Below are 288,358 nucleotides of genomic sequence, written 5' to 3'. Positions count from 1 at the left end.
TTATTTTGTTAGCTTTGATTTGAACTTTGTTTTCACAGGGGAAAAGTGGATGTTATTAAAAGTTGTCCAGGGGCGGCTAGGTGGCATAGTGGATAAAGCACCGGCCCTGGAGTCAGGAGTACCTGGGTTCAAATCTGGTCTCAGACACTTAATAATTACCTAGCTGTGTGGCCTTGGGCAAGCCACTTAACCCTGTTTGCCTTACAAAAAACCTAAAAAAACAAAAACAAAAAAATAAACAAAAGTTGTCCTAGGCATCAGACAATCATCTGGTCTATTGCTTTCTTGTGCCTCTCCAGCTCTCCTATTCCCAGGGTCTCACAACTCAGAGATTAGAAAACTGTTTTAAGGTACTCACTGGAGGTGTAACCTATTTTTGTGGATAGAATATTGGGCCTAGAAGCAGGAAGATGAGTTCAAATCCAAATTCTCTCACCTCAGTCACTATGTGATCCTTTGTGACTTAATCACCAGCTGCCTCAGTTTCCTCAACTGTAAAATGGGAATTATAATGGCATCAATTTTCCAGGGTTGTGAAAATCAAATTAGGTATCTGTAAAAAAAACAGTACTTTTTTTAGCCTAAAGTAGGAACTATATAAATGTTTTTTTCCTTTCCCTTCACAGCTGTTGGGCATGCCTTATAACAAGGTTTGGGAAATTAATCACTACTGTTATTGCAAAGTCTAGAACTAAATTGAAGATTTAAAAACTAGAACTCAAAGTATCTTTCACAAATCTCCTAGATATGGCCTAAATCCACAAAATTTGTGAATTTCATCTAAATTGGTAGTCCCGATCTTCTATTCTCCTGAATTGAGAGGAGTTGAATTCAGAGAGCTCAAACCATCTGCTCTCTTCCATGTCAACTATCAGGTAATCGGCAGTGTGGCAGGAGCTTCTGGAGAGACAAAAGGCAGGTTAGGGAGCTTACCTGCAAGAACTCCCTCTACAAATTCAAGTTGGTAATTCTTCTTACGATCTTAAAGTGATTTGAAGGTAACAAGGAGATATATGACTTTCTTAGACTCCCATAGCCAGTATATGTCAGTGGAGGATTTGAACCCAACTTTTCCTGATTCTAATCAGAGTTCTCTAGCCACTATATCACATTGCCTTTCATACTTTTAAAGTATTAGCATAATTTTGTTTGTTTTGTCCTTTGCATGTGCTATATTAAGTAGAGAGCAGACTGTGCTCATTATCATCAATCAGAATTTATTAAGAGAGCACTAAATTGGGGGCTGTGCAAAGCAAATAAATCAGACATGTTTCTCACTATCTCTAGATGTTTATTTCTAAGAGATATGACACTGATATAAACATGCATGAGTTTGGATTCATGTTATCATTGAAGTGAAGCAAGGAGGGAGCAGAGTCAGCATGCCACCTCTGAAAAATAATGTCATCTGGCGTAAGGAAGATGCTGAGACAAATCTCCAAATCACCAATGCTTACTGCTCTCCTTCGTGTATATCTGACAGACTCCGTATTGACTTTTCAGGGTTTGAACTGCTACTTCTCACCCTCATGTCAGCCTTGCAATGTTGTCCTTCATAGTTTTGATTTGGCAAATTACTATTGCACCTGTGTTTCCTTAGACAGGTTTGGTTGGGTCTTCCCAGCTAAGTCATTTCAGGGAATTAGAACATAATGTTAAAAATGTTTGTATTCTTATAAGGATCAGTTGTATTAAATGACTGTTTTATTTTTAATGTTATTTTTTAATCTCTTTTCAATTACATGCAAAGATAGTTTTAACATTCATCTTTTTGTAAACTTTTGAGTTCCACATTTTTCAACCATCCTTTCTTTCCTACCTCTTCTCCAAGGTAGCTAGTAATCTGATATAGGTTGTCCATATACAGTACTGTTTAATATATTTCCATTAAATGATTATTTTCAATGAATATATTTTCATTGTATTATCATTCAAGATTAACATATATTTTTTTCTCTTTACTTTATTCTCATGAGGGTCTATATTCTTCATGGGGAGGGGGTATTATGTTTACTCTTAAACAAGAATATTTTATTAATTATAAAAACACATTTGTACAAAAATAAAAATAAATACATTTTATAATTTTTTTAAAAAAGAAAATACTATTCATATCCAGAGAGGGAACTGTGGAGTTTAAATGCAGACCAAAGCTTACTATCTTTAATTTTTAGAAGGTGTTTTATATATTGTATTTTTTTCCCTCTAATGTTTTTTTTTAAATTTGGATTTGATTCTTCTTTTACAACCTATAGAGTCTATATTAGATTGTTTCCTATCAGGAGGAGAGGGTAGGGAAGGGAGCGAGGCAGAAAATGTAAAACTCAAAACCTTACAAAAAAAAGATTGGTGAAAACTACTATTGTGTGTTATTGGAAGATAAATATATAAAACATTTTAAAATTTAAAAAAATTAACATTTATTAAAATTAAATTTGTAAACAGGAAAAAACTCATCTCCGTTGATTTTACATTTTTCAATTCCTCTTCAATATATCTGCAGTTTCTCATTCAGCTACAAACTGTTGTCTCTGAAACAGTTGTTTCAGTCTTGTCCAACTCTTCATGATCCCATTTTGGGTTTTCTTGGCAAAGATACTGTATTGTTTTGCTATTTCCTTATTCAGATCTTTTTACAGATAAGAAAACTGAGGTAAAAAGCATTAAGTGATGACAACCACAGGGTCACACAACTAGTAAGTGTCTGAGTTCAAATTTGAACTCAGGAAGAGTCTTCCTAACTCAAGGACTGCTATACACACTGCGCCAATTACTTGCTTTAAATATTTCCTATTTCTCTTATATAAAACTCATTTTGTATATATTTGTTTGCATGTTGTCTCTCATTATGCTGTAAATTCCTTAGGACAAGGATTGTTTTTTGCCTCTTTTTGCTGCATCAGCACTTAGAATAATACATGGCAAATAAATCATAAATGTTTATTGAATTAAATGGTTACTCCTCCTATCTTTCTCACTCCCACGGGCTCTGGCTAGACTTAGTGACTGTCTGGTTTATCCTGTTTGAGCTCTATTTGTACTAATCCTCTTTTCCCATGTATGTTTTTTCAGATCTTTCACTGAAAGACCTTTATCATTAGAGTTTATCAATCCCCTCAGCAACCTGGAGTCAGCATATAAAAGCACATAAGAGACAATGTGATACAATGGAAAGGGTGTTGATTTGAAGTTCATAGGCTCTGGCTTCAAATTTTAACACTGGGAGTGGCTAGGTGGCACAATGGATAGAGCATTGGCCCTGGAGTCAGGAATACTTGAGTTCAAATCCAGCCTCAGACACTTAATAATTACCTAGTTGTGTGGCCTTGGGTTAGTCACTTAACCCCATTTACCTTGCAAAAAACCCCAAAAAACAAACTTCAAATTTTAACTCTGCCTCTAAATTCTTGTGATCTTGGGCAAGTCATTTAAAGTATACTCTCCAGATATTAGTTTTCTCAGGTATAAAATGAAGAAGTTGCACTGAATGGTCACTGGAATCCCAATTCTAAATGTCTGATAGTTAGATCATCAATAAGGAAATATTTACATAAAATATGAAATCGAATAGTCTCTAAAATCTAAAATGTTATGCAATTTTCTGGTTTATGAAAGAATTTGGAACAGAAAGATCAACTAGAAGTAATGTTGACTTCATCTTACTAAATCATAAGCACCATGATGGCAGGGTCTGTTTCCTATACAAACTTTGCATCTCTAATACCTAGTAAGTGCTTTACATATAAGTGGAAAGCTTGAATAGGTTTTGCTGGCCACATAAATAAAATATAGGCAGGAGTGTAACTAAATGGGTAGAAAATAATAACTGTCGCCAAATCCATTCATCTGTAAGGGAGACCAGAAAGGCATTTTTTTGGAGACATCATCCACAGTGAAAGCTGATAATGTGCCATCTAACCTTCAAAGACAAGTAGGGAGGCATAAAGGCTACTTATTTTAAGCCAAAGTAGGTTTGTAACTAAATAATCCAAGGCCTAGTGACCAGGAGGAAATTCCAAACCAGCACTATCTGGAAATGCTCTAGTTAGCAGGAAGAGACTCTGCACTGCACCTGGAACAAGGGATGCTGTCTTCTGAGGAAAAAAAGCATGGTCTAAGCCAGGGATGGGGAACCTTTTTTTTCTGTCAAGGGCCATTTGGATATTTATAATATCATTTGCAGGCTATATTTGGTCAAACATTTAATTAATCATCCATAAAAAGTTACTAGATGTATTGAATTTTGAGTCTCACCTTTGGTTGCTTTGACAACTCCAGACCAATAATGGCCTGTAGGCTGGAGGTTCCCCACTCCTGGTAAACAATACTCTGAAATAAATGGATAGCTCCTTGGAAAAAAGAAAAAATAAATCAATATGATTCTTGCTCCCCACCTATCTCTTCACTAAGAAGGACTTTTGCTAATCTCTGGCTGATTGTGTTAAGGATTGTTGACTTTTTGGGGGGGAGGTAAAGAAAGCTTTAGGGCTTTGAACTAAAAGATCATTGAAGACCTTACTTTTATTTTGAGGAAATAATAGCCCTTCAGCTAAAGACTCCAATGGAAGCCAGAAGCTGATAGCTGAAATCCACAACAACCTGCTCCATGGAACTATTCCTAGTAGCAGCTGCCATGAGACTGGAGAGAACTGATAGATATACCAGAGTCTCTGTTGGAGAGAATATCAGGAAAACAGAACTGGAGGGAGCAGTTCTTTGACTCTACCAGAAAACACCAGCAGCCCTGTAGAAATGGCAGTGGGAGTTGAAGACTGGTGTATTTCTTGCTAATATTTGTTCTCTGAATTTGTTCCCTCCACATAGGAACCTTGACTATGGCCATGCCTTTTCTATGCTTGTACTCCTATTTCTGTTTGTGCTCAATCTTCCCATTGAAAGAATATTCATAAAAGGGTGTGACCCAAGATTATGAGGGAAATGCTTTATTACTACTTTTCTTATGATGTTATTTTACTAATTTCTTTGAACTAATAAACCTAAACATCAATGGAGATTTATGAACTAAGCTATTGAGTAGAAATGAAAACACAGGATGCTTTGAAACTTGTAATCATGTCTTTGGGATCTACTCTATGAGTTGAGGAATGCCTTCAAGTTGTTATACTGATTGTGCGGAATCATGTAGGTAAAAGAAAAAGTGGATTTGGAGTCAATTCAACTAGAATCAGATTCTAGCTCTAGTGACTTTGAGCCTAGCTTAACCTTTCTTTGTCTCTGAAGGGGCAACTCCACTCCTCTCACAGGAAGAACACCGTTGTCTTTTAGAGGCATCAATGTGCTGCTTTCAATGAACCTGTTCCATGTTAGATATGGTATTTCAGACATGGTTTTTGAGTGTGGTAAGCTCTGGTTGACATCACTCTGCTAATCTCAGATGTTATCATAGGTGTATAGTCTTTTTTTTTAAAGAAGGATTTTGTTTATTTTGAGTTTTACAATTTTTCCTCCATTCTTGCTCCCCCCCCCCACAAAAGGCGTTCTGTTAATGTTTACATTGGTTCCATGTTATACATTGATCTCAGTTGAATGTGATGACAGAAAAATCATATCCTTAAGGAAGAAAAATAAATTATGAGATAGTAAAATTACATAATAATATAATGCTTTTTTTTCTAATTTGACGGTAATAGTCTTTGGTCTTTGCTCAAAGTCCATACTTCTTTCTCTGAATACAGATTGCTCAAAATTGTCCCTGGTTGTTGCACTGAAGGGATGAGGAAGCCCATCAGGGTTGATCATCACCCCCATGTTGCTGCTGGGGTATACAATGTTTTCTGGTTCTGCTTATCTTGCTCATTATCAGTACATGCAAATCTTTCCAGGCTTCCCTGAATTCCCATCCCTCCTGGTTTCTAATAGAACAATAGTGTTCCATGACATACATATACCACAGTTTGTTAAGCCATTCCCCAATTGAAGGACATTCACATAATTTCCAATTTTTTTTCCAACACCAACAGAGCTACTATAAATATTTTTGTACAAGTGATGTTTTTACCCTTTTTTTAAATCATCTCTTCAGGGTATAGACCCAGTAGTGACATTGCTGTATAGTCTTTTTTTAAGTGTAGCTTCCTGCTATCTGTTCAGGAGATTAATCTTTTCATGGTCACTGACCTTGCTCAAGTATTTATAGAAAATAGTGAATAAAATTTTTCCTTGATCAGGGCAGGCTAATCTGTAGTCATAGCCAGAATACATAGCTAAGAAATTTCAAGGAGATTGACTCCAGGCTAAAATTAGGATAGAGAATGGTTCATATTAATATAGACAACAGACAAGGGAGCTCCTTATATAGTATAGGTGAATGGTCTAGAGGGATTTCAGAAAAATAAAAACAACTTGGGAAGAATTAAATGAACTTATGTAGTATGAAGTGAGCAGAACCAAGAGAACATTGTATATATATATATATATATATATATATATATATATATATATATATATATATATATAGTAAAGGCAGCATCATGAGGTGATTAATTATGAATGACTTGGCTCTTCTCAGTAATACAATGATCCAAGACAATTCCAAAGGATTCATGATGGAAAATGCTATCCACATCCAGAGAAAGTCTGAATGTAGATTGAAGTATATTATTTTTTTCATGATTTTCTTCTTTTGGTCTCTTTTTTCACAATATGATTAATATAGACTGCATATATTTAATGTATATAAAATTGCTTACTGTAAGGGGAGAGGAAAGTGAGAGAGAAAATTTGGAACTCAAAATTTTAAAAAACTTTAATGTTAAAAATATTCTTTATATGCAACTAAAAAATGCTACTTGAAAATTAATTAATTTAAAAAAAGTAGACCAAAATACTAAAAAGTTAGGTATCTTGCCTAGGGTCACAAAGCAAGTATGTGTTAGAGATAAAGCACAAGTCTTTCCGACTGAGAACAGTTCTCTGGCTGCAAGGCCACAATGATATAGTCTAAACAAGTTGCTCACATTAGGTTAGACTTTTCCAAGGAGGTAAGGTCATGAATTTTTCTATCTATCTATCTATCTATCTATCTATCTATCTATCTATCTATCTATCTATCTATCATCTATTATCTATCTATCTACCTATCTATCCATATATATGCATATGCATATATATACACACATATATTCCTTCCTTTATTATGCTTATTTCTGAGAAATAAAACCTATTTTTTGACCATTTAAAATTTGAAATAAAAAGAAAAATTGAAATTGGGGAAGGTGGCTGAATTTTGTAAAGGTAGGGAGGTAAGAGACAGAATGTTGTGTTGTGTATATAAGGAATTGTTCGTCACTGGTTCCAATGGAACATACACTAGGTAAAAAGTAATAATGTAAAATAAATCTAGAAATGTAGGTAGAGGGCTTCAAATGACAATTAGGAAATTTTATTTTATCCTAGAAGCAATGAATTCTATTTTTAAAATTTTTGAATCAATGACTTTATAAGATCTATGTTTTAAGAATATGAATTTGCAACTCTGTAAGGGATAAAAATTAGAGAAGGACAAAACTGGGCACAGGGGGACCAAATAGTAGAATATTGTAAAACTTTAGATCAGTGATTCTCAACATTTTTGTTCCTGAAACCCCTTTTAACAACAACAAAAATGTGTTCTGAACCCTCAAGGTATCTTAATATATATATGAAATGCACTTATTATTTGTTGAATGTGAGTGGGATAATTTCTGGTGAAGTCCTCTCAGGATTAAAGAAGTGTTTAGGTCAAGAAAAACGTTACATTCCAAGGGACCCAGGACATCCTGCTTTTGCAATAAGACTGTTTTGCTAACTGAGGCATTCTGACCATGAAAATCCTACTTTTTCTAGTTATGAAGGTCATTAGAACCTCTAGGTCACCCCACCATCTGGTGAGATACACAATGTTGAAAATATTATATTCCTTTCTTTGCATCTTGCTGGGGTAGATTTCTGTGAATAGACTCTTTGAAATCCAGACAAAGGGCTAAAGGGGAAGGGAGTTAGGGTAGGGAAAATTGCAGTTAGAATCTATATAAAACAAATTCAGTGTGACTCTCTGAGACACTGTCTTGGTGTGCTTGGGAGTTCACCCTTTCCTCAAGAATAGTAAATAAAAACTTTCTTTGACTCAGGCCCATCCTCTGAGAATTTCTTTTAAGGATATGATTTTTTCTCAACATATTTTTTTTAATTTAATGCAATGGGGTTAAAATGACTTGCTCAAGGTCACACTGCTAGGCAATTAAGTGTCTGAGATCAATTTGAACTTAGGTACTCCTGACTCTAGGGCCTGTGCTCTATTCATTGTGCCACCTAGCAGCCCCGAGAATTTCTTTTAGGATAAAATTTTCTTATCATTTTTTTCTCATCATTGTTTTCCATTAATAATCACAATTGACATTTATATTTTACAACTCACAAGGATCTTATCATATATTATCAATTATAGCATAAGAAACTTTATAATCTAATATTTAAAATTTATTTCTCAAGATCTTTTCCTTCAATGGGCCGGTTATATTCTGGACTTGTACCATTCTGCAACTTCACTATTCTTTGGTTCTTCATCCTGAAGTCTCACTCCAGTTCTGGAATTTATACATTGGAAGTACACTCTGACCCTTCATTCAGCCTTTCCCCTTGTTTAGATGACTCCTCTTAGACCTCCATTTAAGGAAGGTACCCAAGCTAATTAAAGTCTAAATTCTCAGGATATACTCAGGACTTCCTCCACTATGCCTCTACTGGTGGGATTCCTCTGTCTCCTTTTGTCCTCTCTGCCCCTGACCCCACAAACACACACACACACACACACACACACACACACACACACACACACACACACACACATTAATCTCCTAGCTTGAAGTTTTACTTCAGGGAAATCTCCAAAATAAAGCTCAGGTATAACTCATATTTAGGTTTCCTGAAATGTATGTAACAGGACCCTCAATCACCACATAAATACTTGATGTAGAATATGGATATTTGGTATTTGGTAGACTTTTTTTAGGTTTTTGCAAGGCAAATGGGGTTAAGTGGCTTGCCCAAGGCTACACAGCTGGGTAATTATTAAGTGTCTGAGAGTGGATTTGAACCCAGGTACTCCTGACTCCAGGGCCGGTGTTTTATTCACTGCGCCACCTAGCCACCCCTATATTTGGTATTTGATAGACTTTTAAAAAAATCCTCATAGAATATGCATAAAAGACCAAAAACTTACAAATACCTGGGAGGAATACAGAAATCCAACTTTCTTAGTCTTCTTTCATCAGGAAAAGATACCTTGTGGTTTGCCAAATGAGTACCACTCATTTATTGACTCATATCTGCTCCATCTAAGCAACTCAGAGTTACCATAGGGAATGGTTAGAATGTTCCAGATTGCCTGCCCTACCTTCCTCCAAGAAGTGCTTCCAATTTTCTAACTCAACAGTATATAAAGACCCTTTTCCCCCTTTCCTTAGACTCTTACTGTTGAGATCTTTTGTAGGGCAAGATTTTTTTTCCCCTGCAAGGCAATAGGGTTAAGTGACTTGCTCAAGGTCACACAGCTAGTGTTTCTGAGTCTGAGTCTGTGTCTAGAGGCCAAATTTGAACTTAGATCCTCCTGACTCCAGGCCATTGCGCCATCTACTGTGCCACCTAGCTTCCCCAGGGCAAGAGTTCTTAACCTGGGGTTGCAAATTTGTCTTTAAAAACAAAATGAATGTACAACCTCTATCAGATTATTTCCTGTCATGGAAAGGGGGAAAAGAAGGGTGGGAGGCAGAAAAATATGGAACTCAAAAATTTAGAAAAAGATAAATTTTGAAAACTAATTTTGCATGTAATTGGAAAAAACAAAAATTAAAAACAAAATGACTACTGTGTTTTAATATAACTGGTTTCCTTTATTATACTGTGCATTCTATTTTATATTTTTAAAAACTTTTTTTTCTGAGAATGGATCCATAGGCTTCAACAGATAGCCTCTTCTGCTATAGTAGATGATACATGAAAAGATCCTTGCAAACTTTAAAATTACCTCAATATCAGTTATGACTATTAATAGAAAACAAATGATATTAAGACATGGTCAGAAAGATTTCATTTCATTCAACAGACAATTCAAAAGTCACAAACCCTACTGGTGGAAGACAATGTCTAATTTTACTAATTTGGGAACTCCTGAATTTAGGATTATCCATTAGGCAACTCCTAAACTTGGAAAGTCCATTTTTCAGTTTTTCTAAGCTTTGAACCAAACCCAGAAAAGGGGAAAAAGAGAGACAGATGGCAGCCAAGAACCTCAGGTAACTAGGGGAAACAGATTTGCCACAGGTTTCTCCTATAAGTCACCATTTCTAGGAAGACATTCACTTCTTTCCTTGCTAGTCTTCAAATTCAACTGAGAGCAAGTAATAAAAAGAACTAAAATATTTCACAGCAAGGGTTTGCCTTTCCACCAAGACTAATCTGAGCCCTATGACTCTCAACTGTCAGTCATCAAGGGAGCAGCCTCAGTAACTGGAAACTATTCTGAGGGGATCCTCATATCCTCTTGGCCAGGTTCCAGGCAACATGCTGTTGTTGGTGTTCTTCTTGAACACCTTCATTAATTCTTGACCATGACATCAGGGAGGTGATGCTATGACATGCATGTGAATCAGATTTAAGTGAGGGGATACTGTGCTAAGTCACCAGCCTCACTTTCTCCTCCAGAACCATCTGGGTCCAGTGGCCGGATATGAATTAGGTCCACTGGAGATAGTCCTGGATTCGAGGCAGTCAGGGTTAAGTGATTTGCCAAGGTCACACAGCTACTAAGTATCATGTGTTTGAGGTCATATTTAAATTTAAGTCCTCAAGACTCCAAGGCAGGTTCTCTATGCACTGCCCCACCTAGCTGCAACATGATTAGCTCCCTAGATGGCATCATTTTGACACCTTCTCTATATTCTCATCAAGCTGATTGAGGGACTATCAAATTTACCAGGACTCCCCTGAGAAATTGCCCTTACAGCATAATAATGATGTTGCTTTTCTGACAGGGTAATTATGGGGAAAGGGCTTTTAGATCTTAAAGTGTTTCACAAAAATGAGTTGTTATTATTATTATTATTATTATTATTATTATTATTATTGTTATCTCTGGGTGCTTGAGATCCTCTAGCTAATTCTTACATGAAACATATATAATAAAAAAAAGCTAGAGCATTATATCTATTTTGTGGGTCCCTCCCCCCAACAGTTATGGTTTAGTCCAGAAGCATGGGGTGGGGGAAGGGCAGAGCTAGGGAACAGAGAAGTGGGATTTCAGGGGACTTCTGGGCACCTGTCAATATTGTACTTGTTTCCAAGTTGTCCTCTGCTTTCATTACCATGAATTCAATTGCAAAATTAAAGAGGAGGAGGAAAAAGCACAGACTTATATTTTAACTCTGTACTCCAATGCACCACTGACCCAACCCTGCTCAGGAGCCTGCACAGTTGCATATTTTGGCTATTTTCCCCTGAGTATCCTGAGTAAGTATTGCGCCTGAGCTACTATGCAGAAAATTTAGGGAGAGAATAGATATGTGCATGTAATTTAAACAAGTTTGAATAAAATCTCCAGGCTCACCAAGTCATATGTCAGTTGGCAACATAAAAAGTCAAGGGAAAATGTTCCTGATATTTGCTTTCAACTGGACAGAGATCCTGGAATCTGAGGATTAGGAAAATTTACTTTATTAAGCATATTTTTTTCCCTAAAATAGAATGGCTATCATTGTACTTTTTAATGCTCAGTTATTTGATTGTAGTTGGTTCAAAAGCCTGGCAAAGGACTCTTTAAAAAGTAGGATTTCATCAGGAATGATCCTTTTTATGACTCTAATAAAGTATTGTTAATAATAATATAATGTACCAGGAACCATGTTAAACACTTTTCTATTGAGATCTAATTTGATTCTCTTAACAACCCTGGGAAGCTAGTATCACCCTCATTTTATAGATAGGAAATTGAGGCAAACAGGAATTAAGTAGCTTGTCCAAGGGTTGTCCAACTAGAAGTATCTGAGGCCAGATTTGAACTTAAAGTCTTGATTTCTGGGCAAGCACATTATCTACTGTACTCTCTATTGATGGCAACCTGTAGTTTACAAAGGCATACAAGACCAGAGAGAGACATAGAACTTGGGGCAGGTGGACAGCTGTATACTATTTTAACCACTGATTTATAAGTCCATATCCCTAATCAAGGCAATTGATTATCTGTTCATTTCTATTTTGGAAATCTGGAGGAAAAAACCTAGATATATTAGGGACAAAGACATTAGCTTCAAGAGTTGCCTCCCAAACTGTGGGATCTTGTCCTTGTTTAACCATGGAACAACCTATGTACCCTTAATAACAGTTAAACTTCTAAGAGAATTGATCTTGGAGTCAGGAAGCTGGGAGTTTGAATCTAGCCTCAGACACTTGGGACTCACTAGCTGTTGGATACTTGGGCAAGTCACTTAACCTTGATTGCCTCACATTCAATTGCCTGATTCATATCTGGTCACTGGACCCAGATGACGCTGGAGGGGAAAGTGAGGCTAGTGATTTAGCACAGTCCCCCCACCCACCTCCACCCCCAAATTCAATTTATGTGCCTGTCATGGCATCACTTCCCTGATGTCCTGGTGGTGTCATGGTCTTCTTCGAGAATGAAGCACAAACATCATCAAACTTCCAGAGGGCACTTGAGTGCTTGGTGACTGAAGAAAGAAGGGGAAATGTAGTAGTATGGACTTTTTAAAATAGAGGTGAGGGTGGATATTGGAGAAAAAACAGGACTGTCCTGCCATCCAAGGGAACTGCTTAAGGTAAAAACCAAAATGATTTGCCTAGTTAGTCTTGTGGAAGTTGTCTTCATTGCTCCCCAGTCTATAGGCTCCCATTCAGGAGATTTTCTAGCTCTGGAGCTAGAGGTCCTGGATTCATAATCCTCAAATTTGACCTCAGAACTGGTTGAATGACTTAACCTTTGTCTGTCTCAGTCTCATTACCTGTAAAATGAGAGTAATTATAGCACCAACCTTCCAGAGTGGTTATGAGGATAAACTAAGAAATGCTAGCTATAATGATTTTCACTGTTTGACCTTGGGCAAACTTGTGAAAATACTCTAGACCTCCATAACTCATCTCTAAAATGGATGGGTTGTACTTTGATACCTTTTAAACTCTAAATCTATGTTTCTCTGATGATCTTCTGCCCCTCAAAGCACTCAGGTTCTCACAGTGTCCTGCTGAAAAGCTATATAGGATCATAGTGTTAGAACTGGAAGGGACCATAGAGATTGTCTAGTCCAATGTCTTCTTTTTATAACGAAATTGAAACTCAGAGAGATTTTTACTGACTTACTCAGGGTAACAGCAAGTGGCTGAGGATGTATTTGAATCCAGATCTTCAAGATTCCTAATCCAGTCCTCTGTTATCATGAACAACAATGCTTTCTTTCTTTCTTTCTTTCTTTCTTTCTTTCTTTCTTTCTTTCTTTCTTTCTTTCTTTTTTTTTTTTTGAGGTGGAAGTGACGGACTGAGCATCTTCCTTTACTCTGGACCTTCTGCTTAGGTCTTCCCATTCTTTTTTTTTTATTAAAGATATTATTTGAGTTTTACAATTCCCCCCCCCAATCTTACTTCCCTCCCCCCACCCCCCATGGAAAGCAATCTGTCAGTCTTTACTTTGTTTCCATGTCGTACATTGATCCAAATTGAGTGTGATGAGAGAGAAATCATATCCTTAAGGAAGAGACAAAAAGTCTAAAGAGATAACAAGATCAGACAATAAGATATCTGTTTTTTTCTAAATTAAAGGGAATAGTCCTTGAACTTACAACAATGCTTTCCTGCAAATACTTCCATCTTTCCCTTTATTACCAAACACAGAAGCAAATGATTTGATTACTTAAGTAAAGACTCTTAGGACTCCAGTGTTGAATACGATGTGTGGTCAACTCAAAGCTCATTGTGAAGGGAAAGGGAGGTCCCTCTCAGCTGTATAGTTATGATGACCCTAAGATATGACAACTGGGTCCAACAGCCCCCATGGAGAAGAGCATTAGGTAGCTGGCTGTTTCTGGTACAGTGATCAGCAGTGAAATGATTAACGGTGTTGGCATTTAAGTGATCATAATTAGGTTTCAAAGTTAACAGCCCATTGAGATAAATAGTGGAAGTTCACACCTCTCTGGGTGCTATTGTTTATCAGACTGTCAAATTGCAGATTCAGCAAGAAGACAGTTAATGGGGCTATGGGCACTGATTGCCCAAAACCAAGTTATAGCCACTCCCATGGGCTTGGGGGTAAGGTTTTGGGTAAAATACTCCTTAAGAGCCACAGCTAGGTGGAGTAACTGATCCAAAAAGAATAAAGAAGACAGACCTGAGCAAAGTTCCTTATTACTCAGCTTAGTTCCTGCTCTCAATTTGGCTTTAGAAAAAAACTAAGCCCCTTGAGTTGGTTTCCCCCTTTCTCCCCAACTCCTAATCCCCCCTTTCATAGCTTGATTGAATTTTTCTCAGACGCTGAAGCCCCAGAGAATGACTTAGCTCCATTTGTGTCCTCTGACCCTGCCTATAGGGATGGCAACTTAAAGTAACCTATTCTCTTACCCAAAGCAAATAATATAAGGAAAGAGATACCTTACCAACATAACTGGCAGGTGACACTATGAGATAAGGTTTGGAGATTTAGAATATTAGTTATCCCTTAACCAAGGAGTGACTACTCTTTCTGTCCACCCTTTCCTCCTCCCATTATATGATCCCAGGAGCTATGAACTTCTTGTCCTACATCCAATCCCTTCAAGGCTAGAATATTTGTTTATGTTTTTTCCTGAAAGTTGTCTTCCTTATAAATTGCATAGATCTCTGGTTATAATAATGAACTTTTTTTAGCCTAAAATAATGTGATCTTAATTCACTGTGTTTTCTTTCTTTCTCAGATATTTTAGGATGCAATTTCTTAAGACAGAGAGACAGTTCAAGAGAGATGAGTTAGAAGTAAGGATGGAGTTTTGAACAGCTGATAGGTGATCTCCCTTAAGCCAGATATGTGTAGAAGTTGTCTTCCACATACATGTCCCTTGGTTTTCAGTGCTTGTAACCTGAGATACTGCTAAGAGAAGACTGTCCCAGGGGAAAATGTTCTCCCTGCTTGGTTGAGCTGAAATGTTATTTCATTCTCAGAGTTAATTTTCTTCTTTTTTAAAATAAATTTTATTATATTTTATTATATTTTGCTCTTTATATCAATTAAATTTCTTCTTTTAATCTTCCTTTTTATTGTACCAGAGATCTATCCTATGTAAAAGATAACTTTTTAAAAGAGAGAGAAAAAAAGGAAAATGAGGAAAAAAATAATAAATACATTTACAAAATGAAAATATCTGCAATGCTGCACACTTGTAGACCTCCCACTTCTGCAAGAATTTCTTTACTAGAACCATGATTTTTTTTTTTGTAATTTTGTAACATTCATTTTCAATTCTTGTTGGGTTTTTTCTTTTATATTACACAGTCATTGGATATTGCTTTTTTGAATTGGATTATGTGTATCGGTTCATATATGTCCATATTTAGTGGTAATATTCATATTTTTGTCTCTTACAGGACAGTAATATTACATTATATTCATGTACCACAATTTGTTTAGCCATTTCTCAATTGATACATCTGCTTTGTTTTCATTTGTTTGCCAACACAAAAATTACTTCCTTAAATATCTTGGTATGCATAAGATATATTCCTAAAGGTGTAATATCAGTGTCAAAGAATATAGTCTCTTTAATTGTGTCACTCCAAATTACTCTTCAGAATGGTTGTTAGAATTCATAGCTTCACCAACAATGCATTAGTGTGCCCATTTATTATCTTTGTCACTTTTCTGAGCATGAGAAGAAAACTTCATAGTTGTTTTGAAGGAGAACTGGTGGTTCTGGAAACCTCATTGGGAACAATACATATACATATAAATGTACATATATATATATGTGTGTGTGTGTTTATGTAAATTCTGAGATATTAAAACTGCTTAGGATTTATTATAGAAGACTGAAGAAAAGTTTACAGATTAAAAACTTTTCTCCTCCCAGAGGAGCAACAGGCACTTAGAAGACAAAGAGACTAGGAGAGGTTGCTTGGGAGACAGAGATAGATAGGGATAAGGAAAGAGAGAAAGAAAAAAACATTCAGGCAGAGCTGACTGGGCCAGAGAGACCAGCCCTAGCAGGGATCCAACCCAGGTTTTATAGCCTTGCCCATTATCTGGGCACTGAGGACAAAAGCAAAAATCCTTCCCCCTTCTGTGACTGAAATCTGGGAGAAGATTGGAAGCTGGAGGTTGGGAATAAGGAGACAGGGTACAAATTTAACATTTAACAATGGAGTCAATTTATATCTCAGGGGCAGACAACATTTTTTACCTTAACAAAACCCAACAGCACAAAAGACTACAACATCCGTTTCCAACCACAAATCTTCCACATTTACAGTTCTCTACATCATAATCCCCTTCTAAATTCAGAAAGAAATAAAAGGAGGAGATAGGATAATGAGTTGGATGGTTAGTGAATAGGATAAAAAGGGTATATTGATGGGCATGTAAATCAATGTGGAGGGGGTATAGATGGATATGTAAGGGAAGGATTCTCTGAAGGGCAGTTGATTATTGGATCAGAAAGCAATGTAGGGAGTACAAGTAGAGTAGAGAGAAGTAGAATATATATATATATATATATATATATATATATGTGGAGGTGTGTATATATACATATATACATAAATATATAAATGTCTCTCTATATATGGGTGTATAGGGTGTGCATATATATAAATGTATATATATATATGTCTATGTATGTGAGTATGCATATAAATGTGTGTATATATCTCTGTGTAGATATATAACTATGTATCTGGAGGAAAGGTGGGAGAAAAAATAAACAGTGCACAAGGAAGCAAAAAAAATGATGGACAATACACAATGTGTAATATTTATCATATAGACTTTCTTGAAATTTATTGTTTTATATTATGAATTCCTTCTTATGTTTTGCTGGGTACATGACCATGTTTTATTTTATTGTAAAATAAAAAAATAAGTAATAAAGAAATAAATTAATTCATTTAAAAAAGTAAGTTAAATACTATTCTTCCTTGTAGAGCAACTTAGAAAGTATGTTATATGCTACACCCAAAAGAATCATACTTCTTGATCACAACATTTGAAGTGTGTTAGATAAGATTTTAAACCAATGCCCTCCCTGGAGAGAGAGGTAAGTGAAGGAGGGAGTGTCCAGGCATAATTGTCTTTCTACTTTCAATAATGGTAGAAATCTGTTTTCCTTGGAGTTGAAGCAAGAAGAACCAAAATCAGATGTGTCTATCCATGCCACCCGGTGGCCAGCCCCCTATTAATTCTATCAAATGGCTTGTTCCTCATAATCTGTCTTCATTAGAGTTAATATCATGCCAGATAAGAGTAAAATGGAGGTGGTATTCTTAAAAAAAAGATTTCCAGTTTCCTTTGAGAGCTGCAGAGTTGAGAAAGACAATATCCTTCTTCACCTGTGCAATGGAAGGAATAAATTGATTTCCAAATACCTGAACATCTTGACTCTCCTTAGTAGCATATCAGTGTTTCCCATATAGTCAATATTCTCTCCCCAGGTCGGCAACTAGGCACCATATATAGTTTTAAGTTAGACATATCCATGTCTATATTATAGAGGCTTAAGAGAATAAGTCTAGAGTGTGGTTACATTTATATGAAATGAAATCAGTAAATGAAACCCCTTAAAGAATTAGAGAAAAATACATGTCAAATATACACTTGCTTAAAGCTTTCCTGTCCTTGGGTTAATTCTCAGAAATGGTCATTTGTCAGTACTTGCAATGTTCGATTCATCTAAATCAGAGTTCTGTTTTCTGAAGAAACCAGGACATCTGAACTGGTAGGCAAAGCTTGTTTCCTTACTTTAGAACTGACCTGCAGGGATTTTATTTTCCTCTACTTTGACATGCTGCTGCTGCTGCTGCTGCTGCTGCTGCTGCTGCTGCTGCTGCTGCTGCTGCTGCTGCTGCTACACACTGCTCCCCTCATGGATGCTGCCTCTTCTCTCTCCTCACTTGCCCCCTTTCAGTTTCCTTTTGTGTGTTTCTTCTCTCATTAGGCTATAAGTTCCTAGAGGGCAGGAACTGTTTTTCTTTTTTCTTTTTTCTTATTTGTATCCCTAGCATTTAGCAAGTGTGTGATGCATAGTAGGAAATAAATGTTTAATGAATAGGACTGAACTTTTGCCCATTGTCAGGGAAATCAATTGGCAACCTGATAGTCATTTGGCATGAACCTAAAGCTTTAATTATTAATTAACTTCTTTTGTTGTTAAAGTTTCAAGTTGGGGCAGCCCTTTAAAAAAACCATGCCTTAATGAAAGTGCCCTTTGATGTTTTATTAAAGACTAAGCAGGGTCTTCTTTCCCTCCCTCTGTTTCACACTTTCAAAAATTTTATTTATTTTATTTTTAATTTGTGAAATAAAACAAACATTTACATAACACAATAGAAAAAAGATGATCGCACTAGAAATCTATTATATATAACTTGCTATTCCTTTTAAATATGTAATAAAAGTATCATGTCAATTTAAAAAAATTTCTTCCCCCACTCACCCTAGAGATAGTAACCATCAGATAAAAATATGTATGTCTGTGTATCTATCTACTTAATTATACATGCACACATATATATGTATAATCATTCTAAACATCTTTTTGTAGTTAATTTGGGTATTTATAATAGTCAAAATGAGTTAATCAATGTTGTTCTTAAAATAATATTACTGTTACTGAATACAGTGGTCTCTTGGTTCTGTTCATTTCACTATTATTTCATGCAAATCTCTCTGTTTTTCTAAGATCATTGTGCTCATCATTTCTTATAGCACAGTAGCATTCCATCACAGTCATTTACTACAGCTTGTTTAGCCATTCACCACTTGAGAGACATCTCTGCAATTTCCAGGGTTTTTTTTTGCCACCACAAAGAGAGATGCTATAAATATTTTAAAATGAACTCTAATGTACCCTGTAGCTATGCATGGAAGAAAAGAGGGCCCAATTACCCATACAAACATATGAAACTATGAATAAAACAAGGACTGAAATGGCTCAGTTGTTTTTTTTAACCATCTTGAGCATTCATTCCATAAACTCATGTGGCAAGTAGCATGAGGGGGCCACTTGAAATTCTTTAAGAATGGTAATACGTCAAGATAAGAAATGGAAGAAATAGGAAGACAGTAGAGGTCTTAGAGAAGGCAAATGATAACCAAACCATAGTGTAAGACTAATTTCATCTCAGCATGTTGATCAAGATGGGAAAATATTGACTGGGAAAGAAGTTGAAAGAAGTATGTTGTAATGGAATGGTGTTGGAGTCAGGCAACCTTGTTTCAAATTCCTCCTCTAGTACTTAAACCTTTTGCAACCTTGGTGGGGGTGGGAATCACTTAATTTCCATGAATTATAAAGTGATAAGAGCACTGCATTAGTGGACTGGACTTGGGTCATCTTCTTGGTTCCATTGGATCTTGGGCAAGTCACTCCAAGGGCTAGATTGAACAATTCTAAGGCAGTTACTTCAGTTCTAACTTGCTATAGTTTGAAGAATAGAGAGAGAGACCATTCCCACAGTTTACTCTATAAAATGAAGTACATTTAATTCAATAAGCATGTATTGAGTACCTTCTGGGTGCCAGGCATTGTATTGGTGCCATGGTTACATAGATAGAAATGAAATATTCCTTGCCCTCAAGGAACTTATACTCTACTTGAGGATAGCAAGTACAAAGATAAATTTAGCTAGAATATAAGTTCCTTGAGTAAGGGATTTCACTTGCTTTTGTATTTCCAGCATTTAGTCAAGATACTATAGGCATTTAACAGATACTTATTGATTAACTTAAAGGATATTCAGAATTAATGTCATTTTCATGGGAAGAGGATATTAATACTAGGAAAGGTTCCTGTATATTGTGTCACTTGAGCTATGCTTTGAAGAAAGCTAGGAATTCTAGGAGATGGTGGTGATGTGGAAAAACACATCAGGCATGAAAGATAGCATGTACAAAGAAGAGAAAGTGGGAGAAGGAATGTCATTCTAGATGAACATAGAATGTATGAAGGGTAATAATGTGCAATCAGTCAAGAAGGATGGGTTGGAACAAGAGTTTGAAGGACTTTACATGCTATATTATGGGGTTTGTATTTTACAGTGAAAGGAAGAGAGTCACTGAAGATTCTCCAACAGCAAAATGACATTAGCAGATCTCAGTCCTGCATTTTAGGAGTAAGTACTTGAAATTGTATGGAGTGGAGAAGCGGAGGGGATTTTAGGCACACGATTAATTAGGAGGCAATAGTCCAGATGAGAAGTGATAAAGGACTGAATTAGGATGGTTGCTACTGAGAGAGATGGATTGAGAGGAGAATGATGTTATAGAATCTATGACCCTGGATGACTAAAAAAATGATGAGGCCCTAAAAAGAAATAGGAAAGTTAGAGAAGTGGTTTCCACTTGCAGGAGCTCTAGACCCACTTGTAGGAAACCTTATTTTCATAAAAAAGAAAGAATATGAGCTAAGTTTTGGACCTGGAAGGATCTTAGAGACAAATCTACTCCAAACTCCTCATTTTAGAGATGAGCAATTGAAACTCAAATTTTTGAAGTTTGGGTTTTTTAAAAATATTACTCTTATTGCTACCATCAATTATTTGCCTCAGACTCAAGCACATAAAGAGGGAGGATATTGGAGGAAATATTTTCACATGAATCCAGAGAGCATGAGGACACATGATCAGTGTACTAAGGTAAGAGACTGGAAATGACAATTTACTATTTATTGAACCAATAATACTTTTTGTAGGGCAAAGCAATGAATGCTAGAGGGGGTACTTTAAAATATGTTGTACTTTAGATTAGTGTTGTAAAATCAAAATAGCTAATTTGATCAATTGCTATGGGAGAACATCAAGTTGACTGGAACATAATATGTACAAGGGGGAGTTTGGTAAGACTTATCTGGTTAAAATTTGGAGATTCGTTTTTGTTTGAGGATGAGGAGGATTGTTGTTTTTTCTTTTGTTCATTGTTTGTCCTTTGATTTTTAAAGAGGACCAATGACATCATAGGACCATGTCTTGCTCTGTGTGTGAACTGGATTTATATGAAGCAGAAGTCATCAGTTTCACTTTTTCTTCCAGTCATCAAATTTCATTGAAAAACAAAAATCAGAATGATTGGTAATTGTCAAAGAATGCAGTAAATGACCTTGGTGTCTTCAGTTTCTAACAAAGTTTTAGTTGCTCCACTGAACCTTCTTCAACTGCCTTGATAGGCTATAGATACAAATTAGAAATAGGAGGCCTTGGTAGTATATTCTGAGAGTCTTCTCCTAGGACATGAATATTCCTTTTTTTGAATTTTCTTTTTTGGTTTTTTCAAGGCAGTGAGGTTAAATGACTTGCCCAAGGTCACACAACTAGGTAATTACTAAGTGTCTGAGGCTGGATTTGAACTCAGGTCCTCCTGACTCCAGGACTGCTCCATCTAGCTACCCCTATGACTATTCCTTTTTGAAAGAATCCAGAAAATACTTAGTGAAAGTTCTGACATCACCCATTGAGCCAAAGATTCTAATCATCTCCATGAATTCATGTGGCAAGTAATATGAGGGGGTGATTTGGCATACACTTCTACCTTCTTTAGGGATAGCAATGCATCAAAGTATGAAATGGAAGAAAAAGGAAGACAGCAGAGGTATTAGAGAAGGCAAATGATGTTCAAACCATAGAGAAAGAATAATTTAACTTTAGCAGTTGATCAAGATGGGAAATAATTGCAAAAGAAGCTGAAATGAAAGAGATGAGTGAGCAAAAAGTATCTCTAGGCAGTATCTTCCAGGTCCTTAAATGACACAATGCTTCTACATAGGAGACTTTCCAGAAATGCTTGTAAAGTAAATGCCTAGATTGGGTACAGGGGGGCAAATCATTGAGCATATTTCTTCTTTTCTCAAATTGCAATAAAATATTTACTTCCCTCAGCTTGTTCCTAGGAAAAATGAACAATAAAATGATCAGAAATCTCTTTACTTGGCTGCATTAGATTTCCTAGCTTGTGTTGTTTAATTTTAGCTATTCCTAAAGGATATGCACATTCTGTCAAAATTAGTGTATGGAGAGCAGAAAAAAATTAATTTTCACAGGATGCTGATTTATTTATTTACAATTAAGTAGGCATATACAATTGAACACCTGGGGGGCAAAGATTGTGCAAATTTGATTTGCAAAATATTGATTAGTTTTTCAAAAAGACATTTGGTAACTATAGACAGCACAACAACAAAAACCAAATATAAACAAATATGTTAACAACCCAAAAACCAAAACTGAAACAAAAGTTTGTGCTTTACTTGAAAGAAAAGTTCTTAGAAGAAACAGTAGGAGTTTTCACCATCATCATTAGTGAAGGGGGAGGAAGAAGAGGAGGAAAGATTTGTTCTTATATGTAGACTAGTATTGAATAATATGATGGTTTTGGAGTCAAAGCACCTGTTTGAATTCTATCTTTTTTAACTTACTATCTGTGTAAGCATGGACAAGTGACTTTAACTCTAAATTCCTCATCTGAAATGAAGGATTAGGACTAGAGAGCTTTTATTAGACTCCTTACACTCCAAATCTCTGATTTTATTATCTATTATATAGACTGCTCTCCTTGGGGGACAAGAAGACCTTTGACAGTTATTAAATGTGTGACCATGGACATACCATTCAATCTCTTTGCATCCTAGTTTCCTTATTTGTAAAATTATCGTTATAGTACCTATTTCACTTTGTAACTTTGAGGTTCAGATATTTGTTATTTTTATTGGAAAGAAGAGGGAACCTGAATATTTAAGGTAATTGGGTATTTGCCATATAAGGCCCAGGGACCATAATTGAGGCTTGGTCCCCTCTTCCTCTCACAGTCCTTACAAACTAGAACAGGAGTATGCTACAGTTGAGTTTCACCTCTCATAAAACAAATGACCAAGGAATCCCAGGTCTATTCTTTGTGGCCTTTAGAAAGTCACAAGAGTCGAGGGAGGGAGGGAGAGACAGAGAGAAAAAGTAGTAAGAGAGACAGACAGACAAAGGTAGAGGGTGGGAAAGAGACAGGAAGGTAGGGAGATAGACAACCAGTTAAAGGAAGATAGAGAGACACAAGGACATATATATAGAGGGAGACAAAGAAGGTGAAAGTGAAGAAGAAAGAAGGAGAAGAAGAAGGAAGTAAAAAAGAAGAAAGAAAGAGAAGGAGGAGAGGGGAAAAGGAGGAGGAGGAGGAGGAGGAGAAGAAGAAGGAGAACAACAACAACAAAAAGAACAAGAAGAACAAGAAGAAGAAAAAGGAAGAAGGAGGAGGAGAAGAAGATGAAAGAAGGGGAAAGAGAAGGAGAATGAGGAGGAGGAGAAGAAAATGATGAAAGAAGGAGAAAGAGGAGAAAGAGAAGGAGAAGGATGAGGATGAGGATGAGGTAGTGGAAGAGGAAGTAGAATAGGAACTAGAGGAGGAGAAAGAAATGAAGAGGGAGTAAGAGGGGGGAAAGAGAATGAGGAGGAGGAAGAGGAAAAAAGGGAGGAGAGATGAGAAGAGGGTGGAGAGGGATAATAGAATACAACTACAAATTATTTCAAGTGCTACTTGGCAGTGACAGTAGTCTTGCTGCCTATTTCTCTGCTACACACCCCCAGTTGTCTCTGCTTTTGTTTTGATGAACTCTGTATTGAAAGAAACTATATGGTCAATAGAAAAAAAGGGTCCAATCATCCTTAGAAAGTGGTAACTGCTTTTCTTACTATAATGTTTTATAATGTTTTGACAACTTCCACAAAATTCCAGTTCCAACACCTCTTCTTGGTGTAGCAAAGACTGAATCCTCTAAGGCTAAACAAATGTTGTAAATGGTAACAAGTTCCATCTAACTGAAAAAAACTTCTAGTGAGGTGTCCACTGACATTGTGTATCTGCTGTCAAAGTATCAACCTAGCTTAGGGTGGAGAGGTCCATTACCCAAAGCTTATGCATCAGATAATAAATTTTTCTTAGCCATTACAACAAAAATTCATAATGACCCTAAATTTTGAGTGGTTCCTTCTACTTTTTTTGGGGGGGGGTAATGTGGTAGAGAAGGGGACAGAGGATCTAAGTAGTACATCATTGTTAAACTCTCTACAGCAAAGGTTCTTATCTGGGGGAACATAAAACTGTTTTTATAACTATTTCAGAATAATTGATTTCCTTTGTCATCATCTGTATTTTATTCATGCATTTCAAAATCCTTTTTCTGAGAATGAATCCATAGACCTCACCAGATTACCAAAGAACTTGATAACACAAAGAAAAGATTTAAGACCCTTGTTCTCCAGACATCAATGTATTAGCAATATTTGTTCAATGACTAATAAGTTTGACCTGGTGGTAAATGGCAGAGTCAGAATTTGAGTCCAAACTCTCTATCTTGAAATCTGGTATTCTTTCTTCATACCTTGATAATATTTTCAGGAGTTCATCAAGAATATTCCACTGGTCCAATTGATGAACTAACCCTTCTCTTCCTAGAATGTAGACTAGCTTGTGGGCCCTTTGTTAAGAGGATAAAACATTGCCTGATAAGATCTTGGAGACTGAAGTTGGACCAAAATGGTTTGAATGATTTTGGAACCTCCACTTGGTATTGCTACCAGTTTGGTTTTCAGTACTCAGTTGCCTTTAAGATGATTTGGTAGCTAACATTCCAGGTTCTCTTTTCCTGTCCCTCTCCATTATTAATGGCACTTTGGGGGCAAAAAGCACATAAGACTTAAATGTGCTTTCTGTACTGTTTTTTTCCCTTTTAGATCAGAGAAGAGGGTTTCTGATAGCAGATATTCCCAATCCAAAAGATGTCAAGAAGTGACTGAGGCAATGCTATAGAATCAATCCTTCAGAGGTACATGGTTAGCTGCACATACTAGAGTCTTTTTGTGGCTCATATCGGGAACTTGTGTACAATGCAACCAAAACTCAAGTTCAGTAAAGAGAGAGTAAAGATCTTGACTTCCTTGGGAGAATGATCACAGAATCCAGAATCTAGATTTCTTGTTTAGCTCTAACCTCAGTAGTTGCCTTAATGCTGATACCAAGTTTAAGATTTGTGAGATCTGAGTTAGAAGGGGTGGTGAATTCATTATTAGTGTGTCATCTCAGATAAAGAGGATTGTATGCATGGCTCTTGTAGACAGAGAAGCAGTAAGGAATAAATGAAATGGCCATGAAATCAGCAAATTGGACTTTGTTCCCCTCAATTACTGTGAGTTATTTGAATAGTGGAGGTTGGCAGAAGGGAATGTGGTGCTATCTGTCCATCAGCCCTAAAGTGTTTTTGTCTTCCTGAGGAAGTCTGAACCATAGAGTCCATGGATCTGGGACAGATTGTGTGACACTCTCTGTAACAGCTAAAGATCACCAGATTACGGAATTTCATTCCATCAACAATTCTGAAATCCATTCCTTTCCAATTTGGGCATATGGCCTGTTATGAGTGCTTTATATGTTTTCTGTATTTGTTTATGTGTTTCTATGAATGTTTTGTGTCTTCTTCATTTTCACTTAGGTAATACAAAGACTGTCTCTGCCCAGGATGCATTTATTACCTTCAGAACTTATATAAGCTCTTGTTGGTAACATTTGTGGAAACCTTGACAAGTTATGTGCAGGAAATTTTTCAGATTAAAATCTAAGTGGAGTCCTGTTAAGTCAAAAAGAGAGTAACCTTTTAGGCTACCTCTGAGATCAAGCCCAATGCATGTGAACCTAGAACTTTGGAGACTCTGGATCCCAAGCTATTGGAAAAAAGGGGAAACAAGGGGAAAAGGAATAAATATTTATTAAGCTAGGTGGTGCAGTGGGTAAAGCTCTGGGCCTGGAGTCAGGAAGACCCGAGTTCATATCTGGCCTTAAGCAATTACTTGCTGTGTGATCTTGTTACTTGACTCTGAGTGCCTCAGTTTCTTCATCTGTAAAAGGAAAAGGAAATGGCTAACTGATCCAGTATCCTTGCCAAGAAAACCCCAAATGGGATCATGAAGAACTGAATAAGACTGAAAAGACAGAACAAGAAGAATACTATGTAATAGACATTGTGCTAATGCTTTACAAATACAATCTCATTCACAAAGCATCTAGTTAAATTCATGAGTAAAGAAGGATCTTATAATAATATCTATATTAAGTGGCCCATTAGTGCCTATTTAAGGAATTTCAATGAGGAATCAATTACCTCCCAAGTCAGTCTTTACTTCTTTTGGACAGTTCAAATCATTATGAAACATTCCTTTTCCCACAAGAGGCCTAAATCATTAACCTTCCTATTAACATCCACCTATTGCTTCTGGTTTTGCTCTCTGGGACCAAACAGAACAAATTTATTTTCTCTTCCACATGATAATCCTTGATATGCTTGAAAGTAAAATTCATAATCTCTTAAGTCTTTCCTTCTCTAGACCTGAGCATTCCCCATTCTTTCAACTGTTCTCTTATGGCATGATCTCCAGTCACCTCATTATTCTGGCACATGTAGGTATTTTTCATGGCACTGTTCAAAAATGAAAGTTTGGAAAAAATGAACCATGAAAATATATTTAGAGAAGGACACAATATGAGGTCATCTAGCTCAATCTCTTTATTATTAGGTGAGGAAATTAAGGCTCAGAAAGGATAAAAGATTTGTCCAAGGTCACATAGTTAGTAAGAGATAGAATCAGGATTTGAACTAAGATCAATTCATTTAAAATTCAATATTATTCCTATTATACCATTGTATTTACCATCAAATGTGGAAGATGAAGAAATGTAGAAATTCTATGAAGAAATCTATGAGATTTTAATTTTATTCATTGTGATGATAAAATGAGTAAAGTTTAGCACAGGAGAGGATTATAAAACATGTTGGAAAATATAGAGTGAAAAATAAGAGCTATTTAAAGGCAAAGTAGATTACATTTAGACTTCATGTCTATTTATTGTAAATTCTTTCTTTCAAGTATACAGTTGGAAAGTGCTGAACAGATTGTGTACTGAATTCCATCACAAAATGAAACTGATTATAATCTAATGACAGGAAAGAAATATTACTGATTTGGGAGTCAAATTTCTATCAGGCATTTAATCTAAAGTCAGATCACAAATTTATTAGAGCAAAGTTATTTGTTAATCAAATTTTCTTAGAAAATAATAACATATATCAATATTTGTTAAATGGATAAAAGAGCAAATATTAATATAGGCTATCATTATTTTCTAAGAAAATTTGATTAACATAAACAAATAACTTCAATGAAGTTAAAAGGAACTAGAAACCTTTAAGTCAGCACAAACTTGATGTTTTTCCTAGATGGAAAGGTCTTAAAGCCCAGGAAAATACCAATTTAGAATATCAACTTATGCAATGAAAAAATTTTACTCTACCATGTCCTAAAATTATTGCCTTAAATTTGAGCTAAATTCCTTGAAAACCTTATCTATGTGTATTGACTCTGTTTTTCTTACTCACTTGTTTGATAACTTAAAGTCTGGCTTCCATCACTTTTGTTCCTGTATTCTTAAAAGTTAGAGGGGGAATATTCCCTAAATGCCCAATCATTGATTTTTTCATAACTGATATCCTTCTTGAGGTGGTGAGGTGGTACAATGTGTAAAATCTTGGATCTGGAGTTATAAAGATCAGAGTTCAAATCTACCTCAGATATTTTTAACTGTGGGACCCTGAACTTAATGGCTTTCTGTCTCAGTTTCCTCACCAGTAAAATGGGGATAATAACACTTACTGCCCAGGGTTGTTGTAACATGTACATGTATATAACTATGTAAATCTTAAAGCACTATATATTCTTATGATTTTCTAAAGTTTTATTTATTTAAGGCAATGGGATTAAGTGACTTGCCCAAAGTCACACAGCTAGGCAATTATTAAGTGTCTGAGATCAGATTTGAACTCAAGTCCTCCTGACTCCAGGGTCAGTGCTCTATATTCTTATTATTATCAGAAATTTTGAATTCAAAGAAACTTAGAGTTTATCCAGTCTAGCCCTTTAATTTTATGTTGTTATTCTTAATATTCACTAGCATTTGATATTATTGATCAAACTCTTATCTATAATATACTGTCCTACAGAATGGTTTGGGGATACCATCAGGGTTAAAAGAACTTTTATGATCATCTAGCTAGTATTTGTCAGAGTCAAGACTTGAACCCAAATCTTCCTGACTCTGAGACAAACATTTTACCCATCACTCCCTTAGGGCAGAGAATAAGAACTTAGAAATCATAGGTGTACATTTAGCATGAATATCATATATTAATGTGAAAGGTACTTTGAACAGACCAAAGACTTTAGGAACAACCATTTTGGAATGTAAAATCTCTATAAAAGATACAGGAACTCATTTCTCCTATCAAAAGGATGTAATGAAGATGAAGAATCAATTAATCAACAAGCATTTATTAAATACCTACTGTTCCAGTTACTAGAGATCCAAAGACAAAAACAATGAAATCATCCCTATACTTAAGGAACTTATCAAGTGCTACATCAGGAAAACATAAATACTTATAGAAAAAATTAAAGAGATTAAATACAAATAAATGCAAGGCAAATAGGGAGGGAGAGCACTAGGAAACATCAAGAAAGATGAGACATCAGGAATATCTTGTGCTCTCTTTCCCTAGTTATTTTCTGTTTATTTGTATTTAATCTCTTTATATATATTTTTGTAAATACTTAAATATAAACCAGAAGTCAATCTCTTTTCATATTTATATATGTACATATACATATATTTGTATATAGATATAGATATATGGAGATACATATATTTATTCAGTCATATGTATAACATATACATATGCATATATTCACACATACATACAATACAGCAAACATTTATTAAGTCTATTAAGCCAGACACTATTCTAAGTGCTGGGGATCAAATCAGAAGAAGACAATTCCTACCCTCAAGGATCTTATAATAAAATAGGGGAAGACAACACATTTAAAGAACCTGGAAAATTGTATATATATATATATATTTGGTGGGGAGTAGATGGATGTGGGTAGATAACAGGGGATATTTTGCTTTATTTATTTATTTATTTATTTTCATCCATATGAAATGTATATTTTTAAGTTTCAAAATTTCCTTCCACACTCCCTTCCCACACCCCTCTCCTCAGTGGTGAACTGTCAGGTTTGCATTATGCATACATATACTGATAAACATGTTTACAGATTAACTTTTTTCAGTATGAGGAATTAGGATTAAGGAAAAGAGATATATGAGATAATTTTTATAAAGTGTTCATCAGATTCTGAAGGATTGTTTTTGGGTTTTTTTGGTGTGTTTTGTTTTGTTTTGTTTTGCTTTGCTTTTCTTCCTCTGTATGGGGATAATGTAGTCCATAGTTGGTCTAATACAGTTGTCCTAGTTCTCTGAACTGCTGAGAGGAGCTGCTTCCATCAAGGTTGTTCATCTCACAATGTTGTTGTTGATGTATCCATTGTTCTATTGGTTCTACTCCCTTCACTCAGCATCAGATTCTGCAAGGCATTCTATGTTCTCTAGCATCTGACCATTCATGGTTTCTTATAGAACAATAGTATTCTATAATATTCATATACCACAACTTGTTTATACATTCCTCAATTGATGGGTATGACCTTAATTTCTGATTCTTTGCCACTACAAAAAGAGCTGCTATGAATATTTTGGAAAATGTAGGACTTTTCCCTTTCTCTATAATTTCTTCTGGATATAGACCTAGAATTTGAGTTGCTGGGTCAAAAGAGATGAACCGTTTTATTGCTCTTTGGGCATGGTTCCATATTGTCCCAATCCTCCCACAACCTCTCCAACTTGGATCAATTTTGCTTTTTCTCATCTTGGCCAATCTGATAGGTGTGAGGTGATACCTCATTATTGTTTTAATTTGCATTTCTCTAATCAATAATGATTTGGAGCATTTTTTCAAATGATTATATATAGTTTTAATTTCTTCCTTTGAAAACTGTCTGTTTTATCCTTTGACCATTTATCAATTGGGGAATGACTTGTGACCTTATAAATTTGATGCAATTCTCTATATATTTTAGAAATGAGACCTTTATCATAACTCCTGGATGTGAAGATTGTTTCCCAGCTTTCTGCTTTCCTTCTAATTTTGACAGCATTGATTTTATTGGTGTAAAACCTTTTTAATTTAATATAGTCAAAATCATTCATTTTGAAGTTTATAATGTACTCTATTTCTTGTTTGGTCATAAATTTATCACAAGAGGATATTTTGTTTCCTGGAGTTGAAATTACACAAAGCTTGAGATGCAAAGTGGATTGAACTGAGTAAGTCTAGTTTCTGTCCTCTATTAAAAAAAAAGCATTGGGAGGAGTTAAGCACTCCACCTTTCACTGAAGGCTAGGGGAGCCTTATGCAAATAGGTGCAGTGGATAGAGCACTGAGCTTGAAGTCAGGAGGGCTGGAGTTCAAATTCAGAATCAGACACTTGACATTTACTAGCTGCATGACCTTGGGCAAATCACTTAACCCTGATTGCCTTGCATCTAGAGTCATTTCTGGATGGTTAGATTCTGACCATTTATGGTTTCTAATAGAACAATAATATTTCATAGTTTTCATGTACCATAACTTGATTGGCCATTCATCAATTGATGGGCATCCCTTCAATTTCCATTTCTTTGCCACTACAAAAAAGAGCTGCTATGAATATTTTGGAACATGTATGACTTTTCCCTTTTTTAAAAAAAAATTCTTGTAGATATAGTCATTCGTATCTGGCCCAGATGACTCCAGAGGTGAAAGTGAGGCTGGTGACTTAGCACACTCATATCCAATTCACATGCTGGTCATGGCATCACCTCCCTGATGTCATGGTCTTCTTCAAGAATGAAGGACAAAAAAAAATAAAAACCAAAACCAAAACAAAACAATAGAGGAGGCTGAGGCAGGTGGCTATCCAAAGGGCTTGAACTAGATGCATGGTGATGAAATTAGAAGTGAAAATCTTATCCTGGAAGGGGTATCTTGAAGGAAAAGAAGGATTTTTGGAAGCTATCTTGAGGTGGGTATTAGTCTGAGGAACAGGCAGCACAAAGGAATGGACCCAAGAGATGAAGAGCTATATGGAAGAATAGACAGAAGTATGATTTGGTTGGATCTTTCAGTGTGGGGAAAAAGGAGTTAATTTAGAGAGATAGGTTGGATCAAAATTGTGAAGGACTTTTAAAAAAAGATAAACTGAATAGTTTATGAATAATTTGAAGAAGGTAGCAGAAGCCTTCAGAAAACTGGAAGCACATTCCAGTATGCTCAACTTGGCCTTTTTTGTTCTTATTCCATGTAACTGCTTTCTAGGGTTTGTCCCTTTCAGAGAGGAATCTTTGTTAAGTTTGCAAAATGTATCCTGTGAAATATGGTGTTACAGGCTCAGAAAATAGAAGTTATTTTACAGGCTATGTTTAACAGAGAGTTAGGTCTTTCTTTCCTGCACCCCATTGCTTGAAGGGCAAAAACTTCAATATGACCTCTATAATTTTCTTTCTAAATTTTAGCTACAACTCTTTCACAGCTGTGAATAAATAGTCAAAGGAAGCTATGCAATTTCACTCCTCATCCCAGTTCACCTGTGGGAAATGAGCCGCATCTGAGCTGTTGTGATTCCGCTGATGTTTGCCTTGTGACACAGAATTTTAATTTGGGCTTGTTTTCCCCAGAAGGTGGTACAAAAGGATGCCCAAAAGAAGACATTAACACAAATTATATCCTTTCCCCCCAAAATTTCTGGCAAGACCTTTCCTGGACTCTAAGAGATCCTCAAGGGCAGGAAGGAAAAGTTGTCCTTGACACCCAAAAGATCTGTTTTGAAATCTGAGAACTACTTAGAGCCACAGTTGTTGTTACAATACTGTTAATAGGAGATGGTATGCTAATTAGTCAGATTAACTAAGTGGCTGAGTCATGCAGCAACCCAACTCAAAAAGGAAGTGCCCATTTTGAGATGCTAAATGAGAACATAAAGGCAGCCAAGCATGCCATTCTTGAGAGATAGGAAGACTGGCTGTTAATGTAGCAAGTGAATTAAGTTGTGGCGTATTTTTTAATGATGGGGGGTGGGGAGGTGTGGATTATCTAGGGAATATTCTGAAGGTAATGCATTTTTCACAATCCATTCTTTCCTATCTGAATACCTCCTTCTGCTTAGAACATGGCAACATGAAGTGATGCATACTGAGCTTGGCCTTAGTGTCAGGCCTTGAGAAGACTTGGGTTCAAGTGTTATACCTTTTACATACCAGATATATGACTTAAGGCAAATAACTTCAACTTTTATAGCCAATAGGCAACTCTCTGAAACTATAAATTACATAGCAGTTGGCTGTCTTCATTAGCAAGAGGGTTTTCCTAACTGGGACTTCCCTCTATCAATGAAATCTGGTTTTGTATGTATGTACATTTTGCAATATATGAATATTTTATATATACACATGTAATTTTATATGCATATATTCTATACACACATACACACTTCTAGATATGTATAGATTTATCTATAGCTATACATGTGATTTCACTTGCCTCAGTATTGTTTTGAAGATCAATGATATTAAAATACATAAAGCATTTCATCTTTTTTTGGAGTAGTTTATATTATATTATGTATTTGAAAGCTTTATTCTGAGTTCTGAGGTTCACCAGACAGACTGCCCAAGGGATCCATCACACTGAATAAAGTTAAGAATTCCTAGTCAAGAAGGATACAATCAAGTCCAGGCTGGATGATCAACATAAAAGTAGACTCCAGCACACGCCTGTAGTGAAAGAGTATATTTTGCTAGGAGCCAAATGTGAGGTAGAATGGATTTTGGGAGACTGACAGAAATGAGTCTTGGATCTGGTTTCTGTAACATTTCTGTCATTTATACAGTAGTCTGTATATATATATATATATTAGGGCAGCTAGGAGGTACAATGAATAAAGCATTCAGGTCTATAGTCAAGAAGACCTCCATTCAAATGCGAACTCATACTTTCTAGCTGTGTGAATCTGAACAAATCATTTAATCTTGTTAGTCTCAATTTCCCCACCCTATAAAATAAGCTGGAGAAGGAAATAGCAAAACACTTCAGCATCTTTGCCAAGAAAATCCCAAATCGGGGTAGTTAGGTGGCATAATGAATAGAGCACTGGCCCTGGGGATAGGAGGACCTAAGTTCAAATTTGGTCTCAGACATTTAATAATTGCCTAGTATGTGACCTTGGGCAAACCACTTAACCTTACTGCCTTAAATAAATAAAAAAAAAAGAATATTCCAAATGGGGTGACAAAGAATTGGACTTAACAGAACATAATAATGTCTATATTACCTCATTTTAGTCTTGCAACCCCCTCATGAATAGGGGTGATTTCTTGTCAGATAAAGATATTATTGGTATTGTTAATGGGTAATTATAGGTATTGTTAATAATAGGTAATGTTAATGGAGGTTATCCCCATTTTAGAAATGATGAGGTTTTACCAATTATTTTTGGCAAGGTTTTGAGTTTTATATTTTTCTCCCTCCTTCCCTTCCCTTTCCTTACCCCTTCCCTGACAGAAAGCAATCTGATATAGACTTTATATTTATAACCATAGTAAACATAGATCCATATTGATTATGTTGTGAAAGAATCAAATCCAGATGGATGAAAGAAAACATCAGAGAGAAAAAAATGACACAATACATAGGACAACTTTTGAAAATTGAAGATAATAAATTTTGGTCTTCATTTAAACTCCACAATTTCTTCTCTGGATGTGGATGATATTTTCTAGCCTGTCTTTTAAAATGGTATTTGACTATTATACTCTGACACAAACAAGTCCATCATAGTTGATCATCACCCCATGTGGTGGTTAATGTGTATAATGTTCTGCTTATGTCACTCCACATCAATTCATGCAGCTTTTAATCTTAAACAACTATTTATATTTTAGCAATTTTTTTTCTTTGGTAACCTTCCACTCATTGGGGCTCACTATATGAGGTTGCAGACTGATTGGCTAAGTCTATTGCAATTCAGCACTCCTGAGCTCAAGTCATCAACCAGCCTCAGCCTCCCAGGTAGCAAAAGTAACTCATGACTCAAAGGGCCACTTATATGGGACTCTCTCCTCAAGGAACTCACATTGTACTGGAGTGATATAACTGTTAAATGTGTGTATATGAGGTGCTGTTATGTTTTTGCCTTTGAAGATTATATGTGCCTACATGGATCTGTCTAGATGAAGTTTACAGAGAGCCAAAAATACTTCTCTCTCTTTCTGCCCCTTAAACCTGCTCCTTCTCCAAGAGAGACTTTCAGGTTGAGACCATTAAGAAAGTCATTCTGTTTTTCTTAGAGAGAAGAGATATCATGTTAGAATTATAAATCTATCTTTTCCCTTAAATATTTTTAGTTTTGGGGGAGTAATTTTTAGTTTTAAGTTAAACTCTTGGTTGCTATTTGTTAATGGGACAGTAGTGTCCTAAGACATACACACCAGTCGACTCTCTTCCCACTAACTTTCAGTTCCACAAATAACAAAGAAATCCATTTTTCCAAACGACAGCAAAATAAGAATCAGAAAGAGGATACATAGGAGAATATATATCAAACAATGCTGACATTATTTATATTTTTTATTTATATTATTTATTGTTTTCCATATACCTGCCTCATTTAATTCTTGTGAGAACTGAGTCAGGTAGGTTCTAGTAATATTATTATCCTTTTATAGAAGTAGAAACTGTGATTCAGATACATTAGCTAAGTTGCCTGTGGCTACAACAGCAAAGAATCCAGGTCTTCCTGCTTTTAATTTCAATTCTATTTTTATTATATTATATTCAAATATAAATAGCACTGATTTAATAATCAGGAGATCTGGGTTCAAATTCTAGGTCTGTCATTTGTCATCTTTTTAAGTTGTGTTTATCTTGATTTCCTTAGTGGAAACCCAAGTCCTTGCGAGCAGTCATATTTTCCTTTTTTTCCTTCCTTCCTTCTTCTTCCCCTCTCCTCCTTCCCTCTTCCCTCTCTCTCCATCCATTTTCTATTACCAGATGCTCCTCTCAGAGTTTCCAGAAGAACCCTGCTAAAGTAAAATGTATATTGATATTTGGGAATGATAATTCTTTTAAAAATATTTTATTTATTTTTCCAACTTCATACAACTGTAGTTTTTACCAATCTTTTTTTTTTTGGCAAGGTTTTGTTTTTTACATTTTTCTACATTCCTCTCTTCCCTCCCCTCTCCCTGACAGAAAGCAATCTGTTATAAGCTCTACATTTGTAATCTTGCTAAACATAGATCGATATTGAACATGTTGTGAGAGAAGAATTAGATTCATATGGAAGAAAGAAAACATTAGTGAGAAAAAAATGACATAATACATAAGACAACTTTTAAAAATTGAAGATTTTGGTTTTTGGTCTTTGGTCTTCATTTAAACTTCTCAGTTCCTTCTTTGAATATAAATGATATTTCCCATCACAAGTCTTTTAAAATTGTCTTTGATTATTGTACTGCTGAAATGAACAAGATAGTTGATCATCATCCATGTTGTTAATGTGTATAATGTTCTGATTCTGCTTATCTCTCTCAGCACCAGTTCATGCAAATCTTTCCAGGCTTTCCTAAAATTCTGTTTCTCATGATTTCTTATAGAACAATAATGTCCCATCACATTCATGTAATACAAATTTCCAGTCATTCCCCGATTGATGGGCATCCCCTCAGTTTCCAATACTTTGCCACTACAGAGATTCTTTCAATAATTTCGTACATGTCGGGTTTTTAACCCTTTTTCCTGATCTCTTCAGGATAGAGATCCAGTAGTGGTATTGTTGGATCAAAGGGTATGTGCAGTTTTATTGCCCTTTGGGCATAGGGAATGATAATTCTTTAACCTATTGCTTCTCATCTTCTTCTAGAAGAATACTTTCCTGGAGCCACTGAAGCAAAAGTATCTGTAATTTATTTGGTTGTTGTTGTTCATCTATTGCAGTCATGATTGTATTTATGAAATATGCCCATCTGGAATATTCTAGGCAAAAATACTGGAGTAGTTTGCCATTTTTTTCAACTCATTTTACAGGTAAGGAAACTAAGACAAAAATTTAGATGACTTTCTTTGGTCAAACAGCTAATAAATGCTTGAGGTCATATTTGAACTTAGGTCTTCCTAACTCCAGGTCCAGCTCTCTATTCTCTGTGCCATCTAGTTGGCCAAAGTATTTGCTAATAGTAACAAATAACATAAGGGTGGTTTTACTTAAAAGCAGAATAGAAATTTTATTTTCAGGTAAACGTTTTTTCCTCCTGTCCATTATAACTCATCTCTAGGGTGCTAACATTTTTGTTATAACAAACTTATTATTACTCCAATGTGTCATCTGATGAACCTTAAGACTTCAATTAAGTGGTCAAACAGCTAATGAGTGTCAGGATTTGAATCTGGATTTCTCATAAGTCCAAGTCTATAACTCTTTCCACTATGTCATAATACCTCTTTAATAAAAGCATAGTAACATGTCGTATCAGTCATAAAAGTCAATAAAAGCATAGTATCATAGTATCACTTAATTGTGATATATAAATGTCTAGGTGTTTATTTTGTACTGGTCAGATAACACTTTGAGTACTGTGTTAAGTTCAGGGTACATTTTAGGAAGGACATTAATAAGCTTGAAGGTATTTTTAGTAGGCTGACCAGAAGGGGAGAGATTTAGGATCATATAAAGTGAGGCTGTGCATTCCCAGTTCTTTCAAGACCTGGGAATGTATAGCCTCCAGAAGAGGTGGACATGATAGATGTCTTCAGATATTTGAAGGCTATCATATGACAGAGAGATTAATTAGTTCTTCTTGATGTCAGATGACATAACTGGAATCAAGAAGAAAATTCAGGCTTGATGGGGAAAACATACAGTAGCAATTAGGCCAATCCAAGACTGGAATTGACTGCCTCATGGTACAGTAGGCTCCTCCATTGGAGGTGATCAAGCAGAGGCTGGATGATCACTTTTCCAGAATATTGCAGAGATTCATTTTCCTGTGTCTAGTCTATATGACCGTTGAGGTTCTTCTCAACCCTAAGATTCTATAATTCTATGATGGGAAAAATGTTATACTTTTTCCATTTGGCTCAAGAGGAATGGGTGGTCTTTGCCATGGGGCTGATTTTAGTTCAATGAAGGACTTAAAAAGTCAAATGAACTTCTTCAGGAAGTAGGGGGTTGCTGGTAATTCTATTCCTTGATAAAATCTAAGTTCCTTAAAGATTGAGAGCATTTAATCTCTTTTTTTTTTTGAGGTTTCTTCAAGGCAATGGGGTTAAGTAGCTTGCCCAAGGCCACATAGCTAGGTAATTATTAAGTGTCTGAGGTCAGATTTGAACTCAGGTACTTCTGACTCCAGGGCTGGTGCTCTATCCACTGTACCACCTAGTCACCCCGAGAGCACTTAATCTTTGTATTTGTATCCTCACCTCAAGTCCAGTGCCTAGTACTTGATAAACACTTGATAATAATAATAATAATAACCACTAGCATTTATAAGTACTAATACTGTGCTAAGTGCTTCACAAATAATATCTCATTTTATCTTCACAATAACCCTGGGAGGTAGGTGATATTATTATCTCCATTTACAGTTGAGGTGAGTAAAACAAACAGAGATTATGTGACATTCAAAATTACATAGCAAGAATTTGAGTCTGAGTTTGAGTTTAGGTGTTTCTGCTTCCAGGCCCTGTGCTTTTATCCACTGTACCACCTAACTGTCTCAGAATAAATGTTTGTTGAGTTCTTGATCGCCTAACCACTTGTTAAAGATAGAAAAGAGTCCTGCAAAAAAAAGAAGAGAAAAGAAAAGAATCCTGTTCAGGTGTGAGTTGAACTTCCAAGGATGGCTTCTTAAGTCCTTTAAATCACAGATTCTGTAAATAGCATGATTTAGTTTAAAGGATATGATTATTTGCCATGAAGTATTTTATAATTAAAGACAGTATTAGTTATGCTAACTCACCTTACAATATACTTTATAACAATTTTAATTTCCTCCATTAACTTTAAAAGGATGAGAATATTTTTCCCCAGTTCATGTGTTGATTTTAAAAAGTTCAAGTGTTTTTTTTCCTGTAAATATATTTAGATTTGTGGTAACCATGGTACTATTTTAAAATAGTTGCCATACATATATTGTGCATCAGGATTGTGGGATATAAAACCAGCATGAAGATAGGTATCTTCAGGTTTAGGTTTCCTTTGTATTTGGAACTTGATAGTGAAACCAAAGATGACTAGGTGGTATTCATCAGTAGTTCAAATCTGACTTTATAAATTCCCTGTATGACCCTGGGCAAATCACTCAACTCCACTTGTTTCTTTATCTGAAAATGAAATGCTAAACTACTCTAGTATCTCTGCCAAGAAAGCCCAAATGAGACCCCTAGAAGTCGGATATAACTGAAAACAATTGAACAGTAGCCCCAGGGAGGTTTTATCCTCAGTTTTGATTGTGATTTTGTTTTCTTATCCTTCCAACTTACTGATTTTATCCCATGATTTGGGATAGTTCTTGGAAGAAGAACTTGTTTTTAAAAAAACAAGATAGATAGGATTGCTTTAGGTTTGAGAGAGGAGTAGATATCATTACTTTAAATGTACTCTGTTGAAACAAGTTGACAGCCAGATGTGTCCTCACCCAACATTTTGGAGACATTTAGAAATTGATAGTGGAATAATAACAAGTCACTCTTCTTAACCACATGGTCAATTTAGATGAACTTCTGGTTATTTTTCACATGAATTCAATACATACTTGAAGAATGACTGAAAGATATATGAGCAGCACTGCTTATGTATTTGTTTGCTAGGATAATTTTTCCCCCTTATTCCAGCTGAACATAAGCAAGGAATAGTTTACCAGATGGGCTAGTTATATCATAGGGCAACAAGCATAGAATTTCAGCCTAAAAGCTACCTTTAGAAGACAAGTAGAAAGTTGAAAAAGGGAAGAAGATCTTGTCGAGGAGGGGAATATGTAATGAGCGATGCTTTAGTGGAAGATCTTGAGGAGCTGGACTGTTCAACTCGAAGAATGAAAAGAAGGAAAGGAATAGCTGAAGGGGAGGTGAGACATCTCAAAGCCAAACTACCTATTCCTTAACTTTTTATAGGATCATCCCTCTTTGGAGAGGTGAGGGTGCCATACAGGTGTTCAGTCATCAGAATAGCTTTGTTCAGGAGTTTGATAGTTTTCCAATTTCTCCTGCCAACTGCTTCTCACCACAGGAGGGAACATGTACTTGTTTATATTTGTAGAGAGCATTCTACACTTCAAAAGAACAAGAATGGTTAGAGAATAGAACATTTCTTCTGAATTTTTTCAGTTTGCTTCATTCCTGCATAAGGTTCAGAGGAAAAAAAGTTTTTGGTAATTGAGGAGAAAGGTGGAAAACATGGGAAAGATCATTAGACTAGAAACATAATTTGTCGTAATAATCAATTTGTTTGTGCAAATCACTTAATTTTGTTTCTTCCCTCAATAGTAAAGTGGAGATAATGATATTATACCAATTTAAAGTTTGTAAACTATATCTCAATTGTAAAATGGGAACAAATAATAGCACCTTCCTCCCTGAGTTGTTGTAAGAATCAAACAAATAATGTAATATGTTTAACATCAATACCTAGGACATAGTAGGTCTCATATTAAAGGCCACTTGTACAGTGGATAGAGTGGTGCAATGGGTAGAGAACCTAGAGTCAGGAGGCCCTGAATTCAAAACCAGTCTCAGATACTTGACACTTACTAGTTGTGTGATCTTGAGCAAATTGCTGAACCTTGATTGTCTTTCAGCTAGGACCATCTCCAGTTATCTTGATCCATATCTGGTCACTGGTTCCAGATGACTCTGGAAGAGAAAGTGAGGCACAGTGACTTAGCACAGTACCCCCCCCCCCCATTTAAATTCAACTGGCATCCTTGATGTCATGATTTTCTTTGAGAATGAAGGATAAACAATAACACCAACGAAAACAACAACAGCTAGTTGGTAGTATAGTATTTTTTTTTTGAGATTTTCCTTCAAAAGTACTTTTGAGTTTGATTATTTAATTGGAAACATACATGGAGACTAGTAGTGAGCTTAAAATGCAAAATACTAGAGTTGGAAGGGAACTAAAGAGTTGTCTAGTCCAACTCACTCATTTTAAAAATGAGAAAATAGGCTCAGTTTGTAAATTGCTTTGGTCAAGTCCCTTGAAAGCTGGGGCTCAAACCTGGGTCTTTTGATTCCAAGTCCTTTGTTTTCTCCTCTACACAATCTTTTTTTCTGTCATATTTCAAGATATGTACCTACCGAGCTCAGTCATATCATTAATATTGCAAGAACAAGGCCAACTGAGTCAACATAATGTTGCTTGGGAACCTCAGGAGGGTGGAGTGGAGAGACCAAAACCTGGGCCCAGACTCACCTTCTAGGATGTTCCTGGGTGAGTCACTTCAAGTCTTTGCAGTTTCTTCATCTGTACAAAGAGGACAATAAAACAAATTATCTTAATATACAGGGTATTGTAAAGATCAAATGAAATTCTAAATGTAAAGCATTTCACATACCTCAAAGAGATGTATCAATATCATATCATTATATGAGCCAAAACTGGTCAAATAATGACCAAGTTATTCTAGGATTGAACAGTCATTTTAAAGAAAAAGACTAATTATCTGCTTTGATCTTTTTTTTTTAAAAGCAGCAAAATTCCCTCTGCTACTCTCTCTCTTCTGGTTTGTTGCTTCTACTTACTTTGGATTCTGTTTTTCCTCTAGTGTCCCAACAAACTCCAGCCTCTAGCCTCATCTGGCCCCTATCCCTGGTGTAAATTCAATCCAATTGCTTCAAGACCCTATTTTCAGTCAGCCTCTCTTGATTTCCCTGGAGACTTCTCAGGGAATTCCCTTCATGTTTGTGACCTCAGCTGCCCTACTAAAGATCTACTCCAGTTTGCGGGGTTAGGTCAACTCCTGTCCTGCATGTAGTAGGGGATAGAATATGGTCTAGGGTCAATGGTTCCTCCTGGTTCAATGTATGAACTCTTATCAGATATTAGAATCCCACTTGGTAAATTACAGCTTCCAGGGAGTAAATCCAACATACTGGGAAGATTCACTTCCCTTCTCAGCAGTATTTCATCTACCCTAGTTTATCAGAGAAGCCTGTCTGTGATTAGTGATGATCATTTTGATGACAACCAACATTTATTGAAAGAAGAATAGAGGATGACAGAGTGTGGAAGACTCAGGTAGGGAACAGAAATAAATCCCGTCTCTACAGGTTAGGCTAATTCTAGTTGGTGAAACCATCCTGCCACCCTCTCCCTGCTTCCTTCTAAAAAGGCCAAGTGACAACTACAAATGGAGCAGCACACTTCTCAGATGAGATCTAGAGAATGGCATCCAGTTTTGATAATGACTTCCAAATCATAAACTATAGCTATAAACTAGATAGATTACATAGTTTGTTTTGAGAAAGTTGATGGAGATGACAAAGACATTAGAAATGATGCCCTTAGATCAGCTGAAGGAATTTGAAAAGTTTAATAAAGGAAGGAAGTTATCATTCTTCATTTCATAGAACCTCAAAGTTGAAAGGAAGCTCAGAGATCATTTAATTTAATATATATATACCTAAATAACAATTTTATTTGCAATTGTCACAGGATCTTAAATTTAGAACTTGAGGGGAACTTACACACTATTTAGTCCATTTAACTGAAGGAAACTGAAGGAAACTTCCCCATTCATCCCCCCATAAATGGTTATCTATATCTGCTTAAAGACACCCATTACTTTGGGTTGGAGGGTATAATATTAATGCAATATTATTATAATATTATTATGATTACCACATACTCATATTTTTGATAGAATTAAAGTAGAAATGGTCCTGGGCTAGATCTCTAATGTGTTTTTAAAAATGTCCTGAAAAATATTGTACAAGTTGCTAAAATATTTGAATTAAATATTGAAAAAATATTGTAAATTTTTTCTCAACTTCCTTCCTGACAGTATTTTACAACAACTTTAATTAACAGATGGGAAAATGGGAGTGATATTATTTTGTTCCTATAGCATTTTGATTTTCTCTACTAAATCTCTATATTTTTAATTTCATGAAGCATGGAGATTCTGAGTATTTGTTGTGTCATCCATTAAAACACTGTTTTAAATTTTTAGGAACAAATGTTATGCATGGGTAAGTATGGTCAACAGTATTGTTGGTAATGTTCCAATTCCAGTCTTCTTTATGTGTTAATTCTCAAGAGTTTTTTCAAGGGCTGCATTTTTAGTAAGATCATTTTCCATCTGTTTGTTTATGAAAGACAGGTAACTTCTGCTGTATAATTGTGATCAAGAGGTCATGTCTTCTTAGGCATTTTGTGGGTACAAAATTTTGATAATCTTGAGACACATGCTGCATGATTTCTATTTCATTTTATAATCTACCTGGATCATAAATCAGCCTATAAAGATGTTCTTTCAATTAAACTTAGATTCAGTTTTCTTTAAATACATAGCCACAGTTTTATTCTTGATAGTTTTAGACTTGGTCTCTCTAACTTAGAGCAGAATAAGGTATTTGTAAATATCATACTTGGTTTTTATATTGTTATTATTTTAAAATGTTTTTCATCTTACCATCTCTTTTTTTTTTCATCTTCTCAATTATAGAAATAGCCTTAGGTCTTTAGGAGGGCAGAGTCATTATGGCAGAATAAAGACAGGAATTCCCACAAGACCACTCCAAATACCTTTAAATAATGACTCTAACCAAATTCTTGAGTGTTAGAACCCACAAAAAAGACTGAATCAATGTTCCAGCCCAAGACAACTTGGAAGATTGGCAGGAAAGGTCTATTACACTGGGGGGTTAGAAAAGGCCCACAGCACACCAGGGTCACACTTCAGCCATCCAAGAACAGTCCACAGGGCTACCTGGGTCCATGGAAGCAGTGGCAATTTCCAGATCTCCTATTTCAGAGATTGCCAAGAACAATTGGGAAACTCTGCTGCACCAGTGAGGATGAAGTCCAGTTCAGTGCAGGCCTCAGCACAGCCCCAGTCTCAGGGACCAGGAGCAGGTCTGGGGAGCCACCCAATAGGGAGCCCAGCAACTGCTTCCAGAGCTCTCAGTACATGAATGGTAAGAAAGTCAGAGGAGAATGCAGAGATCTCTCTGCTATCCCTGAGGCAAGACTCTGTGGCTTTGCCTATACTCAGGTCCAGGTTGCAGTCAAAATACACACTCAGATAATAACAGTCAAAGCTTCTGTTTTCAAAACCTCTAAGAAAAATAGGAATTGGTCTTAGGCTATGGAAGAGCTTGAAATGATTTTGAAAATTCAAAAATGGTTTTTGAAAATCAAGTAAGGGGAGGTAGAGGAAAAATTGGGAAGAGAATTGGGAGCAATGTGAAATCCAAGTTAGCAGCTTAGTGAAGGAATTACAAAGAAAATACTGAAGAAAATAACATCTTAAAAATGAGTTTGGGTCAAATGGATAAAAGCAATCCAAAAGGTCAATGAGGAGAAGAATGACTTAAAAAGCAGAGTTGGCTAGATGGAAAAGGAGAAACAAAAGCTCTCTGAAAAAATAATTCCTTCAAAGGTAGAATGGAGTTAAGGGAAGCTGATAACTTTGTGAAAAATCAAGAAACAAAACAAAACCAAAAGAATGAAAAACTAGAAGATAATATGAAATATCTCATTGGCAAAACAACTGACCTGGAAAAGAGATCTAAGAGAGAGAACTTAAAAATTATTGGACTTCCTGAAAGTCATGACTTTTAAAAAAAAAGAGTCTAGTCTTCGTTTTTCAAGACATTCTCCAGGAAAATTACTCTGATACCTAGAAGCAGAGGGTAAAATAGAAATTGAAGGAATCCACCAATCATCTCCTGAAAGAGATCCCAAAATGAAAACTGCCAGTAATATTATAGATAAATTTCATAATTCCCAAGTCAAGGAGAAAATATTAAAAATAACCATAAAGAAATAATTAAAATATTAGGGAGCTACAGTCAGTATTACACAGGATTTAGCAACATCTACATTAAGGACTCATAGGACTTGGAATATCATATTATATTCTGGAAAACAAAAGAACTTGGATTATAACCAAGAATCTACTATCCAGCAAAACTAAACATACTCTTTCAGGAGAAAAGATGGATATCAAATGAAATAGAGGACTTTCAAACTTTCCTGGTGAAAAGAAAGTTTGGTCTTCAAAATCAGAACTCAGATGAAGCATGGAGAAGATGAATGAGCATGGCAAATTAAGAGCGACTTAATGATGGTGAACTGTTTGTATTCCTGTGTGAGAAAATGATATTTATGCCTCATGTGAACCTTCTCATTTATTAGGGCAGTTAGAAGTAGCATATGTAGACAAGGTAGAGGATGGAGTTAAATTTGAAGGTATAATATATCAAAAAGATGGAGTAAATGAACAAGAAAAGAATGTACTGGAAGAAATGGAAAAGAGAGGTAGAATGAGCTAACTTATTCACATAAAAGAGGGAAGGAAAAATTTTTACAATGGAGAAGAGAGGGAAAGTGAAAGGACTGAGTGAGCCTTTGCTCTCATCAGAAGTGGCTTAGAGAGGAAATAACACACACACATATATATATATATATATATATATATATATATATACTCAAATGGGTATAGAAATCACACTATAGAGGAAAATAGAGATAAAGGATGAGAGAAAGGGGACAGGAGAAGAGGAAGGTGTAGGAGATAGAAGAAAGGGAAAATTGTGGGAGAGGGTAGTCAGATACAATACACTTTTGAGGAGGGACAGGGTGAGAGGATAGAAAGGATAGAATAAATGTGGGTGGGGGGAATAGGGTGGAAGGAAATACAGTGGGAAAAATATTGAAGCAATTTCTTTAATGAACTTATGATAAAGAATGCTATCCATCCCAAAGAAAGAACTGATAGTGTCTGAATACAGACTGAAGCTCAACGTTTTTTCACTACTTTTCTTGAGGTTTCCTCTTTCTTTGTAAGTAGGGGAGGATTATGTTTACTTTTATAACATGACTGTTGTTGTAGTAGCAGTGTAGAGTGTGTTCAAGGAAAACTAGTGCCTTGGTGTGAGGGCTGTTGAGCCTTCTTCAGGACTTCTTTACACCTCTGATATAAACCTGAGTCACCTCTCTTTTGTGGCTATATGAAGCTGTGGCTTGCAAAGAAGATTTCACTCACTATTGGAGCATGAAATATGTGCACACTCATAGACCACACAAAATCCAAAAGATCCAAAAGAAACAGCTCTTGTTGCAAGAGAACTCAACAAGTATCATATGGAAATAGCAGCCCTGAGTGAAACAAGTTTGGGAAATGAAGACCAGCTTACTGAAGTGAGACCTGGATACATGTGTTTCTGGAGTTGCTGCAGTGAAGGAGAATACTGTGAAGCTGGGGTAGATTTTACAATCAAAACTAATCCAGGCAAAATTCTTGAAAGAAGTAAACAACAGGCTCATGACAATGAACTTGCCACTTCCAGGAAAATGCCATGCCACTATTGCCTATGCTCCTGCCATGACAAACAATAATGAAGTTAAAGTAAAATTTTATGAAGACCTGGTGACCCTTATTATCAATGTACCAAAAGAGGAGAAGCTTATAATTCTAGGTGACTTTAATGATAGATTAGGCTCAGATTATCAGACATGGCAGGGAGTACTTGGGAGGAATGGAGTTGGAAACAGCAACCTCAATGGTCACCTACTACTGAAGACTTGTGCACTTCATGACCTCATTACAAGCACTATCTTCCATTTACCTAAATGTAATAAAACTTTCTGGATACACCCTCATAATAAACATTGGCATCTATTAGACTATGTATTTGTAAGGAGAACAGACAGACATGATATGAGAGTGACAAAGGCAATGTGTGGTATAGAGTGCTAGCCTGATCACAGGCTCATCGTTGCTAAGCTAAATATTCACATTCAACTAAAAAGGTGGTCCCAAGATAAAATGAATACTAGAAGAATTAATATCAATAGATTAAAGTGTCTCTCTGAGCAGAAACAATTTGTTGCTAATTTGGAGTAGAAAAAGAGTAAGCAGCTTTCAGAGATCTGGTGTACAGCATTACATTTGTTCATCTGGGTCAGAACACTGGCAAACACCAAGATTGGTTTGATGAAAATTATGGGGGAAATACAGAAACTGCTAAATGGACAATGCAAACTCCACAGGGTTTACCAGCAGGACAATTCATCCATTTATAAGAAGGCAACATTTAATTCCATCAAAAGTAAAGTAAAAACAAAGCTGAGAGAGATGCAGGACTCTTGGGCTCAGAAAGAAGGCAGATGAAATTCAATTTTATGCAGAAAGTAACAAACCAAAATGCTTTTGTGATGCGCTGAAGGCTAATTATGGGTTAAAGACATATTGGTAGTGTGTTTATTTCAACTACCCAGTGCTGATGGATCCACATTGATTAACAATAGTGACCTGATGGAGGATCCTAGAAGGATGGGCTGAACACTTTCATAGTGTTCTTAACAGACCATCATCACTCAATGCAGAAGCCATTGATCATTTACCTCAATTTGAAGTCAGTCAATCCCTAGCTGAAGTTGCAACTGAAGAAGAAGTTTTGAATACCATTAAGCTCCTTTCAAGTGGCAAAGAATCTAGTTGGTACTGATTCTATTCCAGTTGAGATCTACAAGGTCGGGGGGGGGGGGGAGTTGGCCCATTGCTCATCCAAAAACTGACTGAAATTTTCCAGGTTACATGGCATGAAGAGTTTATCCCCCAAGAATTCAAGGATGCTTCCATTGTCCATCTCTACAAAGGAAAAGGGAATAGATTGTTCTGTGACAATCTTTTAGTCAATGCTGGTCTTAATCAATAGGCTGGTCTTTCACCTGGAAGATGATTACCTCCCTGAGAACCAGTGTGGCTTCAGTTGATGCCCAAGAATTCCAGGAAAAATACCAGGAACAGAACAGAGGTCTGTATACAACATTTGTAGATCTGACCAAGGCCTTTGATACCATCAGTTATTGAAGGCATATGGAAAATTATGTGAAAATTTGGTTGCCCAGAGAAGTTCATCAGTATTGAACATCAATTTCATGATGGCATGCATGCTTGGGTTCTGGAAAGTGAATGATGCTCTCAAGATTTCCCATTCATCAATGGAGCAAAACAAGGATGTGTCCTTGCTCCCATACTTTTTAGCATGATGTTTTCAGTCATGTTATCAAGCACCTTCACTGAGAATGAACATGAACTCAATGTCAACTACACACTGATGCCAAATTCTTCAACTTGAAAAGACTCCAAGGGAATGTTGGTGCATGATTTTCTGTTTGTGGATAATTATGCACTCAATGTAGCCTCTGAAGCTGAGGTGCAATAAAGTATGCATCAATTCTTTGCTGCTTGTGCTAATTTTGGTCAATTAATTAGTACCAAAAAAACATTGGTGCTCTATCAGTCAGAACCACAACATCCACATGTGAAACCATTGATTACATCAAATGGGGAAGTTTTGAGTACTGTGGACAAATTCACTTACCTTGACAGTGTCTTTTCCAAGGAGGTACACATTGACAATGAGGTTCCAGAGCTAGCTCAGTATTTGGGAGGCTCTGAAAGAAAGTGTGGGAGAAAAGCTATATTAGACTGTCTACCACACTAAAGCTCTTCAGAGCTGTTGTGCTGACCTCATTGCTATATGTCTTTGAAACCTGGACAGTCTACTAGCATCGTGTCAGGACACTGAATTGCTTCCTTTAAATTGTCTTAAATTGTGATTCTAAAGATCACCTGTCTGGAGAAGATACAAGACACTTGAGATCCTTTCTTGAGTGATACTACCCAGCATTCCAATATTACTATAGAGAGTGCAACTATGATGAGTTGCACATTTGTTAGAATGTCAAATGTATGCTTGCCAAAAAACCCCAAACAAACCTATTTTATGGAGAATTCATACAGAGTAAGCACTCACAAGGGGGTCAGAAGAAATGACACTCCAAAGTTCTCATTGAAGAACTTTTCAATTATTGTACAGCATGGGAGACACTAGCACAGGATCACCCAGCATTGTGTGCCCTCATCAGTGAGGGTGCTGTGCTCTATGAGGGAGGCAGAATTGAAGCAGGTCAAAGGAAATGTGACATATGTAAGTTTAGAGTACCCACCCAGGTGTTCACATGATCTATTTGTGCCCAACCTGTAGTAGAGCATTCCAAACTCACATTGGTCTGATCAGTCATAGTAGAATACATTGTAAATTGCCTCAAACATAGTTATGCCATTTTGGTATTCGATAATGAAGGACAAGAACTAATTGTAGTAATGTGTTTCATGGCTATACATATTTAACCTATACCAAGTAACTTGATTTCTAAATGATGGGAGGTGGGGTGGGAAGAAGGAAGAGAATTTGAAACTCAAGGTTTTGGAAGTAAATATTGAAACTTGCTTTTTGCATGTAACTAGGGTAAAAAAGATTTAAAATAAAATAAAATAAAATATAAAAATAAGAAATAGTCTTAGAATAAATCAATGTTGTGCAATTACTCTGTTATTTTCAATTTATGAACTCTTGTACAGTGAACAAAAAATTATTTTTTAAATTGAACAAAAATATATAGATTTTGTGGCTTCACAGAAAGCCAGTAGTAGATAGAATAAAGAATATGATATGTAACTCATCTTATTCTAGCCTGATTTTGATTGTTCTACTATTAAAATTATACTTTTCTATATTATTCTAAATCTATTTATTCCACAACTTAAATTACTCTTCAAATACTTAAAGATAGCCATCATATTGTTTCCAGGTAATTTCTTCCTGGGCTAAACATTCTCAAATTCTTGCATCTCCCTCAGTCAGTCAATAAAGCACCTTCTATGTGCCAACCACTGGAGATTTAAAAGAAGGCAAAAGCCAGTACCTGTCTCACAGACTAATGAGAAACAACATAAAAACAACTATATACTAATAAGCTATATAGGATAATTGTTGATAAATCATTAGGAGAGAACTAGAATTAAGGTACAATGAGAAAGATCTCTTGTAGAAGATGGGATTTTAGTTGGAAATTGAAGGAAGTCAGAGAAACCTGGAAGCAGAGGTGGGTATTGGGAAGTTCTATTCAATGAAAATGTTATTTCCCCATAGTCCTGATTCATATCTGACCACTGGACCCAGATGACTCATTGGAGAAAATGAGGCTGATTACTTAGTACAGCAGTCCTTCACTCAAATCTAATTCACTTATTTATCATGGCAGAACCTCTCTGATGCCATGATCTTCTTTGTGAATGAAACAACAATGGTGGCCATCTCTGGGATGGTAGGGGAGAGGAGAAAAACATTAAAAAATGTATGTGACAGTTTTGTTGTGTATTTGAAAAGAATAGCAATGAGTGAGGAGTTGGCAATGAGGCTAATGTTATTGGATTGCAGTTGAGGAAAGGGAAGGAAGGTGGTATGAGGTATAAAAGAGTGGAAAATAGGGTAGGGACCTGGATAGAATACTACTATACTATAGGAAATGATAAACTCAATGATTTTAGAAAAATATAGAAAAATTTGCATAAAATAATGAAAAGTGAAATGATCAGAACCAAGAAACCATTATATACAGTAATAGGAATTTTGTTTTAAGAATATCTTTGAGGGGAAGCTAGGTGGCACAGTGGATAGAGCAATGGCCCTGGAGCCAGGAGGACCTAAGTTCAAATCCAGCCTCAGATACTTAATAATTACATAGCTGTGTGACCTTGGGCAAGTCACTTAATCCTAATGCCTTGCAAATCCCCCCCCCAAAGAATGACTTTGAGCAAAAAAGTAAATATTTTCTGTTATAAATTATTATAAATATTCAAATCAACTATAAAGGATTTAGATAAAGATGTGTTATGCATTGAAAATAGGAATAAATAGAAGTGTGTTTAACAAATTCATATCTATTTATCCATATCATTTGTGTCTAATGGTGGTGCAGTGGACAGAGCATCAGCCTTGAAGTCAAGAGGTCATGAGTTCAAATCTGATATCAGACACTTAGCATTTACTGACTGTGTGACCTTTGGCAAGTCAATTAACCCTGAACCCTATATCCAGGGCCAAATTTGGAGGAGAAGGTGAAGCTAGTGACTTAGCACCCCTTCACTCAAATCCAATTCACTTTCTTATCACAGCAGCACTCACTGATGTCATAATCTTCTTCATGAGTGAAGGACAAACAGAAACAACAATCGTACCTATCTCTAGGATGGGAGGGGAGAATAGAAAAAGTAAAAAATATACAAGATAATTTTGGAATTATTGAATTACAAAGGAATAGCAAATATAGTATAGTAAATATGCATTTTCATTTTTATTGCACTATGCTTGTTTTATTCCATAAGTAAAATACTGAAATATAAATAAGATAAATAAAAATAAAATTAAAAAGTCAAATAGGATTTTAAGTCGATTCTCATGGTGACAGGAAGCTACTGGAGTTTTTTGAACATGGGATTGGGGGGTGAGGTTGAGGGGATGCTGGTTGGGATGTGACATTGTCAGATCTGCACTTTTAAGATCATTTTAGCAGCTGAAAGAAGGATGAATGGGAGAAGACTAATCAGAATACTTTTACATTAGTCTAAGAATGAGTTGATGAGAGAATGCCTCAGGCAATGGCAGTGAAGAAAAGGGGAGTAATATGAGAAATATTACAAAGATAAAATTGTCAGGACTTGGCAACAGATTGGATATAGTTGAATGGAGGGACTAAGGAATCGAGAATGATAGTATGTGAGTCTGGTTCACTCAGAGGAAGGTGGTAGTCTTGAGACAAAGTTAGAAAGTGGGGAGGTTTTGGGAAGAAAGAGAATGAATTCAGTATTGGATATATTGGGTTTAAGATGGTTATAGTCTTTCCAGTTTTAGATGGTCAATAGGCAAGTCACTAAATGAAGGAGTCTGACTAGATTATCTTTGAGATATCTTTGAATTCTCACTCTGTGATCACAGGATTATATGATTTTATGTTCTGATGTTTCTTTGACTTCCCTTGTGCAGATATAATGATTTTCTCAATAAAAGTCAAAACAGTATGAGTTTCTTTGGCTACCAAATGTTATGATTGACATACCTTTTTAATGGGTCCTGTTATTTACCTAAGCCTCTCTCATTCTGTATTTCAATTTCATCTTGTTCAATCAGGCTTATTTTTTAGCCTCTTTAAATCATTTTGAATCCTGACTCTATAAGTCAGGGAGAGCCCTTTGGCACTCAAAGACATCACTTCAAATTTCTTTAATGACTATCTTTGATCCTTTAAACTGGATGCTCATTTAGATAGTCCTGAATCCATCTAAGTACACTGTCAAATAGCTTACATTTCTTACAAGTATAACATTAAAGGGTTTATTAAATATTTTGCTAAAAAATAAATATTTGATGTGTACAGCATTCCCCTAACCTACCTATTAGTCTAGTAACAATCTCATAAAAAGAAATGAGGTTAATCTAATATTACCTGCTCCCAATTGAGCCATACAAATTCTAAATATTTATATACTATTTATAAATATACATAACCAGTCTTTTAAGATACTTTTTAGAAGTTTTCTAGGACTCAAAATTAAGCTTACTGATTTGCTGTTTAAATAAGTTAAAGAAAAGATGGTTTGAGGAACCATCTCCTACTTAAACTAGAACCATATTTCCCCCATCTAATTATTTATCAACTTCATCCTTTTCTTCCTTTTCAGAACCATTAGTGAGGGTTTGTTTATTCAGAATTTCATTCTTGAGAGTTTCCCATTCATACAGAATTTTAGGTCATGGGATCCTACCTATTCTATCCCTTTATCCTTTGAAATGTACTTCCCCCCCAGTCCAATCTTGCAAGAATTAGACTATGCCTAGATTTTCTTTCCTTCTCTATCATGAACTCTAATATGTGTGTGCATATATATATATATATATTTATATACATACACATATCGAAAAAGTGTAAGACTTCTAAACTATATACACATGCAAATATTCTACTTACATGGTACCTCTTACATTTATTTCCCTCCAATAGAATACAAGAATCTTCCAATGTTTCCATCATTTCTATTTAAACATCCAGTTCCTTCTTTTTGATTATAATCAGATCTATAATACAAGCTTATCTTTTCATATATATGTATATATTTGTGTATGTATATGCATAAGATTCAAGGTAATTTCTTTCAAAGAGGTACTAAGGTACTAGCAATTGGAGAGATCAGAAAAGGTTTTATGTCTGAGCTTTGAAGGATTCTGAGAAGTGGGAATTAGGAAGAATAAATTACTGGCAGGGGACAAACTATGCAAAAATGTGGAGATGTGGGATAAAATGTTAACTGTAAGAGATAGTTAAGTAGGCTAATTTGTCCAGACAATACTACAATAAATCAACAAGCATTTATTAAGTTACCACATATAACAGCTAGGTGGCACATCAATATCACCTGCTCTTCTCTCTCTTGTTCCTTACTTTAATGTCCTCCATCAGGCTTCCTTCCACAATTTCCTTATAGGTGAATATATTATCAATAATCAGAAGTATCTGAGCACTCTTTTCCCCCCATTCTGTTCTTTTTTTAAAAAAAAATCAATATAGCCTTCTATACCTCTATTCTAGCTATTTGTTCCATCATAGAAAGTCTTATTGATGAATACACAGTCAAATTTCCCTGAAGATCTCTGCTTCACTTTTTTTAATTGCTTAGACTTTATGCATTCAATTTCAGTATTTGAGACTATGCTTTTTTTGCCCATCTTCTTTTGTATTGTCTCCTATGAATTACTAGTTCTCTTGACTGATATCATTTTTCTTATAATGTACCTGCTACTCTGTAATATGTGGCATGTTACCCATAGGTGGAACATTTTCTCCTTCCCTCCATTTTCAGGTTAAAGACATATTGATCAGCATTACTAATCTCTTCTCTCTCTCTCTCTCTCTCTCTCTCTCTCTCTCTCTCTCTCTCTATCTCTCCACAAATATATTTAAATAGCTTTCATTAGGTGCATTCCACCTCTGGTCTTCTAATATGTTTGGGTTCAGGTATTCAGTTCCCAAATTTGCTTTTCTCTTTTGATTCTTCTATTTTTCAATCAGTAGTATCAATTAAAATACATTAGTCTCAACATCTTCCTTTTATTGTTTTGGACTTCTTAATTCCCTTTGGTAATTTTGATTGAAGAATGATGGTGGTCTAATTTTGGGAAGGCAACATGCTTGTTGTTGTTTTACCCAGTCAGAACCAAAAAAATAGCTTCCTTTATGCAAATCCCTGCAAAATTTCTTTGTTCTCCATTCTTCCTGGAAATAAGATCCTTATTTCTTGGTTCTTGCTAGATCTTGTGGCTAACTCATTGTAGCTACTTGCCTAGGCAGATCATCTTTTTGCTTTGTCTGTGACTTGACACATAGTGGACTCTTGAATTTACTTTTATTCCAATAACTTTCTAGTTTTTTTTATTTTATAGGCATTGGGACAGGGGTCTTTTTCATGCTATCTTAGTAGTCTGTTATTAAATTGTCTTTGAAATGAAAATAGCATATTCCTGCCAAAGTCCTAATGAAAGTACAAGTTGCCTTTGCTGATGCCTATGAGATGTGCTTTAGAATCAGCTTCCAGACTCCTTTTACCTCACCCTTTCATTTCTCTTCTTTCTCTGCACATCTTAAAATACCCACTTACCTTTTGACACTTCTGGCTCACTGTTTTCTGTCTTGTGGACGAAAGATTAGACATTCTGCTTGGATCCAGAGGACTTTAATAAACCAATGGATAGAAGTTATAGGCAGAAAGATTTGGATTCATCTTAAGGAAAAACTTGCTAATAATTAGAACTATGTAGAGATATAGACAGTCTATAGACAACTGTCTATAGATGGTTGGACACAGTAGTCTGGAGCTTAGAGAAGTTAGGATTGGATAAATAGATTTAGAAGTTAGTTGCATAGAGATGAGAGCTGAAGCCCTGAACATGCATGAGATTCCCCCAAAATAGTATAGAGTTAGTGAAGAGAACAAATCCCTAGGGGAACATCTACCTGAAGGATGGGGAAGAGGAGTCAGCAAAGGGGACAAAAAAAAGGATTGCTTAGAGACAGGAGAGTGTGTCATTTCTGAAGCCAGGGGAGGATGGAGAATTCAGCAAAGAATGATCTACAGTGCCATGTAACAGGGAATTCATGGAGGATGAAAACAGAAAAAGAAAGACCATTGAATTTGCTAATTAGGAGGTCAGAGGGGACCTTTGGGAGAATGCTTTCATTATAACAGTGAAGTGGGAAATCAACTATCAAAGGGTTGAGAAAAGTGGGTCATAAGGAAGTAGAGCCATTAGGCTTAAATAATTTCATCAATAAGTTTTCAACTTTTTCAAGGAGGAACTCAAAGGTAGGATGATAAGAGAACTCCCCTCCCCTCCCTTCCCCTCCCTTCAAGAGGTAGAATGGAGAAACCAGGGGCACTAAAGACAAATTTCATTTACTTCACAATTTTACTGAGAATTGTGCTCTATGATGAGAGCAGTATTACATGTTCACTGAGGAATACTGGTGGTGCCTTACCAGAAGCTTTCCAAAGACAGACTGGAGGAAGGAAACATATCTTTCCCATCATGGCCTTAGGCACTTATCCCTGTACATTGAGTTAATTGAAAAGGACCACAATTGGACAGGAAGTTTAGCTAGAGAATGTATTTATTTGGAATACTTCAAGACACATATCTTGGCCCTCTTGGTGCTAGGCTTAGAGTTTTCCCTACATTCAACATGAGAGTAGTGAGAAGATCATTCAGAGGAGCATCCTATGAAAATAAAATATTGGTTTTTCTCCAGGTTCAGAGCACATAAAACTAATTGAAATGGAGAATGTAGAAGGAGATGAGCTCCCTGCCTCCCAAGGAGCTTACAGTCTTTTTGAAAAGATGAGCCTAATTTGAAAGGAACAGGTAGGAAACAATAAGAACAGCATGAGAAGCATTGGATAGAGAGCTAGTCTTTGGTTTCAAGGTCTCCCCTTGATACATAACAACAGCAAGAACCTAGAAAACATCACTTAATCTCTCAGTTCTCAAGGTAACTTTAACAATTACCTAAATCTCAATGGAAGTTTCCTCTCTGGGATATCCCTTCACAAATAAAATAATAGGCCTGGACAAGACAATGTATAATTGAATGCTAAATTGGGAGACACAACATAGAAATATCATAGGAATTAAGAGAAAAGGAGACCAATTCAACTCTTCATTCAATAATTATTGACTGCCTGTTATAGATAAATCACTATTAGTTATTATGGTTATTTAAAAAAAGAGAAGACAGAGATCAGAGAGCTTAAAATCTGAGAGTGATTTAATTCCTCTGAGGTAAATATGAAATTCTAGAGGTGGGAAGCCAGAAATAAAGAGAGGTTAATTAACTTGTCCCAAGTCATCCAGCAGGAACAGAGCCAAGAGTAAAATGGGGGTAAATCCTTGATTCTCTGTTCACTGTCCTTTCCACTAGTTTAGAATCTGTCTGCAAAATTCTTATATTGTCTTCAATTGTCTTAAATGGGAACTCTGGGCATTCGAAGAAATGTGCAGGGCCAGAGGCAAAGATGAGAAGGAATAACAATGGCAATCATTTCAATTAAAATAAAAATAATTTCATCTGGGACCACTGAACCCATTAGTGTACTAATAAAAAATAAATGATGAAATGATGGAAGGAGAGAGAGCAAGAAAGAGAGAAAATATGTGTGTGTGTGTGTGTGTGTGAGAGAGAGAGAGAGAGAGAGAGAGAGAGAGAGAGAGAGATTGAGAGAGAAATAAACACATAACACATTCTGAGAGAGAAGGGAATGGAGAATGGGGAAAGAGAAGATCTATGGCCAAATTTAGGCATTCAGAGTAATCTCTTTAATTAGTTCAAAAGAATTGCACACAAGGAAAAAAAGCCTCCTTCCTTTTTCCTAAGACCAGTGTATTATCTCCTGTGGGGCCTGATATCTTACTCAGCCTTGGACCCGTCTGATTTTTGGGAGAGTGTACATTATTTACATGAAAACAAATATCAGCATTAGGAAACATTTTTCCCCTGCGTGCAATTCCTACTAAAGAATTTACATTCTTCTAATTTGCTGCTTTACTGCACCACTTAGTGCACCCCTGAGATGCTCAAAATGTCCTCGAAGTCAGGAAGGTGCAGAGGAAATTTTCCTTTTTTTGCAGCAGATCCTCCCTCTTCTTCTCCAAGCTACTGAGGCTCTTTTCCCCCCACACTTTCAAAGTCCCTTTTCAGAATGTGGGTTTTGCTCTGCAGGCGTCAGTTGCTGCCACATCACAACCCACAAGGCTTTGCAACAAGGAGATGATGGTACTGAACCAAGAATTCTGAGCTTTTTCCACTTTCACCAAAAATGGCCTTTTCAAAGATGAATGAATCTTTGTTCCCCATACTTTGTTTACATAGCACGTTGGAGGTTTTTTCCCTTAGAGTGGGGATGTGGGCATCACACAAACGTGAATGCCATATGTTGTAAATGTTCCCTGCTGAGGGAAGGGATGATTCACACCAGGATTGGCACTAATGTAAGCCCCATGCAATAGTGACACCCACCCCTTGAGAAGGAGACACAATCTGAAGTAGAAAAGAACTTTAAGTGAGCAAATATCACATTTTGTTATTTTCCCAGTAATCTGTGGTTTCAAAAGGCATAAGAGGATCAGTGTGGTTGAAAGATGATTGGACTTGGGAGTGAGAAGACTTGGCTTTGCTTTGAATGACCTTGGTCATATCTTTCCCTTCTAAGCTTCAGTTTCCATGTTTGTGGAATGGGCATAATATTAAGTTGTCCTCACTATTAGAAGTAACTGAGTTGTTGTCTGTGATATTATTTTGTAAATTGAATGTTTTAACCATCTTGGCTTTCTCTACTAGATATCTTCTCTGAGAATGGGTAACAGGTAATATTTTTGGTCAGTACAATTCAGATGGACAGTATGAAATTAAATCTGAAGCACTGCCTCGTTCTCCTTTATTCTACTAATTCTGACAAATGCAATGTAGGCTCTGGAACAATACAAGTCATAAATCCTGGACTAACATGGATCCTTCACCTCATTCATTTCAATAAATTAAGGGGGGGGAAGCCCCAGGCCCCTGGATTCTGACACCACTGCACTACTTTTACCCTCATCACTTATTCTCACATACATTGCTCCCTACCATGCTAAGACTTGTCTGATCAATGATACACCATTTCCAGCATTTCCATTATCTGATTCCCTGAAGTAGTTGAGAGGTTCTGGTACAGTCATTCTGTAACTTCATTCAGCTATTGTAGGAGTTCTGGTGTGCTGGGAATGTCCCAGAAGAATCTATCTCCATTTCATGAAGAGTTCACTGTCTTGGACCTTTTCTGTCTCTCAGTTTTCTATTTTCTTACAGTATTATAGAAAAGTGAGGAAAATGACCCTATTCCATTCCCACCCCCTCCACCCCTGCCCTATCCCCACCCACATTTGAAATAATTGTTTCCTTCAAGAATCTCTCTTATTATTTTGTTTGTATGTAATTCTGCTTTATTCTACGTTTATTTGGTATGAGGACACCTGACTTTAAATCTTAGCATTGCTATTCACTGTGTGTGTGTGTGTGTGTGTGTGTGTGTGTGTGTGTGTGTGTGTGACTTTGAGTGAGTCAGTTTCTCAGTCTGGGGTTTAGTTTCCTCATTTTTTAAATAAGTGGGTTTAATTACATAATTTTTGAGGTCCTAAATCTTATGGTTCTTCTACTGAGTCTTTCTTTCCAGACTACAAATTTGCTCAGGGCTGAATTATCCAAAAGCAAAAACAATAAACATCCCCTTCCCTTGGACTCTACCTCATCCACTTAGTCCTTACTCCCTTGCAAACAGCTTTTGTCTTCCATCATTCTACTGAAGCAACTATCCCCAAGTTCATGGTCGATATCCTTACATTTTTATCTCTTCATCCACACAACAACCAATTGACTCAATAGGTAGACTACTCAGATACTTAGGAACCCTGTGATCCTGGACAAGTCAACTAATTTTGTATAAAGAGGAGAATAATAGTATCTATTTCCCAAGGTGGTTGTACAGATCAAATGAATTAACATTTATAAAACACAGCACAGCGCTTGATACATAGTAAATTTTTAATAAATGCTTTTTTCCTTCCCTCTTGAGCTTTACTTCCTAGTTCAGTTGTTTCAGTTTTGTCTGATTCTTCATGACCCCATTTGGGGTTTTCTTGGCAAAGATACTAGGGTGGTTTGCCTTTTTCTTCACCAACTCAATTTACGGATCCAGAAAAGTGAGATAAACAAAGTTAAGACTTACCCAAGGTCTCACAGATATTAAGTGTCTGAAGCCAGATTTGAACCCAGGAAGAGAAATTTTTCTGATTCCTAGACCCACTGTGCCACCTAGCTAATCCTGGCCCTATGGCTCTTAGGATCAAATATAACTAACAATCAAGGCTTTTCACATTCTGGCTCCTTCCTACCTCTCCAGTCTTCCTATATGTTGCTACCTACATTTTATGGTCCAGAGATACTTGATGTTCCTCCATTTCTCAACATTCTATCTTTGTTCTGGCTAACCTGATTTCTATGATGTTCTCTCTCCTCATTTCTATCTCTAAGGATATCTTACTTCCTTTTTGACTCAGTTCAAGTTCTATCTTTTGCAGAATGTTTTTCATCCTTCTTCATTCCCAATTTCCCCCAGGGCTTTCTTCAAATTGTATTCATTTTGCATATATATTCTGTATATTATTGCATATATATTCTGTATATTATTTATGTGTATCGCACACATATGTAGTTTGTATATATTTATAGAGAGAGATACATGCATTTCTCTCCCCAATAGAAAGTGAGCTCCCTGAGGATAAGGAGTATTTTCCTTTTGTCCAGGTAGCTCCAATGCCTAACAGAGTGGCTGGCACATACTGAATGCTTTGTGAATGCTTGTTGATTGATAGATTTCATATTATTGTCTTTCACATAATTGATTTTCAAGTTAAACTGGATTACCCTATGCCACCCTCACCCCATACTTATTCTGCCCCATTCTGTGTGCAGTTACCATATAATTTTCTCCATATCTGAAGCACACCCTCTGCCCTGCCTTCACCTTCCCTGAAATTCCTTCCTTACTTCCAGAGCCAGCTTAGATTGATTGCCTCTTCTGGGAGGGTTTCCTCTATACCACCCTATGCTGAATTGCTCACTTTCACCAATTTTTCCCAGCATATTGCTTAGACTTCTCATTTGAATTTTTCTCCCTCTTTCTTAGAGTTTAATAATTGTTATACTTTTCACTCTCCCTTGTTAGATCATAAGCACTTTGTGAACAGGTCTTGTATTGTTATTATTGTTATTCCTCACTCTGATTTGTTGTGATCCCATTTGGGATTTTTTTGGCCAAAATGCTAGAGCGGTTTGTCATTTCCTTCTCCACCTCATTTACAGATGAGAAAGCCAAGGCAAACAAAGTTAAGTGTCTAACCTACAACTAGTAGGCTTCTGAGTACAAATGTGAACTCAGGTCTTTCTGACTCTAGGGGGTCAGAGTTCTAACCACTCTACCACTTGACTATGTTGTAACTTTTTATTGCTAGTGTCTAAAACAGAAACTCACATGTTCCATAAACCTTGGTGAATTGAATCAATGACTTGTGCTGCTTTTTTCTGATTGAGGGAACTGAGAAATGTTATCTTTTTATGGTTTTTAAAATTCTGACCAGAAAGGGAAGAATCAAACTTGAAGCTTTATATCACCTCTTTCTTTTGTCTTATCTATCTATCTATCTATCTATCTATCTATCTATCTATCTATCTATCATTATATCTATCTATCTATTTGTCTGTCTGTCTGTCTGTCTGTCTGTTTGTTTGTTTTCCAATTGCATGCCAGGATTTCAACATTCATTCTTTTGTAAACTTTTGAGTTCCAAAATTCTCCACACCCTCCCCTTCCACCCCCACCTCATGGCAGCAAAAAATTTGATTTAGGTTGCACATGTAAAATTGGTTGACTTTCTTTTGTGTGTGATAAGGACCTCTTTGGCTTTCTGTTGAGGTCTATGGAACTCCTCAGAATGTTTTAAAATGCATAAAATTAAAGATAATGGATGACAAAGGAAATAAAATGTTTTTCCTCCCTAATTGAAGTTCACAGATGCCCTGAAATCTATTTAGGTTACAAATCCCTGACCTAAACCAAAACAGGGACTGGTTCAGAGAAATCAATCCTAACAATCTTCAAATACCTGAATAACCTTGAATAGGGATAGAACTTAACTGGGCCTTAAATTCTCCATCTGTGAAGTAAGAGGTTTATAGTAGGTGGTTTCTGCAGTCTCCTCCAACTCTTAGTCTATGATTCTACCATCCTAAGCGTATATCTTTTTCCATCTTCAAGAATCTCAAAGTCCTTTGCATATATCCTATCCAATGCATTCACATCTCTTAGGGGAGGGGAGGAATTGGACAAATAGAAGCCCTTTCACATATGAGAAAAATCAAAGTATAGAGGTTAAATGATCTGCCTAAGGTCGTAGACAGAGTCAGTGAAGAGAGCAAGGACTAGGGCTTAACATTTCTTGGCTCCCAATTCCAAGTTTTATCTGCTAGGCCCTGCTGCCTAAAGACCTGGCAGTTCAGCTCTTTTATTTGGGACACTATTTCAGCATTGCTCCTGATGTATGGCCCAAATCTTGCTTCACTGGGTCTTGCTCAAAACTCATTTCTTTGGCGAAACATTCTCTAATCTTATATGACCACAGGCTCTCCTTAGAATGAAACAGCTGGACATGCTCTTTGAAAAATGACATCATAATCTTAAAAAGAAATGAAGAAAATTGAAACCAATTTTAGCTACTTACTATTTTTATTTGGTCTCTGGTGCTATTTAGATTGAGAGGGCACTGGAAAGGGACTAAATCTTTTCTGCGCTTTATACCATACTTAATAAGCTCCCTGAATCTAATAAATGTTTCCCAGGACAATGAAAAATGCCAGAGCAAGGAGCCCACTGGAGAGGCTGTAAAATTATTCATGGCTGACACCAATGAGAGCATTGGGGAGTTCTTACCCTACAGGGAAGAGATATTGTGGCTCAGAGGAGCCAGGAGTTGTTTCTTGGGAAAATCAGTGATATAGTATATTCCAATAAAGTGTATATGCAATTTAATTGTTGGCAAGACATTAAGTAGAAACCTTTGTGTGGTGAGAACTCCAGTTGGTGCTAGTGATAAGACTTACAATGATAGTAATTGATATCTAGGAAGGGGAGGGAATTGCAATTTAAAATGTCAGAATTCTGTTTAATTTATCTATAGATTAGTAGATGTTTTGGGGAAACTGAAAATGTCACTGAGGTATGAAGAGTTTAGAGAGATTATTAAGGCAAGTTTAATCAATTACTCATATAATCATATCAATATTATAAGATATATTTGAGGTAAACATTCACTAACAATAATAATATCCCATTTTACAGAATGTCAAGATTTGCAAAGTGCTTTGCAAACATCATCTTTTTTTGATTTTCCTAACAAATCTATAAGGTCATCTGCCTCCATCTTTTTCTCCCCTCTCATGACTTCCTTTTTTTCTTCAAGCTTCAACTCAAGCATCACCTTCTACATGAAGACTCTTTGCTTTCTCCAGTTGGTATTACCTTCCACAATAACCTTGCATTAATTTTATATACATTTTGATTGCGTCTCTATGTATACTTGTCATCTCTCCCAATAGAGTATAAGCTCCTTGAGGGCAGGGACTTCTTCACTTTTGTCTTTGTATCCCTACGGAGCATTTAACTTAGCTCAGGGCACAGTGCTCAATTGTGAGTTGATTTATTGATTAATCTCTTTTCACAGATGAGAAAACTGAGTCTTAGAGTGGTTAAATGATTTGTCCAGGACATACAGATATTAAGTTCTGGCAGCAGGATTTAAGTTCAGCTTTTGAAGTCACTGAATCTAATGTATCACCTATAATATCACTGCTTTTCAAAATCTGAATTCTCATTGTTTGAAAAATAGATAGACTGAAAAGTAAGTGTACAAACAAAGCATGTAAGTGATAGTTAACATTTTCTTTAAAGGGCAGGTTATAAAGTTTTAGCTGTATAATATCCACTACAAATGTCTACCAGTTGCTAAACTGAATGTGCATTTTATTGAAGCAACAAATACATCATTATTTTAAGAATTCTAAAAGTATTTTTGGAAAAAAGGTGGATGGAACGGGATATTTGAGGCATTAAAAAATCAAGTAGCTAAGAGATGAAACAAAAATCACAGGATTATTGAATTTGAGCTGGGATTTTGTTCATGCTGATCCCTTTTCTGAGCCTCCTAACAGATTAACCCCCTTCTCTCCTGGTTTCTGGGAAGACAATGTAGCACTCTATCATCACAGGATCCTAGAATGATTAGCTCCAGTCTATTAGTAGTTCTCCTTTCCTACTGATTTAGTAACATGAAAACTTTGGGTGTCTCTTCAGCCCCAGTCCTAGTCCTGGCCTCTCTATCTTTAAGAGGCAGTGAGGCAGGACAGTAGATATAGCACCAGACCTGGAGTTGGGAAGACCTGAGCTCAAGTTTGGCTTTAGATGCTTTCCTTCCTAACTCCATGACTCTGGGCAAATGACTTGACTCTATTTACTTAGTCTCCCTTAATTATAAAATGGCAATAATAATTTACCTGTTTAGGTTGTTGTAAGGATAAAATGAGATAATCATTGTAAAGCTTTTGGTATATAGCAGGCACTAAAATACCTGGCTTCTTTTTTCTTTCCTAAAACCCTTCCTTCTTTGGTCTCTAGATTCTAGACTCATCTTCTGACTCTTTGCATTATGTCTTCTAGAATACTCCCATCAACAACAAACTGCCCTACATTGAATTTTTTCTCTCACATTCTTTTGATCTTTTTGTGCTTTCCCTGGAAGGTGCTCTATTCTTAGACTTCCTCTTTAGGACTAGGTTCACTCTTGTCACCCAATACACTAATCTAGAAGGAAGAGTAGATAATAGTCCCTGTTTCCCATGCCTCTGTTGTATCTCTCAGCAGCTTCTCCTCCTTAGAAGTATACTCTCTCCATACTATTCAGATCAATGTTGCACTCATTTCCCAGCTTCTTGGTCATTCTCCACTCTTTTTCAAGGAGTTCAGTCCCTGACTTTCAGTGTTTCTCTCCATGCTAGCACTTTTCCTTTATATTTTATGCTTCAGTAAATGCTGACCTATGTTCTGACCTTCCATTCCACTAATCTCCTCCATTCCCATAACCTGTGTCTTCACTATATCTTAGCCATCTACATAGGTCAGATTTATATCTTCTATCTTACCATAATCTACAAATGATATATTCATGATCTTGAACCTGAAATTTCTCTTTTTTGATTATAACTACCTATCCTTCCATCTTTCCCTCAGCAACTTTAATAGGAATATAGGATCATAGAGTTATAATTTGAACTTAGTAAGGGACATTTTAATTCAAATTTCTTTTTTTAGGTGAGGAAAAAGAAACTCAGAAAGTTTGAAATGTGCCTAAGTTCACAGGATGATATTTATGTAGTGCATTAAGGTTTGCAAAGTTCTTAATATATATGATATTATCTGAGATGCCTAATAGACAAGTACTCTAAGCATTATGGCCCTGTTTTATAGATTAAAAAGAGGATGAATAGCATTGTAAAAAAAGAGAGTGCCAACCAGGAACCAAGGAAGACTTGAGTTCAAGTTTCAACTCTGACACATATTGATTGGGCAAGTCACTTGACATCTCAAAAGTTCTTATTGTTTGTTGTTTCATTCTCAAAGAAGACCATGATGTCAGGGAGGTGATCCCATGACACTCTCTTGAATTGGATTTGAGTGAGGGTCTTGCTGTACTTAGTCACCTGACTCACTTTCTCCTTCAGACACACCTGAGTCCAGTATTCTAGGATAACTAGAGATGGCCAAGGATGTGAGGCAATCAGGTTAAGTGATTTGTCCAAGGTCACACAGCTGTTCTAGGCAAACCACAATGTTCTGGGCAACTATCCAAGAGGTTATTCTGGACTCCAAGCTTGCACCCTTTCCATTACTTCATAAAGGTTCCAAAATCCTTCATCCTCAATTCTCCTAGTCTTTCATTCTGGCTTTGGATTCACTTTTCTCTATTTCTAGTCTTGATCCTATCAATGACTAGTTTAACTCTTCAGTGTCTTCTTCCCTTGAATTCCTGATTTTCTTTCTTACTAATTCTCATATCTTAACAGTTCCCAGTCCTGAGTTACCACCATCATTCATTCCTATTCAATTACTGCTCATAAGCTCAACCTGGTCCTCATTGTTATATGACAAGCCTTTCATAGGAATATAGAATAATTGGATTTCATATTAGAATAAAATAACATTTGATCTGGAAGGAGCTTTAGAGGTTATTGAATCCAAACCCCTCATTTTACAGATGAGGAAATTTAGGGCCATAGAAATTAAAAGACTTCTTCATTGGTTAACTATCTACTAATTGTTTGGACAGGATTCAAACCCAGGTCTTCCAGAATGCTACCCACTAAACCAACTTACCTCTCCACATTCAGGGATGTGCTGGAGCTATCTTAAACGAGCTCAAGAGAGTCAATTGCGAATTTTAAGTGAGAACATTTACATTTTGAAAATCAGCAAATGAAACAAATCAAGACTTTATTCATTGTTTTGTTGATTATGTAGATTTAAAAAGTGAAGGAGAAAATGTTTGTGTTGATTGAATTTTAATGTATAAAAGTGCTATGAGTATCTGTTCCTCTCAGAGAACTGTATGATGAACATTTATCAGCACAACTCTGATCACATACCACATAGTAGATGTTCCTAACTTTTCTTCTCAAGTCCTTTATAACATATTTTATCACCCTTCTCTTAGCAGAAGGCTTTGTTTCTTTACTGAGAAAAATCTTCCTTTATCTTATTTTTATTCTCTACTTTAAAAACTATCAGTTATTTCCCTGCCCTCCTTCTCAAAAAACTCTCCTACTTTGTTTAAGTCTCTGAAGAAAGGTGGTCCTTTTTTTGTCCAGGCCCTTCCCTTTGTGCTGAATTTCCTTCAAATGAAAAATTTCTATGGGAGTTTGCCACTTGGATCATTCCAATTCTGTCTTTCAATTTTAATTTTTCCCCAATTTAATGAGTCCTTCTTTATATTAACAGATATATTTGTGCTACCAAGTAAAATAAAATTCTCTACTTCTTCCCACCTTTTCCATAAGCATCTTTGTTTTGTCTTCCTTCCTTTTTACAGTTAAATTTCAAGAAATAATTATCTACATTTGAATGCTCCAATTTCTCATTGACTCATTTCTTAATCCTTTAAATTGTCTAAGGAATTCATTATTTGACTCAAAAGGACTGAACAAATTTAACTAAAAAAATCTTTTCTAGGGTTTCCAATGATCTCTTCACTGCTAAATCTTTTTATTTTATTTTATTTATTTTGAGTTTTACAATTTTTCCCCCAATCTCACTTCCCTCCCCTCACAATCTGATGGCCATTTCTCAGACTTCTTCCTATTTGATTTCTCTGCAGTTTTTGATGTTATAAACTAGCATCTCTTTCTTGATAGACTTTCTTACTATTACTTTCTTGACAGAGTTCTTTGATCATTCTTCTCATACCTGTCTGACCTCTCCTCAGCATCCTTTGTTGGATCCCCTTCCATTCCTCCCGCCCCCAATTCTCAAATTGTTGATTTTTTTCTTTAGTTTTATACTGGGTCCTTTTTTTTCTCTACAGTCTTTGATGATCTCAGCTGCATCCCACTTCTCCAAAATCCTTTCCCCCATTCAACTATCATCTTTATACAGATGACTCTATCTTTCTAGTTCTTATCCCTTTATGAACTCTAGTTTTGCATCACCAATTGCCTGTTGAGTATCTTCACCTTCTTGTCAACCTCATGTCTATCTTTTCCCCAATTCTGTTCTTTCCCTTTAAATTTATATATGATTGTTAAAAGTAGCAGCATCATTTTAGTCACCAAGTTCACATTCTTAGACTCTTCTCTCTCCTAATCAGTCTTGATCAGTGATCATTCACAATACCTCTTATACCTATACCCTTCTCTCTGCTCACATGTCCACTATTGGTTATCTGGAATGTACCCTCTACCAGTTCTATACATCTTCCACCTTCTAGTCTCTCCCCTCTCTGATCCATGTCCACATAACTGTCAAAAGATGCAAATGTGATTACATAATCCTAAACTCAAAAATCCTTCAATGATTTTCCTTGTCTCTAGGGTAAAATGTAAACTCCTCAAACTATTATTTAAAGTTCTCACTCTATTTCATTCTTCCCCTAACCCCATATCCCCAGGATGGTTTGAATCTTCCTTTCTAGGCTTATGTTCTTCAGCCATTCAGTCATGTTGATTCTTTGTGACTCCATGGATCATAATACCAGTGCTGTTCATAGAGTATTCTTTTTTTTTTTTTAATTTAAGGCAATGCCCAAGGTCACACAGTGAGGCAATTAGTATATGTCTGAGGCTAGATTTGAACTCAGGTCCTCCTGACTCCAGGACCAGTGCTCTATCTACTGCACCACCTAGCTGTCCCTCATGGAATATTCTTGACAAAGATACTTTAGTGATTTGCATTTTCTTTTCCAGAGATTAAGTGACTTGCCCAGGGTCACACAGTTAGTAAATGTCTGAGGTTGCATTTGAAATTAGGTCTTCCATATTCACTGAATCACCTACATAAAGGAATTGACTTGTAAGTTCTTCTTCAGAGGCCTTATAGTCTAACTTTACTTTTGTAGGTGAAAAAGCTGAAATTCAGAAAGTACAAAAGTTTAGGGATAATATACTTATTAACTACCTCAGATAAGTTCATTTATTAAGTATTTTGTAAACCTTAATACATATATACACACATACATACAAACACACACACACACACACACACATACACACACACACACACATATATATATCTGTTTTCCTCAGTTTCCTCTGTAAAAATGAGTTGGAGCAGGAAATAGAAAACCATTCCATTATCTTTGCCAAGAGTGCTTCAAATGGAGTCACAAAAAAGATGGACATGACTACAATGACTAAAATAGACTCCATTTGAGTGATTATAGATCACTGTAAAGTTGATCATATGAGTAAAATATTTTCATTTTTGAAGTCTTTATAGATTTTGATTTTCAATAGGGAAATCCTCTTTTATTTACGCTCTAGGAGATCTCCTACAATATAGTGGCAAACACATTTGGGAGACATATGTCTCTCTATTCTTCGTCTTATGTAATACTTATAACCAAGAGTATGATCAAAGTTCTTTTCTCTTGGTTCAAACTTCAAGGAATATGGTGGGGTTTTAACAGGTATATGTCCCTTTATTAGAAAAGAGCTTATAAGAAGGAATTTTGACTCTGTCAATTGAAAACAATTTTTGAACAGATTAAAATAAAGTGAGATCTTGAATTCTCGTAACCTTTCAATCAGTTGTGTGATTATGAAATTGTGGTCTGCTACACATTATAATTTGTGAATGCCTGTTTAATGCCCCCCAATATTCCCTCAATACTTAGATAGATTATTTTCATAATGATTTTGTAGAGACAGTAAAGTGAATATATGCATTTATATTTCTTGGTATTTCTAGACCCCCTATTTTGATAATAAAGAAGTCCATGGTTTATTCCAAGGATTAGCTATCCTTTTCTCTTTCAGATAACTTAAGAAAGGCCTCAAAATTTTGTCTCCCTACAAAATGAACATGTGGTATATTCCCACTTCCCTTCCCAGTTTTGTTTTCCTTAGCCCCACTTCTACTTTTCCATATATTGCACAGTGTATTTAATATTAAAGTAATATTAAAGTGATCACAATTGTGATGGATCCATAACTGATAAAATATATTTGTTATAAAATTCTTGACTAACTTTTCTATTTTTTCTGTTGATTATCTTCATTTCATTTTATTCTTTTAAAAAAAGATTTAATGAAATTTAAAGAGCAAGTCAACCCTCTTAAAGAGATTGCTTGTCCATCACTCAAAATTCTATTGTCTTGAGGGAAATGTGCATGGATACACACAGTTCATATGGAAAGCATCTATAGCACAACTTTCCTTTACTTCCCTACTTCTGCACTTTGGATGGCATGATAGTATTCCTCTCCCCGGGGGTACTTGCAGGAAAGGATAGAGCAACAGTTAAAAAGTGTTTTTAATCTTGCCTGCTACAAGCACAATTACCTCTCCAATCTTTTTCTGCTAATTCTCAATGTCCTTGGATATTTCACATTACAGTTCCCTATGACCGTTCCATATTTTCATTGCACTTAAATGATCTCAAGATAATATAAATTAGCTGTGTCTTTTATTAAGATTGTGTGACCTTGTTTTCCATTCAACTGCTTTTCACTATTTAATGAAGCAATATTGTTCATAATCTTCCTTTATTTTTCTTGGTATTTTATAGATAAGTTTATATTTTGAAACAATGTTTTTGATTGCCATGTATCTCTTCTAGGCAAGGGATCAAAGTGCTGTTCTGGTGAAGGAAATATCTGTCTTTTCATTGTTATTCTTCTCTCTTCTTTTTTATTTTCATTGTGATTTTTGATTTATATGTTACATTTCCTTCAAAAATGATAATATTATATATATATATATACTTGGCATTTATATTTGTATACATATATTTAAGATGTTATACATATATATATCTGTTCTTTTATCCACTTTCAGACATAATTTATTTAAACAGGTCAATTTGACGTTGCCTCAACCATATTTTATTGCTTCTTATTTTTATTCTTTCTAGCTCATGTGGTTTTGATTTGGATCTTTGCTCTAGCAATTTGATAATCAAATTATCTATAAATTGATGATTCAGAAGCAATTCTCACATTGGTAACTGGGTATTTCTTGTAGTTAAAAAGTAATTTTTTGTGCAAAGATGAACATGCTATTATTTTCTGTTTATTTGCAAGGCAGTGGGTTTAAGTGGCTTGCCCAAGGCCATACAGCTAGATAATTATCAAGTGTCTGAGGCCAAATTTGAACTCAGGTACACCTGACTACAGGGCTGGTGCTTTATCCACTGTGCCACCTAGCCACTCCATACTATTTTCAATATCTCTAAACAACCTTTGAATAGAGCTTACAATTGAATGGTAAGAGGAAAGGCTGCATTGACTTTGGGAAATCTTTCAATGCCTTGTAAACCTCTCTATGAAGCAAAGACCCATCTTTTAAAATCTATGTTTTTCTGGAAATGCTATATAACTATAGATTATGGAATACCTTAGTATCTGAAGAATTAAAATATGGAACACTCAAAGGTAATGGATAATTATATATCCATTGAATTCACTGTCCTTTGAAGAATGCAGTATATTGCCAATGATGACTGATATGGGAGAAATTGTGTAAAGGATATCATCAGAAAAAATATCATAATATTTTTAATTCCATTTAAAAGATGTAGAAGCTCCAGTTTAGAGAGCATTACTGATTTGACCACAATCAAGTGTCAGAGGGAGGATTTTATTAGGAACCAACTCTCTCTAACAATAACCCAAAATGACAGATTCATTCAAAGTTGTTTTTAAAACAATGAAGTTATTGTTACTGTATACAACATTCTCTTGTTTCTGTTTACATCAATCTTCATTTTTCTCATGTAAGTTTATGTCATTTTTTAAAAAAAGAAAACAAGCTCATTCTCTCTTACAGCATAGTATTTATTCAATCACTCTCCAACTGATGGACATTCCCACAATATCTAGTTCTTTGCCCCACAAAAAGAGTTGCTATACATATTTTAGAACATATTCTTTTCCTTTTTCCCCTTAATCATCTTGGAAAAGAGACCTAATAGTGATTCAGTACTTTTTCCAATTACATCATTCTTTCTATTTTTTTAAAGGTATATTCCTATATTATTGTTTGAGGACCCAGAAAAATGGGGTGAGAGTACTCAGAAGACTATTCTCTTTGCTTAGGTAAGCAGCATAGAACACTTTAATCAGTCAATTCAATCCATAACTTTAAAGTACCTATATTGTGCAAGCAACTGTTTGACTGGAAGATATAAAAACAATGCACAAACCAGTTTCTCCTAAAAAGGAACCTACATTCAATTACTATGTAGAAATAAGCCATGTGCACAGACAAGTAAACAGTAGATAATTTAAGGAGGGAAGAAGGTGGGTAGTAGAGAATTAGGAAAGATACCTATTAGGAGGAGGCATCATAGATGAACCTTGATGCAAGTTAATGAGTTTACTCATTAGTTCCTAATTCCTGAGAGGGACAACAAAAGAGATGCCAAATGAAAGGAAAAAAGGGGCATCTATTTAGAGATGCAGAGATTACCTAAACCAAATTCCCCTTTTATTGATCATCTTCTATGTGTTTGGCACTCTATTATTGGATAGAAATGAAACAAAGTTGTTTTTATGCCAAAGTTGAATTTGTTATATTCATTTTATAGATAAAGAAGCTGAGGTCCAGAGAGTTTATAAATGATTCATGATCACTTATTTGGTGGGGGAGGGAGATTGGTTTAAATTCATGTTTCTAAGTTTTAAGTACAATGTTCTTTTCAATACTTTGTGCTACTTCTGATTTATGTGGTAGGCCCATGTTTCCTTCTCCTACCACAGTCTCTTTCCTTTTCATTCCTTCCCTTGCACATTACTACCCAAGAGGGCCACTTATTCTCTAGCTGGGTAAACCTAATCCTGAACAACTAGGTGGCACAGTGGCTAGAGCACTGGTCTTATAGTCAGGAAGATGGGAATTTGTATCCATCCCCAGACACTTGATACTTACTAGCTATGTGACCTTGGGCAAATCACTTAACCCTGACTGCCTCCCATCCAGGGGAATCTCCAGTTGTCCTGCTTTATATCTGGCCCCTGGACCCAAATGGATCTGGAAGAGAAAATGAATCTTGTGACTTAGTACATCCTCCTTCACTCAAAGCCAATTCATGTACTTGTCAAGACATCACCACCCTGATGTTATGATCTTCTTTGAAAATGAAGGGTAAGGGACTGCTAGCCAAGATGGCAGAGGGAAGCCAGGCCCTGTGCCTTAGCACAGATCTCCTGATCTTCCCTCATATATATAATATGAAAACAAACCTCTTAACCAAAATCCAATGGACAAAACCCAGGAAAAGAAGCTGGGAAAACATCTACTTCAGGGTCTTTCTTCCTGGATCATGAGTGAACTGGGCATAGAGAGCAGTGACCCTGCCAGGAGGGGGTGAGAGCTGGACTACCTTGAAATCAATTGCAGAAGCGATGACTGTAGGAGCTGCAGTCCAAAAGCCAACTGGGGCACAGAAGATTTGGCTGTGGGACTGACAATCTGGGGTACTCTGGCAGGCTGGAGAGTGAGTTCCAGTGCGGAGAGCTGCAGACATTGATCCCTGAGCTCCTCTGGTCTGGAGAAACTCAGAGTCCATATTTTCACTTCAGCAGAACCCTCTTCACAGAACAAACACAGTAACAGCCCCCTCCCCTCCCCAGGCATGGGTAGCAGAGCTCCCTCAGTTAAATAGGAAGAGTGATTACCTCACCCCAGGGAAGAACTTACATTGTGCAAGGATAACGGTATCCAGCAGCTTCACCCAAACCCTCCAGGCCAAGGGAGAGGGCCTCAACTCGAGGTCACAGACACTCCAGAGAAAGCAACCAGCACCCCACCCCACTGGCTGGCCTACTTGGAGTTACTAAATTCAGCCTCTAGGGATCTCAACACCAAATCTATGTGAACCAGCCCCTTTTCCAACACAAGATCTAAGAAAAATGAAGAAAGGCCAGTGAAAAGGGGGTCCATAGAAAATTATTTGGAAGGTAAAGACCCTAACTAAGAGAGACCTAGAAGCTCTGAGGAGAATATGATTTGGTCTCCAGCCCAGAAAGACTTCCTTGAAGAAATCAGTAAGGAGTTTAGAAATCAATTGGAAAATTTGGGAGAGAAGATCAACACCTTGCAACAAGAAAACAAATCCTTGGAAAATACAACTGGAAAAAATGCAAAATGAAAATAATTCTCTCAAAACTTCAATTGGTCAAATGAAAAACGCTTTCAAAAATAGAATTGACTGGGGTGACTAGGTGGTACAGTGGATAGAGCACCAGCCTTGGAGTCAGGAGTACCTGAATTCAAATCCGGCCTCAGACACTTAATAATTACCTAGCTGTGTGGCCTTGGGCAAGTCACTTAACCCCATTGCCTTGCAAAAACTAAAAAACAAAACAAAACAGAATTGACCAATTGGAAAAGGAGTTGCAACAGATAAATGGAGAAAATTCTTCTCTAAAAAAGAATGGAATCTGTGAAAACAAGAATCTGTTAAATAAAACCAAAAAGTCAAAAAATAGAAGAAAATGTAAAATACCTCATTGGCAAAACCACGCAAAACCACTGACCTTGAGAATAGAACTAGAAAAGACAACTTAAGAATCACTGGACTCCCTGAAAATATCAAGAGAAAAAAAAAAGCCTGGACTTAATATTACAGGATTTAGTGATGGAAAATTGCCCTGACATCATTTAACCAGAAGGCGAAATAGATATTGAAAGAATACATCAATCTCCTCTGGAAAGTGATCCCCAAATGAAAACACCAAGGAATATTGTGACCAAATTCCAGAACTATCAGATAAAAGAGAAAATCCTGCAAGCAAAGAGGAAGAAACAATTTAGATACCAAGGAACCACAGTAAGGATTGCACAGGACCTGGCTACATCAATGTTAAGGGATCTAAGGACCTGGAATGTGATATTCTGAAGAGCAAGGGAGCTTGGAATGCAGCCAAGAATTCACTATCCCACAAAACTGAGCCTTCTCTTCCAAGGCAAAAGATGGACATTTAATGAAATAGGAGACTTTCAACTCTTCCTGATGAAAAGACCAGAGTTTAATAGAAAATTTGGACTTCAAACAGGAGACCCAAGAGACACATGAAAAGGAAAATGAAGGGCAAGGGGCAGCTAGGTGGTGTAGTGAATAGAGCACTGGCCTTGGAGTCAGGAGGACCTGAATTCAAATTCAGCATCAAACACTTAGTAATTGCCTAGCTGTGTGACCTTGGGCAAGTCACTTAACCCATTGTCTTAAATAAATAAAAATTTTAAAAAAGAAAATGAAGAATAAACATTAAACCTAATCTGTGCTATTTAATTTTATTCTCACATATTAACCTTAATAAGAGAATAATTATGAGAGAAATAGTTATTATCCTCCTTTTACAAATGAGGGAACTGAGGCTCAGAGTGGCTTAAAGTGATTTTAGAATCCCATTTTGATTTCTAATCTGTTGGGTTTTTTAATATGTTTTTATCCACTAACTTGGAACTGAATCAAAAACACTTTGAAGAAAGATTGGGCCAACATTCGATCTTATGTTCCACAACTTGATGGAACAATGAGTTGGTGGGAACATTATATCTACGGAATATAGAGTTAGAAGTTCAGAAATATTGGAAAAATATGTTGGAAAATAAATTGTAATTATCTTTGAGCTATTCCCCCCCCCCCCTTATGTATATGATCACTAAGTATCCCATGGAATGATGTTTCAGGTTGAAACAATTCTACCAACTCCTTTGTTTGCTTCTCCAAGTAGAACTTGTGAGCTGAACTTCCATTTAGTTCAGCTTTCTTTATGTCTGTTTGTTTTTTAATAATAGTAGGTATACAAATATTGCTATGAATCAGTTCCTCCAGGAATACATGAACTTATTGGTCATTACACAAGGATTTAACCCTTGGAATCCCATCTGAAAAGCATCCACAGCACAGATATTAGAAGGCCTTCCTTACCCCCCTTCTTCTGTACCTTGGATGATAAGAGGGCATTACTTTCTCTCCAGGGCAGGGACCAGAATGGAAAGAGCAATACTTACAAAGTTTACAATTAAATTGTGGTTACAAAAATAGTATGATTTTGAGTTCCCTGTGCTTTTTCATCACTTTGTCACTTTTGCTGTAGAAGTTGAATGGAAGGGAAAGGTTTACATTTCTATTTGTCATCTTCAAATCTCCTTTTGGGAACTCCTTTACCAAGTTACACATGACTCTTATCCCATAGTTCCAAGTCTAAGTACTAGTTTCTCACCTAAATTTACTTTTGTTATTATTATCAATAATAACTATTATTTATAGAACACTTTAAAAGTTGCAATGTACATTATAGATATTATTTCATTTAATTTTTCACAATGACCTGGAGAGGTAGATACCATTATTATCTCCATTTTACAGTTGAAGAAAAAGTAAACGACCAAGGTCACACAACTAGCAAGTATCTGAGACTGAATTTGGACTCAGAATTTCCTGTCTCCAACAGATCCTTTCCAATTTCAAAAATGTTCTTTCCCTTTTCCCACATATCTAGATGTTCAGTGTATACTCAGTTCACTGCTAAATGTAGGGAGATCACACAGAAATCTCAAAGACCATCAATTGCAATGTTCTTATTTATAGTAGAAGGAATGAGATAGAAGAAAGTTTAGTGACTTGTCCAAGGTTACACAGTAAGAATCAGAGCAAGGATTTGAACCCAACTTCTCTCTGTCTCTGATTCTCTCTTTCTGCCTGTCTTTGCCTCTCCAGGTCATTTTTAATGGAACTTTAATCTTTAATCATCTGATTAAAACAATGTGTCAAAGCAGTTTGTTCCTCCTAGAAGTAGGCTATGTGGAAAGAGGAACTTTAACCCAAGTAATTCAATTAGTAGGAAGCATGGAAATTAGATTTGTGGGCTAGGATTAGGGTGGCAGATACAGGTAACCCTCACCTAAAATGCCAGGCAATAAGATGGTCTCATTCACTAATGTAGGGATAAACCAAAGATTCAGTTGAAATGAACCTTAAAGGTTAGTTAGTTTGTCTCCATTTTACTGATAATTAAATGGAAGATTAGAAAGTATTTGCCTAAGATCACAAGGTAGTAACAAAACTTTGACTCAAACTCAGCTCCTAGGACTCTAAAGTCCTCTCTTCTTCAATCTCTCTCTCTCTCTCTCTCTCTCTCTCTCTCTCTCTCTCTCTCTCTCTCTCTTTCTTCCTTCATTCTTTTCCCTCCTTCCTTTCCTCCCTCTCTCCTCTCTCCTTCCTTTTTCTCCTCTCTTCCCTCCCCTATCCCTTTCTCCCCTCTCCCTTCTCCCCCTTTCTCCTTCCCTCTATTTTCCCCTTTTCTGTCTCCCTTTCCTCTTTTGGCTCTCCCTTCTCTTCCCTCACCCGTTGTTTAAACAGGCAGCTTCACCTTTGCTTCTGCCCATCATTCACTGTTTCTTTAGCTGTACAAGTGGGACTCAAAAACTAAGGTCAACAGGTGTGACATCTCCATCATGAATGGTCCGGCCCTCTAGTACTTTAATAAGATTGCTGGAATGTAGAAGAAAATATGGGGAAGACCATGCAGCTGAAGGCTCTCTCAGGACACATCTTGTAACCTAGGGCCCCACTATTTGTGGGAAGCCAAGGGTGCTTGATGCCTGTACTACCTCAGCAGGTGCTGCTTTAATGGGAGTTCCACCAATAACCAGTCTCTTGGACCCAGGGGGTCCCATTTCCATGCACAGTGAAATGACCCACTTGTGTACACTCAGTACAAGTCAGCAGCCTGTGCATGAGCAGAGGAGCAGGGAAGACTCAACTGAGATACTTCATGCCAGTGCCCACCCCTTCTAAAATCCACCTGGCATCCTGGTCTTAGCCAGTCATTCCATCTTACTGGTTTTCTATAGATTTTAAAATATCCTTTCTACCACAATGTGACTTGTTCAGGTTTTGACTTCCACTGTATCTCTAATTCATTCCAATCCAACATTTATATAATGCCTAATAGATGTGAAGCACTGAGGGAAATGGCATGATAAATAATAACACACAGCCTAAATAGTTTTTCAAAGTTTTTGTTGTATTTTACACACATAATCTCATTTGAAACTCATAGTGACCAGAGAAGGTAGGTGTCATTTTTATGCCCATTTTCTAGGTGAGGAAACAGATTCTAGAGAACTGGGACTGGAGCCAAGAAGACTCACCTCAGACACTTAGTAGCTGAGTGACCCTGGGCAAGTCACTTAACCCTGTTTACCTAAGTTTTCTCAACTATAATATGAGGTAGAGAAGGAAAAGACAAAATGCACATATACTTGCCAAGAAAATGCCAAAAGGGTCACCAAGAGTCAGATATGACTGAATAATAACAAAACTGAGATTCAAGAGTGTATCTAATGGCTTAGTAATGATTTGAAATTATGTTTTCCTGCCAGTAAGTAAATCCAGGGCTTTCTCCCATATGATGTGTGTTCTCTAAGAAAACACTTTATTTTTGTAGAGCTTACACTCTAGTAAAGCATCTAACAAGTATACAAATGAAAACTAAACTGAAAAATAGATCTTTTTAAGTCTGCAAGAAATTTAAGAAAAATAGTTTGTTGTTCAGTGTGATCAAAAAAACCAACTTGAGCTAATTTTGCTAGAGAAAGAATTGGCTTGATACCAAAGGCATTTCCATACTGGCCACAGGGAGAATTAATTAGATTTATGTCATTTCCTAAAAAACAACAAAAAAACACACATAATTATATAAATTTACATTTATACATATATACATCCATCCATATGGACAGAAAAAAGAGAGGTAGATGACAAGGGCAAATTTTCCACACTGATTTACTATTTTTTTTAGTTTTTTTGCAAGGCAAATGGGATTAAGTGGCTTGCCGAAGGCCAGACAGCTAGGTAATTATTAAGTGTCTGAGACCGGATTTGAACCCAGGTACTCCTGACTCCAGGGCCGGTGCTTTATCCACTGTGCCACCTAGCCGCCCCTACTATTGGTTTTAATGGAGTGAATTCACCCTACTTTTGAAGTCCAGTGAAAGTGCACTGAATGAGGAATTGATTGAACATGCCTCTTGTTTTTAAGAAAATAAAGCTCAACTAAATTAGATTAAAGTAAATTGATCAAAATTAAAGAACTATATTATAATTTCTGTCAATAGTTTATTTGCCCTTATTTTTTTCTCTTAAATATTTTAACCAAAGATTAGAAGAATTTTTAAAGCAAACAAATAAATAATAAAGGCCTCTTAGCTGACTTTGGTGCTGGTGAGATACTGGTAGTTCCATCAGCCTCACCTAGGCTTCTTTAAACTAGCTTCCAAATCTGTAAGGAGGAGACTGGTGGTGCCTTATAGAAAGTGTCCCGGATTTGGGAGCAGAGGATTTGGGTTTGGGTTTGGGTTTGATTACCACTATGCTTCTTATGACCTTAGGCACTTATTAACCAAATGACCCTAACACTCATTTAACCACTGTTTGCCTCAGTTTCCTCAACTGTGAAATAGGGATAATTACAGCATCTACATCACAGACAAGTAAGGTGCGTATGAGATAACATTTGTAAAAAACTTAGCACAGTGTATAGTAGATAATAGATTTTATGTAAAAGATTATTCCTTCTCTTCCCAACTATCTATATGACTTTGAGGAGGTATTTTCCCCTATATATATAACTTGCTGTCCAAATTTTTAAATTTGGGTTGGAGTAAGTAACATCAGATTCGGAAGTCTTTAATATTGTTAACATTGTTTAACATTGTTCCAAACTCTGTACTTTTTGAGCCTATAAAAGTGCCAGGAATTATTTCAGGATAAAGTGCAGGTCATTCTAGCCTAAACAAAGCAATGACTGCTTTTCTGAGGATAGAAAGGAGCTTTCCTTGTTCATTATATTGGAGAGGTAGAGGAATATTAGCTAAATACAGCACATCTGAAACTCACCCAACCAAAAAAAATTAGTGTGCATATATATGTGTGTTGGGGAGGGGACAGGACATTGTCACATATTTATGTAATACTTTTGAGTTGACTGGGAAGCAGCCAGGGCAAAAGTATTTCCACCCCATCCTTTAATTCATTGGCAAATAAAAATAACAAAACTAAGACTGTGAATTGGGAAGAGGGATCAAATCCATTCTTTTGACAATCTGGGGAAAATTTTGAGAACGAGATGTTAGTCATAAATTTAATACATTTTCTGTATTTTGTTTATTTAAAATATATTTTCCAAAATGAGTGTAATGGGGAGGGATGAGATCTTTAAGGGAAGTTAAATAGACATTAATAGGGACTTTTTTTTTAACCCCAAATGATATCTATGAAAATGAATAGTGAATCAGTGGCAAATATAGACAGTTAAAAGAGTAAACTTAATTTATTCAATTTTTTTTTTTAGGTTTTTGCAAGGCATACAGGGTTAAATGGATTACCCAAGGCCACACAGCTAGGTAATTAAGTGTCTGAGAACTGAGACCGGATTTGAACCCAGGTACTCCTGACTCCAGGGCCGGTGCTTTATCCACTACACCACCTAGCCGCCCCTAATTTCTTTAGTCTTGCTAGTTTTTATTTGATTGTCTATATTAAGGGCATAGTGGTTTCTAGGTTTAGATTATGGACTAAAAGACTTCAGTCTAGCCTGTTTAAGGATAGACTTTCTATTCATCATAACAATATGAGAACAGTCAACCAGTAGATGACTCCGAAGAGCTAAAGCCTATTGATAGGAGAGAAAAGCTTAGTGAATAATTTTTGACATATTAAGGACCGTAATAAAACAAGTGGACTGTTGGTTGCCTATACTTTGCTCTTAATTAGCCCATCTACTTTCTTGATTTTATGAGTGTGTGTATGTGTGTGTGTGTGTTATCCTTTACGTATTTTTTTTCCTAGCTAATCATTTGTTAACAATGTGTCACAGTCTTCTCATGCCTATCATATACTTTTCCATTGCCATTTTGAGTGATCCTCAACTTTTGTCCTGCAGAGATTCTAATACTCCATTACTCAGTCTTAGAATATCATTGTAAGAATGCTGGTATTAAAAAGATGGGTTATGAACCTTTGTTTCAGGAAGAAACTTAGAGTCATTAAAGTAACTCTGCAGTTCACCAAAGGTCCTCTAGTCCATTCTCTATAAATTCATTCATTTGTAATATCTGTTCAGATTTTTTTGTTCAAAAATGCATATATTAACACATATATGCACACATATGTATATATACATTGTTGGAAGAATGTTAAAGGTTATGCATTCATCTGTAGTTCATTGTGTGAACAAGAAACATTCTTTATTCTTTTTTATTTTCTATTTTTATTTTTATTTTATTTTTCTACAAATGATGTTTTTTATACATTACTAAAATATTCTTGTTTAAGAGTAAACATAATATCCCCTCCACCCAAAATATAGACCCTCATGAGCAACAAAGTAAAAGAAAGAGGAAAAAAATGAAAATTAAAATAAAAAATAGTAATAATAGGGGCAGCTAGGTAGCACAGTGGATGGAGCACCAAACCTGGAGTCGGGAGCACCCAAGCTCAAATCCACAATCACCCAGCTGTATGACCTTGGCAAGCCATTCCAACCCCACTGCCCTACAATAACAACCCCCCCCCAATAAAATAAAGCTATACTACTACTACTACTACTACTACTACTACTACTACTACTACTACTAATAATAATAATAATAATAATAATAATAATAATGTAATAACAGTCAGGTCGTGCACTGGACAAAGCACTGGCCCTGGAGTCAGGATCACCTGGGTCCAAATCCAGCCTCAGACACCCAACAATCATCCAGTTGTGCAACCCTGGGCAAACCACCCAACCCCATCTGCCCTACAACCCCCAATAATAATAATAATAATAATAATAATAATAATAATATAATAATAATAAATGTGCTTCAATCTGTGTTCCACTAGCTCTGTTGAGGAAGGATCACATTCTTTAGGATAAGTCCATCACAAAAGCTACTTCCATATTTTCCCACTGTTGCCATTGCTGATCACAACTCCCTCCATTCATACTTCCCCACTACCATATACTATATTTTTTCTCTCCTTTCACTCTGTCCCTCTTCTTAAATGTGCTGTAGAGCAGCTGAGTGGTGCAGCAGACTGATCATTGACATTGGGGCCAAGAGGCCCTGAGCTCACGTACCAGCAACCACCTCACTCTGTGGTCCCGGACAGGCTATCCAATCCCAGCCCCTTGCAAGAAGTAAAAAAGAAAATGTGTTATATCTGACCACTCTCCCCCATGGTCCACCCTCTCCTCTGTCACTCACATTCCCTCCTCTTCCCCCTGTCCCCCTTCTCTCCTTACTCTAGATGTCTATACCCCATTGAGTATATATGCTGTTACCTCTCCAAGCCACCTCTGATGAAAGTGAAAGTTCCCTCATTCCCCCTCACCTTCCCCTTTTCCATATCATTGCAATAGCTTATTGGAATAAAAATCTTATTATATGAAATTTCTTAGCTTATTCCACCTCTTCTTTCTCTTATTCCCATTACATTTCCCTTTTAGCCATTGACTCCATGTTTACAATATATTATATCTTCAAATTCAGCTCTCTTCTGTGCTTCATCTATAAAAGTTCCTTCTACCTGCTCTATTAAATGAGAAGTTCCTTATGAGTATTATCGGTATCATTTTTCTATGCAGGAATACATGTAGTTCATCATCATTAAGTCCTCATATTTTACCCTTCTCCTCCACTCTCTATGTTTCACCTGAGTCCTGTATTTGAAGATCTAATTTTCTGTTTAGCTCTGGCCATTTTAACAGGAACATTTGAAATTCCCCTGGTTCACTGAAAATCCATCTTTTTCCCTGGAAGAGGATGTTCAGTTTTGCTGGGTATTTGATTCTTGGTTGCATTTTGAGCTCTTTAGTCTTCTGGAATATTATATTATAAGCCCTATGAGCCTTTAATGTAGTTGCTGTTAAGTCCTGTGTAATCCTGACTGCAGCTCCACAATGTTTGAATTGTGCCCTTCTGGATGCTTGTAATATTTTCTCTTTGACTTGGGAGTTCTGGAACTTGGCTATAATATTCCTGGGGGTTGGTTTTTTCTTTTTTGGATTTTTTTCCAGGGGAGATCAATGTATTCTCTCAATTTCTATTATGTCCTCTGCTTCTAGGACATCTGGGCAATTTTCCTGTAGGAATTCTTTAAAAATGATGTTAAGGATCTTTTCCTGATCATTACTTTCAGGTATCACAATAATTTTAAAATTATCTTTCCTGAATCTGTTTTCCTGATCAGTTTTTTCAATGAGATGTTTCACATTTTCTTCTAATTTTTCATTCTTTTGATTTTAAAGTATTGTCTCCTGTCTTCTTGTCAGCTTCCTTAAGCTCCATTCTAGATCTGAAGGATTTGTTTTCCTCAGAGAGCTTTCTTATCTCTTTTTCCATCTGGCCTTCATAAGTTCTTCTTTTTAAAGCATTCTTCTCCTCCTCAATAACTTTTTGAACTGTTTTATCCATTTGACCTATGCTGGCATTTAACATGCTATTTTCTTCAGCATTTTTTGGATCTCCTTGACTAAGCTGCTGACTTCTTTTTCATGTTTTTTTCTGTGTCTCTCATTTCTTTTTTCCAATTTTTCTTCTATCTCCCTCCCCTGATTTTCAAAATCTTTTTTGAGCTCTGACATAGCCTGAATTCAACTTCCATTTTTCTTGGAGTCTTTAGATGCAGGATCTTGTACTTCCTCATCTTCAGACTAAGTATTTTGATCCTTTTTGGGATCATAGACCATGTATTTCTCAATGGTATTCCTCTTTTTCTCTGTTTACTCATTTCCCCAGCCTATGCCTAGTTTGGGGGTGCTTCCTGAGTTTTGAGTATTATTGGGACCCCCCCCCCCAAGGTCTCAGTGTGTATGAAGTTCTGTCTTCCCTCCTGGTCTGTGAATGACCACAAGCGCACCCCTCTGCCACAGGCCTGAGGTGGGGGGTTCTTGCTGTTCTATGGGGGGCCTAGACTGTGATCAGGATCTGAATGTGGTCAGAGCCCCAGAGTCCTGTTCCAGGTACAGAGGACAGAACTTGGAAATTTCTCTCCTCTTCCCTACCTGGGCTGAGTACTCAAGGCTCCTTTGCCTGGGGCCACCTACTTACCAGCTCAACCTGCTTCTGGTTCCTGGATCTGGGCTGCTGTAGCCACCACTGCTTTCTGAATGCCCTGAGGGCTGGGCTTCATGAGCTCAATCTGGCAGATGTGTGTGTATTCCCTCCCCCCCCCCCCAAATCTTCCAAGTTGTGCCCAGTGCTCCCCAGGGAGCAGGTCAGGAAACTGCCCCTGCTGCCCTGACCTGCGGCTCCCAGACATTCTGGGGCTGCCTCTGGGAAGCTGAAGTTCCTTCACTCTGGCGGGCCACCCCTCTAACCCCATGAAGCAAAGCCTTTCTGCTATTTTCCAGGTTACCTTGGGCTGGTGAACTGCCTCACTGGATCCCTCTGTGGGTTCTTTCTCTTGAAAATTTAGTTAGAGTCCTTATTTTATAAGTTTGGAAATATGAGAGAGAGAGAGAGAGAGAGAGAGAGAGAGAGAGAGAGAGAGAGAGAGAGAACTTAAGAGAGGATCTTCTCCTGTCACCATCTTAGCACCACCCTCCAAAACATTCTTTATTCACCTTATTTTTCCTATGTGGATAGGTAAGCCAAATGCTTTTGAATGATTATGAATCTCATTCAGAAGGTTCTGCAATGTTCCAGTGCTTGCTTCAGTTGGCAAAATGTCATCAGTTAATGGGAGCATCTGGAAGCTCTCACATCCTTGATTTAGACTTTGTGCCAAAACTCCTCCATGACAGAGGCATACACTTTGGCAAGCATAGACCACCCTAATTTATGTCTCAAATGATAATAATGATCAAAAGATTGTTGAACATGATTATCTCTTATATTTTTCAAATTACCTTTTATAATTTTGACCTCTTTCTTGGGTGACATTTTGTAGGATTTCATAGCATTTTATTCTACCTAATCAAATGTTTTTTTCTAGTCACTGAAATATATATATATATATATATATATGTATACATACATATATATATATATATATACAATGAAATCTTGAATACATAGCTCCTTTTATTCAATAGTGTAGTGGTAAAGATGTGATCTATCATGGCTTATCACTTCTGAAAACAGCTTGTTCCATTCAGATAATTTCATTTGGGACAGCTATGATGCATTGATAGATTATCATTAAAATATATGTATAAGGAAGAAAGTATAAGGCCAATAGTTATGGAAATTATTTTACATTCTCCACTCTCCAATTCCTATTATAATTTAAAAAAAATAATCTCTACTTCAAATCCTTGAGAAGCCATCCATCAATGCCCTAAAAATTGTTTGTCAATGATTTTGGAATTAGGTATTTTCTAAAATAGATCAGGTGGCTTAATCCCACATCTAGTCTTGTTTTTATTCTGTCTTCTAAATTTGTATTAAATTTGATCTTTAACAAGTTGGTTGGCTCTTTGCATATCAGGAATCTCTCCATGTTTGGGATGGATGATAATCCTATCTCTTAAAATGCTATCAAATTCATTTTTTGTAATATTATTTAGTGCTTTTAATTTCTTGAATAGTCTGATTCCTTTCTTGAAGTAAGTGTCCATGATGTATAAATGCTATTGAATCTCAGACCTTTCTTATTCTTTACTCCCACATCACATTTCCCAACAGCTTCATCATCCTCTAATCCCCAATCATTTCATTAAAATCACTGAGGATTAAAGTTGATTTTCTTCTGTGATTTCCTTTTGTGAGATTTTTTGATTGGTGAAAAATACAACTTTCTCACATTTTTATTTTCATTTTGATCAAATTATATGTTGATTTAATTTAATTTGAATGTTCTTATTGGATTCTTTAGAGAATGTTTCTTAATCAAATGGTGGCACATAAACTATAATTATTTTCAAGATGATATTTTTACTAATAATAATAGCTAGCATTTATATAGTACTTTTAAGTTGCAAAGCACTTTAACAATATTATCTCATTTTATTCCCATGACAACCTTGGGAGTAGATGCTACTATTACTCCCAATTTGCAGATGATAAAACTGAGGCAAATAGAAGTTAAATGCTCAGGACCAAAAAGTTAGTAATTGTCTGATCTTCTGATTAACCTCACAATTTGAACTTAGTCTTCTAAGGATTAAATGAGATAATATTTATAAAGAGCTTAGCACTTAATAAATGCTTGTCCACTACCCCTTCTTCCTCTTCCCCTCTGACTCCAATTCCAATGCTCTAACAATACACTACCTACCTACCTGCTTTGACAGGGCCTCTTATAAATAGTGGAATATAAGATGACCCAAAGACTTATGAAATGAAATTTCTTGTTGCTGTTTGACTCATGATCAAACCAATTCTGCCAAGTTCTTTATTGATCTCTTCCAAGGAGAACTTGTAAGTCATATTTCCATTAAGCTGAAATTTCTCTTTTTTTTCAGATTTTGTTTACAGCATAAATATCAAGATTGATATGGTTCAGTTATTCTAGGAGTATGGCTGCTCCTTGGTCATTAGACAAATGTTAAGAGTATTGAGAAGTTAGTTAATGTTTATAGATAGTTTTGAAAACTGTGATTTTATGCACCTTCTATCTCCTTTTCCATCCCTTTAGAGACATGATAACAGAATCTGAAGAAGGCTGTATAATGACCAATGACTATTTCATGATTATCTTTGTTTCATGGGCTATCATGAGCAACTGATGGGTTTGAGCCTGTCAGTTACCCTCAATCTGTTTTGACCCATCTGTCAAGATGTTTTTTCTGGAGCATAACTACAGCTCCTTGGAATCACTAATGAGATTTGTGTGACTTTGGTGGATACCAAAGGTGGATGAACAGCCCTTGAAAAGGGTTCAGCAATTTCTTACACCAGAGGTGCTAGTCCTCTCTCAAATCTATTGGTGATTTGGGGGATGTCTAGCCCAAGCATGTAAAGACTTCCTCTGGCAAAATGGGTAGATGAGAATAATTTGTTATGCTGGTCATAAAGGTAGCTGAAGCAGATACTAAGGATTGCTTAGAGTTTGTTCAGATATCAAAGATGCCAAGGTCATTCACTGTATTTTAGGTTATTACAATTCCTCCAGATTTCTGCCTAGTCAGTGGACTTGTATGACTGGAAGAGAGAGTAAGACTAAAGATTTTGTGCAACTCTGCTTCACTTTAAGCATTTCACATGTAAGTCAAGACATCAACCTCAGGATGTCACTGGTCCTATTTAGAAAACAAAAGACAAACAACAACAGCAATGAACAAAGAATTCATTATTAGTCAACCTGCTGGTGGTAAATATTTGCTTATCTCTCTCTAGGCTGGTCCTCAAAAAGTTTGGACCTTCCTTGAAGTCATTCCTGTTTGTTAGAGCCTACTAGAGGTTTTGTTCTAGTGTTTGGGTACTGAGGGTCATCACCATGTCATGTTAAAAATAAGACTTTGAAAAGGAATTATCATTACAATTTGCTTCTTAATTATCTCTACCTCCACAAGATTAAAAACTCTTTGAAAGTAATAACTATGTCATTTTCTTATCCCAAGGGACCAAAACAATCCCTTACATATAGCATATGCTTAATAAGTGTTCATTAAATAGAACTGAATTAATTGTCCTACTTCTCCAACTCATTTTTTTTTTTAGTTTTTTGCAAGGCTGAAGGTCACACATTTAGGTAATTATTAAGTGTCTGAGATCAGATTTGAACTCAGGTCCTCCTGGCTCCAGGGCCAGTGCTCTATCCACTGCACCACCTAGATGCCCCTCCAACTCATCTTTTATGGGTAGATAGCTCCAACTAGCTAGGAAACCATCTGGCTGTTTTGAAAAGAAAACTGGACTCAGCATCATGTAAGAAATGATTTTTTTGCTCTTGTATTTTTTAACTAATCACTGTATTAGAACCAAGAATTTTCACTTCTACTCTATCATCCAGAAATCAATTAGTGTGGGAAATATCTCTCAGACATGTTTTCAGGTCAAGATCTGATAATCAAACAGTAAAAGAAATTCTAAGTTGGGCTAATGGGTGCATTCCTGCTTATTTTGCTCAGACAGATCTGGGAAGTGTTCATTCTCCCTTTTGTCAGACAGTTGATCTTTGACCAAGATTTGGGTGAAGCTAAGTCATTTATCCCAAGACCCTCATTGTAATATAGCCTCTCATTGCAGTATTCATGCTCTGATTATTGTTAACCAGTCAAGGAAGATTGCCATTCTGAGGAACACCTGCTCTTCCAAGATTGTGAGTCCCCAGTCATGATGGGTCTTTAGTCTAAGAGAGATGGTCAAACAATTATCTTTTTTATTAAAAATATTCTGGCCTTATTCACAAAATGATTAAATTATCCAGAAATTATGTTTCTTGAACTTGCTTAAGCACTGAAATAAGGAGGCTCCCATTTGGTCCCTGTCTGTATGACTTGTCAAACTTCTTTGGTCTCAGTTTCATCATCTATACAGGAAGGGAGTGGGTAAGAGAAAAAAGCCCTGGGTATTTTGATATCTATGATTCTGTGATGCCAGGGTTTCTATTAAGTTTTTCACCATTAAAATAATACCCCATTGGATCTCGTCTCTTACATGGAGATGGGTCGCTGAGTGTTAGTTAAGGAAATCATCTTACATGACAGTTTTAGCTTGTTTTTTTGTGGGCTGCTTTATTAAGTACCATAGAATACATTTGTTGAGCAGGGTTGTTGCAGATTAATCCTTGAGAAATAATTTGAAAATGTTTTTATTTTTCATTTCTATGGAAACCATCTATTTGGATTTTCATATTTCAAGATCACAGAGATTTGTCCCAGTCCAATTGCAATCTTAGTTACAGCTCTGCTGGCTCACATATTAAGGAGCAGAGTTTTGCTCTAATGCCCCTTCTGAAATCTATAATTGGTGTGGAACACTGACACAAGCAGAATATGTGTTCTGAGGTCCTGCAAGCTCAGCTTTGGCAGATTAGTGGAATCTCGCATGCGGGTCCAAGCACTTTGAAATTCATTAATACTAGAAGATCCTTCTATTATCTACCTGCTCTTATCGGCTCCTCATGTCTTCTCTTACACTTTCCCTGGATCAGACCTATAGCCAAGAGTCCTGTTGGCATCTCATTCAATTTTTTGGGTCTTTCTTATTTTTAATAGCAACAGTAACAATTACACCAGTTATTATTCACACTTTATGGATAATAAAGGCTTTCCTGTCAACAATGACACAAGATAGGGTATTAGTATTATTATTTCTTTCATTTTACAGATGAGGAAACTGATTAACGTGACTAGCCAAGACCCTAGATGTGGGATTACAACTTAAATTTAAATCATCTTATTCTAAGTTCAATGATGCTTTTAGTATACCACATTGCCTTCTTAATGAAATAATTATATTTTTCTCTAAGAATTTCTATTTTACTAATGTGGTTAGACACCTCTTTATTCTTTCCTCTCCATATGCAAAAGTAACCCTGGATTTTTTTACCTTAAAAGTGTTCCTTTCCTTTAGTCCTAACTATCCTCTTTTATTTCATTTCTAGAATTTACTGTCCTACTGTATAATTTTTGAATTCCTATAGTAGTATGGTGGAGAAAAGTGGGAAGGCATGAATTGGAAACACTCAGAAAGCCCCCAAAATCCATTTTAGGAAATAATTGTTATAGGAAGAGATTATATAACTCTTAAGGACTTGAGTCCTTGAACTGATTTTATGCTAACTAACTGTGTGACTAGAAAGCTGAGTTATTTTCTTTGGGTCTGTTTCCTTATCTCTAAAATGAAGGGCTGGGAGTGAGTGAGTTTTTTAGGTTTTTTTTTTTGCAAGGCAAATGGGGTTAAGTGGCTTGCCCAAGGCCACACAGCTAGGCAATTATTAATTGTCTGAGACCGGATTTGAACCCAGGTACTCCTGACTCCAGAGCCAGTGCTTTATCCACTATGCCACCTAGCTGGCCCAGTGAGTGAGTTTTAAGTTCTGCTCTAGCTCTAATTTTTTCATGATTCTATCTGAATATCAGGTCATAAATAATAACAAATAATAATAATTAGTATTTGTTATAGAGCTTCAACATTTATCAATCACTTTATAAGCATTAGCATATTTTATCTTTACAATAACCTTTGGACATAGGTGCTGTTGTAATCCTTTTATAGATAAAGAATCTGAGATATACAGAGGCTAGATGACTTAATCCAGAGTCACAGAACTATGAGACAGAAGCTAGATTCGAATTCAGATCTCCTGACTCCAGGTCCTGCACTCAAGCTACTATACCACTTATAAGATATTTTTTTATACTTGAAAGTTATGTAACATTAAGCATCAATTCATAGCTGGCACAAAAGCATTCCTCCAACCTCCGATTCTACACAATCATTCCAAAATTTGCAAAAGTTAGTCAATCACCCAGCACAAGCCAGCAAGCTATAAATCACCAAACCCTATACTGGAAAGAGGACAACCTTGCTTGGTCTATTTAAAGCAATGGTGCTGCAGATTCTTGCATGAGTAGTTGAGAGAAGATATTTGAAGTCCACCCATAGGAGCTAGAGATCTTCCATATGAAGGGGGGAAAAAAAGCTTCCATTCAGTTTGAAGGGAGTTATACATTCTCTTATCTCCTTTCAGAGACATGTAATTATGAATGTGGTCCAAGACGTTTACTTTGGCAGACATTTTGGCAGATTTTTATCCAAATAATTCATACTTATACTTATTTGTCTTAAGCACATAGAACTGCACTATAATTAATCACCTTGGGGAAATTTTGGCTCAAAGAGAGATATCCAAATTGTCATTCATCAAAAATGGAACTAAATTCAATCAGATCTTATATACAAGGGAAGTTTAGAAGACGTTTAGTCTGCCTCCTTCATTTTACAGAAGAACCTGAGACCTAAAGTGATTAAGTGACTTGTTTGAGTAGACACTGAGAGAGCTGGTTTTCAAATTGAAATCCAAGTTTCATTCTCCAAGTTCATTGCCCTTTCCACTGTGGAGTACTGTCTCCTGATGATTATGTTGGATGTTTATAATACCTGAGAGGTGACATGGCAAAGTGAATGGAGGACATAGGTTCAAATTCCATCTCTGAATTTATTTACTGTTTGACTATAGGAAAAATCATCTAACTTCTCTAGGGCTTAGGTAATTTTCTGAAACTTATATTTTGACTTATGGAAGAGTTGTGATCTGTGTTGGTGGGGAAAACTTTCTCATTAAAGACAAATTTCCAGATCCTCAAAATATTGATTTGTCATGTGGCCATTTACAATTCAGTCAGGTAGAGAGTTCTCTGTCTCTGTCTTTTTCTCTCTGTCTCTCTTTCTCCTTGTAACTATTCTTGTCTTTGTCTCTCTGTTTCTGTTTCTCTGTTTTTGTCTGTTTCTCTCTATGTCTGTTCATCTGTCTCTGTTTCTGTCTCTGTTTCTCTCACATACACACACACACACATGCAGAAAGAAGAAAGATGGAATTAAAGTTTTACAAAAAAGGGGAAGATGCAAACATGTACAATTCCCCCCCCCAACCCCCCCCCCCACATATACAAATGAGAAAAGAAAGGAAAACAACACCTTGTAAGAAAAATAACTCTGGAAATTGAGGAAAAAATTAAAAAAATCTTTCCTGGGATCTTGTATAGTTCTTGGTTGACTTTGGGTCATTGGATTGATTCTTAAAGATCCTCATTTTTTTCTTGGTGTCATCTTTAACTTGCTTTAATAACCTCTGGCAAATCACTGGAGGCTATAAAATTAGCATTTCCATTATATGGTAAAATAATTATATTAGTTCGTATTTAAATAGGATTTAAAGGTTTGCAGTATGCTTTCCTCACAATCCTCTGAGATATTTATTGTGACATTATCCTCATTTTACAGATGCAGATACTAGGTATAACTGATTCACTCATAATCACATAACTAGTAGGTGTTCAAATTAGTCTTGGATTTAAGGTCTTTTCTCCCAATGATCCTTTTCAGTTTTAACAGTGCATGATTTATCTTCATTATCTATGATCCTGTGTATGTCTGAACTTTTGACATTATAGAGTAAGAAAAACATACATACACAGAATATGAATTATCACACATAGAATTTTAGAAGTCAATCTAAACATTGTTGCTATATGCATTTTTCCTCCAATACTTACACTTCCCTGGGACAAGTTCTAATTAATTCACATTTGGACTATTGTAATGATCTGTTTGTTGGGCTTCCTGCCTCAATTTTCTCCTCACTTTGGTCCATTCTCTGCTTAGCTGCCAAATTTATTTACTTAAAGTACAAGTCAGTGATTTCTTATCACCTCCATGATCAAATAGAAAATCTTCTGTCTGACTTTTAAAGCTCTTCATAACATATTTCCTACATTTCCAGTCTTTTTTATACCTCACTTACCTCCACACACTACCCAATCTAGTAACAATGGCCTCTTTTGTTCCTTCCATAACTCACTGGTGGTCCCTCTTATCTAAAATTCTCACTCATCTAAACCTTCTGAGTTATCTGGCTCCTTTTAATCCCAACTAAAATCTCACCTTCTAAAAGAAGACTTTCCCAATCTCCCTTGATGCTAGAATCTTCCCTCTTTGAATTTTCTCTACTTATCCTGTATATACTCATGTCTGCACATAGTTGTTTGTAAATGATATTCCCCATCATACTATGAGCTCCTTGAGAACAGGAATTAAGGTGGTATAAGAGAAAATGTACCTTCTGTTTTTTGGAGGGATTTTTTATATTTCTGTTCTTGTTTTATTTTCTAAATAAATATTCCTGTGATGTTAAATTAGCTAAAATTATACTGTGGTACTAATCACGAGGTCAGTCAATGATATTAGGGAAAGTTATTTTTGGATATGTTGATTTTGAGGTACTGTTGAGATTCCACTTTTAAATTTCTAGAGGCATTTTGAAATTAATGCTGCTAACTCAAGAGAAAGAATGTGTTGTCTTAGAATTAAATGATTTTAATTCTAGTTTTTATTCTAACATTTACTATCTTCATAACCAAGGGAAAAATCCACTGAATCTATCTATCATCTATCTATCTATCTATCTATCTATCTATCTATCTATCTATCTATCTATCTATGACATAGAGTTTATGTTTATATGGGAACTCAGACATGGACACCAATAACTACAATGTGGTAAGCACCATAAAAAGGGTATAAAGAAAATACAGTAGAAGTTCAGCGAAAGGAGAGGTCACTTCCACTTGGGGGGATAGCTCAGGTTTTGAAGGGCTTTAAAAATCAGAGGATTTTTTATTTGATCCTAGAGGCAAGAAAGGGAAAGTGTTAACATATTTAGCACCTACTTTTCTCAAGGTATTTCAAAAATATAACATGTAGTTACTGCTTACAATCTGATTACAAACTAGTTAGGTAGAGAAGTATGTGAAGCAATAGTGAATTGTATAAGGAAATATATGATAAGTACATCATGAATTATAAAAATAGTATATTCTGTCAGAGTTCAAAAGAGGAGAAGCATACTTTGGGGTGGTCTAGACTAAAAGTCTGAGATTTTTCTTATAAATGACCATTAGAGTTATGTCTTGGGTGGAGGGGAGTTCTTGGTCTTTGAATTAATTTACTATAGTCAATCTTGCCAGGGGAACATTGAATATATTCTATTCCAGCTGGTTTCAATAGTCTCTATAATTGCTTCTACTCTATAAGAAAAATTTGCCAATCTGGTACTAGACTTCTTGCCAAACTCCATAGATTCTAAGTAGCCTGAAGGATGGATGTTTTGGTGGTCTGACCCAACTCACAACCAAAGTATAATTTGTTGTTAATTCAGAGGGGCTTGGATATATTTTTAAGTACTTCCCAAAAGAGATTGGTACATGAGGACCAGGAATTGAGCTGACCCAAATTTCTGGAGATATAGAAACCTTTAATGTCCAAAGGCTCATGATTAAAAAAAAATCCAAAACATTATTGAGAGGGGAAAAGTTGTCTTCAGATACAGTGGCATAAATTCAGTGGTAGGAATAATGAAAAACATATGTGAACATTGTCTCAGGACATTCTGAATTGTCAGTATCAAAATCCAAACATACAGAGACCTTAAGTTATTCATTCAGCTATTCAGCAAAGATTTAATAGCCAATTTCTACATGCAAAACACTATACTAGCTGTGACAGTCAATATAAATGTGAATAAGACAAGTTCCCTTGCCACATGGAGTTTGTAAATTGATAGGGGAAACTCAAATATAGATACCAATAATTACAATGTGGAACAAAAAAAAAAACAAAATACAGTGGCAGTTCAGAGAAAGCAGAGGTTATTTCGAACTTGGGGAGGGATCAATAAAGGCTTATGGGAATCTCTTAATTAGGTTTCAAGAGTAAAGAGAATTTTAATAGGTGTTCATTGTGTGGAGGAAATTTCAGGAAAGGGGAAGAACAGGAGCAAAGATGTTGAAGCAGGAAATTGCAAAGCATACTTGGGAAACAAAGAGTAGTTCAGTTTGAATGAAATATTGGTTATGTTAGGAGCAAAGTTAGAGATAAATTTGAATTTAGGTCAGATTACATGGTGATCCTTGGATGCTAAGATAAGGAGTTTAGGCCTTTACTATCACTGGATCAAATAAGGTGTTTCAGGGGTCATCTTATAAAATACTCTCATTTTTCAATTGGGGAAACTGAGGTTCAGGAAATTTTGATAGTTATGGTCTGAGCTGTGGTTTAAAAAAGATTAATCCAGAGAAATACAGAAATAATAGCATGAAATGAATTCAGGTTTTGGGCATACTGAGTTTTATGTGTTGATGGCACATCAACCAAAGAAATATGTGCAATATGTAACTGAAATTGTGGAATTTGATCTCAGAAATATGGTTAGTTCTGAAGATAAATATTTTTTTTTGTTATTCACGAAGAATTAGATTGAAGCTGTAAAATAAAAAAAAAACCTGATGGTATTAATGATAACATTAGGTGATTAAATTAAGTGAGAAAACAGCTGATACACATATATATATATGTATATATATATGTATATATAATTTAGTTAAAATTGGAATAGGGATGATTTCAATAATTTATAGACAGATAAATTTAGAGCTCATTCATTCAACAAATATTTCTAATCAAATACTAAGTTCACTACTCTGACCTAGGAGATGCTTGGCTACTAGACAATGAAAATTTTTCAGCAAAAGTAGTTCACGGAGATGGCACAGTAAAGCATGGTGTGTTTATAATCTGAGTCTGTGGGACTCAGTGGGACTTAGTCTTATGCTACAAGAACTACTAACACTGAATATTCTACTCTGTCCTAGGTGCTGAATTGTTGGTCCTCTCATGAAGATTCTTTCTCTTCTCTTTCTACCAAGATTTCTCAGGCATTAATTCCTCACTCAAGTTTTTGAAGGTCTATTCTGATCCTGGATTTATTATCCAAAACTTGAAAGATTGAAAGCATTGTTGTTATTGGGAACCATTTAATTTAATATCATTTTAAAGATGAGGCAATTGAAACTCTCAAAAGGATATTCAGTATTTATAGAAGAAAATCACTATAGCTTTGAGTTCCAATTGCCTCATATATAAAATAGATATAGTAATACTTGTACTACTTTACTTGCAGGGGTGTTTTTAATGAAGGTGATTTTAAAAATGAAAGTATTATATAAATGTAATCATTACTAGCAAGTTAATATTTAATAATTAATTAATATAAGGCTAAGCACAGTAATTTTTCCTCATTGAAAATGGGTACTTTCTTGGATTTGTGCTATCTTCCTCCACATATCTGCTGAAGAAGCTCTCCTGAATCTCTGATCTGATAGTCACCCCACTAGTCAATAAAGTCTATTGGCATCTTATTAGTTATAAAATATTATTATGTTGTATTATACAATACAATAAATAATACAATTTATTACTTATATAATACTTATAAGCATTATACTTATACTTGTTTGGAATTTTAAAGCCCTTCTCAATTCTTTAACTTGCACTATAGTTCAGCAAAACTGACCCTTCCTGTTCCTCATACACAACACACCAATTGCCACTTTCATGTTTTTGTACTTACTGTCTCCTATTTGTGGCATGTGCCACACACAGCTTCTGACAAATGGTTCTTGGAATAATGACCTAACTTCAAGGTTTAGCTCAAGTACAATCTTTATGGGAAACCCTGCTTCCAATTCCTGATAATTCTAATTCCTCATTCCCTGATACTATTATTTGGTCTCTGATGTATGTGTGTGTGTGTATATATATATATATATATATATATACATATATATGTATATATATATATATATGTGTGTGTGTGTGTGTGTGTGTGTTTATGTGTGTGTGTGTGTGTGCATTATATATAGATAATATAAATAGACTATATACTGGTTATATAATATGATTTATACATACAGGTTGTCTCTTCTTGCTTGATTAAAAACTCCTTAAAGGCAGAGATTATTTCACCTTTGTCTTTGTATTTCCAGTACATAATCCATAATAAGTGCTTAATAAATGATAACTGATTTTCTGGAACTTCATTTGTATTTGGAAGATGTCCTAAATATGAACCAGCTGTCTTTGAACAAGCTATACAAATCTTCATGGAAAAAAAGTGTTGATACAAAAGGAAGAGCATAACGCAAAAGGGAAATCTCTGCTATGTTTGTCTCTATGCTATTTTTCTGAAGGCAGTCCTGGACTGAAAGACCCCTTCAGTTTAATGTCTTCGCTTAATTGTAATAGAAACTTAATTTGAAGTTTATTGGGAGTCTTCAGAGAAGGCTTATAATGATGATAACATCTGGGGCCAGGAGACCAAAAGTGACAGTGATTGTTGTGAGGCAGAAGCATGGTCTCTACAAATGTTGGTATCCTGGGACAGTGGTCCTATCAATGAGGGACATTTTATTTTTATTATCATTATAATTATTATCATTATAATTATTATTATTATTATTTTACAAGGCAAATGGGGTTAAGTGGCTTGCCCAAGGCCACACAGCTAGGTAATTATTAAGTATCTGTGGCTGGATTTGAACTCAGGTACTCTTGACTCCAAGGCCGGTGTTCCATCCACTGTGCAACCTAGCTGCCCCATTTTATTATTTTTAATGTTACTTATTAAAAATGTACAATTTTTGATGCCAAAAATTTTTGCTCTCTAATGGATGTGGGTTATTTTTTAATTAGCTGGATCACATAATAAATGGGGGCATACCTTTCAGATCTCATGCAGGTAGCATAAATGCTTTGTCTACCTAGTGTAATTCAAATGTAGAAGATATTTGGTATTCACTGACTTTGTCTCTAAATTCAGGACAGAAATACAATCTATAAAAAATAATTTTGTATGTCCTCCATCCTAGTACATTGAATGTAGTATATACAAATAAATAGTTGCTAAATATATGCATAAATGGAAAAAAATGGGAAGTACTTAATAACTAGAAATTCAACTTAGTGAAAAATCTGTGAATAACCCCTATACTATTAATTATTGAACAATTATAAGGCAGGGCACAAAACAGGTTACACAATCAGTTTATTTCCTGAGATTCTCAGGACCTCAGTTTGTTTTTCTTTGTCCTGTTTAAGGAATCTCCTATTTCCTCATGACTCTACACACCTTTCCTCCATGTCCTGCATAGGACTTTTCTAGGAATTTCTTAAATCAGTGTATTAAACTGTGTATGAGTATTTAACATATCCTGTTTCATTGTTTGCATATATTTCAGAAATTTAAAGAGTAGGGTGTACAAGTATATAATTTGCATTTGATTAAATATAACATTTATAATCATTTTTTTTTTATTAAAAGTTGGGCAAATAAACCCTTGGTCATTTCAGCCTCTATGGATTCCCAGCTACACACAGAAGGTACTTAATAGATGTTGGATTTGCTAAAACATAACATTATTTTGTCCCTTTGGAAACACATATTTGACTCTCAAATTTTCATCTCTCAGTTCCTTTTCTAGGAAATGTAAAGTGCCCTAAGTCAGAGGCCTATCTTTACTAGATACTTTTGTTGAGATAAGGAGCATATTTAAAAGTTGCCACACAATTAAAAAAATACACATTTACATAATAAAAAAACTTCCAAAGAATTTAATGTAGATATTTATACATATGCTTTATAAGTAGCAATATGGCAGACAGTTGAATTAGTACATAAAGTTTTATTTAAAGTTTTCCCCTTACAAGCAAGCTCATTTACACATTCTAATACTGTACAAAATTTACATTCTCTGTGACTTACTCAGTTATATCACTTTTTTCCTTGGTCATGCCTTCCTGAAAGACAGAAAGTTTTACATACAGTTCTCATAAATGCTAAAATTTATCTTGGTTGAAAAGAAAAATAAGACAAAGAACCAGTCAAAGGACAACAAGGATCCTTTTAAAAGTCTAAATTTTACATTTCAGAGGGACTAGGTGACAGCTCACTCTATAAGACCTTGAGGCCAACCTTCTTTTCATCAGAGTATCAGCTAAGGTTCTTATATGGAGCTCTATAACTGGTTACTCTTTCTTCCTTTCTGTCTCTCTCTATATAGATACTTTCAAGGGAAAAATGGAAATTGATTGCACTGGATATCTTTTTTTACAAGGGATCCTTTGGATCTGAACATACAAATAAATACAAAAACAATTACGATTGCACTTTACTGTAGGAACAGTTTTAGATTTGAGCACCTTTACTCCATCTTTCCATGTTCCTCAATAAGAGAGTCCCATCAAGGCATACCCACTTGTGGCCTCACACTGCTTTTAAAGAATCCATTTATCATAAGATTCAATCATTTCATTATCTTTCCATATCTTTGCTTTACTTTTTACTGATGTTTTATTAGACTCCTAAAAGCTTGAAAATAAAATTTCTTTTCTTACCAATTTTGCCCCTTCTGATTTGACAAATATAAACTCTCTCACTCCTGCTTCCCCCCCACAATTCCTGTTGCTGCTACTACTGCTGCAGTTGCCAAGAAAACAATTTAATTTTTTGTCTCTGTGTGTAAGCATTACCAATGAAAGCAATAAGGATGTGCCCAGTTTGGCAAATAATGATGGAAAATCATGGGCTATTCCACAGCCAGCTGAAGGAGGGGAGTAGTCTAATGCCTTTCTTGAGGACCAAAATAAAATAATTGGAAGTTGCTGTGATTCTTTTAAAACATTTAAATATTATGTTTCTCAGTGACAGAGAAACAAATAAGATTGTACTTAACAGTAAATATTCTAGCTCCTGGTCTCTGAAATGCAGGGGACAATCTGCACTTATTTTCCCATGGGTCAAAATTTAAAATCTCATCTCATCTGAATCCATGTTAACCAAATTTACTGGCCCCAATTTTTGGAGCAAATAACAGGTGTGTTCACTACTTATGTGGTCCTAAAATGGGAGAGTATAATTCTCAGGGAACTGATTTCAGCACCAACCTATAATTCATATCTTTTGGACCAATAGGAACTCTGCCTAGTTTGTGACAACAAAGTACAATAACTACTGGATCTCTCACAGAGTCCCTATATTACTTTGCCATTTCCTTCTCTTTGCTTAGTTTCTTTTTGATGCTAGTAGGACTGGTGGTAGATGAAGAGAAGTTAGCTTTGGGTGCTTTTTCTAAAATTATTTGGCCTGCAGAGTCTGTGTAATCATCAGTGTTTAGGATTACCAGACAAAGATGCCATTGATGTGATTCTGGGTGAATTTTTGAAGCACTCAGAGAATACAACATCTCCAAAATGTCAAAATGGATCACATGCAGGTAGACTACAATGCACAATAATGCTCTTATATTTCTCTGGGGCAGTCTTCAGACATCTATCTTTCTCCTTTTCAAAGTTAAGATCGATGTGAGGAGTTTCCGTGAAGTTGGGCCAAGTTAGTGAAAACCAGCCTGAGGTGGCAGTCTGTCAACATGGAAGGTCTGGTGTGGTCTTTAGCTACTTGCTTCACAAGACTGGTATGTGTCCAAAACTGGGGAATTTTTATTTTTTGTAGTTTGCCTTTAAAGCATCAATCTAAACCCAAAGGTGGGTTTTGGAAGTTGTGTCTGTAGAACATAATTTTCCCTACTAAAATAATTGTGTCACCTGTCATTGCTTCCCAGAATGGGGCATTTGTTCAACTCAATATGTCCTGTGTGTTATTTGTTGTAAGGCACACAGGCTGGTAGGATAACTGTGGCACAAGCAGGACCTGCCAATGGTTCGGCTACATCTCCCTCTAACTCTGTCCAGGTTCCTTTCTCCGGACAATAGCAAATGGTTGATGACTTGTAGGCTCCCTGGAAAACAATAAGAAGACTTTAATGAAGCTTGGCTGTAGAGAAGTACAAATTCAGGTTTTTGCAAGGCAAATGGTTAAATGGCTTGCCCAAGGCCACACAGTCGGTAATTATTAAGTGTCTGAAGCCGGATTTGAACTCAGGTACTCCTGACTCCAGGGCTGGTGCTTTATCCACTGTGCCACCTAGCTGACTCTCTGATTGTCATATTAATTTAATGACTTGGCATATTAAGTGAGTTCACTGGAAAAAACTGATCTGACTGTCCCTTGGGGAAAAAACAACAATTTACACATCTCTATATCTATGGATAAAATAAATAACTATTGACTCAATTTTTCTATTCTGCTTCTCTGCTCTCACATGTACTTTGCATCTGTTTTATGCAACAATAGATTATTCTGTTGTAATCTATGTTTCACATGTCCCTACTATACTGTAAGCACCAGGAAGGCAAGCCTTGAGGCAACAAAACTTTTAAAAAATCTCTCTGAAACTATTAGTCAAGTATTTATTAAGTTATTACCATATGATTAAGTGATGTATCTACCATGATAGAGGGAAACATCTCCTGCTATTAAGGACCTTTTGTTCTAATGATAGAGACACTAAAGGGGTATGTATGTGTATGTTCATATATATCCAGATGTGTATAAACATGCATGTGTATATCTGGGCATACTGTATAGCACATGTATGATGTATGGACATACACCCATGGATATATGAATACATATATTTATAGATACATACTTTGGTGATTGTAAGCTTATATATATGTGTATATGGCACATACATGCATCACATAATATACACAGAGGTTCCCTATATATAAACACAGAGATATACATATGTATGACTAATCATGTATAAAGGACTACTCTAGTTCACCCATGCACACATGTGCATGATGCATATAATACATATATTCACAAATGTGTACATGCACACAGTACAAATATGCACAGCATAGGCTCCTATGCTCACATCACTCTGTATACATACAACACATGTAGAGGTATCTATGACATGCACTAGAGACACACATGGATACATCCATGTAGATAGATGGAGGGACACATTACAAATATGTATTCTATATTCATACATACATACATACTATACATATTCACACACATACATACACAGCTTTCTCCTTACCCTTTATACACACACACACACACACACACACACACACATACACACATATGTGCACGCAAGTATGGGGAAGGAACTCACTGGCAGATCAGGGAAGGCTTCCCATAGAAAGTAACACTTGAAATGAGTACTGAATGTAGCTAGAGTTTCTAAAGGTAAAGGTAAGGAAGGAGGGAGTACCTTTCAGTCTAAGGGCAAAGCCAGTGGGGGGAAAACAATGCTTAGGAATAACAGATGAAGGGTTGTGAGGGACCAGCAAGGAGGCCAGTATGTCTGGATCACAAGGAAAGTAAGAAGACTGTTATAGATGGGCCTTACCATCTATAACAGTGGTCTGCATTACCCTGGGTGTTTAAGAAAAGCTTATTTAAATGAACTGCTGAAATATTGAAAAAAAATCAAGGCCAAAAATTGCCTTTTTTAAAAAAAAATATTCAAAAGATTAAATTGAAAGCTGTTTTGGATCTTGAATTAACTGAATATTTGTCTCAGTTCTCCACTTGATTGTATTTTTATATGCTACAACTTCCTCAGGGTCTTAACCCCACCAGAGGTGTTATGGCCACTTTGGGGAGGCAGGGCAAGAGGGACAGATCAGCTGGAAGGGAACTCCTCCTCCCCCAGGCTCTTGGTTATTTACATTTCATGTGTGTTATAACCTTCCCAGACCCCATCAGGGTGAAATTCCTACAGAAGTGCTGAAAAATGGAGAGGAAAAAACAAAATAAATTTCCTAATTTTCCTTAAAGTCAATTCACATAGCCTAGAGGAGCCATCTAAGCTAGTGAACAATGTTACTGGTCTCATTTGCCTTACCAACCTTAGAGGTCAGACTGCAAAATTGCCCTTCCTCAATAAAGAACCTTCTTTTTTGTTGATGGGGGTAGAAAGGAGTGGACAATTATTTACTGACAACACTTCCCTAAGTTTTGTGAAGTTTGCCTCTTACCTTGCTTTAAACAGTTAGTTATGTATACCTACAGAGTTGGACACATATAAATATCTAGTCATGTGTAAGCTCAGCATATTTGCCTTGGCATAGCTAATGTAATTAAAAAATGGTGTACATACCCAACAAAAAAATTCCTTCATATCATATTCTTATCATAGTAAAAAGGAATGAAAATAGAAACTGATACAATCTAAGAAACAAAAATTAATGACTTTACAAAATTAAACTGAATCTAAATAAAGCAACCTTAAAAAAAAAACGGTGTGAGAGGCTAGAATGCCAATCTTTTGGGGGGGGAGTCAACCAAAAATAAGCACCATTACTGTTTCTGGTTATAAGGAAGGCTGTGAGAATGCTGGCAAAATATAGATACATACCATACTCCAACTGTAGCCTCCCACAAGGTAAATGCTGTCATCAAGGACGGCACAACCAGGGCCACTTCGGCCTTCCAAAATGGGAGTCTGCAGAATATTCCACTGGTCACCCTTGGGATCATAGCATTCCACAAGCATAACATCAAGATGGGAGAAACCTGAATGACATGATGGGAACCCATTTTAAAACCCAGCCTCTTTTTCAAATAAAACATTTATTAATGCTTTTCTAATTTTTATACCATAATCATTTTCTGCTATTATCCCCTTTGTAATAAAGCAAAACACGAAAAACCAAATGACAAGATGACCTTGCCCACTAGTATATAGAACATTTTGTTCCCATGGACCCTCACTTTTTTATAGAGCAAGGGAAGCATACTTCATCATGGTTCTTTGAGATCAAGATTGTTAAAATTAATCTGAATTTGTCCACCTTTTAATTTTTTTTCTGTTTTTTTTTTTGTTAACATAATTGGAGTTTTAGTATACAAATCGACATTTTTTTGCTTTGGTTTGCAAGGCTGGATCTTCTGTCTTACTTAGGCTCAAAGTGCAGAGGCCATTCACAGGCTTGATCTTACTACTGATGAGCAACTCTGTTTCTTATGTGAATTGGTTTGATCCACTTTTGGCAACCTAATGGCAACCCTCTCCTGAGGAATCTTTATATTGGTATTGGCTTAGCCTGCTGCAGCTCAAAATCCTTAGCACCAGGTCAGCCTCCTAGTAGCAGAAGTTAAAGGTGTGTTCTTGGCCCTTGTATTTGTCCTGGTTCTATTTCCTCTGCATCAGTTCATACAATTGTTCTTATTTCTAAATTCCTCATGTCAATTGTTTCTTATAGAACAATCACATTCCATTACATTCATAGATTCATACATTCATACATTTCCAATTTTTACTTGCTATAGAAAGGGATTCTATGACTATTTTAGTAGAATTGGAACCTTTATTCCTTTGATTTGTTTCGGTTGTATGCCAAGAAGTGGGAATGATTTATTAAAAGATATAAGTAGTTTAGTAAATTTTCTGATTTAATTAAAATTTCTTTCCCAGAACTTGACTAATTAGTCTAGTAAAGAGTTAATAGTGTAATTTTTTCCCCCAGAACCCTTCCCAAATTGGCAATTTCCAAGTTTTATTATTTTCATTTTTTGATAGGTATGAGGTATTAAACTTGAGAAGTATTTTCATTTCTATATTTCTCATCATTGGTGAATTAGATAATTTTTTGATATGTTATTGATTGCTTATTCTTCTTTTGAAAATTATTTCTTCATATCCTTTGACTACTTGCAGCTTGCAAAGGAAAACTCAGAAATCCTTTTTTATAAGAATGTTACCCCACTTTTACACTTCTCTGGCATAGTTGTAACTTGTATTCGAGAAAGATTATGAAGTTTGATTCAAAAATTCCTGGAATTAATGAAAAACTGGGGAACAAGGTCATTCCTTTGTAAGAAGAGGCATAATGGTCAATAATATTACATGATTATATATCTAATAAATAAATTAGCATATATATAAAATTTCTATTATGTAACAATAAAAGTATATATTTACATAATTGTATGATATATTATAAAAATATTAGACATGGATACACAGTACATGCATGTATATATGTCCCATATACACATACTCAAATTGAGGCTTATAGGACAGAGAAAGAGCTAGCTGGTCTTGGAGTCAGGAGGATGTGGGTCCAAGTGCATTCTCTGACACATTCTGGTTGTGTGACCCTATGTAAGTCACTAAGCTTCTTAATTCCCCTCTAAGTTAAATTTATATCATGAACAAAAGTAAAGATTTAATAGTCTCTGAAATAAGTTTGATAATCACAGAGAGCATAATGTGCTCAATAATGTTTAGAAAGGATTCTCATTTTTAATACCCAAACTGTAATATGCTTATTTTTAAATATCCAAACCAGGGGTTAGCTTCTCTGTGAGGCTATGACTAAAGTTCCTCTTGACTACATTTCCTAGAAAACAATTTATAGAAGAAAGAATCACTAGTAGTTTGGAGCTAAGGAATAATTTATTTCACTGAATTCAGGGTTATAAGAAATCGTTTTTGCTCTTGAGTTATGAAGGCTCCCATTTTATTATCTTTGGATTTCATTATTCATTTCTTTAATGGGTGCAGTATTATCCTAAAATTAAAATAATTCTGTCTGCATAAAAGACCCAATAAAGGCTCAAGGGTACTGCTAATTTGCACAAAGCAGATTTTATTTGGTCAACATGTTTTTTACTTGGTTGGCTATGATTAGCTAATAAGCATCCCCTTAGCAAGAAGCATGACCTCAAATATTATTGTGATTAAAAATATGACCTTTCAAATGATTTCCTCCAATTGCATATAGCCGATCATTCATTACAGCCAAAGTGTGGATTGCTCGTTTTGTGTTCATATCTTGTTTTCGGGCCCAGACATCCATAACAGGGTCATAGCAATACAACCATGGAACGTACTCTCCATTGTGAACACCCCCTGTGAAATAAACAGATGTGAAAATGAGGACCACGGCTGGCAGTCATGGTTACTAACAGAATATGGATCAGGGACTTGCCTGAAATGTATATTTTCCCATTGTGCACTGCTCCTGCATGAGCTGCCAGAGGTTGGGGTAAAGAGGAAACGTAACGCCACTCATTGGTTTCTAAGTTATAGCATTCCACGCTGGACAAGTATCCGGTTTCATTCCTCCCACCGATAACATATAAGTGCTTATCCAGGCGACATGCGTAGAAACTGGCTCTCCTGAGATAAAAGGAGCAACCCACAGAAAGTTAGTAGTATAATGGAGAAAAATTATTTGAAAAATTATGTGGACCAATCAGCTAAGTCAGATGAGGGAAGTCTCTTCAGAGAGGGCTCTAAACTTTTGGAGACTATACATATGTACACATATTAAAAATGATGACTTTTGTAGCTATCATATGTGTTTTCTAAATGTAATTTAAAATTCTGATTTTCATTGTAACCATCTAAGGGAAGTAGTGTGGAGGACAGAAAGTCCATCTCCAAGATATTAAGTACTGGGTTCAAATCTGTCTTCTCAAGCATCCTGGCTGTATGATTGCCTGTTACTTATCTTTCAAGGAAATGAACTTTCCAGGTACATTGCCCTCTCTACCCATTTATCCAGGACCCTCTCTCAGAAGTTACTTTTCATGAACTATGCATATATCCTTTACGTATATAGTAATTTGCATGCATCTCCTTTATGAGAATATGAATGTTGTGAGGGCATTTATATTCCCTTCTCTTTTAGTATTGGCTGACTCTTAGTTTTAGAGAAAGGATCTGACCTATATTGGTAAATGGGGTTTTCTCACCCAGGATTTCACTTTACCAATGAAATCAGAAATCCAATTTCTATCTCTGTTCACCTAAGTCTACATGCTGTTGGTTTCAGCTATTTTTATTCTCTGAAAGGAGAAAAAGGTGTTCATTAATGTTTGGGGCATCTGGTACCTTGTATGAATTTCAGAGCTCAGGAAGACAAAGTGAAAAACGAGGCAGATAATGTAACAATAATAAATTATCTTGACATTCACTTTCTTTATGGTCCTTCAAGGGTCATTGTTCCCAATTTACTAGGAGAACCACATCATCAAAATTTTTCTTCAATTATCATTTTCTTATTTTTTTCCCTGTGCAGTATTACAAATAGAACAACTTCCCTTAGGTTGTTCTTGTAAGTGAGTCTAGCTCTTTAAATCCTGCTCCTTTGATCCAAAGGCTTTTCATCCAGGGGCCAATTTTCACAAATGACTCAGGACTAACATAAGGGTCTCTTTTCAAAACCTGTTGCTAACTAGGCTTACTGCCTCATGTTCTCAAAGGCAAGGTGAAATAAGGGCTAATTAATTCTCTAGCTGATAGTGAGCCAGACTAAGCAAAACATTCTTCAACAACTTATTTTTCTTCCATAGTAGGGATTTTGAATCAACATTATCTAGTAGCTTCCTCCCTTCATAGACTATTTCTCTCTTGCTCCTGAAATTAAGCGTGTTTGTGTGTGTGTGTGTGTGTGTGTGTGTGTGTCTGTGTGAGACTCTCAGACTTAATGAGGCTATCTGACCTGTAGTATATTAACTTAAGATTGTATATGAACTACAGAAAAGGTAAGCACACAGGTGGTAGAAGCAACAACGTGAACTATCTTCTGTCCTAATAATGATAAATTCTTGGGAAACAGAGAATAGCACCAGCTTCAATAGGAACTTTATGTTTCTAAGATGAGTAAGATGATTCCTTGACCCATTCTTGATTTCTCACACATAGCCTGTCTCTCTTGGGAGCAGGATACAAAGTCTTTGAATTTAGGAATGAGTAAGATGACTTAGGATACAAGAGAAGAGGACTTGCTGAATCATGGTTTTTTTACACTTTAGCTATCTGTCATGGGTTATGTTAAAGGAGAAGAAAACCTAATTTTGAAATTACATTGAAAACCTAAAATTGAAATTATAAAACAAAATATAATCATAGCAAGTCAAGAAATACTATGATTCAATAGTTTAAAAAGGTCAATGTTATAATAGGGTGCTTTAATGTGTTCTGACCTAGGAAGATGTTATTTCCATTGCTTCCCCCCAACTAGTTAGGTGCTAATTGGATTATGATGCCACATATAGGTTTTAAATAAACAGGGGGAAGTTACTGAGAAGCTAGAGAAGGGCAACTAGGATGGTGAAGATCCTTCAGATTGTGACATATGAGAATAGGTGAAGGAATTGAGAATAATTAACCTGGAGGAGAGAAGGAATGGCGAGAGAGAGCATATTTTTAAACTATCATATCATATTTGAAAGACTTTCACATGGAAGAGGTATTGATTTGCTTTTGTCCTCAAGGAACAAAATAAGATAAAACAGGCAGAATGTGCAGATTTAGATCTAATATAAGGAGAAAATTCCTGAATCTACATACTTTCATCAGCTCTTCTCCATTTCTGGAATGCTCTCCTCCTCATCTTTGTCTGCTGGTTTCTTTGAGTTTTAGTTACAGGAAGCCTTTTCTTGAATCTCTTAATTCTAGTGCTGTCCCTCTGTTGATTGCTTCCTGCCCACCCCAATTCATCCTGTATATAGAACTTGTTTCAACATAGTTGTCTACATATTTCCTCCATTAGATAGTGAGTATTAAAGAAGTCATAATAATTTTTCAAACTTGACCTGGAAAGATTTTGCTCCCTAGAGAAATGAAGTTTTCTTTGTTAGAAAATTGTCTATAAAAACAATCTCCATCTCCAAAAATAGGAAGATGTTGATACCACTATTTTTACTCTGTATAGAGCTTTGAACTGATGATATATATATATATATATATATATATATATATATATATATATATATATATATCATACTCATTAAGAAATGAGACAATTTGGGGTCCTTTAAAGGTGTGGTATGTCCTCAGATAACTATAAAGAGATAATCAACTTTCTGAAAGTCACAGTACTTTATGGATAAAGAAATTAAAGTTCAAGGGATAGATGTGATTTAATCAGGATTAGAGACAAAACTTGAATTCTAACCTCCTGAGTTTTATCCTGAGTTATATCATGCTTCTTTGCCTTTTAGAAGAAACAAAAATTAAACTAACTTCCAGCTGTTGGCTATCTCAATGGGAGAGGTGAATCTGTCAATGCTGTACTTATGTATGAACGAATTTACCCTCTTCAAGCATGAGGTTTTCTTGTGGTTCAGTCATTTTCAGTTGTGACTAACTCTTTGTGATACCATTTGGGGCTTTCTTGGTAAAGATACTAAAATGGTTTACGATTTCCTTTTTCCAGATGAGGAATCTGAGACAAATAGGGTTAAGTGACTTGCTCACAGTTACACAGCAAGCAAGTGTCTAAGGTCAGATTTGAACTCAGGAAGATGAGCCTTCCTGACTGCAGTCACAGCACTCTATCCACCAGGCCACCTAGCTGCCCCTAATTAGTGACTTATTTTCTATGACCTAGGCTTTAATCTTAAGTCAGTTTCTTCATTTGGAATGTGAGGAAGTTGGGCAAAATAATGTCCAAGTTTCCCTCTAGTTCTGTATTGACAACTCAACCATCTCTACCAGATAAGTCTTCTGTGTGATAGGTTTTGGCCCACAACCTGCTTTTGTACTAGGGCTTTAAGAAAGTTGATTATGCCTTTATTTTTATCTGAGAGCATTCACACCTTTAAAGGACCCCAAATTGTCTAATTTCTTAATGAGTATGATATATATCATCAGTTCAAAGCTCCAAACAGAGTAGAATGTATAAATGTCTTCCCATTTTGGGAGATGGATATTTGATTTTAAGAACAATTTTCTAACAAAGCAAAACATCATATCTCTAGGGAGCAAAATCTTTGCAGGTCCAGTTTGAGGAATTATTATGACTTCTTTAATATTTCCATATAAAGGAAGATTTATACATCTATGCATAATAATGGATGATGACACTGCTTACTAATTTATAAACAATATCAGCTTCAGAAGGACACCAAGTTAAAAATAAAAGCCCTACTCATCATTACGAATTATCACTTTCCATAGAAACCCATCTTTATTTCCTAATGGAATGAAGACATGGGGGAAAGTATAACTTGAAAGAAAAAAATAAAACAACACACTTAAGCAATGGGAGTAACAAGGACATGAGTCTTTAATCCAAAAGAAAAAATAAAGCTTCTATATTTCCATTTACAACCTTTTTAATGACACACCACTTTTAAGGTTTAGGGCTCTACTAAGTGGTAACTATATCATTTCAAAACATCTTAATGAAAATTTAAAAACATTCATTGATGTAGTATAGGAGTACATATTCAGATGTTTGTAGAGAACACACACACACACACACACACACACACACACACACACACATACACACACACCAAATGAATTTTTACTCTTCTTCTAGATATTTTACCATCCTACATAGATAACATAGATAGCCTCATTCCTTTTAAAAAAAGGGTAATTATATTTTTGATTGGAATTTTGAATTTCTTATTCATTGCTGACATGAAAATTTAAAGGGATAATTTCTCATGGAGGGAAGTGGTCAAGTCAGGGAATGTTGATTTGAGTTCTGGACCTGCTGCTAACTACTTGTGTGACCTTGAGTGGGTTAGTCTGGCTAACCTCTTAGGTCACTTTCAGCTTTAAATCCTATGTACCAACTACTGGGTCATTATTTTCTCTATATAGTAATCATTTATAGGATCTTTTCCTGTCTTTCTGAAATTGGCATGTGTATGTGTTTGTGTGTGGTGGGAACATTATTGTCTTAAAAATTATGACTTCTTTGGTACCTGGCTGTATTCTATCTCTCCTGATAGAATACAAAGTTCTTCAGGGCAGGAATTATTTTATTTTGGTCTTCATATTTCCAGCTTCTTGCAAAAGACCTGGCACATAGTAGGTGCTTAAAAATGCTTAATGATTTATTCATTGACTAATAATGATGACAATGATTTAAAAATAATTGTTGTCAATTACAAAATGATATTTCTTATCAAGTAATTATAATGGAAAGTCTAGTTCCATATTTTGGACTATTTATCCATCCAAAAAGGTGGTAGATTTTTTGCTATGTTTCCTAGATTTCTTTTTCAGGTGTCAGGAGTTCACATGCTAACTACTGTATAGAGCTTAGTGCTATCCTTATTTGAGGATGACACACAAACATATGAAAAAGTCAGTACATGGAAAGTGAAAAGGATCTTTTTACCTTTTTTGTACTCTAGACAACTGTGTTTCATAAATAGTATGTATCACATTTTCATAATTTGGCTCTCTATATCTACCTTATCTACCCTGCAAGATTGGAAGGTCGTACAGGGAAGGGGTCTTTCTCATGTACTTTTATATCTCCTAGAGCACTTATTTGGTGTTCATGAAATAATTGTTGAATATATTTGCTTTGCTTTTAAAAGAAATTTGTGCTAGGAAAAAGTCATAAGGAAGAGCATGAGTCAAGACAAAAGACAAGAGTAAGAAAAAAAGCAAAAATAATTATCAAGGAAAAACTATATAAATATGATACAAAGTAAAACAGGTTGACGAATCAAGGTAATTCTATGTTGACCAATAGGTTGTAGAACAGGCTATCTGGTTTTCCCAAATAGGATGCAATATTCAAATAAATTCAGCATGTATTTCTTAAGTGCTATTATTTGCCAGGCATGAAGTTAGGTATTGGGGATGCAAAGACAAAAATGAAAATATTGTTTGCTCTCAAGGAGCATGTGTTTACTTTCTCCCTGAAAGCTGACATTTCTTTTCTTTTTTTGTTGCTGTTTATAAAGTTTCTTTGGAGAAGTATCTTCATTAGTGCTTGCTGTGACTTTTCCTGTTCATATTTTTTATGAAATTAAAATATTGATACATAACTAAGAATACCAAGCTTAGACTATTCATTAGTCAAAAATTTATTAAGAACATCCTGGAAAAGGAAATGGTAAACCAAGCCAATATCTTTGCCAAGAAAACCCCAAATGGAGCCATGAAGACGCAACTAAAAAGCCACTCAATACATGCAAAGGATACTGGTATTTCTTCATGATACTAATAAGTAAAAAATGCTATTACAAGTCTCTGAAATCATCTGTTGGCTTGTTTTTGATTTCTTTTTACAGGAAAAGCAACTCTGTGTTTGTTTGTGTGTGTGTGTGTGTGTGTGTGTGTGTGTGTGTGTGTGTTCATGCATATGGAGTAAGGGTAATAGTTTCTCCCAGAATGACCAAAAACTATCTAGACTAACAAAAGATATACAATACTGCAAATTTTTGATGCAGACATGCTGTTGAAATTTAGATACAGTAGTATTTGAAGTAGATTTCCCTTTAAAGGCATGTGAGAAACTTTTTGTTTCTTTTGTTCTTAATCTTTTCCCAGTGTGTTACCAGAGAGAGAGAGAGAGAGAGAGAGAGAGAGAGAGAGAGAGAGAGAGAGAGAGAGAGAGAGATATTTTAAGAACTTGCTATTTTTAGTTAATATTTTCTTAATCTGATCTTTTACATGTATTCCTAACTTCATCCACAGAGTGTCACTGTAAGGAGTGAAATGAAAAAAAAATCAGATTTGTTTCACTTGCCAAGACTTCAATTTTACATAGAAATTCCAACATAAAAGATTTTGAGTCTCTCTAAATTGAATTTTGAATACCCCAAGTGCAAATAATGAAAATATCTATGAACTACACTAAAGAAATACCAGTTAGTCAATGAACAATTATTAAGTGCCTACTATGTGCTAAGTACTAGGAATACAAAATAAAAAATACAATCCCTCTCTTTGAGGAATTCTCTATGTATAGTGGTTAGTTTATGGTCTGTCCATAACTAAAATCTGCTATAGGATCAACACTTACCATATGAGATTTTCCCTTTGGAATAAATTTGCTGCAAAACTGGGAAAAAAAAGGTTTCCCTGGCTCATATTATCTGCTTTTTAAAAAATCCAGAAGATATCAACAGATTTTATATGAGATGAGAACATTCTGATATCTGGCTACACATCATACCCCTGACTTGAATCAATGTTTGATACTTCAGAAGGAAGTTTCTGAATAAATCTCAAACAAAAAATCCAGTGAATATGGTTGAGTATCATGTAGTAAGGTCTGGGGGTGGGGGAATTTCTTTTAGATGCCTTGAAATGAGGTGACCAGTTTACTTAAGCCTCCAAAACATGAGCTTAGATTACCTATGCCATTATTCCAGTTTGGAGAATAACCACTATTATAAACTGATCATAAAATTGCCTACCCTTTCCTCCCTCTTTTAAAGGAAAACAATCAAGCTAAAAATTGGATTTTTCTTACCTCTGGTACTCATCAATCTTCTGAAAATTAGAGATTTTAATTTCAAACTCAAACTAAAAAAGAAAAATCAGTTGGGTTCCTGATCTAGTGAATATTATTTTTTATACATTTCAAGGGCAATGTTTAGATGGATTTGGTATTTAAAAGTCTGTTTGTAGAGAATTTAAGCATTTTAAAAAAATACAAAAACATCTCTTCCAATGTTCAATTTCTGTCTCTCCCCATTTCTCTTAAAATTCTTCTCTCCCTTCTTCATCTCAGGGGCCTACCTCCTTATAATACATCTGTTCAGTTTCTAGGGTTTCTCTCATCTCTTAAATTACTTTAATTAAATTGTTTATATTTACTTAATTGAGGGTATGTTATTTTCAATTCCTACATACATAGATACATACACATATACACACACACAAGGAATAGATTTTTTGGTGTTTTATCCCCAGGACAGAAACTTAAAACATAGTAAATGTTTAATAAATGACTGTTAAATTAATTTTTACTTTTCCAAAGACTCAAACTCTAATTCTGGGATCCAAACCATTTGACAGGATTGCTTTAAGCTAATTTTTTTCTTTTCAATGAAACTCACAGGATATGGATTATAAATAGCCAAAACATTGCTCAAAATGTGTATAGGGTGGATAGCCTATGCTTTTAGCATTTTTCTAAAATGGAAGATATAGCAATTATACAGGATGATGGGATCTAGGGCTATAAGGAACCCTAATGGTCATTTAATCCCACTCTTTCATTTTTTAGCTTAAATATTAAAGCCCAGAGAAATTATGATTTGCCTAAAGTCTAAAGAAACTGATGTGAACAGAGGTTCTCAGATTCTAATGCTCTTTTGCTTATAGTTTTCTTTTTGCCCTTCATGGTTTTAAAATAAATCAATGAAGAAGTTAAAGCAAATATTGTTGACTGGAAAAAAAATGGCATTTAATCTTTATTCCTTGCTTCCTCCCTCCCTTCCTTTTCACTTCCTCCCTCCCTCCTTCCCTCCCTCCCTCCCTTCCTCCCTCCCTTTCTTCCTTCCTTCCTTCCCTCCCTCCCTCCCTCTTTCCTTCCTTCCTTCCTTCCTTCCTTCCTTCCTTTTTTCCTTCCTTTTTTCCTTCCTTCCTTCTTTCTTTCCTTCCTTTCAACCTCCCTCCCTCTCTCTTTTTCTTTCTTGTATGTTGATTAATCCATAGTGATTACTGGTCTTGTTTGTTATTTTGATTGGAAGTGTTTTGATGACTGCAAAATTTTATTTTATTGCCTGAGTAAAATGACCCATAGGAAATATGAGACTTGAAGATTGGCTGGGCTTCTGCGAGACCCGCCTTTTCCCACTCAGTGCTATATAAAGCTCTTTATTTGGTCTATCGAGTTGATTGTTCTGAATCTAAAAAAAAATTCTCTTAGTAGGGACCTGACATGATAGACCATAATGACTTAGAAAGAAACGTTAAACAGTCCATCCTGTCAACGGTGGCTGCCGGGTGCCGGCAGACCATGGCAGCTCTTTTTATCAGGTCAATGATCTGCTAAAAATTGTCTAAGTAGGACCCTGCCATGATAGGCCATAATGCCTCAGAGGAAGTCATTATGGACTATCAAGTAAACAATACACATTTTTTAAAAAAAATTACTAATTAGGTTTTGCAGCAATACTTCCCATCCTTAGGGGCTCTACAGTGAGATAATTGACCGCGACGTGAGTTATGCATCCCAAGCTGAAGGCATGAAGGTTAATTATCTTGGTCTAAAGCCCCCAGCAAAGGGGACTGTTGTGATGAGAAGATGACATTTCAAAACAGATTAAATTTCTTTTATTTCTTTGTATTTTTTAAACTTTATTTTAAATGCTAGTGATTATAGGATAGAATGAGAGACTAACATTAATGGTTATCATAAAGCCCCTGGAGAAGGCCATATAGTGTATACTAAGGAAAGATCTTAAGGGTAGGGATCTTCTAGTTTATGTGAAGAGCATCTTGGGAAGCTACCTTGATTAGAATAATGTCTTGAATAATGATGTTTGAATTAGATATTATATAAAAAAGGTTTATGAGGTTTATAGTACATTTGATCTCACCATTTTTCATGACTATATTCTCTCTGACCTGGAAGTAACTTTTGACTAAATTTTATAGACTAAGGAGTTAATAATTGGAATTTCTTTTATGGTCTGAATTCTTACAATCACTCTGCACATTTTGAAATCAAGAATATTATTGAGAGATTTCTCTTTAATTTATAATTCATCTTTGAGAAGCTTATTAATATAGTAGGTTACCTAAGAAGAAAATATTTTAGAAAAAGTATGCAAAAACTTTCCTGATTTTTCCTCTTGAAGGAATAAAAGTTGTGGTTAATGTTTGCTTAAGTAGACCCATCTATCACTTTGTAAAGAAACAATGGTGTCCCAAATTCCAGCATGTGAATATGCATGTGTGAACAAAATGGTTTCATTTTATTTAATTCATTGATAATTGATGGAAGTAGATTTTTATTAGAGTCAAGCTCAAGGGGAAAAATAGGGAAAACTTTTCCTTTTGAGATAATGAAATCTTAATGTTGTAACTATCATCATACAATCCAATGTCTAACTTAAATATCTCATGACAAATAAGACTCCTAGAAGACTGTGGTAAAGATTTTTAAGATATATTTATTATTATTTTTAAGAATGTTATGATTCTGCAAGGTACCATCAATTACCTTTTCCTATTCATGATTACAATTGTGACTTGCTTAGGAAATCAAAATTAGGTCATAAATGGGAAGAGGTCATGAAATTTCATGAAAGAAAGAAAGCAGTGTATCTTTTGTAAAAAAATCAAATGTTTACTTTGCATTTGATATTTTGTCCATTTCTGACTTTGGGATTTGAGTTGTAAAAGGTGAACTTGGGAAACTGTAAATGGAAGGCAGCAGTTTAAAATGTAAAATTTAAAAAAAAACCAAAATATTGTTTCTATTGCTTTCATAACACACTTAACTTTAAAGTCGGAGGATAAGCTTCTTGATAGTTTTGGCTTTGATTTGGCATCTTTGCACAATGCTTCCCACACATTTGTTGTTTAGTTGTTTTAGCTGTAGGACTCCTTTTAAGTTTTATTGGCAAAGATACTGCAATAGTTTGCAATTTCTTTTTCCAGCTCATCTTACAGATGAGTAAATTAAGGCAAACAAGGTTAAGTGACTTCACTAGGGTCACATGGTTAGTAAGTTTCTGGGACAAGATTTGAACTCAGGAAGATGAGTCTTCCTGACAATGTAAGGTGGTCTCATGCCACCTAGATGCCATTTTCAAATGACAACTTAATTGTAAATTATACTCTTAGAGAGGTGCCCAGGGTACAAGGAAGTTAAGGGACTTACCCATAGTCACATAGCCAGTCACTATCTGAACCAGAACTTTGTAACCTAAGGCCAGTTCTGTATCCACTATGCCAGGCTGCCTATTGTTTTGTTACTTATATGGCAAATATTGCATTCCCACAGTAAGGTTTAAGCTTATTGAGGGAGAGACGTTTGTTAGTGTTGTTTTTGTATTACCAGTCTAGCATAGTGCTTGCATACAGCAGGCAAATAATAAATATGTCAAAGTGTTGTAGAGTTAAATTGACAAAAGAACAAAGTCAATTATTAGGATTGCATTTTTGGGACCTTACAGGCTATCAAACTCAATCTCCTTATTTTACAGAGGTAAAAACCAAGAAGCATAAAAATCAAGTGTTTTGTCCAACATCATTTGAATACAGGTCCTCTTGCTCCTAATCAGTGCAGTTTCAACAATGTGCTAAATCACTGACTAATTTGACTTGCTTTTCTCTTCCCCACAGATCCAGCAAGCTCTTTGATGGTCTAAATGGTTCTACTGATTAGATAAATGCAAAAACCTATGTCTTTCAGTTATTAATTTTATTAGATGCTTCATTTATTTATTCTTTGAGGCAATTGGGGTTAAGTGACATGCCCAGGATCACAGTTAGTAGATATGTGAGGCCACATTTGAACTCAGATCCTCCCAATTCTAGGGTCAATGCTCTGAACACTGGGCCACTTCCATTTGCTTTACTTTTGAAAACAAGGAATATTGTTTGTGGGACAGTCAGAGATAGTTCAGATAACACAAAGAATTTTCTTACCTTTCTTGCATGGGTGGGAGCTGGATCCAGCTGTTAAATCTTGGGTCATATCGGCTGACAAAGTTTGTGCTGTGTTTTCCTGTAAATAATATACATTCATGTGGCACCTAAAGACCCAGTACACTTAGATGAAAATGACTGTATTATAGAACTCAACTGTTTTTATAAAAGGGATACTGTTCATCAGGGAATCTAGAAGAGATACATGTTCAACAAAAGAACTACATTCAATTATACTTGAAGTTAACTTCAAAAACATGCAATGACTGTATTTTGCCTCTCCATTTTGGAAATGATAATTAAATTAAATTTTTTATAATATGCTAGGCATTTTTGTTTTGGTCCATATGGCATATTGCTTACTTTGGCAGCTAGGTGACCTAGAAAATGGAGTGTTGGGTTTGCACTCGGAAATCTTGAGCTTGAATCATTGTCTCAGATACCTACCAGATGTAAGACACTGGATAAGTCATTTGGCCTCTAATAACTTCATTTTTCTCAGCTATAAAATAGTATGATAACAATACCTACTTCTCAAATTGTGAGGATTGAGTGAGATAATATTTGTAAAGCCCTGGCATGGTCCCTAGCTTTAATAACAGGCTTTAATAATTGCTATTTTTTCCTTTTCCCTTCTTTTACAACTGCATGTTATTTCTTTGCCTATAAAATATAATTAAGTTTATAAACTTAGAAATAAAAGGGACTCTGGAACTTGACACTATGAATGGACTATTTGGTCAGTATTGTCAGGAAGATCTGAATTCAAATCCAGCATCAGATACTTATAGCTTTGTGACCCTGATCAAGTCACTTAATTTCTATCTCAGCTTTCTCACTTCTAAAATGGAATAATAAGAATAAATACCTCTCATGGTTGTTATAAGTATAAAATCAGAGAAACTTTGAAAACCTTAAAGTGCTATGCAAATTCTATAGGTATTATTTTTTGACTCCATAATTTTGAGGAAACTGAGACCCTGAAAGGTTATTGTGACAGACCTGGGATCTAAATTCAGGTCATCAACTCCACATTCAACCCTCTTTCTTCTTTGCTCTGTCGTACTGCTCCATAAATAGAACCTTAGTGGCTTAACCTGCTTTCTCACCACCAAAATGAGGCAAAACCCTTTTTGCTTTGATAAAAATGACTAAGAAAGCTCCCATAATGAGTGAGTTGGGAGAGAACTGCACCACACTGTAAGGGTCAGGTTAGGGTGTGCACTGAGGAAGAATCTTCTCTGTGGTATTCTGAGTGTGTTTGTTAGAATGGGAAACATGAGCGACCTAAGCCTGTTAACTAGCTTATCCCTTCTGTCAAGCCCCAGAAGCATATTAATGCTTCCCTGATATTAAAATTCACCTTAGTTTACATACAGATTGACAGCAAATCAAGAAGTCTGAAGCACAATAGCGTGCATTGATTTCCATGAAGCAACCAAGAAGAATTCAACCCCAAGCGCTCTTAATATGACAAAATTTCTGTTAATGTATTTGTAACTAAATTCAGAAAAAAAGAACTCTGAATTCAACTCAATTTATAGATTGCCAGATACAGTCTCTAACATACAAATTGATTGTATGTTTCTATGGGTTTCCTGACAGGAATATTTGGGGTAGAAAATGTATTTGAAATTCCAACTTGAAATGCCAAGGACTCCTAGTGTTCCTGTTGAAAGTCCCAGCACCTGACTCTCATCTACAACTGATGGCATTGGAAACTCCCTTTGAACATCTCCTAGGTCTTAGGACAGAATTTGGGAGTACCTCAAATAAACTGGGGCAAAGAGAGGATTATAAGGAACTGAGAAGGAAGTTGAATAGGTGAAAAAAAAGGAAAAATGTGGGAGAGTAAGAAGAGGGCTGTGTGTCTGGTGGAAAGTTTACAAGAGGAGAATAAAGAGTGCCATCAAGCCATCCACAGCACTGGGACTGGGTAGGATGGGGCAGTGGCTTTTAATGGTAGTGGTGTCTGAAAATCCTGGTCCCTACTATGGGCACAACCTTCAAGGAAAAGAATCCATCTTAGAGGTATCCATAGGTATTGGGTTCATTATTTTCCTTCTGTCTTGGTGATATGTCTGTCCAAAGTCATGAGCTGTTCACCAAATTCAGCCACAGAGAGGTAAGATTTGAATGTGGATACACACATATGGTCACCTTCCAAGATTCCTTACCCAGAGAATAAACAACACAGTAGGATGTGAAGACAAGGATGCAAATAGATGAAGGCATGGACTCCCGAACCTTTGGGATTATTCTGGTCCCAGGACAGAGACAGCACAGTACAGTGGAACAATCCCTGATTCTGAGTTAGAGGAATTGGGTTCAAATCCTCCTTTCATACTTAATGACTATATATTCTTGGGTAAGTTGCTTAACTTCCCCAGGTCTCAGGATCTTTAAGTATAAAAGGAGTTGGTTGGATGCGATAGCCTCAGGTTGCCCTGAATCCGCGATCCTGAGTATCAGATCATTACTTTTCCTTTAAATCACTGAATCTGTATTTCTAGAAAGATAAGACTAGACTACTCATTACTCCTTTCCACCTTCAACAGACCAGTTAAGCATGCTTTTCCTTCCTTCCAAGCACAGAAAGGCAGGTGCTTGAAACTGCTCTTTCCTCCATCCTCATGAGACCAGCTCTTCTCTCCTAACAATATCCTTCCCATCCCTTAACGCTCTTTTTCTTTTCATTCTCAGATAGAGCCTCTCTCAGGACTTTTATAAAAGGGCATATCAGCACTGGGGTTAAGATATTCTCCATCCATTCTCATGTCAGATCTTCTAAACCAGTGGGCTTCAAAGTGGGTTCTAGATCTCTGCAAGAACCTTGGCATAATCTAAGCTCATAATTAATTGATTAGAGGGTGGGGAAGAGTCTCCACTCTTCCTGAGGGTCAATCTATCCCATAGTTAGGGTTTCAAAATCATATTTCCTTATTCTTCTTCTTCCTTTATCTATACTAGCTTTCCATCTCTCCCTTTCTACCCTTATAAGAGCCCTTTTACCCTTAAAAGAGAACCTCATCCCCACCAGTCCCAAGAATACATCTCTCCTGCTCTCCCAGATCACTTCAGGGCATCAGCTTGGGGCCCTTAGAATAGTTTAGCACATCTTTGTAGGCTCTGTACTCTAGGACACTAACATTCCTCAACTTTTTCATTTTTTAATGGGGCAACAAATTGCCAAGATGACAGACATGGATGCATTATAAGGCGCACTGCAGATCTCATTATATTATCTTTCACTTCAAACTCCAACCTCTTTTAAACTTCCCTGTTATTTTAAAAGTCATGGATATAATTTATAAATAAGTAAATAGGTGTTGGAAACATGTGTTCAAGAACTCCTTATTAGTAGAGTTTGTGATTAAAAAAGTTTGGAGAATTTTACACACACATTCTTTCTAGTCTAGGTACTAAGTACTAAGGATACAAAGACAGAAATGAAATTATTTCTGCCCATAAGGAGTTTACATTCTATTAGGTAAAATTGCTGCCTTTTCTTTAATTTTCAGTATAAAATTCCCTGGATTTTGAGTTCCTCACATGTGCACTGAAAGGAGTACACTATCAACTATCAGCTATTGTGAGAAAAAAGACACTGCAGGTAACAGCCAATGGCTTCCATGTTTAACATGGTGATGAGAGAGGAATGTTCATCATGATAGGAGGAATGAAAGGAACATTCTCATAAAGAAAAGGGGGAAGGAGCCCCCCTAGTAGGTGTAAAGGACAGAATTTATGCAATAGCAAATAGTGAAGAAGGTCCACAAGGAACAGATTCTGAAAGGACTAAAGTTCCCTGATGTGGGCCAATGTAGATATCAAGGATACACTGTCTCCATGGGATTGAAAACACATGGAGAGGCAGGATGCCAAAATACAGGTGCAGCAGCAGCTGGCCAGTCACCAGGAGCAGCTGCTCATGATCATTCCTCTGTCTCACTCATTAGGAGCAGGGATATTTAAGGCAGGGTCAAAGAAAGGGTCTGTTGCTAGTGTTCATTATACTAGTCCACTGAGTTCAAAGGAAGCCAGAGAGATTATTTTATACCATAGCAGTGAGTTTATGGTTCAGTAAATAGGGACACGGTCACAGATCCAGGTGAGCTCCCACATTAATAGTAATCTTAGATTCCATCTTTCTCTGTCCTTGAGTGAAAGTTTTCATAACTCTCTGGGATTTCCTTCCATTTGGTCTCCCTCCCTCAAATATCTCCCATGCCAAAGTAATTTTCCTTGAATACACAATTTGACCATATCACTCTTCTATTCCATAAATCCCACTGACTACCTATTGTGTTTTTTGTTGCTATTTTGTCATTTTATAATTGTGTCCTACTCTTGGTGATACCATTTTTGGGGTTTTGGGGTTTTCTTGGCAAAGAAACTGGTATGGTTGGCCATTTCCTTCTCCATCTCATTTTTCAGATGAGAAAATTGAGACAAACAGGATTAAATAACTTGCCCAAGGTCACCCAGGTAGTAAATGAGGTCAGATTTGAACTCCTGAAGGTGAATTTCCCTGACTTCAGGAACATTGGACCACCTGAAATTTCCTAGATATAAATAAAAAGAAAATCCACTTTGGTTCAAAAAAAAAAGTAATTTTACAAGCAAAGATAAGGGAGACATGGTTAGATGGCAATTTAATTGAAAACAAAAAACTTTGGAAATCTAAAGGATATAATTGGTTAACTGTGTGAGATAGTAGGTAAATCATGGGCTGAGAGAAATAATTTCTTGGACTTATGTACATATTGTCTTGCCCTGTAGAATGTAAGCTCCATGAGGGCAAGGATTCTTGAATGATTTTGTCTTTATATCTCTAGTACAATGACTACACATAGTGGGTATTTAATAAATGGCAATTGATTAATTGAACCAGGAATAAGTAGATACTCTCCTTGATCATTTGGAGTATAATAAGTTCTGAGTACTACATTTCAGGAAAGACATGAATTAGTTGGAGAGGGACCAAAGGAGATAAACTAAGGTGATAAAGGGCCTTGAGTTCATGCTGTATGATGTTTTTGACCCTCATTCTCAAAGAACACCATGATAAGCACATGAATTGGATTTGAGTGAGGAGGGAGGGGTGTGCTAAGTCACCAGCCTCACTTTTTCCTCCAGAGTCAGTGGCTGGATGTGGATCAGGTCATCGGGAGATGGCCCTGGATGTCAGGCAATCGGGGTTAAGTAACATGCCCAAGGTCCAACAGCTCATGTCAAGTGTCTGAGGCTGGATTCGAATTCCCATCTTCCTGATGCTAAGGCCAATGATAAATTCACTGAGCCACCTAGCAGTTTTCATGCTATATGAGGGTTAGGTGAAGGAACAAGATGATTTGCCTGGAGAAGAGATAACAAAAAGTCAGGGAGAGATGGTAGCCATTTTCAAATATTTAAAGGTCTGTCACATGGCAAAAGGATTAAACTTGTACTTGACCAAGAGGAATAAAACTGGGAACAATGAGGTAGTTTCAAACAGGCTACTTTAGGCTTTAGGTCAGAAAAAAGATTTCCAGTAATTAGAGTTATCTAGAAGTGGAAGAATCTACATTGGGTGACAATGAGTTCCATTGGGGTATCATCCCCACTTATTGGAATTCTTCAAACAAAGATTGGATGACCATACACTGTGTATGTTATAGAAGAGATTTTTAAAATACTAGTAGAACCAGATAGCCATTGAGATTCCTTCCAAGTCTGAAATATTATGATTCTATGATTCTAAACAAGTTCAGTTGAGCAGACATCTCGCTTCTTGGATTCATCCCAGAATTCTGAAATTAAAGCAAGTGGGAAGTACTTAAAGATTGAAATTTCATTTAGTACACAATAATTTATGCAAAGAAAGGTGACATCCTAGGCTATGATCACCAAGGTTGCAAAAAGTTCTTCCTGGAGTTGTTCTTATGTGTGCCCCCAACAACTGAGGCTCTCACTTATATCTTAGTGGAAGACTTTCCTGGAAAAAGTTCAATCTGGCAGTCATTCTTGTGGGAGTTTGGGGAACTGACTGGCTGAATTTTAAATAAGATGTCTTGTGTATCTCACTATTTGGTGGGGGAAATTTGCTTTGATAACCCTATAGTGAATTAACTTCTGCTTAGGTGGAATCTTAGTGGGTGGGTGACTGGAGTAATCAAAGGATACTTTGATTATCCACATTATCCAGGTAACCTGTGAATCAACTTCAAATTAGGAGATTTGCTGCCTTACCTAAGAACATAGCCTCCACTACAGACCTTGCATAAGGGACTCCTTGCTTGTCAGGTTAATAGATTGGTCTCTTATCAGACTACTCTTATCAGAAGATCATTCCTCCTCTATAACAGCTTATTCTACAAAGGTTTTTCCCTTGGATGAATATCTCTCATTTTCTATTTTGCTATGGACAACATACTTCCTAAGGCTCCTATCTGATTTTTCTACTAATTGTGACCCTGGACTCAAGAAAACATAGTGTCTAAAACGCTCTATTTTCTATTTCTGGGGATCTCTTTCTTCAATTCTTCATGGTTGATTTACAACCTCAATAAATTTTTCCCCTCCTAATCCATTACTTTTTTGAGGGATTAGGGAGGAAAGAGGCTATATCCTCCTATCTCATCTAGGCTGGAAGTACAATGGTCACTCATGGGTCCAAACCCAGTACTGATCAGCACAGAAGCTTTAATCTGTTTTTGTTTTTCTTACCCAGCTCAGTTTGTTCTCTCTAAGTCACCTGGCGGAATCTTTGTAGCTAGTGACAGTGAATAGAGTGCTGGACCTGGAGTCAGGAAGATCTGATTTCAAATCCCATTTTAGACACTTACTAGGATTTAAGTCACTTAATCTCTAAATCCCAATGGGTCACGAAGAACAGGACCCAACTAAAAATGATTGAACAACAAAGACCAATTCTATTTTTGAAAGTTGTCTTTGTGGATGAATTGAGCTAATAATAATGAGGTTGGACTAGATCTTGATAAAGTGGAATGAACATTGTTTTGCATATTAGAAGATGTGGATTCTCCTACTCTAACTTTTACTCCTTGTATAAGCTTGGAAAATTAGTCAATCAACAAATTAAAAAGTCATTTAACCTCACTGAGCCTTGTTTGCTAATCTATAAAATGAGGGGTATAGACTAAGTTGCCTGTGGGGTCCTTTCTACCTTCAGAGCTGTATTTTCTAAGTTCCTTTTATAGCCCTTATATAATTCAGTCTTGAACCATAGGCATTTACAAATAGGGGGCTCTACTCTTCTATCAAAGAAATTGTCCAATCTTGGGAAGACTCTCAAGAAATCATCCAAATTTGCTAATGACAAATGTTAGTCTAGTTTAATGTAACAAAGGCATCATACTGCCTGGGAAATGTCAAATTTAGATGAAATAAGGTTTTTCACTACCACTCTTCATCTGTATATAGAGTTTAGATGACCGTAGGTGAAGTTTTGTTTTAAAAGTCTACATACAAGTGCATAGACATATAAGCCATAGAGAGACTGATAAGGCATTACCTATAAAAGCTGCACTAGGAATTCTGACTCTAGGCACATTTAGATACATGTAATAATAAACGCTGGCAGCCAGGTGATAAAGTGGATAAGATTACCCCACCTAGTCAGGAAGAGCCGAGTTCAAATTGAGCCTCAGGCACTTATTAGCTGTATGATCTGAGCAGGTCACTTTGCCTCTGCTTATTATAACAACACCTTGTTGTTTGTGAGAATCAAATGAGCTAAGCACTTAGCACAGTTTCTGGGATACAGTAGGCACTTGATAAATGCTTATTGATAGTTCTTGAAAAGAATTTAGCAAATTGGTACAAAATAGTTATATAAATATTTGATAAAAATAATTATTAAACACTAAGAAATATGTATTTATATTTTTTGAAACTAGTTCTGGGATTTATAATTGTCATTGAGGGATTTCTTCTTCCAAAATAGACCATCACCCTTTCTGTAACTTATAGTCTTAGAGAGTTAGATGGAAAAGTCATATGAGGAAGTTCAGTGATTTGCCCAATCTTACCTGATCAATGTATGGCAGAGGAAGGACTTAAACTCAGGTTTCTGACCTACACTATCTTTTAAGTGTATCTCTCACACACATATATACACATCATGCTTATGTATTTGTATTTGGTTGGACCTGTTTCATTAGATTGGGACATTCCTAACCATGGATGCAGATGTCCATCTTACCTATAACTTAGAGTTACTTGGGAGCATAGAGAGATTAAATGACTTATCCACAGCAATACAGAGAGTATGTGTCAGAAGCAGGACTTGTTTTTAGGTCTTCCTGATTCTAAGGACCATTCATAGTCTGCTAAGCCATGGGGTTTCTCATAGTTGCCTATATGTGTGTATGAATATGTATTTATAGGTATTTGTGTGTGCATGTTAATATGAGAGAAAGATAACAAGAGACAGAGAGAAAAAGATTGGAGAGAAGAATCAGAAGCAAAGGCTTTCTGAAATTTGTCTTTTTTCATAACCTTTCAAAATGCCTTCATAGTTATGATAGAAAGGAACATTTTCAGTCCTCTTTTGAAGAAATTTTGCTTTTATAATCCATCTTACTTTATTTTTCAGTACTTACTATAATATCTGGCAGACAGTAAGAGCTTAATATATGCTTGCTGATGGACTGTACAAGAGCAGAGATGCTCCCATATTAAGGAACAAAGGTGAGTTCTTATTTTGAAAATTAGGGTTTCTCATTGCATCAGATGAAACTGTGGAAGCCAGAGCTCCCAATGGATCTCCTTCCTGGGGATTCTGAAAGATGGTTCCAATTTATTCAAATAACTCAGTTTAAAAGAGCTCAGTCCCTATTTAGCTCAGCTCAGCCCTGTATGAAGGTGCACATCACTTGTCACGCATAGCCTGTGAATTGGCTCAAAAGATAAAATTTCAAAATCAAACTGACACATTTTGGAGATGGCTAGCCCCTCCAATAGCCATTTAAATGAGGAGTTATATCAGTGACAGCAGGACTATCAGGAATCCTCAGTCAGAGGAAAAGAAACAGTTTCCATGCAGATTCAATAATTCAGTAATGATTTAATATTCACCAGGAGATGTTCACAATACTAGTAGTTTTGGTTTTGTTCACTGCTTCCCTCCCCAGTGCTGCCTTGATTAGGGGAGTAGGATATGGCGAAGTGAAAGTGGGTAGGCAGAGTCTTAAGTTTGACAAATGCACATAAGAGTTATAGATATATTTTTAAAAACCTTTTCAGCTATATTTTTACTGTTCTAAGAAATACCTTAAATGATCTCAAATTGGTTGATTTTTCTCAGAGGATGACAGACTTAGATCTTGAAGAAATCTTAGAGCCATCAGCACCAACCTGCTCATTTTATATGTGAGAAAAATGAGGCATTGAAAAATTTGATGATTTGCTCTGGGTCATGATCTCTAAGAATAACTAAAACTAGCTAGCATTTGTATAGCACTTTATAAACATTATCTCATTTTTATCCTTGCAGCAACCCTGGGAGATAGGGGCTATTATTAATCCCATTTTACAGATGAGACCATTAAGGCACAGAGTAGTCAAGTGCCTTGTCCATCACATAGCTACTAAGTGCCTAAGACTGGATTTGAACTCAAGACTTTCTCACTCCAACTTCAACATTCCATTTCTTATATCACCTATTTGCTTATGTATCTGAGATAGGAGCTGAATCCAGTTCTTCATGTTCCAAATACCATGACCTAGTCACCATACCCTGTTGGCACAGAAAGTTAAATCAGCTATTTTTCACAGGACAATAAGATGTTATAGTTGGTAAGTGTTAGAGCATAGACATCATAGTCTCTTTCCCTTTACTTCTCCCCACCCTCACTTTATTAAGAGATGAATAAAAAAGATCCAGAAAAAGGGAAGTGAATTTTCCAAGGTCATTGAAATAATAATACAGAGACAGAGATTGGAATCTGATGGATGATTTCTAAGCTTAGCTGTAGCCACTGGGGTAGGATGGAAAGGGGGTAATAGTGAAACTGTTAAAATGTATAACAGCTCTCTTAATTAAAATAATAACTATTCTAAGTATTCCTTTCTGTAAAAGAAAATTAAGGTAAATTTTAGGATGGCTTCTTCATATTTGCTACATATGAAAAATATGGTATGAATTAAGGGTTAAGAAAGATGGGAGGATGGGGCATAGCATAGTTTGCTTCAGGCACTTAATTTCCTATATTTGTTTTGGGGATTTCATTGCATTATATTAGGTGATAGAAGGTTGACCATATTTCAATTTTATCCCTGAAAAATATGTCCTGGTATAATTGGCAGAGTTCAGGTTTGTTAGTTATCTTTTGAAATATGATTTAAAAAATTTCTCCATTAGTTGGCCATGCTATTCCATTGTCACGCTTTATTTTTAATCCAGGTGACAAAAGGAACAGACTGTAAAGCCCTAAGTGTGATTCACTTGATGACATCCCTTACTTGGAGTGTATGTGTGCAGTCATGAAATACCCCATTCAGTTCAAAGGCAGGATAACTTGTGCAGTAGCTAAGTGGAGTGCTTAAAGTGGATGATATTCCTGTCAATTTTCTGGTAATGCATCAAATCCATCATTAATGGGATAACTCAGCAGAGAGGCTATCAATATCCGAAATGCTCCGGCTTCAAATCCAACCTGCCCCACATGAAAATGTATCTCATATTCAGAGGATACCAAGCCCAACCTCCTGCCAGCATCAGAAGAGATTTGACAATAAGGCTGAAGGGTTTTTCTCCAAAGGCTGTCCCATTTTTTCCCACTTTCAAAAGAAATGGTCTAGAGGGTAATGGGGATTGGTTTTCTTTAAGATTTTGGGAAGTGAACAGATGTAACAATTTTCTATAATTTGGTTTGGTGCAGATGCTGAAATGGCGCATTCACAATAAAATATATGCAGTATATGTAATTTCATCTGGATGTTCTGGGGTTTTAAAGCAAAAATGTGTACCTGCAAGCTGTTTTATGGTTTCTCAGTCATAATTGTCTCTGTTACACAGACTGCTACAAAGGCAGCTCCTTCTTCATGTGAGAGCTTTGAAACAATATCTTGATAATTTTGTCTTTTGAAAGGCATAGTGTTCTCTGTGTGTTTAGCTCAGAAGCATGTAAAATTACTTAATTTCTCTTTGAAGTAAATTTATGAAGTAAACACATAAAAAAGGGAACCTGGAGACAATTTGTGTGAGCAGCATGAAAGCTATAGCCACTAAAACAGATCAGTCACTTCAGAAGTGAACAAAAATTTTGGATTTGAATCCCACCTCTGATGGTTCCTCTCTGTGACCTTGGAAAAGTCACAGAGCTTCCTGAGCCTCAGTTTCTCCATCTGTAAAATAAGGGAATTAAGCTAGATGACCTCTGAAATCCCTTTCAGTTCTAGAGCTATAAGTTTATAATTAATGCTGGAAAGAACCTTCAGCTGAAACCATTTGGAAGAAGATGTGGAAAAAAAAAGTGTTCACTTCTTGTCACTACTTTATTTCAATAAGAATGTGAAGAACATGAAAATGATTAAAATTCTTAACAGCTGCTTGTTTGATACCTTTACTCCAGAGAATATGTGTGGCTGATGGTGGTAGCACTTCTCAAGGGAAAGGGAAAGAATGCAGGGTCAGGGAACATTGTGGAGAAGTGAAATCCCCAGATAGAATATCAATGCCATGGTAGATGTGCTCTCAGCTAGTTCAGTGATTGACCCCCAAGATAGAGGCACAAAGCCTGACTGCTCTATTCCTCGGGGCTCCTCAGAGGCACATTTACAGAACCAAGTAAGGAAGGGGATAGTTCCATGTTATCATAGATAGTTACCATTCGGATTCCATTGGTCTTCTCCTCCCAACACGAACAAGAAGTTTTCCACTTCTACCACACAGTGATGGGCACTGTTATAGGGCATAACTGTGGAGAAAAAAAAGATGAAAAAATAAACCACCACCAAGATGTATATCATTTTCCATCTTAGAATTTGATAGCTTGGCACACCCGTTATTTGCCTTAATCAAGGCATGCAAAATCTGAAACTACAAACAGCGGAAGGAAGCAGGAGGCAGTAAAGCAGGGTATGTGCCAATCCCAAGTTATGTACACAGGGGATCAGTGGTGTGTTGACAGCAGTTTCAGATCCAGCCCCTTTTGATGAATTTTACATAATGTTATTCCACAAACTGCTGCAGAACCGCCAGCTTCTGCTTCTATACTTTCTCAACTCCTTTTAGTCACTTGTTCACTTAATTCGTACCCTATCTACCTAATACATAGGTGGCATTTTTTTTTTTTGTGGGGAGGGAGAGAAGGATGACAGGTATGTCACAGTGACCAGAAAGGGGCAGCATTTCCTGGGAAATATTGTGTTATTGTAACCTTGAATATACATTGAAAACTGTTAAGATACTCATCCTAGCCTGCTTTTTGCTGGCATGCTTTCCATAAGCAGACTCAGGGTGCTTGGTAGCTTTCTATTCCACAGCAATGAACAAGCTGCATTTCCATACAGTTTGAAGTTTTTAAATTAAGGTCCTGCTGATTTAATGCCTTCTCCAAATGTATACGCTTAATTTCCTGTACAATGCCATTAGCAGCACAATCACACATTTTCTATCTATCTACTTAGGAACTCTTCTGTGACAAAGATCAAAACTGTGGCAGCAAAGTCAAAGAGATACACTGTTTTCTCCTTTTTAAAAAAAAATTCTGATGGTGATAGTGGGAGGGAAGAAAGGGCTCTTTAGATACTGCAGAAAACCTAGCTCCTCCAAATTCATTTTCATGTGCTTTTCCTATGCAGGGATACAATACACAGACTTGCCCCTGTCGTGATGTGTATGGTTACTCTGTTATTCTGTTACCATCATATCGTATAGTCGATGCATACTTGCCCAGCATTAGTTATCATGCTCTATGCAGAGGCTTTGGCCCAGTGACACCAGTAGAAAAATGATGTCCTTGTTCAGCTCATCATATGGGCACCTTAAATCTAGGTGAGGACAAATGGGGAGGTGATGTGGATGTACAGGCAGGGAACTTATTGTTTGTCACGGATCAACAGAGCACTTAGGAAACCAGTGCAGTGGGAAATCAATATGACTCAGGGCCAGCTCTTACTTTGTGCTCTTTTGCCAATGCCAAAGAGAGAGAGAGAGAGAGAGAGAGAGAGAGAGAGAGAGAGAGAGAGAGAGAGAGAAGGGAAAAAGGTAATTTCTCAAACTTGGATTATTTTAGGTGATAGATCTCTCATCTCATTTTGTTTTATTATATTTTATTTTTTCCCAAAATGCAATTATGCAGGATAACAAATGAAAATAAAAACAAGAAGAGAGGTGTTCATTTTGCTATTAAAATTGTAGCATCTAAGGATCGAGCGGGTCCATGTGTTTCGTTAAGCTTCTTGCCATAGGATTTGTGACTCCTTGTCCCCTGGCAACATTGAACAAGCAAGGAGTGTTTTTAGTTAACTGAAATTTTCAGTTTGTGATCTGGAAGAAGCCAGCCCAGGAGAAGCAATTGGTAAAGTACATTTGATTTTGTGAAAATGTACTGATAAGGAATGCAGATAATGATGAATTATGGTGCCATCTATTTAGTGTAAAGCCATGCAATAGACATCAGGGATCACATTGGTGATCCTTTGAATACTTAGTTTATCTATTTATAAAATGGCCACAACCTCTCTGATAATGCTTTGCTGATGTTTGTGTGAGGCATGAAAAGGTTTTCCACAAAGTTCATTATGGGAAAAATATAGAAAATGTTATTATCAGAGCACAGAAAAAATGCATGAACATAGAACATTGATGTAACTTTGAGGGTGATCTGAATTTAAAAATCCATAGACTTAGGGTTGGAAGAAACTTCAGAGGTCATTACTATGATCTCCCCCATTTTTCATGAGGAAACTGAAGCCTGGAGAAGGGAAGTGATTTGCTCAAGATCACAGTAGTAGATGTGTCAGAGGCAGCATTTGAACCCAAGTCCTCTGGCTACTGAGGCAACTAGGTGGTATAGTGGATAGAGTACTAGGGCTGAGTTCAAATTCGACCTCAGACAATTTCTAGCTGTGAGGACGTCACATAACTCTATTTGTCTCAGTTTCCTCATCTGTAAAATGGACTGGTGAAGAAATGGGCAATCAACTCCATTATCTTGGAAATCCCCAAATGGGGTCTTGAAAAATCAGACACAGCTAAACAACAACAACAACTTCTAACTACAGAATCAAAGCTCTTTGCACTAACACTTGGGCTTGAATCTCGATTTCAATGTTTTGTTACCTTGGGTAAATTGCTTTGCTTGCTTTTCCTTCTCTATAAAATGTGATAAAAATATCTTCCTTTTCTACTACATAAGGGCCTTTTTTGTGATTTCATTGGGTGAAGAGAACTCTCAGGCTTCCTTAGGGTAGATCAAGGATCATTTTAGGCCTTCTTAGAGAATTGTCTATGGCATGAAAAGGTTAAGTGATTTACCTAGTGTCAGAAAGTCAGTTTATATTACAGATAGGACTTGTTTCCAGGACTTCTTGATTCCAAGAAAGGCCCTCTAGCCACTGAACCACTTTGCTTCCCTTCTTGGGAACCATGAAAAGAGAACAGCTGTGAAAGTGTTTTAGAAATTGTACACAAGTGTAAAGGATCAGATCTTTATTTGATCATAGAGGTGCTAAAGACCTTTTGAGTCTTTTAATATTAGCTCAACATTGGTCAATTCATAATTCTTAGCCCTAGAAATGAATAGATAGTGAATCAGGACATGAATGTCTCATTCATGTTTTAATTGTGCAGTAGACTATCCTTTTCCCTATTCTTTTCATTAAATTTGGGGAGCATCCTAGAAAAATAGAAGGTGCTCTCAAGGATCACTCTGAAGAAATGGAGCACATTCCCATAATCAGATTTTAAGAAAATCTTCCACAAATTAGGAAATGGACCATCAGCTGTCACCACCTCATTTTATGCCCATTACTTCATGTATATTACTTAAAACTTCTATCAGCTAAATACAGGAAATCCTCTATGAAAGAAAAAAATCATTTTGCCCTTCTTTTAACCTCAGGGCAAGTTTATCAAAAAGTACTGAGCCCTATAAAACTATAACCACTCTTTTTCTATAGCTTGTGGTTTTAATTTTTTCCTTTCTGAGCAAACATAGTTTTACTGAGGTGAAAAATAAATAAATAATTTTTATTTTCATTCAAATGTACCTATTGTTAAATTTCATGAAAAAACTAAGACCAATTACAAACCCTTCATAGTAAGGGAAAGGGGAGTAAGCCTCAAGGTTACCTACTGTCATCTTCATATGTAGTCAAATTAATATTATTATTTTAAAATCATGAAAGTTACATTGTCGAATGAGAATATTTGAATCTTATTTCTGTATCTTTATGATGACTTGGAAGATCTTGAAAATCATTTGAAAAAGGGGAAAAATTCTCAAATTTGTTTAAAAATTATTTTATTTGGATTCCATTTTTTAGCCTTATGAAAGTAAATTATGTTATTTCTGATTCAAACCTATAGGAAAATGTTTCAAATATGTTGGCTGGCCCTCAAGATTAGCACTCTGATTAATCTAGCCCTGGTTTCTATGTTTATTGATAGCTCTTAAAATGACACTGATATACCCGTGGTCCTCTGCAGATTTCAGCAAAGGTGAACACCTGTCTCACCCTTTTGAGAAAGGTATTTGAGGAGAAGTTTGTACTCCACGCTCAAATACAGCCCAGTGTGAGTTTTTAGCGTGTCAGTCAGTGAGTTAGAGGGAAAGGGTAAAGAGAAGCTAATCAGGATGAAATGAGATTAAAGGCTGTCTAATTTTACAGCAACTGTGATCCATCAGCCACTGGGAAAGTGACAGTGGAAATGAATGATGGAGACAGACAGGTGGGGCTGTACATTTCACTGATTTATCCTCAAATGCACTGGGCCTTATTTTATTGAGTGAACATGACCGCATTTATCACGACTGTCATCTAAACCTACTTCCCTCCATTTAAAAAGGTCACTTTACTAGGAGGGAGTAGGAGAGAGGCACTTTCAAAACAGATTTAAAATCTAATAACACATGTTTATAAGGCCCTGTGAACGAATTCTCAACTTTATTAAACAAAACTCATTGACTTAAAAAGAAGAGGGAAAAGCCATTAACCCCCAAAAGAGGAAGGGTTTTGGTCATCTGAGTGAACACATTCATTTAATTCTAAAATTCAACATGATCCGTACCTAATGTCTCTGTTGGTACAAGCACTAGGAATTCTCATCATAATCTTTAAAAAATAGGTAAAACCTCTCTACGAAATGTTTTAATTAAAAAAAACTGAATAGTAAGCAATACTGTTAAACACACACACACATACAAACACACACACATGCACACACACTCACACACACACAACAGGGGAGGATATTAATTCACAGTATTTACCCCGCAGAATAACATTAATCATCACCCACTCAAGGGGCGTTAGCAATTGTTACAAGAGGTAGCTCTGTCACAATTAACTTCTCGAGTTGTTAATTGCTTTTCTATAGCTTTGAAGCTGCAAAAATTGTCCTGGTTTATCTTCTGCTTCTTCCTGGATTATATGCAGCATAACCCACAGAGATGTGGACAGGACAAGAAGGGTTTGGAGTCAAAAAAATCTGTCTCTATTTATAACTGTGTGACTTCTGGCCAGTCAACCAACACCTAGTTAGTGACTCAGTTTTTTCACGATCATATGTTGAAGGTACACCTTGGAGCTTACTTTGGAGTCTGGAACACATGAGTTCAAATCTTGCCCTGTGACTCTGGGCAATTCACTTGACCTCTGTTGACTACTCTGTAAAGAGAATATTCCCATCTATTTCCCAAGGTTGATGTGAAGATTAAATGAAATAATATTTGTGAAGTACTTTGTAAAACTCAAAGGAATATATAAATACTATTATTATTATTATGTATCATGAATTCAATAGATTATTAGAGTATGTAAATGTACTCTTAAAAAAAGTAGCTCTTCATAGCATTTTGTTTTTAAAGAGAATCTTTTGACTCAGGAATTTGTGTGGTCTTATAGTTTTTGTAATAGGATTGACCAAGTTTCTTGCTCTTCAATTTAGTGAGTTTACAAAGAGCAGAGCCATTTTTGGTTGGTTCAGTTCCCTACAAAGGGTGTAGGCATGCCCTCTGGTCCTGGTTAGCCCATGCATGGTATCTCACTAAAGGCAATGCCTGAATCTCATTATGGGTTGACTTCAGTTGGGTTTGACTCAATCCTTGTGCTGAGCCTAGGAAAGAGAGCTAACAAATCTCTGGAGAGAATATGAAAAAGTTGAGCTCAGATCAAAAAGCAATTATCACACAAATGGCCTCTGTCCACCCACCCAAGCACCACTAATAACTGCCCTGGGACAGGGGCATGCACTCTTACCCACATGCTTCCTGTAGACATCTCCCCTAAAGAAATCCTTTCATTTACTGTATATTTATGCTATATATAACAGGTATTTTCATATTTTCTCTGCTCCTTCCCCACTCCTCTTCCATTAGCATGAGTTCCTTGAACACAAGGACTGATTTTTTTTCCTTTTCTTTGACACTGTCAATATTTATCACACCATAAGTGTTGTTAGGGGTAATTAAGTAATTCAGCAGATGGAATGCTAGGCCTGGAGTCAAGAAGACTTGAATTCAAATCCTGCTTCAGAAACTTACTAGCTGTGTGACCCTTAGCAAGTCAATCAACTTCTTTTTGCCTTAATCCATTGAAGAAGGAAATGGCAAAGCACTCCAGTATCTTTCCCAAGAAACCCCATAAATGCTATTGGTGTCCTAGAATCCATAAGGTCACAAAGAGTTGGGCATGACTGAATGACTGAACAACAACAATAAATTACTATTAATTGATTGGCTGATTGATAGTTAAGAGAACCCTTGGACCCTGGGTTCCTGTCCTTAGTCCTGGAGAGGCAGCAGAATCACCTCAAAAGGTTGAGACTACAGCTATGGAGAGAGGGATGCATATAGTCAAATTCTAGTGATTACTGAATCCTAGGCTTTTTTTTTTAGTTTTTTTTTGCAAGGCAATGGGGTTAAGTGGCTTGCCCAAGGCCACACAGCTAGCTAATTATTAAATGTCTGAGGTTCGGATTTGAACTCAGGTACTCCTGACTCCAGGGCCAGTGCTCTATTTACTGCGCCACCTAGCTGCCCCAATCCTATGCTTTTGAAGCAATATTGAAAGTCTGTAAAGCTTTAATGTTATGAAAGAATGCAAAGTTACCTAGACTCATTACTACCTTAGTCATTATTCCAGACTCTGGAACTGGAGGCACAGCAAGTGAATGAACCACAATAAGAAAAAACAGAACTTGTCCTTTGTAATTACTGTGAATTATTTGGACAATTCAGGTCTGATGGGAAGGGAGTTGCTTTTCAAGCAATTCTAAGTCCATATTATTTTGGATGGAGTTCATGCTTTTTAGCTATATTAAGTTGGGGGCTTTCATGAGTCCTCTGGATGAAAGTGAGACTCATCAGTTTGTCAACATGAAGATAGTTTCCCTTCCAAAGGGAATCCAGAACCCTGGGGTGGTATTGTAAGCCTAAAGACTTATAGAAGAACCTATGGCAGATCTCAGGAGAAGAAAACACTCATTTATGTGTTGCTGATAGTTTTTGTGTTATTTGTGTTATTTTTAATTTTTTGTGGGTTGAAGTCATGGCTGTCCTGAACTTCATATGAATTGTTATCTTGAGAACTTGAATTGATGTCCAAGATCCTTTTACTCACTTCTCTAGAGATCCAAGACACAATCTCTAACTTAAAATTACTTAGAGGAGTTTTAGGGAGGGACAAAAAAAGCAAAAAAGATTGTCTGGGAATAGTTCATAATATATTTACTCTATTTAAATCAAAGGAGACTTGAGGTCATATCCATTAGAAAAACTGAGGTACAGAATAAATAGACATTCAATTCAATGGAATGGGTGAGACAGTAACAAAGTTCTAGTAACCTAATTAGACTATCACCTCTAATTCTGTAAAGCACAGTCATATAATTTTTAGTTGGCAGCTAGATGGCAGAGTGGATAGAGCACTGGTCTTGGAGTCAGGAAGATGGAGTTCAAATTCAGCCTCAGACACTTGCCGCTTAATAGCTGTGTGACCTTGGGCAAGTCACCTAGCCCTGATTGCCTTGCTGCCAGGGTCATCTCCTGTCATCCTAATTTATATCTGTCATTGGATCCAGATGGCTCTGGAGGAGAAAGTAAGGCTGGTAAGTTAATATAGTACCTCCAAATCAAATCCAATTCATATGCTTGTCATGGCATCACCTCCCTGATGTCACAATCTTCTTTGAGAATGATGGACCAAACAACAACAACAAAGGACCTTGGAGGTCATTGAATTCAATCCCACACTCAAACCTGAAAGCAGTGCCCCTAATAAGTGATCACTCAGCTCCTGCTTGAAGTCTTTTATTGGTAGTTTCATTGGTCCTGTAACAGCTCATTCTAGCTTTATCCTCTTCAGGCTATATATATATACATACATACATATATATATATATATATATATATATATATATATATATATATATATATATATACTGGTGTGCTTAGCATATGACTCAGATTATGCTATACCTGGCTTATTTTATTCATGTCTATGATCTCTAGTTCCTTTTACCATCCTTAATATTATATAATGGTGGGCCTCCTCTTGCCTTCTAAGATATGGCACCCAGAACTGAATAAATATTCTAGTTTTGATATGATCAGAGCAAAGAGTGCAATGTAGCAATCACCTGTCTCTTTCTTGAAGCAGCCTAAAATCATCCTGGTCATCATGGTTACCTTTATTACTATTGAATCACATTGAGTATTGGTAATCCACTAAAATCTCCAGATTTTTTTTGCATTTAGTCATATGTTCTCCATTTTATATTTATGTAGTTGAATTTTTGAAGCCATGTGGAACTTTATGTTTATCCCAATTAAATATAATCATATTAGACTTAGTCTATCATCCTAACTTGTAAAGAAGTTTTTAAATCTTGATTTTGCTAGCCAATTTGTGGGCAATCTCTTATTTTCAAATGATATGGAAACTTAATAGACATGTCTTTTGTGCCATTGTCCAAGTCATGACTGACATGGATTCTGTTACTGATTACTCTTTGGGTTGATCATTTGACCTATTATAAATCTGTTTGACTATAATATTATCTAATTTAACTTCTCCAACTTGTCCACATCTCATGCATTGCCAAAAAATGATGTATTCTTTATCTAAAGCATTCTCTTGATCAACTGACCTTGTCACCTTGTGAAAAGAGGAAGTGAAATGAATTGTTAAAATCTGTTCTTGATGAAACCATGTTGACTGCTGATGATAACCACTTCCTTCTCTAAATGTTCACCAGCCATCCATTTAATAATATATTATATAAAACATTGTAAGTTATTGGAGTAAAGCTCACTGGCAAACAGTTTGCAAATTCCACTATTTTTGCTTTTATATTTAGCAATAAGAACAGCATTTGACTTTCTGAGTTCTGTGGATACTCTTTTTTTGAACAATTTTTCAAAGATTATTCATTCCTAGAAACTCAGTAATCACATCCTTAAGGAATTTTTTCTCTTGCAGTATAATCCAAACACTGATTCTCTTTGAAGGAATCTAAGTTTTACCTCTTGCCATCTTTTCATTTTATTTCATTTCAAAGTTCCCTGCTGACCCTCATTCAAATTGAAAAGAATCCAGAGGAAGATTTTTCATTTAGCAACATTTTTCTCAATTTCACAGGGTTTATAATCTAACTCCTAACATAAATAAACCAAAAAGAAAAAACAAGATGAGAAAACAATATCCTTTGTTCAGATGTATTTTAACCCTTTCCTATGAGACCACAAAGAGACAATTTAAAAACCAGTTTTCTGGTTAATTCAATCAATATTTTTAAAAAATTGTGATGAAAAATATAGGCCCTGTTGATTTTTTTTGGCCTATTTATACTGTCTTGTAGACAAAAGTAACTTGTCAATTGCCAGCATTCCCCTTCACTTTGCATGACATTGGCCCAGCTCAGTCTTATCCTAGACAGTTGTCACTGAAGAAAACTTACATAATTAAATATAGAGCACTTGACATGAGAAAGAAGCTGATATGTCTTGTGGCTGAGACTATGACAGAATCAAGGGAGCAGTTACTCTTCACTATTCAACCCAATGACTACTAGAAGATTTTAGCTATTTTATTCCTCAATAATGAACATTGTTACAGAATGCAGATTGCTAAGTAAGATGTTGGTATGATCTGTGAATGATTTTTAAAATTATGATCAATAAGTGAGAGATGGGAAAGCAAGTGATGTGCAAAATGACCTCTGGAAGAGCCCTTCTACTTCCAGTCTTCTGTGGTATACACAGACCTCCAAACCATTAACTCTGAGCATGAGATAAGACATTTCAGACAAGTTTTAGCTTCTCTTGGAACCCTGCTTTATGATTTTTCCTGAATTTCCCTAAAATGCAGTGTTCACTATATACTTGAAAATACTTGCTGATTTATAGTTTAATCCCTAGGCAATTTTCTTCAATACAGGTTGACATCCATGCAGATGTATGACGATACCCTAAAATGGGGTTTCAAGTAGCTCATTAAATTAGTAGCTCATTTCTCATTATAAATATAATAGATCATAATTTTATATTCATTTTATTAGAAAATTTTCATTTTATGGTTTTTTTTCGTAGATTATAATTCAGTCACTACAATCTCAACTCTTTAAGGGGCATTTAACTTTCATCTTGCAGTGATGAGAATTCCCTAGTGGTATTAGTTAGCACTTTAAAAATCAAATTATTTTCACTTCTGGAAACTAAGGAATCCTTGGGAAGGAGAAGTGGAAATCAATATAAAATTAATCTTCCTATTCATAAAATTGTGTTGATTTCTTCCAAGTATTTTAATAGATGTGTTGATGAAAGTGATGATATATCTTTATCTATACATATAAATTAATATATAGCTATATTTGTATATCTGCATATACATATCTAAATTTCCATATATATAAATATAGGTATACACATATACGGATATAAATATGCATATATATTATACATACACATATATGGATATCTTCATGTACACACACACACACACACACACACACACACACACACACACAGATATTATAGCTACAATTATAAAATCTTCCCTGATCCTCTATACCCTTAGCTGGAAGTGATCTCCTTCCAAATTTAGTGTTGTTGTTTGTACTCTAATTTATCATATTCTAATTTAGATGTATTAGGAGAATGTGATTACATTTCTTAACTAGAGATACAGAGGGGGCAAGGCCTATCTTTGCAAGATCTCTCACATATTCCCATTTCTCTTTTATGATGCTTCCACCACCTTGATCCATGATCTTATCACTCCATACATTGACTGTTGTTATAGCCTCCTATTTGGTTTGCCTCCCTCAAGTCTCTATTCACTTTAGTCCATCTTTCACTCAGCTATCAAAGTAATTATCAAAAAACATAGGTCTGACCAAGTCACTTCCCTGTTCAATAAACTCTGGTGACTTCCTTTTACCTCGAGGATCAAATATAATATCCTCTGTTTAAAGCTGAAAGCCATTCATAACCTGTTCCCATATTCCCTACTGTCTTTTCAGTCTTCTTAAACCTTACAATCCCCCACACTCTCTTTGATCCAGCAACACTAAACTTTTTGCTGTTCCTTGCGAAAATCTTGAACAAGATACTCCATCTCTTAATTCTTGTCATTTTAACTGTCTATCCCTTTTGCATAGAATGATCTTCCTCTTCATCTCTGATTCTTGGTTTCCTCAAGTCCCAGCTAAAATCTCACTAACTACAGAAAATCTTTTCTAATCCATCTTAATTCTAGTTGTCTTTCCTTTGTTTATTATTTTTTATTTATTCTGCATATAGTTTATTTGTACAAAGTATTTGCTATTTGTTTACTCCATTAGATTGTAAACTCCCTGAGGGCAGAAACTGTCTTTTGCCTTTTTTTTGTATTACAGCAATAAGCACAGAGCCTTATATATAGTAGATGCTTAATAAATATTTACTGATTGCCTGAGTTACCTGAAACAAAGGTGAAATTTCTTGATTGGTAATAGTAGATTCCCCCCAACCCTAGTCCCACATAGGGTCTGAGTAGAGGGGCCCCTTCCCTACTTGGGAACCTATTTCCCTGAAGTCTACTTATGCTCTTGCCCAAATTGTTGAAACAACAATGCAGCAAGAGATAGAGTTGTTTAGTGGAATTAATGTTGCACCTGGAGTCAAAGAGGACCTCAGATAATAATAAACTGGCCCTGCCCTTACTCTCTAGGCATCCTTAGACAAATCAGTTAATTTCTCTGGGTCTGTTTTAGAAAATGCAAAGAGGGAATAGAATTAGTCACTGGAGTTTATGGAATGGGGGGGGGGGCTGACATGAACAGAACTGTAATTTAGATAAATCACTTTGGCAACTGAGTGGTAGATCTCACCACAATCTCATATTTTGCTGCCTATACCCATTCGTATTAGTTTTATCTTTGGTGAAATTAGAAAAAAAGACATAATCTACCTTCCATGAAACATCCCTTTGATTGTGGAATATCATTATTGTTACCCTATAGACTTCCCATCCCAAGACTAAATAATACAAATTCCCTTAACTTTTCCTCATAGGTCTTATTTGTCATACTTTTAATAATCTTAGTTGTTCCAACCCACTGAATTCCTTAAAATGCTTTATTTTAGTTTAAAAATTGTTCATTTGAGAAGTAGAATGAAAAGTAATTCTTTGAGTTCAATAAGAAATGAATGACCAGGATGATTTTACCATGTGCTAACATTCAAAAAGCAGCAAATTTTAAAGAGTTAATTGATTCAAATCTCTGAGACTATATATTACAGCATATCTGAATTAGTAGAAGTTTTCAAATCAGGAAGCTCTCTACATATGAAATCACAATCACAGATCCAGACCTAATAAAAATAAGGATTATGATGATAATGGTGATAATAAAAATAATAATTCAACATTTTTATCAATGATCATATACTCAACATGGACAAATCATGGTACTAGGCAAGGCAGCTAAGTGGTATAGCATGGATAGCATGCTAGAACTGTAGTAAAGGAGACATGAATTTGAATACTGCCTTAGACACTTTCTAGATGTAGGACCCTGGGCAAGCCACTTAACTTCTCTCACTATCAGTTTTCTTATTTGTAAAAGGTGATAATAAAAGTATTTACATACCAGGATTATTGTGAATATAAAATAAGGCAATATACAAAAATGCTCTGTAAAACTTAGAGTATCATAAAAATATTAGGTATTATTACAATAGGGAAGATAAGAACTAGACAGGTTTTTCTGATTCACTTTCAAAATCTCCCATAAGAGAAGTATTTGGTCTTCTTTACTGTCATGTCCATGAAGCTATCATGCTAGGAGAGTACAGGTAGTCACTTAATCAATTAAGAATTTGTTGAATGCCTACTATGTCCTAGACTGTGTTAAGCTTAGAGATTAAAAAGGAAGGCAGAAGAAATTATCTAGCCTCGAGGGGTGGTGTAATTGAGGGAGACAACAAACAAATAGGTACATGATGTACATGTGTGTATGTATGTATATATGTATGTATGGGTTAAATAGGAAATAATCAACAGAAGGAAGGCATTAATTTTAAGGTGCAGGGGGTTGGGAAAATCTTCTTATAGAAGGTGAAATTTTAGCTGAGATGTGAAGAGAGCCAGGGATGTCATGTCGAGGAGAGAGAACATTCGAGTCATGGGGCATAGAAAAAATGCTCAGAGCTGAGAGAAGGAATGTCTTATTCTGGCAACTGGTACTTCAAAATATTGACTCTACAAATCCTGGATTTCATACTTCCCATAGTTATTTAGCTGGTTCAAGTCCTTTTGTACCTATTTACCTTGTGAGGGCCTTCTCACTAGCTTCCTAGCCTCCAGCTTCTATTGTACAATTTGCTCTCCACAATGTCTATTGTGTCAGATTATTTTTCCTAAAACATTGTTTCTACCTTATCACTCACCAAAAACACATGGATATTTTCCTAGTATTAGTATTAAAGAGCCTACATAATTTAGTCTCCATCCATGCTGCTAACTTTTATTTTCCATTACCTTGCAATACATATTCTCCATATCAATTATGGAGTAGCCACTGTCTGCTGACAGCATTAGATTCATTTTATAAGACACAATGGAGCAGCTAAATGGCACAGGGTATGGAGTGTCCTGAAGTCTTGGTCCTGAAATCAGGAAAATTCAGCATTGTAAATTCAAGTCTGGCCTCAAACCCATACCAGCTATGTGACCCATGACAAATCACTAAACCCTGTCTACCTCAGTTTCCTCATCTGTAAAATGAACTGGAGAAAGAAATGGCAAGTCACTCTAAAATCTTTGCCCAGAAAACCCCAAATAGGATCATGGAGAATCAGACATGACTGAACAACAACAACAACAAAAGACCCAATGGCTCATTTATACATGAAGTTTGTCCTTCATTTTCAAAGAAGATCATGACATCAGGGAGGTGATGCCATGACAAACAAGTGAATTAGATTTGAGAGAGGGGGAGCTGTGCTAAATCACCAGCCTTACTTTCTCTTTCAGAGCCATCTGGGTCCAGTGGCCAGATGTGAATCAAGATAACTGGAGAGGGCCCCAGATGCAAGGCAATCAGGGTTAAGCCCAAGGTCACATGGGTTGTAAATATCAAATGTCTGAGGCCAGATTTGAAGTCTGTCCTCCTGACTCCAGGGTCATATCTCTATCTATCCACTGTACCATTTAGCTGACCATAAGTATTGTATGGATTTGAAACATGGCTCCAATCTATCAATACCATAACCAACAGAATACAGCCAAAATTTAATTCTTAAAACAGATGATTTAAAGATAGGTTTAGGGTTTCCAAAGCTTAAAGACAATAAAAAGAATAACTGACATTGACATGATGTCAAACAAGTGCAAGAAATAGTAAATAAAATTTACCATTACTTATATGAAAAAGGAAAGCATTCCAGGAATGGGGGAAGTAAAAAAAAGCAGGTAATCAGAAGATGAAGTTTTCTGTGTGTGTGTGTGTGTGTGTGTGTGTAATAGCATGTAAGACAATGTAAAGAAGTTGCCAAGTTTTTAGAGGGAAATAAATTCTAAGACTGGAAAGGTAGGAAAGAGCAATGTTGTGAAAGACTAATTTAGGGAAATGACATGGATTTTCATTTGGCAGCTAAATGGAGGATGGTTGGAGTGGGGAAAGATTTGAGAGAAGGATAACAAATTAATGATTATTGTGATAGACAAAGAAGAAGTGAAAAAAAAGACAGCTCAGGTGGTGACACATATGGAAAAATATTGTGATGGTTGAAAACAAACTGACAACAGACTGGATATGTAGTGCAAATGTGAATGAGATGTAGCTAACAATATGAAGATTATGAATATGCTAGACTAGGAGAATTATCCTCAAGAATAAAAGGGAAATTTGGAAATTGGGGTGGCTTAAGGGGTCAAGAGAATAAGTTCTATTTGGCCTTGCTGAGTATGAAATTATAAGAAATTCAGTTTGAGATGTAAAAAAGTTAGTTGATGATACAAGACTACAGTCAGGAGAAACTATGGGGCTTTCGAAGTTACCCATGTTTACTGGATACTAGAAAGATGAAGCATCAGCAAAGGAGAAGTAGTCAGAGAGATTAGAGGAGAATCAGGAGATAGTAGTATCATATAAGCCAGAAAGAAAAGAGGATACAGGTAAAAATGTAGAGAAGAGATTCCAAAAAGTAAGCCACTCAACAAACACTTATTAAGTGCTTACATTCTAGGCATCAGACTAATTTCTGGGGATATAAGTATGGAAAAAAAATCCACAACAAAAAAAATCTGTCCCTGTCCCCAAAGAATTTATAATCTAAAGAACAAGGATTCTTAAAAATCTAACAATCTAATCTAAGAGATCATTGGCATGTTAAAATAGTTTCAGGCAAAGGTAACAACTGTCACATGTCCAGAATGCCTCAATAGTAATAGAATAGAATCATAGATTAGAAGAGATCCTGTAAATCACTGGGACTAATCTTATTTTGCCCAGAGTCACATAACTGGTGCATAGCTTTACTTCTTCCATAGTCAAATCATTTGCCAAATTTACCAGGACTCTAATTCAAGTATGGAATAGAACAGAGATATCAAACACTCAGCTCCATGTGACCCAAAACTTTCCCAAGGGTGACCTAAATCAGATTAAAATATAATTGGGAAACATTTCATGAAATAATAAAAATAAATTAAAACTAAGTCAATATGCAGCCTTCAGGGATCCTTATGAATGAATTAGTGGCCCCTAATTCTTTATTTGATACAGATGGTCTACCCTACCTTTTGATTAAAAAAATCATCTTAACAGAATAAACTGGAATTTGTAGAAAAGGAATTTGATGGGATAGCAAGATTTTGAAGGAACCCAAAATTGTTGCTTCTATTTTGAATCCAAAATACAAAACATATTTTTAAGATAAAAATCTTCAGTAAAGTTAAAGAAGTTTCTCATTACCAAAACCACCTTCATTAATTTGTCTTTTGAATATAGTCATTTAAAAACCACCATGTGAGTCAACTGGGCATTTTCTGTACTGATGAGATTAGATAGGGTAAGATTATAGATAAAGTGAGAATGAGGGTAATAATGACTGGCAATCTGCTGGAGAAGACTGGAGAAGGGATCAAAAGAATACATATTGGCATTTGTTTCTGCAAGGCAGAAAAATCTCCTTTTCATTGGGGATAGGAATGAAGAAAGAGAAAGTGGGTGAAGATGTCTGGTTCTGGCTGCTCTTCTGCTTTAAGGGACATCTGAAATCAATAGTCCAATCTCAACATGAAATATGAAATAATTTTATAATATCCAGATAAGTGATTATTCACAGCCTCATAATTATGATCTTACTATGCAAAAAACAGGCAATTCTATTTTCCATTTTTAGGAATCCCTAATTAGGATTTTTTAAATAAGAATGTGCCAATATCTGCTTCCCTTAACTGTTTTCCATCAGTTCTATTTCTTTAAATATATCTTCTGACTAAATAAATATTTGAGGATATTTATTGTTTTTCCCCTTATACATATATTCTGGAGGATCTGAAAGCTTCAGGGATTCTTGAAAAAGCCTATGAAATAACCCATACATATACAAGAACATCCTATATAATTTGTCAGATACAGGGTCACACAACCCTCAAAGATCTTCAGTATTTCCTGAGGCAGTACATTCCACTTTTGGACAGCTTTAGCTTTTAGTAATTTTTTTCTAATATGCTTGTATGCAATAAGAAGAAACTACTGAAGGAAAATCACAGAATTTGCATTAGAGATTTCAGCAGAAATCTAGTCCAATTGACACAACAAAGGAATTCTCACTATAAAATTCCTGAAAAGTTGTCATGCAGCCTATGCACAGAAACATTCAAAGAGAGGGAACCTACCACCTCTAAAGGGAAACTGTTTCTCTTATGGGCAACTCAAATTGTTAGGAATTTTTTCATTACATCCGGTTAAATTTGTATCTTTGCAATTTTCATCTATTATTATATACTAGTGTGGTGTAATGCACAACAGAAGTAGATTTGGAGTTGGCCTGGGTCAAATGCCATCACTATCAGTGGTATGACCCTGGATAGATAATTTCATTTCTTTATGTCCCCATTTCATCATCTTTAAAATGAGGTCATTTGACCAAATAGTTTCTAAGGCTCCCTCCAGTTCTAAATTTATGAGGCTATGATTGTTATGGCCAAGCATAGAAAGTTATACTTCTTTCCACTAACAGCCCCTTGAAAATATAAAGCCATCTACCATATCCCCTGCTAAATTCTCTCTTTTCAAGATTGTGTCCCCAAAGTATCTTTAAGTAATCTAATAAAGCATGATTTTGAGCCTCTGTGTCATTGTGATCATCCTCCTTCCTCGGGCATTCACCAGCTAATTGATATCTTTCCTAAACTGTAGCATCTAGAACTGGATAAAGTACTTCACATGTGTTTTGCTCAGGACAGAGTATCATGGGACTGTTTCCTATTCCCAAAAATACATCCAGTTCCTTCAATCATTCCCCATAAGAGATGTGTCAAAACCAGTTAATGTTCTTACCACTATTTCAAGCATAATGCCTAGACCTGTCCCTTATATGGGCTATGTACTATAGAAGTGATGCAGAAGAAGACGCGTGTTTTGTAATCTTGCATAGAGAACATCTTTGCAGCAAGATTCTTTAATAAAAGTCTGATATACTAGATACTGAAGGACTAATTCAAATATGAGAACATGAGCTAACCCCAACAGATAAGTGGCCAAAAGATATGAAAATGCATTTCTCAAATTAAGAAATTAAAATTGTTAAAGGTTATATGTAAAAAGTAAAAAAATAACAAATGTTGGATAGGCTGTGGGAAAGCAGGTATAATAATAATGTTCTTGTTTGAGCTGCAATTTAGTCCAGACATTCTAGAAAGAAAATTGAAACTATACCTAAAAAGTCACTAAAAAGCAATAACTCTTAGTCAATACCTCAAGAAAACAAAGAAAGAGGAAAGGGAACCATATGTACCAACATATTTATATCAGAACTTTTTGTTATGTCAAAAAACTAGCAATTATAAGGGGGTGCCGATCATTGGGAATGAAAAAATAAATTATTGCATAAAAATGTAATGTGATATTATTGCACCATAAGAAACAACAAAAGGGATTGTTTCAATGATACCTGAGAAGACTGTATGAACTATTTGTTAAAGAAGAAAATGAGCTAAACCAGGAAAGAGAAGGCTACAGAGAGAAGGGAATAAACATTTATAAAGATGCCAGACAATGCTAAATGTTTTACAAATACCTCATTTTATCAAGGGTTTTTGGACCAGGAATATAATTCATACTTTAATAACATCATAAGACAAACAACTTTTGAAAGACTTAAGATCTCTGATCAAAACAGCGACCAATAACAGAGAAGGCTGGACTCACAATGCAAAATGAAACAATTACATTTTTGAACAAAGATAGTGGGGAAATTCGTTTTACTTGTGTATTTGTTTCAAAGGTTTTTTCTTTTTTTAATTAGGGGAGTGGGAAAGCAGGAGGGGCTAGAGTTAGATTTTTGTCAAAAAAAGAAAGGGAAAAGACTTTAAAAAACACACAGAAGAAAAGAGAAGACAGACTAGAAGTGAACATATGGGGAAAAGGTTAGCTCTAGAAGTTATATATTGAATTATATACTTTAAAGGAAAATAAAGTAATATGTATCAGAGATTTGAAGTTCCAAGTTCAACTTTACAAATGGAAACGCTCATTATATTTGATGTCTGATAAGTTCATAACTACAATTATAAAACTAGAGAAAGGATGTAGCAGACATAGGCAAATGACAAATAATAGCAAAAATGAAATTGATTTTATTCTTTTAAAAATTCATATTTATTTATTTTATATGTAATATCTATCTTTCCTTCTGACTTCTCCAGAATCAATAGAACAATTTTTTAAAAATTCACAAAAAGTACTCACAGTTTGAGAAAACAAATTTCCACATTTATGATGTCAAAAAAGGTATGTCTCAATCTGGATTTTAAGTCTCTCTTCCTGAGGTACATTACATGATTCTTCTTCAATCCTTTTGACACAGTCTATCATTGCATTAATTAGAATTCTAAAGTCTTTCAAAGTTATGCTTCTCTATAATGTTCTCATTATATAAATTGTTCAAGTTTTTTTCACTTTGTTCTGTATATGATCATAAAGACCCTCTCAGTGGCCTCTGAAAATGTCTATTTCATCATTTCTTATGGCACAATAATATTTAATTACATTCATGCACTATAATTTGTTTAGACATTTTTCAATAGGTGGGCAATCCTTGGTTTCCAAATTTTAGCTACTATTAAGAGTTACTATAGATTGGTTACCATTATCATAATTAAAAATGAATTAACTCTGTGTACAGTTAGACTACTAATGGGTTAGAACAGAAATACTTCTCACACAAAATAGAGCACAGAAGAATTAAAAGAACAAACATAAACAATATGTCATGTCATCAAAACAGCTCCAAATAAACCTAAAATGGAAATAAATAAAAAGAATAGATAGTGACATAGACAGTCATAATTTCCTACAGATTTTTCACCAATCCAAAGCAATCATAACAACAAGGAGACCATAAAACCCTAGAGTAAACAATTGATTTCCTTGCCAAATGGAGAAATATGTCTGCAGATAATATTACTGGTTTGTAACATGAACTCATTCATAATATTCTGTAGATAATGATGGAAGATATGAATGACTCCGGCTCACAACACAAGAGAAGGTAATGGGAAATGTAGAGAGAGCTTGTCATGAGACCTAATTAAGTCAGATCATTTTCAGAAAAATGGGAGAGGTCTATCAAGATTTCTACAAAAAAAACACTTTCTGTCAATGATAGTGGGACAATAATCTTTGTGCCTTATCATCACAGTACTTGAAGTGTTTTACAAGGGAAAGGAAATGACACTAAGGAATACAAACACAAGAAAAGATCAAAGGAAATCTAAGAAGTAAAATTCCAAAATGTTTGGAAAAATCATCAACACTGCCACTATTTTAAAAAGGAAATCAAGAGGAAGTCACCAGTTTCTGTCTCAGGTGTGCCTACTCTCTCATGTCTACAGAATCTATGTGAAACTATTTTAGATTTGTATCCAGGATACTTTGGATAGAAATATGGGCAGAAAAAAGCAGACTATTACAGACTACATTCTGCAATAGATTATATACTTTTGCACTTTTACATTTGTTTGAAAGTAATCTAAAATATGAGATGCTACTATGTTTATTGTTTATTGAGAATGTAAGAAGATAAAAATTGGTAGAGGAAAAATGCTGTATTTAAACACTCTCATGAAAACTTTAAGAAGATACAAGATCTCCTGATGGATGCAATAACAGAGATAACTTAGGTTGATGATTGCCCAATTGTTTCCTATCGAATAAGACATTTTTGCTGCTGTCAAGGAGCCATCCAGTGCAGAGTTCAAGTAGAAAAAAAGAGGATTCTGTCAAAAAGGCATGATCCTACAAGGGACAGATGACCTTGTGCTGTTTGCATTGAGTCATTGTTTCCCCTCTAAATATTTGCTGCCCCTAAATAAGATCCAAGATCACTGAAGAATTAGGCCCAACTACACACATAAGAAAAACTATGTAGAAGATAATTATTTGTTATCCAGATTGTGAAATGACTAGTTGGATAAACAGCCTAATCTCAGGTACATAACTAACTCTTTGCAAATATACTATGGATAGATAATGAGCTGGGTCCAAAACTGAATATAAAGAAGAGAGGATAGATTACATTTGGGAAAATAAATAGTACTTTCAATGACCCTGAAATTCTCTCTGAAATAAAATTCTATCTTTTTAATATCAGTATTCCTCTGATGACACTATATGACTGCAAATCATGGAGTACTAGAACCTCCAAAGTATCAAATTTGTGGGTCATTCAAAGGGTAATGGGGAAAAAATTCAGAAGCTGTAAATTGGCTAAAGCATATTATGACACAAAGTGGCAATGGGATGTATCATTACAGAGATGTGTGACCAGAGAAGGGAGCTAGTCAGGTAGGGAGAGTGATAGGATAACTAGTAGTTAGATTGCACACTATCCCAGTAATCATGTCATTGATGTCAAGAGGTCTATTAGGAAGGTCTTAGCACACTGTGAGAGAGCTCCAATCAAAGAATTGCACAAGGACACTGACAATAAGCATGGAGGCATATGAGCAGGCATGGAAAGCTGGTGTAGATGGCACCACTGTAGGGAGTCTGACTGATGAAATCACAAAATACTCTGAAATATGACGAATGCATGTTTTCACTTAATTTTAACAAGTTTTTCCTTCTTTATTCCAGTCAAAGACTTTTCATATTTTCTCATTTTATCTAACAGAATAAAATTATTCACTTAGACACTTTAAAATAAGGTTATCAAAATTTACTTTATATTGATACATTGGACTTTAGGATGGGTATGCTATGCTGGAACAAGAAGAAATGTTTCTGTCTTAAAGCAGAAGGGGGACAAAATTTATGCACACCCATCATTGAAAAACACTTCACCAATTTTCAACTTCAGGCAAATTTGTTTTTTCCCCAAGTGTTCTTGTATCTTCATGGAGGACTTTTGAAGTCTGGAAGCAATATTTGATTAGTAGGGCTTGATCACCAAAGTTTCTATCAATGCTCCCCAAATGGCACTGTGTGAGGAGCAAGGCTGGGGCCCAGGGTATTCTACCTGGCCCTAGATTAATTCTGAGGATATTCTTACTCAGTGACCTTCCTTTCATTCACCTTAAACATAGTTTACATGTACTCAGTTGATACACAATCCACTCTGCCTCTCTCTCTCTCTCTCTCTCTCTCTCTCTCTCTCTCTCATCTCTTCTGTTTTTCTCTCTGTGTGTCTCTGTCTTGCTGTGTGACTTATCTATCATTTTAGTTCTATTTCATTTACTCAGTAACCTTTCATGTCCCCCCTTTTTCACACACACACCTACATAAACAAATCTTTCTTAGAAAAATTCTGCTGGGACAAAGACATACTTAAATACTGCCTCTACCTCATCTTCTCCTTTCCTCCTTTCATTTCTAGATATTAATAGAGGTTTACACTTATATAGTTTTAAAGTTTGCAAAACCATTTTTCATGAGATTATTAATATTTATAGAGAAGTTTCTCAATAAACTAAAACAAATTTTTATTGTTTATTTCAAACCCAAGGGTCATATCACTGTTTAACTTATCTACCTGTCTTCAGTTAAACACAAAATAATCAAAAATGGCCATTTTACTTCCACAGAGAAGGTACCTGATTTTCTAGGACTCAGCCTTTAACAAATCAATATTTCCAAAAATGGGCTGCACAAATTGTAACCAAAAACCTCATTCAAATAAGAAGTGGCCCATGTGCACTATTTACCGATGTTTGTTAATGTTTTGTAATTTTTTCTCATTTGTCTGTGTCTCTTTTAGAGATAATAAACTCTTACTTTAAGAGGGCAGGGATATATTTTCTTAATTAAGGCTGTGGGAAACTAGTAAAGCACCAACACGTTCATCTAAATAAATTCTTTAAATAGTTAAAGAGTGTCTTGAATATAGCATGTGCTTATTTGTTGAATGTTGAACGTATGTATGAATGAATAGATGATGAATGTGATTTAAAGTAGCAATTCCTCTAGTTTATGCTAATATATGGAACCTATTGACTCTTACAACCAAGCTGCCACTTCATGAATAACAAGGTGTTGCAGTAAAAATATTCACTTCTGTACTAAACAGGCAAGTAAAAGCTTCCACAAAAGCAAAATAATTATAGATGCATAGATGGAATAAAGCAGATTTTTAAGTGTGGTATATTTGAATGAGTTTCCCAGACTGAACTCTCTTATATGCTCTGTGAGTTTTTTTTCTCCCTCCTGGAATTCATTGCAACCATTTCAACATTTCTCAGCCACCTGAATAAATAAATGCTGAAGGAAGAACTAAGTCAGCTGAGTTAATTGCCTTGGCTGCAGTAGCCTGTTGTCTGTCGCATTCTTTTCAAATCAGCTTTCCTCAAAACTGCTATTTTAAATGAAACCACTAGATGGTGGACTTTGTTCTTGGCTCTCTACCCTGGAAAATCATTTAGAAACGACAATATTTAAGACATGAGGTTTTATAGTCAACAAAAACAAAAGAGAAAAATTACAGTAGGAAAACAATTTGATTTGGACAGGTTACCCTTGGCCTTGGCTCCTTCTCTTACTCATGCTTCTTGTTCGTAAAGGAAAACCAGTGCAAGCGTTTGATTGCTATGAAGTCAAATATCAATAATTCTTCACTTGCTTATTTTTCCTTCCTAAGATCAGATTAGTACTAGGATTCATGAAAAAAAATTATCCTGATACTCTGTAAAATCTACTTCAACCATAAGAGACATACAAGTTGTAAGCACTTGCCTTCCTAGTACATTTTAGTAGACTCAATGAGAATCTTTTAAGCTAGTAGATTAAAAGATACAAAATGAAATACAGATTTCTTTCTATTTTTAATAATTTATAAAACAAGCTCTGTGGTATTATTCAGAGAAAATCCACAGATACCCAGGATTCATTGCTATGTCCTGGTTTAAGAAGAATGTCGTCTCATTTAAAGGTCATTAACTTGCTTTTGAGTTGTTTCAAAATATAGCACAAGTTTGTGCATTTTGGTTTGGACAACCATTATCTTTGCTTCATTTGGATTTTACCTCAAAGCCAATGCCTTATCTGCTTGCCTGCTTTCACAATAAAATATTTAAATTTTAATAAGAAAATATTTAAGAGAAGTTGATGGAATGGTCAGTTACATTGCAGCCACTTCACTATCTTTGATCTCTAAGGAGTAGCTATGCTCAAATTTTCACAAATCACAGGGATTTTGTGATCATTTTTTTCTACTAGGGAGTTTTCACATGATCTCCTCTTCATTCTTGCCATCCTAACACACACTTTACTTTATGAATTAATTACAGCCTCTCAACTCAAGCAGCTCTCAACTCTCTGAATCCTTAATTTCTAGGAATGACTGTAACAAATCAGTATGATCCCCTTTCCACTGGATAAATACAGTATAGCTCAACTCAATCCTTTTAGCTGATTTGCTGGGACTAGAAGTTCATTTCCATTCTAAAATAATAATGTAAAAATATTTCTACCTGTTCCTATAAACAGAAATCCTTAAACACATTTTAGAAATGGTTGTAATAGGGAGGTGGGAAATCACTTTATCAATCTCAGTCTTTTATAACTGAGAACTAGTTTTGAGCAAAATAATTAAAAATTAACTTGACAAAATTTATATATGTATATACATATATGTGTATATCATATGTATATATAATATAAGTATTATACATATATGTCAACACTGATTCAAAAGCTAATTATTTGATTTGAGTATGATTTCTCTTTTAACCTCCCACTCTCAGTTTTCAATTCTTTGATAGTTTGGAGGGTAGATAACCAATAGGGATGAATATTTTTATTTTATTTTATTTTCTCTCTCTCTCTCTCTCTCCTTTCTCTCTCTTTTTTAGCAATTCTGAGGAAAAGCTTAGATGAGAAAGGGAGCTTAGCACAGCACTTTTCACATAATGGGCACTTAACAAATAATATTCACTAATTGATGGGAGATGTATAAACTATTAGAGACACTGAGTTTTGAACATTTCCTATGGATTTCAATTATTAACAGACTTGGGTTCATAATCCTGTCTCTGATTTTTACAATTCATATCACCTTAGGAAAATCATTTACTCTCCCTGAGCCTCAGTTTCCTCATCTGTAAATGCAAATGTTGAACTTGATTGTCTCTGAGGTATGTTTTAGTTCTAACTCTAGTTTATTAATGAACAATTGGAAGCTAGCTCTTCTCTCACATTATCCTCAAAGAAGCATTTTAAAATATTTTGTTTTGTTTTCTCTTTGAATGGTAATTTCCACAGAAATAAACATATATAATAAAAGGGATATATATTCTTATCACTAATATTCCTAACTGAAGTTTGCTATGCCCTCATCTGTCAATCTGGTCTCTTTGAAGTTGGCATTAGAAGCCATTAATATATTTGATTTTCTCAGGACATTCTTAATGGTTAGTGACCATTCAAATCAAAATTTACAAATGTCTGTTATTCTGCACGGTTTCATAACATTGCTTAGTTAATCAATAGATTATTTTCACCCTATCCAAGATATACATGTGTACATTCATGCAAATATACATGTATGTGTATAAAAATGAAAATTTATTTACTTTTGATCGTTCTCAGAATTGTCTCAAGGGACCAATAACCTATTATTCCTTTATTTTCATGGCAGAATGAAGCAAATTCTTTCCCTCTCCTTTCCCCCTTTAACACTCTCTAGTGATTCCTCCTAGTTATATAGGGAAAATTCTTTCTGGATTGCCAGATGCTTTGATCCTGCTGCCAATGTTGCTGCTTTCTCTATCAGATACAAGATAATTAATTGTTCCATGACAATTTGAACAGAAACTCTAGAGGAAGATGAAACGTTTCTAATCCAACATAAGTAACTTTTGTGGTACTGAATATTAGTTCTACATTTACATGCTACTGGATTGTTTCAAATTATGTGTATCAAGTGCTTACATAGTTGGTGCAGTGGATAGAATACTAGCCTTAATCAAGAGGAAAGAAGTTCAAATCCAGCCCCAGGCATTTGACTCTTACTAGAAGTGTGACTGGAGCAAGTCACTCTACCTGATTGCCTCGCATTCAGGACCATCTCCAGTGGTCCTGATTCATATCTGACCACTGGACCCAGATGGCTCTGGAGGAGAAAGAGAGACTGATGACCTAGCCCAATACCCCCTCACTCAAATTCAATTCACAAGCTTGTCATGACATCACCTCCCTCTTTGAAAATGAAGGACAAACATGATCACATGTATGTATGCTACATATATAATCTATACTATTAAATCTGGAATTAACTGCTACCTTTGAGAAATAGTATAGTTCCAAATGAGAAGCACCCATGCCAAAGATACAACACTCTTCAGAACCTCATATATAATAAGCATTTAATAAATGATTTCTAAAACAAATAGTATCTATCAGGCAGACACATTGATAAATGTTTAGCTAACCAAAATTCTAAACTTGAAATTAGCAAATGTGTCCAGGAGAGTTCTAGGAGTAGAGCTTCCTCCCTCAACTGTCTTCTACAAAATGTTTTATAGTTATAGAACAAAAAAACTTCCCAACAACTCAGTAGCAATACAAGTGTTATTTTTAGAGCTAATATATGATTATTGAATTGAATTAGCTAAGGGACCACTGCCACCAAGTGAGATTCTCAGATAATGAATGTAGGATTGATAGTCTCTGACTATTTCTGGATGAAGGTTGATTGAAATTAATTCCTTCATTATTCAAAATGATAGTGACATTTTGAAGAATTTAGAATATAAGTTCCCCTTGCTTGACTTAATTATATTTATATTTTTATAGGTAGAGACATCAAATGAGGGAAACTGGTTCTGGGCCTGATTATCACTGAAAAGAAGAAACTTATTTCTTAGAATAAAAACGATGGAAGGAAGAGAATTCTATCTTAGACTATAATAGAGAAGAATATATTTGATACTGCAACATAGATACCAAATGCTGAGATAGCATATATGGTCATCTTAGGACACATGAGAAACAAAGAATGAAATTCTGAAGACCATCAGCTAGCACAGTGCTTAGCACAAAGTATGAACTTGATAAAAGTTTGTTGATCAGTAAACACAAAGAAAAATAATTCTAATGAGAAGAAAAAGATTTGGATACATGTTAATCATGTTGGAAAGATACATGGGCAGAAGATAAAATCAAGGAAGATAAAAGCATAGTTCTATAAAGCTAATGTCTGGAATGATAAAGCTCAAGACTGAAAAGTCAATAACAAAAAGATATATTTTCATTGAACTTGTCTGAGCCTCAGTTTTTTCCAATTGTAAAATGAAAGCATTAGTATCTGTAGTAGTTACTTCCCAAGATTATTGCAAAAATTAGATGTGATAACTTTATAAAGCAATAGTTATTTTGTTATTGTAATATAAAATAAAGTTTAAAAATAAAGAAATCTGATAGATGAGGAGGTGAAAATGGTATATTTGGAGGAATTGGGTATAGATGGAAAAAAAGTCATTCAATTTGTATAGTAAATTGAAGTTAATAGAGGCTAGGAGTGAAAATGGGGAAATGTTTCCACATATTTCAGTCTGACATATTTGTTTGCTGTAACACTCTAAAACTAGCAAACTCAAATTTCACAAAAGAAATGCTCTAAAAGCTGATAAACTTTTGTTTGACTTTGAAAAATAAACAACAAAGATGAATTTTTTAAAAGCTATATATTGAAGAAAAGTGATCAACTGAGGGATAGGGCTGCTGCTTTGGGGTTAGATGGGATGAAGCAGAAAATCAAATCACTTAGGTTGTAAGATTCAAAGGTGGGATTTGAACCCAAGTCTTTTGACTTCAGAATCAATAGTCATGTTCATCTTACCAGTCTGTTGCTAAGTATGAAGGTGTACTCAATTTTATCTATATCTCCTGTCTTAGCCAAGGGAAAAAATGCGATTGGAACAAATATAACAAAAATGTCAAGAGTAAAATCTCAAGATAAATTTTAAAAGCTGCCTACCTTCTCTTAAGAAATTCAATTCATTAGGCAAAGATAATCTACCTCTCAAGACACTGAGTATACATAGTGAGGGCTGAGTGTGCCAATGTAACAGAACATTCTATACAGAATCCCATGCTTCCTGCCTTCTGAAAGAACTAATGAGCATGATTGCTTAACCATTGTCAGTGATATGTCAAAGATCTTGAATGGGAGAGGGTGTTTCAGATATTCAGAAGAGTTGATATCGGTTTTTACAAAAGGATAGAAAAAAAGAATCTCTAAGCTATAAACTGATGAACAAGATTATCACAGAGATTTTATGGCTTTATAAAGCATGTCAGCCCAACTTGGTTTCTATTTTTTTGAAAGATTTTATGTACTTTGAATTTTACAATAACCCCCCCCCCCCCCCAATCTTGCTTCCCTCCCTCCATCCCCCACAGAAGGTAGTCTGTAGGAAATCATATCCTTAAGAAAGAAACATAAAGTATGAGATATAGCTGAATTACATAATAAGAGAACATTTTTTAAATTAAAGGTAATAGTCTTTGGTCTTTGCTCAAACTCCACAACTCTTTCTCAGGATACAGATGGCATTCTCCATCAAAGATACCCCCAAATTATGCCTGATTGTTACCCTGTTGGTATGAGAAAGTCCATTAATGTAGATCATTGCTGTGAGGGTGTACAATGTTTTTCTGGTTCTGCTCATCTCACTCAACATCAGTTCATGCAAATCCTTCCAGGCTTCCCTAAATTCCCATCCCTTCTAGTTTCTAATAGAACAATAGTGTTCCATCACATACATATGCCACAGTTTATTAAGCCATTCCCCAACTGATGGACACACCTTTAATTTCAACTTCTTTGCCACCACAAACAGAGCTGCTATGACTATTTTTGTACAGGTAATGTTTTTACCCTTTTTCATAATCTCTTCAATACTGGTATTGCTGGATTAAAGGGTATGTACATTTTTGTTACCTTTTGGGTATAATTCCAAACTACTCTCCAGAAAGGTTGGATGAGTTCACAGCTCCACCAACAATGTATTAGTGTCCCAGATTTCCCCTATCCCTTCCAGTATTGATCATTGTCCTTTCTGGACATATTGACCAGTCTGAGAGGTGTGAGGTAGTACCTCAGAGATGTTTTAATTTGAATTTCTTTAATAGTGATTTAGAGCAATTTTTCATGTGACTATGGATCATTCTGATTTCCTCATCTGTAAATTGCTTTTGCATATCCTTTGACATTTGTCAGTTGGGGAATGGCTTGTCTTTTTTTTTTTTTAATTTGACTCAGTTCTCTGTATATTTTAGAATTGAGTCCTTTGTCAGAAATACTAGTTGTAAAAATGTTTTCCCAATTTACTACATTTCTTTTGATCTTGATTACAGTGGTTTTGTCTATGCAAAAGCTTTTTAATGTAATCAAAATTTCGAGTTTATTTTTAATGGTGCTCTCCATAACTTCCTTGGTAATAAACTACTTCCCTTTCCATAGATCTGACAGATAGACTATTCCTCGATCTCCTAAGTTTGCTTATAATATTTTTTTATGTCTATATCCTGTATCTATTTTGATCTTATCTTGGTATAGGGTATGAGATATTGGTCTAATCCAAGTTTTTGCCATACTAACTTCCAATTTTCCCAGCAGTTTTTATCAAAGAGAGAGGTTTTTATCCCAATAGTTGGTCTTTTTGGGTTTATCAAACAGCAGATTACTATAATAAATTCCTGCTATTGCACTTAGTCTATTCCACTGATCCACCACTCTATTTCTTAGCCAATACCAGACAGTTTTGATTACTGATGCTTTATAATATAATTTTGGATCTGGCAGGGCTAAGCAATCTTCTTTTGCCTTTTTTCATTGAATCCCTGGAGATTTTTGACTTTTTTATTTCTCCATATAAATTTACTTAACATTTTTTCTAACTCATTAAAATAATATATTGGAATTTTGTTTGGTGGGGCACTAAAAAAATACTTTAATTTTGGTAGAATTATTTTATTTATATTTGCTCGGCCTATCCATGAGCAGGTGTAATTTACACCCAGCTATTTAAATCTGATTTTATTTGTATGAGAAGTGTTTTGTAATTGTTTTCAAAAAAGTTTCTTAGTCTGCCTTGACAGGTAGACTTCCAGGTATTTTATGTTGTCTGAAGTTACTTTGAATGGGATTTATTTTTGTAGCTCTTTTTGCTGCATCTTGCTAGTCATATATAGAAACATTGAGGCTTTATGAGTTTATTTTATATCCTGCAACTTTACTAAAATTGCTAATTATTTCTAGTAATTTTTAGATGATTTTTTGGCATTCTCTGGGTATAATATCATGTCATCTGCAAAGAGTGATAGTTTTGTCTCTTCCTTCCCTATATAATTCCTTTGATTTCTTTTTGTTCTCTTATTACTGAAGCTAACATTTCTAATATGATATTTAATAGTAGTGGTGATAATGGACATCCTTGTTTCACCCCTAATCTTATTGGGACAACTCTAGCATAACCCCATTGCATATAATGCTTCTTGATGGTTTCAGATAGATACTTCTTATTATTCTAAGGAACAATCCATTTATTCCTACACTCTCTAGTGTTTTTAAGCAGGAATGGGTGCTATATTTTGTCAAAAGCTTTTTCAGCATCTATTGATATGATCATATAATTTCTGATAGGTATGTTATTGATATAATTAATTATACCAACAGTTTTCCTAATATTGAACCAACCCTGTATTCCTGGGATAAATCCTACTTAGTCATAATGTATTATCCCAGTGATAACTTCTTGTAGTTGCTTTGCTAAGGTTTTATTTTAGATTTTTACATCTGTATTCATCAAGGAAATAGGTGTGTAATTTTCTTTCTCTTTTAACTCGTGCTGGTTTAGGTATCAGCACCATATTTGTGTCACAGAAAGAGTTAGGCAGAGTTCTATCTTCACCTATTTTTTCAAAGAGTTTATACAGAATTGGAACCAGTTGTTCCTTAAATGTTTGATAGAATTCACTTGTGAATCCATCTGGTCCTGGAGATTTTTTCTTAGGGAGTTCAATGGTGGTTTGTTAAATTTCTTTCTCTGAGATAAGGTTATTTAGAGATTTGATTTCCTCTTTATTTAACCTGGGCAACTTTTTGTAAATATTCATCCATTTCATTTAGGTTATCAAATTTATTGGCATAAAGTTGGACAAAATAATTCCAAATTATTACTTTAATTTCCTCCTCACTGGTGGTGAGCCCACCTTTTTCATTTATGATACTAGCAATTTGGTTTTCTTCTTTATTTTTTTAAATCAAATTGACCAAAGGTTTATCAATTTTATTGTTTTTTCCCATAAAACCAGCTCTTGGTTTTATTTATTAGTTCAATAGTTTTCTTGCTTTCAATTTTATCAATTTTTCCTTTAGTTCTTAGAATTTCTAATTTGGTATTTAAATGGGGGTTTTTAATTTGTTTTTTCTCTTATTTTTTACTGGCATATTTAGTTCATTGATTTCCTCTTTCTCTAATTTATTCATATAAGCATTTAAAGATACAATATATCCCATGCCAACTTCCTAGAGTGTATTCCAAAGGTTGTGGTATGTTGTTTCATTATTGTCATTAAAATTAAAATTATAGAAATTCTTTCTATAATTTGTCATTTGATCTACTCATTCTTTAAAATGATGTTATTTAGTTTCCAATTAGTTCTGGGTCTATATCTCCCTGGCCCAATATTGCATATGATCTTTATTGCACTGTGATCTAGAAAGACATATTCACTATTTCTTCCTTTCTGCAATTTATCATTAGGTTTTTTATGCCCTAATATATGGTCAATTTTTGTGTAAGTGCCATGTTTTGTAGAGAAAAAGGTATATTCCTTTCTATCCCGCATTCAGTTTCCTCCATAGGTCTATCATATCTATCTAGTTTTTCTAACAATCTATCTACCTCCTTAACTTCCTTCTTGTTTATTTTATGATTAGATTTATCTAAATCTGAGAGTGGGAGATTGAGGTCTCCCACAAGTAGAGTTTTGCTGTCTATCTCTTCCTGTAACTCCTTCAACTTCTCCTCTAAGAATTTGGATGCTATACTGCTGGGTGCATACATATTTAGTACTGAAATTACTTTATTGCCTATGGTACCTTTCAGGAGGATATAGTTCCCTTCCTTATCTCTTTTAACACTATTTTTGCAGCTGCTTTGTCTGAGATAAGGATTGCCACCCCTGCTTTTTTTCACTTCAACTGAAGCAAAATATATTTTGCTCCAACCCTTTACCCTTACTCTATATGTATCTCCCTGCTTGAAATGAGTTTCTTCTAAGCAACATATTGTAGGATTCTGGTTTTTAATCCACTATGCTATTTGCTTACATTTTAAGGGAGAGTCCATTTTTGTATTTCCCCCCCTTTTCCCCCTTTATCCATATTCCCCAGTATTTTGTTTGTGAATACCACCACCTTTAGTGTGTTTGCCCTCCTATATCCAGCCCCCTCCCCTCTTTTTCTATTCCCTTTGCCCCTTCTTCCTTCCCTTCTGTCTGTTAATTCTGCCTTTCCTCTCCCTCGCCTTTTCCCCCTTTTAACACTTTAAAGGTAAAATAAGTTTAACTGAGTGTATATATGTTAATTTTAAGCCAATCTGGTGAGAATAAGATTCAGGCACTTCTCACCTCCCCCCCCCCCCTTCTTCTCCTCTATTTCAATAGGTCCTTTGTACCTCTTAATATGATGAGATTTATCCCATTCAGTCTCTTCCATCCTCCCATATCTTTACTGTCCCCCCTTTTAAGGAGGTATTGTTTTTAAATAATTCTATCTACCTTGCAGAAAGGTCATGAGTGTCCATCACTTCTGGCTATGTATATTCTCTCTACTAGAATTACAATTATTGAGAGTTATAAGAGTCTTTCTCCCAGGTAAGGATATGGCCATTTTCATCTTATTGGATAGCAGTTTCTCAAATGAGTCATGAATGTCCATTGCTTCTGGCTAAATAAATGCTCTCTAATAGAGTTACAATTCTCAAGAGTTATTAGAGTCTTTCTCCCAGGTAGGGATATAGCCTGTTTCATCTTATTGGATAGCAGTTTTTTAAATAAGTCATGCGTGTCCAATTCTTCTGGATAATTAAATTCTCTCTAATAGAGTTATACTTTGCTAGAGTTACTAAGTCTTTCTCCCAGATAGGGATACAGCCAGTTTCATCTTATTGGATAGCAGGTTTTTTTTTCTTTTACTGTTTTTTTAACCTTTTCATGTATCACTTGAGGCTCCTGTTTGAAGTCCACTTATTCTATTAACCTCTGGTCTTTTCATCTGCAAAAGCTGGAAGTTTGCTATTTCATTAAATATCCATATTTTCCCCTTGAAGAGAAGGCTAAGTTTTACTGCATCATAAATTGTTGGCTGCATTCCAACCTCCCTTGCTTTTTGTAATATCACATTCAAGGCCCCTTGATTCCTTAGTACTGATGTAGCCAAGTCTTGTGTAAGTATCCTTACTGTGGCTCCTTGGTATCTAAATTGTTTCTTTCTGGCTGCCTACAGAATTTTCTCTTTTATCTGATAGTTCTAGAATTTGGCCACAATATTCCGTTTCAGGAGGGGGATTAATGTATTCTTTCATTAACTATTTTTCCCTCTGGTTCCATGATGTCGGGGCAGATTTTTATCACTAAATACTATAATATTGAGTCCAGGTTTGTTTTTTTTCCTCTTCACTGTTTTCAGGAAGACCAATAAGTTTTAGATTATCTCTTCTTGATCTATTCTCATGGTCAGTGGTTTTGCTGATGAGGTATTTTACATTTTCTTCTATTTTTTTCAATTTTTTGTTTTTAACAGATTCTTGTTGTCTCATGAAGTTACTGGTTTCTACAGATACCATTCTTTTTTTTAGGGAAGAATTTTCTTCATTTACCTTTTGCAACTCCTTTTCCAATTGTTCCATTCTATTTTTGTAAGAGTTTTCCATTTGACCAATTGAGGTTTTGAGAGAATTATTTTCTTTTTGCATTTGTATAATTATATTTTCTAAGGATTTGTTTTCTTGTTGCAAGGTGTTAACCTTCTCTTAGGTTTCTTTTCCCCAATGTTCCAAAATTTCCAATTGATTTTTAAACTCCTTCCTGATTTCTTCAAGAAAGTCTTTCTGTGCTGGAGACCAAATCGTATTCTCCTCAGAGGTTCTTCATCTCTCTGAGTTAGGGCCTTTTCCTCCTAGAAATTTTTCTTTGGGCCTCCCTTTTCAATGGCCATTCTTCATTTTCCTAAGAGCTTGTGTTGGGGTAGGGTCTGGTTTCTAGAGGTTTAGTGTTGGGATCCCTAGAGGCTTTACTCACTAGGTTTAGTAACTATATGTGGGTTGGCCAGTAGGGGATGCTAGAGGCTTTGTTCAGTATAATATCTCCAGCTGACCTGTTGGCGGTGCTAGAGGCTTTGCTCCCTGAGTATAATATGTCCAGCTGGTCAGTAGGGGATGCTAGAGGCTGGAACTTATCCCTCCAGCCCTTCTGGTAGATCCCAGACTGTCCATCCCATGACCATGCCTCTACTCTTTGGTTGCTTCTTGTAGAGAATATCTCTGAGGTTGATCTCAGGCTAGTCCAGCTCTCATCCTGACCCCAATGGCTATAGATGCACTGAGCTCAGCACAACTATGATCCCTGATGACAGACCCTGAGGTAGGTGGTGTTCTCCTAGCTTCTCTTTCTGGGCTGTGCCAATCAGATTTCCATTAAGAGGTTTGTTTCATATTATATATGAGGGAAGATCAGGAGACCTTAGCACAGGACCTGGCTTCTCTCCACCATCTTGGCTGGAAATCTGACACTCCTCTTTTTGTTTTTGAAACAAGGTTACAAGGTCAAGGAAATATTACAGAAACAGCTTACTCAGATTTTAGACAGAATTCAACAAATTCAATCATGAGATGCTAGTGGACAATTTGAAAGGATACATGCAAGATAACAGCATAGTTATCTCAGTTTAGAAAAGTCAACCAAGTCATATGTGTGTGTGTGTGTGTGTGTGTGTGTGTGTGTGTGTGTGTGTATTCATGATTTGATGTCCAGTTGGCTGGAAGAAGACTCCAATGAAAATGATTCTGGGTCTTGTATTGTTTAATAGATTTACCTATAATGTTTATCTGCCTTATTATCTGCCTATTATGGTACAGATTCCATTTTTATCAAATTTTCAGATGGCAAAAAGCTAGGAGCTAAGGCATTATGACAGTTTGTATCCAAAAAGAATAGCCCTAGATATAGCCTAGGTTATGGTCTGTGTCTAAGAAGATGAAATTTTGTAGGAATCTTCATAAAATATGATAATGGATTGAAAAAAATATCCACTAAAGAAACATAAGATTAGGCAGATTTGATGGTTTTAGTATATTGTAGCATTTGCTTATTTCTGATATGTATATGTTCCAAGTGAAATTTTAGCTAATATGAGATTTTTCCAGCTCAACCCTAGCTATAAAATAAGAGTCAAACAATCTCCTCTAGCATAGCTGGCATCATTGTATAAGAGAAAGTCTTACACAATTAATACTCTTCATGAATACTCTATTATTGTGGCAAAACACTTGCTTGATACACCAGAAGAGAGCAAGAGAACAAGAACTGCCATAAATAGAAATAAACCAATATAAGAAAAGGCTTATGTAAAGGAAAACATGCAATAATAAATCTAATATAAATTTGGCTTGTGCCATTCTACTATTTTTGAATCAGTTAGGATTGTTGGGAAATTCCTTAAAAGATAAAGAAACAGCTCCCCAAGGGTTAAATGATTTTTCTAATGTCATACAGGTAGTGACAGAGAGGATTTGAACCCTTCTTCATGCGTATAAGGCTAACTTTTGCTATTTTGGATTTTTGCTAACTGCAAATGCCATTCTTTTATAAAAATAAATGAATTAATCTTGCTTGCTAGGAAAATATACATATAGATATGTGTTTATTCATAATTATAATGATAGTTGAAGTTGTGTACAAGAAAGTTTTCTAGTCTAGAATTCATATGGAGATTCTAAAGGGAGAGCTACAATAGCCTTCTGACTTCTCATTTGAGAAGATTTTCTGAGCTCATTTTGGTAATGGCCAAACAATTCATTCATAGAAAGAACTCCACTGGAATAATTTTGAATATAGCAATTATTTATTATACTGTATTTTCATATTATAATGTATTTAATGGTTTGGGGTTTTTTGCTTATTTTTTACCTTATACCTTATACCTGCTGGGGAGTCTTTTTATCTCCAAAAATTAAACTTTATGTCCAGTTGTATACAATTGACCTCCTAAAATAAGGGATGACAGACAATATTTGTTAAAGGACCTTGAATAAAAATCCTCGGGGAAAGGAACATTCCAATCCTTCCCACTTATCCCATTTAAACTAATTATAATACTCTAAAGTCTTCAACCACAAACCAGAGAGTAGACATGGCATAGTACTGCTTGCTTCCCTACATTCATTGTCCTAGAACCCCTAGAAAGGGAGACAAACTAATACAAAGAAAAGAAGGAAATTTTTCTTTGCAAAAGAATATGGATTAAAAAAACCCCTTTTTTTGAAGTTGCTACCTGCCCACAAATTGTAAACATGATTTGGAGATTTGTAGCATCCACATCTCCAATCTGTCTTAAGTTTTAGTTGGCTGTAATGACTATTCTTATATTAATCTCATTTGGAAATAAAAGTTTTACATGTGGGCTTTCCTTTTCTTTTGCTAGTATAGATGCTACCAATGAAAATAATTTCTAACACTTATTTGGGCACTTTACAAATTACAAAGTCCAAATATCATCTTAATTTACTTTTAGATCTTCTGGGTGACAATATATGTGTTATCACAACATTTTAAAAGAGTTCTAAGGTCCCAGAAAAATTACAAAGATATTTACAAAGCAAAACAAATTTCAAATAAAACTCTTTAATCTTTATGTGAAAATATGATGATTTGAAGCAATTCCTCTAAATATTGGCTAAATACTGGTAAAGGGAAAATGATAACATGGGGTATCCAGAATGATCAATGCCATCTAATCATCTTACTTTAACTTATGGAAAGACAGACCTAGAGAGATCTAGCAATTTAAAAACTGAGTGACCATATTTAATATTGTTCCCACTTATAAAACACTGGGGACAGCTAAGTAACATAGTTGATACTGGCCCTCAAGTCCAGAGTTCAAATCTGACCTTAAGCACGTGCTAACTTTATGACTCAGGGCAAGTCACTTAACCCTGTTTGTCTTGGTTTCCTCATCTGTAAAATTAGTTGGAGAAGGAAATGGCAAACCACTCCAATACCTCTGCCATGAAAACCCCAAATGGGGTAACAGAGAATCAGATATGCCTGAAAAAATGATATAACAACAACCATAAAACACTTAAGAAAATAAAAAACCATGCCTTTCTCACTAAACACGTTGTTTCGAGCATTGTTAAATGTGGAATAGAATTAAACTTAAGGTGTAAGAATAAATGAAAGAGGGGTGGCTAGGGGGGCAATGGATAGAGCACTGGCCCTGGAATCAGGAGTACCTGAGTTCAAATCCGACCTTAGACACTTAATAATTACCTAGCTGTGTGGCCTTGGGCAAGCCACTTAATTCCATGCCTTGCAAAAACTAAAAAAATAAAGAATAAATGAAAGCAATCTGATATGAATTTTTGAAAAGAGTTTAAAAGAAATTTTTTTTAACAAATATTCTAACCCAACCCAAGGTTTTAAAGCAGGGGTGAGGGATGTCCAGTTTGCTGATCATATTGGTCTGGTATTACCAGAGGAACAGCAAGCAGGAATTGGAATTCAATAAATCAAGTAGCTTCGTAGGGGTGAATTAATTAAATGTTTGACCAAATATAACCTATGAATGATGTTATAAATATCCAAATGACACTTGGCGGAATAAAGGTTCTCCACCCCTGGTTTAAAGAGAAGCGTTCCAAATACTAAAAAGAGAATTGCCTAGTATTGTCAACCACACAAAAGAATGCTTCAAGTCACTAATAATAATCAAACAATTCTCAGATTTCAACTTACACCAAATAACTTGTCAAAGTTGACAAAATCTAGTAATATTAATGGTGGGAGGGTGGCAGGCAAGACCATTATCTTAACTGATGGTGGTTTTGAATGAGTCCCACTCTTCTGGAAATCAATTCAGAATTTTGTGAAGAAAGTAAATAAAATGTCCACTCCCTTAGACTCAGAGGTTTCAGTAGAAAGCCCATAACCCAAGGAAGTCAATGTTATAAAGTCGTTATTTGCATAAATGCTTTTCTTTTAATGCTTATACAAAAGCAGCAGTTTTTGTGGCATCAAAGAGTTGGAGATACCATTGATTTGGAAATAGCAAAACAAGATATAATTAAGGGATATTATTGTATTGTTAACAATTATGCTTCTGATGAGAAAAAAAGTGGGAAGATATTTAAGAACTGAAACAAAGTTTTAAAAAAGCAGAACCAGGATGACAATATACACAATGATTACAGCAGTATAAATGGAAAGAACAAACTATTTAAAATTGAATGCTATGATGTTATAACAGTCAAATTTAGTGCCAAAAAAGAGCTATTAAGAAGGCACCTCAATCAAGCTAGTAAAAAGTATTTAATAAGTGTTCACTTACTGTGCCAGGCCATGTTAAGTACTGAGAATACAAATACAATGAACAAAACTGTCCCTGTTCACAAAAAAAATAATTAAGGTTGTGTAACAATGCATCTGAGGTGAAGTTTTTTTGATGTATTGGTATGCTGGGTTGTTTATCTTCCTGCCTCTTCATTGTTTATAATAGGGAAAGGCTCTCTGGGTGGGGAAGAGGAGACGAATATGTTGGAAAATGTAGATGGGAATAAAAACAAAAGATCCTTAACAAATTTTTTTTTAACAGAAGGATTCCAGCACTTTGAAAAGTGTGATAACCACCACTCTCATCAGAGACCTTCCATTCTATTCTTTTTGTCCCTACTAAATTATGTTTTCTTCTGTCAGAGTTAAAGGTAAGAATGGAAATTATTTGTTTGGGTATGGAAGTCTTAGTTATGTTTATCCTTTTATCCTCTGCTAATCAATGTCCTATCTACCATATACAAATGAGAGTGAAGAGCTGATTTTGGAATGCTATATGCTTTTTTTGGTGACTCTTTCTCTCCCTATTTATCCCACCCCAATTTTCTAAGATGGTAGCCTAAATAAGATGAGAGAGCATAATCTGCTAGGTCAGTGCTAGACTTAGACTCAGGAAGATCTTGAGCTAAATCCCAACTGAAACTTGCTAACTGCATAGGCAAATCTCTAGCTGGGTAACCTTTCCAGATCTTAGTTTCCTCATTCATAAAACAAGGATTTATTTCACAGTATTGGTATGAGGCTGAGAGCAAAAAAAGTGAAGTCTTTTCTAAATCTCAAAAAACTCTAAAAATTCCAGGAACTATTAGGATAAGGGTGATCATTGCTAATGACCTATTGGCAGAACCATTGCTCTGAATTGTTTTTTCCCTCCCTTTAATTTGCACTCATTTCTTTCTCTCTCATTCCCTTATTATTAATGATATACCTTTGTGAGATAGCTAGCCAGCATGCAGAATGTAGTTTTGAAGACTCAAATAACATGTTGAGCTCACTGAGGGCAGGTGATGTTTTTTCTTTTGCTCTTTGTATCTTCAGTATCTAAACCTGTTCCTTGTACAAAACAAATGTGTAATCAATATTTGTTGAACTAATTGAATTTGAAAAGAAATTTCTTCTCTATGAAGCCAGATGGCTTGTTGAGACAGGGAAACTCCCAATGTTAGCTTCAGTGACACCATCTTGTTAACTTCCTCAATTAGCAGGTGGAGACCTCTGTATAAGTGATTAAACCTTATTTATTAAAGAAGATTGACCAAATCACAAACTCTTGTTTATGTCAAAATATTTGTTTGCACTCTTAGTGAAAAGACACCCTCCATCAAGGCAAATGATCATCTTCTCTATACCATTAGTTTCAAAGAGTTACCTATAGCACATGACTAGAGTCTTGTGGTCAGCATATATTGGAGGCAGGGCTTGAACCCAGGTAGAACCCATGTTTTCTTAGCTCAGAGGCCCACTCTTCCTATCCATTCATTACATCACACTGGCTCTCTTCAAAATTTTTTAAATAATATCTCATTCAAAAGAAAACAAGGTTTTATAAAAGTAAAGATTTATTTATTTTCTTACCTGTCTTTCCTAAGGCACATGAGAAAGCTAATCATTCCCCCACAGATGCAAAAAGTTTATTCACTCTCTCGATAGTAGCTGGTAGAGAGTGCTGTGGCTTTTTCTTTAATATCGTGCCCATGCTTGCTCAAGCTTTTCAGTGCGGTACTGAACCAGCTTGAGGAGGGCACGGAAGATGAAACTCTGATGCTGAGATTATCCAATGAATTGGATATTAGAGATACATATAAATTATGAGACACACCATGAATTGTTCCTTGAATTAAATCTATGAACACATTTACATACATATGCGACAAATAACAACACAGGATGTCAAACCTCAAAAAATTCAGTGATAAAATTGAAAGAAATAAAGATTAAATCTCCCTTTGACTCATCTCCACATACATCTTCTGATTATCATTCAGGTGGGGAAAATGCCTTTAGTTTTGACAAGAATAAAGACCAAAGGGATGCTTTATCACTTTTTAAAAAGTGAAAGCTATAAAGTAAAAGAATTAATTTAATCTCAAGAAATTTTTATGCAGGCATAAAAGGGCCCACTTTTATTATATTTGGTAAAGTGAATGATTACTATAATGATGAACTTTACACAAATTTATGAATGGGTAGGGAACAGGAGACCTAAGGTTTGCCAATATTCCACAGGCCAAGGAATACCTTGGCATCCCTAGCTCAAGATGAAACAATCTGAGAACTTTAATCCAAAGCCGCTCCCTCTGACTATGAATATGGATGGACACACAGACCATCACAACTATGAAGCTCAGGAGAGGGGAAGCACAGAAGAGGATCCGACAGAATGTATAACAAATCCAATCAAAGTGAAAGCATTCTGTGAGCTACAATAATTTCTAAACCTAGAATTAGGATGATTCAGGTATAGATATAAATGAAAATCATAAATAAATCTACACAAATGGCTATTTTTCTAATTTCTATACCCTTCCCTGGTCACTTCCCCCATAATTTATTTTTCCTATATTTATTTTTTATCTTGGGTTATCTTTAATTCTTTCATCTCCAAAGACTAAGCTTATATATTGTATTATGAATATGTAACTCCTATGCATTAGATTTAGCTATAGATGTACAAATTACATGGTCATATTTGTATACTAATAGAAATAATCATTTATTTACAATTTTAAAATTTGCAAAGTCCTTTTTTACACAATTACTCTTTGAAGCAGATGATTGCAGTATAATTTTCTCATTTTATAGATGAACACATTGAAACCAATAGAAGGGAAGTAGTTTGTCTATAATCACACAGCTAGAAAGTATGAGGTACTTGATCTGAGATTTTCTGACATATTTATATACATGCCTATAGCTGATGTTCAATTGTTTCTGTCATATCTGATTCTTTGTGACTCCATTTGGGGTTTTCTTGGCAAAGATAATGGAGTAGTTTGCCAGTTCCTCCTCCAACTCATTTTACATAATAGCAACTAAGACAAATATAGTTAAGTGACTTACTCAGGATCACACAGCTAGTAAGTGTGTGAAGTCAGATTTGAACTCAGAAAGAATCATGCTTCTGAATTCATGCCTGTGATCCTATCCACTGTGCAACCTGGCTGCTACACACACACACACACACACACACACACACACACACACACACACACACACACACACACACACACACACACGTACATATGCATGAGATATATAGTCCAGAGTATGCTGTCTCTCTATATTTCTATATGACACTCGCACATATATATCCATGTATATATGTGCATATCAGTAATACACACATAAACTATATCTACATATCTCTATAAACTCCTTGAGTGCAGGGATTGTTTTTCATTTTATATTTAAAAGGGTATGTTCCTTTCACAGAATAGGCACTTAATAAATACTTCTTGAATTACTGAATTAAATTAATGAATGAAATGAGAGATCAGATTGAGCTGGGATATCACTTACATTGTAGAAGCCACATGCATATAGAAATACCTATAGGATTATCAAATGAACAACATGGAAGGGCTATTGACATTGCTTTGGTGACAATGGATAATGAAGGAGCTGCCTTCAAGCAAAGTAAGTTCTAGTTTCTGGGGCAAAGAGGTCACCAACCAATTTTCAGGAACAGAAACAGACAAATATTTTAGCTCCTGGATTCAGTGAGAGATTCCAGGTAAGAGTGGGTTTGAGGGCATTATGGATTCCTCATATTAATAGAGGTCCTCACCTTTAGGAGTTTTCAGTGTGGAATCTAGATTTAGAATTTAAAAAGGCTTTCTATCCAACTTCTTCATATTGCAAAACAGCATCAGAGATTAAGTGACTTATCTGAGGACACACAGAGGGTAAGTGGCAGACCCAGGATTTGATCTCAGGTCCATCCTGATTCAGGGTCTAGCAGTTATTCCACTATATCTCATTGCCCCTTGCTCTAGTATTCATTCAGTACTCTGAACATGAGTAACAATGAATGTCAGGATAGTAGGTTTTCATGGTAGAGAAGGGTACTCCAAATCCAACCTTTGAATAGGGCTAGGGTTGGGGGACCTATTTCAACCAATCAAGAAATCACATTTCTGTTCCAGCACCCCATTGTGTTGTAGTGGAAGACTATAGCCTTGCTGCAATGACTGTGAGAAAGCTTAGACTTTAGAGTTCAGACCATTACATTTTTTGAAAGAAGAGGCCTCCAAACCCAAACCAGTGTTTATTGAGCCTAAGAATATCTTAGAATGGCATGACTAATCATACTGTGGTTGATAAAAAGAAGAATAAAATATGATGCCTGTCCTTATCAAAATGACAGTCTAATGAGGGAGATAAGGCATGTTTCCTATGATAATTATGTTAAAATATTAGGGAATAGGTAAAAGGGGAACAGGAGAGGTATAAACAAAATATTAAAGAGGAATAAACAAAATATATAAACAAAATATTTGGAGAATCAAACAGATTCTCCAAAACCAACTGCTAAATTTTCAGTGTGAGTATTTATAACTTGGAAATGGGCAAATGATATAAATTTGGGCTTGCTTTATTCTTTTGATGATTTTCTTGAGCTAAGAAAGTGATGAAAATATTAATAATGCACATTAAACTTGAAAATATAACATTCAAACTTTTTTTTTCCAGTGGGTCAGTTGCTAAACTGATTTTGCTACCTCTTCCTATCAATCATCAAAGATACCACAATACTTTCAAGTTGTTCAGATTCAGAACACTTGAATACTCTACTCTTTCTACTCCCTTACTTCTATGACCAAACAGTTGCCAAATCTTATCGGTTCTCTTCTCACACTGTCTCTCACATCTTATCTCTATTCACATAGATGCTTCTCTCCTGGTGTCCCTCATCATCACTTTTCTTCTGGACTACTGAAAAAAATTGCTATTTGATCTTTGCTTTCAGTCTCCCTTCTCTCCAATCTAACTCTTCTCCATATGACTGGCATATTGATATCCCTAAGTCCTGTCCATTTTACTTCTCTGTTAAAGAAATTTCATTGGCTCCAGAAGACCTCAAGCCATTCCTTCCAAGCCTACTTCATTTTACTCCACTCAGATGCTCCAGCTACATAAGTCATTTGCTGATCTTCACACAAACCATTGTATTTCTCATCTGTTTTTTTCACTGTCTGGCAACTGTTTTTGTAATACTCTCCCTCCTTACTTCTGCTCATCAATACTTAGCTCACAATCACATATGTTTTTCCCTTGACCCACATTTGTTAACATCTAACTCAATTACTTTTTATTGATTATATTTATTTTTGTATTTACCAATTTTTGTATATTTTGTATCTTTCCAGTTACATGTAAATTCCTTGAGGATAGTTAATAGTTTTTAATCTCTCCATTCGCATTCCCTAGCACAGTACCTTGCACACTAAGCATGAGCTTAATAAATGCCTGTTGAAGAAATGCCAACTTTCAGGAGGTGAAAAGGGAAAAGGGGGGCAATAAATGAGAGAGATAGAGGGTCTAAGAAAGTAGATGATTAGAGAATGTTTGGAGGCAGATAAGCTAAAGAAAGAGTTTGAAAAAAGAGGGTGTCATCAATAATGTCAAATGCAACACACAACTCAAGAAGGCTGAGAACTGCAAAAAGATAATTAGAATTAGATCATTGATGACTAAAAGAGTGATTTTAGTAGTTTTAGGAAAGAAAAGCAAGTCTCTAAGGATTAAATTTGACTGAGTGGTAAGGAAAAAGAAATATTGTAGATTGGTCTTTCATGGAGTTTGGTGTTAAAAGATAAAAGAGAAAGGGCTGAAGTTTGAGAAGGAAGGAATAGGAAAAACTGAGACAAGTTATTAAATCAAGAGCAAAGAACCTGTTGAGAAAGAAAAATACTGATGTGCAAAGAGGGCAATGGTAATAATCAATGAAGCAAGAATCTGGAGGAGGTGGGAAGAGATGTCATTAAAGACATAAATGGAGGGTTTCGTCTTGGTCAAGACACCCTAAAGGTTATATCCATCCTAATGGCCAATTTTTCTTTCCTCACCCTTGTCCCCCTGCCAACCAATCTCAATTCTCTCCAACAAACAGGAAAATATATTAGATGAACAAATATAGAAAGGAATGTTTTTATTGTCCATATATAATATGTGTTATAAATAAGGGGAAAATAACTGTTTTCATGTAAACACTACAAAGCTCTATGGGTAATTGTTTTACTCATTTCAAGTTTGGAACTTGAGTAGCAAATAGCAGGAATCCTAAACTGCTTGCTCAATCTAGATTCCATTCCCCAAATCCCACCAGAGTACTCAGCAAGATCATGTACCATGGACATGAAAATGTCCCCTTCTTCCCAAACTTTATTCTTCCTGGCATTACATCTCTTTTCCTGAATATAAGCTTACTCCCAATCCCTACACCTATGGGAGAAAACCCACAGTGTTTACATTTTACTCCAACCCTTAGGTCCGCAACCTTTTCATCTCCTTTAGAAGACTACTCAATACTGATCAAAAAGTTACCAAATACAGAGATTTTGGTAAATGAAAGCCCAAATACCCCTTACCACCTACCCTGCAGTTATACCTTTCATTGACATCTGACCTTGTTGCTGTTGTTTGTCCCTTGTTCTTGAAGAAGATCAAGACAACAGGGAGGTGATGCCCTGACAAGCAAGAACTGGATTTGAGTGAGGGGGTACTGTGCTAAGTCACCAACCTCACTTTCTCTTCCTGAGCCATCTGGGTCCAGTGACTAGATATGAATCAAGATGACTAGAGAGGGAATCTAATATATGACCTGCTCATACCCTTATGCACCTCTGGGGCTTTTCCCTTTGCCTGGAATCTATACCCTTAACATTACTAGGTCCTTTTATCCACCTGATACTTGAACCCTCCTTTAAGTATTTTCTCCTCTAGTGCTAATTTTGAGTTCCTTGAAAGCAGATATTTTCCCACTTATCAATTTATATTGTGGCACATTGTTTAGCAAAGTACATTCTGAATAAATAATTTTTCATTTATTCATTCATTCTCCCAAAATATAGATCCAAGACAGAGAAGTTTAAATTGGGATATAATCATCAAACTTTGCCCCTATATTTTTATAATATATATGCTTACGAGTGATATTATGATTTTTGGGAAGTATAGCTTCACATACTCAAAATATGTGGAGATTATTTTCCAGCAACTGAATGAGTAGAAACATGTCTGAAAACTAGACTCAGACATTCATTGACTTTATTCAAAAATAGCCAGGAAGCTTCAACTGATATGGAAGGAATATAAAGAGAGCCCCCCCCCCCTTTCTGCCAAGGAGGATTACAAAGGAAATAAGTACACTATAAATTGGATTTTTTTTTAAAAAAGGAGCTTATAGAACAGGGAATAAATAAAATATTTTAATGATTATCTATGGACTGACATAGAAAATGGAAGAGGATAGATCTTCATGATATATAAGGGAATAATGATTTGAATTAATGTTCAGCAGAGTCCTGAACAGGGAGATGGAGTTGGGTAGCTAAATGAAATTTAGGTATAAGGTAGCCAGTACACTTATCTCTGGGTCTAAAGCTTATTAATTCTGTCAAAAGCTACATTTTCCTTTTAGGGCATAACCTGATACATAACCAGAAGAGATGAATAAACTAAATAGATGATGCTCATAGAAGATATCATTTGAAAGTGAGGAAATAGGAAAGATCCCAGAAGGAAGAAAGCAAGCTACCCAGTCAGATGGCTTGAGAAAACAGAAACAATCATGGATTTGTACATCACATACATTTCTTTTTTAAAAAAAAATATAACGATTTCAGTTTTTTTATTTTCTCCATTTTAATATTCTTTATAATAATGAAATGTTTGTCTTTGTTGAAGGAAGTGAATAAGTATTTGTTAAACACCAATTATGCGCCAAGTGCTGTGTGAATCACATTATAAATTTTATCCCATTTGATCCTTATGACAACCCTGAAAGGAAGTTGGTGTTATTATTATTCCAGTTTTACAGTTTGCAAAACCGAGGTGGGAGTTAAGTGGCTTACTCAGGACCATATAGCTAATAAATTTCTGAGGCCAGATTTGAACTCAAATTGGTGCTTTAGTCACCGTTCTACCTAGTTGTTGTTCGGTAATGTCCTATTCTCCATGGTATCCCAATTCAATCTTTAATAATGGTATTTATTTAAAAAACATTTTTTCCCAAAATGATCCTAGGAGGGAGAATGGATGAACATAAAGCACTAGAAGTCAGAAGTCCAGAGTTCAAATCATGATTTTTACAAGTGTTTACATGTCCTTAAAGAGATTAATTAATTATAGACTCTGTCTACTTAACAATTATTGAGAATTTATGTTTTGTATATATATATATATGTTTGCATATGCAATTCTTTGTCACTATATAAATGTGAAGTGCCACTCTTGCTGCTGTTGCTACTTATGCAACTGCAGGCCAAGTAGAATTAATACAATCCACATTACACATGACAGAGAGTTGAAGACTATTAAGTTATTTCTTATCTAGGCTTTCTTTCACCAAAGGGTATACTGAAAGTCAAATTCTATTACTACAAATTCCACAGGAGAATTCAAATCCATTGGCTCTGTGTGCTTTTATTATTTTGATAATTATGTGAAATAAACAGGCCATTTGGCCAGTGTTCAGGAGACGTTTTAGTTATATAGCGATTTTCATTGTAATACTATTTGTTGTAATAGAATTTACAACAAGTAAAGCAACTATAGCAAGCAAACAGGTATATAAAGAAAAAAATACAGAAATCTGTATATATAACTTTAAAGATCATATTGAAAAATGAACAGTCTGCTTTTGAAGAATCAATGCTTTTTACCACTCTTCAAAGTATCTCCCACTTGTTGAATGCAGCATTGTTATCTTCCTCATATGTCACCCACATAACTTCCTTTTGTCATTTGGACAAAGGACATTGTATTAGATTCTGTTAGACTAGAAATTAGTACAACACCAAACTGAAAGCTCTGCTTCCAGTAGATAAGTCCTCACCATTTCCTGCTTTGCTGTTCATCTCTCTTCCCCATCTGCTTTTATATATGTGATGGCAGCTTATTTTAAGAGGCTGGCACAAGTTACAATTAGACTGTGATTAACCAAAGGTGTCATCATGTAAATATAGTTTGAGATCTGTCCTGTAACCCTTCAAAGGATTAAGAGTTTGGTTTGATGTTATGAAGGAAAATCCTGCAATGGAACTAAGGATTCATTGCATACCCAGAAAGCTATAAGATATAATCTTCCTCCTCCTCGTCACTTCCAATCATACAGATGAATAAACTGCTATAAAAGAAATACCAAAAATAAAACTAAAAACAATGGCTGAATCATTTTTTTTGAATCTCATGTATTCTGTGTTCAGGTAGCAAGAAATTTAATTCCAGTCGGACCAGTCTCCTGTGATTTTTTTTGCTTTCATTTAATATATTTTTTTAATGCTCAGAGGTATTATAATAGAAAGGCATGTATTTTTGCCCTGGTTTATACCCATCATCCTCACCATTACAACAAGACAAAAGCATTAAAGTAAAATTAATCATGTCAAAAGATTTTAGCAAAAACAAGTGAGACCATGCATAAAGCATCGCTTTGTCTAGTGTGAAGTCACGCTCTGATTAAAAACATATAATGAAAGTGAAAGTGATACATCATTTCCTTAGCAGTAGGGTTTTTGGAAGTGCTATGCAGTTCTCAACATAAAAAATATTTGATTCTGGTTTTTGAAACTTTATGATAATAATAGTTTTATCTGAATAACTAAATTTGCCATTTTTACCATTGTTTTTATTTCAGAATTAAATGTTTTTTTTTTTAAAAAGATATCGATGAGATTGGTGAGTAATAATTAAAGGATCCATTATGCATATCCTGGCATCCATTAATGAAAGGAAACAATTACTCATTATTTTCACTAGAAAAAGATTGTTTCACCAATGACTGTTTTTTTTAAAAGAGCTTTTACCTTTAGGTGGCTGATAGTTAAGAAATGGTGTTGCCTGAGCCACTTGCACGTAGGTCTTTGATAGTGTAGTAAGTCTCTAGTTTATTTCACAACTCAACCTACAAAATTTTTCATATTGCATATTGGATTCAATGTGTTGTTGATCAGCTAATTCAATCAAGTCTGACTCTCTGTGACCCCAATTGAGGTTTTCTTGGCAGAGATAATGGAGGGATTTGCCATTTCCTTCTCCAGTTCATTTTACAGATGAGGAAACTGAAGCAAACAAGCTTAAGTGACTTGCCCAAGATCAAACAGTAAGTGTCTGAGGTTGGTTTTGAATTTATATCTTCCTGATTTCAAATCTAGTGCTCTTTCCACTGTTCCACCAGTCTACCATTGGATTCAAATGAGAAACACAAAATATGTATGTACTCTAAACCTATCTTTGCTATGTGACTTTGTGAAACTCCACCAAAATACTAATTTGTTATAATCTATTATTAACATGATAGATATAATTACTCATACTTGCCCCATGAAGATAAAACTTTCCTGAAGAAAGACAACACATATAAATGTATATACGTACATTGTATGTACATATGCATATGTACATGTGTGACTGTATTTGCCCAAATTTGTTCCACTGTAGAAAAAAAACATAATGAACTATCCAATGGTTATACTGATGGGAAACTGAGATATGATTGATCCCAAATGATAAACTAGTATAACTAGCTTTAGAATCTATTTTTATACTTAAATTTGAATAGAGATGCATTTTACAATTAAATTTGAATAGAGATAAAAATAGAGATTTTTTAAAAAACATTTACATGTATTCATTCATGCCAACTTGTTTGACCTGTTTATAAACCATTTTGGTGAGATAGGTAGGAATTTAGGAATTTACTAAATAAAGCTAAACTGACACCATATGTATTAGATGACTAATTTCTTCATTTTTGTCTTTCCCATCCTTCCCATGCCATCCTAGAACCCACCTCCTGCTAATAGTAGATCACCCTTTCATTCTTTAAGTCTTCCACTTCTCAAAATTTCCTTGAGCAGGAGAGATGGCCATCTGCTTGGATTTCAAAGAGCTGTTATAGACTCTAATAAAATGAAAGGGGATTGAAATGTCAACAAAGTTGTCCCCGTGGCAGATTATGTTATACCAATAATCTTAAAAATATGGAGGGCCACCATCAGACTGAATATCAGACAATCTGCCTACAAATAATTCAGTCTATGGCATCCATAAACAAAGATGGCATCACTAGCACATTCTCAGTTGGGTATGGACTTCTGAGTGATATTTTTCAAACATTTATATATACATACATATATATATATATATATATATTCATTCATGCCAACTTACTTGTCCTGTTTATGATCAATAAACCATTTCAGTGAGATAGGTGGTCTGAATGAAGGCTGCAATGGAATGTTGTAAAACTAAGGGGTACCAAACAGTGTGGTCAAAAGTTGGCATAGTAGAAGCTCCAGGATGTCAATTAAGATCATGAGTTTACATCCTGAATTTACTATTACCTGGATACCTAACATCAGGCAAATCAGTTTTAATCTCTCTGGGTCTTAAGCTAGACTATTTCCTTTGTCTTTTCTAACACCAATAGTTTATTAAAATATAATCATCTTTCATGATATCTATATCATTAGAAATACAAATAGCAAATCCTTTCCTTAGTATGTAACTTGAGGCTGGTAGATTTATATTCTCATATATAGAGTGCTCAATTGAGGCAATCTTTATCAGCAGAGATTGGAGAATTTGCTTCCAGAAAAACATGATGAAATATAATGGAAGTGCTGGCTCCCCAATTTGGAATATGCACAGACATTCTGTAATTAGTTCCAGTCTGCTAACCACTTGGTGAAGAGAAAGATTGTTGATTGGATGTGGAGCTAGAACTGGGGTTCATTCAAAAGGCAGTAATAAGCCAAAGTGAGTCTCCTCAATTTCTTCCCTTTGGCTCTTCCCTGCCTGGCTATGATTGAGTATGGAGCTTTGAACTGTTGTAAACTTCTGAGTGGACACAGAGAAGTTAAACCTTTATCTCTTCCAACTTGGGCTATGGAAAGGCAGATTATAATCATATGACCCTGCTGCTGTTTTTGTCTCTGTCACATAGATTCTTTCTGCTTTTAAATGAAGGAGGAGGGAAGACTGAACTTCAAAAGGTAAGAAAGGTAAGATACCAGAGGTCTAGGAACAGGAATTCATTTTGTAGCTAGTAAGCCTAGCAGCAAGACTCTGAAGGATAACTTGAGGGAGCCTGTAAACTATAGTGAGTGGTGGCTGAGATATGGATTCATCCAGAATTTACTTTACATTTAGAAGTGGACTGGTATGACCAAGGAGCCTTGAAAAGTTTGAGCCCACTCTCCTAGGGATTAAGATAGCATAAAGGATGTTTGTCGCTAAGACTTGGATAGGTCGGGGAATATTTATACTTTGCAGTAAATATCCCTTTGTAAAAGCTAATTGATGTTAGGCTAAATGGACCCAGGTCAATAATTCCTAGTGGTAAATAATAAAAAGAACATTCCAGAATAGTGCCTTCATCAACTAGCATTAGAGAAAGATACATACCAGCCCTTGAGGTTCAGAGTGCCCTGAGGAAGAGGAGTTACTGGCCTTGCTCTGGAAGAATAAGTCCAGTCTCACTCTATGCAGGAAATGAAGTTTGCAGCAGCTGGAAATGACTATATTCCTGCCATCAAGTTCTCAAAGTATTATGAAACAAGTCTTTGCTACTTCCAGAAAAATCAGTGTTCTCTTTTGAGCAAGAACAATAAATTCAAAGAGGGTATAGACTAGAGATAAAAGTGGGCTGACCAAATAAACCTAGTTATGTTTTATAGACTTCCTACTTACTTGAAATGCAGTATTTTAAAAGACCACCACACACATTTTGAAAAAAAAAATCTATGAAGAATCCACTAATGCGCTGGTGCATGAATGCGCAGTAGCATGTATTTCAAGATATATAGCAATGTGCAGCCATGTATCTCAAATTAGAATTGAGCTCATTGAAGGTAAAATTAGATACTAGCATATTAAAAAAGCAATCCAACTACAATGTGCTCTCTCTCTCTCTCTCTCTCTCTCTCTCTCTCTCTCTCTCTCTCTGTTTCTATCTCTCTGTGTGTCTTTGTTTCTGCCTGTCTCTTTCTCCTGCTTCTTCTTTAACTCTTCTTTGTTGATGGACCACAAAACAGTTATTCTGTAAGCCAAACCAAAAAATTCAAATCTAAACAACAAGGCCTGATACAATACTATTTTACTAAATTTTTTATCCCTTGCATAACATTTTAAGCTAGATATTCAAAATAGAGAGCATCTTTTCCCTATTTCCAGAACTCTGAGAACTAGTCTTATATTTTGGACATCTTCAGAGTTTTATTATTGTGGATTCAAATGTCTTTCTTAGTTGCTTGTCAATAATAATAATAATGATATCCATAGGTTACTCTTTACTATCCCTGTGAATCCAAGAAAATATAATTCAAGTATTTTCTCTTAGGGAGAGGAATGGTGTAGTTAAAGAAATTTCCAAGCCTCTATAAGTTCATTTGTTTACAATTCCAACCATTACCAAATTATCACAACAGCTGCTTAACAAGTAACAGCAGTTGACTAATTTGAGTTTGAACAGCTCACCCTTTCCTGACCTGTGCTCTGTTGGAAATATTAATAAAGAAAATAGCCAAAAGAAGGGCAGACAGAGGATAAAAAAGGAAAAAAATCAGTCAGTATAAATTACAAACTGGATTATTAGTCCCTGAATCATCAATTTATGATGGCCATATGTGACCCCCCCTCCTCACTGCAAACTGGTGAATCCTATGAGGTAAAGGTCACACAGTACAATGTCAAGTATAATGACTCTAATTCTTTATGTTGGTCTCTTGCTTCTTGTTTTATTCACCAGTGAGAAAATAAAAACCTTAACAGTGCTATTTTTAAAAGTTTTTTTCCTGCACCTTTCTTGGGCACTTATATTGTTAGTAGTATAGCTACCTCCCCCCCTCCCCCTCCCTCCTAGAATATAAAATCCTCAAAGGCAAGCATCCTGATATTTTCCTGCAATTTTTAGCACCATATTTTAAAAATCAAAAAACTTCAACATTTATTGAATTTCTATGCTACATTCAAGAATTTCCATGTGACTAAAATTTCACATTATACCAATGGTGTCAAACTGAAATAGAAGTGCATCCCTACAGAGCACATATATATTGACACCACAAATTAACATAATCTATGCTGTATTTTAATTTTTTTTCTAAATATTTCCCAATTATATTTTGCTCTTCTTTCTCCACTTGGGAGTTTTGCTACCCCATCAATTTTTGCATTATGTTATAGAGAAAGGAGCCTGCTCTCTGAATTCCACTGGTATAGAGAACTGTCAGATGAGAAAAATTCCTTTACCAAAATCAGCATTTCTCTAAGACTTATACCCCAGAGAATTGCCTAAAGAATTAAGAGCTTCAATGACTTGCCCAAGTTCATAAAGCAAATATGTGACAGAGATGAGGCTTGAATCCATGTTTTTCCAATTCTAAGACTTGTGTTTTATCCATTGTCACATTGCTTCTTTTTATAGGGGTGTCATACCTTAGTATTTCTGACAATTTGTGATATATCACTACATACTCACAAGGTCTGCCTTAATATTGCCTTCTTTGTGCATCTCCTTAAACTAATGACTAAAGCTCTAGGACAATACTTACATTCTCTGATAGAGATAAAACTTATTAGAACAGACCAGAATGAGAATGTTATGGAAAAAGTCTCTTGTGTATATTTGTCATCCCTTCTCTCCCAAGAAGAAAAAAGGGGAAAAAAGAAAAAGAAAGGAGGAGGAGCCAGGCACTTGAACTAGTAGGGAGAAGAGTGCTTAAAGTCAGAGAAGAGTGCTTAAAGTCAAGCACAAGGAAGGCAAAAAAGCCACATTTAGGATTGTTAAGAGTATCAGAGGGGGCAGCTAGCTGGTGCAGTGGATAGAGCACCAGCCCTGGAGTCAGGAGTGCCTGAGTTCAACTCCAATCTCGGACACTTAATAATTACCTAGCTGTGTGGCCTTGGGCAAGCAACTTAACCCCATCGCCTTGCCAAAAAAAAAAAAAAGAACCTAAAAAAAGAGTATCGATATTAGAGCTGAAGGGCACCTTAGGGATGATCTAGTTCTGCCCCTTTATTTCATAGATGAGGAAAATGAGACCAACTAACTGACTTGTATAATGATAGACAAAGTAAATAAAGTCAGAATTCAATTCCTAGTTCTGTGTCTAAAAAATCCCCTACTCTTTCTATAATACCAGGCTGCTTACCTTTAGGACCAATTCTTTCCCTTTATGTTAAGAAGGAAATTGAAAACCAGACAATAACATCTTTTGAATGAGGCCTTGCTTGGAGTATAGGGCAGGAACTGGTCCTACTGAAGGCAGGAATTGTTTTTTGGGATGCCTAATAAGTATTTGCTGAATAAAGCTGAATTAACAGCACCATTGTAATTCTTAATTTTGTGAGAGGTAAACTTGATAAATTAGCTCAAGGGGCAAAAATAAACAATCAACATTTTGAAAAATATATGTTATAAAAATAAGCATTTTATACTCATTTTCTATTCTGTTCACAGAGAAAGGAGAATTATCACTTGAGAAATAGTTTCCCTTCCCTTTATAAAGTGGAAGCAGCATATTTTCCTCACTCTAGTGAAAGACAAGGAGGACAAGAGCAAGTGAATGGAGACAAAAGAAGAATCCAATACCTAGCATAGTCCTATGATCTTTGACTCTAGGCCATACCAAAATACAACTTATCTATGTCTCATGAAGGCAGCACAAACAGGTGGCAAAGATAGCCTCAGTAATGACTGTTCCTTTAAGGTTGGATGTAACTGCAACATAGTCTATTTTACTGGAATGAGTAGAAAGTATGTTGGCTATTTTAGTATTCAAATCTCCTATTCTGCTTTCTAATAATTTGGGGATGACATGGAAAATAACATGAAAGAGTAAGAAAGGAAAGGAAAAAACCCACTTTAATTGAAAAGAGTGAAAACACATGGCAAATTCTCTCTTATAGGTTATTAACAGACAAGGGGAACCTTAATGTCTGATTTATTATTAATATTGTGTGCTTTATAGTTGCAAATGGGTTTTTATAGTGATTTTTATTTGTTATTCCTCATTGCCATTCTGATAAGACTTTGATGAGATAAAATAGCACTATGGACACAATAAGGTTTAATGATTCCATCTAAGGTCATATGGTGAAGTTGCAGTCAAGTCAAATGACAACTTGGACTCTATATTCCTAAATATACCAGGAAATTTGGGAGGGGGAAATGTGAGAGGGGAAATGTGGGAGGGGGAAATCCTGTAGATATTTATTTGGTAGTGACCAAAGAATTAGAAAACTGACTTAAGTTTTACTTATCTAGCTATTATGTTCCAAAAGTCCATCTTCAGTAACTGCTCCATTGAATTAATTTTGTTACAATGACAACTGCAAACATGAATATAGTTAAGTTGAGGATCTCAAAGTTCTTACAAGTGTCTGGTCACATTTGATCTTTGTCACAGCCTTGTAGAATAGGTAGTGCTAGTAATATTATCCTTAATCAGAAGGAAAAACCAAGACAGCCGAGGAATTTATTTGTCCAGGATCTCAAAACTAGTAATATCCAAGACAAGATTTACACTGTTAGTCTCTACTGATTCCAATCCTGACATTCTTACCATCATATCATACTTTCCATAATTTAATGATGGTTCTAAAGTAGAATAAATGTTTACAGTCTTTGTCACCTCCATACGAAAAATAAAATCATCCGACATTCTTCCCAAATAATTACACTCATCTTCCCTACTTCAGTACAATCATTATAATGGTAATAGTAGCTGATAAATTATATTTCAAAGAACTTATTTTGAGCTCTCTCTCTCTCTCTCTCTCTCCCCCTCTCCCTCTCCTCAAAGTAGCCTGAGGCCCAGTTTCATTGCTCAGCTAGTACATGCCCTAGCAGAGCCAGCTTCCTAGGTCTGTCTCCCTATATCACTACTACCCTTTATCACTTCAAAGAACTCCCTGATTACTTTAAGACTTGGATAAATATCACCATGGGTTTGGCATTCCACCACAGGTACAGGGAGTACAAGTGCCTTGATCACTAATACTCCTCCTGAATCGAGGATCCAACTTAAAGAACTCTTTACTTCACTCTTCAGTCCTTTGTGCCACTTATTCTTTAGTCAGTTCTGTATGGCCCAAAATGAAATAGAGATTTGGCAGTTACCTGGTTAATTTAATTAGCAAAGATAGATCAGATAAATTGATTTCCACAATACGTCTTTCCCTCCAAGTGATTCCCCTTCCAATCTGTACCATGAATTAGCTAGATTGGCTTTCTAATCAAGCAAATATAATAAGGTCCCTAATGACCTTCCCCTTTGGACTTTAAATACCACTATATCTATAATTCTCTGATGCACTTATAATGTATTATTATGGATTATAGTGATAGTTTCATTCTTCCCCTTGACTGGAAACTCCATAAAGTCAGGGACATTGTTATATCTAAACTTATTTCTCCTAACACATAAGAGAATGCTCATAGGTGTTAGTGTTTGTTGAAGGGGAAAATAAATGACTATGAAATCTCCTGTTCACTTTGCACTATGATGTACACACAACTTGGGGGCTAGAAGTCAATAATGTAGGCAGAAGACTCCTTTCTTCCAAAGCAATAGCACTGCTTTAGTTAAGCAATTTTTAAAAAGTACAGAAGATCTTTGAATATCCTATTATATTTAAAGTCCCTTTCCATATTTTATTCATTAATATATTTATTTCCCTTTCATTTCAACTGTAGCAAATTCACTCAAAAAAGTTCTTTTCCTTCCCCACCTTTTAAAAATTCTTGATTCCTGAGTAGTGCCAGTAGAAATAAGCACAACCCTAAGGAAAGGACCTTCTGTTTACAGAACTATAAGGGGCAGAGATTTGCTACTTAAAGTATTTGATTCTCCAACACATGAAGAATGTACCTTAGCCAGGGGCTCAAGGGGGAAATAGGAATGATTTCTTAAATGCAAATTTTCCCAGGAGTCACAGTTTTATCAATGGCATCATAGACAGACTTTGAAAACTACAAGCCTCCAGAAAAGTCAGCATAAGGGGCTGAACCAGGTGATTAGCATCTCTGTACTGAGCTAGTCTGGTCCTTGGATGATAGGATAAAACCCATCTCTAGGTTTATACTTGAAATCTTTCCCACTTTGAATTTGCCCAGGGTTGAGTTCTACTAGTTTATCTTCAAGAAGCTAGGAGATGCTTCCAAGTTACAATAAGGCACTAGAGGATAGTTTTAGTGGAATCAAAGGAAATATATCTTTATTAATTCTGGGAAAAATTAAAACAGCAGGCTTCTAAGAAAGACTTTGCCTAATGTAGAGAGGTATAGAGTTGGACTTAGGTTACTAAGATCTTGGAGATGGGTTGAACTGAACATCTGTCTCTTGGTCACTGATTCTCCATTTTTATTTTTTCTAGTCTCTTTCTTTGTCTTTCTTACTTGCCATTTCCAGGTCTGCTTACTTCTCTTTCTTGATAAAAAAAAAATCAGGAAAAAATAGATTAATTTTCTTTATATGCCTGAAACTTCTTTAAAAATATGGATTTGCCATGAATTTATTTAAGCTGTGATTAACTATGCTATAACTAGAATAAAGATGATTCTAAGATTTCTCTAAATTATTGTTCTTTGTTTCTTGTCCTTAATCTTGCTGCTATTACACCACATCATCTACTCCTTCCATAGCATATGGGTACCCAGGGAGTCTTCTCACTGCAGTTCTTGGCCGATGCTACTATCAGCTTCACTGGGGTAGTAAACCAGCTCAGAAATGTATTATTTCAAGCAACACACCACAATAGTCTTTGCTTCACTCTTGTTCTTAGGACAAAATCTTTCCCATTTGTATTTCCTTAAAATACTTTTGGAAAGTAGAAAGGAAACTATGTATGTATGTATGTATGTATGTATGTATATATATATATATGTATATATATATATATATATATATATATATATATATATATAACACAGCTTTCTCATTAAAAAGAATGCATGTTATAAGAAAAATCTAACTTTGTTGTCCAGTTGTTTAAAAGTATGGCTTTGATTTATGGATCAAAATTGCTCATTTATTATTTTATCTATGTAGCTCTGGGAAATTTTGACAGTTAAAATTTAGTTTTATTGACCAGTGCTGCCACTTTACCCACAAGGGGACTAGTGCATACAGCCTACTGCTCTCAAGAAACAATGATTTTGATTCCATGACTGAATCAGATTGGGAATTGTAACCAATATAACGATAAGTTCCAAATCTCAATGCTCAAGGCAAAAGGCTTGCTGCAAAATACAATCATCCTTTAAGGAAAGGAGACGGGAAATCTTAGGTGAAGTTTGTAAGCACAATTTATTGTAGTTAGGAGGTGCCTGCAATATATTTGTTAAGCGAAACTAAAGGGTAATACAACTGATGATCAGACTCTATGACAAAAAGAGAAAAAACAATGGCAGAAGCTTAGAGAAACTATGAGTTAGATGGCTGTTTTAGTTTAGTCACAGAGAAAGACTTTCCTAAAATAATTATAGGTATTTTTCTTAGAGGATTGAGAAATGCCTTAAAAGTTTGCTTTGAACAAAAACTCAAGCCAATGATTTTTAGCCAGATATAATTTAGGCCTATTCTATGATCAATCTCAGGAATCCTAGTCAATCTCAGGCAATCTCAGGAATCCTAATTTATTCTCTTACTGAGAAGTCCTCTGTTTTATACATATATATATATATAATATATATTATATATATATATATATATATATACACATCTCTAAAGGATAACAAATCAATAAAATGTCTAATTTGATTGACTGTATTTTCAAATTCATCAAGACAAAGCTAAACCAGAATAAAGAAATGGATAAATAAATGAATCAATGAAAGCACTCACTTGTCAGTATTTTCCATGTCTTCTTTTCATCATCATAGTACTGAACCAAGTTACTGGGAAGCCGGTCTGGTCCAGGAGGCAGTCCTCCAACCAATAACAGCATTTTCTTGTTGGAGCGAATTCTTCACCCAAAACAAGAGAAGAGATGAATAACCACATTATCATAGAATATTTTTAGTGGCAACAAAATCATAACCATCAAAAGAATGTTCCTTGCTTGCAGAATTCTATTTCATTTTTCCTGTTTCTTTCCCCAATCATGTCTCAACAATTTTTTGAACCAAGCAGAAAAATGATCAGAAAAGCTGCATATCCCTCTACTCATGGAATAATAAGCTCCCTTTATGCAATTTGTTAGAGGTTCATTCTAGAACGACCTTTTTCTTATATTATCCCTTTAAATCATCACTCTTTACAGCTGAATACACATGAAATGCTTTGGAGTTGTACTAAGGTTAAGCATTAAAGTTGCATGTCAAAAATCGTATTAGTCAAAATCATTATTATAAGCCATTCTACACTCAAAGAACCTTGAAAAAATTAAGGTTATGCAGAGAGTTTGTGAGCCAACTCTTTAATCACACATTGAACTTAAAATACTAGTTGAGAACAATTAGTAGCACCAGGCTAATGGTTCTGGGTTAAACACTTTTAACATGTAGTTGGTTTGTTTGTTTAATTTAGCCCAGACTCCCTTCTTACTTCCTCTCTCCCCGCTTTCCATCTTGTTCCCCAGCCCACACTACCCCCCTTCTCTTCTTGCTCTCCCCCTGTGCACCACTGGCTATATAGCAACACCAATTGGTAAAAATGAGACTGTGATGTTGTTGTGAGCCTCCCCAGAGTGGAGCCCTGCCAATGCTTGCCACGGATCCGGCGGCATGAACCTGCTCAGCTGTGCAAAGTCACTCTAATTCCCTCCCTCTGTTTTTCTACCTTCTCCCCCAGGGGGCAACCACTGAAAGGAGTGACTACCCACCCATCAAGAGCTGGCAATTCGCTGCTATTAACCGTGACTGTGATTCCCAATCTGCCTGGCAGTTCCTAAGAACAGGACTGCAATGTCTCATATGCAGTAAAAGCTATAATATGCACCCTGGCCTCCACCACTATACCTGATGGATGTACATTCCTTTGTAACATTAATGGATTTAGCACACTTGCAATTGAAGAAGGGAGGGTAGGCTCAGACCCCCACAAGGGTCCTGCTGATTTAACAGTCACTTTACATATAATTGAACTTTTCAGTTCCACTAAAGCCTAAAAGTGATCAAATCTAAGGGGAGAGAACCATGAAAAAAAGATTCACTGATAAGTATGATGGTGATCCTACACTCAGCTTTGCATCTTCATTTCTAATCTGCAGCCCTCTTCTGCCATTTCAAGGACATTTGGTGGATCTACACCTACCAGATAGCCACCATTTGTTGGTTAAGAACTTAACATTTGGGAAGCCAACTTAACACAGTTAATGAAAATTCCCTGGGAAGGAAGGAAGCAAGACTTCCTTAATGAGGCTTCAGTGTCATTGAAGGCAGCATGTACTCCTCAGCAGGAAAAAAAAATCTCCCTGCAGAATCTGTATGGATAGTGATGCATCTCCAGAGAAGTAGCTTTACCATTCATGTACAGACATTGTCCTCTTTCTAAAACAGGCTAATGCTTAATAAGGCTACACTGGCTCTCCAATGGACTGTGCTAAGGTTAGGATTGACAACTAATTGATAAATATGGGCAAAAAAACTTCCAGGAATCCATAAATATTTGAGCAATGAGTTTTTAACTGACTTTAGACTAGACCAATCCAAGGAGCATTTATAAATTGCCTGCTATGTGGAAGATATACCTGACATTGGGGATCAAAGGTAATAACAACAACAATCATTGCTCTAAAATATTGCATGTTCTAACAGTGCCATGGCAAGAGAATTTCATTAGGAAGAATGCATTCATCTGATGATCTATATTATAGTAACATGTCTAGGGAGGTCTTATGACATGCATTTGAAAAATTATAATCTTTTTTTATTTGCAACACTTTTATTAGTGTCTACAGGGATTTTTTGGATGCAACAAATTTGTTACCAAACATTCTGCATATTTTTGTCATGCTAGCTAGTTCTATAGACAGAGGGTCATGATCATATCAACCAATTCTTTGGGATTGCTTTCAACTGCACTACTGCATAGAGAGATCAGTTTAACTGAATATTACAGTTCATTCAGATAGCCATAGCCAGAGTTGAGAATAAAGGCAATAAAAGCTACTCATCACACTTAGAGAAAAGTCATACATATGAGATATGAGCATGTTCAAAGAACTAACAGTATTACTAATTTAAGGATACATGTGTGTGCATATATAAATATATATATAACAAATAATTATATAATGTAACATATATGTTCAATAATTAATGTTCTATTCCTATGACATATGTGTATATATATACATATATATATATATATATATACACATGTGTGTGTTTATGTGTGTGATGGATCATGAATCCAAAGCTGGAAAAGATTTCCAAGATTTTGAAATCATTCAGTCTAAAGCCCTCATTTTATATATGAGAGAACTAAGGCCTAGGGAGGGAATACTTATTCAAGGACTCACAGCTAATAGGTTGCAAATTTCTGAATAAAACTCACATCCTGATTCATTACACTATACTATGAATTCTTTGAGAGGTTTAGATAGAAGGCTAGTCTGGGAACTAGGAAGATCTAACTGTCTAAAGTAAACATTGAGTTGCCAATATGCTTTGATGGAATGAATATATGGTATTCTCTACATAGAAGAAGTCACAGGTCTGATCCTACCTCCCCCCAAAAAATGGTTCATTACTTACAGAACCTGTCATTTTATCCATATGAGTATTCCGTCCATCTGTCACTAGGCCTATTCTAAAAGCCTTTCCAGCCATACAGGATCTTCCCAGGCTTGCACTGTGCCAGCATAGTCTTAGAAAATTCAAGCTTACCTTCATACTCCAGTGAAGCATCAGGGAGAAAGTGAGTACAGGCCTAAGTCTGATACTCTTTAATTCTATATTTCTGATCAAAAACTGGTTTCTCAGCCTGCCACTATTAATTATAAATCTGAATGTTGTCTCTGGGTGTAAAAATATCAATCTGCCATGTCAAGGCCTGTGTCGACTTGGCCTGGATCAGTATTACCTTGGTCAGTTTGTTAATAGTACTAATAAATTCCTTTACCTGGATTGACAAAATATAAGATCAGAGACATCTTGGATGAAGAGAGAATAATTCTATGGTTATATGTAATCCCACTCCGGCCTAAGTGGAATTCTTTTCAATAGGAATTTGAAGCAAATATTATAACTTATAAAAGTATCATAATATCATTTGTATGAAATCTCATTGTCTGAATCAGATTTATGATTCTTTGTCCTTTCTATATAAAATACCCCCAATATTTTATATCAGGATTGACCTCTTCAATGAGATCATTCACCCATAGGTTTTGGTAAGATCCTAGAGATTAAACCTTCATTTATAAAATTAACTTTTGTTATTTCATTTTTAGCATAAGAAAATTATGGTCTAATAGGCCATAGGTCATATTCTTGAAAAGCACCAAAAGGTAGCATGGGAAGATGGACTCAAGAGTTTGCAGATATAGAAAAATGAGTTAAGCAATTGCAAGGACTCATTCTACTTCACAACCAGCCAATAGTTTTCCTAACTGTACCTCAAAGAATTCATAGATGACACAATGTTGGAATAGCTAATGACAGAATCTAAAACTAAAAAGAGGACAGCAGACTAGATCACTGCATTAAATCTATTAAGATGGATTTCAAAAGGACTAAAAGTGAATTCTTACATTTAGATTAAAAATCCATTTAATAATTAGATACCTGTTATATATGTTATAATTATATTACTTTCCTGATTTTATGTATAATCCTGTATTTTGGTATTATTCAATAGTAATATTATGAAGTCTAATGGAAAAACCATTAGACCAGTGAGGCCATTTGAATATTATACCCAATTTTGTCCTAATTTTATTACTTCCGGTGCCAAGATCTCTGTGCTTGAGTTTCCTCATCTGCATTATGGGAATAATGTGCCTGTCCCAGTCTACCTCACAGAAATTTTGTGAGAATAACAATCATCAAGATACTGTATTGTGAAAGTTCTTCTGAAATGAAAGGAAAAAATAAAAAAATATATATATTTAAAAAAATATTGTAAGGGGCAGCTAGGTGGCACAGTGGATAGAGCACGGGCCTTGGAGTCAGGAGTACCTGAGTTCAAATCTGGCCTCAGACACTTAATAATTACCTAGCTGTGTGGCCTTGGGCAAGCCACTTAACCCCACTGCCTTGCAAAAAACTAAAAAAAAAAATTGTATGGAAATGATTAGATAGCCCTTTATATGAAGGAGTACCGGGAACTTTAGTATTTTGCAAGATCAGTATTTATCAACAATGTGAAATGGAAATTTTATAAAAGCAAATATGGCATCTTAACCTTCAGAAAGTGGCAATTAGCTTTCAGAAATAAGGAAGTGGTAATTCCTCTGTATTGTGCTCTAATCAGAACATATCTGGAATATTATATTTCAATCTGTGTGGCATCATTTAAGGACATTGATAAGCTGGACATTGTCTACCACAAGTCCATAAATGAGTGAATGGATGCATGTTCTAATGAATGAATAAATAAATAAATTTAAAAAGGATTTATTATGTGCTTGGGAGAAATCAAATCGAAATAGTCTTTGATCTCAAGGAACTTTCTATTTGAGGAAGACAACCTGTAGAGGAGGGTACAGTTACAAGATGCATGAAAAGGCCCAGTGCTTCTTGTTGCTGCTGTTGTTTGTCTTTTATTCTCGAAGAAGATCATGATAGCAGGGATGAGATTCCATGACAAAAAAGTGAATTAGATTTAAGTGAGGCGGGGGCGGCTAGGTGGTGCAGTGGATAAAGCACCGGCCCTTGAGCCAGGAGTACCTGGGTTCAAATCCGGTCTCAGACACTTAATAATTACCTAGCTGCATGGCCTTGGGCAAGCCACTTAACCCCATTGCCTTGCAAAATCCTAAAAAAAAAGATTTAAGTGAGGAAGGGCTGTGCAAAATCATCAGCCTTAGTTTCTCCTCCCTTGTCACCTGGATCCACTGGCTAGATAAGGATTAGAATGACTGGAGATGGTCCTGGATTCAGTGGGAGATTTATTAAGGTGCTAAAGAAGAGAAAAAAGATCAGGAGAGATATGTTAACTGTCCTAAAAAATTAGAAAGTTTGTCTTGTTGAAGAGAGATTTGATTTATTTTGTTTATTTCAGAAGTTAAACCCAGGAGTAGTGGATAGAAGATGCACTGAAGCAGATTCCATCATTATAACAAGAAAAATTTCTGAACAATTTTAACTAAGAGTAGGATGAGCTGCCACAAGATGTGGTAGCTTCCACTTTCTTGGAGGTCTTCAAACATGATATTTGTCATGTGTATTAGAGTGGAATATTCCTTGAGAGTTTGCTTTGGCCTAGATGGCTCTGAGGTACCTTTCAACTCTAAAAATTCTGCAATTTTGAGATCATTTATAAGGATTAAGGGAAAGGATCTAGTTTTTGTGTCCGTTTGATTCTTGGTCTCTCTGCTGAAACAGCAAATTATTGCCATCTGTCCTATAAGAACTGGACTGAGACCACCAACTCATTTCATATAAGTCACTGAACAGCTGGCAAATGGTAGCAACTCCCAGTCACTGCCAACAAAGACAGAATTCAAACAGATAAGATAGCAATGAAAGACTTCATACTCCCATCATCAATCCTCTGAACCATCCTGGCCTCCCCAGTAAGCCCCATAATGAGGAAAGGCAAAAAAAAAAGCTTATAAAACATGTGTATAAAAGGAATACTTTTTTCTTTTTTTTTAAGGATGATTGCATTATCTAACAAGTGGTCATGAAAAGTGAAGCTCCAAGATTCTTATTCATGGTCATTCCTAGTGAATGGAAATAAGTTGTTAACTTGAAGTTTTTTGTATTGTTGTCTTATTATTTATTAAGGTAAACATTTGACTTTATTTTCATGGATCAGTTTTTTAAGAAGGTTGAAACAAACTTTTGCGTATATCAACAACTCTCAACTTTAACTCTAAATTCACAATAAAACTTTACCTTTTGGGAAAAAATACCAGAAATTACATAATAATCAAGGATAAAATGCAAAGCTAAGAAAGACAGGGTTTCTTAACTTGGGAGTCTTGTGAATTTGAATTTGTAAAAATATTTTAATAGTGATTTCAATATAAATGATTTCCTTCATAATCTATGAATTTTATTTAATGTATTTAAAAAGCTTTATTCCAAGAAGGGATCCATAGGCTTTAACCAGACTGCAAAAGGGGGCCATAATAAAAAAAACAAAACCTAAGAACCCTTGATTTAACACACTCAACTTCTAATAGCTTACTGTTTACCAAGGCTTTCTTTGCCTTTAAGTATCACTTCTATACTATAAAGTTGAGAAAAGTAACAAGGTTAAAAGGAGAATATTGAAGTGCTTTCCAAATTCTCAAAGACTTACATGAATTTAATATGTTAAATTAAAAGGATGGCTCCAATACATAACATCATATACAATATGTCAAGTTATCTGATGAAAGCATTTATTATTTTAACCAATTCTAAGGAAAAACAAACATAAAACTTTTGGCCTTTAGAACTTTTTCTAATAGAGAAATAAAAAATGAATAGTAAATTTAAGTCCATGTATTCAATGAAAAATATGATTCTCTGATCTTTGGGATAAATACAATGGTTCTATTTGACTATATATTCAATAGTCCTTACTTTTTAGGAATACCTTAACAAAAAGTACGTTTATAATTTAACATGAGTCTGATGTAAGTGCCTCATATACATTATTATTCAGTTATTTCTTAGAGGTTATGTGTGTGAATAATCCCTGGAAAAAAGGATTCAATTAGTTTTACAGTTTGCAATTACAATAATGACAAATGCAATAATGACAGATCATAATAATTACATATTGGATACTGAATCCCTGATTGTCATGATGTTTACATGGTGAATATGCCTTTATTTAAAAGCTCCATGAAAAGAGTCACATGTAAATTAATCCAATAATTCCTCACTCTCAATTGATTTGTTATATAAAAATAGGCAATAACCATATCCTAAAGAAATTCTCACAAAGTTGTGAATGAAAAAATCTTTGGAAGAGTAATATCCACATTTGAAAACTGAGAAATTATTAGAATTATAGTGTTACACAGATTTTATTCAGTTCAATAAACCTTCTACTGTGTATTGTGCTAGGTGCTGAGCTTAGATAATTTATATCCTCTAACCTCTGCATTTATGTTCATGTCTTGAGCCAGATTGGTCCCACAGCCTGAGCCAAGTCTAAGGTAGAGGCTACACCTTTAAAAATGAATAGTGAAGACATTTAGGGCTATAGCCTCTAATCTCATGGACTCTAACCTCTAGCTCTCAAATTGCTCTTAATAGTTGGAGAATTCAGCTGTTTAGATGAGGTGAATTTGGCCTCCAATTAATAGTAGATGAATTTCCCCACTCCAGTTTCACTAGGCCCATAAATCCTCGGGCCTAATATGTGGAGATGGCAAATGTTAAATAAAATTAAGCAATTTGTGGCATATGTCTTAGTCCATCTATTGAGATCACAGAAGAGTCCTTAGAAATCATTTAGTCCAAATCCTTCATGTTTATAAATATGGAATTCGATGTCTAGAAGCTAAAGTAGTTTATAGATAGATAGCAAATAAGTCTGGAATTTTAAATTTTTTGTCTGTATCATAAACCCCTTTGGGCAGTTGGTGAAGTCTATAAACAAATCCCTTCTCCACATAATGATTTTAAATAATTATAGAAAATAATAAATTTGAATCAGTTATTGGTAAAAATGAAGATATCAATTTTTTCTCCAAGTTCATAGACCCCCCTAAAATCATAGACCACTGTGCATGTATGTGTGTGTATGTGTGTATATGTGTATGTGTCTATCTGTGCGTCTTTGTGTTTTGTGTATGAGGGAGTGTTATACATGAAACCCAGACCCCAGGTTAAGAACCTTTAATGTAACAGAATCAAGATTTGAACTCAGATCCACTAATTCCAAATTCAGAGCTCTATCCACTACATCATTTGGATATCTTTGATTTAAATTCCTTTACTTTTTTTAGTTAAAAGGGTGATAGAATCAAAGAGTGTCATTAGTTCCATCTTAGTACCATCTTCACATTTAACCTGTTCTAAATTCTCTTTTTTAATGTTTGCTTTGGTTTGGAGTATAAAAGACTGAATGATGAACTAAAAGCTCTAAGCAAGAAGAAATTCTTCACCATATTTATCTTTTAAATAGAAAAAAAGCTTTATTCATTCATATTTTACTGATGCCAAAAGTGATTATTGGGAAAGGGCCAGGGTTTGAAGTTCATTCCTACATAATGTGTAAAAAAAATTTTAAGAGGAATATTTAAGAATATTATGAAAACAATGTTTCTAAGCACTTTAGTAGCACCCATTTATATAGAAACAATTAATTCATAAATTATAACCATTTTATAAATTCATTAAAGTATTTTATTATGTAGTTAAAAAACATACACTCAGAGTTGGAAGGAAACTTAGAAGACTTTTAGTCCTAATTCTTATGTGTAATTGAAAAACTAATTATTTCAATCATTAGTCTCACTCCCTTAATACTATTACTTCATATATATATTTTGTGTTTGTATTCCCTCCTCCCCTAACAGAGTGTAAGTTCCTTGAGGATAGCAACTGTTTTTTTCTTTTTGAATTTTGGGCACCCAACCCAATTTCTAAATCAATGAAAGACCTTAATGAATGCTTGCTTGCTTGTTGAATGAATAAATGAATGAGAATCTGATTCTCAAATTGCTCTAGTATATATTACTGGAAACAATCTTTACCTTCAATTGGCTTAGGATCAATCTGACCTAGTCATTAAAATAATGATAATTTTTGTTCAATTCTGGAATCAATCTAGCATGAGATATTGAGAAAATATAGAATTACATAGATTACAGTGATTTATTCCATATCTATTTCACTGTGCTCAAGAACCTCTAGTATGGGATTCTGCTTCACTGCCTCTGATCTTCCTAGAGAATGTGATACTGCTAAACCCCAGTCCTTGGGGCTATGTCTCTATTATATGTTGCCAGCCTCACTCAATGCCTTTTCCATATTGGAACATCTATTTGTTGTTTGCCATAAACTTCCCTGATGTCTATCTGTCTGGATTTCCTTGTTTTACTTGCTGCTAAAACATGCTTTGATTGGATTTAATTCCATTTAATAAAAAATTCTTAAGCGACTATTTTGTATAAGACTCCATGCTGTATACATAAAAGATAAAAAGAGTAAAAGTCTTCACTCTAAGAGAGCTGGCATTCTTCTAGGATCACCTCACCTAGTTCTATTTGATTTGGCTATACCTGCAATAGTAATTTTGACTAATATTGCCATATACAAAACCCATTCATTGAATATACCCAAAATAGAAATTACTTTTATAATATATTTGTTAGATGTTTATCCACTGTCTACTCAAAAACATCTCCTAATAATTTTTAACTTGAATGGATACATGTTCTCTCTGTGTGTCTCTGTCTCTGTGTCTCTGTCTCTGAGTCTCTGTCTCTGTATCTCTGTCTCAGTGTCACTCTATCTGTCTCTCTGTCTCTCTGTCTCTCTCTCGTAAAAGCACTGATACTGGGGCTGGAACGACTTTAAATCTGACCACAGACACTTATTATCTGTGTCACCCTGAGCAATTCACTTAACCTCTATTTGCCTCTGTTTCTTCAACTATAATATGAGAATAAAACAACACATCATCTTGTAGGGTTGTTATAAGGGTCAAAAATGAGATAATGTAGTGCTTAATAATACTTATCCCCTTCTCCTTCCCTTCCTCCTACCTGTCTATTAACAAAATCTCATGTTGATCAGAAACCTGCTTCACTATATCTTCCTCTCAGTCCTATTTCTGCCTTTTTTATAGGAAAATAAATATCTCAAATATTTAAAGTCAGATATCATATCTCTTCTGGTCTTCTCAGAGTTGAACATGCCTAGTTCTTTCAGCTGTGCTTCACAGATGAAAGGTTTTCAAAGCCATTCACCATGGCAATTCTCTTCTAGAGAAACCAATATCCCTCTTTAGATATATAGTTCTCAGAATTGAATACAATACTCTGGCTGTGATCTTACTAGCAATAGACCACAGTGGGATTATCTCTTCTATGATCTGAATCCCAGACTTCTAATAAGGCAGACAAAGATTAGGATAGCACTCTTTTAAACTAAATTGTACAATTGGTTAATATTAAACTTGGGAGCAGCTAAATGTCATGATCTCTTTCACCTGAATTAATGTCAATCAGGGTTTCTCTCTTTTACCCTACTCCCAACCCCCACCTCATACTTGCATAATCAATTGTTTTTAACTTTGAACTTTATATTAAATTCAATTTTATTGGTTTCAGTCTTTCAAAATTTTAGCACTTTAATCATTATTATCAGGCTTGCTTTGAGAAATCTGAAAAATTGATCATTATGCATTGTACTTTTCATTCAATTTTCATTTCTTAAAACACTAAAGCTTCCTTTCTATGAAATTGTCTTGGAATCATATTCCTAGAAGTTGTTAATTGAAACTAACCTTCCCTTGAATTTGTTCAAATTAGAGATAGTTTATCCTGTTATTCCCCAACTGCTTTCTTTTCTTCAGGGGAATAGAAAACTATCAAAGGCATCAAGATTAGCCCAAAGATTCTAGCTAGCTTTGAATCTCTACATGGCAAAGTTAACTGTAGCAGCTAATCTGGAATTAACTGGGCCCTCTGAGCCTTTACTAAGTACCTGTTTGGGAGTCAGTCTCTGGAATCTTTGCATTTTCTTTACTCTATTCTAATCTCAACTTTCAGAAGCTTTTGGAAGCTGGAAGATATACCCTATAGGAACATCCAAATATTTCACCACAAGAGACAATCTTACAAAATCTTTAAAAGTCAATCATACTACTTGTATTTTTGTACTGTTCCAAATTGTACTTATGAGCACTATGCACCCACATTTCTGGCTATTATCATTTGTTTGCATTGCTATCTTTAACATGAAGAGGTGAAACACCATTCTATTGCTAATAAAACCCAAAGAATTGCTGGCCTGCACATGCCTTAAGGAGTCTCCCAAGAAACCAAAGGAAAGGTAATGAAAAGGCAAGGTGGAAGATATAAAATCACATTTCCTAGAGCTTACTTTAATCTAGGTTCACTGACTGCTTTCTTTTACCGTATTATATATGGACTTGCTTCAATGGATAACTTCTTAAATATATCCCAATTTCAACCAGCTTATTCTATAAAAATATATCTTCGGGTTAACATTAGAACCTCTAAATAAACTATTTTATCCCATATATCATCTGATAAACACAAACAAAACTTGAGGGTGAAAGAATATAAATGAGACAGCCACACATTTATTTTGTGATGTTATGAAGCAGAGGACAGAGAGCTGGGCTGAAATCAGAAATACACTCAGTTCAAATCTATCCTCAAAAACTTACTAGTTGTTCAACCCCGGGTAAATCACTTGATCTCTATTTGCCTTCGATTTTTTTTTACTGTAAAATGGGGATAATGACAGCACTTATCTCTCAGAGTTTTTGTAAGTATCAAATGATATATTTATGAAGAGTTTAGGATGGTGTTTGACACATAGCAGGCATTTAACAAATGCCTTTCGCCTTTCCTACTTCCTTATGACTATAGAAAATGGAGGAATGAAGATGGTTTGTCATTTTTATCATGCTTGAAAACTAGGATCAGTTTGCTATTATGCAAAAGGCATATGTCATCCATGGTTCCCTTCCTCACTGTCTCTCCTTAGCAGAATGGTAGCATAGAAACCTAAAGAATAATCCCATTTTCATTGTTGTCTTTTTTTTAAAGGTAGAAACTTGGTTTCATACTGAGGATTGAATAGTTTATGTGATGAAGATCTGGAAAAGCTTGAATGAGGATTTATAGATTGAACTTCAACTTAAATTCTAGGGAAAAATAGTAAAAGCAAAAACATATACACATGGGATGGACCTTGAAAGGTTACTCAAACTATTTGATAACTGCTGAGCAGAGCTGCAGTTGAACATTCCCAAAAAGAAAGTTACCTTCTCTTAAAATTTTCCTGAGGAAACTCCCTTGATCATGTGTTCCAGTTGATTTACTATTGTATTTAGGTTTCTTTATCATAGCTGTTCTTGCTAATTACACAGCGGTTTTCACTGGAATAACCCTTTAAATAGACCTTATAATGTCTCTCTGAGGTAGGTAAATACCAAGTATCATTATCCCCATTTTACAGATGAATAGAGGAAAAAAAAGCTTAGGTGCCTTTTTTCTTTGCTATACAATGCTTACTGCATGTTTAAATAAACAATTCCTGAAGTCCTAATGAGTATTGTCACTCTGCCTAGGATGGGAATATGAACAAGACCAGCCCCCATCCTCAAGGAGATTGCAATCTATTAGAGACATAAAATATGTCCAGAATGAATGTGAATGATCATACTCATTGATTTCTCCATTACCCAGTATATCCTGGATCACCAGGACCCTTGGTCTTTGTCAAGTTTCAAGGGCATTGGGGAAGAAAGGGAAGACTAGGAAGGGAAAGGTTTAGTCTTGTAGGAGTTTCTGTATCTTCTTCCAAGAATACAGTATGTGAGGGGAAGCTAGGTAGGGCAGTGGAGAGAGCACTGGTCCTGGAGTCAGGAAGACCTGAGTTTAACTTTGACCTTAGACACTGAATAATTACCTAGCTGTGTGACCTTGGGCAAGCCACTTAACCCATTACATGGCCATAAAAAAAAGAATACAGTATGTGAACATCAGGCTAATCACATCAATGACAGACATAGGAATAAGTTATCAGTCTCTATTTTGTCCATTAAATCTAGGTCAGTTAAACTTATGAACTGTCAGGTTAGGGACTGAATGGGGGGCTTTTGTTATTTTATGAACAGTATTTCACATTTAATTATTGACATTTTACATGGTGACAAGCAATAGTTTTCAGGCAGATTTATACTCATTGCTTTCTCCTGCCCTAGAAAATTAAAGTCGCCTCTGTTAACTGAAAACATTTGAATCTTTCCCTATGCTTTATTATTGATATAATCCCTAATTCTAATACTTTGGACTGAATTCCTTTCTTCTGGCATGAAGTACCCTGGAAATGACATCTCATTAATGCTCCCTATGTCCCCCTGAGGAAACTGGAGATCAAGATATACTTAGTAGTTAAATCCTGCTGATGGGGAGCAGGCCAGAACACAGGTGTTCTAATATCTATGCATGTTGGTAGAATCAGTAGCTCTTTAGGGACAGGAGAGAAGGATTTTTCTCTGTTTAAGACAAGAGGAGTTTTACATAGGCCAGGGTCAGAAGAGAATTCAGGAATAAGATTTTATCTGAGCTTCATTTGTGAAACCAACTCTGTATATTCCAATGACTAATTTGAGACAAGAAGAGAGTATGTCTTAACAGCAACATTGTGTGATGATCAGCTCTGATGGACTTGTTCATCTCAGCAATACTATAATCAGACAATTCTTTTAAAAAATTTTTGGCATTGGAGTTAAGTGACTTGCCTAAGGTCACACAGCTAGGCAATTATTAAGTATCTGAGATCAAATTTGAATTCAGGTCCTCCTGAATCTAGGGTCAGTGCTCTATCCACTGAGCTACTTAGTTGTTCCAATCAAAGACAGTTTGAAAGGACTTGTGATGGAAAATATCATTCATGTTCAGAGAAAAACTATGTAATTTGAATGCAGACCAAAGCTTAGTATTTTCAATTTTAAAATTTTTTTATGTTTTTTTTCTTTTAGTTCTCATTCGTCTTTTGCAACATGATTGATATGGAAATATGTTTAACATATGTGTATAATCTATATTAGACTGTTCTCTATGGGGGGGGGGGAAGGAATGAGAGAAAAAATGTGAGACTCAAAAGTTTTTAGAAAAAAAGATTGTGAAAGTGATCCTTGCACCTTATTGGTAAAACAATTAATTATCTTTTAAAAAGAAGACACTGTGTCATATCCATGGTCCCAATATTCAAGGTTAAACCCCAAATCTCTAATCAGTTAGTGAAACTCAGAAATGAATTTGTTTTACCTCTTTGAAAAAATATCATTAATTGGAGCTTCCTATTTCTTTTGAGAAAGCACCTTATGACTTTATGACACAAAGATGCCCTTTTGTTGATTAGGAGACATCACAATTATTGGACAACCTCTCAAATCCTACAAAGACAGTTTCTGGGTCCACCACTGGTAGGATGCCAGGACCCCAAGGATTCCCTCTTTATGAGAACTAGTAATGGATCAAAGACTGGCTCTTTGGTGGTAGTAAGGAGGAAGAAATAAGGAAGGAGCAAAAGAAAGATAATTCTCATTTCACCCACAGTCACCAAGTATCTCAAAACTGTCTTTTAGAAACCATATCCCACTGTCATCACAGCACAAAGATCACTTCTACTAGCTTCTCTCTCCCTCTCCTATCTCTCTCCTTCCTTTCTTCTCCCCCATCCCCCCCCAGCCCCTTCTCCATTTCTCTGCCTCTGTCACTTTCTCCCAAGCAGTCTCTGTCACTGTCCATGTCTTTCTCTTTCTATCCTCTTTCCCTGTCTACCTCCCTCTGCTCTCTCCCTCTTTTCTAAACATGGTCTCTGTCATTTCAGTTAACCTCGTGCATGTGGCCTCACTTCTCTGGTCGACAACTATCTGTAAAGTGAGGATAGAAATATATACATTACTTAGCTCACAGAATTTCCTGAAGATGATGAGACAGTGGATGCATAGTAATTTTTAAAACCCTTAAGTATTATTATTTTATATTTCTTTGGTTTTCCTTTTACATGCACTAGCCAGAATTTGGAGAAATTGTGTACCTACTTTCCATTTCACCCAAACAAATATCCATATATTTACATCAAAATGATTTGGCTACATATTAATCCATAGAAATCTGATTCTCTGGGCTATCAAAAAAGCATTGATTGAAATTATTAGCCCTATTACTTGAAAACTATGTCATGTCTAATAATATTCTAGGGGAAATAGGCAGTAATATATTCAAGAAACTAACTTTTCTCTCTATCTTCCCTGCATGGCCACTTTGACAATGACCCTTCAACTGGAAAGAAATTGTTGGAAGGAGTTTGGTTCTAGTCCTTCAGAAGGAGAATCTTTAGTTTGCTCACAATTTACACAAAAGTATGAAATCTTGGTCTTTTGAGGCAGGATCATCTTCTCTGAGTCCCATTTTCCATTGGGCTTCAGGAAGACTCATCTTCTGAATTCAAATTTGGCCTCAGATTTGTGTGACCCTGGGCAAGTCCTTTACTCCTGTATGACTCAGTTTCCTCATCTGTAAAATGAGTTGGAGAAGTAAATGGCAAACCATTACAGTAGCTTTTTGAAGTAAACCCAAAATGGGCTCATGAGGAGTTGAATACAACTAAAAATGACCAAATAGCAATAAAAATTTTTTGCTTAAATATCTATTTGCACTGTACTATCTGGGACTGAGTTAGAAGTAGATGCCTCTAGGAGAGTCTTCTGAGTCTCCTAACACCTGAATTGATAACTTGTTTGTTGCTGCTTTCTGCATTCATTTTAGTGCAATAAAGTACCAGTGTTTTACTTTCTGAAAAACCTGGTAAATTTAAGAATCTGAAAATTTTGCTTATGCTCCCTGCATGTTCCCCTCCTTTGAGGTGTAGTGGAAAGTAAGGCAAAAGAATTAAGAGACTTAGACTCAAGCACTAGCTCTTCAGCTTATTAGTAGACTCAATAAATGTTGATTAATTGACCTTGGACAAGTTGTTTTACCTCCTTGACCAAGGTTTTCTTATCTGCAGAATACTTAATAAAATACTTGAGCTCTTCATCTTGCAGATTCCATCTGAAGACTACACAAAATAATGAATGCAAAGTTATTTGTAAATCCTAAAGCACTATGCTTATATTCAGCTATAATATGCCTTTCTAGTACCTTGTCTTCACATCCGCTAACCAAAATTATTGGAAATTTTAGTCATATCCTATTTCATCCAAACAAATCATTGTCTGATATCTTCTCCATAAAAGCCATATCTGTTCTTGAAAACAAAGTAGAAAGTTGGAAAAGTGAATGCAGTAAATTAGTCAAAGTTTCCTATTCTTAATCACCAAAAATGATCTAGGTATGAAGAAGGATATTTGATGGGTAGATATTGGGACTTGGAGCCTTCTTCTCTGACATTTATTAGTTATTTGACCCTAGGTAAGACACTTAATCTCTCGCAACCTCAGTTTTTTCATCGACTAAATGGGAATAATAGTAATGCCTTCCTCATGGGGTTATTATGGAGACCAAATGAGATAATCAATGTTTTGTTTTGTTTTTTTTAGGTTTTTTCAAGGCAAACGGGGTTAAGTGGCTTGCCCAAGGCCACACAGCTAGGTAATTATTAAGTGTCCGAGGTCAGATTTGAACCCAGGTACTCCTGACTCCAGGGTTGGTGCTTTATCCACTATGCCACCTAGCCACCCTGAGATACTCAATGTTCAAGAATGTTGCAAAATTTAAAGCAGCATTTAAGTGTTGACTATTTTTATTAATTATTCTGATGAACCAGTTTTTTTTCTCTATGCCCAGAATATTGAAGGCAGAAGAGGGCTTTGCTGACATTAAAAGGAAGTGTGGAGCAGTGAGAGTATTGTATATAGTAGAATCAGGATTTGAATCCCAAATATTCTACTTAATCATTTACCTCTCTGTGTCTTCACAGAAAACAAAATTAGGATAATTTTTTCATTCCTGATACCACAAAGTTTTTACTAAACATTACAGGAATCCAAAATAATCTAGTCATTCTCTTATATCATGTAAAAGAGATGTGGAGGATAAATAATAAATGACCTATTTGTCTCATAAAACCTTTTCCTTGTCCCTCAAATCCTAATGCCCTCCTACTTTCCTTACTAATGTCTAAGGCAACACATCCTCCAGTCTGTTAGGCTCGCAACCTAGGAGTCATCCTCTCTTCACCATCTCTCATTCCCAACATCCAATCTGACATCAAGATTTGCAGATTTTTACCTTTGCAACATTTTTCAGATATGACTTCTTCTTTGACATTGCCCCCACTCTGGTAAAGACCCTCATTCCCTATTATCAAGAGTACAGCAGGAGCCTGCTAGTAGATCTGTCAGCTAACAGTCTCTCCTTACTCCAATTCATCTTCCCTTCAGTCATTGAATGCTTTTCTTAAAGCACAGGTCCAATCATGTCAAACTTCACTCAGTAAACCCCATCAGCTCCCTATTGTTTCCAGGATCCAAACACAAGATGCTTTATTTGTCAGTCACAGCCCTTCATAACCTAGTCCCCTCTTACCTTTCTAGTCTTCTTATATCTCATTCACTACCACATACTCATCAGTCCAATGATGCTGCCCTTCTGGCTGTTTTGAGAAAAAGATACTCTTCTTGGCTCCAGGCATTTTCTCTGACTTTTTGGTTTATCTGGATTGCACTTTCTCTTCATAGCTTCTCTGGCTTCCATCAAGTCCTAACTAATCTAAACTTCTATAGGAAGTCTCTCCCAACTCGTCTTAATCGTAGTGCCATCCCTCTGATGATTATTTTCTATTTATCCTGTATCTATCTTGTTTGCATGTATTTGGGTTTTTTTTTGTATCTGCACTGCTTAGCAGAGTGCCTGGCTCATAGTAGGCACTTAATAAATGTTTAATGATTAACTGCTTGAAAGGTGGGAAGGCATGGGATTACTCAACAGTGCCTCATATGCTGTATGAATTCTGTAAATAGAAATCGAAAAAAATGTCTGGTTTGAGGAGGTTCCAAGTGGAAATCAAGATGAACTTAAAATAAATATGCAGCCAGTTGAATCACAAGAGTCTTTGTGGCTTTGTCTTCTGGGAAATTGTGGTGGAGTAACAGAATTTTCTTAGGTAAGTATTTTGTATGAGAGCCTAAGAAATCTCTCACACTTTCATTTTTCTCTTATTAATTCATTCTTTTTATTTTACCCAAGACCACAATATCTTCTTGCCATGGAGAAGTTAAATGACTTCTGAAGAATTTTACTGTATTTTGTTTTCTTTCTCTCATGTCAAAAATTGTTTTCTGAAATTTGAAAAATCTGTTTGAATACCCAAATATACTAAAGGAGCGTTTCATTCACAAAGTATGGTCTATCTGACATGAATTTCCCTGAGATTATCACTAGTGTACTTTGCTTATTCTTCACCTGGAGAAATCCTGGAATTAAAATTTAGGGATTATAGATCATTTTTATTCTGCTTTCTTGGTTTTTCTAAGAACATGGGATCATTTAATGTTAGAACGGGAAATTATCTTTTTTTTTTTTGCAAGGCAAATGGGGTTAAGTGGCTTGCCCAAGGCCACACAGCTAGGTAATTATTAAGTGTCTGAGACCGGATTTGAACCCAGGTACTCCTGACTCCAAGGCTGGTGCTTTATCCACTACGCCACCTAGCTGCCCCTACACCACCTAGCTGCCCCTGGAAATTATCTTAAAGATCATCTTTTCCAATCCATAATGAAGAGAACTGAAGCTCATGTAGTTTGCTGTTGAGTGTCCTATTCAGGGGTCTTACAACTAGTCAAAGACTGTTAATATTAAAAGTTTGAGGAAGAGTGTAGAATAATGAAGAGGGCTGGGTTTGAAGTCAGAATATTTGGATTCGATTCCTGTCATTCTCTATGGTGACACCGGCCAAGCCACTATTCTTCGATGTATATTCATTGGACCCCTGAGAGTCTCCAAACCTCTCTCATTGATTCTATTAGGTCAAAGTTATTTTCATAATAATAGATGTTATTGCCAATCAAAATAATATTCCTTCATTTCCCAACTATATAGGGGAACATTCTTGATACATTTCATTCAAAACAACATATTACAATAGATAAAATATAGAAATATATTGGAATTCAGCTATATTTCTCTTTAGCTAGACTTTAAGGGCAGCTGTAAAAGTAGACAAAACCAATCTGCTCACTAATTTAAAAAATCGTTTTTCCTAAAAATATTTATGGTAACAGGTCATATTAGGTTGATTATTGCTATTCTAAGTGGATGACTAAACATATTTAAAAGTTATCAATTTTATTTTATAATGCAGTAAATATTGATAGATATAACCCATGTTAAGATCTTTAAGGTTCTCAAAAATTTTCAAGATTTTAAAGGGGTCATGTGAACATAAAGTTTGAGAATGATAGAAGAAGATGAGCTTTCAGTAGAATATCTAAGTTCTTCTGACCTTGAATTACCAAATGTATAGGACTCACTTGACTTTACCTGCTTGCCTATTATGTCTGTGGTCTGAATAGAATTCTCTTTTGTAATTTCACAATGGCTCCCTAAAATTTGTTTTATGATCCTGTCATTCATTGAAGATGAACAAACTACTCAACTATAAGAGGGGCATGAGATTTTTCCTGTGAACTCTTAACAAAATATATTTATAAGAAGTGTGAAATACTACTAATTTCAGTGGCCAATTCTGACTACAATTTAGTACATAATGAAAGTACCTAGTGTTGCTTTTACTGTTTATGGGAAGTCTTGGACCCATTTTCCTCCCTGATATGTTTCAAAAACTATCTCTAAGAACTATATTAATGATGCAATTCAGGATCTGAGTAGGACTTCTGGTCCATGAAACCCAATCTGTTCTGAATCAATCTCAATTCAAGATCTAGATTCAAAGTAATTCAGAGTGGAAGCTCTCCTTCACAAATTTATCTCTAAAAATTTCTGAGGACTTCCAGTGCTAAGATGGTGGAGTGAGGAAGGAACACTCTGAAGCCCTTCCAAATTTCTCTCTAAGCAGTTAGAAAACAACTGCCTCACAACAGGGGGTCCACAGCAAGGGTTGAAGCCAACATTTAGGACCCTGAAAAGCAACAGCAGCAAGACCCCACTCCTGGGGTAGACCTCCCACTGCATCTCTCTTCCAGGACCAGCAACCAGAAAGACTTTGTTACCATAAGAACCCAGCAAGGTCCCACCCTTGGAGAAGGGCCGCAGCTATATTCCATACTCAGGTGAGATCAATGAGGATGTCCCACTACCCAGTAAAACTAAAAAGTAAGGCTACCCTCCAGAGAAAGCAAGTCTCTGAGCCTTGAGGCCCAGCGAGAGCCAGCAGCAAAACTCAGAACCCATCCCCAAAACCTAACATAAAAATAATAAATCACAAAAAAAGCAGATATAAGGTTAAGAAAAAAGAAAAAAAAATTTGACAATAGAAAGTTACTTTGGTGATGGGAAAGATCAAGGCATAAATTTAGAAGAGGACAATAGTTTCAAAATAGCTATCTTGAATGTGAAGTCTGAAATCAAATGTAATTTGCCTTCAAACCAAAAAGAATTGCTGGAAGATTTTGAAAAGGATTTTTAAAGAGTAATTTAGAGAAGTAAAAGAAAAATTGAGAAGGGAAATGAGAATAAAGCAAAAGAAGTATGAAAAAAATAAACAAGGGAAATATCTCCCCCCAAAATAGAATATGACAAATGGAAAATGAAGTACAAAAGCTCACTGAAGAAAATCACTTTAAAAATCAGAATTAAACAAGTGGAAGTTAATGACTTTACAAAACACCAAAGTTCAATAAAGTACAATAAAATCAAAAAAGAAAAAAAATAAATTGAGAAATTTTTCATTGGAAAAACAATTTACCTTAAAAAATAGATCCAGGAGAGAGATAATATAAGTATTATTGAACTGTTTGAAAGCCATGATGGAAAAAAAAAAACTCCTGGGGGTGGCTAGGTGGCACAGTTGATAGAACACTGACCCTGGAGTCAGGAGTACCAGAGTTCAAATGTGGTCTCAGACACTTAATAATTACCTAGTTGTATGGCCTTGGGCAAGCCACTTAACCCCATTTCCTTGCAAAAACCTAAAAAAAAAAATCCAGGAAAAACAACTTTCTGTAAACTTTCAGAGAAAACTGCGCTGAACTAGGGCAAAAATAGAAATTGAAGGAATCCACCATTCACCACCTGAAAGAGATCCCAAAGTGAAAACTTCCAGGAACATCGTAGCCAAGAGCTAAGAGATCAAAGAGAAAGTACTGCAAGCAACCAAAACAGATAATTAAAATAATGTAGAATTATAAGTAGGATTTTCCAGCTTTCATATTAAAGAACCCCATAGTTTAGAATATGATATACTAGAAAGCAAAGAAGTTAGGATTATGACAAAGGATCACATAACCAGCAAAACTGATTATTACATATTAGGGGAAAATGGATATATATATACTGAAATAGAGGACTTTCAAGCATTTCTAATTAAAAGACTAGAACTGAATAAAAAGTTTGAGCTCCAAACACAACAAAGAAAACATAAAAAAGAAAGAGAAAACATAAGAAATTCAATAAAGTCAAACTGTTTATATTTTTATATGGTAAAATATTTGCAACTCAACAATGATATTATTATAAGAGCAACCAGATGGAGTATATATAGACAGAGGGTGTGGATATAAGGTGATTTTGAAAGGATGATACCCAAAGAAACAAATTAAAGGGGTAAAAAAAAAGAAGAAAACGTGTGTTTGGGGGATTGAATGGGGTAAATTATCCCACATAAAAAAGGCATAGCAGGGAAGATGAGGGGAATGGTGATGAGAAAAACTTAAAACTTAATTTCATCAAAATTGACTCAAAGAGGTGTGTGGGATAAAAATCCACTTTAAAATATAGACTCTTGTGAGAAAAAAAAAAGTTTATTTTGACTTTTATCAAGAAAAGGGCACACTCCAAGTCTCGCAAAAGTAGTGAAGATCAAGAAGCTGCCCCAAATTGACAGTTAAGTAAGATTATATGCCCTAACACAATTCCATCCTCCTCCCTATTGTCCTTCTCTGTAGACTTATTGGTTAGTCTTCATTCTACTTGTGAAAATCTACCCCAACAACAAAGAAAAGAATGCAAGGTTTTCATAAAATATTACCTCACCATCCAGATTTTGAGAATAACCTTCAGGATTATAAATATCTTATTGAAGTAATGTAACTTGTCCTGGAAAGCAAGGTCTACTTATCAAACAATAGGAGGCTTATGAGCTTTGGAATGCAAGGTTTTTCTCATGGGAAAAAATTCTCCTTCTAGTAGTGATTTATCAGAAGTTAGGAGAGTGAGCCTCCTGTTTGGAATACAAGGGGCGTTCTTCTAGAAATAGTTTAAGAATAATAGTTTGGGGGTGGCTAGGTGGCACAGTGGCTAGAGCACCAGCTCTGGATTCAGGAGGACTGAGTTCAAATTTGACCTCAGACACTTAATAATTACCTAGCTGTGTGACCTTGGGCAAGTCACTTAATCCCATTGCCTTGGAAAAAAAATAATAGTTTGTTCTTTCTTTAATATTTCTTAATCCTGAGAGGACTTCACTAGGAATATTAACCCTGAAATGGTTTTATTGGTAATATTCCACTCAGAGGGAATAACACACACTCAGTTGGACATAAAAATTTCTCTTTTCCTAAACGTAAGTAAAAAGAGATGGAGATAATAATAGAAGGGAGAAAAGGGCCTGATAAAAGGGAAGGTAGTGATCAAAAATAAAACTCTTGTGCATGGAGGAAAAGGGTGAGGGGTAAAGGAGAAGATAAGCAAACAGCAAAAAGGAAAGAAACAGTGTGAGTTATCATAATTATAAATATGATGAGATGAATTCACCCATAAAATAGAAGTGGATAGCAGAATAGATTAAAAATGCAAATCCTAAAATACGCTGTTTACAAGAACATATTTGAAGCAGAGAGATATATATACAGGATAAAGGGGTAGAGGTAAAGACTTGGAGAAGGGGTCAGTTAGGTGGCATAGTGGATAGAGTACCGGCCCCAGAGTCAGGAGTACCTGAGTTCAAATCCAACCTCAGACACTTAATAATTACCTGGCTTTGTGACCTTGGGCAAGCCACTTGACCCCATTGCCTTGCAAAAACTAAAAAAAAAAAAGAGTTGGAGAAGAATCTTCTATGCTTTAATTGAAGCAAGGAAAAAGAGGAGCAGCAATGATGATCTCAGATAAAGCAAAAGCAAAATTATTACTAATTAAAAGAGATAAAGGAGGAAATAATATTCTGGAAAAACTGAATGGGATTAGAAAGGAACATTCCTTTTTCTCAGTAGTACATGGCACCTATACAAAAAATGACCTTGTATTAGGACATAAAAACCTCATAACCAAATACAGAAAAGCAGAAAAAAGTAAACACATTATTTTTCAGATTATAATGCAATAAACATTACAATCAATAATGGACCATGGAAAGAGAGATTAAAAATTTAATTGGAAATTAATCTAATCCTAAAAAAACCCAAATGGGTCAAAGAACAAATCTTAGAAACAATTGGTTATTTCATTAAAAAGTGACAATAAGACAACATACCAAAATTTATGGGAAGCACTCAAAGCAGCACTTAGGAGAAATTTACATCTCTAATTGCTCACATCGGTAAAATAGAGAAAAAACAGATCAATGAATTAAGCACATGATTAAAAAAAACTTAGAAAAAGAACAAACTTAAAATACCCAATTAAATACCAAATTAAAAATCCTGAAAAATCAAAGGAGAGATAAATAAAAATCAAAAGTAAGAGAACTATTGACCTAATAAGTAAAACTAGAAACTGATTTTGAGAGAAAAACACACAATTAAACATAAACCATTGATTAGTTTGATTAAAAAAAGAAAAGAAGAAAACCAAATTTCTCATCAAAAATGGAAGTGAACTCACTACCAATAAAGAGAAAATTAAGACAACTGTTTAGAATTTATTTTGCCCAAATATGTATCAATAAACTTGACGATCTAAATGAAATGGATGACTCTCTATTAAAACAATAAATTACCCAGGTTAACAGAAGAAAATATAAAATACTTAAATAACCCAATCTTAAAAAAAAGAACTTGAACAAGCTATCAAGAACTTCCTAAGAAAATATCTCCAAGACCAGATTAATTCAAAGTAAATTTTACCAATCATTTAAAGAGCAATTAATCCCAATACTATAAAAGCTATTTTAAAAATTAGGGGAATCCTACCAAATTCCTATCATGACCCAAAAATGGTAAAACAGGAAAAACAAAAACAGAGAAATAAAATTATAGACCAATTTCTCTAATGTGTATTGCTGCAGAAGTTTTAAATAAAATATTACTAAAAAAGATCAAAGCAATATATCACAAAGATCATATACCATGACCAGGTGGGATTTATACAAGAAAGGCAAAGCTGACTCAATATTAGGAAAACGATCAGCATAATTGAGCATATCAATAACAAAACTAACAGAAATCATATGATTATCTCAAAAGATGCAAAAAAAGCCTTTGACAAAATACAGTACCCATTCTATTAAAAAACATCAGAGAGCAGAGGAATAAATGGAGCTTACCTTTAAATGATAAGTAATATTTACCTAAAACCATCAGCAAGCATTAGTTGTTATGGGAATAATCTAGAAGCCTTCCCAATACAATCAGGAATGAAGTAGGGATAACCATTATCCGCTCTATTATTTAATATTGTACTGGAAATGTTAGATAAAGTAATAAGAGAAGAAAAAGAAATTGAAAGAATTACAAGAGGCAATGGGGAAACAAAACTATCATTTTTTTGCAGATGATGATATGCTTAGAGAATCACTAAAAACCTCCTTCACTTCTTTCTTACCTAACCTTAATCACTAAATAGGTATTGCCTCAGTCAAACTGAGACCTGCCAAAGACCTTAGCTTAAAGAGGTCAAAGTCTCCCACTGTATCCAGGGCCATCTCCAGTCTTCCTGATCCATACTTGGCCCCAGGACTCAGATGGCTCTGAAGGAAAAAAATTGAGGCTGGTACATTTACACAGTCTTCTCTCACTTAAATCCAATTCACTTGCATGCTATGGTATCAGCTCCCTGATATCATGGTCCTCTTCCAGAATGAAGGATAACAATCTATGTGAATAGTTGGAATTGTTACACTGATAATCAATTAGGCAACAAAGCTTCCTTCCTTCCTTCCTTCCTTCCTTCCTTCCTTCCTTCCTTCCTTCCTTCCTTCCTTCCTTCCTCTTTGTTTGTTCATTTGTTTGTTTCTTTCCTTCCTTCCTTCCTATATATATCCAACTTATCCAACCCTAGTTTCTTTCTTGTTGAATAGTCCCAAATTATCAACTTTGTGAACTCCTCAAGCAGTCACAAATTGTCACAAGTAGAATTCATTCTTTTCCCCTAAATCCTTCAGTCTTATAAGCTTCACTCTTACAATTGAGGGTACAACTATGCTTGCCAGTTACCCAGGCTTGTCATTTTCAACTTCTTTTTGTGCTCTCACTTCACACAGTCTCCAAGTCTTGCTATTTATTTATGCCTTCTTACCATATCTCACTTATATCCCCTTCTCTCTGATTACACAACCATCATTCCAATGCATGCTCTTATTATGTCATGCTTGGACTGTTATAAGAATACTAGTCAGTATCCCTGTCTTAAGTCTCTTCCCATTCCAATCCACCCTCCACTCAACTGCTAAAGTGATTTTCCTAAAGTTCACATCTGACTCTGTCACACTCCCATCATATCATCTTAATAAACTCCCAGTATCAAATATAAAAATCTCTTTGTTTTTTTAAAGTACTTCATAACCTGGCCTCTTCCTACCTTTCAAGTCTTAAATTTTAATCTTCTCTATAATCCAATGGCACCTACCTTCCTTTTCCCTTAGCTTAGAATTAGTTCCATCATCATTTCTTTCTCTTTGTTCCTCTGGCTTCCTTCAAAACTTAACTCAAACCCCACCTTTTGAAAAAGGCCTTTGCTAGGGTTTCTCCCTGTCCTGATCCACTGCCTCTGCTAGTGCCTTCTCTCCAAAATTAACTTTTTACTACTCTGTTCATTCTTTAAATATACATTGTTGTTTGCACATTGTCTCTTCAATTAGAATCTGAGGTCCTAAAGGACAGGAATTATGTGTCCTCTCTATTTCCAGTGCTTAGATATTACCTGGTATATAGTAAATACTTAATAAATATTTGTTGATTGATTGAATAAGAAAAACATTTCCAGCATGGGGAATGAGGTGTTTAAAGCCCTAAACGTTTTTCTTACTTCAGGCTCAGTACTTTTGTTTCTCAGAGTAATTAAAGAAACATATACAAATAAAGCTCTAAAAGTGAGACAAACTCAGGGCTATCAATAAACAAACAGGAAAAAGGAGAGCAGATGGTTAAGTCTGTCTGGGTAGAGTCATGGAAGCCCAAAGCACCATGTGAAATAGCTAACTCCTCAGATAAATGAACATGTACAACACTTACAAAATGTGAATGGAATGCCTTGACAGAACTAAGTGATGGAATCTGGTCAACTAAAATTTTACAAATACTACCTTGGAATGGATACATTCTTCTCAGGAAGACCCACAGGTTCTTGTATCAGTCTGGATGAAAGGTAAACATGGCTACTGTTAGAATAGTATTTTAAGAATTTTGTAATGAATGAAACTATCTACAGATCTTCTACTCTGATACCTCATTATAACATGGGGGGGTGTGTGACTCTTGTTTCTTCAAGGCTATGCTAGTAGCCTCTAGCAAGTCTTATCAAATTGGAAAGTCTATAGTATGGTCTGACATCCAAGGCCCAGCCTAGCTTTGTTTGGAGAGGCCTTTGCCAAATTTACAAGAAACTTTTATTACTAACTATTCATGTTCTAGACTTGAAGGTGATAAGACTTTTAGCCCACAATAACATTGTGAGACCATCAACTAAGAGAGGCTGCCATCTGAACTGAATTGGGTACAGTAGGGACCTACATGCCAAAATTAAGAGTTGGAAAGCATTGTAGAGTTAATAAAATCACAGGCATAATAAAGTAGGTCATTAAGAGTTTTTAGGATATCTGCCTTATTACCTAAAATTTCTATGGGCCATAGAATCATAAATTTAGAGTTGAAAGCAACCTTAGTGAAAATTTAGTTGATCTCAACATTCCTACTGAAGGAAATGAGGTCTGTTCAAGGTAATACAAATATTAAGAGGAAGATCATAGATTTGAGCCTAGGTTTTCTGTTTCAAAATATAATCATTATTTCTCCTCCTCCCCTCCCTCCCTTCCTTCCATCTCTGTCTCTGCTTCCATTTTTCCTTCTCCATTTTATTCACTTCTGAGAGCTTATTACACCTTGACCAATATCTTTTTCTATTTTCTGCTCTTATTTGCAGATATCATGATATCATCTTAGGTTAAATGACCTATATTGTTCTAGGTAGGATAGCCCTATCTAGCGAGGATAATGGCAGAAATTATCACTCATACATAAAGTCCAGTTGCCAAGTAATCAGTGCTACCAAATTTTTCTGTATTACCAGTCATATAAAAATCTATCTTCTACAGTGGAATGACACTGGATAAAATCCATTATATTATTATTGATCACTTTTCCAGCATGTGAAGTATTAATTGCTAAAATTCCAAGATCCGTGTAAAAATTATTTCCTTCTAAGCTCTATCACTTTGATTGTTCCAGATTACTATATAATTGTTTTATGTTCTGTTTTCTTTTGCACATAATTCTCTGTTGAGGTCTGTTATAAGAAACCTGGTCAATATGGAGTGGATAAAATGAGGTCAAAAACCAAAGAATCTTGTTCCAAAGCATGATATACTAATATGACTATTTGATTTTTCTGTCCAAGACAATTTCTTTTCTCTCTTTCTCGTTCTAATAATTTCTCAATGGGTATTAGACTACAATTTACTAATAGTCATCACATACACATATACTCATATACAAACACACAGAAACAAGAAAAGAATGGCTTTGTTGGGGGGAAAAGTATGTATAAATGTATGCTATGTAGGTATGTGCATATATCATTCATATATATTTATACATAAATGTAAATATGTGACTACCCATACATACACATGTAGATAGATAGACAGATGATAGCTGGATGTAGTAAGCACTGTCAATGCATTCCAAGAAAAATCCAGCATCCTCTAATCCTCCAAGTTTTGATCTCATATCATTTTCATATGTGGTACAAAAACCTTCATGAATGCTTTGATATTTTAAAATTCACACCATTATTTTTCTACTTCCTTTCTGTTTGTCTCATCCCAACCTATCTTGGTAGCACCTGAAAGCAAATCAAGGAAGGAAGTGAAAATGACTTCAATTCTTCCCTTCCATTCTCTGCAGCCTCTAGTGTGTCAGTCTCCATACAATGGCTCAAGTGAGTTCTAAGTTCAATAAGTTCTCATGCAGGTGTAATTTGCCAATACTCTTTTGGGTATAGTAGGGACCTACATGCCAAAATTAAGGCTTGGAAAGTATCAGTAAATAAAATCTCAAAAGCTGAGTTTGTAAGATTAAGGGAATAAAAAAGAAGTACCTTACCTGCTAATCTTTTGGGGAAAAAATACAAAGCTTAAAAATGCTTATCAATGCAATAACCAGTGCATGGATGCACTATCAAGAAGGCCCACATGTTCTGTATCTCCCTCTCTCTTCCTCTCCTGTCCCTCCTCCTCCTCCTCCTCCTCCTCCTCCTCCTTCCTCTCTCTTTCTCCCTCTCTCTCCCTCCCCCACCCCCAATTCTCATGTTATTCTCTTAAGAGACAACAAGACAACAAAATGCAATGAAATAAATGCTTTCTTCATTAGCAGTAAGAGAATCTAGGTTCAGATACTGGTACCTATTATCAGTGTGGCCTTGTGCATATCTCTGGGCTCAGTTTCTTCATTAACAAAATGAGAGCTTGATGGTCTCTTAGGTCTTGTCTAGATCTAAAGCTATTATTATCAAAGTTATTTTCTATTCCAGTTTAATTCAATGAACATGTATTAAATGTCTATTATATATATATATATATATATGTGTGTGTGTGTGTGTTATATTTATATATATATATAATGAAACATAGTGTAGACAATAGAGAGATTCTGGTAGAGGAAGTCTCCCAAAAGGAAGTTTCTTATTTAGTGGAATGAATGGCTTCAATGGAAGTACCTTTTATGGATGACATTCTATTATTAGAGACATACAGGATGGATGATTTCTGTACAGCAGTCAAAATGATTTTGCTAAAGTCCAGGTCTAACTATATTACCCCTCCTATTGATCTCACTAACATGGATCTCAACTCACCATATCCAGTACAGGACTCATATATTTTCCCACAAATTCACCCCTTGTCTGAATTTTCCTGTTATTAACAAGCATAGCCTTCTACAGGATACCTTCCCTGCCCCTCCTCTTTCTCCACCCCCCGCCACCAGGGTGGTGGTGCCTTCCTTTCTACAGTTTCCCTACAGTGACATCTATAACATAGGCAGATCCAATCCCCTCATAGAAATACATGTTATCTCCTCTATTAAAATTTAATCCCCATGAGGTCAAGGACTAATCATTTTTTTTCTTTGTATCCTCAGTACCTAGCACTGTGACTGGTACACAGTAAGCCTTAGCTTGATGTGATGTCTCCTCTGTTTCTCTTTTTTTTCACTTATTGATAATGGTCCTTATTAGATCTTCTCACTCTACCTTTTCTTTTCAAACTATTCCAGCTTCTCCCTAATTCTTTATTTTTTCATCTTCATTGTCATTAACCAGTTTCATTATTTTGATTAAGAAGACTTTTATATGAAAGGGCAAAAGTAAAGAGAATATTTTTAAATTATTTAAACTTCTTTAAACTATTATTTCTATTAATCTCAGTTTTCTCATCTATAAAATGCAGATGATAACTTTCCAGGATTGTTGTGTGGATCCAATGAAATAATAACTGTAAAGAATTTAGCACAGTGCAAAGTAGTTAATACATAGTAAGCACTATATAAATGTTAGCTATATTTTTATTATCTTTAAACTGGGTAGAGTTTTATTTGGGTTGAATTCCTTTGCCTACATTGTAACAGTATAAATCTGCATTCTTTAAAAAAAAGGACATCTTCAATGCCATAAGGATTACAAGTTATCTAAGCAGTACACAAGAGCTTCAGGGACAAAGTTACTTGTTCTCTGAGAATTCCAAGAATGGCAGAATGCAAAAAATATCTTATTTTCACTTGACACAACATGTAAATGCTAACATAATTTTTTAAGAAGATGAACTTTTAAATGTAATGCCTTTTAATTGCATACAATCTTACAATATACTATTATACTATATATACTATTAAAAAGTATATACTTACTATATACTATTATTTGCATATATTAAATATGTAAAATAAAACTTGAATGAAATATCAGTTTCAGATTCTGATAATATAATGCATTTAAAGCAAGGTTCAGCCTAAAGCTCTTCATTTTTATTTCTCAGTCCAATACTTATGACTACATTCAAAATCATTGTTTCTAGCTAATAATAAGTCTAATGACTTATTCTCTGAAGGTGAAGCATAAACATCTAGCTAGCTATTTAGTTATCTACTCTTTGTTATTCTCCAATAAATGTAATTAATAATACTCTAACAACCCCATCCCCTATGAATCTGGATGGCAGGCATCCTTAATCAAAACTCAAGCTTCAAAGTCTCTGAAACTTTATCTTACAGACTTAAGCCAAAAGCTTTTGTTTTCCTTCATCTTTACAAAGACTTTCCCCATAAAATGTAAGTTCTTTGCACAAAGGGGCTATTTTGGTTTTTCCATTTTGTTTTTGTCTCCCAAGCAGGTATGTAACAAATGCTTTTTGAATTATTCAACTAATTTGACTAAGTGTTCTCGATATATTGGTTCATTTTGTTTTCAACAAGCAAATGCAGTGATGGCTAATCTTAGCATCCACTTATCTATATTCTCAGTGTCAATGAATGGTTAAGTATGATGGAAAGAACCATATCTGGAAAATTAACTCTCTAAGTGTGCTTTAATACTATACCCTGAAGAAAAGTTGAGAAGGGGATTCTGTGACCTAATGCAATATTCAGTTAGATGATAATGTTTTTATACTTATTGGAATCTGCAAAATTAGCTTTCTTATACTTCAGAATCTCCAGAAACGTTTTGTTTTGCAAGTTGAAATCAATTCAAGATGTCCAGAAACTCGTCTGAAACCTTCACTTCCTCAAATCATCTCCTATCCCTACTGTAGGACTTAATCATGACCTAGAGTTGGGTATCCCCCCATTAGACTGTGAGCTCCTTGAAGGCAAAGTTTGTCTTATGTTTTCTTTTTATCCCCAGTATTTAGCACAGTACTTGGAACAAAGTGCTTAATGAATATTTATTGACTATTGCCTATTATTGTCAATATGATAAAAAAAAAAGTTGGAGGTAGATAATGTGTTCTGTTAGGTTCTTTTTTAAAAGCTGCTTTGTCTCCACACACAAAGTAAAAAAAAAAAAAAAAAGAACCAAGGTAGTTAGAAAAATGTTAGGTTTCCTCCCCCCCAAAAAAGACAACAAAAAAAGCACAAAAAATAAAAACAACCCAAACTCTACTATTATCATTTATCTGAAATAAGTATGTTTCCTGCATTTAAATAAGTATGCTTCATGTATTTAAAGTATATAGAAATACTTTCTGGAAAGGTAGCATTTGTAATGAACTGAACTGAATCGTAAGTTTTGATTCATACTTGGTCTTAATGTGCAGTGACAGGAAAAGAAAGGGTATTCTCAGCAATGAAATCAAGTGGATTGAATCTGGAGTTCGTAATTCTTACAGTTTAAGGAAGTTGAGGATATAGGGTAGGGTTTCATAGCTAGCTTTCCATTTTGATGATCGGTTTAGTTCATTGCTAATAGAAGTATTTGAACTTTAGTGATCACTGACATGGAGACTAATGACTAAGAAGTTACCAAATTTCTCAGCAATGTCCCCTCTTCCCACAACACATGTTAAGTCCCCTGATGTAAATGTCTTCAACTACTTCAGCACACTTTTCAGGTTCCCAAAAGGGAACGCTGTGGACTGTTTATCCAACTTTTTCTTCTATTGCCTGAAATTTGTGATATGGAGCAGCCATATACTTTATTTGAAAAAGTGATGGACCTCTTTACTGTTTCAATAATAATTTTAATAATTAGCTATATCTTGACCTATAGTCTTTATTGTCATTTCTTCACCCATGAATCCTTAACTTTGCATTTAGAAAAATACACTGTGGGCATTATCTCAGGCTTTTTCTTAAACTTCTTCATAAAAAATAATAATAATAGTATTATTTAATCTTCTTTTAAATATGAGACACCTCAAGTGCTAATTCCCCCAAATTATTTCCAAATAAAATAATTTTAAATCCTATTTTTCTCTTCTATCATTGAAACATAAAACCAATTTTTATCCACCACTTGGCTTGACTATGGATAGCTTCAGTTACCCTTCCAGCTGCAAGATGATCAAACAAAGCCTCCTGTGGAGAATTGGTTCCTTAGGTAGTTAATTCTTATAAGCTTTCTATGAAAAGATAGGAAAACTAAGAAAGATGAGATATTATTAGCTTATTTTTTAGATTAGAAAAATTGCTTGATTAGTTATGTAGCTATAAGGTAATGAGTAAATATCAATTTGTTAAAAGAAACCCTATATGAAAAATCTTAATCCCAGTCTTGAATTTTATATGCAAGTCATTTTCAAGATATAAAATTATAATAACTGTCGATTCTGATATCCTTTTCACTTCAGTCACTTTGGAAGAAGATACAAAAAAATGCTATCCCATACTTGTGATACAGTTTTGTAATCAATATTATTTCAAGCAATAGAAATTTATGTAAATTACTGAGTTCATTTTTGATATAAAAATCTCACTAGATATTAATGTCATATCTGAGATGAGCAATCTAATGTGGAGGATTAACAGTTTAGAGAATGTATAAATACAGCATAGATTGCATTGTTAAAATATCTAATGTACTGGTAAGACCAGGATCAATGGAAAATGCTGTGTCGGAATTTTAAATGAGCACTTTTCTTGTTTAAGCCTATCGTCCTTTAAACACACCAAACTCAGCAACTCTAAACTGAGCTAGGCAGGGATCTTAGGATACTATCTGGTGACATCTTAAGCCACTGAAGCATCACTCTAGCAGCTAGATTATCAGCACCCCTGATGTTTATACAGAGGTTATCCCAGCAACTTGGGCAATGTTTCCTCTTGGATGTGTTCACATAGAGTATACTCTGTATGAAGTGAAATCTTTTTCAGGGAGATAGTCTACATTCCTTAGAAAATAGTAATGGTGACAGGTGGCCTTCAAAAACATCATTGTGATTACTTCAGAAGCTAACCTAAATTTCACCATAATATAAAAAAAAAAAACAAGCTACCATTAAATGTTACTTTGGGAATTTCATATTATACTTTCTAACATATTTTTCCTCCAACTAGAGGATAGTTCCAAAATAATAACTATTTTCAAGTTCATCAAAATGATTTTGTACTGTGATTTTTAAAAACTAGTATTTGGGGGGAAATACTGGCTCCACCTATCACTCCTACCCCCTACCTTCACCCCTCACCCCAGCAAATAAGTAAAGGACTTTTCCGTTAAACTGAAGGTGTATTTAGAATGCAAAGCTTCTTATTTAATTTTTCTGAACTATACAGATCTCTGTAATATTTCCTTATCATTTGTCTGATAATAAAAAATTTAAAAATTACTTTAATAGTCTAACCATCAATATTTGATATTTATAGAAACTTTTCAAGAGGTTTTAATTTCTTTAATTCAATTTTCTCTCTAGGGAAACAGAAAGACCTTTAAAGGAAAAACTTTAAAACATTTTCTTCTGGATTTCCATTTATATATATTTAACTCTGAATTAGTAAATATACTAAATTTTGCATAGTCCTTTATTCATTTTTGACATTATTAACCTAACCAAGAGACATAAACTCAGTAAATCAATTGGAAGTAAAGCAATAATGAGCCTCAATATTTAAGAGTTGTAGTTTTTTGTATGTATTTTCATTTAAATGTAAAGCTATACAAATAATCTTGTAAAGAATACTTAGAATGTCTTTACTACTATACTAGTAATATATTATTACATTATACTTTATATAGATTATACATGTAATGTCTAAAAAGTCAATTTACTTTTCAAGTGATATTATTTATTCACATCGTGCATTTAGCCCAACAGACCAGTCAGATTTAATTTTCTACTTCAGTTTCTGAATTTCAGAAACTTCCATATTCCACATTTGGAATGTCATATAAATATTCAAATCATGACTAAGGGACTTTTTTGTCCTTCTCTAAAGAATATATTAAAATAAAAATAATTTCATTCTAAATATAATTAGGTCTGATATGAGAACATTTTTCCTTTAAATGTGAATAGAGGACCTGATAATTTAGTTAATATGCTACAGATGAAGAAACAGAAAAGATAAAAGATTATAATATGCAATTTAGCCTATATTAATGTTGAGAACTTTGTTGAGAATGTTGAGAATAAATGTTAATTCCTTTTTCATTATTATGAACAAAGATATGTTATTAAATACTTAGTTCATGGAAAAAATTTTAAATGCCAGGTTTTAATAATTGCCAAGAAGTAACAAAATTATACTGGTGTAGAATCAACAGTGAGAGTTGACATGAAAGGAGATTTTTCTCCCCTGCACCTTCTTCCTTTAAAGGAAAATAGAGTTTCCTTCTTACGGCAAGAGTATCAGATTCTTACAGCATCCATGACACTTGTAAGCATTCAGTGGTCAGAACACCACTACATATCCTTCAAATGATATGGACCAGTGAAGCTGGAAGGTATCTTCACTGAACCAGACAGCCTGGTATCTTAGCAATCCACCAGGACTCAAGCCTCAGCATGCCCCAGGTGGTGTTCAGAATCTCAACTAAAATAGGTAGTGGACTTTGCATTTTGAAAGTCAACTGTTCTGAATATTGAATTCTAGGTCACATTTAGTGGGTTAAAGTCTACTAAAGGTACTCAATGTTTCTTTTTATACATGATTTTTAAAAAAAGAAAGTATGTTGCTTAAAGACACTCATAGGAAGAGGTGAAACGCTTGAAAGCATTTTCTATATCCATTTGGGCACTAAATTTATAAAGGGTATGTTATGTATTGGAGTCTTGGTTTGTGACTAGGACAGAGAGTGTTGTCTAAGCCTGAATATGAATAGATTCTATCCATTTATTTTAAATAAAATGCCCTTTTAGTGGAAATAAAAGTTAAAATGTGGCCTGAAAACTCACAAAAAATTTTGATCCTCCAAGGCTAGGCCACCATGGTGAATCTATAGTCTCCTGGGTTTTGGACAAAAGAGAAACTTACAAAACAAAAATTAGCATATTTTCTTTGAATCTTTACTTTTCTTGCTCCTTAGTCTGGCATAGGCTTCTTGCTTTCATTCTCTTCTCACTCTCATACTCTGACCTCACAATTCATTCATTCATTATCTACAGTTGTCTGAGATTTGCAACTATAAATGCTTTTCACTTTAAGTTTCCATGCCATAGTCCTCAACTTACTATCAGTCTGTCCAGAAAACTGAAAAAAATGATGGTGTGTTAGAAACCTGAGTTATGAAAAGGAATAAAGTCATTATGGTTAAAAAAAAAAAACATTTAAGCTCATATGGTTGTACCAAGTAAATAATACCTTTATAGAGATCACCCTGGTAAAAGAATGTGAGGATGAGAAATGAAACTTTCAGTTAATTTAACATTTTGGTGTATTATGCTGGCCTGCTCTGGCATTTTAAATCATTGATGGCTTTGCATGTAAATATGGAGCACTATTTTTCTTGAAAGTCAACAAAACCCCTCTGCCGAGGCTCATAATAAGGATTTAAAATTGAAGCTAGCAAGTGATGGCTGCCCATCCTTAGAATCTCTTATCCTCAACTGTGTTCTTAAGAGGCATTATTTCTCCCTCCCTACCCTTTGCAATGTAATCCTATTGGCAACGTAGAACACCTTTATAAACAAGAGCAACCCATTAGCCAACTGCTCTGTGACTTCAGATTAAGCATACTCTAACTCTTATCCAACAAATATAATTTATGCCTGACAATTTTCTCCCATTTTAACCCCTTCCCCAAGCTGGACTGTGCCCATCACAAGGAACCATTAACCCCTTCGGAGTAAGCATCTCTTGGTTTATGCCTCCTTTAAAAACAAAAAAGGAAGGATTTCCGTAAAATGGAAAAGTTTTCCTGAGCAGATGAACGACATGATTTTCAGCAGCATCACTAATCGACAAAGCACCTCAGTAATTATAACCTTGAAAGGAGAGGAACATCAACTACCAAAAAACTTGAGGGTCTGACAGAGAGAACAGCGATGCTCTCCTTGAAATCAGGCAACACTCTAAAGCTTCTGATCACCCAACTAAGACTGCAAGGGTGGGTGGGGGTGTGAATGGTGGTGAAGGGGGGGGGGGGCACACATCTCATTATCGAAGCCCTTCCCTCGAGGAAGCAGGCGGTTTATAATTGGACTTGGAGGGGATGCTAACTGTAGGGGCTACCAAGGAGCTTTGCACATGTATCATTTTAAATTGCCCCAGCCCCAGCACACCCCCCCCCCCCCCATACATCTGCCTATGCCTTAAGTTAGTCTAAGAGCCCAGCATACTTAATTTTGTTAGGAAATGGGAATTTAGGTTATACTGGGCTGCAAGTCATCCGGCTCTCTATTGACCCTTTGGGGATACTGAAATTAACTTTGAGAAGAAATATCTTAATTGTTTGCATTCGAAGCCTATCCAAGAATCACCCCCACTCCACCCCCTCCCCTCCTCACAGGCACCCCTCCCCACTTTCTAGGGTTCTCTCAGACTCCCTCCTCCCCCCACCTCCCTTCCTCTTTGTTGTCTCTTACCTGCTGGCCAGGCTCTGCCTGCAATGCTGCCTGAAGGGCATCAGGTGGTAGTTCATGGCGTCCAGAAGCAGCTTCTGGCAGACCGGGTCGGTGCGCATGAAATCCACTGACTGGACCCGCTCCACCAGCTCTGGGGCTGGGATGAGGGCGAAGCGGAGGCGCTTCATGAGGTCGGGCGCGTACTGCATGCGGGTCTCTCGGTCGTGCTCCAGCCAAAGCACGGACATCTGGAAGAGCGCCAGCTCCGACTCCACGGGGGGCGGCAGCGAGTCCAGGAGGGCGCGCATCTCCTCAAAGTTGAGCAGCAGCACGTCCTCCACCAGGTACTTGTTGGCCAGCTTCTTGGTCTCCTCCAGGCCGTGCAGCGCGGCTATCTTGCACACCTGCTTGTAGTTCTGGACCGAAATCTGGTCGTTGAGGAACTGCACGCACAGCTTGGTGACCTGGGGGATGTGCAGGATTTTGCTGACCGAAAGCACCTCCTCCACCGTGTCCAGAGAGAGGGTCACATTGGCCGTGTACAGGTACTCCAGCACCAGGCGCAGCCCGATGGACGAACAGCCTTGCAGCACCAGATTGTTGATGGCCCGGGGGCTGGCCAGCAGCTTGTCGTCGGGGGAGGAGGAAGGAGTCCCCGGCTCCTCCTGCTGCTGCTGCTGCTGCTGCTGCGGCTGCTGCGGCTGCTGTGGCTGCTGCTGCTGTGGCTGCTGCTGCTGCTGCTGCTGCTGCGGCTGCTGTGGGTCCTTGGGGGCCCCCAGGCCGTCCTGGCCGCCGACCCCTCCCCCGAGAGGGGGGTGACTGGAAAAAAGGGATCGGAAGTACTGCGAGCAGGAGGCCAGGACGGCCTTGTGGCAGTGGAACTGCTGGCCCTGGGCCGTGAGGGTCACGTCGCAAAACAGCTGCTTCCTCCACAGCAGGTTGAGGCCGTGCAGCAAGTTGTCGCTGTGGCTGGGGTCGAAGGTGGAGGTCCTGTCCCCGGATCTGGACATGGCGAGCTGCCTCAGCGCACCTGGCTTTAAATCCTCCTCCAACCTGGCAAACAGGGGTGGGGGAGGGGGGAGGGGAGAGTATGGGGGGATAAGGTGGTGGAGGGGATGGGGTGTGGTTGGGGTGGGGTGGGGAAGGGCGTGGAGGGGTGGGGGAGGGCGGAGAACAACAATAAATACTCAGTTTGCCCCCTGGTCCAGCACTGACTCCCTCTCGCCACTGGCCTGTGGAGGATGATTCAGAGGGTACTGGTCTTCGTGAGCAGCACCAGAACGGGCTTTATTTCTCGAAGTCAACCAGATTTGGGTCCCAGCTCTTCTCCCAGCGACTTCTCCCTCCCCGACCCTCCCCCCCCACTCACACACGACCCCCTCACTTTCCTAAAACAACCCCGACTGCGCTAGGCAGCGACAGCAGTGGCGGCGACGGCAAAGTGGCGCATGGGGCTGTTAAGGCCGAGGAAACTCGTGGGCTCGTGTCCATGCCCAGAGCCCGAGGAAAGGAAGAGCCCAGAAAGGACGGGGCTGGGGGCGCTCTAGGAGGAAGGCGACCGTGGCAGGATCCAGTCCAACTTGTGCGTCCCCTCCTCCGCTGGGCTCCTCGGAGTTCTGTTTGTTTGGAGGGGGACGGGCGGGGAAGCTGTGCTGGGGCAGGTCGGGACGGGAGCAGCTAGGAAAGTGGGGCGACTCTTGGCCTCTGGAAAAAATCAAATCAGATCTGGGGGAACCTTCGATTATCCGTGGTGCCCCTAAGAACGACTAGGCTAATAGCAGTCCGATGGAGGAAATAAAGCCTTTTCTTCTCCTGGAAAAGTGCAGTGGAGCGCGGTGGTGACTAGCTCAGTGCACTCCCGAGAGGCGGGGAGCTGTCCTTATCAATTCGAGCTCATTTCCCCCACCCCGGCCCTGCCCGCTTCCCTGGTTCTCAAACTGTTGGCTGCTTCTTCCGCCACTCAGTTTTGCTAATCTTGCAAAGATGCTCTGAAACCTGGCGGAGGTTACCTCCCGCCCCCTAGAATTTCCAAGCCCCGAAGTTTAGCGCTCTCCACTTGGATCGGAGTTAGCACCTGGATTCGGGGGGGGGGGGGGGTCCCTTGTCCTGGCGTTTCTTTCTCTTGGACAGAAGGCGCTGTCTCTTTAACTCCGGTAACTACGTGAAGTTCAAGTTGGAGGCTTGCTAGCTGGGGTGGGGGCGAGGGGAAAGCAGGTGGGGGAGTGGTGCGCCCTCCTGCCCTATCCTATGATCTATCACGGGGAGCCCGCAGCTTCTTCCCGTTTCCCTGCTCAACGAACCCGAACTAACCCGCACTCAGGCGCCCTGCGGTCTAGCCCACCTTCCCTATCCTCCAACTACCGGGTTTTTAAAAAAAAAAAGTCAGATGCGTCCGCTTCTTTGGCCCTGGAAAGGTAGAGGGTCAGATGTAGGGGTGCGGGGGAGGAGGGAAGAGGGAGACCAAAGAACACTCGATACGCCCTCTTTCTTAACCTGTAATTGCACCTTCCAGGGCTGAGGAGAAAGAGACCCTCTTTGCCCACATCCCGCTCCAAAGAGCGCTGCTGCTACTGCTGCTGCCGCCGCCGCCGCCGCCGCCGCCACTGCCGCTCCCCGTCAGAGGGATCCCACAGAGACCTGCTCCTTCCATTGCAGATCACTCTGTCCTGGCACCGGCACTTGAGCTCCTTCCTTTTGACTAGAGACTGGTAATTCTCCTGGTCACTTTTAATGCCCACTTCCAGGTGGACCCCAACCTTTTTCCTCTATTCCCCCCCCCTTTCACTTCCCCCCACCCCCACCCCCGCTCTGGCTTTCCTGAAACATCTCACAGAGTCTCTCGCTTTAAGTGGACCCGGTCAATTCCTCCCCCTTTCTCCCCGCCTCCCCTGTCTCTCCCCCCCCCACCTTTTCCTGCCCCCCCTTCTTCCTTCTCTCTCTCTCTCCCTCCCCTGCCTCTTCCTAGTCTGCTCAATTCTTGCAATGGGAGTTTATTCTTTCGAGGCGTTTGTCACAAAGTACCCTACGACCCCTCTGAAAGACTCCCTCACTGCCCCCCTCAGCAAACAATCCAAAAGACAAAACAAAAAAACATACGAGGTATACAGAAGGCCAGAAACTTACCTGATCTCAATCAGCTGCTAAAGTAAAGGCTCACTTCAGCTCCCCCCCAAAATCAATTGTCCTTCCTTTTTAAAGGTTTCCTCGCTCCTTGGGAGGGGGAAAAACACCTTCTGGTTTCCCAACTCCAGGCAGTCACTCTTTACAATTTATTTTGTCGTACATCATTTGATCACCATGAATTAGCAACAGCAAGAAAATGTAGGAGAGAGAGAAAAGAGAGAAAGAGAGGGGGAGAGAGGAAGAGAGAGAGAAGGAGAGAGAGAGAGGGAGAGAGAGGGAGCAGAGCTTTCTGCAAGAGAAGAAGAAGAAAAAATGTACGTGTGACAAATTATGCTACCAAGAAACAACACATCATTATCCTTGGGCCTGGGGCTCAGTGAGTCGTAACGAGAGTAATAGGAAATCCACGGTTGGGGAGAGAAACGGTCGTGCATGGCCAGTGGAGAGAGACCATACAGGGGGATGGATGCTGGAGAGACTCGCAAAATTATGGCTCAAGGCTATTGTAAAAATTGTCGAGCGTAAATGACTGCGATTTCAAACATCTTTGGAAGAAAGAAGGGGAAAAAGCGAGCCCCCCCCCTCCCTCTCCCTCTCTCTCCCTCTCTCTTCTCTCTCTCTATAAAGAACCGTCAAGTTTTAGTGCGCATTGCTAATTAGTCAATTTCTCTCTGCCTTCACAGGCTGGCGACTTTGCTGCTGAGCTGAAACTGCTAATTTCTGTGACCAGCTTTTTTCTTAGCTGTGATCTGGATGAATGAGTAGCTGTCTCACAGAGATGACAAAAATAAACTCTAATCCCCCCCAAAATTTCCACTACATCTTTCTCATGCATAGATTTATGATCTTCTGTGCAATATGCAAACTTTTTTGTGTGTGTATATTGTACATGCTGTTGTTTTCAGATTTCACTCCATTTGCTTTCTGCTTTTTCCCTTCCCCCATGAGATGGAAACAATGTCTGATTTCCACATATGATATAATATTACTTTCTACTATCTTTGGATTTATAGGTTGGGTCTAGGAGGGCATACCCTGGTCCAGGCCTTAGGGGTGGGTGATTTGATGTTTGAAGTGGGGGTGAGTGAGAGTAGGGCTGGCATAAGTGAGGAGCCCTTCCTTTTACATTTGCTCCCCTGCACTATTCAAGATTTATGATCTTGTTTGAAGGCATATTTTCTCTATCGTTTTGTCTGGTTAGACAACCGTCTCTGAACTTCACTGTCAGCTCTTCAACAGATAAGGGTTCAGAAGTCACATTTTTTTTATTGGAAGATTAGCATATTGTCAGATTTGTCTTTCAGTCTGAGAATCTTTCTTTGCTTTTGTAGGGGTGAGAATCAAACCACAGGAAAAGCAGCTGCTGTTCTAGAAGCATAACCTTTCAACTTCTGGGTACATCTGATTGGAAAGGGAGCCATGTCCAGCTTACAGTTTTGACTCCAAGCATTGACAACTGAAGCTGGGAGGTTTCTTTCACTTTGGTTCTGCCATAGACTAAGGTGCATTTTAGTAGAGGACATGTTCTCCAGACTTTATCTCATGATGTATTGCACCCTTGCATTTATAGCTCTGTACTACTGTTGTCAAGGGAGAAAAAGGAAAGGGAAGGCATGCCCTTGAATGAAATACAGATGAAAGAAGATTGGGCAGCAGTTAAATAAAGTTTTAGACCCTGATAAATTTGGGAACATGACTCATTGCAACTTATACCTGATCTTAATAATACACTTGTCATTATAATTCACACTAGGAGTACGCCTTTTGAAAATCTGTACTCTTATCTTACTCTTTTGTTTGCTTGAGGTGGGGGGGGAAGGGAAATCTGCAGAAATCTGAGAAAGTAAGGAACAATAATAAACTAAAGTTTCAGAGATTGGGAGTTCCCAACTTAAAAAGATGGGAAGCACTTATTCTAGTTCTTTACTTTCAAGTAAATGGATAAAGTTATATTTATCTTTTGCTAATGCCTCATCAAGTTTTATCAAATACCTCACTTCTTTGAAAAATAGAAAATTTTGCCTTGATACCAGTCTCCCAATCCCTCAATTCACTGACCTCTTATCTTATTACTTATATGATTAAACTACAATTGGACATATAGGATCTTAGATCTAGAGCTGGGAAAGGCATATTTATAGAAAAGGAATGTATATCAAAGCAGGTACAAAGTTTATCCAATTCTCATCTTTTCTTTGATTTTTAGAAAGGCAGGGTATAAGATAGCTCTATTTCAGTTTAATTCCATTGACAATATTATCAGCATGGAGAGTGTTCATGAAAAAGGCTAAATAAATTTATAGCTGAATTTTGATGTTGATCTTTTATAGATTATCGATATAGCATTTAACTAATCCAAGGTCGCTTTCTAATACCTTTCATTTAAAACTAATAGTGTTACCTTCATGTCCTCATGAAAGATGTATAGCATATTTGGTAGGCCTCAAATTTACTTTGAGATGTTCATTCTGCATCAGTGGGAAAAGGCATTACAGTCATGGAAATTGACAACTTCCAAATATCAAGAGTCATATGTGAATTTTTTTTCTAAATAATCTAAACATTATTAAGATTAGTGGATGACAATAAAAAATATAATCACATTATAAGGTAAGTCACATTACTTCAGTAACCTTCATTTACTATTACTTTTCCTGCTTAAATTTCAAATCTAAGATAAGAAATAGTTATCTAATATATGAAATAGTAAGTTGGAAATTTAAAAATAAAACTTTGAATTTGAGTTTGAGGTTTATACATGTGCATCATGAAAATAAGGTCTGCTCAGTATCTTTAATTTTTTCCTGGCTCATTCATTTGACATGACATATTATTTCAGAACAAATGACCAAAAATATTTATGCTATTCCCACATTATACTGTACTGAATTTGGAGCCAGAATAATAGGATCCAAATGCTGGTTGTATATCTTCCTACATTTGTGATATTGGACAAATCACTTAGCCTTTCCAGCCTCAATTTTCTCATCTGTAAATTGAAATCAGACTGCATGACCTCTAAATTCCCTTCCAACTTTAAATCTTCAATCTATGATAAAACATCCTTAAGAAACAAAGTAAAATGATAACATAGTAATATAGAAAATAGTAGCAACCATATTCCAGCTGCAAAGATTATCACATATATTTGAATTTTATATTGTTTCATTATTCATCATACAGAAAATGCATCTGTGTGTTTGAGCTACCCTGCTGAGCAAGGTACCTCTGTCTATTATTTGTAAAATGGTAGGCTGTGGGTAGTTAGGAACATACACTCAGCAGGTTGGATTTCCCATATTACATGACGAGAAATAAAAGGGTTTTTATTTGTTTTAAAGTATTTTACTATAGTCACAAACTATGTTTAGCATGGAAGGATTCTCAAAATGATCAGTCTCTTTCACATCAAAAAAACCTCTTTCATATCTTTCCCTCCACAACTATCATTTGCATTGATCAACCACCATCATTCTATATTACATGTGGTAGTGTGATTGGCAGAGAGCCAGGACCCAAATTTATTGGTAGAAGTATAGATGATCACCTGTAATTATAAATCATTGTCAGAAAAGTTTTAAAGAAATCCTGCTGCCAAATAGGTTGACACAGTTTTCATTGATGTCTTTTTAATTTGAATTTGTCCCTAAATTGTAGCAATAATTTTTACATTGAAAAAATCAATTAAACAATTTTTTTCAGTGCCTTCTATATACAGATCAGTATGACAGACAACAGCAGCTACAGCATTTAGGTAAGTTACAATCCTTGCCCTCGTAGAATCTAGTAAGTGGGGACAATATATACACAGATAATTAATTAAAAATAGTACATAGTAAATGTATTAGACAAAAAAATGTATCAGGAAAAACTTATATGAAAGCAGGGCTTTAAAGCATAAGTAGTGATCCATCAGGTAAAAAAGGTGAGAGAAGAAATGAGAATATATATCTCTGTGTGTGTGTGTGTGTGTGTGATATAGAGAGCGTGTATCCTGTATTCTTTCTCTGTGAGTCATTATTATTTCCTTATTATATAACTTCATTACCAGAAAGTTGACAAATAAGCATACTCTCCGTCTCTCTCTATCTGTCTCTCCCCTTTCTCTCTCTTCTTCCCCCCTCTCATTCTATCTCTACATGTGTATTTACATACACACCTTATATATAATGAAATCACAGATTCTTTGAAATCATGAAGCATTACAGCTAAGAAGAAACAATTTGAAAGAATGCATGACTTCACAATGCTGCAGTTTTGAGATAAATGATAGTATGACATACTGAGAACTAGATGGAACTTCAGAGGTCAGCTAATCTTCATTTTAAAGATGAACAAATTAAAATTGAAAGAGCCTAAGTGACCTAGGCCACACAAATAATGTCATTAGAAGTAGGATTTGAACCATCTTCTCTAAATCCATGTTCAGTGTTCTTTTCACTGTACTGTGTTCTCTCCAACAAATGGAGGCAGCAAGTACTTCCTATTATAGATGGAAACACTGAGGCAAATAAGGATCAAGTAAGATTTCTTCAAAATCAATAAGCAATAGAATTCATTCTAAGCCAATTAAATAATGTATGCCAAGTACTTTGTAAAGCTCAAAGCGATATATTAATACCAGCTGTTATTACTTGCTGTGACTTCTAGCTAGTAAGTCACATTCATATACAGAAATGCCATGAAGTTATCACAGAAGAGAGATGTATGATTGAAAAAAATGTTTATAGACCATTAGCTTTGAGGATCCCATAATCACTTGATTTTCAGTGTTGGGAGAACCCTATGTGGCAATTAATCCAATTTATATCTCAAAACAAATCATCTTTACAAAAAAAACTTCCAAAGTCATTTAGCCCTTGAAGTCATCCAGCCCTTGAAGTCATCCAGCCCTTGAATAAGACTTCAAATGATGGGGATTCCATTATCCCTCTGAGGCAGTACCTTCTGCTTTTAGATGGCATTAATGGTTAGAAAGTCTTTTTTATTCATCTAGCCTAAATTTGCCTCTTTTTGATACTTATCATGCTTTTTATCCTTTGGAGCCAAGGAAAACAAATTGTTTCCCCTTTGACAGCCCTTTATATTCCTGAAAAAAGTTGACATTTCTCTCCTTTTCCTTTAAATTTTCCATGCTGAATTAAATTGATGATTCACTTCAATTCTATAGACACTTGTGTATATCATTGTGCTACAAAAGACACAAAGACAAAAAAATCAAAGTCCTTATCCTCAAAGAGCACTTTCTCAAACTCTTTGACCTGCATGTTCCTTTAAAGCCTGGTTCCCCTTTCATCAGCAAAACTTTCCCTCTTCTATATCACTACTTATATTTTCCACCTTCAGGGTTGCACTGGAGCCAGCTCATATTGGTTTCAGAGTCCGGTGTTAAATATTCAATGTGAGCATTTACATCCCAGACATCAACAGACAATACAAATCAGAACTTGAGTTATCATTTTGATAATTGTTTAAACTTAATAATAATATTCATAAAATGTTAATTATGTAGATCAAACTTAAACCTGCGTCATCAGCATGTATATTTTAGGAAAGCCCAGTGTTTAACATTTATTAGCATACTCCTGTCCCCTCTCCTCTGTTCTTATTAAATTTCCATGTGCCCACCTCTAATCCTATGTCCTTAGGGATAGTTGCTAGACCACCCTGGATTGCTATCTCTGTTTGTAGAAACTTTATGACATTGAATATCTATACCACTCATTTGGCACTTCACAGTTCCCACAAAAATGGATATGTTGACCAAGAACTGGTTCCATTAACAGTGCTCAGGAGCAGTGCTCAGCACTGCACTCAAGAGTAGCTAGTTGGAAAATATCCTTCATTGTTCTAGGCATTAAGATTAACCAAAACAAAAGTCCTCTTCATTAAATTTAAGTATATGAAGAAGAAAAGTGAAGGAAACATTCAAAATTTTAAAAATGACAATTTATTGCACCAGCATAACTCTCTTTAGTTTTTTGGGAGTCCTTGCAACTTTGGTGGTTGGTACAAATTAGTTTTGGAACCTATAATTAGACTTCTCCAAAAATGAAGTTTAAGTTCTCCTATGTTTTCCTTGCTTTTGCCTCTTTTTCTTTTCTTTTTTTAACTCTTGGTTTTACAGTGGCTATTGAACTATACATTGCATTTTCTAAAATACAAGTTGGTGTTTGGTGGATTTGCCACTAAAGAAGTCTTTTCTGTTCACTGTCAGTGACTTTTGTCTTTAGAATCTTCTCTGTTCCATATCACTGGGCCTTATACCAGGAATGTTCAAAAATGGCTGAGCAGAAACTTCACACTTTTGAAATATGATGTCTCCTGTAAAGTTCTATGGGATATATTGCCAAAGATTATGAAGATGCAACCAAGAAAAAACTTACAGCAAAAAGTTTAATATTAGGTCTGATGGTCCAGAAATATCTTTCTAACTTAATAAAATTGCATCTTGAAAATTGACCTTCAGATCCATAAATAGGAGGCAACCATTTTTAAAGTACAGAGTTAAATAAAATAATAATTAAACACTATATTTCAGGAAAGTATTTGAAGACCTTGGATATGTAACTAGGATTTTCTGGGATTCACTTTTCCCATAAATGACAGGGAAATAAAAATGCCTACTTAAGGTTATTGTGAGAATTAATAAGCAGTGCTAGGCATCTCCAAAGGGCATCTGGATATTTGCTAAGTGACTTGTGCTAAGGTTAAATTTTAGAGGATGGAGGAAGGAAAAAAAGTCCTATTTTCCAATATTCTCCCACCACCAAGTAGAGAGCCAGCTCTTATTATTTAGAATAAAGGGGGGGGGGGGGCAGCAGTTCAGCTAAACTCTCCAGCATGTCAAACAAATCTCCTCATGAAGCCAGTGTTTCACACCTGAAGTCCCCCACTTCTACAAAGAAGTAAATAAATATCACAGCAGTATACAAAGTCTGTCTTGCTTCTAGGAGAAGCAAGCTAATAGATGTAAAATGTTTTGAGTTTTGGTTTGTTGAAAGAAAGTACACATTAGAACATCTACATATGCTTCTAGCATTCATGCGTCTTTGTGAAAACAGTCTCACCTGACATTATTCAATACTTTCCTCTGTGGTTCAGTTGATGGTCTTAAGAACTGATGCATTTCAAAAACATTGAAGCAAATGGGAATATATATATATATATATATATATATATATATATATATATATATATATATATATATATGAAATTCTCAGTCTTGGAAGCCAAGGGACAATATTCATTTTGCAATAAGAATTAAGTCTTCTAATTTGAATTATCACTAAAGAGTACTTGCTATATTTTTCAATTTTTCAAGAGCAGGACAATGCTTCCTTGTCAACATTTTTTCTTTGGTATAACTAGTTTTCTATGATTCTTTTTATCATTTTATTTCTTAAAAATGCAACTGGTACTTTCTCTGATAGTATCAGGATCTTCTATTACCCCTAGAATGCCTGAGTTAAGTTTCATAATCATCAGATTGTCAATATATCAGCTTGTTCATCTCCAGTATACCAGGATATATAAAATTTTTTATTCTATCTGGGCTAAAATCTTGAACTCTTCCCCATCTTTTCCTCCTTTTTTGCCCCTTATTTCTATGGTAGATGCTTTTCTAGTATTTCCACAGGTAATAATTTCAACAATTCCTCTTGATCAGTCTTTCTCTGTTCTGCTTAATTCCTTTCTCCCTTCCCTCTTTTCTTATCCTTTCCTTCTTCCCTCTATTACATGCTTCCTTTTTTTCTGCTACTATTACTAATAGTATTTGTATTTTTTTTTAATTTTTAGGAGTATAACTATCCTTTTCAAAAGGGATCATTTCCAAATTTGGAGAAATCATAGGTATTACTTAGCTGTGAAAAGAGAGAACTAAATTGTGCATATGAGTGTGTAGATGTGAATTAATCCTGCTGTTTTTTGAAAGTGAGTTGATCACATAGTTGTATTTTCTCACAAATGAATGTGAGAATGAAAAATAGAGTCTTTTAATATAACATAAAGAATATTTCTTGACAATAAGGATATATTAGAGAATTTTAAGTGTTAAATAACATGAATACTTGTAAAATATAAGGCTGGGAGGTAATAGCAAAACAAAACAAAACAACAGTATCCTCCTAACAATTAGAGCTGGATACATATTACAATAGACCCCAGAAGGAAGGGAGTTCCTCTTCAGAAGGTCTTCAAGAAATGATTGAAGACAGCAGTGAGTTGTATTTGAAAAGGATTCTTAGGAAGTTCAATAAATGATCTCTGGGGCTGTCACTTCAGCTCTAAAAGTTCTATAATTTTTAACATTTTTTATTGAGATCAGCAAAGATTTAAAGTATCTTTGTAGCAATATAGTAACACATGGGTCAAGTTAAAGCCTGATTGAATCTCTCAGCTTGAATTTCCTTGGGGGGGTTTAAATCATACCTGTAAGGATACTTTGGCACAGTTTTATATGTATTAATTTTCTTGGCTTTGTAACAGTAGTTAAAAGAATCCAAAAGCTCCCAAAGGAAGTGTATAAAACACTCCTACTGTATGATACACAGATCATTAATGTAGCTAGATCATAAAGGGCCCCATATCCTAGAACTGTTATCAGTATCATTATAAACCTGTAATATATGTACTATTGATATTACATTCTATATCTCTGAGGGGAGATGAAAATTCCATGAGGATTATCTATCTAACATGTATAAATATATGCATATTATATATAATCATATACTGTGAATACAAATACATACCAAATTTATGCATATATATGTCTCTATATATGTAATGACTTCAATGGACATATGCATTATTTAATTTTGAAGTCAACAAATTTGAAATTTTTATATTTCTAATGATTGCCCAAAGGCAATATTTCATTGAATGGATTAAAAATTCATATATTATTCTTGACTTAATTTTTTAAAAAGCCTTTGGAGGTAGGACTGCATTCCTGGAAAATACAAGGAAAAGTATGCAAGTACACAATAATGACCTGTATTTCTATAAATTGCAAAAGGATGTAGAATCCACTGACTTCTTTCACAGGACAGAAGCAAGCAATACAAAGCAGGCATAAAATACAGCCTTCAGAAGCAATTTTCAGAAATACTGTTTAAGAGGACTCCTTTTAAACTATATAGCTTTGTCTTGCTCACAAAGAAAACTTTGTTACTGTGATGGTAAATTTTTATCTTCTCAGTTGCCAATCAGCTACTGAATTCCCCCAAATCTGGATGATCCCTGAGGGGACCAGCACCCAATATACATGTAGTTCACCAAGAGAATGCTGGCTTAACTAGGGACTTCAAGGCCTCATATTGCCACTTGATTACAGTGAATCCTTTAAAATTATCCACTCATTCCCCTGCTCCGCTTAGGAGAAGGGGAACTTTGGAGACTAAGATAAATATAGCCAAAATGATTCCTTGGATGAGCTCCTTAAACTACAGTAGAGATACCTTACTTAGACTCACAACAGGCCAAAGCATCTTAATCTAATCTGACCTTACTTCTAGTAGTCACTGCTATCCAATGGCCACTGGGTGGCCTGTGAGAATTAAAGTGGAATTCAGGGATACCTCATATAAAATTGTTCTGCTTATATGTAATAGCATAGGTGGAGTATGGGTTTGGGAGCTGTTCTCAAAGCCAGTATGATGTTGGTTCAAAGTCCTATCTATCTCTGACATATATTGACCTAGCCAAAGGCAAATTCTTAATTTTTCTGTATCCTAGTCACCTTTTTTCAGTGAAGATGATCTGAAGAATTTCTCAGTAGGAGTTGTCCATAGAGCCAGTTTGTGTTTCGGTCTCTAAGCCCTAAATATAAAAGGACTTCAATCTGGAAATTTATTAGAAAACAGTTGGACCAGTTCCATCAGCATAATCCCAGAACCCAGGGCAGGTCTTTACCCTTTTTTCCTTAGTTTCAGGCATAATTTGATCCTCAGACAGTTCAAAGTCAATGTCCCACTCACTGCCCTACTCCAACATTCTCTTAGACAAAATTGGAAATCCTAAACTCTATAATCTCCAATCTTCACCTGTAATCAATTACATTTCCCTTCTATAAGTGTCACCAAGGCTCACATTTTTGCACGGCAATGAATTTTTCCTTGCCAAGATATGGATGAGAGCTTTCAAAAATATCTAAACTCATCTGAGAGATATCATCTTTAGCTAGAGCTTACATGGAAGATTTGGTTATTTTTGTGATAGTTATCTTTTTCCCATCTCCTTCTAAGTATATCATTGGATTTTTGAATTTCTCCATTCACTCTCTGAAAGTGTCTGCCTCAGTTTAGGTCAGTAAAGTACCAGTTTTCATCAAATCATCAGTTTTATGTTGATCAATTTATTCCCTGTTTATGACCTCTTTCCTCTTTTCCCTAATGAACTTCCATCCTTATTCCATCTGGAATAAACTTCCAGAAGTTTATTTGTGATTGAAATCCACATGCTAGAACACTCAGGGGTATTTTGATGATTTGAGTTACCAGATCTTCAAACCCTGGGTTTCTTTGTATGTCCCTATGTCTCAGCCCATTATAGCATCCTTCACAGGCTTTCATATTAGGGTGTCACATCTCTGGAAAGACCAATCTTTTGTGTTCAAGTTCTGATTAATTTTATTACATTGTTCCTATGTAATCAACTATCCTGCAATAGTGTTTTTGCCAAACAAATTCAAAATGTTTGCTAAAATATAAATATCATAGCTTCTCTACAATTTACAAAACCTTGCTGCTGGAAGAAACCTCAGAAAATTTAAGAGTCACTTGCATTCACGTCAGGTTTTACAATTTCCAATTTTTTTCCCTCACAAAATCCCTTTGAGGTAGATAGTAGAAGCATTATTGTTTCCATTATACAGAGAAGAATAATGAGGTACAGAAAGATCAGTTATTCATCTAGTGTCTCATTGGTAGGATTCAGACTCAGTTCTTTGGTGTTCAAGTAGTTTTCTCTCCAAGTCCAACCCTTCCTGAATCGTGAACTTCTTCCATAACCTTCCTAACCATATATTACCAGGACAGTGTCAGCACAGTGATAAGAGGAAGCTGCAGGCATTTAATATCATTGGGGGTGATTCTTATCTATTATAATTATTAAGAATAGCTAACATTTTTAGAGATAATATTTACAAAGTTATATATATATATATATATATATATATGTATATAAAATTTCATTTGATCTTCATAAGAAGCCTATGATTGTAATAGGTATTACAGATGAGGGCACTGAGGCTGACAAAGTTTAGATAACTTGCCCAGGGACAGTTAGAAAAGACATGAGACAGATTTTGAGCTTAGGTCTTTCTAACTTCAAGGCCAGCACTCTATTCACTATCCTAAAGCTATGCATCATTAGGGACTAAAGTATATAATGATAATCTTGCTGGTCAGCCTACACACACAACACTTATTGGGATTTCATTTTATCTTGCAAGAATGAAAAAAATACCATTTCTTTGAAAAGGCAGCTAGATAGAGCAGTGCAGAGAGCACTGAGCCTGGCATTGGGAAGACCTTGGTTTAAATCCACTCTCAGACATTTATCAGCTGTGGGACCTTGGGCAAGTCACTAAACTTCTACTTCAGCGCTCTAACTATAAAATGACATAAATAATAGCACTATCAAACAGATATTCTTTATAAAGCACTTAGCATTAAACATAACACATAGTAAGTATTATTTAAATAATAATATCATTTATCTGTGATTCCATAATTTCAGAGTTGTCAGTTTCTACATGCCCCTTTGATTTCACAATCTTCCCATTTTTTAGTTATTGGGGGAAGGGGAAGAGAATAAACAAGATTCAGATTCATCAACTCTATCTGAATTTTGCAGAATAATAAAGATAACTGAAATATTAGGTAGGTCTTTCTCATGAACAAATAAACATTTCTTCTCAAATTATCAGGCATAGTTGGAAAATAATAATAGCAGAACCCTCAATGACCTGACAACTAAATGTTGTGATGTTGTGATCTCTCCAAAATTATTGGACACCTACATACCAGAAAATATTTAAAGCAACATCTTTGCTATATATTGCAACAACAATATAATGCAGAGAACTGGAAAAAATAGATGTTCATCAATTAAACATATCAAAATAATGTCCAACTAAATTAGAGTGGAGTAGAATGCCTAAACAAATCCTGATATTTGAATGTATTGAATTTTTTTTTTTAGATTTTGGCAAGGCAATGGGGTTAAATGGCTTTCCCAAGGCCACACAGCTAGGTAATTACTAAGTTCTGAGGCCAGATTTGAACTCAGGTACTCCTGACTCCAGGGCCAGTGCTCTATCCACTGCGCCACTTAGCCGCCCCATGTATTGAAATTTTAATGTACTATGAGAAATTGTTGGTATGAAGACCTCAGAGAAGTATGGGAAGATATGATATAAAGTGAGGTAAGTAGAACCAGGAAAACATTATGCATAATGACTTAAATGATGTAAACATAGAGAATAAAAAAAAGAATAAAGTGAATATTATATAAATAATGTTAAGAAAATGAAAATTAATTGCCTTTTCATTTTGGTAGGGGATTATGTATGTCAGGCATTGGATGTTGCTTCTTTTTCTTTTTTAATCTTTGTTATAGAGATGGATAGGGGGAGGGAAGAGGGGCATATTTAGAAATGGAGGTGATATAAAATGAGGCAATATAAAAATGAAAGATACCAATACAAAGATTAAACTAAAAAATCAAAACAAAGGATGAATGATAGAAAATGAGAGTTGGAAAGGAATTCAGAAACCATTCAGTCCGACACAATCCTGAAAAATAAAACCCAATGAAACATTCTCAAAATGATCATCTAGCTTTTACTTGAAGACCTTCAGTGCTAGGAGTTTTGGGGGTAGAGGAGTCAGCACTTCTCCTATGATAGCCCACAATTCTTTGGGGCAGCCCCAATTATTAGGAAGTTTAACTGAGCCTAGATTGACCTCTTTGGATTTCCATTCATTACTCTTTGATCCATTGTTATTGTTGTTTGTCCTTTTATTCTGGAGGATCCTGACATTAGAAAGGTGATACAATGACATGCAAGTAAATTTAAGTGAAAGAGGGCGGGGCAAAGTCACCAGCCTCACTATTTCCTCTGGAGCCATCTGGGTCCAGTGGCTAGATATGCCTTGGATGTAGTGGGAGACCTTAGCCTTTTGAAGCTAAGGTCTTTCCCAGGTCTTTGTTTTATTTTCTGGGACCAAGAAGAACAAGTCTGAAATGTCTTCCACATGTCAGTCCTTCTAATATTTGAAAACAATGATTATATCTCCTCTAAATCTAATCCTCTCCAGCCTAACATTCTTAGTTCTGCCAACTGATGCTCTTATGGAATGAACTTCAGACCCTTCATCAGTCTGGTGACTTCCTTTGAACTGTTGCCACCAAATTATATGAGCCTCAGATCTTGCAAGGATCCATAACTAGCCTAAGGGAATAATCCTAACTATAGACTCCAAGTCTAAACTATAAGATAAGAGAACTTTCATATTTCTATAAACCATTCTGCAGTCTTGATGCTTAGAAGGAGCAGAGTCAGCTTGTCTCACAAGACCTTGTCATTTAATTGTCTGAAATCTAAATGTTGTTTTAACTGTATTTCTGTGTGAGTGGACCATGGTAGTTTAGGGTCACTATCAAAATTAGCTGTTATAGATGTGGCTTGACAATTGCATGAAAATTTTTTAATGGATTGTGTGAGTTAATATGCAATATAGAACCCCCTCTTCCCTCCCCCCCCCAAAAAGCTAATTCCAACTCAAGCTACATTAATAGAACCAAATATCCATATGTACATCTGTAGTGCTGTGCTTAGGTCTGGGTACCACATTATACTAAAGACAAAATAAGCTGAAGTAGATTCAGTGGCTGATGAAAAAGATGGTGAAAGGACTGAAAGCTATGATTTAAGGAACCAGAGATGGGGCGGCTAGGTGGCAGAGTGGATAGAGCAGTGGTCCTGGAGTCAGGAGTACCGAGTTCAAATCCAGCCCCAGACATTTAATAATTACCTAGCTGTGTGGTCTTGGGCTATCCACTTAACCCCATTGCCTTGCAAAAAAAAAAAACAACTAAAAAAAAAGGAACCAGGGATATTTATCTCTCTAAAGGGAAACATGCTAACTTTCCCATTGTATTGAAGATTTTTCATGTAAACCACCAGATTTGGACCCAGAGAACAAAAACAAAGGATGATGGGTAGACATTTCCAGAAAGGAAAATCTCCTAACACATAGAACTATCAAAAATAGAATGGGTTTGGTTGGTGTAGTGAGTCCCAAATCAAAGGGAGATTGCATAATTGACTCTGGAGAAAGTTGTAGATAAGATCTGTTTGGATATAGCATGGACTAGATGGTCTCTCAGATGGCCTCTCAGATTGCTCCTAAATTGTGGACTTCTATGACTTTTCAGACACATAGATTTTACCTCAGAACAGATCATGCATAGAGCTTGCACCATTGTGCCCCTGAGGGAAAAATATCAAACCATGCACCCTCTGTCCCTCTGGCATGGTGTGCTCTGTGCTTAGGATAGCAGATACATATTTTAAATCTGTTTCTGCATGCGTCAGCTCTATGTTTCGAAGGCAAGTATTTCACTTCCATCATCTTTTTTACAGATTTGTATATATCAATGAAACTGGAATAACTATGGGCATTGTGGTCTACTGCTGTGAATCTACAAAGTCCTCTTTAATGCCACCAAAACCTAGAAGCATATTGCTCAAGTATACCTTTTTTTTTTTACTACAGAAGTACTGGTATGCTGATGTTCCTGCCAATTACGGAGTCATAGAGATTCCCATAGGAGAAATAGGTGGCATAACAGATGACCTGTTGGTTTTGAAGATAGGAAGTTTGGAGTTCAAATACAGTATGTGACCTTGGGCATGTCTTTTTATCTCCCTCAGTCTCTGTTTCCTCATCTGAAAAAATGAGTATAAATATAGCTGCTACCACACAGTGTCAGTGGACAGATAGAATGAGACAACATATGTGAAATTCTTTACAAACCTTAAAGCACTATATAAATGCTAACTTTTTATCCCAACAGATAGTAATTTCTAACTCTATCAAAGTACATGAGATCACATCCTGAAACTCTAGAGCACTATATGCATACACTATGAAACTGGAAAGGCTTTAAATATAATTCTCATAATGGATTATATATCTACTTTCTATGGTCAATCTGGTTAAGGTTTGTTGAGAGCTTCATAGTCAGAAGGTGGGCCACTTAATGAAGAACTGTTTTGGGCCACAATGACTCATGAAGATAGTTTACAAAGTCATATATGGGTTGCAAGCTGGAAGTGGAAGGACTATCTATTTGGATGGATTAAAAAATCTTTTAATATATTTAAAAAGTTGATCTCTTAATCACTTCAAATAATATATTTCTGATTCTCTCTATTGAATCCAAGACTTTAAAAACAAATGCAATGAAATTTGATTTAAAAAAGAAATAAATGCACATTTTTCTTCCAATTGTGACTACTGAGGGACAAGCCTTGAAAACAAGGTTAATAATGGAAATGCAGTCCATTTCAGTATAAATGTCATGATACTTAGAGCTATATATTGCCCTTGGTACATGTGAGAAAATCCTGTTAGCATAATTGATTGAAGACAATAGATAGCTATGAATATAGCTAAGTTACACATATTAATTCATCTACAGACATCAGAGAAATTAGCATTTGCTTAATTAGAAACTTAGAGATTTACTGAGCTGGAGGAGACCTCAGGGGTCACTTAGTCCAGTCCACTGCCTCCAAGGACTAGACATAAAGCTTACCATGAATTCAGAGCCACAAGGCCTCATAAACATGAACTTTAGCCTAAAAGAAATAAGATAAGCAGTGAGGAAGTTTTTAAATTAAAATAGCAAATGTAACTAGCAGCATCAGTAATGTAATCTCCTCAGGTTGCTGATGTTTCTTTTCATTAGATAATTATCCTTTCTATGAAAATAGAGGGCAGAAAGGAGACTGGGAGATTTTTTTTTGGTATCTATATAATAAGTAGCTTATGTCTGCACAGAATATGTACTAAGGAAAATCTGGGAGGAAATTACTGACTTATTTGAATCTTCTTTTTGTTGTTGTCTTTTCAGTTGTGCCAGACTCTGTATGACCTCATTTGCAGTTTTCTTAGACAAGATTCTACAGTGGCTTGTGGTTTTTTTTCAGTGTACTTCACAGTTGAGGACATTGAACCAAACAGTTAAGTGACTTACCCAGGATCACACAGCTAGAACATATCTAAGGCTGAATTTGAACTCAGGAAGAGGAGTCTTCCTGACTCCAGACTCAATACTCTATCCACTGGACTACCATGAATCTGCAAGGTGGTAAGGAAATGTATGAATGGTTGGCTATGTAAATACTCTGAATAATATCTTTTAATCAATTTATATATGTGTATATATATATATATATATTTTCATACACACACACACACACACACACACACACACACACACACACATATATATAAAGTGCCTACCATGTAGTAGGCACTAAGGATTCAAGTACAAAGAGGAGAGACAAAAAGTACTCCATTGATAATAACTGTCATTTAAAGTTTATAGAATAATTCACATACACTGTCTCATAATCATGCAACATAAGTCATAAAGGTAATATTAGTTCCTTTTCATATAAGAAGAAATGGAGATCAGAGATATTATGCGCCTTGCCCAAGCTTGTACAACTAACAAATATTGGAAATGGGATTTGAAACCAGTGCTTTTCTGTGTCCACTCCAGAGCTCAGTTCTCTATACTACCCTCTCTAGATCACAGAATTTGCTGGAGATTTAATTCGTAATAGTGCTCTAAAAAAAAGAATTTCAAAATGATGTGCTGGCATATATTTAATGACTGGATATCTGAAAAAAGGCATATACATACAAAACACTTTTAAATTTAATCTTCATTATTAGCAATTTCTTTATCACTTTCTTTAGTCTAGATAGTTAACAGAACAATAAATCAAGCCCCAATTTGTAGCATTTCCCAATTTCTGAGATGTAAATGCTTAGAGTGAAAATTTAGGCAATCACTTATGAGCCTGTATAGACTGGTTCCAACATTCCCCTCATCCCCAACATATATTTAGATGACTTAACTGATGGGACACAATTACTTTTGTTTTCAGGAGGAAGTGAAAAATACTATGTCCCTTGTGTTTTGGACCACCTATGAAGGCATACATAAATATATTCCCAATTTCAGCATTTTGCTTTCTTCTCAGAAGTATATTGTCCAGATAAAAGTTTACTTTTGGCACTCATAATAATATATGGGACATCACCAGTGTGCAGTAGGACAATTCATAGAAGTTCTGCCTAACAGTGAGGAATGCTGAGGATTAGCTTTGCCTGCTGGTATGGGGGATTGCTTCCTGATGCCAGGTTGCAGATTGTGCAGAAAAGAAGATAAAGTTTCCTAAGAGTTAGAAATTGAAGATGTGGTTACTCACAGAATATCTGTGACAATTCATAGAGTCAAAAGATATAGAGAGATGGGAAAGATCTTAGAATATATGCAGACTAATTCCCTTCTTTATACTTCAGCAAGACTGAGGTTCAAGAAAAATGTTATTGTTTGGTCATTATTTCAGATTCTTCATGATCCCATTTGAGATTTTCTAGGCAAAGATCCTTGAATGGCTTGCTATTTCTTCCTTTCATTATATAGATGAGGAAACTGCAGCAAAAAGGGTTAAGTTTATTATCCAGGGGTCACACAGCTAGTAAGTGTCTGAGACTAAATTTGAACCCAAGTCTTCCTGACTCCAGGCCCAGCACTCTATCCGCTAAAACAAATAAGTAGTAGAGTTGGGATCTGAACCTGGGTCTTCTGATCCTAAGTTTTGTATTTCCTTTCCTCCAAATAGTTAAATATTGCTTGCTCATTGCTCAGGAGACTAGAAGCTACTTTTTATGGTTATACCATCTTGGGTTGAAAACATAAAGGAACCTGCCAATTCTTTTTCATGTAACTAGCCCTTCAGCTAGGCTTTTGATATGATAAGGTTCTCATACTCCCATACTTGGAAAAATCTTTTTAGGTACTTCTGCAGGGAACACCAGTATGTATAGGTTCACTCGGAGGAATCAATAGCAGGGTCTATCACAAGAATTCTAAGAGGGGCTGGCTGACAAAATAGTTGAGGTACATACAGATAGATGAAACATTTTTAAAGTGCTTTCTATGTACAAGGTACTGTAGATGCTAACAGGAGCAAAGATATTCCTATCTTCAGGTGATTGACATTCTAATGTAAGGAATTGAATTAGGTTAAGTCCAATTGTCTCCTGCTGCCACCAAATGGTCAAGGCCATCACGTAAACATGAATGTGCATTTGTCTATCAAAATAAGTAGCAAAGGTGAAATGTGAACCCCAAATAGAAGATTCTTTTCTGTTGCACTATATAGCTTCAATGATTTCTGAAGTTCAGTTTTTAATATGCAGTTTTGTGCTTCTATCCTTTTGAATAAAGTGGAGTAAACACATGGGATTTCAGAATTTGGAATATTACTTGGGTTACCACTGGTACATATGCAAACATGAATCTATAATGATTGTTAATGGACATCACAAACACTGATCTATTTCATCATTTTTCTATCTTACCTATAGACCTTTTGTAGGAAGGGAGAAAAAATCATTAAATATCTGGATGGTAAGACAATTACTTTGTCAAATCTCAAGAAATTGAATAATAAATGATATACATGTATCAAACATGAAGAGCAAAGGGGTATAGCAAGCTAATGCATTTCCAGCCCACATTTTTTTTAAAAAACTAAACAGTGGTTTTTGTTTTCAAGAGCAATTCTATATTATTTTTGAAGGCTTGTGTAAAATGTGGGTATACATTTATCTATCAAACTAAGTAGAAATAATTGAAACACTTAATATGCACAGTAATAGGGAAACGCTCCAACAGCTTCATTATTAATGTATATTGATTATTTATGTTTTCAAATAGGCCAATGTAGCTACTAATATTTTATCGTGTTAAATCTCTATGTACATTCTGGTTTTACCTATAATTGGCAAATTTACAATCCACGTTATGAGTATTTTTATTGCTGTATACTCATTTGCTATGCGCAAAACAGCGGTCAGTTTGTAAACTGACTCCTGTTTACTTAGTCTGATTACTGTTACATTCCTTAGCCTCTTCTCTCTCTCTCCAGAAAATAAACTGTACAAGGAAGCCCAGTAAATCTTTACTTAAAAATTCCAAACTTTAGATTGATTTCGGCAGTGGGTTTGTATTGATCTCAAAAGCTTTGCGTTCCTAACTAAAAACTAATCTTTATTTCACCCTTTAGTGACTGCTGTCATAAATATGCTCACTCCTACTGGAGGTTAGTGGATTAATGGTTATTGGTGATCACAGCTTCCAACAGAGGCTGGTAAACCTTAACCTTTGGAGGACAACAGGAAGGCATTTACCCCTTGTCAGCTATAATCCCCAGGTCCATTTTTGACAGTTACCTGAGTGTTAAAGAGGAGGCAGAACAGGGAATAGAAAATAAAGTGCCAGAGACTCCACTCAGCTATTAATCACTCATTAGACTGACTGCTATGCCTGGACCAGCCTGCTTGGAGCTTACAGAATGACAGAAAGGCAAGTGCTTGATTCTCCACTGTTGAGTCCAGAATTGGAATTCCACTGGTGGCTCTTTCAGTTAAGGAAGCCATTTCAAAACTAACTAATTAATAATTCTTAGCTCCCCAACATTAAGGCATTTCCAAGAACTATCTTTGGAGAGTATCAGTATTCTGATGATGATAACTGTCTCTGGATAGTGAAGGAACTTTGTAATAATAATGGTACCATTCAAAGACAAGAAGTGACTTAATCCATGTTTATAAATTGGGTCACCTTGGGCAAGTTACTTAATCTCAGATTTCTTCATCTATGAGGTGAAAGGATTTGTTTCTTGACTCTATCTTTGATCTCTAAGGTCTACCAGCTCTAACTATGAAGAATTTAATAATATTGTTCATAATATTATCAACCAATTAGCAAGTTTTTAAGAAGTGTTAACCATTTGTTGGGCATTATGCTTAGTAATAATCCAATCCAATGAATTCAGCAATCCATACTCACAAGGAGCTTGCTTATTCTATTCCCAATTGTACTTCTGACCCTATAGACTTTTTCTATGACTTAGTGACCTTTCTCACTTTGTCAAATTCCCTCCTGAACCCATCCCTCCATAATTGTGATTTCTTTGTTCTTTGGTGAATTCCTTTTGGGAACTTTTATCTGTTACCTTTTTCCATTAGAATATAAACTCCTTGAGGACAGAAGTTGTCTATCATTTTGCTAGTATTGTCATCCCCAGTGCTTAGCAGAATGCCAATTAATAAATACTCTTTGCCTGCTTACATACATTCTAACAGGAGAGACAACCAGGACATATGTAATTATTTGCAGAATAATATGAAGAAAGGAAATACAAATAAATTTAAAGTATTTAAAAACAAGGTAGTTTGAGAGGGAGGGCACTAACAGTTGAGGGAATCAGGAGAAGCTTCTTGGGGAAGATGGTGCTTAAGCTTCATCTTAAATGAAAGGAAAAATTCCTCAAGGCAGAGCTGAGAAGAGTGTTTAAGAGACAGCGAGTATGGCTCTAATGACTCTAAAGTGGTATTATGTTCAACTGTACCCCTTTTCTTCTCCCTTCCTACACCAAAGTTATTTCAGGACCTAAGATGCCATATTTGAAGCCTTTTCTTGATTTTTCCTACTTCACTATTCCCCTTTCAGATAAAGGTAGTTCTGTTTCTATAAACACAACATTTTGCTTCACATTTTTCTACTATAATCATCCTGTGCTCTAATGCGTATTATAGTTCTCTTTAAAGAGAGGATTTGAATTTATGTCCTCAGATTTCAGACTAGTCTTCTTTTCACTGTGCCTTAATGCCTGCTAATTCCTTTGTTTTTTATGTTTTACCTTTGTATTAAACTGCTTTTCTATTTCTATATCTAAATCTTTCTATTAAATTCTATGTTTGAAAAGTTCATATCCTGTCTAACTCTTGTTTCTCCCTAGGGTCTAAAACAATGCTCTGTAGATAGAAGAATAATAAATATTTGTTGAATTGATCTTGAATAAATGAAAGATATAAACTTTTAGTTGTTTTTTTTTGTGAAAATTTTGCTTCAGGTATCCTCATACTCCAAAGGTTATTGACACTTTCCTGAAGAATAATTACTTATACATCTCAAAATTTTTATGAGAATTGTTCGGAGCGAAGTGAGCTCATAGGGAATTATTGGTGCTGACAGCAGTTTTTTAATATGTGTAAAGGATTACTAGGGTAGCTAGGTGGCGCAATGGATAAGAGTGCTAGATTCTGGATCAGGAAGATTCATCTGTCTGAGTTCAAAACTGTCCCAGACCCTGTCTAGCAGTGTGACCCTGGACAAGTCACCTAACTTCAGTTTCCTCATCTGTAAAATGAACTGGGGAAGAAATGGCAAACCACTTTAGTGATTTTGCCAAGAAAATCCCAAGTGGGCTCATGAAGAGTTGGGTATGCTTAAAAACAACTGAACAATGAATGATAATTAGGGAGAAGATTCTGGTGCAGCATCCCTCTCTTTTCCCAGATAGATTTGGTAAAGTATATGTACCTGTGGTTGCTGATCACAGGGGAAAGACCACATCTATACCCAATATCCTTGGTAGAAAAGTCATGGAAGGGCTTGGAAGTCTAACCACACAAGTATTCAAAAGCTTTCTCACAATCCCAATTGATTATATGACATCCAAAAGTATGTAAGATCCTTTATTACATCATTTTGATCTTTGAATCACCCAGAGGTTACAAAGTGAATGGTACACAAAGGCACTAAATCAATTAGTGAAATAAGTATTTATTAAGCTCTTATTGTGTGCCAGTCATTAGGGATGCAAATGCAATGAATGACAGTCCCTGACCTCAATAAACATACATTATAACAAGAGAGACAATGAGCTTTATAGCTTAAAGTACACTAAAATTTCTCCCATGCCTTGAATAAGCATATGCAGAATAAATAATAAAGAAAATAAATGCAAATATATATATATATATATGTACTTCCTGATTAATTAATATGTCGGGGGTGGGCTCCACATAGTTGATGATGCACATAAAGGGGTCCCATGAGTCACAGTAACCTAAAGAATTCTGAAGGACATTGCTTATTGGTATGGAAAAGTATATGTGAGCTATGTTTCATTTCTTATACTACATTAATAGTTTTGATTTTCTTGTGTTTAGAAATACAATGCTACTGAGTCATCCCAATTCTTAAAGGGTGCTTTTAAGATACTAAAGGCCACAAAGACTAAGACAATTTGACATTCAAGTAGAGTGAGCAGCTTAAGATTCTCTCTCCCCTCTCTCTCTCACCCTTTCTCTCTTTTTTCCTCTTTCTATGTCTCTTCCTCCCTCTCTCTGTATTTCTTTCTCCTCTCTTCCCTCCCCTCTGTCTGTGTGTCTCTGTCTCTCTTATTTACTCAGTTTTTTAGAGCGATTTATCAATGTATTTTTTCCTTCCCCTCCTTTCTCTTTAGATTCTCTATAAATACAGTAACAACCTTTAACTTGATTACCTTTCCTGGTACATTAATTAATGAAATGACTGCCATATCATTTACACAAATACACTGTTATTAAACCTCATAGTTCCACTGTTAGGGTTGAAATGGTTATTCTGGCACTTTTGTCTTTGACATTGGCATTTTTGAGTTAGTATTCTCTTCTAAAGAACTCACCTTGAATCTTCTGAGACCATATTTCCCAGAGTTTCCATATGATATAAACCTCAGACAATCTGATCTGTTAACTCTTAGCTACTCAATTGGACCTTATCCAGCTATGATTCTTACATTCAGCAAAATACTTGGATGACTGACCAGAAAATGGGAGAATCAAGTGGTGATCATTAATTTCAGATTTAACATTTCCCCTCCCCCTACCATTTCTACCCCCACTAGGTGTATAGTAGAACTCAAAATAATATCTGAGTTCAAATTGGGCCTCTGATACTATCAGCCATGTAACCCTCTCATTGCCTCAGACTACTTTCTAAAATTTTAAGTTACAGAGGAAGTAATGTTCTGCTTTTGTAAAGGGGTTTTCACAATCCTATCAAAGATGCACTCATAAAAACTCTCTTTGGGAATTCAAAGGCTCTTGCCAGTGACTGAAAGTTCTGACAGGTGCTATCAAATTCAAAACACTCCATGTATGGGTCTGGCAGCAGGTTATATATATTGTCTGAAGCCTAGCTGAGGTGTGGGGAGAATTCCCTTAAATTGTCACTGGATAAAATTATTCCCCTAGGATTTAATCACAGATCTTTTGAAATATTGATATGTTTTCATATGAGCATTTTAGTACTTATAAGTGGTGCTTATATATTTTAAAGTGCTTTCAAATATAATGTCTCATCTGATTCTTTACTGATTTTATAATTTTATTCATCCTCCTATCTCCCTTTGAGTTCATCACCTTGCCTAACATAATGTAGAAATGTAAACTTCTTGAGGTTATCAAATGTTTATTGAACTTTGATGAAATTATGAAAATGTATGTAATAGAGGCATCTTTTACTTATTTATACATGTGTTATGTATATAGAACCATATTTAATTTAATCATTCATATCACATAATTAAGATTAGCTAACTTGAAAAATCTTATGTTTATAAAACTGTAAGGGACCTCAAATGATTCAGACTCCTCTCATAACATAGTAACACAACATGCCTCAACTTCAGTTTTGTTGAATAATCCTCTACCTTCTTTTTCCAATTCTCTTATTGTTGGAGTAGGCTAGGTGGTATAGTGGGTAGAGTATTGGAATTGAAATCAGGAAAAATTAAGTTCAAATTCTGCCTCAGACACACATCTTCAATTCTCTAGCTTTTCCTCCTAGGAGCTAAGTACAAGTAATCTCAAGCTTGCTTGGGTGACCTTTCTCATTTTAGCTTCCCCTAGGTTACCTGCATATATTTCGAAGCATTTGCCACAATGATCCTCTTTCCTTTGGAGCCATTTGGCTACTGAATTGTTCTTCTCGAACTCTGATTCTATTCTTAGACAAGAATAATATTTACCCTCTGATTGCCCTGACCTATTTCTCTTATCATTAAAAAAAGAAACTTTAGGAAGTATTTTATCTGTATCCAATTTGCATTATTGCTAACATCCAGATTTTTCACTGAGGTCAGTGTGATAAGTTTATCAATAGGCTAAATGCCCATCTCTCAATTCTGCTGGAAACAAGGACCCATAAAAGTCCAACACTGTTGCACTCTGGGAACTGGAGACCTCTACCTGACTACTGATGGTTCAGAACTTTGCCAATGAAATATAACATCTGTTAGGGCTTTGTCATCACATATTTCATATATTATCTTTGACATATTCTATCATAACTACTCAGGAGCAAACTACCAATCACTGCCACTCCATTTAATATCAAATATAACATTGCTCTCTTTGGGAGTAGGTAATTCACTGTTATGGGTAACTGTAAACCCCTTTCATCCCAAAGTTCATTTGCTACCTCTTCAGTATTAGGGTGTATTGGCCAAAGTACTTGAGGGTACAGGAGCTGAGTTAGAATATCATCTATTACACATGTGTAACTTAACCCCTTTCTGGGTCTGACTTTCCTTAATGTCTCTGGACATTATCTCTGGAGTCTGAGGATGTGGATTAAAACCAACCTGTGACATTATACACCTGTGTAGCCAAAAGGCAAGTTACTGAATTTTCCTATGTTGCAGTTTCCTTCTTTGTGTATAAGAAAAGTGGTTTCCACTCTAACTCCAATTAAAGGAAAACATGAAAGGCCCAGATTTCTCATTTGAATCATTCAAAGATGTAAATTAGGTGAGAACAAATTGTTAATCAATTGGGGAGAAGTGAAATGCTTTGATCAGTGGATAAAAATAGATGATGCCACAAAGGAAATATTTTTGTGGTTGGTTAAAGAGAATTAGCTATGACTGGAGCTACATAAAAGTAAATAATTCAGAAACTTGAGTCTTAAAGCAAATTGGTCAAACTTTGGAAGTGTCAAACTTAAGATTGTCTTGAGGAGGAAGAATGGTATGTTACATTTCCCTCTCCTCCTCCAACCGTAATCAGAGACTGTACTGATGACAAAAGATACATCCGGTCAAGGACAGAAACTCACTAATGATATGAATGCAGAAAGATGATCACCAATGAAAGGAAGCAGTTTCAAGGACCATGTTTCCCCCATGTACCAGAAGCATATTGGCCATGGAATCAAGAAAGAACTTTTAATAATCAAAAGTGATGAGTTTACCCTTTTTTGTAGATTTTTCAAGGCAATGGGGTTAAGTGGCTTGCCCAAGGCCACACGGCTAAGCAATTATTAAGTGTCTGAGGTTGGATTTGAACTCAGGTACTCCTGACTCCGGGGCCTGTCCTCTATCCACTGCACCACCTAGCTGCCCCAACTCCCATTTCTTTGGCCATAGATTTGAGGCCATGAACCTTCCTATTGAGTCTGTGAGTCCCTTTGGGGGCTGCCCTGTCTTTCTACATGTTTTAACTGAGACAATCACCCAACTCTTCCCCCATAACTGAATTTTCCTGGGAGAGAGAATGCTTAGTGATGCCTCTGCAAATACAGCAGTGTGGTCATGAAGACAAAGGCAAATAACAGGCCAAGAAAAACCTCTTCTTCAGAAACATATCAAAGGGAATGGGTGAGGGAGCAAGCTCTATAAGAGAAGTTATAATCCTTTAATGTAAGATCTTTTACAAAACAATAATCCTTAAACTTCTCCAATCCCTTGAAGGTAGGCTTTTAACAAAGAATTTTTTCAATAAGAATCAATTCAAAAACATTCTGAAAACAATGAAAAGAGCAAACAATATAAAGTAGTTTGGGGGTGGCTGTTTTAGGCAGGTTACAAGCCAAGTTCTAACCAACTTTATTGAAAGATACAGGGGTAGTGCCATCAGAGAACTTCTTTCCTGCATCCCTCTTGCCCTAATAGAGCAACACAGAAATACTCAGAGGGAGAACTGAGTTCCTGTAAAGCATTAGTGATGCATTGTGGACTGCTGGAAAGCTAGGGGGATGAGAGGGGAAGGGGAGGTACTACTAAGCACCTTTACCAACCTGAAGAAGAGGAACACAATTTATCAGTAGTACAGATGGTGTAACTGTCCTTGAATTCCAGAAATTATATATTCATATAGTGAGACTTAAAAGGAAAGCAGAACAAATCGACGGGACCAGACAATCCTTAAGAAAGTTAGAGAGGAAGAGCAGGGCAAACTAAAGATTACAAAGCAAGGATACTACTGGAGGTTCAAAAGTATCATAGCTGTCACTCTGCGGTTTTTGGAACATTGTTACTATCCCACAAGAATTCAACATATATTTTGTTCAGGACCCTGTGGCAGATGCTGAGAAATGCAAATTTTAGGTAAGACTCATTCCCCCATTCCCCCCATCTTCATGAGCTTCTAGCCTAGTCTACCTGCCATTTCTTTGTATTTGTATTCTCTTTGTCAGCCAGGTGGCACAGTGAATAGATTTCTAGGCTTTGAATCAGTAAAACTCAGCTTCCTAAGTTCAAACCTTTTTGCCTTAGTTTTCTCATCTTTAAAATGAGTTGGAGAATGAAATGGCAAACCACTTTAAATATCTTTGCTAAGACAAAGAATCAGACATGACTAGATTGACTGAGCAATAGCAACAAAAGCACACTAGGTCATAGCTGGTGTTTAATAAATGCTTGCTGCATGATTAGTTGATACTAATAAGGCGATACCAACAGAAACAACATTAATATATAGGACTTTTTAAGGTTTACATATAGGACTTTACATGTTATATCACAGAATCATCAGAATGGTCCTGTGAAGTACATATTCTTATAATCCTCACTTTACAGATGAGTAAACTGAGGTTGGGATAGCTAAGTGGCTCAATGTATAGATTGCTGGGTCTGGAATCAGGAAGAGTCTTCTTCCTGAATTCAAATCCAACCATAGATACTTACTAGCTTGTATAACCCTGGGCTGGAAAATGAGCTGAGGTAAAAATGGCAAATCACTTTATCATCTCCAAGAAAACTCGAAATGACATTCAGACAAAGGACTGAAAAATGACTGAACAACAACAAATGAGATTGAAAGAGGTTAAGTGATTCATCAGGTCACACTGATGAATATCTGAGTTGAGATTTGAACTCAGGGTCTTCTCACCTCAAGGTCTAATATTCTATCTTCTATGAAATCATATTTTCTATCAGTAACTCTCCTGGCCTTGGATTTTAGGAAACATGTTGCCCTACCCACGACAAACTGGGTAAACAATGTAAATGATTTCACAAGCTTTCCTTTAGAGAGGACTGGGATCTGAACTTTGTAGTTCACTTTCTTCTCTCTATCAGCAGCTTTATTTGGTTCAGACTCCAAGGAACATGATTTCCCCCTCCCCCAACCCCATCTTCTTTTTGTGTGTTGTCTTCTACCATTAGATTGCCAGCTCCATGAGGGAAGGAATTGCTTTTCTTTTTACTTATTTTATTGTCCCAACTTAGTTTTGTACCTAGTGATTGTTATTGTTTGTAATTTGACCAAGATAGGGAAGTGATTCAAATTATTTGGTTCATAGTAGGTGTTTAATTGAATTGCCTCAACATCCACAGCATACACAATTTATTAGTATTAAACAGTAATTCACTTTAGTAAAAGTTTAATAAGTGTTTCCTAGTAAAAAACTGAAATGGCGAAAGGAAACCTAGCCACACATTCTAAAAATAATATGAAATATTCACAAACAAAAGGATGAAGTGAGTATATAAGAGAGGTGCAAATAAATACAATGTCAAGGAAAAGGTCATTACTTATTGTCAGGGTCAGAGAAATCTGTCTGGAATAGGTGGCAGTAAGTAAGGTTTATAAGGGTAAGGGGTACAGTAGGCAGGAGAAAGGTATTCTAAGAAAACACATGGAGGCAAGAAAGAATGGTATAAGTACAAAGAATAACAAGTAGTCCAAAAGACTTATCTTTCTGAATTCAAATCCAACCTTAGATCCTTACTAGCTTGTGTAACCCTGGGCAGGTTACCAAGTTAGGTGGAATAGAGAATAATTACTTCTATTTATGTGGCACTTTAAAGTCTATAAAATATTTTATATTCATTATCTCATTTGAGCATTACAGCATTCCTATGAGGCATAAACTGTTATCTCCATTTTATAGATGAGCCAACTGAGTCTAATAGAAGCAAAATTACTCTGCTTATGGATGTTACAAACAGTATATAGTACTGAATTCAAATCCAAGTCTTCCTTACAAAAAGAACACCAATGACTATATTGTCTCCAGTTAGGCAGAGTAACAAAAGAAAAGGCAAGAGGGGTAGGGCACTCCAAATTGTGAATGACTTTGAAATCATGTTTAATATTCAACAGGGAATCATTGAAGGTAGAGAAGTTATAGGATCTGATTTCTGCATAAAGAAGATAAATCTAATAGCTGTGCAAACAATGGTTTGAATCAGGGAAAAAGAAAAGGTAAGAAAACCTATTTGGAGACTGATGCAATAATTCAGACAGGTGACAATCAAGACTTATACTTGGGTAGTGGTAGAAGGCATAAAAAGAAATCTAGAAATAAAAGAGATGCTGCAGAAGTAAAGTCAATAGATACTGGATGGAAAGATGAGGACCTGAAAGAGTTAGAGATAATAGCAAAGTTCTGAGCATGGGAGATTAGATGAATCAGGATGACACTGACAGGAGTAGTAACCACAGAAGAGGAGATTTGGAAGGAAAAGCTTGACTCTGAATGTGTTGTTTGAAGTGCCAGTGAGATTGAATATGAGTTTGGAACTCATTGTATTTATAAATATAATTCTGCTAGAGAAGATGTTTATGAAGTAAGAATTACAAAATTCTCCCCCCTTTGGTCTCAATTTTTAAAAAAATATTTATTTTTAATTTAAATATAAAATTAGTTTAAAATATTTAAAGATTGAAATATGGATCCCATGGTCTCTATGTCTGCTATGAAAAGAGTTGGAATGGCACAAAAGAGTTGGAATGTCACTCACTGAAAGAAAATAGTCAGAAGAAACCACATATAGAGCAAGATGCTTAGTATTGAAATAGCTGAACTGAGTGAGCAGACCAATCTGGAGTGAGTCAATCGAGAACAGACTAGCTCACTGTGATAGTCAATCATCAAGGCACTTCCCTTGGCCAAGATGTCAGCACAAAGCTAGGAAGTTCCCAGAACTTTTCCCAAAACAACTTTAATTGAAGCCTCTACATAAACTTTAAAACTACAGATTACATACACACACACACACACACACACACACACACACACACACACGCGCGCGCGCACACACACACACACACACACACACACACAAACACAGAATGAAAGAAGTTCTCAACTCAAGATATCATGAAGGAACTTCAGTAAATGTTTGTCTCTTCCAAGTAAAAGGGAAGTATAATCCAACCTAGGCAGGAGAGCTGCAAAACCAGCCAAAGGCTTTGCTCAGGTCAAGGCTCAGCACACCAGAGATGCAGCAGGCCATCAGGAAGGGTCCCAACTCCAGCTCAGAAGACAAAGTTTGAGTCCTGGAAACACTGGTGCAACAGAAAAGATTGGGCTGGGCTCTCCCAGTGTAGGAAACAAATGTCTGCATTGGCAACACCTTGGCAAGTCATGAACTAGGGACCAGATCCTGGTTCCAGGACAAAAAGCTTGGAACTCTACTCCCTGTACCCTAGGAGGAGAGTTCAATTATCAAAATGAACAAAAACCAAAAAGCACTAACCCTAGAAAGCCACCATTCTGATAGGGACAATAAAAATGCAACACAGAAGAGGAAAGCTGTGACAAAATGCCTACATGTGAAGCCTCAAAGTAGTTAATAAATTGGCCTCAAATCCAAAAAGACCTCTTGAAAGAGCTCAAAAAAGAATTTTAAAAATCAAAGGGAGGAAAAAGAAAAATGGAGAAAAGAAATGAGAGAATTATAAAAAATTGACTAAATAAATCAACTCATTTAAAAGTAAAAATGACCAATTGGAAGAAAGGATATAACACATCAAAAAGTAAAATTAACCAACTGGAAAAAGAATAGTCATCAAGGCAAAGGTCAGAGCTACTAAAAGTAATACACCCTTCAAATATTGTAATGGCTATTGTAGGAAACCAAGGAGCAGTATTACTTATACAAAGTAGGAAAGATAACTGTCTTATTTATTACTGAATCTGAATTAGATCACTCAGTCTTGTATTCATGAGCCCTTGGCAGGAAGCTGTCTTTGAGTGTGAAATTATATCCTTAACAATTTAAGTTAGAGGGGCAGCTAGATGTTGCAGTGGATAGAGCACTGACCCTGGAGTCAGGAGTATCTGAGTTCAAATACGATCTCCAACGTTTAATAATTACTTAGCTGTGTGGCCTTGGGCAAGCCACTTAACCCCATTGATTTGCAACCCCCCCCCCCCAAAAAAAACAATTTAAATTAGGAAATGGAAGCATGTTATAGAGGAAGGAACTCTGACCTTGGAGTCAAAGGATGCTAGCTCTGATATTTATCTTGGGTAAAGTCAATAAACTTTCCTGGACCTCCATTTCCTTATCTGTTAAATTAAGGGACTGACTATGACTTCCAGGATGATTAATAGCTCTGGATCTGTTGGGGGTAGTCCTGAGGAGAGTACCCTGTTAATTCAGTTTTGATGTTGTGATAAAATGGAACCTTTCCAAATATCCGAAAAGTTAACAAAAGATTTACTAACCCTAACATGAAAGGATATGTAGAAAACATAATGACTCCTTCTCTATTACTTTCATCCCCAAACATGCTCTCATTCATGCAATCTTTTCCATGAGTTAGAAATGAATTTTTTGAATCTTTAGACCATTAAATAATTTATAAAAAAGTTGTACACTTCCCTGATACTATAGAGAAAAGTGTGTTATCAGTATAGTACAGTTGTAATGACCTTTGTAGTCTTCAAATATCCACCAAATCAAATAGCTTCACCTTCATGTTTGTTGTTGTTTAGTCATTTCAGTCATGTCTGACTTTTCATGAGATTTTTCTTGATGGAGATATTAGAGAGATTTACCATTTCCTTCTTTAGCTTTCTTTGCACTGAGGCAAACAGGTTTAAATGTCTTACCTAGGGTCACATAACTAGTAAGCGTCTGAAGTCAGATTTGAACTCAAGAAGATGAGATTTCCTGACTTCAGTAATTGGAAATTTTTTAAACCCTAAGGTAATGAGAAAACTAAAGAGGCCATAGGGAGCTACATTAAGACAGGCACAGTTTGAACCTTATATCATTCCCTGGCCAATTAAATTCTGGCTTTATTAATTTTTTTTCCTAACCCAATTCTGATGGAGGGGAAGAACCCTGGTAGATACTAGTCCTATCATGAAGCTTATGTGCCTGTGTACCTTGGAAGACCAAAGGAGCAGAGGTGCATAGTATACTATGCTGTGAAGGCAGGAAGTTAAGTAAATAGACATAGCTTAAAGCTACAGTAATTATAGGAAAGCTTTCGGAAGCCTTTGTGTTTTTTTAATCTGAAGAACACTGGACAAATAATTTCCCATTTTGGCTTTATGAAACCCTAAAGTAACTCTAATTAATTTAAAAGAGCTCCTAAAATATCTTCCCAAATTCTCCAGGCAAATTAATTTTATTTTGTTTTAATTTTAAAAAGAAATAAAGAGTACCTGACATTTTTCTTTAGGAATATGGTCTGTGTATTGCTCAGTCTAACCAATAATACTAATATAATATCGATAATGTTCAATAATGATCAAATATTCCAAATCCAGAAATTCAGAATTACTCTCAGAGGAGTTGAGATATAAATTGTTATCTCACTTCCTTCTTTGAAACTAAGTTTAGGTATACCTTGTCCTTCTGCCTAGGATCCCCAGTTGTTGGGCATGGAAAAACATAGGGAGTTTATGCAGCATTAGTTATGCCCTCAAGGCACTTTTAGCATGGGAACAAACTTTAAGTGTTTCAGAAATCATGCCCAGTATCAACAAGCAGTTATTTCAAAAATATTCATTTAAAATCAAAGACTCTAGATATTAAATAATCATGCTCACTACATGAGCTGGGAGAAGCCCAAGAGTACACCTTCCCTTTTTATTTTCTTTTGTCAGTAAGGTTATGTTTAAGTATTCTGAAATTTACATAGCCCCCATCACCCAGATTTTATTTAATCTTAAGTACCAGAATATCCAGGTAGGGATGGAAGGAGAAGGGAAAGGGAAGAGAGGAGAGAAAAGGAGAGGAGACAGAGAGAAGAGGAAGAGGAAGAAGAAGGGAAGAGAAGAGAATGAAAGAAGAAGAAAGAAGAGAGAAAAGAAGGGACACTTTTATCAAATGCTTATGGTATCTGATAGCATTGACTTTAGCATTGGGTATTAAAACACAAAAATGAAGACAATCATCATCTTGAGAGGAGAAAAGGAGGTTCTATTACTACAAATTTTATATTTATGGATGTTCTGAAAGGATCAATTGTTATATTTTTAGGGTTCATTTAAAAATGATTCCTCTTCCCCATCCTCCATTCTGGTCTTATTAATAACTTAACTTTCTTAAATAATGTTCAATAATATCTAATCAGCTTTCTTTTAAAAGAAAAACAAACAACAACAACCAAAAAAAAAACTACTCAAAAAATAGTTTGTCCATTATATCCTTTTGGTCTTCACGGTCAGTTGTATCTTCCAAAAATTCCAAGAAGTTAGTGAGGCTTGACCTTCTTTTTTTTTTTTTTGTAAAGTATGCCAGCTCTCTTTAATCATGCTGTGATTTTCTAAATGCCACCCAGGTTAGCTCCTGAAATAATTTCATACAAAGCCTTTTCCAAAGATACTGAAATGATGGGTCTACAATTTTCATATAGTCCTCAGCTGTCTGATTGCTCTGACTTTTGTTTCTGGTTCTCTCCTGGTTCTAAAGCTGGTTTTCCAAAGTTGCATGAACTTTATGCATGGAGAACGAAGTTTCTTTTTATGAAAAGTATAGGTTGGGTTTGTTTGTTGATTTGTTGACTTTTAATTTGGGTAAGGTCTAATCACAGAAAACATGGGTAATTTGTTTTTTCTTATAATTGTAATTAGACATTACCAATTAAGGAATTTTCTTATATTTTCTTAAATAAAACAGTGAAAAGATGGAAGCAGGCAATGGAAGGGGGTGGAGTTGGAGTTTGGTTATGAGTTGTTCCCAGATCACCTGGATTTCATCTAGTAAAAGCTCACTTGATCCACAGAGCTCATTGCCTTAACTGAGAAGCTTTGGCAAAGGAAGAAGGTTAGAAAAGCAGAAAAGCAGATAAAAAGAGTCAGAACAAAAATCAAGTGCTCTAAATATTAACAGATCACAAAGTTGACCTATCTCACCACCCATTCAAAATTAGTCACCCAGACCACTTTTGAGGGAATCCAAGATAGTCAAGCAGGATGACATCTGAAACATCTAAAGAAACAGAACCAGGTGTATAGAAGAAAAGCAGAAAAATCTATGAGTGAGCCAGTGTCAGAGAGGAGATGAAAGCTATCAGTATTCTAGGGGGAAAATAAAGAAACAAAAAACATAGAATTTAAAAAAAAACAGAATCTTATTGCATATTGCACATCCATGCTTTTCAGTGTATCTATCTATCACTATCTGCTTTGAGTTGGCAATAAGGGAAGATAAGAGTTAGTCAAAAAGCAACAATCAGGAACAGAATCCTAGGAAAACTGAACAACTCTTCATAATAAATATTCTAATTCTAGGGTATCAATGGAGGGGAAAATGTCAGAGGCAATAACACATAAATTTCCTTTCCTTGCAAATGAAGCAAGAACTACTTAAATGACCTTCCCAAGGTGGGCCATTTATTGCTGAGATAGGGATAGCAGGTCCCTTATTCTTAATCTTCTGCTACTGAGTGATCAGTAGATGAAGTTGGGAGTTAGTCCCAGGATCATGGTTCAGAGTACCTGGAAATATCTGAAGTTGTGACCATATCCAGGTAAGTTTAACCACTCTGTGGGCTGCCTGCAGAAGTTAAGCCTCTAGTCACCTTTCTCTAGCTTTAATGACTATCCTAAAGATTCTTTTCTCTCAATTTTCTTAAGATGCATATGGTGGAAACCTTCCTTAAGCTTTCCCCTCCACCCCAAAAAAAGATTCAGTTTATAATGTGTTGCCTGTGGAGCATCACCTGATGAGAGAGACACCAGCATGGGCCTTTTGATAGGAGAAACTCAAACTGTGGCAAGGATCTCCTTCGGAACCTTGTGAAAGCTTCATCCTCAGATCCTCTTCTTCATGGTTAATGTTACTGCTTGCTCCAGCATCCATCACTATACATGGTCCTGGAGTCTCATTACTTCCCACCCCTTCTGTGTCCCTCCTCCCTCCCCCCTCCGCACCTCTAGGCAAATGAGAAAGAAGATCTAGTTGAGATCATAATCTACGTTGTTCAGTACTTGGCCTCCTGCAAAGGTCCATAGAAGCACAGTGACTTTCTGTAAGACGCCACTGAGCAGATATCAGATAGAGAGAATTCCCTCCCCACACCCCCCCCCCCACACACACCACCACCATCCTGGATCACTGAAAAACTTAACAACTTGATATTGTTCAAAAAACCATTCAAGCAAATAGAATGCAATTCTACCTGGTCCTGAAGGTAAGGTATCTGTTAAGCTACCTCAAAGGCTGTTAGGCATTTATAACATTCCCTATGTTAAGGCTAGCAAAGGCAAAGGTGACTGTAAACTCTGATTGCATGCTTTCTACTCCTCTGTCTGCAACCATGCACAAATTAAGGCTGTATGAGAAACATAATACATTTAATAAATCCCTCAATCTCGATGGTGTATTTTGGGATTGTCTAATAAGAGGAGAAAACCCCAAATCTACAATTCAAGGACACAAGGAGAGAGTAGCTTAAAGCTTTTTGTTTTGTTTTGAGGAGGAGGGAACATCTTGTCTTTAAATTTCTTAAATGGTCATATATGGTTTTTTTTAAAACATTTGTTGTAATTTCAACTAGGTGTCACAATTCAGTGAACCATTAAAAGTGAACCAGTTCACTGAACCGAATTGCACAGAACAGATGGAATTCCACCCTCCCTATGCTTGACAGCCTCTGTGAACAATACAAAGTCTTCTTTGAAATCCCCTCCTCTGGGCTGCTTTCCTCTCAAGGGGACTCTCAAATCATAAATGTGGCTACCCAGTCTTTTGTTCATGGGTATTGGGTTCTAAAGAAAGAAAAATGGGCAGTCCATCTTGACATACTGGGTACCACCCTCATAATTTTCAAAGTACCAGACTCATTTTCTCCTCTCATCCTCAAATCATAATGAAACTTATGTCTCTTTCTTAATTCACTCAGAGGCCTTATTCACTTTTAGTTTTACCAATTCTTTTCAGCATCTTTCTTTCAAATAGGACTGACCCACACTGACTCTAATGTTTTGAGATTGTGTGTTTCCATTGATCTTTCCCCCCATATATTTTCATTTGTCTTTCTTCAGAATAAGTTTATGATAATCCTTAGCAACCAGGTAAATCAATCATAGAACCTCTTCTGTCTTATATTTCTAGTGATCAGAGAGATAGGTGTAGATATAGAGAAATACTTCTAATTGCCTATCTACAGGGATCTCAAGAGATTTGGTGATCAAAGAGATATTTACAGTCAGTTGATGCTTTTGATCTTTAGATTGCTACAAGTTTGCGGCTCCCTGTCCCATCCCCACCTCCCTTGGAAAGAGGCAACGATTCCCAGTCTTGTTTGATGGATGGTTGTTGTCATGGTAGTTTTGTTGTTCAGTTGTTTCAGTTGTGTCTAACTCTTGATGATCTCAGATTTGACCTCACTGATTTTAGGCCCAGAACTCTAACTACTGTCTGTACTAGATATCTGTTTCTATATTTGGTTTTAGTATGCTTCTCTCAGCACCCAGATGAATGCAATTGTCTTCTACCAATGCAATTTCTCTGATTCACATGGTCAGTTTTAGGGTATGGAGAACGAGCTGAAAGAGAGATACTCTATCCTTCTTCAAAATGTATTCACCCTCAGATTCCCAAATCTGGAATGATAAAATTCCAAACTTGGAGTCTGTTCCCAAGAGGTTGCTCTGTCATGTGACTGAATAATTGCTAAAATTATTTTAAAGCCACCACACATATAATTAGCTTATTTTGTTAGTCAATCAATAAATTCTCTTCTTGATATAGTCAAAGAGGTTTTTATCTCAGAAAAGTATCACAGGACATAAATAATATTGTTTTCATATTTAAAATTTAATAATGTCTTTTGATTGAATAATTGATTCTGTGTTTACCTCCACTGATATCCAGGTCTTCTGTGGTTACATTCACTGAAGGGGAGCAAAAATGTCCATGCCCTTACAGAAGCAAAGATATTCTTAACAATACTATAACAGGATGAGATTTTGGGTCTACAACTGATATCCTCTTCTCTACCAATAACTCTTAGCCTCTTAAAGATGCAATAGGATACTGGACTTGTTGAATAAATACAATCCTGCTGGAATAGAGATAGTGAGGGAACTTGCAAATGAATTTTCAGGAAAATTTCTAGTTTACTGCAAATACATGAGTTCATCATTGAGAGTGTCTAGAAACTGAGGCTGTAATTAATAATATTAATCTTAGACAAATCAGAATTACTGCACATAGAATAGAAATGCTTTTTAATTCTGACCTCAGTTAGGCCATCATATGAACTCACCTTCTAGTTCCAATACAAGGAAGAAAATGCTGGTTTCCCTCTCTTCTCAGAGAGCAAACCTCAAAAATCTGATGGGAAGAATGAATGAATGCTATTGTCAGTTGCTATCAAGGTCATGTTTCATTACCATTTACATGAGCCTTTAGAGATTTTGTTCCTCAGTATCCTTTGAGGGTTTGATACCAGATCTTGAGGATCACAAGTAGTTTCTTAAATAGAAGTCTAATTCATAAACATGACCCCTGAACCCAGGCATATGATCCTTTGCTCTCCTGTTTTGGTCCATTTTCAACTGTCACAGGGAGAAATTCATTATTTTATCCTCGATTTCAAAGAACTGGAACTATAATATAGAATCAATGAATAATTAAAGGGATAGTCAGGGGCAACTATATGGCACAATAGAAAGAGTGCTGGGCCTGGAGTCAAGAAGACTCATCTTCCAGAGTTCAAATCTGGCCTTAGACATTTATTAGCTGTGTGATCCTGAGCAAGTCTTTCAATTTTGTCTCAATTTCTTCATCTATAAAATAAGCTATAGATGGAAAATGGCAAAGCATTCCAGTGTCATTGCCAAAATACCAACCAAATCCAAATGGGATCACAAAGAGTTGGACACAGCTAAAATAATAATGAACAGCAACAACAACAACAAGGAGAATTAAGTAGGAGACTCCTAATAATACTAAACAACATGGGATCAGAAACTCAGGTCAAAGAATCTTAATCTCTTGATAGGTAGAGTTCTAAAGTAGTCTATACTACTCTACAAAAAAATCTGGGTTTTGGATTTAGGGGTTTTATGCAAAAACTCTCTTCCTTGGACCAGAACCTGAGAGTTGAAAGGAACATTTTCAAAATGATTTAGTCCAATTCCAACCTAACAAAAGATTGTTCTCTACTTTGTGGTTAATGAGTAGTCTTCTAATAATGGAGATCTCAGTATTTTCCAAGGCAGCTCATTCTACTTTCAGATAGCTCTGATTGTTCATTCCAGTTCCAGAACTGCTACTCCCTTTAATATAACCTTGAGCAAGTGATTTCCTTTCTTTGGGGCTCCATTTTCTCATCTATCAAGTCTAAAGTTGATTCACAATGAGCAGAGAATTTTACATTGCTACAAAGAATACAAAGAGTGTGAATTTCAATGTGATGTGGAGATCAATAATAATAACTGACACAAAGAATATTTTAAGGTTTGTAAGACCCTGAAATTGCTAAATAGCTTTTCTCAGACCTCATGCTTCTTGACCTCTCTTCAGTATTTACTTATCCCCTCCTCCTAGGTCCTTTTGCCTTCTTAGTTCTCCTCCCTGATTATTCAGAGTGATACGCTGAAAATTACAGTGAATTTGAAGTCAGAAGATCTGGGTTCGATCCTTTTATAACCTTAAGAAACTGAGCTTCAGTTTCTTTTTCTGTAAAAAATAAGAGGGTTGAAGATAATCTGCAAGGCTTACCTTTTTTTGTTAAATAGTTTGCTAAATTCCCTTTGAGTGGGTATCTCCAAGGCTCTCTTTTGAACCCTCTTCTTCATTCTTTTTCTTGTTAATCTCCTCAGTTCTTATGTTTCAATTATCATTGGTATGCAATGATTTAAAATGCAAGTTTCTTAGTGAATAAAAATTACTATTAGAAAATAATAATAATAATAATAATAATAATAATAATAATAATAAGGCTTCAGTTTATCACTTCCCCTTTCTGGGTCTCACTTTCTTCATATGTAAAAATATACTATTGGATTAGGTATTCTCCATGTTTCTACCAGCTGTAGGACCTTTATCAAATATTTAGTCCATGCAGTTATTATGTGAGGTGAAGGAGGACACAAAGTGAATAAGGCAGAAAGTATGATTTTTCCTTTTATGTGTTCCCAGCACTTGGCATGGTGCCCAAATGATCATAATTACAATGTAAGTGCATATGAACTTGTGGTTGCCTTCAGAAAGCTTATGTTCTAAAAGGTAAGAGAAAATAGGAACATAGACAACCATAAAAGAAAAGTATAAGATGAACATTTTAGGGAGGACATTTTTTGCCTTATCCTCCTTAGAGGAGTAACCATGAAACTGGAGAAGTAGAATGAGGAGATTATACTCCCGTCCCACACACTGTGCAGCAACACAGTAGAATTCCACTAACTAAGGAAACATTGAGGAATTATTATAAGAGGTAGAATGGGACAGTGGCTAGTGAGCACATTTCTTCAGGGGTCTTCAGGGAAAAGTCATATGATTTAAATAGAAAGCTCTGGCAGCTATCTGGTCTACACAATAAGGGGGCACAACTTCTAGAGGTGACTGAGACATTATTTGGACACAGTTTTCCTTAAACTGAGCATCATCTTAGGGAGAAAAGAGGAAAATAAGTTTTCTTTTCTTTTTTGTATAAATGATAAGAATTGAAATAAATGACTACTTGCCTTAATATTTTATTGCTATTTCCTCATTGTCTCAAAGTACCTAAAAACCATGATGGATACAGATAGCAGACTGAGGAAATGTAAATCCTCGATTCTAATTTTAGGAAGATCACTGATTTGATAAACAAATACAGGGAAATCTCTTGGGTCTTGCTTTTTGCATCTGTGTCCTGTTTCACAAAATGGTAATAGTTACATCAATCTATATCTCTAAGGCATGAGGAAAAAGTGTCAAATCATGCATAATAAGAGATCCCCCAAGTATCATTTTATAATATACTCTCCCATTTTACAGAGGGGAAACCGAGATATAGAGAGATGATAAATGACTTGTGCAAGGTCACAAAATTAGTGGCAGAACACTAATTAAAATTCATAGACCCAGAGTCCTTTCCAGGCCATTGCTTAACCTACTGACCCATGTTGCTCTCCCAAGAAGTGCTTCTCATTATGTGAACTTTCAGGTTTCAATGACACAAGACCTTGGCAAGGACTTCAGGTAATAATCTCATCTCCTATATTTTAGTTCTTATAAAATCAGAGCTTGCTGCTTTATGTATATATTTACTAAATAGTAACTACTGTGGTAGAATATATTGTAACTTTATTTGTTGAAGAAAACCTGGCTTTGTCACAACATAAGTGTATTACCTTAGGAAAATTATAAAATTAAAGAATCTTAGAGTTTGAAGGCATCTCATCTAGGGGATCATCTTGTTCAACCTGTATCTGACCAGAAATTCCCTTTTAAATATCCTCAGCAAGTGATTATCTAGACCTCCCTAAAAGCAAAGCTTCCTAACTTGTCATTTGATTTCAGAGGAATCTGTAAAGATGGAAAGGAAAAAAAGTTACATTTTTATGAATGAATGAATGAATGGATGAATGAATGAATAAAATGTTTATTGAGCACTTACTATATGCAAAACTTTATGCATAAGTTCTGGGAATACGAATTCTGGATTTTCAAGAGAAGTGTTTTTATCACTTTCAGGGGCAATTAAAAAACTTTCTCTCCATAAGGATATGGCTGTGGACTCTAGACTATAAACATTGCTATTCCAAAACCTTGAGTTCTTGAGTTCAAGGTCCTGGATCATCAAGATCTGAGGGGAGATGATGTTCAAGATGGTGGTGACAGTCTGACTTTCCAAGTAAATTTTGGTTCTTGTCTACCCTTCATGGTGCCTTGTTGCTTCAACCAGGCTGGTTCACCTACCCTGTGAGTGGCAGTTGGTTGGTAGGTACAGGGAATGACCGGAGCCTTCTCCATGATGATTTCTCCCCTCATGGATCGCAGAGTGGGTTTGGTTGAAATCAGGTTTAGTGGACTGAGAAATACTGTTACAATTATCCCTTCCACATTGTGGGGGGTTTTAGAAGTGTTAGACCCCTGCCAAATAGAAAATTCAACTAAAAAGTTTTAACTCTCCCGTCTTACTGGAGAAGAAATATGAATTATTTTTATTTTATGGGGGTATTTATAGCACCTTATTGTAAAATTGAGGGTAAATATTTGATCAAAGGCTACCTTATACAACACTAAACACTAGTTTTTGCATTTCTGAGTTTCTAAACTTTTTCTTGTACCTTTTGCTGGCCTCTGTGTGTTGTCTGTAGCTTCCACCCAACGCCCCATTTAATTTCTTATGCCCACCCTGTGATTTATTGAAAGTTCAATGCAGAAAATCATGATATGGAAAGGATAACTGTACTTTCCAGGAATTTGGAAATAGTATTATTGCAATGTAATTGTCTTTAAAAAAAATCTTACTTCATACTTAGATTTTATTTTGTGCACTTAAAACAATTATTCTGAGAATGGATCCTTACGCATCATCAGATTGTCAGAGATATTCAAGATACACATACACAAAATGTTAAGAACTCTTGCAGTAAAGAATTCCAGTGAAGAAAAACTCATGATCTGATGAAGCTAACTATTCTCATATGACAATTTTCATGGTTATGAAGTTTCCTTAAATTCTCTTATATTTCCTTGTCTTCTCTCTCTTAATGCCTTCTCTTCCTTTTTTTCCTTTTTCCTGTGAAATGGATTTCTATGCCCATCTATGTGTTTATTCTTTTGTTTTTTAACCATTTCAGATGAATGTGAAGTTTAAGTATTACCTCTTTTTCCAACCCATTCCTCTTTTTTTGAATAGTCTTCAACTTGCATATGCAGATTATGTGAGATAATTTCTGATATCTTTCCTCTTCATTTTCCTTCCCAGCATAGTTCCCCCCCTTCTCTTTATGATCATCAAAGCATAACAGAACTACTCTTTGACCTTCTGTTTTATTAGATTGCCTCTGTCACTCTTGATGATGATAGGGTTCTTAGGGGACTCATGTATCATTTCTCCAAACTAGAAGGAAAACAATTTATCCATATTTAATCCCTTATGATTTCTGACCCATATTTACCTTTTTCATATATCTCTTGACTCCTGAATTCATATTTCAAATCTTCTACACAATTTTGGCCTTTCTATTAGGGTAGTTTTGAAATTTTCTGTTTTATTAAAGATCTTTTTTGTTTTACTCACCCCATGGGATTATACTCAGTTATGCTGAGTAAATTTTTTTATCCATAAAACTTTATCATTAGTCTTCTAGAACACTGTATCCTAAACTCTCCATTTCTTTTTGTGGTATCTGTGAAATCTTGTGTGTTTCTGCCTTGTGGACTCATCATCAGTATTTGAATTCTTTCTTTCTAGTATTTTTTTCCTTTAAGCTGAAAGGTCTGAATTTTGGTCATATTTTTCCTGGGAGTTTCACTTTGGGGTTGCTATATAGCATTGACTAGTTGGTTCTTTCTATTTTTACTTTGCCCTATAACAGATCTGGCCAGTTTTCTTTTTGATTTCATATCATAAATATGGTCCTGGTTAGTGAGTCTTAAATTATGTCTCTTTGATCTGTTTTCTAGGTTAATTGCCATTAAATGCCTTACATTTTCTCCTACATTTTCAGTATTTTAACTTTATCATTTCTTATTGTCTCATGAAGTCATTAACTTCTATTTCAACCATTCTGATTTGGGTTTTTTTTTTGCAAGGCAATGTGGTTAAGTGACTTGCCCAACTAGGTGACTTGCACAACTAGTAATTATTAAGTGTCTGAAGTAGGATTTGAACTCAGGTCATCCTGCATTCAGGGACGGTGCTCTATCCACTGCACCACTTAGGTTCTCCTCAACCATTCTAATTTTTAGAGAGTTCGTTGTTTGGGTGATATTTTTTTTAAAAAATCTTATACAAAGATGTTAATTCCATTTCCAATTTCTCTCCCATAACTCTTGTCTGTTTCCCATTTTTCCTATCCTTTTTTATTTTTTTTTCCAAAAATAAATCATCTTCAAAAAAGTCAGGCTTCAAATATTCTAAGAATTCTGATGGAATCTACACCCAAGCTCTTTTTTTTCAGACTGTTTGTAGATGTGTTGGAATTATTCTTTTCTTCTAGATTTAGGGCTTGAGTATTCCCATTTCTGTAATAGCTCTTTATGGTAGATTTCTTTTCTCTTTTTTGTCCCTCTGTCTCTCTGTCTTTCTGTGTCTGTCTGTGTCTGTCTGTCTGTCTGTCTCTCTCTCTCTCCCTCTCTGCTTCCTTGAGCATTGTGTTATTTCAGGATCCCAGGGATAGTTCAAGCTAGAGACCTACAAAGTATTCTCAAAATAACTGAACCTGGGCAAAACCAGATTTCTTTCCTCTAGGTCTGACCTGGGTTTGGGTATGAGCAGTTCATTTATGGTCTTGTTCTTGTTTGGAACTCCAGTAGAATGTGACTGAATGTAACTGCTATCATCATTCAGTTAGAAAGCTCTACTGGTTCAGAGTAGAACCTCAGTCTTCCATTTCTTCTGGGTTTTCTGCCCTCGTTTTTCTGCTAGGGCTTCAGCCTAGGCAGAATGCTGGAATTGAGATCCTTACTCTGTTTTGATTCTATAGCTGATCTTTGATTCTGGTCCTCCCTCAATACATAGTCTGGGGGTCCACAATGGCAAAATTTTTATCTTTGTGGAAGAGCAGTAGGAAAGTTAGACTGCTACTTTGCTGCAATCTTGGTTCTTAAATCCTTCTTTACTTCTCCATGTCAAATATTTGTTTCCTTCAATTAGCTCTCATATATTATAGTTTCTAGGGTATTCATCATCATGGTTGCCCTCCTTGTTTCTCCTGCTTGTCAGTGCCCTACCTAAGGATCCCAGAAAAGAATATAATACTCTAAGGAAATCTAACTATAGCACTTACCTCCTCCTTTTGCATTTTAATTTTCTCATCTCTAAAATGGGGAGAAAATAATTATATTATAAATGTCATTTATAGTTTAAATTGTATAGTTTAAATCTAAGAAGTGGGAGGGGAAAATATTATAACATGAGATTTGAAAAATTTGGAAAGTGAAAATGAGAAAGACAATGTTTATTGAGAGAAGAGTCTCAATATGTATATAGTGGATATTCTTAGTATGGTTGGATTCTTGAAGGAGTTACATTTTTAGATAAATTGAGCCAGCTCTTCAAAGTTTAAGAGCAGTGTCCTTTCTACCAAATCATACTGCATTCATAGTCAAAGCCTGTAGAAGTACCTTGATGGAAATCAAATCCAAATCAGTTCCTTATTCTTAACTAAAATACTACCATACTGCAGGAAAATTCAGCAATGCTCTTCTTTACTTCATATTTTATTTTAGACAAAAACACAGAAGGCTTACCTTTGACTAATATTGAAAGTTTTTGTGAACCTGGGAATTAATATAGATCTTAATGTATATAAATGTGGTGGTGTGTCTACCTTTAGTTGTATCTTTGCTAAACAGGCATTTATCGTCCATTATGCTGATAGCAACACTACTCAACAACATAAGGCTGCATTCTCTGTATTTGTTTCCTTCTAAGTAGGAGGAAAGATTTGAGTATGGTTTGATTCAGAAAAATCTGAAGAGGTGTTCTATCTTACCTCCCTTCTAACATTTTCAGGAAAGGAGCCAATCCTCACCTGAATATTGCATATTTAATGCCTCTTCTTTTGCAGTGACTCCAAACTTATTTGTATGCTAACTGGTACATTTAAAATGACATCATTTACTTTCTTGTTTCTATTTACCTAGTTTCCCAAGCATACCTATATTTTCCATGCCTCAGTCTTTTATACTACCTAAACATTAGATAATAAGCTTAGAAGTGGACTTGGACCCATAATGGCACTATCTCTAATGCAAGGGGGAACAAAGGAGATGACTTTTGGGTAACAACTGGCATAGACAACTAAATTTTAAATAAATTTTTGAGTCTTACTTTAAACTTTTCCCCTCACTCCTTCTAATCCCTATAATTAAATATCTTACCAAAATTAGTGACATTTTCAACCAAAAATCTCTCTCTCTCTCTCTCTCTCTCTCTCTCTCTCTCTCTCTCTCTCTCTCTCTCTCTTTCTCTCTCTGTCCTAATAATATAAATGGCAGTAGTTGATTCTAATCAACTTTTTTCAATTCATTCCACATTCCTAATATTTTTATACTTCCATTACCATTCACAAATATTATTTGAAGTGTGTTTCAATCTGATGATATTATGATAACTTTCCCCTAGGGGTTTCCTTGTTTCTATGTTACAGTATTCATTTTACCTACTCTCCTTTCCTTGGCCTAAATCCAGAATAGCCCCTGGTCTTGTTGATTGTTTCACAAACTGTGAGAGGAAACATTCCAGTCCTACATTCCTAAGCAGGCATCCTTCTGATTCTATTCATTATATCACTCAGTGTCAAGATGATTGAAATGCACCAGTCATTGTTTGTCTACCATCCTGGGCCTATTCTTGCCTTCTCTTTTGGATTAAACATATTTTAAAGAAACATTAATTTTTCAGGAAAAGGATTTGCATTTTCCAAAAATACTCCTATATTCTGAAATGCTATGGTGAAGAATGTATTAGACTTGGAATCAAGAGATGCTTGTGTTTAGGTATCTTCTTTGGCATTTATTAATTGTGTGGTGATGGATAAGTCATTTAAGATATTTGAGGTTTAGTTTCTTCTCCTAAAATGGGGTTAAGAATACTTCAGATATTGTCATGATTTTGATTTTACTCATTCAGGTCAGATTCTAATAAAAGCCAAGAACAAGGAAAAAAATACTTTAAGAATTTACCTTACAAGATTGTGAAAACAAAATAAAGTTGTGTGTGTGTGTGTGTGTGTGTGTGTGTGTGTGTGTGTTATTTTGAAAACTTTAATGAGGGCCAGCTAGGTGGTCCAGTGGATAGAACACTGTCCTGGAGTCACAAGGACCTAAGTTCAAATTTGGCCTCAGACACATAATAATTACCTAGCTGTGTGACCTTGGCCAAGTCACTTAACTTCATTACCTTATAACCCCCCCCCCCCAAAAAAACCCAACCAAACAACTAACCCTTAATGTGTTATGTGATCATTACAAAAGTTTGGACTTTGATAAGCAAATTGAAATCAAAGGGAAAATGTATGAATTAGGTCTTTGCTAATTCAGAATTGTATAATAATTATTCAAGGCTCATGCCCATTTTACCTTTGTTTATAGAAAAAGTCTATCAAGCAAGTGAAGAACAAAATTAGAATGGGAATTTTTAAGTCATTTTTTAAAAGACTTGAAAATTTTTTAACACATTATTTGTTTGTGTAATCAGAATTCCCTATCTCCCAGAGATGAAATCTTAGTGCTATATTTGACTTCTGTTTATTTATTTTCAGATTGAATCAGAAGTCAAGTCTTCCTTCTCTCTCTCTGTCTCAGACCTGACTTTTTTTTTCCCCATTCCCACCATCACCAAGAGAATTTGGTCCCTTATCACCTCGTAGGAATTGCTGTAATAATCTCTTTACAGACCTCTGCTTCTCCAGGCTCCACACCCTCCATTCCCTCACTGCATTCCTTCCCACTATAGTGTTCCTAAAACAACTTGTCATTCCTTTGCTCAATATCTTTCCAGGGTTATTTATTGACAAAAGAATAAATTCTGCACTAGCCTCTGACCTGTCTTTTTAGCCTTAACTAAAACAATTCCTGAAATACCGATTGTTCTATAAAAGGCAAAAATTGTTGACTTCTTATTGGATTTTATACCTCTCTTGTACTTTCTTGTCTCTGCACTTTTGTTATTTCACTCAATAGAATATCTTTCCCCTTCCTCTCTATTAGAAACATAATTATCCTTCAAGATTCAGTTTGCATGTCATCTCTTCCATGAGGCCTTTTTTAATTCACGAGTCTGACCATACTCTCTCTCTCTCTCTCTCTCTCTCTGTCTGTCTGTCTCTCTCTCCCTCTTCTGAACATCTATGCTAATTACTGTCATATATCTCATTTGGAAAATAATAATAAACTACTTAATAACAAACTGTCTTGTTTGAATGATTATTTAAACCTCTTATTTAGATTTCATTTTTAGGCATTTAAATCATAGAATCATTGACTCACTGTTAGACAGTCTTTTTAGTCCAAGGATTCTTGACTTTTTTTATGTTGTGGACCCTTCAGGTTGTGTGGCAAAGCCTGTGGACCCCTTCTCAGAATAATGTTTCTCAAATGCTAAGATAAAATACATAGGATTACAAAGTAACCTAGTTATATTGAAGTAAAACTTTCAAAATATATTTTTGAAAAATTCCTATCCCTCTAGCTGAGAACCTTTCTAGACTAACCCCATGGTCTAAGCAACATCTTTGATAAATGACCATCTACTTTATCAAAGACCTCCATTTACATAGAAGCTACTCTCTACTAAGGCCACACATTAATCTTAAAAACAATCTATAATTTCGAGCAATGAGGTGGCACAGTGGATGGAACACTGGACCTAGAGTCAGAAAGACTTGAATTCAAATCCCATCTCATATATTTAATAGCACCAATCTCTTAGGGTTTTGTGAAGATCAAATGTGATAATATTTATAAAGTGCCTAGTACATGGCTTGGTATATAGTAGGTACTACATTAATGTTAACTATTATTATTATTATTGTTGTTGTTATTATAAGTTGAAATCTATTGTTTTCCTCTTTCTATCTATTACTCTTCATTCTAAGCTCTGAGGCTAAAGCAGACAAATTTCTTCCCTTTTCCAAATAATGTTTCTTCAAATATTTGAAAATTATCATGTCCCCACCTCACACCTCTCAGACTGGCCAATATGACCAGAAAGGACAGTGATTAATGTTGGAAGGGATATGGGAAATCTAGAACACTAACGCAGTTGGTGGAGCTGTGAATTCCTCCAAATTTTCTGGAGAGCAATTTGGAATTACACCCAAAGGGCAACAAAAATATGCATACCCTTTGATCCAACAATACCACTACTGGGTCTCTACCTGAAGAGATTATTAAAAATGGCAAAAACATCACTTGTACAAAAATATTCATAGCAGCCCTGTTTGTGGTGGCAAAGAATTGGAAATTAATTGGGAATGGTTTAACAAACTGTAGTTGGTATATGTATCTCATGGAACACTATTGTTCTATTAGAAACTAGGAGGGATGGAAATTCAGGGAAACATGGAAGGATTTGCATGAACTGATGCTGAGTGAGATGAGCAGAAACAGAAGAACATTGTACACTCTAACAGCAACATGGGGGCAATGATCAACCTTGATGGACTCGCTCATTTCATCAGTGCAACAAACGGACACATTTTGGGCTATCCACAGTGGAGAATACAATCTACATCCAGAGAAAGAATTGTGGAGTTTGAACAAAGACCAAATACTATTATCTTCAATTTAGGAAAAAAACCCATTATATTATATGTAATTTTGCTATCTCTTATACTTTTCTTCCTTAAGGATATGATTTTTCTCTCATTACATTCAACTTAGATCATTGTATACCATGGAAACAATGTAAAGACTAACAGACTGCCTTCTGGGGGCAGGAAGGAAGCAAGAATAGGGGAAAAATTAAAAAACTCAAAATAAATAAAGTCTTTCTTTAAAAAAAAGAAAATTATCATGTCCCCATTAAAAAAAAAGCTTCTCTTCTGTAAATATGATGTTTCTGCTAGTGCAGCCCGAGATTCCATTCCTCCACTAAAATACCATTCTCATGCCAAATTATAGAGTGAAGGAGACTCTGGGTTCTTGAAGGACAGAGCAAGGACTTGCAAGTTCTGGAAGTTTCTGCCAAACTAGAGGTTTTAAGTATGCACAAAGTGTTGGATTAAGCTGACTGACTTCTAGTTTATCCAAATGTAGAAAAATATTAACTATTTGGATGTATGTTTTTATATTTGACCTTGTCAATAAAACCCATCTACGAGGTCATAGAGGAACTGGAATCTGTGTGGATGGAAAGTGCACCTAGACACCTGTAAAATCACATATTTTTAACTTGAAATAAGATCATCTTAGCTCTTTTATATGTCATATCACAAGACCTTAGACCAAACCTAACCCCATTTAGAAGAAAAAGGATCTGGCTTTCCATTATAATTTCTATAACCTTGCCCTTTTGTTTCTATGAGTTTCAGTTTCTTCATCTGTAAAATGAAGGAAGTGAACTTTTAAGATGGCTTCTCCCAACCCTTCTAGTTCTAAATATATGGTCCTATGATCATATCACACTCACTACTTGTTAGAGTGCTTCATTCTGCTGAGGGGAGTATCAAATTCAGATGGCTATCAACCTTCCATCTTCAAATTCTGGCTCTCTCTGTGTATCCCTGTCATTTTGTTAGCCTAAGGCACATCCAATCGGAATTAGCTCTGACCTTCCATTCTCCTGGAAACTGCTTCATTCCTGAATATTATATTTCATTAAGCCTTAGTCATATGACTTTGACATAATGGAGTGACTTTCCAAAGGAACAAAGAGAATATACACAAATATATATATATTATATTTAAATCTGTATATGTATATACATATATGTATATCAGGTTGCTATAGATGCAATATATAATATAATATAATATCTGGGCAGTTAGCTGATATAATGGACAAGTAACTTAACCCTGTTTTCCTCAATTGTATCATTTCTAAAATGAACTGGAGAAGAAAATGACAAACTACTCAAAATGGGTCAGAAAGAGTCAGACAGAACTGAAAATACCTAAACAACAAAAAAATTCAACATCTACTACATAGATACAAAATTTTGTTTTTTTCAGAAACACTAAAGTTCTTAGAAAAGCTCATTTTAGTCCCCATGGTTCATCCTCCCAGGAATAGGAAAAGAAATATGTATATACATCCAGAATAAGTATATGCATCCATCCATATATATGTATGTGTGTGTATATGTGTGTGTGTATATACTGATGTTTGTTTTTACTTTACCTAGTAGGGCCCCAGCCAGAACTGGTACCAAGTGGTATTTGACTTTTGCCTTCAACACTGGAGGATGACTACTTAGGCACTCTATTCTAGCAAAGACTAATTACAGGGAGATCATCCTAGACCCAATTTAGGGTTTATGTGAAGTTTATGTGAAGTGGGACTTCCTCTCCCCCCATCCAAATCTTCAATTTATCCCTAACCTTTCCCCCTTCCTCTTCTCTCCTGGTCAAACACTGACAAGCATTTCTATCCCTTACAGAGGAAATTCAGAATCTCTTCTCTGCTGTGATTCTTAGACTCACTTCTGCCTTCTCAATGATGGTGAAGTACTCCTGTGAGCAAAATAGCCAGATACATTCTAAAGAATTTTGGGCTTTACTATCTGCTCTGTAGTTGAACATTTAGTACCTTCATACCTTGCTACCTTGCAGCTGAATTCTACCACATTTATTGCCTTTCTCAATTAGAGTTTAAACTCCTTGGGGGAAAAAAAGGAATGTCTTCTTTTCCTCTTCTCTCACAGTAAGCACTTAATCAATTCTTTTTTCATTCCTTCATTCATTAAAAGCACAAAAGTCTACACCTATGATTTAATTCTTCCTCTTGGATTTGGGATTTAGTGCCTTTGGATATGGTGATGCAGGAATCTTTGACAGCAGCTTATCTCAGCTCCGAGTTCATGATTCTTAGAGCAGAGGGAGAAAAATTAACAACAGGACCAAGGAACGAGAACCTGAAACAATTTTGTTCTTGTTCTCTCACCTTGAGCCTTTCAGTTTACAATACCCAAGTGGTATGACACATTGTCATTCTGGTCCTTCAGTTTTTTCCTTCTTCTGCAGACAAGTGTTTGCCTATTTCCAGTACTGAAGTATACTCACCATAACTCAAAGATCAGTAAATAAGCATTTAGCAATCCCATCTGTCTGGTTTTTCAGCACTTGATACATATTTTATTTGGATGTCAAGAATTCATTTCTTCATGTATTCAGCTATATGCTTTCTTATCATATCCTTATTCATAACTCCTTCACCTATATGCAATGGATGTATGTCTTCATTCTCCCCTTTCCACCTGAATATATCACCCTTCTTTATTGAGCAAAAAGAAGCCCAGTTGAAATTGAGTCATTTTTCTTTGCTAGAATTCATAATTTCATCTGTGAGCTTCAATCTAATAATAAGTTCTCAACAAATATTTTTGGTGATTTGATTTAAATTGCTTTTGTGCATAATTAATACATCATTTTTTGTACATGACTAATTAAATTGAGAGAGTTAATCACAGCCAGTGTTGGTCAGTCGTCTAATCTCCAATCTTAGCTTGAAGACTATTAAATACTGAATGTAAGAAAGCAAACAAACAAAAACAAGAAAATGCTTGAGGTATGTCCATACCTTAGTTTATTTTCCTGATAGATTTAGTAAATTAAATTATTCAGCCCTCAAGGGAAGGGTGACTTTCCTTATATTTTCATTTGCATTGAACATTAGCTCGCACTTCACTCTAATGTTTAACTTGAGGCTGTTGCACATCATTCATGCATTTATTCATTTATTTATTGAATAGATTCTACACAAAGGGCACAAAGTTGAATAAGACAAAGTTCCTGACTTCCAAAAGCTTATAGTCTAGTAGACAGGAAAATTAAAGTATCCAATAACTATGATTTAAATTCATGTATGATAAATATAACAGCAGTACAAATACAATAATAATAAAGTTTGGAGGAAGAAGAGATTACTTTCAAAAGGGGTAATCAGAGAATTCTTCATGGAAATGTTGACATTTGAGGATCTGAGTTATCTGTAAAAGGTAAATAGGATTTTAACAGGAGATGAGAGGGAGCATTCTGGGCAAAGAGGACATCATGAATGAAGTAAAATAAGAGAGATTATATGATATTAATTCAGGAATAGCAGAGTACCCAGTTTTGCCAGAGTAGAAGATTATTGATGGTAACAATAGGTTCATCTAGAAATGCAGGTTAGGATTAGACTGTGGAGGGTCTTCAATATTAGGTTAACAATATGGAATTAATTAATTAGACATATTGGAACCATTGAAGGCTATTGAACTGGGACATGACTGGCTAAAATAGTATCAAAGGAATATTATTGTATCTACATTACATAAGCTGCCAAAGAGAGCAGTAGATAGATTTATAGGATTATAACTTCAGACTGAGAAGGGACCATGAATTCATTTTATAGAGGAAGGAAGGAAGTCTCAGAGAGGTTAAATAATTTACCGTTATACAGGTTATAAGTTGCAGAGTAAGGATCTAAACCCAAAGAAGGCCCTCCTAGGCTACTTTTATTTATCTATATCTGTACTTATACCCATGTCTATCTCTATCTCTATCTCTATCTCTATCTCTATCTCTATCTCTATCTCTATCTCTGTCTCTGTCTCTGTCTCTATCTCTATCTCTCTCTATTTCTCTCTCTCTCTATCTTTCTATCTCTATCTCTATCTGACTATCCATATCTACAATCTATATCATCTGTCTCTGTAGTTATCTATTATCTACTTCTATATCTGTAGATGGTAGGTAATTAATAGGTAAGTAGATAGATAGCTATACAAATTGAGTCTGTATTAAAATATAAACTTTTAAGGGTAGCCATTGTCTCTTTTATATATTTGCACCCTCAGTGCTTAGCAGTATCTGCCACAAAGCAACTACTTAATAAATGCTTTTTCTTTCATCGATTCATTCATTCACATTCATTCATTCATTCATTTGTTCATCCATGTAACTCTTGTAATCCTTTGCAAGTTTTATCTATATCTTCTTATACATTCTTGACAGACAACTCACTCAAAAAACTGGGGACTTTGCTTCTAGATCTTCACATTATGTAAATAGACCAATGGAAAATGCATCCTGTTCACTACTTTCCCCTTTGTTTAACTACAGTTGGCTTGCCTCTTTTTGTGGTCAACTATCTCTCTGATAATGTCTTTTACATTATTTCTCATTGTGGTAAGATTCTAGTTGTCATATTAAAATGATGATTACTGAGAATTTTTAAAGATTTTTTTCTATCTCTACCTTTTTGTCTGACTTTTACCCAAATGTAGTCATATTTCCCCCTATTTCTGGTAATATTGATTATTATAGTCTTATTTTTTTAACCTACTTGTGCTGGTTTCTTCATGTTGAAAACTCTGTCTATGTCATCTTTCAGAGTAAATGAGAAGTACTCTAGCCTCCCCACAGAGTGAAATTGTATTGGTCAGTGATTTAAAAAAAAAGAATATCTATGAGGTATGACCAGAAGCCTCATAACAATATGATCCAGCTCTCCCAACTGCACATGTCCAACTTTTTCTGCTATGCATGAAACACTGACATATGCAAATTCAATTCTAAAATCAAGTAGAGAATTAAGACAACCAAGACATTCTGCCATACAAAGTCAATCTAAATTTGTAAAAACAAATTCCTTTTATCCAGCAAAACCACTACAGGGTCTATACCCTGAAGAAATCATGAAAAAAAGTGTAAAAACATCACTTGTACAAAAATATTCATAGCAGCTCTGTTTGTGGTAGCAACGAATTGGAAATTGAATGAATGTCTATTAATTGGGGAATGGTCAAACAATTGTGGTATATGTATGTTATAGAATACTAAATGTTCTCTTAGAAACCAGGAGGGATAAGAATTCAGAGAAGCCTGGAAGGATTTGCATGAACTACTGCTGAGCGAGATGAGCAGAACCAGAAGAACATTGTACTCCATAATTTCAACATGGAGTTGATGATCAATCTTAATGGACTTGCTCATTCCAATCAGTGCAACAATCATGGGCAATTTTGGGGTATCTATGATGAAGAATGTCATCTGTATCCAGAGAAAGAACTGTGGAGTTTGAACAAAGACCAAAGACTATTATTACCTTTAACTTAAAATGAAAACCATTATCTTATTATGTAATTTTGCTATCTCTTATTACTTTTTTCTTTAAGGATATGATTTCTCTCTCAACACATTCAATTTAGATCAATGTATAGCATGGAAGCAATGTGTAAAGACTATCAGATAACCTTCGTGGGGGTGGGGAGGGAAGTGGGATTAGGGGGAAAAATTGTGAAATTCAAAAATAAATAAATCTAAAATATTTGTTTTTAATATTAATAAATGGAACTTTAAAAACAATTAGAGACCTTATTCATATACTATTTACTAATCAGACCTAGATTTGGATAAAATATATACTCTTCTGTTTAGCTTTTTCCAAACTGTCTTATCTCAAACCTGTCTTCTCAGTTCCATTGAATATTGCTCCTCCCCCTACCTTTTGTGATCAGGCAACTTAGACTTATCACTGTTCCTCACTCATGATACTTTGTCTTCCATTTCTTTGTCCTCGCATTGGTCTTCTCACATCCTTGACAAATACTTCTCAATTTTTCTCATTAGACTATTTCTCTTCTTTTAGACAGTCATCAATGATTTATTAAGCATTTTACTATATATTTATCATTTGAGATAATGTATATAATATGATATATATATTAATATAATTTAGATAATTTAGTAACTTAGTTGTTGGCAATATTAGATATGTCATGGGGGTGATCAGGAGAACCTTCTATCCACTGAACTTCTCCTTCTAAACTGATCATGTGCTCTACACCCTTGCAGTGGGACATGTGTGTCCTCCTGCAGTGGGACATGTGCTTTTCCAACACATCAACAAAAGGATATGGTGTTGAGCTCCAAAAAATCAGAAGCACAAATGGAAGGAAAATGAAGAACCTCTCCAAACTGAAGTCCTCAGGAGGAATTCACCAATGAGAAAAAAAAGAGTTGGCAGAGATCTAGCTGTGATGGCTGTTCTAGAATGAGAAGACCCCAGGAGATGAGGAAAGTTTCAGGGTCAAAGATGAGAGAATGGAATAACCATTGCTCCTATAAAGTTTTGTCACATTGTGAAGTGGTTTACAAATATCTCATTTGATCTTCATAACAATTCTACAACATAGGTGTTATTATTACTGGGGTAAATTGTGTGTTCAAGGAAGACTTGTACCTCTGGTTGAGAGCTGCTAAGCCCTTTACAGGGCTGTTTTCCACCTTTGATGTCCATCTTCACTCTCATTTGTGGCTCCAAGAAGCTGTAGAATGCACAGTGACCACACCCTGGTAAACCATTTTCAGCAGTCAGGTTAAACCAGATTAAGGGTAACTGAAGGACTCAAAGTCATCAATGATTTGGTTGGAGGTGGCATGTGAAGTCTTCCACTGGTGGAATGGGCAAACGAGTTCACTATGTTCCTAGGGCCAGGAAGGCAGCTGAAGCAGGTGTTGCAGATAGCTTAGAGCCCAATTAGACACTGAAGATGCATGTTATCCACTGTTAGGAACTGTTGAGTATGGGAGCATTGTAAACTATCATCACCTGGTGTCCTTGAGCATACTAAGTGCCACAGGAATGGGAGTGGATTGGGGTCTGGGAAGGATATTTAAGCATTTGTATTCTGGGGAATAAATGGAGCACTTAGAGTACTTGGAGATCTTGTATTCCTTGTCTTCCTTGTCTCGCTTGGTTCCTGACCCTCCAGTGTTTGCCTGGGGAAGATTGAGGGAGTCCAGAGGTGGGACTCAACATATAAGTCCAGAAAGGTACTCAAAATATATATCGAACAACAGGGATTAAACACATGGCACTCGTAAAGGACATAAAGGCGGTATTATCTGAGTAAACTCCAGAAGAAGGACATAGCAGATACAAGCAAGAGAAGTAGGCAGCATCCCAGATGGGAGGACTATGAAGAAAGTAACAGGTTGATTTGTTACTTGGGAGGCTGATTTTAAACAAAGAAGAACCAGCAAAAGTGAAAAAACAAATTAAGTATTTAACATGGAGGAGTCAGCAGGAATTAGAGTCTCTAAGGTAGTGACCCAGTGGATGAAGCTTCTTGCTCAGTAGGAGTCAGTACCAGTGCCATGAGCAGGATGTGGAGAAGCTGCTTGCCTCTCCTTTTTGCAGTGGCTGCTGGCCTGACTGCGCTATGCACAATCTAAACCCCTAAACCTACAGGCAACTTTAGAGATTTCTGTCATTGCTGAAGACTCTGGTGAAGATGCAGACTTTGATGCAGACCCTGATACCTACTAGAATACAGCTAGTTTCACTTTTCAGCCTACAGCCGGGGTGTTGAGACTGTTGCTCTGGCAGCAGAGGGCTATGAATTTCAGCTTCCTGTGTTAAGATTGAAAGAGTCACATGCTGTTGGACAATTTGTTATGATGATGGTGGCTACTATTCACAAGGTGCAGCAACTCCAGGTTGTACTGGTGTTAACCACTTAGGTGATTTCAAATGCTCTTTCTCATTCTCTGTTGTTCCCACCCTCTGCGGGGGAGGGGGGCAGAAGGGAAATATTTTTTTTGGAACTTCGAAACTCAAACCCATATCTCAAAAAAGCTTATTTTAGAAATCAAGGGACCCCCATGCCTTCTTCCTAGTTTGGGGAGGAGGGGGGGGTGTTGTGCAATGAGTATGTTTTTTAATAGGTTATTGACTGGGAAGCATCGTGGTTCAATTAGTTAAGAGAAAAGGAAGAAGATTTTTTTTTCTGGGATTGGGAAATTTAGATTTCATCTGTTAATGAAGCTGTGCTGATGGCTAATATTTTGGTGTGTGTGTGTATATGTGTATTTAAACATATATCGGACATTTTACATCTCTCTACTGGCCTGGAGAGGTGGGAAAGTGTTTCTATGTTCTGAGATCTGGCCAGGGTATTAGTCTCCACTTGGTAAATGTTGATACAAGAGAGTTGGTTCTGTATTCGTGTTAGTGTCCAAACTCCTCTGTGTGTGTGTGTGTGTGTGTGTGTGTGTGTGTGTGTGTGTGTGTGATTCAGGTTTGAAATAGTTAAATGTTACCTGAGTTAAAAGTTACTCCTTTTAGTTTGGGTTTGAATTTGATTTCTTTGAAAGGTTTTTTGTTGGCAAAAGAAAAACTTTGTAAACTTTGGCTGTTTGTAAGTTGGGGATAAAATGTATTTTAAGGAATTTGGGAATATTGGTTTTGCTAAACTGACATTTGTGTGTACTATTTTTGCACTTTTGTTTACAATTTATGTGATATTCATTATGTAATATTTTTTTTCAAAAACAAGAAGGGGGATATGTTAGGAACTGTTGTATATGTGAGCATTGTAAACTATCATCACCTGATGTCCTTGAGCATCAGAGTCTTGTTTTACTAAGTACCACAGGAATGGGAGTGTATTAGGGTCTGGGAAGGATATTTAAGCACTTGAATTCTGGTGAATAAATGGAGCACTTGGAACACTTAGAGATCTTGATGGAGTTCTTGTCTCCTTTGTCATCCCTGTCTCCTGACCCTCCAAGACTTGCCTGGGGAAGATTTAAGGAGTCTAGAAGTAGGACTCAACATAGGAGTCCAGAAGTGGAACTCAACATAAGAGTCCAGGAAAGGGACTCAACAATTCACTGCATCTAGTCATCACCAGTTGTCTTGACTCTGTCTTGCCACTGGATCATGATGACTTTGTAAGAGGGAGTGATATTGATAACTTCTGCCTCACTTCAACTTACACATGAATTAAAGGACATCACCATGTGATTTTATCATTTCTATTTCAAAGTCCTGTGGCAACAGACAAGTGATGAAGGAGCAGATGTGGATACATAAGAGGTCCAAGTCATAGGATCCTTTACCCATTGAAAGCAGCAGTGGGATTCATCAGTTCCCCAGGTGATTGAACAGCCCATTTAAGGATAACACTGCTCACTGCTCACCTTCTGATATGAAGAAGGGACTAGAAAAGGTGCCCTAAAAATTGTCTGCTTACCCAACCCTGGCATGATTCCTGTGGTAGATGGAAATCCCAACTTGCAGTCTAGATAAAAAAACTCTATTAAAAACTTCTTTGAGGGGGTAGCTAGGTGGCATAGTGATAAAGCACCAGCTTTGGAGTCAGGAGTACCTGGGTTCAAATCTGGTCTCAGACACTTAATAATTACCTAGCTGTGTGGCCTTGGGCAAGCCCCTTTACCCCATTTGTCTTGCAAAAACCTAAAAAAAAAAAAAAAAACTTCTTTGAGGCAGCTAGGTGGCACAGTGGATAGGGCACTAGCCCTGGAGTCAGAAGGACCTGAGTTCAAATCCGATATCAGACACTTAATAATTACTTAGCTGTGTGGGCCTTGGTCAAGCCACTTAAACCCCATTGCCTTGCAAAAACCTTAAAAAAAAGCTTCTTCAAAGAAGATTCCACTCATCACTCATCATTGGAGCATGGAATGTGCTCACACTCATTGACAACACAAAATTCAACAGACCTGAAAGACAAACAGCTTTTGTTACAGGAAAACCCAACAAGTATTATTTCCAAATAGTAACCCAGAGTGAAACAAGGGTGGTAAATGAAGACCAGCTTATGAAGTTGGAGCTAGATATACACATTTTTCTGAAGTGGCTACAGTGAAGTGGGGCACTATGAAACTGGGGTAGGTTTTGAAATTGAAACTAATCTAGTCAACAAGCTTGAATGGCTACCAAAAGGATTGAACAACAGGCTGATGATAATGAGATTGCCACTTTAGGAAAACACCATGTAATCATCATCAGTGCCTATACTTCCACCATGATAAACCCTGATGAAGTCAAAGAAAAATTTTATGAAAACCTAGAGAGCCTTATCTTCAATGTACAAAAGGAGAAAAATCCTATAATTCAGTGTGACTTTAATGCTAGAATAGGTTCAGACTATCAGACATGGCAGGGAGTCCTTGGGAGGAAAGGGGATGGAACCAGTGACCTACTATTGAAGATTCATGTATCTCATGACCTTCTCACCACAAATGCAGTCTTCTATTCACCTAAATACAATAAAACTTCCTGGATATATCCTTATAACACACATTGGCATCTAATAAATTTTGTGATTGTAAAGAAAATAGATCGGTTATGAGAGTAATAAAGGCAATGTGTGGTGCAGAGTGCTGGACTGATCACAGACTCAGCCTCTCCAAACAAGATATTCACATTCAACTGAAATGGTGGTCCCAAGGCAAAATGACTACCAGCAGAATTAATGTCGTGAGATTAGAGTGTCTTTCTGAGAGGGAATATTTTGTAGCTAAATTTTGAAGGGAAAAAGTGAGCCAGCATACAGTTGGCACCAGTGGAGCAGAAAAAGAGCAGGCAGCTTTCAGAGATCTAGGGAAGATTTAAGGAGTCTAGAAGTAGAACTCAACATAACCATATTCTCTCATCTGGGTCAGAACACTCACAAACATCAAGACTGATTTGATGAAAATGATGGAGAAATACTGAAGTTGTTAAATGAAAAACAAGAGCTCCATAGGATTTACCAACAGGATAGTCCATCTGTTTCTAAGAAAGCAGCATCTAATTCCATCAAAAGTAAGTGAAGCTTGACCCAGTAAGAAGGCAAATGAAATTCAGTTTTGCATATAGTAACAATCCAAACTGATTTTCTGATGCTTTGGAGGCTATTTATGGTCAAAAACCTATAGTGTATCTCCATTACTCAGTGCAGATTGAACCACATTGATTAACAATAGGGACATGATCCTGGAGAGCTGGGCTGAACACATCCATAGTGTTCTTAACAGATCATCACCAATCAATGCAGAAGTCATTGACCATTTACCTTAAGTTGAAGTCAATCTGTTCCTAGCTGAAGTTCCAACTGAAGAAGTTTTGAATGCCATTAGACTCCAGTGGCAAAGCACCTGATGTGAATTCCATTCCAGTTGAGATCTACAAGGTGGAGGGTCCATAGCTCATCCAAAAGTTGATTGAAATTTTCCAGGTTATGTGGCATTAGAGGTAATCCCTATAAAGATAAAAGGGAATAGATTGCTCTGTGAAAAACACAGGGTTGTTTCTCTTTTAGTCATTGCTGGTAAGATTCTTGCCAAAGTCCTTCTCAATAGGCTGATCCTTCACCTGAAAGATGGTCACCAACCTGAGAGCCAATGTGGCTTCAGAAAGGATTGAGGAACAGTCCATATGGTGATTGCTGCCTGGTGTTCCAGGAATAATGTCAGGAGCAGAGCAGAGGTCTGTATACAGACTTGACCAAGGCTTTTGATATTATCAATCATGAGGGTTTATGGAAAATCATGTCAAAACTTGGTTGCCTGGTGTTCATCAGTATTGTACATCAGCTCCATGATAGCGTGTTTACTAAGGTTCTGGATAGTGGAAGATGGTCTCATTCAATGGGGTGAAATGGAGTGAAACAAGGATGTGTCCTTGCTTCCATGCTTTTTAACATGATGTTTTCAACCATGTTATCAAGCACTCTCACTGAGGATTGACATGGTATCAAGGCCAGTTACTGCACTGATGGTAAATTCTTCAATTTGAAAAAGCTACAAGCCAGTACCAAAATGGAAGAAGTATTGGTGCATGATCTTCTGTCTGCAGATGACTGTGCACTCAATGCAGCTTCTGAAGCTGAGATGAAACAATGTATGGATGAATTTTCTACTGCTTGTATTAATTTTGACCTAATAATTAACACCAAGAAAACACAGGTGCTACATCAGCCAACACCCATCCATATGTGGAACCATTAATTATACGGCAAATGCAGAAGTTTTGAGTGCTGAGGACAAGTTCACTTACTTTCCAGTGAGGGACACATTGACAGTGAGGTTAATACACACATTGCCATTCCTATCTCAGACTTTATTAGGCTCTGAAAAAAAAGTGTTGGAGAGAAGAGGTATTAGACTAACTACCAACCTGAAGGTCTACTGAGCTATTGTGCTGACCTCTCTGCTATATGCTTGTGAAACCTGGATGATCTGCTAGTGCCATGCCAGGAAACTGAATTGCTTCCATTTAAATTGTCATAGGAAAATTCTGAAGATCACCTGACAGGTGAAAATACCAGATTTTGGGGTCCTTTCTAGAACTTAAAGTGCCTAGCATTTCAACATTATTATAGAGAGCATAATTTTATAGAGTATTATAGAGAGTACACATTATTAGAATGCCAGAAGTACTCTTGACAAAAAGACTTACTTTATATACAGTTTCCAAAATGTCAACTGGCAAGTACTCACAAGGGGGTCAGAAAAAGCAATACTGGGATACCCTGAAGGTATCACTTAAGAACTTTGAAATTGATTGTGCAAAATGGAAAATTCTGGAACAGGACCACCCAGCCAGGCTTGAGATTGCTGTGCTCTATGAGAAAGGTAGAATTGAAGTAGCTTGGAGGAAACATGACATGTGTAAGTTTAGAATAAACACTCCAGGTGTTCATGTGGACTATTTGTGAGCAACTTGTGGTACAGCGTTCTGAGTTTGTATAGGTCTGATCAGTCATACCATAACTTGTCTCAAGTATAGCGATGTCATTTTGATCTTCTTTGATAATGAACGACAAGAACCAACCATTATTATCCATATTTTACAATTGAGGAAAATGAGGCAAATGGAGGTAAGGTGATTTATTTGAGGACAGATTTGAATTTAAGTCCAAGCCCAAATACTCTATCCCCTGTGCCATAACACTACCTAGAGTGATACAGACATGGTATTGAGGTCCAGAAAGTCAGAAGCACAGCTGGGAAAATAGATGTAAATAAGTAGATTTCTATACAAATGGACAAAATTCCCTATTGAACAGTTTTGAACTCACCTTTGCCCTCCACAGAGAGGTGAGAAGTGAAAATGTGAACTTTTTTATCATACTTCACCCCAGGCACTCTTCACTTTCATTACCACCATGAAGCAACAGAGATGTCTTTTGAGGGAGACTCATCATTGCCATTCACACATTACCTTGTTGATATTTTTGTTATAACTTATCACATACATGTACTGTTGGGAAGGAATGCTGCAGCCTACTTAAGCACACTATTTCCATAGCTTTCCTTGATCTTTCAGATTATCTGCTCATTTGAGTTTGTGGTATTCTATAACTTATAGTTTACTTGAGGAAATAAAAGGGCTATTTAAAATAGTAGTGACTTGTGTGGCAGGGAGTAATCTGGGATATTTCAAACACAGCATACACAGTTTCCAAAATGTCATAAAATTATCTTTCTTCCTCTTGATTCTTTGCTTGGTTTATTGTTTTTCTTCAGGATCTATCCAATTGTTGGTCTTATAATCTAATAGTCATAGAATAGGAAATACATAGTTTTTATGTAGCTTATTTTTCCAGAATATAGAGTTAGACCTATCTCTTTCACTGAGAAAGATTTTTAGTGTTCCAGGGATTCAAGCAAATAGTATATCATGGTTATTTAAAGATATTTCCAAGAATAGCGAATCTGTTTATTTAAACCTGTCATAGGATATTTTTCCATGATGCTGGCAAATATGTATAGGTATTTTTATATATCTATATTATATACATCTCTATATCTACAGTTATCTATCTTGCTTCATGTCAGTATTCAGTAGTTTATTGAATAAAGTTTTTGCCACAGGCACATGTCAGAGAGTCTCATGCAATTATATCATATGCATGGGAAATTCCTTGTTTATATGGAACCTTTAAGACTACATTTTATCGTGTTACTTCAAATGCTTTTAAAAAATCAATAAACAATATACACTTTGAGTTTTTTATAGTCTGCACATATCTCAGTCAGATGTGTGACTGTGGAGATGTGACCAGCTGTAGAAATCATTATGAAAGCCTACCTGTTATCTCCTTATATTTAATCAAAACTAAATGTAGAGAGGAGAAAATCCTGGACTTGGAGACAGAAGGTCTCCTTCCAGATGAAAAGGTAGATCCCATTTAGACTGCCTTTGCCATTTATAAGTCCCATTCACATTTGAGCAGATCATTTCAAATCTTGTGAAGGATATAAATCTGAGTAGGCTTTTTGTACCATGGGGAAGGGGAAGGGAGAGGAGTTTGAGTAGATAATTTACATAGGAAAAGGCCAGCAGTGATGGTGATTTTTGACCTTTGTACTCAAAGAAGTGATCAGGGAAGTGATGCCAAGACAAGTGAATCAGATTTGAGTGCTGGGGTGCTAAATCATCAGTCTCCGTTTCTCCTGTGGAGTCATCTGGGTCAAGCAGCCAGATATGAATCAGTAAGACTGGAGATGACTTTGGCTGTGAGGCAATCAATTTTAAGTGACTTGCCCAAGATCACACAGCTAATCAAGTATTGACTATCTGAAGCCACATTTGAACTTAGATCCTCCTGACTCCAGGGCTGGTGCTCTATCCACTGTACCACCTAGCTAGACTTAATGAAACCAGTCAAGAAGTTTTATCACAAAAGAAACAATGAGTCTATCTCCTGGGCATAGTTTATCCATTTACCTTTTCCAATCCTTATCATTTTCATGAACCAATAGAAGAGATGAAGATTTGGGAAATGTACTTATTAGTCACCATAAGTTAGGGTGAGGCCTCTCAACCAGGCAAAAATCATTTCAGTGGGAAGACTGACTTTCCCATTGGGCATATTGAATTAATTTTTTTAAAAGAGAGGAAATGGTCTTTAGGGAATTTCTTTAAGCATAACTAATAAACAATAACAAACTAAGGACAAT

General features: G+C 35.9%; 1 protein-coding gene across 1 annotated transcript; it reads right to left on the bottom strand.

Annotated features, from left to right (window-relative positions):
• Positions 1 to 96,369: 96,369 nt before the first annotated feature.
• On the bottom strand, positions 96,370 to 223,106 carry KLHL14 (kelch like family member 14). Its single transcript, XM_074200155.1, has 8 exons — positions 222,055 to 223,106; positions 185,066 to 185,187; positions 126,826 to 126,915; positions 114,992 to 115,070; positions 103,602 to 103,792; positions 103,364 to 103,522; positions 101,024 to 101,181; positions 96,370 to 98,536 (listed from the first exon to the last, which is right to left on the bottom strand). The coding sequence occupies exons 1-8, from the start codon at positions 223,041 to 223,043 to the stop codon at positions 98,396 to 98,398; spliced, it is 1,929 nt and encodes a 642-aa protein (XP_074056256.1). The 5' UTR covers positions 223,044 to 223,106; the 3' UTR covers positions 96,370 to 98,395.
• Between the last annotated feature and the right edge of the window lie 65,252 nt (positions 223,107 to 288,358).

The sequence above is a fragment of the Macrotis lagotis genome, chromosome X (genome assembly GCF_037893015.1).
Source record: "Macrotis lagotis isolate mMagLag1 chromosome X, bilby.v1.9.chrom.fasta, whole genome shotgun sequence".
Taxonomy (NCBI): domain Eukaryota; kingdom Metazoa; phylum Chordata; class Mammalia; order Peramelemorphia; family Peramelidae; genus Macrotis; species Macrotis lagotis.
The sequence above is the reverse complement of the archived record's forward strand: the minus strand, read 5'-3'. Positions and strand labels throughout refer to the sequence as shown.

Excerpts from the sequence above, each read along its gene's own strand:
- KLHL14 (XM_074200155.1), bottom strand. The coding sequence starts at position 223,043 with ATGTCCAGATCCGGGGACAGGACCTCCACCTTCGACCCCAGCCACAGC. Across the intron at positions 185,188-222,054 it reads AGGCAGAGCCTGGCCAGCAG|AATTCGCTCCAACAAGAAAA; the intron begins GTAAGAGACAAC and ends TTTTGGGTGAAG. Across the intron at positions 126,916-185,065 it reads GACATGGAAAATACTGACAA|TTATGCCCTATAACAGTGCC; the intron begins GTGAGTGCTTTC and ends TTTTCTCCACAG.